Source organism: Argiope bruennichi, chromosome 8, assembly GCF_947563725.1.
Source record: "Argiope bruennichi chromosome 8, qqArgBrue1.1, whole genome shotgun sequence".
Lineage (NCBI taxonomy): Eukaryota > Metazoa > Arthropoda > Arachnida > Araneae > Araneidae > Argiope > Argiope bruennichi.
The window spans coordinates 43,597,633-43,885,990 of record NC_079158.1 but is presented as its reverse complement, the minus strand read 5'-3'; the positions used below and the strand labels follow the sequence as shown (position 1 = coordinate 43,885,990).

Below are 288,358 nucleotides of genomic sequence, written 5' to 3'. Positions count from 1 at the left end.
AAAAAGTTTTTACAAAAAACAGGAGTTGAAATCGAGATGGATGAAGATTGATCGAGAGCATTTTGAAATATTCAGTGAGTGTTTTTGTGAAATTGAAGAAAGGAGTCGCGTATAAAGTTTTTTTTATCAACAAGCGGGGCAGATAATGATGTAAGACGTAATCAATCCAGTTTCTGTCAAACAAATCGTGCGTGTAAATATCTGAATATATATATATATATATATGTATATATATATATATATAATATGCATAATTTAATTAGATGAAACATTTGTTATATCTTTAATCAAATCAACGTATTTTTATGTAGTAAAATACTAGCTTCTTTATAACAAATCAATGTATGTGATTTTAATATATATTTGTTTTACTTATATTTATTAATATTTATCATAAAATTGAGCTTTATATATTATATTAGAATTTTTTTACTGTAAGAATTTGTAAGCACTTTTTTTTATTATAAGATAGATATTATATAAAATGTAAAGTTGGTGTTGGTGTTTTATGCAAGTGCATATTTAACTTAATCATTTATGAAAAAGTGACATTATTTAAAATTAAAAATACAGAGTAAGCCATAAATTCGTTTAAACTTCAAAAAATCGCAATAAAAAGAATATTGCTCGGAACAGAATGCGATTTGCAGGAATATGTTAAGAGAGCTTTTAAATTTTTGCCATTAAAAATAATTCAAAAAATGGCAGATAGATGGTACTGACGTATAAATCTGAGATGGTTTATGCTAATCAGGAAAATAGAGCGCAGTAACTTAACACAACACATTTTATTTTAATGATTAAAGGACAGAGATATTAAGCAGGTGAGGCATATAACTACGCCTATTACAGATGAGTGTAGCATATCAACACCGATGCCACCGACGGCCCGTTGAATGTCACCTTTCAGTTCCACCAAAGTGGTTGGATAGCCTGGTTAGACAGGATAATTTAGGTATTTCTACAGCCAAAAGTTCATTGGAGTTAGGTTTCGCGATCGTGACGTCCACTTAATCTGGTTGGTTTATCACTCCGTCTTCAATGAATACGTCTAGGTGGAACGTCTTGATGGAAAGAGCAACGCTAGAAGCGGCTGCTTCTAGCATGAAATGATGGCAGGTAATGCAAGTCTTTTCTACAAAATAGTTACAACTTGCTCTCGCAAAAAGGCTAGATGCCCTTCAGCAGTGACGGAACAAGTTTTCTAACTGAATGCTAGAAATTTCAAAACAGAAAGGGTGGTGAAACTATTCAGACGCAGAGAATGTAGAGGTTTGGTTATGCACTCAAGAAGGTTTGATGTCCCCCAGATACGATTGTTTTGCATCTTTACGTCACCAAACAATTAAAAGTCGGCCTAATCTGTCCACATAATGTTTAACAACCATTGTCAGTAAAGTTCCATTTGTGAAAGCACCCACTTTGCAAGGGCTTGTCTTTCATCTTAATCTGCTAGTAATAATCGGTGAATTGACTGTATCTTGTGCGGATGCAGTTTCAAGATTCCGTGCAGATTGCATCGGTTCGACATTCCCGGAATCCCTTTACTCCCACCGCTTCACGTATACTGCTATTCTCCAAGGATGTCAGGGTGCAAAATTTCTTATGACACTTTGTACAACAGAGACTGACGGATGGTCTGATCTACTTTATGGACATCCTCCAAACCCTCCGTTTCCTTAAAAAAGCTGTTAAATTCAGTATCTGATTCAATGAAATAGTGATTTTATTCGTCTAAGTAATTGCGGATCTTCCACATTTATTTAGTCATGGATTCACCATTCTTAAAGAAAAAGTTTAACCATCAATGGTTGTTGCGGAAACAAAAGCGTGATACTGGCATCGGAAAGCGATTCTAATTCTAACCTTGCGTTTTATAGTTATCCTTCTTTGCATAAACCGTCTCGGTTTGATGTGTAAGTACCTTCTATCGGTCATTATTAATCAATTTTTATGGGAGGAAAATCCAAAAGCCTTTTGGACATATTCCCAGAAATTGCGCTTTTTTTTTCAAGCATTACTTTTACATTATCTTTTTTTGAAGTTCGCACGAATTTATGACGCAACTTGTATATAAAAATAAAACATTAACAGGAATACTATCAGTGCACTGCAGTATTAAGATGGACGTATTAGAATTATGAAATTAAAATTAAGATTATTTGTGTGTAGGTTTGATCAAATCAATAGTGAAAATGAAAAATGTGCGTCTCTGAAACAAAACTCTCTGGCAACTTCGTGTCATCTGCTTGTCAATATGTTTGAATGAATAGCTTAGGTACTTGCATAATCCTTATTTCTTTTTTGATAATACTTAAAAGAACTCCAGATAACCAGTTCTTGTCTCCATTAAGTTGAATTACGAGGGGTGATCTAAAAAAAAATTTACAAGACAAAGGAAAAATGGTTTATCAACAATAGACACATGATACAAATGGTATTAAGAGACATATGTGGCGGTCACTTCTCTACATAATCACCAAACCAGTTGAGGCATTTATCACTCCTCTGGACCAATTTAAATAACCCTTCTTGGTAATAATCAGGTCCCTGGCTATTGAGTTAGTTCTCGGCATCTTTTTGAACATCACCGTCTGATACGAACCTTGTTTCGGATAAGTGTTTCTTCAATGCCGGGAAAAGGAAATAGTCACTGGAAGCCAAATCGGGGCTGTATGGGAGGTGGCTCCAGACATTTCACCTGAACGTTTCCAGCAATTTATCTGCCTGTTTCAAAAGAATAACACCATTTCACCACCTGCTGTCTACTCAGTGCTTCGTACCCGTACACTTCAGCGATTTGTCTGTAAATGTCAGATGGGGACATATTCTTGACCCATAGAAATCGTATCATGGCTCACACCTCTGTGCGAGACCGCTTATCTAGACGTCTTGCCATTACCGTAGCTGTTTCAGGTCTCAGTACTAACACTATCTGCTCGAACGACCGGTTAAAGACAACTAGCGCCATCTGTCTTCACTCTGGGTAACAATATTCCCATCCACAATTTCTACTCTCCAAATGCTACTACAAGTAAACTTTTTTTTTGGATCACCCCTCATATTTCTGGCTTTGATAAGATCCATCATGCTGCAAGCTAAATAGTTGAATGATTGCTACAATGCTATACTTTCTGTGAAAATAAAGCATTTGAACCAATCTGATGCATACGAAAATTACGTTGTATAAATAATATACATGTATAAATAACCATTAAGAGTCATTACTTTTATAGTTTTTCATATATTTACGGAATGTATCACCGTTAGCTTAACATTTAGTTCTGAAGTTGAGTGAAAAAAATTAAAAATATATAATATAAATAACATGAATAACTAGGAAAATAATAACTTTTTATAATTAATGACTGATTACATTTAAAATTGGATCAAAATCTGTAATTTTGGCGCCTGAACTACAAACTAAATTTCATTCACATAATCTGTTGAGTTTTTTACTTATATTGCACACATATACAGACATTTTAACCATGTTAGTTAAACCAAAGTTTAGAAATACATTTATATTCTTGGTATAAAATAAAGCGCAATTTCCATTTCGCTTTGAAAATAAATTGCCAAAATTCTTCACGATCGGATAAAATTAGAGAAAAGTATAACAGTTACAGTATAAAAAATAGACAAGCATTCATCTCTCCATTTATACATCAATTTACTAAACACCAAAAAACACAGCATTGTTGACACGTCAGAAAAAATTACACTTGGCACTTTGTAACTAATTGTAGCCATTTATAAACAATAAACCTTTTTTCAAAAAAGCGGTATACTTCACCCTAAGATGCTTTATCAATATTTAACGCTCATTTTCCGCAGTATCCAACGAGATATGTGAAACCATCTCCCCTTTACGGAAGGAAGGCTTCATCTAGGTTGTTTAATTATGCAGATTGAAAATCATTTATTATTCAAGTCCAGTTATTCCCTTTAGAATAATCAGTATTATTCATCCGCTTATACATTTGAAGTTTTTGAAGCTGTAAAATTAATTTGTCCAGCCGAAACGTTTGATACGCGAAATCAATCCTAAACTTATTACAATGTTTCTCGTAAATGGAGGTATTTCCTCTTAGGTTATTAATTTCAAGGTAAAAAAAAGTGGTTTCAGTTTAAAAAGATATTTTTTTTCCTCTTTTTCGAAGAGGATATTTTAATTAGTTTTTTGCCTTTAAATGTAAACGTTAGATCATATAATATTTTATTCATACGTTATTTGAAAAATTGGTTTTAAAAGGTAGAAAAAACTTTGGAAGAAAATGATGATACAGTGGATACAAATTCTAAAGTTTTTGAAGCTGTTAAATTAATTTGTCCGACCGAAACGTTTGATACACGTAATCAATTCTAAACTTATTATAATGTTTCTCGTAAATGAATATATTTTCGACTAGGATTTTTATTTCAAGGTCGGAAAAATACCTTATATTATTATATTCTTTTTCTCTGTGTCTAAGGGATTATTTTAATTAGTTTTTTCACTTTTAAATGTAAACGTTAGATCATATATTATTTTATTAATACTTTATCTGAAAAAATATTTTAAACAGTTGAAAAAACTTTAGAAAAAAATGATGATTTAGTGGATAAAAATTCAGTGATTAAATGATTTATATCAGCCATGTTTGAATATATTTTTCGCTTCACAGAATGTTTTACTAAAGAATATTAAATGAAAACATATCAAATGTTTTGTCGTAAATGGAGTTATATACTCTTAAGTTATAAATTTCAAGGAAAGAAAAAATGTCTTCAGTTTAAAAGTATTCTTTTTACCTTTTTCCAAAGAAAATATTTTAATTAATTTTTTTAAACGTAAAAGTTAGATCATATAATATCCGAAAAATGAGTTTTAAGAAGTTGAAAAGATTTTGGAAGAAAAGGATGATACAGTGGATAAAAATTCAGTGATTTAATGCATTTTTTCAACCATGTTTGAAAATATTTTTCGTTTCATAGTATTTTGACCTAAGAATATGATATCAAAACATATAAAATTTTGATATGTTTAAATAAATCCATAACACAAAATAAAAAAATAAGATTTTTAAAGGAAAGTTTAAGTAATATTTTGACAAAACGAAAGAAATACAAAATTTCTTAATACGGATATTTTCTTTTTGACTAAATGGTTGTTACAAGGGAATTAAACACTTTGCTGCTTTAAATAGAAAGAAAATGATAAGTTATTAACAAATAACAAACTTTCTAAATAAAATAAAAATATTTATGTTGTTAATAAAAAACTCCATTTTATTTTTTATTAATGAGAAATGGAAACTAAAATAAGTTTGTGTAAGGGACGTTATTTGTTTCTTATATAAAAATTTGAAATAAATGGTTTTACTTAGAAATTTCAAGAATGGTGGTTTCTTTCCTAATTCACTTATATCCGGGAGTACTAAATTTAAAAAATGTTTTTATGTTTTAAAGTAACACTTTCTTTATTGATTTAAAAATTAATCATCATGTAAGAAATATTTGGATATAAACCTCAATGATTGAAATAATTGAAAGAAAACAAATTTTTTTCTGTAGAACAGTAATGTTAATTTTATCACTACTTTCAGCACACAAATAAAATGAAGAAAATATGTTTCTTTCATTTAATAATTAATGTAAGGCCTTTTTTCTTTTCAGGAAAAAAAATCAATATTTCTTCAGATAAATATTTTAAACACTTAACTCGTATTTTTCTGAAATAAAGAAGAAAATAATAAGCTTAATTATGATTGCATTTTAGTTTAGAAAACTTATATTTTATTCCACCACCATATTTTTCTCTTAACTTTCATGCTTTCTCTCTAGTTCATTATTTATGATCTTTCATACCACACGAAAGTTAAAAACGCAAATTAAAAATATTTTTATTACACAATTTATAAAATATGTTAATCCCTGGAATTTTTAGCTAAAATTAATTTTAATTCCAATCTAGCTATTAAAATTATGATAATTATTTCCAGCAGATTACATAAATTCTGGGCAATCAATACAGATATTTCTTTCGAAATCATTTGCCATGAATAAAATTCTGAATTCTGGAAGGAAATTTGAAACGTTGGAAGGTAAACGGTTACGGTTAAAAGTAAAGGTTAGTTCTTTTCTTGTATATTTTAATCAATGAGAATTATAGAAAATTAATTACATGATATTTTTAATATATAATTTTGTGATGTCACAGTAAAAACTTCAATTTTGCATGTATGTTTACAGATTTGCAAATATTTTGCATATAAAGAAAAAGGAGGAAGTTTCTAAGAAGAAACTTATTATTATTATTATTTAGACTATCCAAATAGATTTTGTCATAAAAACAACTTTTACTGATTTGAAAAATTTAAGATATATTTCGGATGAATCTTTTGTACTTTTTATATATAGTATATATAAAATACTGTTTTTATACTATAATATATATATAAAATACTGTTTTTATACTATAATATGTATATAAAATACTGTTTTTATACTATAATATGTATATAAAATACTGTTTTTATACTATAATATGTATATAAAACACTGTTTTTATACTATAATATATAGATAAAATACTGTTTTTATACTATAGTATACACAAAAAAAACTATTTTTAAACAATAGTACTTTTTGAATATTTGCATAGAAAAGATAGAAAAACGTCTATGAAACCAAAATATTTCGTTAAGTTGGAAAATATTGTTTAAATGGAAAAAATGGCTTTCTTTGGCTAAAAGGAAAAATCTTCTACTTGAAATCCTTTTCAAATTATTTGCTTAAAATTTTGTAAGTAGCTTAAGAAATGTATAATCTATTTCCAGAATTAAAAACGTAAAATGTATTTCTATACATTCTTTGAATATTGTAACTCGGTTGATAAATAACATGAAATTTACATTTTTTTCACATTATGAGGCACTAAAACAATTATAAAATATTTTTAAATGAATATAATTATTATTATATTTTTCAGAAATTGCATACCGTATTGAGAAATTATTATAACAAATTTGAACAAAACATATGCATTAGATTTTAAATTAAGAGATTTTTCGTCAGAAAATTCTATTAAAGATTAGTATTTGAGAAAATAACATTTAAAGATATAAAATAACATTAAAATATATACAGATGCAAATATAAAAATCAGTGCAACTTCCCAGACCAATAGACTTAGAAATATAGAAAATATAGACTTATAAGAATTTAAAATTAGACTTCTAACTTTTTTTATAAAGATTATTCTTCAAATATTAAGAATATTAAATTTAAAATAAAATCATAAGTTTACAAAAAGAATTGACTATACAACTTAATCACCTATTTTCAAATTTTTTTTTCTTGGTCAGTAGAATTTAACCATTTTAAATACATATTAATTAGAGCGATATAGCATTTTTTTAAAAAAAAAATTAACTTAACAAGGGTATTTAATCGAAGAAACTACAACCCCCCTCCCCCCCTTTTTTTTAGTTATTTGAAAATAAGTCTTCTTTCTACTTTGGGCACACGTAATGCTATTATTGTCATATTGTACTTAAGAAATTCCATTAGGTGCACTGTGAGTTCGAGGATATGAAGGATATTTCGAGGATATGAGTTCGAGGATATTTTCACATTTACTGTATACGTAATAATAGCCTGGAAGCAACCGCTTCTCCTGAGTAAACATGTCTCTGAGAATCAGTTAGCCTCATAGGTTCAGGAGAGGTAAAATGAGTGACATGAGTTGGCTACCGGTTCTATCCTCCAAATGTGCTCTTAACCAACCTTATTGAGAAGCGGAAAGATCTACATAAGTTTTAAGTCTCATTTCCATGGCCTTCTTGTTCCTTGCATCTGGCACATTTTCCCTCTTTCACCTCATTTGTCCTCATTTTGTCTGGGGATTTTTGATGCTTGTTCATTTTAGGCAGTTTGCGGGAAATTTCTGACCTATGTCCACAGGCGAGTGGTCCTACATTGGACCAAATGGCAGATTTACGACTACAGGAATGAGGCGTTTGATATAAATTCCTAGATACGGTCGAGGTGGCTGCTCGCTTTTTTCCTTTTCTCCTCTCAGCCAAAACAAAAATACAAACACCGTACTTCTAAAAATTTATTGGGAAGGTATTGAAGCTGTCTTATTTCCTGGGATTATCTTCGCTTTTATTTGAGTTGCAAAAGTAGCCCCATTCAACTTCATCGGAAGATCCTGAGTAATTCTACATAACTAGAATGAATGGGAAGAGGCATCATCATAAATAAATCGTTTTATTCGCTCAATTTGATGTTTCTATGTATTGTTACGAATCTATCATATCATATAACTCAGAGAGAGTCTTGAGGTGAGCCAAGTGAATGATTTTAAATCTTTGCTACATTTCCTCGACCTTTTAATGACTCAGCAATGAATTTGGCGACTTTAGTGACGAAAAAATTTCCTGAAAATGAGAGAATTATAGCTTTATCTGTTTTTAGGAACTAATTTATTCTTCTGGAGTAGTTCCAGGACGTTAAATGAACGTCAAAAAATGAGAAAATTATATCTTTATCTGTTTTTAAGAAACAATATTTTCTTCAGAAGAATTTCATAAGCCATTATGTCCCAAGACTTTAAATGAATGATGAAAAATGATAGAATTATATATTTATATATTTTATTAACTAACGTTGTCTGTTGGAGAATTCCATAAGTCGATATGCCCCAGAAGGTTAAATGAATGTCGAAAAACTTTATAAAACCGAAACACTTGTATTTAGTTTCGTGTATTTTGTTTCTTAGTGACAGGCAGTGAGTTGTAAGCTCCGAACCCGATAGAACTGTTATTCTTATGTAGTGAGAAATTTACTGTATACTGTGGTGTCCAATTCTGCAAGTGTTGTTATTTATATATATCGTGTGTGCGCTAGCTGGAATTCTATTTTCTAAAATTTTCTTGGGATAAACCTTTTTTTCCGTTTTCAGATATAGAACTATATTCACCTTTTATCCTACATCTTACCTACATTCATCTTTTATTATATAATACATAATGATATATATACTGTATGACTCTGGTGTTCAATTCTGCAAGTGTTGTCCTTATGCATATTTCTCATAGGTCTGCTGCCTGGAATTCTATTTCCTAGAATATTCGTGGAACAAACCTTTTTATAGTTTCAAATTTTGATTTAAATTCCCTTTTCTCCTACTGGACTACTTTTGTAACAATGTAAAAGATTTTCTGTAACTACATTTTTCTAATATGATCCTCCATCTTCTTTTATTTAATAGATCTTAGACTCAAATCAATTTACTGGTATCAAATAAATGATAATGGACTAAAAGCATTACGTGGCATATTTCGCCTCGTAATGCATTTATTATCTTTCTCCTTAAATCCATAGCACCTATGTAGAAACATAAGCAATCGACAACTCTGCGAAAGACATATTTTACTTAAAAACATTGATATCTTTTCATCTGAAGACAAGAATCAGTATAAATTTAACAACATAGTTGATGAAATTGCTTAACAATCATCTTGCCTTAATGCATTTGTTACCTTTACTCTTAAATTCATAGCATAAGACAATGGTAATCCATAATGCGGTAAGAGATGTTTAAAAGTAACAATGCTTCCTTTGGAAAGAAAGAAAATCCCCTTAAGGGTTTAAAATGCGCAATAAATTCGTTGTTTTTCTTTTTGCTTTGCATAAAATAACCATTGCGTGAATTTCGCATCATCTTTTTAACTTGAAATCTCGTTTTTGTGAGCTGAATAAATATTTGAATAAAATCATTTTAAATGCTTTGTTTTCTTGCAGTTGAGATGGAAACTGTATGAATGTTTTCAAGTTTTCATTTTCATGCTTTCTTTTTTTCTGCTCCATAATGCTTTTAATAGCTCTTTTTAAACTTTCTTTAGGGAATGAATAAAGGATTGCTTACTTTGTAACGAATTTGGTGCTTATGTTGAATCATTGTTTATTTTATCATTAGTATTATTTTAGTCTCGTGTGGTGAAAGAATGTAAAAAGATATCTTGAAACTTTTACATAATTACTTCTAAAATTCTAAGAGTTACTATATTTTCACTTTCAAAATTGTCATTTTAAGATATTTATATTTAGTAGTAGATTAAAGAGTTGTGTTTAAACTAAAGTTTAAAAAATGTTTTAAACTTTATTTTTTGTTAAAAAAATTCCTATAAGTTAAGAAATATATATATATCGGCAAGCTGAAAGACAAAAGTCGATTCCATTTCATCTAAGTTACGAACTGGTAATATAAATGGTTTGTGCTATAAACAGTCATTTTACTCATTGGGAATTTTTTTTTGTACGGGGTCCGTATAAAAATTTAAATATTGTATTTTTTAAAGTTTAATCCCCTGAAAATTTTAATTGATTTCATAGCAATTTGCACCATTTTTTACACAACTTTGTATTTTACAGCATATGTCTACGATCAATATTTCAGGAATAAAACCCGCGGTCAAGGGTTTTGAGACACCCTGTATATAACTTTAGAATGAAGAGGGTGTTTAGACTCTAGAGACCATAAAAGGTGAAGAACTGACGACATTTTCCAGGGTTTTATTTATTTTTTTTTAAATGAGAACAATCGCAATTTTATTCCAGTAATCTACCTAATACTTCAAAATGTTCCTAAAGTAAATTCATTTTAATATAGTTTTATGACACTGAATTCTTTTAAACTCAGTCTGTATAAGAAATCATATTTCCTATATTCAATTTTATCTTTATAAATTCTGCCATATGGCATACACTAAATTCTATAATATAATTTATTGAAGCAAAGGAATGTATAAAATTTAGACTTCATAATAGTTTTCAGAAGTGCATTTATTGATTGAAAGAAAATAAAGCATTATTTACTGCATATAAATCCTTTTGAAGATAAAACTGCATTTTCTGATGAATCGGGAAAAAAAAAAATAATGAATAATTCTTGGGACTATTGCATAAGTCATAAGAAACATTCTGTGGCACGAATAAGATTACAAAGCTGAAGGATTCGATTTTCTGTAGTCATATTTTAAAAAAATTATGTAGGGTTTAAGCAAAAAAGTTTTCTTATTTATTAAAGTCTTCCAATTCAAATTTAAATCTTACGGCAGCTGACAGAAAATTTGAGAGATATAGTATAATGTACTCACTATCGTATGGTTTCTATAATAGTATGAGTTATATAAATATCAAAATTTGAAGATTAAAAATATTTTTCTGAAGAAGCTACTCAGAGACCAAAGTATATCAAGATTTAATTAAAAAATTTAGAGAGCATAACTCTTGGCGAGCCTGCTGGCCGCCAAAGGCAACTAGTATTAGTAATAGAGAACGGTTGTTTTCAGTGATCTTCCAGTGACCCTATACAGGGTGTTTCATAAATGATGGGAGTAACTTTAAGGGGTGATAGTACACATCTAGACGAGTAATAGTAAATAGGAAACCAAGTGTCCCAAACGTCTTCCGAAGGAGATAGGCGCCATCAAAGTTTAGGGCCCTAAATTTCAAATGATGATAAAAAACGGAAAAATGGATCGATTCATTTGCGGTTTTCGCTAAAATCATTCTTTAAATTAGTATTTTCTTTTAAAATAAATATATATCACAAATTCATGTTCTTCTTTCGGAAACTTGCAGCTATAACGCTTGCATGGATAAAATTTGAAGATATTCTAACACGTTTGCGTTTGAATTCAAATCATGCATTTTCTAATGAAAGTTGATTGTTTTGGTGTTTTACTATCACCTATTAAAGTTTGCTTCATCATTTATTATTTTGCTCATTAGATACAAGCGTTTAAAATTTAACCCCCTGAACGCGGTTAAATTTGCGCCACTTTACCGCTCCCGATGGTTTCAATTTTGCGCTCGAAATTTAAGTTAAAGTCTAAGTTTTAGTAAACATTTAACAAAATAAAAACAATACTAGTAAAAAGTAGTTGTTCGGTACTCCAGAGTCTAGAGCGCCCTCTATCGGCATTTTTCAAACTTTGTCTTTCAAAATTTTTTTTAAGAAAATACTAATTTAAAGAATGATTTTAGCGAAAACCGCAAATGAATCGATCCATTTTTCCGTTTTTTATCATCATTTGAAATTTAGGGCCCTAAACGTTGATGACGCCTATCTCCTTCGGAAGACGTTTGGGACACTTGGTTTCCTATTTACTATTACTCGTCTTGATGTCTACTATCACCCATTAAAGTTACTCCCATCATTTATGAAACACCCTGTATATCTTACACAGATTTAAAAGGAACAAGAAATGATGTATTAAAAAACTTATGCGATACCATTTATATTACGTAGTTTTATCAAAAGACATTAAATTGCAAATTCTATTGAGTTCATATACTTCATTTTAATTTGCATTTCTTTATAAGTGCTTTCGTATTTTTCATTTTACATAGTAAAATGTACTTATCTTTAGTCATGAGAGAGCAGACAATGAAAGAATTTAGTTTTAAACTCAATGAAATGAAATCGACTCCAAGGACGGATCCCCATTAACCATAGCCGCCGAATGGTCCTGTCTCCTGAATTTGCATTCTAAGTAGAATTCTAAAATATCGTGTCGTTCCATGTGATGTTTGAGAAACAGCGAATGGCTCCGACTTTGAATAACTTAATGTTTCTTGTGTGCTGTTTTCTAATGCAGTAATCCGAGCACGTTCTGCGAAGTAGTGTGCTGAATACTATTACAAATTTACTGTGCAGAATAAAAATTGCAATATATTAGACGTCACCGTTCTGTCTGCAAAACTACTTTGCGTTTTTATTGGTGCGTGATATTTTGTATATGGCAGAAAAATGCTAACTTTGTGAGGTGCAATTTATTATGTTTTTTGATACTGATGCACTTCGATGTGAGACTTATTCAGTTATAAAGGAATTTTAATTTATAGATTTTTATTATTAATTCTCAATATTACGTTTAAGAAATTCAATGGAGAAATGTTCCTGAAAAATGTAAATTATAGATTAAAATGTAGAATATTTATCTAGTGATATTTTTCTTATAATTTATCATATTTTTAATATGCATCCTTCACATTCAATCATATTAAAATATGTATTTTCATATTTAATTCTTTATATTACATTTAAAATAAACTGGAAGTGGAATTTTATTTAAAAATTAGAGTTCTATTAAAAAATGCAAAATTACTTAAACACCATCTTTCCACATATGAAAACAATTACTTTATTGATAATATGAGAATGCTTTAAACAAGAGACGCTCACTCGGCTTAAAATCGCTGACTTCGTCAGCGAGCTTGTCCATGGCAAGTGCCATTATAAACAACAACTATACATTGATATCAAATTACACGTTTTGAAAAACAGTTTCTCAATATTTAGTAAATATCAAACCAGAGGATTTCGGAATTGAAGGCAAATTAAAAAAATGTACTTTAATTATATAATATATGTTTATTACACATTACAAAAAAATGCAAAAAAGGGCGCAGGAACTTGCTATTTGCCTCACTCCAAAATCAACTGATATCGGCATGCTGTGACTTGTTCTTCTTTTAACTCTTCCTACTCACTGTTCTTAAAGTGTCGGCATATTGAAGAGATCAGATTAGCGACGTGTTGACTTATGGAGAGATACTATATAGCTGTTTTTGCAAAACGTAACAGAAATAATCTCTCAAATTAGTTATTGTATCATAAGTAAACTATTAAACAAAGAATCGCAGTTTGTTTGATTTTTTTAGATAAAGACATGAATTGTAATATGTCTCATAAATAATCTAGAAATAAATTTTAAAAATTATGCTTAAATTCAACTTTTATCACTGCATGCAATTTATTGAGTAATAACCATAATAACAGTAACACAGGAGAAAAATTAAAATTAAACTCTGTAAATTACATCTAGATCTGGAATGCTAAATTTTATAAAACACTCATAAACATGAATGAAATAGTCTTGAACTAATTATGCATCATTTCATAAATTAATCATGCAAAAGTTTAATAATTAATTATGTATAAGTAATTATACAAAGTTTAATAATCAATTTTTCATAATTAACTATGCAAAGTTTAATAATCAATTTTTCCTAATTATGCAAAGTTTTTTATAATCAATTTTTCATAATTATGCAAAGTTTTTTATAATGAATTTTTCATAATTATGCAAAGTTTTTTATAATCAATTTTTCATAATTATGCAGAAGTTAAAAGTATTTCCTATATTACACTTAAAGAAAATTGGAATTCACTCATCTGTTTATCTCCACCAATAAAGAAAATAATGTGTGTGCATATGTTGACGATCTTGTGGCGGATTGTTATGATGCGAGGATAGAACATGGGATCTTGTGGTTCGCGGTAGAGTAACATGACCACAATACAAAAGCAATTGCTCCTGTAGCGTAGCTGTTAACTGGCTTATAAGCTTTCACCACAATCTACAGAAAGAACATTTACATCTAAAATTTAACGCAGATGTAATCTTTGAAGAGTGGAAATGTGTGAAGTAATTTTTGAAATTTAAATTAGAACTTTAACATTTAGTGATAAGAAAAATGTCTTCCGTAACTGTAAAAAATATAACACAAACATGAATGCCTCCCGTCTAAAAAATATTTTCAGTGATTTCAAGTAAAAGGTGATCGTTTTAGATGAAATAATAGAAAACATGAGAGGTATATCGAACAATAAATGCAAAGCTTTTAAAATAATATGAGTTACATGATTATTAGCACTTGAAATTTTAAAATGAGAAACTTTTGCTGAAGAAACCATTAACACCAGTCAAACTAAATATTAATTTCAAAAGATTAAATTAAAATTTTTGCGTAACCATTATTCCTAGTGACTTAGCTATTTACCAGATGTTAATCGCTAAAAATTTTTATTTTAGTTCACATCTTTGAGATATATAGGAATATCAATCTCATTTACCATATACCAAGAATTTTGATTATGTATGATCATAACATGTTTCAATAATTATTGAAATTATTGTTAATAATGAGATCATTAATCATAGATCAGTTATTATCAATCTTGCCTTAAATAAATCATTCATCCATTACTTTGATCTTTACATTTACTATTTATAATTATACAAATAAATCAATAAGCATTCTTTTTGTTTATCTACAAATAGTATTATCCATTCAAATGTATTTTTCTTCCAAGAAACCAAGCGATAAATAAATCAAATAAGACATTCCGAGCAATTATTTCAAGAACCTTCCAACGAAGATCCTCCAACGAAATCTCTATTTAATACTTGGTGCCACCAGAGAGGATGTTAAATCCCAACCAGACAAACAGATTTAAAACTGAAACCATTCCATACGTCAACCGCAGCCAGAAATGTCATTTGAAAAGCCAAAAATACGTTGTCCACAATCTTTTCCAAAACACCAAGATTTATTAATTCGGCCATGCAAAGCTGATTTAAATGAACCACAATGCTGGAAAAAGCCATTTGTCTTCCTAAATCTTCTCCTTCGGGAAAAGCAGACATTTGTAAAAGAGAAACAAGCAAGGTTGGAAATGAATGATACACTCAGAAAAAAAAAGTTAAAGGGGAAGAATTTTCGTCCGTTCCCGCGTGTTCGATTTGTTCTTGCATCCGGTTTAAATAATTGCTCTGCGTTAAGTTTTCCGTGTTTCTTGTGAAACAGAAGGAATATGATTTAGGAATTTGAAAGTCTTTGTTTCTATTTTAGGAAGATATGATTTTCTACGGAAAAGTAAAATAAGAATTCTTCTAAGAGAATTTTTTTTTAATTTAAAGAAAAGTTGATATCTATTAGAAACTATTATCCATTATTTCTAAATGAAGTCATCGATGAAGTTTTTGTCAACAATTTGAACATTAATTTTATTATCGTTTTCTGTCAAAAGTTCTAATAAGGGTTTTATTCACACTTTTACTTAAGTAATTCGTTTCTTTTACATCGTTGTGTTTGTTTTAGCTAAGTATATATGGAAGACCGAGCTTGACTCGGCAATTTTTGTGAAATCGTGTTTTTTCGTCGAAAATATTTATACGAATCACATACTGTTTACATATGAATATTTTTCAATCTAACCTACATATGAACTGCTCATTTAAATAAAAAAAAACCCCGAGAGCAGATAGAAAAAAACTGGAATAGTTAAAATAATATTTTTTGTGTGTATGTGTAAAATCGCGTTTTTTGAAGAAATACCCTTATATAGATAAACTTAAAAAGCAAAACTTGTATCTAAATATAAAATTTTATCCAAACAGTTAGACCCATTTCCGAGATGCTCGAATTAAATTTGTATATATATATATATATATGTGTGTGTGTGTGTGTGTAATGATATTTTAAATTTTTAATTTCAATTTAATTAATTTCCAAGATTTTATCTTAATTTAGCTCATAGTAACTTCATTCTAAAAATATTCTCCTATTTCGTGATCCATTTCCACTTTCTCTACTTAATTAATTCAAGAGAAGCTTCATAAAATTGCTTAATCAGCTAAGCGCCGATACTTTCACACGCTCGGCGTGAAGGGGTAAAAATGTCCAGTAAGCAAATTCTTTCTTAAAAGATCCCTGTGTTTCCCTTACATGTGATTGACATACGTCAGAAATCCCCATCTGAATCTTACTAATATATTAGCACAATGAAGAAATATTTTCCCTATCAAAATCTAAGGTTATATAAGGCGAGGGATAATTTATTTCGGCCCTTTTTTCCCCACTTCGGCTTTTGTAATGCGCTGTGGCGGACGTCTTGTCCGCGTCTGTGCTTGTAAATAATTATGCTTTCCCGTTGGATTAAAAAGAATTTAAAAAGATAAAAAGTATCTTCATTGTCTTCAAACTGCATTCATGCTTCACAACAAATAATATTACATATTAAAAAGCCGACAGGATTTGAAATTGTTATATATATATATATATATATAAATATATAATATGCATGCATGCAAGAACTCCTCGTTTAAATTTATAATATAAGGATTTTAATATTCACTTTTAAATCCAATTTGAATGTGCTATTTCTAATTAAAATAATCTGAAACATCAATCATTGAAAGCTGCTATTTTTTATATTTTCATTTTTATTTAGTAATGTTTTGATTTAATATTATTTCAACTTATATTTTTATTATTTTTATTTAACCCTAATTGCTCCTTTGCTATCCAAAGGAGATGATAGAATACGATATTTATTATGCTTCGAATTTTATATTCACCGATTAAATTTTATAAAACACGTTGCAATTTCTTTGATTAGCTGCCAAATTAGTAACTGTAATCTTTGTCTATTATTTTAATAAAAAAAAAATGAATTATATGTGTTCTAAGCCTATTGTATGCATTCAACTTAAAGTACTTGTAGTGCAGTTAACGGAGAGCTAAGTGTAAATTACAAGAGCTTACAGAATGACTAGCATTATAATAATCTGAACGAAAAAACACTGAAAGGGAAGAACACGCAGAAATTTGACAGTATAGGTTCATTCTCCTCTTTATATTTGCAGTAATACATATATAAATATGGGTATGAATGTAAAACTCACGACCAATGAGGAACAAAAGATTTGATCTTTTAAATATTTTAATTAGCAGTTAAGGAACATACATTCGATATTTAGCACGTTAATTAAAAAAAATTAAAATAAAGATATAAGATTAAGAAGGCTGACTGCTTTTTACACATATTGAATCATTAAACATCAAAATTACAGCGATCATCATCACATATTCGCGACTAAAGATTTCCAGGTTTGAGACTCGATTTCACCGAAGAACCGTCTTGTAAGCGGGTATAGTGTACGTTAAATTTGTCGAGGCCAAATGTCCTCCTCTGGTTTGCTGCGGAGGTTTATAAAAGGGGCGTGGCATCTTAGTTATTGTCCTCATCCTCTGACCTCAAAATAACGAAGTCCTCCCAAAATAACCGTAGAGATTCTTTTAAACGGGACATTAATTTGACCAAACTAAGGTAATCTAAACGATCATCAACATTCAATCCCATTTCTAGATCTGACGAAAGTGGGTGGGAAAAAGAATTAAAAGTATTGAAATCGCAATTGCACACATTGTGTTCTTTCTACAAAATTTTAAAAACTTATTTGTAATATTAAATTTGTTTAGAATCTTTGCCAGGTAATCGAATGTAAAATTAATATTAAAAGTTGAAAAAAATTTGTAAAAATAATTCTATCAATTTTCAATAACTGTCAAATAATAGCCAATTCTTTGAGTAAATAGTTTGTTTAGCAACTGACTTCTCTGGCAAATTTCTGAATTTCTAAACTGAACAAAGAAAAAACATATTCTAAATAATTATTGCATTACTAAATGATGTTTAGTTTATACATTTTAAAATTTTTAGTAAATAGTTATAATTATAATTAAATTAGTTATTTTTTGCGTTTTTGAAAATAAATAATATTTTAATTTTATAATGAGATGTTTTTATTTTTTTTAAAAAATACACTTAAAATAAATTTCGATTTCGCATTTACAAATTTTTATCCGACGCTCTCCATTAATCAATTACATTTATTTGACAGATACAATAAGCTCGAGTTCTTTGTCAAAATGTCTTTATCTATAAATCCCATTATTCATGTCCGGTATTACTTCCCCACAAATCCAGACAATACACCAAACAAATCTTTAAAGAATCCTTCGGAGTGCGACAAAACAAATCCTCGATTTAATACTTGGCACACCGAGAAAGAACTTTAATCTCTACCAGACAAGCAGATCTAAAACTAAAATCCTCCCATACGTCAACCGAAACAAGAGTTGTCATTTGAAAAGCCAAAAATTCTCCGTTCATAGTCTCTACCAAAGCACCGAGATTTATTAATTTGGTGGAGCGGAGCTGATTTAAATGAACCACAACGACGGAAGAACCATTCGTCTTCCAAGACCTCCCCCAGGGATAAAGAAGCATTTTTAGAGGAGAAAGAAGCAAGAATAAAAGGAGTGACACACGCTCAAAAAAAAATAAAGGAGGGGAACTTTCAACCATTCTCTTGTGTTCGAATTGTTCCTTACATTCCAGTTTAAATAATTGCTCTTCGTTAAGCCTTACATGTGAAATAGATGGAATACGACTTTAGAATATAAATACCCCTGTTTCTTTTGTGAGAGGGGGGGGGGGGGGGTTAATGAGTTTCTCCGGAAGGCTGAAACGAGATTTCTTTTAAACATGATTTTTAGATTGTAAGAACAGATAGGTATCTGTCTCAAGGGATTAGTTCTCTTCGTTTAAAAAAATTCCTGATCAAAAATTGGAATTAAAAAAAAAATTCAGCTTCTTCAATAATTTAATCAACAATTTATGCACTCATTTCATAAATATTTAAGAATGATTATTATTTGTATTCATTTATTAGAATATATTCGGAATTTGTTTCGTTCTTTTAAGTTTTTGCATTTGATTCAATGAATAAAAAGGTGTTTAAAATTTATAAATCTTGCATAAGTCGATATGGGTCATAGAATTATTCTTTTGTTCCAAGAAATAGTTTTTTTTTTAAATTTTTAATTGTTATTAGTTTAGAAGGAGGCTGCTATTTGCATTTTTTTTTCTTTTTGCCTTATACATATGTACGACGTAACATACTTTCGCTAAGAACTAAAAAACGATTAACTTATCCAGTTCATTTTTTTTTTCAAATTTTTATTCACTCATTACAATGTGCTGATTTATAGGATGATAGAGTACGTTTTTTCTCTGATTCATTGATACACCTTAAAAGAATTTAAAATCTTCTTTTCAGGTTACTTAATAATTGATTCAAAACTTTAGGAATTTGACTCAGTATACAATTTTTAGTCAATTGAATATTTTTTATGAGTCCTCGAAGTATATAAAAATAGAAATGACTATTATGTTTTGAGACATAGGACCGAGAAAAAAAAGTTTTTTTTCATTGCTGTTTTTTTTTCAACCATAACCGTTGGTCATATGTTTATAAATACAACTTATTGATCCATATAATTATTTAATTTGATTTAAGATTAATTCTAGGGGCGACAAAATAGTAACATAGACTTGGTTCCAGTCAAATAATTGGAAGGTTCCTAAGATTAACAAAATTATTCTTGTTTAATATTACGGCTGCGGGCTTTACTTGGCGATTTTTAGATCTCTATCTTTATTAAACACAAAATGTCGTTATTCAACCAAGATATAGTTGCACTGTCTTGTTTTACTTAGCGATTTTCAGATTATGGCAAGAAGGCTCCATTCCTGGTTTTCTAGGTTATTTTGCAATTAAGTCGAAATATTAGGTTTCTTTCTTTGGGGAGAAAGGCACATTTTAGATAACATCATGTTGCCTAATGGGTAGTTTCTAGTCGTCAAATTGGCGATAAGATAAGACAATAAGATAAGACAGCTTTATCAATTCACCTCGTTTTTTCATTGCAAACATCAGGTCGTTGGCACATTTGAACATCTGACAGAAGAAACACTCTTCCCACACGGCTTTTTAAAGATTTTTCTATAGGCAATACTTTACACGTAATGTTCAGTGTTTGGTACTTCTACGATCTAACCTTGTGAATTATGCAATGTGTTAACTCACATCCTCTTTGTCAATGGTCCTTTACAATCTTCTTTGCAAACATCTTACGAAGTCGATTTTCGCCGTATGCGTATAGCTCCAACCTCGTTTGTGGATTTTCAATACACTGATAAATGTGGTCAAGGAAAAAAGTGGGTGTTGCCTTTCGAAAATTTCGAAATTCCTTCTTTGAAACCGGAACTGTAAGAACTATGTTATTATAATCATCAAATTCTTGAGCTCATACCATTAAGTAAATCGGATTAGCTGCTAGGGATTCATATACAGGAAAGTGTTTTGGACTACCCTGTATGTATGTATGTATGTATAAATATATATATATATGATTAGGAGGAAGAAAAGAATGTGATTCGTCTTTATAGGCCATATAAGTATTGCCTATTTTTCATTTTGAAAAAGAATTTGATATAAAGAACACCAATCAAGGATATAAAATATAAATGCAATTGAATTATGTAATAAAAACATAGTGGCCCAACCCATCAAGATATATCAGTTATATTTTGTAAGAATAGAAATTTATGTATTTCGAAGAAGCTCTCTATATTTAAGGAAAAGTGGCTAAAACCACTGTCATTTCGAAGAATAATATTCTCAACTCAATATAAAAATGAGCTCGGTTTGAAAAAAAAATTATTTAATTATTAATTTTGGAATCAATTTACTTTGAAAGTACTTCAGTATTCTATTTAAATAATCACAATGATACATACGATGGATGCGAACAAGAATAGCACAGTATGCGCCAAAACACACAGTGCTGAAACTCGCGCATCTCGAATAGGTGGCTGCGTTTGTCGACGAGATATAGCTCCAGCTACACGTATTCGTAATAATGAAAAGGAAGTTGTGTTATGTACTTGTTGCTGGAAATGGATCTCTCGACAGAGGAAAAAGTATTTGTAGTCGAGCACTATTCCCTCTCCTACGGAAGTGGGCGCGAAGGTGGACCGAGTTTGAAAAAAATTGGCAGAACAATTCCAAGGGAAGTTTAATAAGAGGTTTAATAAGTGATCTTCCCATTTCTTCAGGATTTGAGAAGCTTCTGTCGTGCAAGGAACATTCAGATAAATAGACAGTGGACGGGACGACCAACCATACCTCTTGAGAAAATCTAACCATTCTGCTAGAAAACTTTCCAGGACGATTCATTTCACGTGGTATTACTGACTTCCCATATCTGTCACATTCCCCCTATCTTACACCACCTGATGCCTACTAGTGGGGAATATTAAATTAGAGTGTATTCAAATGTGAAAATCAACCAAGAATTTTGCCTGCATTACGTGAGAAAATCGTATATCTTGATGAAGTCTGCAGTAGCTTTTGTTTCAAGATATCAAGAATCTGCGTGAATGATAGGATTGATACAGCGAGGTGATGCACACTTTAAAAACATGCATTATGCATACCATGGTAAATCAAAACGCTATTAGTGTATATATATATATGTATGTTAATTTCTTTTGAGGAAAAATAAACTCACAGATGGCAATAATGAAATTTTGTTCATCTTTTCATTTCTGTACTGTATATTTTGGCGCATACTGTATTTATACCTCGCATGAAAGTCATCAAACTATCGAAAAGACCATGATGTGGTTGACTTTTTAATAAGGAATAAATGTCCTTTAAGGATCTCCGAATATTCCAATAAAGTCTACTCAATTATATTTATACAGTTCTAGATGCTAGTGCATTTCCTCTACCGAAATTTCAGTTCATATTTGTAGCCTGCTAGATCTATTCTGTTAAAACTATGATTAGAAGCTTGACCTATTAGATTACAATGGATTACTAAATATCGACAGAACTAATCAAAGATTGGGTTTTATGAAAAGGAATTATTTGAAAACTTTTATATAACAAATTTAAATTCCCTATTCTACACTACTCTATACCACTTTACACAGTATCCCTACCATTTCACGCCAAACACTGCTATTAATGCGAGTAGCTGATATGAATACTGATAAAAGATGGGAAGAATATTAAAAGGAGCTGAGAAAATTGCAATAATATATACTTATAAATAAAGCTCAATGCGTGTGTGTGTGTGTGTGTTGGCGCTCTACAGGCCAGGTCATTTGACCTACAGCTACCAAATTTGGTACATATATACCTTAGAGGTCGGGAATGTGCACCTGGGGTCCCTATTTTTGAAATTTTAATTAGAATTTAAATTATTAATTAAAAACTAACTTTCCCGCCAAAAAAATCTTCCATTTTCCGCACCGCCAACTTTTCCGCCAAAACAATCTTCCATTTTCCCCACCGCCAAATGAGTAAGGCTTCAGTTTTTTTTTTACTCCCAACAGTAATGAGACTAGGGTTAACATTTTTCGGCCAATTATTTCAAACGATTCTGTTTATTTTCTTAATGTTTTATGCATTTAAAATTAAACATTGTTAATGAATCCATCTTTCAGATTCATTCTGAAGTACTTTTGAATTAAAATAACACAGAATAAAGGAAATTAAAAATGTATAATCTGCATAGCGTTACCGCAACTGGCGTTGAAAATTCACGCATGCGCATTGTGTTCTGATTGTTGACATGACAACCATTACCAACGGATGATTTAAATTATTTTTAGGTTAGTTGCATGCTTTTGTAATTAAATTGTATTTATGTTAGTTATATATTTTTTGTATATGCTTATAGTTTTAAGTACATCGTTTTTTAAGTAGTTTTTTTAAACCTGTTTTCAACCGATTATTTTAAACGATTCATTTTATTTTCTTAGTGTTTGATGTATTTAAAATGAACATTGTTAATGAATCGATCTGCTCATGATGAATCTGAGAAAATATTGTTGACAAATTCTTGAGATATTACATAAATTAAGAAAGATATTCTTTAGTGCCCATAAAGTTTAAACGCTCAGTGACTCTGTTATCAATAATCATATTATTAAAAAAATGCTTTGTTTCAGTAAAAAATATTATTATATTAATTATAGATTCATTCTTTCCACTTTAATTTAAAGTATAAATTCTGCGAGGGGTAACAGAAAATGTCAGATACATATTACGTCATGACTGAAGGCCTTTATAATATTATGAATGAATTATATGACTATCAAAATTTGAAGTTTTAAAATATTTTGATGAAGAATCTATTAAAGTTGGAATTGCGTAAAATATTTAATTATTAAAATTTAAACGAACATTAAGATTGGCGAACCGGCTGGTCGCCAAAGGCGTCTAGTAACTAATAAAAAAAAACATGTGATTCGAATTAAATATCTCTGTTTAGATGCCAAGTGAAGCAATTAAATAAAAGTAATGACGCAATATTTCGTATGATATAATAAAACACGAGACAATATGAATTTCGAAGTGAAAGCAAATTTTGTTATAATTCAATCATTAAACTGCCGACCAGTTTAATAATCGAATAATCGAATAATTCTACCTGCTTTGAAATTCATTTTCTTCTTTTTCTTCGTTGTTTGATTTCTCTGAATTGTTAGAAATTTAAAGAAGGGGCCAATAGATTTAAATAACTTATATTCTTTCTTATTTATAAATTCATATGACACTAAATTTCTTTCATATAGAAATTCACAATTTCATTTTGAAATTTCTTTAAAAATGTGAATTTTTAGGGATCCCGAAGATTTTTGTATTTCAAACAAATTTAAAGAAAAAATCCCTTTATTATTACTTTGATCATATTGGTTTCCTTCATATGTCAAAATAAGGAGAATCTGACAAACACCCCTGTCCATTTCTGCTTTCTGTTATATATATTTAGATTTAATGACTATATGCCTTCAACAAGATACACTTGATAATTAATCACTTCACATTGACTAAGGTCCCATAACCCTCCTTTGCACGTGCTTAAATGACTTACTGCATTACCGATCGTCTAGTTAACGCTTGGTTAAGTTATGACTCGAGCCATCCAACCGTCTAGAGGCACCAGAAATAACTGCTGCTGATCCAGGCTCTTCAATATCGTCTGACGATGGAGTGGGTGGGGTGGTGGTGGAAGCGGTGGCAACGGTCCACTGACCACCCTGAAACGTTCCTCCATCGATACTGACAACGCGATTATCTTTGATGAATTGTAGCTCAGTGCAAGGTATTGACAGGTTGCACTGACGGAGAGCCCCGGGTCCCTGAGGTATCGTTCCACCTGCTGTAAGGTGGTAGGAGGCAACGAATTGATTTATTACATGCTGTGATTTGGGGGAGATCTTCGTATTGTTTGTTCGGATTAGCTTAGTCTTGATTGGTGAGCATTTTCACGATAGTCCATAGATTTCTTCTAAGGAAAGATAGCCGATGTTTGGGGAGTTCTTGTATTTCCCTATTGGTTAATAATAACAAGGATAAATGGTTTTATTCTAGGATTTTGTTACGGGTTGGGGTTTGTATGAAGGAAGAACAAAATAAGATTTATAGTGTTTGAAACATTGTAACATTTTGGATTCTTGATAGGTTTAATATAGGGTGCAAGTAATTTTTGTTATTTAATTGCAAAATTTGGAAGACTATTGTAACATATTTCGGCGAAGTTTATTTCGTTTGTCTTATCATATAAAGCGACAGGAAGAAATATACTCCATAGAATTTAACTTTATAAATTTTTTATCCATATTAAAACTTAATTTGTCTTTATTTGGAATGCCGAAAATCGAAAGAAAAGATAAATTGTGAAAGATAAATAAATTGCGATTAAGCTACAGTTATCATGTCACATCCATTAATTTAAAAAAAAACTGGTTTTGTTTAAAAGAAAAGAATTCATAAGATAGTAAGTTACAAATCTCCATTGCAACCAGCAGTTCACCAGTCATGTTTAATGAAATCAAAAAATAAAGTCTTGTCAACCAACTTTCGCGAACTGCATCTTACTGTAGCAAAAAAAGTGCAATTTTACAATTATTATGAACAAAAAATATAAAGCATTTTGGATACTTATCAATGGCTGGAAGTTTGACTAAATCCAGAAAGTTGATGAATAAAATAGATGCAGAATATTATGAATTGCTAACAATGTCTGTAAATTTTATTAAATTGGAACTAGTTGATGAATAAAACTGACAAAATCAACTAATTTTTAAAGTTTGGAGTTTATCAAAGCTTTATTTTGTGATATCTCTTGAAACTTTAGTACGGCGGGACATAGTAGAACATTCATGATGTTTCTAAGAATCATGAGTTCTCGAATGAAATAAAAATAAAGATTAGGCATACTGGTATTTATTACTAAATACTTGTAGGTACAAAATGGTGGTGTGGCTATTTTGATACCAACTCCGATAATGAGATGTCTCTTTCTAAGGAATACATCTGAAAAGTCTTTCAGATTATACATGTGTCGATGATGGCAGAAATCTTTTCATGTAGTGCTCTTGACTATGACCTACTCAATATATTCCTTGACCTTCCAACTCCTATGATATACTCCAATAATATATATTGTTCTACGATACCTTCACACTATTGTGTGTCATTCATAATATAGAATTACATCGAGGAGATAAGGGCAATATTTCACGCTTTAAAAATAAGTAAGCTAGAAGTGCATTGTCTCGGTTGTTAAATATGGCTGTAGTGGTTTAAAATAAATGCTTGAATATATGTTAATTTTTTTTTAATGTTTAATGTTTCAGGGATTCTGGAATTAAAATATTTTGAATTTTTAGTAAAACAGGAGAAACATTTGAAAATATTCCGCATAATATAATAATGATGTGAATAACATATTTCAACAGGGTAAAAATCAGGATTTTTAATTATTATTTCAGTATTTAGTTTGTCTATTTTATTTAATCTTTAGAGGAATCTTGAGCTTTTCCTATTTGAATGGAATTCAACGAATTATTTCAAAGATCTTCAACAAACACGGGAAAAATTAAAGACACATGAGTGATGCTTTTCAGATCCTCGTTTGGGGAAGCTTTATTTAATGAATAAAATAAAAACAACAGAATAAAACAACAACTCAAGAAAGCAAAAAAAGAAAAGAAAAGAAAAGAAAGTAAGAAAGAAAGAAAAAAGAAAACGTTTTATACGCTCAGTGAGTTCTAGTCCAAATGAAGAGAATGGAAAAGAAACAGTTGCCCTAGTTTATAATCGGATAAAGGATCCAAAACGAATGATGATGAAGAAGAAAAAATCTAAATTGATCAACGCAGAGAATAAGATTAGATAAAGAAACACACAGGAATGTGAATAAAAATCGAATGGATTTCTGTTTTTTTAGAAGATCTTTTTGTGCTCAGAGATATCAATTGTTTAGGAATTATTAATTTTTGATGGCATAATTGTTTGTTGTGTATCATTATATTCCTCTTAATCCAATTAGAATGCGATGAATTCCTTGTATTTGCTTCTGGGATCATTTGTTTTCTCCGTTGTTCCATTGGATCTAATTGCAGTGTGCCATGAAATTGCCTAATTGGCTTAACTCGGTAAAGTTCTTTGTTGTTTTCGTTTCCTAAATATTAATCACTAAGTGCAGGGTTTTATTAAAAGATGCATAAAATGACGACTTAATATTTATCACTATTCTTTGGGCATGGTGTTTTTCTTGTTCATGTTATTGTATATAAGAAATAATAGTTATAACTGGAATTAAAGTCTCACAAGACGTCAAAGAATTTTGGACCACAATAAAAATTTATGCAAAACCCATTCAAAAAAGACATAAAGGCTTTATTACCTTTAGATAGAAATATGATAGTTATTAAATCCCGATGTGAACTCCCTTCTTGTGCGTTAGATGATCAAACGGTACTCAATTTCACGCTATACATTTGTATATGTGTGAGGATTTGAGGAATAAAGAAAATAGAAAAATACAAATATCCTATCCAAATTTTAATATACGATATGAGAACATTATTATTTTTAAGTCACTGTTTGCCTTAATTAATTTCAATCTTTAACCAGTTTGAACCGGTTTTAAACAATCAGGTAACTATCAGATTACGCATGCGCCAATATTTAGAAAAAACGTTTTTCAAAACCTTTGGAACCCCAAAAGTTTTTTTCCCAGCTAGAATATTTGAAAATTAAAAAAAATATATCATTATAATAGATATATGCATCTTTCGATACATCCCGTCGCTTTTTCGTGTTTATTCCCCTTTTCTTCTTTGAGCTTCTTTAGGGATGGCTTCTTACGCCCCTGCCCTTTATTGACTAGATAGGAGAATCGGGTACATGACGGACAATCGTGCCAATTTGTAAATTTTTGTTGATGTTAAGTCTAAAAATGTAACAATCTTCTTTGACACTCTAATAATAACTCTAAATGTGAAAACTTCATGCGTCAAACGTGAAAATTCACCAATTTTGTACCCATGCATTTTGTGGGTTCAAAAACGTCAAACAACATCATGTTTTCACATTATAATAAAAGCTATAAAATGCTGCTTTAAATTCTGCAAATTACTGTATTTAATGCATTTACTTAATCCCATATGAAAAATACTTAAATCTAGAGATAGGTAACTCGCTGAATTATTTTCATGCAGTTCTTAGAAGGCCATATCTAACATCATCTATACAATTCTTGGAAATTATAATGTGACAAAAATTTGTAGAAATATTGTTTTTAGTACGAAACACTGAAAAGATGCCTTGTTATTAGTTATTTTTTTTTCATAATTTTGCCACGTATCCCAGACATATCTGACATTCTGTGTTAGATTATTTCTTAATTGTGTGGTAGAATAAATTAAAAATTCTTATTGTGCCACTTAACGATATGAAATGACATCAGTTTATCAGAACTGAACTTTCAGTTGCATAACATGCTGCCTTACCTGCATTTTTTATATAGCTATTTAATGCCTTAATTTGTAAATCGTGTTAAATCTGTGTTATTGTGAATATTTTATGATTAATGTAATAAACACAGTTTTTGAAAAGTAGCAATGTTGTAGTTAGAATTTAGCTAGTTTCATTAATTTAATCTTTGAATATAATATAATTAACTAACTTTCTAAGTATGGAAGAAAAACATGCATTTTTACCTTTCCTAATAATAAGGATGAATGTGCGTGTATGTGTTGACGCTCTTTAGGACTTAAAGTTACCACATTTGGCACAAATATGCTTTAAAGTGTGAGAATGTGCATCTTGGAGTAAATTTTTGAAATTTTAATTAAGTAAAAGTCAATAATACTTTCCCCCTTTTCACACATTATTAAATTTTTAAATTTATCATTATTCACGACGATCTCAATTTTATCGTCATTCAAGGAGAATTCTAAACTGAAACCTAAAGCGGTATAAATAATATTTTAGAAATCTTTAGAATCCTTAAATAAATGCTATTACGAAAAAGGAATTATTCGTTCATTGGTTTGGACAAAATGTCCAAGAAACCCGATAGCGGATGACGATGCTTTATTCCTTCTACAAATACGTATAAAATAATTAACTGGATGCTTATTTTTGTGTGTGCGCCTTGGCTTTAATAGCTATCAAAAGATCTGGAGAATCGTGTATCCAAATTTCTCTTGTATTCGAGAACCATAATTTTTGGCACCAAATCCGTGCCAAGTCACTATTCGGTCTTCGAGTGTGTCACTAAAACCGGACAATATTACCTCAGATAATATTCAGTATCTGTCATAGCTGTCTGTAACGCTCTCTTCCTTATTATGATAATAATTATGCAGGGAAGCAATATTATAGGTTTGTAGCATTATTAAAAATTTCACAAGTTGCTTTTTACTTGTAAAAAAAGTAAAGGGATGGCATTGCGAAATTTAGAAAATAGGTGAATCGGATATTTATGTCTTTAATAGAGCTATGATGTTACAGGATCGTCTCCATTAGAAAGATGCAGTTTCACAATAAAAAGAAATATAGCAATGTATTAAAATAAAGAGGCTTTAATGTAAGATGTGTATAAAAGTAAATCTAAAGGAATTATCTGAAATCAAATGTAACAAATATTGCCGATGAGATAGTTAGTAAGCTCGAGGTAACTAGTTTATCTACATGCGCAGTATTTACTGTACAAAAAAGCGTATATATATATATATATATATAAAATGAAATTCACAATCCCTTTGATATCGTCGACAGATACATATATGCAATGCCATATTTGATTAAGGCACTTGTGATATGGCATACCTTTTCATTTTGGAGGCCATCGGATTTCTATTCTATTTTTAAAGCAATTCTTCATTTGCGATTGAATTATAATTATCCGTGGAGTCAACGTTCAAAATGTTGATTCACAAAAATGGTGACAAATGCATCCTTAAAAAAAAAGGAAATAGCGAAAAATCAGCAAAGTAATTTACAAGACAATGACTGGTTTTTTTTCATATAACAAAAACAAATCGTATGAATGCATTATTACCTAGACCATAAACAAAGACATAAGAACATGAACAGTGGAACTACATAATTACATGAAAAGAAATCCAGTTTGTCAAATATCCCGCTTATGATGGCATCATTGCAACATCGTCTACACTAGACATTGGGTATTAGCTACTACAACTAATTAGAAACTGATATTACTTTCACGAAACCGCTGACATTCATTAAAAAAACTAACTTTTCCTCCAAGGGATTCTCAAATATCGCTGTTACCTTAATTACTTCACCATCTCATTTGAGAACGCTAATTACAAAGTTAAATAATAAGGTAAAACTGCGCCTGTTAGATTGTTAAAAATTCTGAATACTAATAATTGTGCGATACCGAATCTAACTATCTCTACAAAATTTTCCAACGAGAAATGAAATTTTCATTTCTTTTATATTAGTAGATGATCGTTTTTCATAATAAAAATACATTTTATTGTGATGGGCATTGCTTACCTCATTAATTCTAGAAATTCGTTTTCAGCAAACATTAATTACTACAAATCCTTTACATGAATAATATAACCCCTGTTTTCGGCGAGTAGCTGATAGCTCATTATATTAGTAGTATTAACTTAGTAATGTCAACCAACTTTAATGAGCTGCATCTAATTAGAGAAAATGAAAGCATTATTTTCAATTATATTTCCACAATAAACACGAAGGTTTCTGATTGGTTAGCTATGTTAGGATAAAGGCGAGTTTTGTCCGTTGTGCTAAAACTAGGGTCTCTGTCAAAATTTAGTAAATGATGCTAGAGATTTGAGATATTAGTATATCTCAAAAATTGAAGCCAATGGGGACCGAGGCCATTGCTGATGCTTTCATCAAAAAGATGCTTTGATTTTTATCGGGAATAAAAATTTGCGAAATAGGTACTGTAGAATAGGTAGAATACTGTAGAAATAGGTACTGTTCATAGAACGCACACTAAAATTTCGATTTTGTTTCGTAAATGGAAGGTGGTATGTGTATGGGGGGGGCATCCTTGATTACATATTAAAGGGTCGTAAGCTTTGAAGTAAAATAAAAATGGATAAAGTCAGAACAGGATTTGGGAAAAGTAATTGCTCTTTTAATCTAATTATTAAAATTCTTTAATCTAATTATTAAAGAATATGGATTTAAAACTGAAGTAAAAAATAACTTAAGAATGATAATACAACTCGTTCTTATTATGTATTTCTATTACACTGAAATTGTAAGCTTTCTTATTTTTTTAATATTGATTTGGGGGGGTTGAGAGAAATGCAATCACCTCCGTTAATATCAAGTAGTTCTTTTTTAAAAATTAAATTTATCACATTACAATTAAACATTAACATATCACAAACGTAAAATGTAGAAGAAGTTCATAACTAGGCAATCAAAAATTTAAGCAAAATTTTGATAAAACTTTTGATTTTTGTTACTCAGAGTTTCAGTATGGGTAGAGTGTTTCGTCTCTTAGTTCAAGCAATTTATTACAACGATCTATCTGCTCTTATTGGTTGGTAATTTGCTTGCGTTTTCTATTTATATTAACGTAACGTATTATCACTAACTTTTTTTAAACACTGATCCCCATACTTTATTTTACCTTCAAAGAATTTTAAAACTAAAATTCCTATCATATTTCTAATATTCATGATAATACAGAGTGTTTCAAAATTTAACTGATAAACTGTCTGAAGAAACAGAAAAGAGCAGCAAAAGAGAGGAAGAGATAACAAAAAAATCAATAAAAATAAAGGGCAAAAATCATATATATGGATTATTACTAAATTCCATGTCCCAGGTAAGATGGAAGTAATCCGAAAACACAAAGAGAACATTAAATAATAAAGAATGAAAATTCTTTATCGGAGGCAGAACACACACAATCATTCATTCATATTTATCTAGTCTTCAGAAATGGATCATTGACGAATTCTTTCGGAAAAGTTCCGTGTTTCACGAGCTTTTGTAGCGGCAAGGAATATACTTGGAACAACTTCAATAAATAAAACAGGAAAACTTAATCATGTTTTCCGTGTGCAATCGGAAATTTAAATGACGAATCTATTATCGGGACGGGGAAACAGCTCCCTCATACTCATCTGGAGGGTGTTTCCGCCCATACTTTTTTATGTGATTTTTTTTTCTTTTCATATTTAATAGCTATAATAAAAATTAGTAAATCGAGTTTTGTATCGCCTTTTATGTAATTTGCTATAAAATAAATCCAAATATTCTTGTTTAAGAATTGCGTTTTTAAGTAAAAATTGATATTTGATTATAATTTTATATCTAAAAGTAATTATCGTTTTCGTATTTCATTTGTAATCCTTCTTCTAATATTTATTCTGTATTATTTCCAAAGTTGTCGTTGTATCTTCAAAAAAAGAAACAATACAAAAAAATGCAACAAAAATGTAATTTTTATTTATCTGGATATTATTTCCACGCTTTACGTAACAACTCGAAATCATGATTATCACAACAAAACAAAGAAGAAAAAAAAACTCTCAAATAAATTTGAATGTATATGATATCTGCAAACAACTGCTACAAATTTCCAATTTCTATTCGTTTGCTTAGATAAGAAAAAAAAAAAATCAATGGATATATCGAAAATAAACAATCGCGTAATGTTTGTTGGTTATAGCACTTTACTGTTACGAGCGAAGATGGGAAAAAATGATTTTTGCAGGCGTGAGATGTGATCCATGTAAACAGCCATTAACATCACATCCATTGCACCTGGCCAGTCTATTCTGTTCATGAAAAAGAACCGTTTTTATCATAAACATCGGAAGTGCCAGAACCAGTGTACGAATTTCCCATGTTTAATACTGATTTATTATCCAGGTTTTAGTAATGATCTCCTGCGAGAAATGGATGATGCTGGCATGGAAACCAAAACGTGATTCGCTTTTATATGCTGTATGTTTGGTTTGCAGGAAGTAGATTGCGTAGCTGATTTATTGGAAATTTGTTTTCGAAGGTAATCTCGAAAAACTAATGTTAATTTATATAATAAATGTTACCGTTAAAATATGAAATCCGTTATTTAGTAGAATAATTAGGTATTAGGTCGAATAATAACTAGACAAGTTAGTTTAATTACAGGGTAGTTATAATTAAAGTTCCACTTTGAAATGGTCATAAAAGGAAAACTTTTAGACCAAATGTTATCAAACTTGGTAATAATTTAAAGGAGATCATGGAAATTTCCTTTCAATCAAAAAATTTCTCAAAAACTATAGCGCTGTATGCAATATTATTAAGCAAAATAGGACATTGGTTACATCAGTTTAAAATGACATCAAAGACATCGGTTTAAAATGTGCCTAACCGTTTCTCAAACATGTTACAAAGCATATTCAATGTGGCTTTCACCATTTTCTGAAAACAAGTTAAATCGCATTACTGTATTTTCAACATTAGTTCTTGGCATATCAGGAGGAAAGCTATGGAAATGTCGGTGAATTGTTTCTTTCAGTTCCGCCGAATTGTTTAGATATCACCATAAACAGTGCTTTTGAGATAACACACATTGAACATGCTTTGCAACACTTTTTGGAAACGATTAAACACATTTTAATTGTTTTAGGGGTAGGAGGACAGGGAAAAAATTCTCAAGACGTCTTTAAATTATTACCAAGTTTGATAACATTTGGTCCAGTAGTTTTCCTTTTATGACCATCTCAAAGTGGAACTTTAATTATAACCACCCTGTATATAAAATTATTGAGTTCTACGATTTAACTAGGTATCCTATAGAATAACGATTATTTGTTTGTTAAAGTATGAAATACGGCACTTGGAAGATCTTTGAATCTGTTCTAGGCTGTTTTTAGTCAGTTTTGAACCGCTTATAGCTGCTTTGCAATGTGTGTGTATACTCTTCATTCTGTCGTTTATAGACGTTGAATTTAGATGGTGTATTTATGTTAGCGTTTTACATTTTGGATTATTAAGAAATATTTTTACAACCTTTTTACAAGCAAAGAGTTCTGGAGGAATGGGAGACCAACCTGTAAATAAGAAAGATTTAATGCAAGAGAGGTTTGTGTCGTTATTAAATAAGCCTATTTTTTCCCCTTTCTGTTTAACTGATGTTGGCAATATGAGCAATAATAAATTATATCATCTGTTTTTCCTTATTATTTATCAATTAATCATCCGCAATAGGGATAAAATACATTTTTCGAGAGATTTTAGCTATTTATGATCAATTGAATTATAAATGGTCTATCATTAGTTATTTTATAGAATAACTATGCAAATTATGAGATTTTCCATCTATTATGTACTTTGACTGACTTGTCTAGTTATTTCATGAAATATCTAGTTATTCTATGAAATAACTGAAATATACATTTCAAAGGTAACATATATAACAAAATTGTTTCTACTAAGATTGCTTATTTTTTGGTGTAAGTAATTTTTATGCAAATTATATGGTTATAACGAAAAAGTACAGTTTATACATCTGAGGGAAGAAAAAATGTATAACTGTCTTATAGAGTGATTAAGGCTATCCTTCGCAAAAGAAATATATCACATTCCTTCCTAAAATAAATGAAAAAAATTCAATCAATTTATTTATGATATGAAAAAAAATTATAATTCAATGAAAGAACAAAAATAATCCATACTGAAAAGACATTCTTATTCATCAACAAGAAACAAAATTTTATAATCTTATAAAATCTCGAAAAGAATTCGTGTTTGATGCATATGCATCGACAAAGATCCTTTTCAAAATATTTCGAACTCGAATCCCACATTTTTGAGAAGTAACTGCTAGGAACTATGATTAATTAAATTAAATTGCATTTGCGAATTTACAAAAAATAATATCGAATCTTACAGTCACACTCTTTAATGTTCCAATCAGTTTATTCGTGAATTCAAATACTTACAATAATACTCACAATAATAATTTTAAATAAATATTGAAAGATTCTAATCTTTGAAAACAAAAGTTTATATATAAATCTTGATTTAATCAGAATTTTTTTGCGTGCAATAGTTGCCATTCTCTGGTTGCTGAGTTTTAACTCGGATATTCTTTTCTGCGGTAGCCTGTTACTAAAATTAAATGTAAAATGTATTTTTAGATTTAACTCCGATAATTGTCTTTTGTCCTTAAAATGGGAAGGAATCTGAAATTTAAATAATCTAATCGTTTAATTGACGTTAGAACTTTTTGATATACTTGTTTTTTTAATCATTCTAACTAAAAATTGGAATCTGCAGCTTTAATTATTGAATCTAATTTTGGAATTAATTGCAATAATAATTACAAACTTACTAAAATAATTAAGAAATAAAATTATCCCAAATTAAGAGTAATTATTAATTATTAAAAAGATTTAACACAGTGCTTCATATTTTTTCAATCATGTTGTTATATAAGTATCCTTTTCATTTTGACAAAATGAAATATTTGTGTTTTGACATGCAAGTTATAAAATTGATCTGATATTTATACTAATTAAATGGCATAACCTAATAAAAAATTTAGTTCAGAAATAAATTTACTAATACTGATTATTTTACTAGGTATCATCAATAACGTCTCTTTTATAGAGATCAAAAACAAAGTTTTTGCAATAACAAAAATATTCAATGGCAGACGAGAAAAATTGTCTCCTTTTTTCTTATCATTTTCATCCGTTATATTGTCACGTTTATAGGCTTAAGGAAGAAAACACTGGTAGAACAATATTAGTTTATTCAAAGTAAACCAAAGACCTCGGTTACTATAAAGAAAACTCTTATATACAGATATAGAATATTCTAGAACATTCCTAGAACTAACTGAAGAGGAAATGACGTACAAAGATACTGAGGAAATTATAATAATGGAATATTCCAGACACTTCTGGGAGAGCTGAAAGGAAAAGAAATAAATAACAAATTTATTTGGTGAGGATTGAACCAGCAATCTCTTTGCCCGCAGTCCCCTGTCTTATCAACGAGCCACGGAGACATGTGGCTAGCTTCGTTGCAATAGTATTTTGTGACTTCAATTTTGTGATTATTTATTTTAAATGGAAAGGAAGCCAATTTAGTTAATAGTTTATTTAAATTTGTTTCAGATTTAATAAAATCAATAAATAAAATTCCCAATTTAATACTTATTAATATTCGATTAATTACTTAGTAACAACAAATGGTACCATTCGAAAGATGACAAAAATGAATCAAAGTAGTCTTTTATAAAATAAGAAGATTGAAGGATTTCTGATTAAAAATTTCTTCGAAAACCTTTTTTTTTACCTGATGTAATTCTCGTCCATCACTGCAGGTTGTGGTGGCAGCTTTCTAGATTCACATGGGAATGGCTTAAGGTCCCGGAAGAAAAACGAGCTTTTAAAATCTTTTACATCCATTTTTAAAACATTGTTTTAATCTTGCAACTTTAAGAAAAATACTCTTCCCAACTTTAGGAATTTTTTTTTCTGTTCTTTCCAAATCCAACATAACTTTGGAAAAATTGTTCCAGACTTTTTCTTCGTATATAATTTTTTTTTTTTTTGAAAACTGAAAAATCGTCTGCAAAAGAGAAAACGAAATATAAATCTTCCATTTCAATAAGAAAAGAATTCAGATGTTTTTTATTGTGTTTATCAAAGTAACAATAATGTAAAATGATTATTATTACAAAAAAGAAATAAAATTTTTGTAAAGGATTAAATTTAAATATTTTAATAATTTATTTTTATTCTTGGACAATATTAATCTTTAGAATGTGCGATAATAAATCAACTAATATGCTTTTAAAAGAGAAATTTTTTAAAAGAATATTAAGGAAATACATTGCATGGTTTTTAATTCATTTGAAAATAAGAATATATGTTTACGATAATATTTGAATTCATGTGGTTATCTTATCTGGGGGAAAAAAACTAATGATTTTTGAGAGTGATACTATAATGATACACAAAACGATACGATACGATAATGATACATAAAATAATTGTATCACAATCTGGTACGAGCTCTCATAAATTATAGCGTGATGATAACGAGATCATAAAATGAATCAGTAAATGATACCAAGAACTCAGCGTGTTATAATGTTATACGTAGACCTAAAAATGATTCACAAATTGATACTATAATACCATAGATGGTGCCGGGATTGGGAGATGAATCGTAAGTTGATTTAAAAGTCGATAAAAGTTCATAAGTTGAATACAATTCTGTAAACACATTCCATTTTTTTATCACTAAGTAACCATCCGATAACTCTCCAATATCGGAAGTGTACTTATCTAGGTAAGTGTTCACTATCCTTCTTTCAATGAAAATCGAAAGCACTTTTATTGCGTAAAATTTCTACTAAACTTACTGCGAAACAATTATGTCGTTCTAACCTACGGTTATGTCGTTTCAGAGGCCTATGACCCATTTTATCTATGTCTCACTTTAACCAAAAAAAAAAAGGACCTTTGTTCCATTAAACAAACAAATTTGCAAAACAAACAAAACAAAACCATTTCTTTCTATTTTCGATGTGTTGACAAAATGGTCTCAAATAAATTTTCTCGTGGGATATTTGTGCACAATAAATAATTACTATCGACGTATTTCACGCCTTAAAAAATTTGCTCGAAATTTTTGGCACAAATTTCTTATCCGGCAAAAATTGGATGTGTGTACTGGGCAAAATACTCTATGTATTGATGATACAATAACTGCACAGATCTCTATGGAAAGGCAAAATTTTACAACTAGCTATAATCATTTAAGACTCAACTCATCGAAATGAAAATGGGAGTGTTACTCTAACATTTTAATGGCTGATGCCAAGAAAAGGTACATTGTACTTGGTCATTTCTCCCAAAATCACAATACCCGTGAAGAAAGCCGTTCATGTTTAAAAACAAATTGAAGTGAACGGACTGTTCACGAACCTGCAAGCTCTTGTTCCATCAATATAAAATAAGTTTCGTAACTGATTGCATTTTATAAGCCTTCTACATAGACGTGTTTTGAGTATGAATTGATAAAAATATGTTGCGCCTAAATTAAATAAATATTTTAAAATACAAGTGACTGTATTGCTGCTGGATTTTATCATCTTTTTGAGTAATTCACCGAATTAAAGAAGAAATCGGGTAGATTTATAGGGCTTGATATATCGAAACACTTCTGAAACGAAATTAGATATAACAATACCATTGGAGAAGCTAAATTCTCAGTCTACTACGGATTCTTTGATAAATAATTTTGGGTAAAATAAATGCACGATATGTAGAACATGTATGTGAGCTACAAAATCGTGTATATTTGATTTCGGGAGATTTTAAACAAATTCTTTCTTCTGTAATGTGTTACTTCGTGTATGGCTATGTTCATTATTTAACAATAAATGAAAGTATCCTGAACAAGAATCAGCCTTGAATTTACAAGCCTATGTCTTAAAAATGGTTTGATTTGTATGGTTGGAATACAACTTGATTGAAAAGCTATAAGTACCGAAAAATGAATAACATAAGATATCGTATTAAAGTCTCAGGTATTTTAAATATTTCTTATGATTTCAATGAATATATATAAAATATAGGTGACAATCACAATGATTAATTTTTACCTAATATCTTATTGTATGTAAATTTACAAATAGAATTCCAATGATAATTTGCGTTTGAATATAAATATGGTGATTAATTTTTAAGTTAATTTTAAAAAATAAAAAAAATCTGTTTAAAATTTTAATACGTGGCACATATGATACTTTCACTAATTAGATGAAACCATTTGATGCAAAACTTAATCATAAATAAAGTGCAAATATATTCATACATTAGATGATAAATTTAAATATACGCTTTAAATTTATACCCCCTATAATTTTTCTAGATAAGTCAATGCACAATTAAAGGAAATAATGTCCTGTGTTACAATATTGATTGATTGATTTTAAAGTAATTCATAAAAATATTTTTAAAAAGCGAATTTAACTCATAATTCTTAAAAATAATCTTACAAATTTCACCTTTCATGAATATTATACTTTTCATGTTTCAAACATAAAATCATATAAAATGCTTTTAGCTAACGAAAAAGGAATACAAATAATATATGTTAATATTTTGAATAAACAAAATAAATTTCACTAAAATTTTTTAAAATTGAATATACAGGATTTATGGATAATTATATTTATCAAAACAGCGGATAAATTAACTCGCATTACAATTAAAGTGAATTAAATCTTTTACAACTTTGGAATTTAATTTATAATTGTGTTTAATTTATAATTTGGAATTAAATATATAATTTGTTTTGCTATTCTTACATAAATAATTTCATTCTGTTTTTTTAAAGAAATAAATAATATACATACATAATTTATTTCTAACAAAATATTTAATAAACGTACACTTCATTTCAAACGAAAACATGTTATTATTGTATCTTTTCACAAATAATTACCCATGTAATACCATGAAAGCGTATTCTTTCCGTTAGAATTACATGCGTTATTTAATGCTTAAATGCCGGGTACATAAATTATTGCAGTTAAATTTTCTAAAAGAAGCTTCATGTAAAATACCTCAAACTTAATAATGACGTTATCCTCTTAGCGTAAAGCAGACCATCTTTAAAATTTAAAGCCTAAGCTTCCAAAAAAATTTCCCCATTTCATTTTTTTTCTTTGCCATTACTTTTCTAGAAAAAGTTTACTAATGACCAGAATCGGAAAAACGTTTTCTCCGGTAATTAAAGTCATTAATGAGATTTTTTTTAACCTAAATGTAACAAAAATGAGAGAAATGTCTTGAAAATTGGGAAGAAAAGAATAGTTTTCAAATAAAAATTTCATCAAAAAACGAGATATAAAAAACATCTTATAAAAAAATTACATTAAGTCTTAATTTTCAGTACTTTAAGAAAACGTGCTTTTAATTTGACGAACAAGAAATAAAAAATGGGGGAAATGAAATGCAATTATCGGAAACTGTTGCTACTATTGGGGCTAGACTTAAATCGGATTTTCTAAGGCATTAGCAGTTACTTCATAAGAAACAAGTATTTTTCTTGTATGCAGGCATCTTTAAAGACATGGGGAGCAGTTCTGTCTCCATGATACAAAACAAAAAAAATCTATATAATAATTTTTTTGTTATTTATTTAAGTCTCTGGTAATCGACTGTTAAATTTTAAATATTTCTTAACTGTTCAGTTTTACTCCTTTTTTTAATGAGTTTTGCATCTATCATTATGAAAAATTTTAACAAGTGATTTTTATTATTCTGGAAGGAAAATGAATTCATTTCACAGAATACACATATATTTAGGTGACAGGAAATTTTTTTCGGTAAAAAAAAAGCAATCGTCAAATGCTTTCATATTGATTGGAGAATTTACATATTTGAATGGTTTGTTCTATATTACTATTAATGGCATACATTTTATTCTATTATTCACATTTATCGACCAGCCTAGATTACTGATTTTTTTAGGCAATTAAATGTTAAAAATGAAATGTTATTTGATGTGACCGAAAAACATGAATTCAATTGGATTAGTTTACAATAAATTCAAATATATATATAATGTAATATGAAATAAAAGTAGAAATGAAAATCCTATTATGGAGTCGGTAATCGACAAAAGCGCACGACTGAATTTTTATATGGATAAGTTTGAATTCAGTCTTAACATTTAAAAAAAAAAAGAATATGTGTCAAATTAAATTTTTAAAAAATATTAAAATTAAAGAGGAAAATTATGCGGAACTTATCATATTAAAAACTACCATTAAAAATTATGTTTTGTGTCTTAAAAAAATTATTTTAAAAGATATGATCATCAATTTCCATAGACATGTTACAGCAATTACTTATCCGCCGACGGTTGGGCCTATTTTTTCCGCTCGATTAAACTTTCTATTTCTCGATTTCTTTTATATTTTTTTTCCTCTGGCTAAATTGAATTGGACTGAGGCCTCTTTTTGGCATACAACCCCTAACGAACCCCCTCCAGAAAATTTCCTATAGCATTTTGCAATTCCATTAATTAGTTAAGCGAAAGTTTAAATGAAGAGCAGCTGATGTCAAAACGTTCAATGGAGCAGTCTGAAACGTTTGCATGACGCTTGACAATTGCCATTCGACAATAAGTAATAACAGCGATTTATGCGCCAAGTACGTTAGTGTTTTACATACATAGATTATTTTTAGAACCCTTTAAAATTCTTAAAAAGTTGCGAACTCCGCCTAATAAAAGTGTAGAACAAATTAATTTACATAAAGATGAATATTTTCGTGTTATTATTGAAATCGTAAACTTTATTTGTACAGATTTATTAACCTAGCAAGAAGAAACTTGAAAACATATGTTGATTAACTACGAATTCACGTGGTTTTATGTCCATAACATGGCTTAATGTTTTTTTTTGTTGAACTGTTTTATTATTTTCTAACTTTAAATGTTATTCTTGGAAACGTTCAGTATCTCCTGAAAAAAATGAAATTATTTCGTATTTCACAATGGAACAAAACAGGTGTATAAATATAGTGAGTTTATGTGAGTTCCTATAATCTTTTGATGGCATTTCATGAAACTAAGGGGAAAAAAACTTGAATCTTTTATTTTTGCATAAAAATGAATAAAATATAATTCTCTTTATAACAGTAAGAATAAAGATAAAGCATCATAAAAGTGGATAAAAAATAAAATTAAATCCATTCCAAATTCTAAAAAAGCCATTAAAATGTAGGTTAAAAATATATGAAACAAAGCTAGGATGTTAATAAAATATGACGGTCTGACGAGCTGCTTTACTTCTTGAAAAAAAAAATGCCATTAGATTATAAATTGAAGAAATGTGAATAAAATAAAATAAATTTTCACGTATACATATAAAAGGAAGCGTTTCCTGAACGTTTCCTTTGAATCTGTCCATTTTTACCGCATCTACAAATATGAAATTTAACTAGGAAGTCGTAGCAATGACTCAATGTACTTCGAAAAAGTGTTAAAGTTTAATATAGAAAATGTTTAATTTAATATTTTGCATCGTTTTGGATGATTATCGCATGTATGTATCCGTATTATAATATTTAAGGAAAATATGGAAAAAAATCAGGATACTATCAAAGCAACCAAAAATGAGTCTCTGGAAAGAAAATTTTGTAAATCTTGATTGGTAAAATTTTAGAATTTTTTTTTTTAAATATAGCCATTTTTTGAACAAAAGAATTACGAATTAAAAATTATTTCTGCAATTGATATTCTAATCTCGCTATTCTTTCCAATTTTTTAAACTCATTATTCGGACCTTTTCGACTTTAAAAAATGAGAGCAAAACCTTTTTATTCATTAATTTTTAATTATTTTTCCCTCTGGTGAGTTCAAAGATGTAATCGGTAACAGAAATCGAAGATCGGCAATTATATGTATTAGTTCTTCACCGATTTGGCCATGAACAAAATTAGTAAAGCAAAAAGCATGAAAATTATTTTTTATAATTTAAATTCTAATAATATCGTTTACAGATGGGCTTTTTTTTTCTAATTTCACACTCATACTCTCTTTAGTGTCGATTTATTTTTAATTTATTTTATTTGATATTTATCTCCTGCTATATTATTAACATCTAAAAAAATGAACATGAAATATATATATTTACTTCATTGATAGATTTTATATTATCGTGGTTTTGATTTCGCTGATATACATAATGTTACAGATAATGAAATGCTGATTTTACAAGTAGAAAATTAAATAATGTGCCCAGTTAGAACTTTTTGTATTCACTTTATAATGAAAATTCCTCAATATAGTAAGTATTAACGTTTAAAAAGCTTTATGAATGAAATACGCTTTCAAACGCTAAAACTGTATTTCATTTTTATTTTTGCTTCATATTGTAAAAAGAAAAGAAAAAATATATAGATAGCCGAGTAGGTTTACATCTTAATATGCTCTCTTTCGATAAAGTATTGTTGCGAAATTTCCCGGGGTTCGTTTGGATAGTGGGAATGATATGGTGTAGAGAACACTCAATCAGCAGGCGGCAGTAGAAAATGAAACAACGACGTTTATTTACACGAAGACACACAAGACAGCACAAAGACGACAACTATATACAGCACAGAAGACGATTATCTTCAGCCGAGACGTGCAGCAACAACAACATACACAGTAGCATACAACAGCATGAACAGCAGCATACACAAGTCCCTACTGCAGACAGTAGAGCACAGCTTAGTTCAGCACTAGCTTCACTCCGTCGCTGCCCCGCTTCTCTCTGGAAGGCCAGTTCTTTACCGTCGATCCCGACTACTCTTCGACTCCACTGGTCCACGACTACTCGGCAGCTGCGGCTGCTTCCTTTTATAGGTCTCAGGAGGCGGTGCTAGAAGCCTCTCAACCAATGAGGAACGTTAGAGGCTTAACTCAGTTCCTACTGGGCGGATAGGGAAAATTCTCGATGTTTCGTGTATAATCCATTTTGGCGCCAAAGTCGCCAAATTCGTCGCCAAGTTTCCAATTAATCGCCAAGTTTGTCGCCAAGCTCCGGGACCGACGCGACACCCGGACTCCGTCCAATACGGATGACTGTAAAACATTCTTTCCGATGGTGGAACCAATTATGCCTGGGAAGAAGCATTACAGATTCGTAACAGTATTTTTCATCCTTTTAACATTCTTTAGGGGGGAACCACGAATATATGTATGGTAAGTAATAATACATAGTAGTTAGGTTTTATTTCTCGGAAAATGATAACAATGAAACTTTCGGCTTCATTGGCCACATCTTGATGACGCGTATCTCTTATGTGTGAGTTTAGTGTATTAGTGTTCGTGGTGGTGACACCTTTTTGGTAACCGAACTTAGACCCAATTTGTTATTCATAGAAGATGTCATTTAGATGTACTAGACGATTTGCGAATTTAATAAGATACCCTAATAAATGTACAGAAATTCTGAGTAATCTAATACGTAATAGATTTTTAAAAATTCCTCGACCAATAAATCAATATAAAAAAACATTCTTCAGAAATATCCATAGAATATATTTTTCTTTCATATTCATTTCCATTTAATATCTAAACTGTTTGAGACGATTTAAAGTTTTTTCAACTCACTCTTTAGACAGCATTAAAAGATAAGTAAATTCATTTGTCATGTTATTATATGTAATTCATTTTAATAGCTATGCAGCTAATAATAATTTTTAAAATATAGTTTTATTTTCCTTTTACTTTAATACATTGAATTGAATTTATAAAAGAAGGACAAAGAAAATTGAATATTTTTAGTTGTTTTGCCCTGAAATTAAAGGATCTAATCAAATTCATTTTCCAGAGAATAAGAGACCATTTAATAATTCCATACATTTTCAATTACTTTTTTATTTCAATATATTTTCTTTTTCCACGGGAAAAATAATTCATAACCGTTTAAAATATTTTTATTGGCTTTTAATTTTCAATTAAAACTGAATTTTGTGGAAATGCAATCTTCCAATTATAAATGTTTTTTGCATTGAATAGATAATTTAATCAATCTATTGATTCTTTTGTACAAAATCGTAAAATGTTCTCATGTAGTTTTATAACAATTGTTAGCCCAATTCGTCTGAATAATCAAACGTATATCTCATTTTAATTTATTTTATAATTCAAATCACACATAACCCTTTCCAACTTATTGTTTGGTAATTTCACTTTAATATAGGAAACAAAAACTCGCTTGTCTAGGGTAATATTTTCTTGCAGTTAAATTAAACCAGACTTCGTATCTCATGCAAAACATCCTATGGGATTTTTTTTTGTCTGTCTTTCAATAATTATTAACACAGTTCATCTTATTAATAAAGTAGCAATATCAAAATTAAATTAACAATATCAAAATAAATTAACAATAACAAAAATAAATTAACAAAAGAAATTATTAAATTAATGTTCATGTAAACAAATTGTTGACTGAACAGTTTTGCTGTTTAACAAAACAGGATCGTTGATCTGTTTTGAAAAATATCAAACAAAATTCACTCGGAAATACTATTTTTTAATTTATATGAAAAACATTAATCTACTCGATTGGCACTCTACTATGATTATATTTCCTCATATTTACAATACGCCAACAGACATACAAGACAATACAATAAAGACAAAGTCCCATGAGATTTGCTGGCTTGCCCTACCAATAGTGTTAATCCAATTAATTCATCATCATCATAATAAGCATGTTGTAGCAAACAAAACAGCTGAACGCAAATTTTTATTGTTCCATTAAACAATAGCTTTCATCTTTCTGGCATACAGAATCAAACATAATCCACTTTGAAATATTGCCTAATAAGTCCGCTTTTGTTAGAAAGAAAGAAATTCTCCAAGTTCACATTTCTCTAGGATGTCCTCACAATTAAATTAATGCCAACTTCGCATCTCAACACAAAGCTTCCATAGAATAGTACTTGTCTGTAGATCACTGAATTTAAAATTACAGTCAGTGGCTTCGGTTTCCTCATCCTTTGTAAACTAAAGAAAAACCCAGACAATGAGGATCAAATAAGGCTTCCATCTGCTTCAAAAGGCTGCATCAGACTCACTTGAAATAATGAAGCCACAGCAGACTTCTGATCCAAGAAGAGATCACTGCGGGACTTAGGGCCTTTCATCTCTAAATCCTGCAGAGAAAACAGGCTTGTGGGGAATACTAAATACCATTATCTCCGGAAAATAATATATCTGTTTCGCCATATGTGGCCTTTCTTATTTCCAACAAGTTTCTTTCTCGCTTCTGGGGAAAAGAAGCGAGTTCTTCTTTTGAGCCGTGAAGGAAAAGAGGATGCCGGTAGTAATATAATAATAAAGCTATTAAAATCTTCCAGATGTAAGGTTGAATAAGATAGAAAAATAAAAAGGAAAGTTAAGGCGAGACAATGATTTGTGGTTTAGTACTATTTTTTTTGTTTCATTTCTTGCTAGGAATCTGGGCTTTTATTTATTTCTCAGAAAACAGAATCGGAGCTTTGTGATCTTTGAGTAGTGACTAGCTTGATTATTAAATATGCTTGCTATTTAATAATATATGTATTATATGCTTGTAATATGTATTATGTAATATGTATTATATAAATATTATTTGCTTGATTATTAAATCTTTTGATATCGGATTAAAGAAAAAGTAGGATTTGTTTAATTGTAAGTTAGCTTCTTTTTTAAAAAACAACAACCATGTTTTTACTTGAATATATTGACAGTCCTCTCATATTTGAACAATGCCGAAATTTATTTATTACAAATGCCCAGAAGATTGGCTATGACTCCATTAGATCTCTAGGCTTCCAATATTTCTGAACTTTACAATTTAAAAACACAAGCGCAGAGCACGTGTCAAGATGAGTAGCATTAAAAATCTGATGTTATCCGAACAGAAGACATTAGGGAGAATCAAAAAGCTCAAACCAATACAATTATGCAAGCAAACAGTCATGGCTTACAATAAGGCTGAAAAGCGTCACAGCTGCACTTCTAGGAAAACCTGGGATCCACTGTGTATCCTCAAGCAGTGAGACCCATGTCTTACTGGCAGAGTCACATAGTTCTCTCTGCTTTATCCTAGAGTCATATCTTCTTTTTATCAGGAGTTTGAATAAGTGAAATGAGATGCTTTTCAAAGATCTCTATAGGACAATGCTGAAATAAAAGGAACGTTCCTTGAGTGCGTACCTATCTCTAAACATCTGTAGCATATAAAGTGGAAGCAATTGTTTCGCAAAAGACAATTTTTTTATGCATTAGGTCCCCATATGCGATGACATTTCTAATAGACCTATCCACAGTGTAACCTATTAGTGTCGGTTTCTTACATGGAATCCTTTCTAACCTTTATCCGGTGTTTTCACTCATCCTGTATCATTTTGATAGACCTTCTACACAAAGTTAACCATTCACATCTTTTTAATTTCTTAAAAATGATTGGTTTTTACCATTTAATCTATTTAGTTCAATTTTAAATTTTCCGATCTGCATTTTACCGTATATCATAAGCGTTTCCAGTTCATAAAAAAGGATAAGATTTTATCTGAAAGTTTATAAAATAAAGTTTTAATTCATACCATATGTTTGGCACAGCATAATCAAGAATGGTTTCTGAGCCACTAAACTCCAATAAATAAAATAAAATCTAACCTGTCCTTATAACACAAAATACCTACATTAGTAATATGTAGAAAATTAATCTAAAATTTAAGGTTAGTGAGTGCGTGGTTAACAGAGGCCAATATGTTAAATGAAAAGTGACGAAGCTTTATTCTACAAGAAAACTCGAACATATAGACAACAAAATATAGTAAAACTGAACATAATAATCGAACAAGGAATAAATAGTAGCACACGAGCCCCAAATCTGCAATAAATAACCGTAGCAGAACAAAGTACTGAGAGGAAATTCGAATGATAGAGACTTAGTACAACTCCATTTGCACGCATGTGAATGTGTTAAATTAAAATTAAACAAATTAGATGATTCAATTATTATATAGTATGATAATTAAAAAAACAAAATGTTGAAATGAATCTCATTTTCGACTCAAACCGTCGAGAAGTAAATTGTTTTTTTGTCGTTTATGAAAGGGAATACGAAAGTACAAAAACGGACCGAGTGATGAGAAATCAGAAATGTAATTATTTTATCAATTGGTAAATGTAATAAAGGGATATAATGAAAATGTCAAAAAAGTCAAATTCAAACTCGATTCTATTCGCGATAAAATGAGGCTATATCGTGAATTTTACAATAATTAATATAACAATTAACTAATTAAATACAGTTAAAATTTATTTAATTACAACTAAATATAATTATAATTAATTAATTATTATAAATTATAATTATAACTAAATTATAACTAATTATAATAATTATTTAATTATAATAAAATATAACATTTATTTCAAAAGAAATATAATAATAAATTAATTATAACAATATTTAACAATGAATTAATATTTAAGTATACTAGATAGGATTTAGGAAATACATTTTTAACTGTTCTATAAAATCTTTTTTTTGTTCATCATCAAGTATTAAACGTTTACTTAATTTTTAATTTACCCATTATAAATTTACATGTCAAATCTTGTTAAATCTCTTGATTTTTAAGTCCCAGTTATCTTGCCTATATTATAAATGTATCTATACAAGAATAATATAGCATAAAATAGTTCATATTATGTTTAAAAGCGATAAAAGACATCATTATATTTTTGCATTTAAGGCATGCTATATCTATTGATTCTAATTTACAATAAAGAGTATGGTTTTATATTTACATTTAAGATATATTAGGCCTATTGAGTCTAATTACTAACGAAAAATACATTCTAAAATCTAAAATATCTATTGATTATGTTTACCAATGTATTTATTTCACATATCATCCAAAAATGTTTTGATTTGTAAAACAAATAGATGTGCTCCTTAGTCAAAGAGGAAACTACCGATTACATATAAATCATAGGTAATTTTATCTGATATATCCATTTCAACAACATTTAAATCAAATACTGAATCCTGATGAATTAACCTTTAAAATTACCCAGGAATTAAAATTTTTATCATACCACTCTTCTCATACACTCAGGAAACAACAAGTACTTCCAGAAATTCTCCGAAGTCAAAATTATCGATATTACTCGTTTTCAATCGATTCATTTCCTTTCGCTCTTCATCGTATATTTAGCATCTTCATTAAGTCCATATCAAGTTCATCTGCACCGAGTCCCGTCGGGGGCAATTCTCATTAAAAGTGTGATATCCGAATGGATCGAAATCCAACAAAAGCTTTTAAATGCTTTCATCTTGTAAGAGAAAAAGTAATAAAACTTGCTCTCCGTCTTAAATCAATTCGTAGTTAGTAATTTCATTTAAATGGCGGGAAATTCCCAGACGAAAAGAACGAGAGTTCGATAATCAATGATTTGGAGGCCTTAATTCATGGATAATTGCTTCTGCTTAATCATGTAGTCCCCGTAAGTTATGACCTTTAGAAGGGCATGGTAAATCATTTTCTCCTCAAGGCATATTGTTTAATTTTCTAACTTAGTAAAAATTCATTACTTCAGTACAGTTTGTATTTAAGAAATAATTCCATATGTTTAGTATGTTAATGTATTTTTTTACTTATTTTCAAATCATATGCTTATAATTTCTGAAATAGCAAAAATATTTACTGTATAGAACTCATACAATATAATTATCCATAGAATTGCATAGAATATAATTATTCATAGAATTGCATAGAATATAATTATTCATAGAACTGCATAGAATATAATAATCCATAGAATTGCATAGAATATAATTATTCATAGAACTGCATAGAATATAATTATCCATCATGCCTTTTTGTATTATTCCAAATCATATCGTAATTCGTGGGTCTTTCTACTTAATTATGTCGTCCCTGTACATTATGATCGTTAGAAAGATAGAATAAAGCATTTTCTATTTAGGGCATATTGTTTAATTTTCTAATTGTAAAATTTCATTACTTTAGTATAGTTTGTATTTAAGAAATAATTCCATATTTTTAGTATTTTAATATATTTTCCTACTTATTTTCAAATCATGTGCTTATAATTTCTGAAATAGAAAAAAACAATTCTGCATAGAATTCTTAATTATCCATAATGCCTTTTTGTATCATTCCAAATCATATCATAATTCTTGGATAATTCTATCTACTTAATCATATCGTCCCCGTAAATTATGACCTTTAGAAATACATAGTGAATCATTTTCTCTTCAGGGCATATTGTTTAATTTTCTAATTTTGTAAAATTTCATTATTTTAATATAATTTATATTAAAGAAATAATTCCGAAGGTTTAGTATTTTAATATGCTTCTTTATTATTTACTAATCATGTGTTTATAATTTGAGGAATAGCAAAATCTATTCTGCTTAACATATCTTAATTATCATTCAGGCATTTTTATATTATCTTATTATATATGTTAAAACTTTGTTATCAATTTTTCAAGTTTAAACTTCTTTAAGGGGACAGTGTATTATGAAGTAAGTAAAAATGGACAGAAACACGAAAATTTTATTTTTATTAGTCCCTCACCAAAATATATGTTTGTTTTCAACTAAAATAGATAGATATAAGATATATTGTTCAATAAAATGAATATTTCAAAGGCCTAGAGAACACAAACACAATTTGATTATTTACCTCAAAATTATATTTTAATTAGATTGAAATATCTTTGAAATGTTCCAAGTGTCTTAATTTGAGTAGAAATTAACTGGAGTATTTTTTTTGGGTTAAACATTAAAGGAAAATACAGTATGCATTTTATATTTCGAGTTTTTTTCGCTAAAAGTCAGTTTTAGTTCCGGAAATCTAAAAATTCTCTTTTACAAATGTGTTAAAAATGTCTTTACAAATGTGTTAAATATTATTATTTATCTTTAAAAGGATATGAATCTTGTAAAATGCAAAAAAAAAAAAATATTGTAAAATACGAAAAAAATGACAACTAATAGGAAATTTCAAACATTAATTTAAAATTAAAATTAGATTAAAAATATAATTAGTATTCAAGAAAGAGAGCGAAGATTTGCTTCTTCGTCCAAAAATTTTCCTCCATCTTATAGACTATGCATCCCGAAAACTTAATCTTAAAATCAAAATAGAAAAATTATAACTTCAAATACATCTCGGGGTGGTAAACAACTCTGCACAGTTTCTAATGAATATTAAAAAGGGGGTTGTGCCTAACTAACTTCTATAAACGGATCGTTTAGTTCTATACTTAACCTTCGTTCAATAAATGTAGTCGGAAGCAAGCTATCATTAAAAATTCTTGCTTTATTCTGAATACATTTACAAGGCTGAAAAATTGTTCGCTTCCATGTATTGCGTGCTTTAGGCAATTTACGCAGCTGCTAGTTTTAGATTCGCGTTTTTATTCATTCAGCTGTCCTGTATCTTTCCCGAGAACGATCGCTATTTTTAAAATTGGAAAAAGACACTCCTATCTGTGAACTGGCTGCATGTATGTGTCAAAAAGTGCACTTCGATGTTTTATTCATGAAGTTGTTGTTCGGAAATTTCATATTCTAGCTATGAATGTGTAGTTATGTGTAAGCTTTAATGGGTATTTTACTCTTTTTCCTGTTATGTTCTTCAGCTTTAAAATGGATTAGTTGTTTAAAAATACGAATCGACTTTTAGGAATTTTTTCCTTTTATGTTTTGTAGTGTATCCTTAAATATACTTAATTCTTTTTAACATTAAAAATCGTTAAGATATTTATCTAGTGTTATTATTAGAAAATACTGAAGATATTTAAAGACTGAGTGAATAAATGCTTGGTTGGTAGATTGTTAAAGAATGGGTTCTTTATTTAAAACAACATTCGAAATATCCTGTACGTAGCTATTTTGAATTTTAAAATTCAGTTCATTATATTATTGCCTTTTTTATAAAAGTGAATTTTGCATTTTTTTATATCATTACTTAAAATATGATTCTATTTCTGGATTGAAGTCAGTCTTTTCAATGATGGAAAAATCTATTCATTGTTGCCAAAGTCTAGAAGGAAAATCTGTTATCGGAAGTCTGCTTTCACCATTTGTGCGTCCAATTTTTAACTAATTGAATAATATGGTACTGAATTTTCAGAGATAAAATATTCAATAGCATTAAAGAATGTTTATCTTTTTTTTTAATTGGATTTTACCAAATGTGTTCAAATATAACTTAGCAGTTATAGAATTTATTTAAGGTAGACTTTATTGTCTATAAACTTTATAAGATCATCCAACGAACACAGAATGACAAATAACTTTCTCACAAAAATCTATCAATCAGATTCACAGTAATATATGATGAGAATTGGGACAAAAAAATTCCATTCTTTTATTGGTTAAATATTTAATTTTACAAGGATATATACAAAATGATATATATGAAATATCCTGTATTTATTGTTAATAACTCTAAAAAATATAATTAACTGTTCTATTTAAATAAAAAAAAAACCTTCTAAAAATTAGAAACGGTATACAGCAGTAAAGAATTTTTATTATATTAAAGTTTTTGTAAGTAATTCTTTCTAAATTGATTTCTTAATCTTCATAAAATTCATCTAAAAAAATCAACACATATTTCTTTCCAAAATTCTTCTCTTAATCTTCCAAATGAAGTAATAAACAAGTGTTTCTCGAAAATTCCCTATTAGTTTATAAAATATTTTTATTTATACAAATTTCACAATTTTTTTGTATTAAATAAGAAAAGAATCATACATTATTCTAGAAGTTTCGTTTCATTGCGTAAATATTTTTTTTAAAGTTTAATTTGAAAAGTAAGCTCAATAATAATGAAAAAAAAATATTAATGAACTGAAATAAAATTGTTTGTGAAATTATATTAAACTATAATTAATTAAGAAATATGAAATGGAAAAGAATTTTGTGTGCTATATTTATTGTTTTATTCAAGATAACTGATTGATAATGTGGCGCGAATTATTCTGCATTTCTTGAAAATGAAAACACAATCAGAAATTAATCTTTGTACTACATTTAATTATAGTTATATGTTTATTAATTATGTAAATTTTGAATTACTAAATTTTAAAATGTATAGTTTAATTTTATATTTTCAAGTTATCGAATCTCAATTTTCATTCTTTTAATCTGCTTTCTATACGGTATGTTCACAATATCGCTTGCGTTGCCCCAGAGTTCCGTTTTAAAATACCTAAATAATCAAATTAGGTGCAAAAGATGCCTCTCTGATATTATACCAAATCAAAAAGCATGTTGATGTCAGATTCTCATCAACTGTATTCTGAAAATAATTAATACATGCTTACGTAGTATAAGCCAAATGAGATGAATTAAATAACTTTTGGAATACTTAATTTTTTGATCACCTGCCAAAATAAAGAAAATAAAGTGAACGACTGTAAAATATAAGATGAATAAAATAATTTCATGAATTAAATTTTGAATAAATATATCTTATTAAAATAAAGAAACTATTTTTTAAATTGAATTTTTGGATACTGTTTATTTAGCATATCTTAATAGAATCTCTATTAGGCCTTTGCTTTTTATACTTTTTTTTATCTAGATTTAAAACAGTAATCTAATACCTTTACTGATAGAATAGACAAAAATTAATATTATTATTGCAATCAACGTTATTATTAATCTTTATACTATCAAAATCTTCTGATCTTGAACAACGTATTCAAATGCACACAAAAACAATCATTTGTGATCATTAACTATTTTAATATTATCAAGTTCCAAGTGAAGAACTGGCCGGTCTTCCATTTTCAACTAGCATTAACGATGGCATTTGCGAAGTTTCTTACTTCCCTTATAATTAAACATCTGGGATCGTCCCTCCCCCATGCGATGAGTTTACATATTTTGTTTAAACTAAAACGATCTGGATTGGTTTAAAAGAACTGATAAACTGCCAGGTCTGACTTGAAATCGTTTGAATAGCCGGTATGCACTCTTGTCTGCTATTGAAAGTGAAATAGAGAAACAAAATATCCTAATTAAACCGTAGCAAATGTGAAAATTTAACTAAAATGAATCATCATAATTCTAAGATGAAGATGAAAATTTTGTAAATAACTTGAAGAAATTCCTCCAATTAAACGACGGAATGGTTTAAGCACTTGATACTTTAAATCTCGCTTACAGCATCCTTCATGAACCTAAAAAGAAAGAACAATGCAAATGCAAATATTATATAAGTGAACTGTTTATAAATACTTGTCAGTAAACAACAATTATGAATTTTTAGTAATGATTTTTAAATAAATTATAAATAGTTCTGATTTAACCCTTTCTAGGGCCAAGGAAAGTATGCTTCCCACCAAATTTATCAATCTTTATATGAAATTATGTATTTTGGCATAATTTCTGACAAATTCTTTTAGTAAAACAAAAACTAAGATACTTCAGTTCTTTATCTTACACAAAATGATGTGTCTTGATTTGTTACTTAATTATTAATTAACCAAATTAATTAATGAAATTAAATTTATCTAATAAGCTAAATGAATCCCTTTTCTTTTTGTAATTTCAAGCCTAAAAATATTTAAATATGATATGACTAGACAAAAATGGCCCTTTAAAGGGTTAAGTGATTTTCTTTTCTCTTGATACGATAAAAGTATAGCTGATTTTACCCATTTCGATTATAGCTGTCAATCAGTTAATACTTTAAAATTCACGAAATGGTCATAAAAGTCATATTAAGTGGCAGCAACTAGATCCATAGATGTGTTTCTTTTGAGACAATTAAGCTATCTATGTATGCTTCTGGAATTATTATTTAAAAATGCATAAATACCTTTAGAAAATCCCTTATGACTTATTAATAATACTCATTTTGCATTCATTCGTTAAAATTTAACATCTATAAACATTTAAAAATTGCCAATTATTTTTAATTTATCCATTGATCATCGATATATTAAGGCAGATCAAGTTCAACAATATCTTTATATCTTAATGTAACATTTAGAATGCCTTAATAACAAACAAACAAACAAAAAACGCATTTTAAAAGTAATTTTAAAGTTTTTATTTAAAATGATTTTTTTTTAATTTTTATTGATTCCTTTAATTTTTAAACACTTTCAATACACAATTTCGAACTTGCATGTCATAAGCGTCATTAATAAGATTATAAATTTTCTCAGAAATTTCTGGAACAGTATAAAATACTGACCATTTCACCCATTTGGTCATCTCATCGTTCTTTCTTTGTTATTATTCTTTGCTAAGCCTAACAAAGAGAAATGCCGTAAAAAATTATGTTGTTACATCTCGCCATTTCTATGGGGATAAAAAATGAAGAAAAATTCCGAAGCAAACTAGGTATTCGAGGATAAAATATAGCCCTCGAAAACAAGAAAAAGGAACTGACCAAGAAATGGAACGAAACAACAGGCGACAACTACTGAAGCACCATTACGAGTTATCGCCATTTTTTAACAGCTGCCAGCCAGCAATTTGGAACAAAAACAAACTTTCGCAACGAAAACATTTATCAAATAAGTAGACCGTAATTCAGTTTTTCGTCTTATTTGGACGAAAAAGTTATCAAACTATGACGTCTTTGAGTAAGCAGATGAAAAGCGTGTGATTCAAGTTTACGACAATTTTCGAAAAACTTTGGCATCATTTGTTTTCTGCAGGCGGCCATTATGATGGAGAATATTTTTAAAAAATGGTTTTTGTCCTATAAATTATCAAGACTGTCACTAAATTTTAAGATTTATTTATTTTTCTACATGACGAGGCTGTCTAGATGAATAGAGAAATTAATTTTTCTGCAATTTTGAAATAACGCAAGAAATTTGTCAAAAGAACAACAGTTGTTGAAAATCGTCAATTTAAGTATTCTTTACAAATGTGTTATGGATAATAAATCATAAGCGATTACTCATCTTGTTCAGACATAACAATCCAATCTTGCTCTTTTATAGTGAGGTTATTTCGTGTTCATATAATCAATGCTCGATGCGCTCGAATACATTGAGCATTTTTCAAAAAGAAAAAGACAATGACTTCATAAAGCGGTATAAGATACCATGCAATTAAATAAATTGCATGCATAATTATGCATGTGTTATATTCCCTAGTACAAATTACCTTATAATATTGCAACGGTATCTTTAAGATATTGTTCGACATCCAAAATTTTGAAAACCATTGTGGAAATGTGTAATTTCTATACTTACAAAGCTATATGCATATGTCGTGTAGCTATGACATCATATGAATAAACATCTTTTTTTCTGAATAAATCCTTCTGAATTTCTGGTCTTCTGCCATTACTATATCATTAAATTATTGACTGCAAAAACTCACCAACTTTATTGAATACAATTTTCAACCGTGACTGATTAAGTATACTAGTATATATATTTAACGCGACTCAATGGGTACCTCGGATATGGGCATAAGGATTTTTCGGCATGATGTTTGGTACTCGTCTGCCGGGTGGGCATATTAAAGATCTGGGGTCGAATTACCTTCATTTTCATGATAATACGTGCCTCCTGCTGGAGCAGTTGTATCGATGACATGTTTTTATAAATAAATTTTACTGACATATAGCTAAATAATTTAATGTTATTTTCAACAAACGTCCTTAATTTACGCTTCTAGCCCTATCCGATATATTGTTTAAAATGCTTATAGCAATAGAATTTTTATTAGATTTTGATTTCAGTTCACTTTTAACCTCTATGAAAGGTACGATAATAATTATTTTTTTTTTTTTCTAAATGATATATTATGTTCCATCAAAAGTTTTTAAGATTAGTTTTGAAATAGTCACTATTTCCTAATTTCACTGTATTACTCTTAATAGAGCTAATTAGTGGTAAAAACTATAAGCATGCAAGAAAAATTCATATTATTATGGAGCAATACAAAAAAAATTAATTTGAAAGATTTTTAAATTTTAAACATAATCTTTTTATTTAAAAAACAAATAATGTTAATTAAAACATAAATTCTACAGCATTTTTATATCAATTGATCCTTTATGCTATTAAATTTAAAATTCCAGAATCATTTAACGATTCATATTTTTTTTTTTTAATATTTTAACAAGAAACACAATATAGAAAGAATGTTTGGATTTATCTTACCATAAAAATTAAAGCAAATTTTAAGATATGCTTTAAATACTTTCTGCTGTTGAAAACAGGCTAAATAATTGATTCAAATCTGAACATTTTTCCAGTTGGCAGCAACTACTGAAAAATATTTTTTTCTGCTGTTTTTATGATATTTTTAAAACTAATTTGTTATAATGACCTTTACAGTTAAAGGTAGTTTTTTAGAAAAAAATTAGAATCAAGTTGTGAAAAGTTAATTAAGTCTGTAAATTCTATTAATATCTAAATGGAAAGATCAATAAAACTTATTAATAATTTGAAACGCAGGCATTTCGAGATTCTTTTTTCTTGTTCGTTTGGCAAGAGATTACTAAACTTCGCCAAGTAAGAGATTTAATGTATGCGCCAATTTAACGTCGTTTTGGAATTAAGCCACGGCTGATTATTATTTCTCTTTTAATAAGCTTCTGCATCATTCATCTTAGATGATAATACTAACAGCAACGAAAATAAAATGTATTTAAATGATATTTGCAATAGTGGCAAAATGATTGTTATTAAAAACAAAATGAATTAAATGATGGAATTGGGTACGATTTAAAATGAAACGACACATACATTCATAATTACTCACCAAAATACTAATTATTTTATCATTGCACAATTTCCCTCATAAATTTTCATCTTTTGTTCCTTATTCGCCATAATAAATCTAAGCATTTACCAGATTTTAAAATTTAACTTTGAATAAAAATGTAAAATAACCTGAAAAATGTGTCAATGTTTTGAAATTATTATAAACATAGTGAAAATGTTAAGTATAGTTATATTAACAGACATATTAAGAAATTCTAAATATTTATTAATTCTTAAATTTTAGCTTTGAATAATAATGTAAAAATTACCTGGAAAATATATAAATGTGTTGAAACTATTATAAACATAGTGAACATGTTGAATATGAAGCTATACAGTGGCAGATTTAGATATTTTGGGATAGTAACAATGAAGTTTTTGAGGTATTTTTTAACCCTTTCGCCATCCTCTCTTGTCAGCGAAAATTTCTGTTTCTTCACTGTTTTTCACCGCATTAGAACAAACAAAAATAAAAACTCAAAGAAGTAAACATTAACAAAGTGTCTTAAATGTTTAAAAGATTTAAAATACAAAAGAACGCCTGAAACGCGTTAGGGCCACCATGCAGAAGTTTCACTGGAGCACACTAGACGCGTTACGGACGACGAAGAGGTTAATAAAATGGCCATTTTTAGTTGCCCATTTCAACACATTTTTAATGTGTTAATTATTTATTTTAGATTAACTACTTTCATAAAAAAATTATTGTGTAAGTATTATGTAAAAGTAAATACATATGCATAATACAAATAAAAATACAAATTAATGAGAAATAAATACTTGTGTATTTGTTTTTACATATCAGTCTCCAAACTACTCGTCATCCGCATTTTTATATAATTTTATTGAAGCAGATATTTGGTACTTAAAAACATTCTTATAGTTTAATGAGTAAAATACATTTTATACATACATATATTTACTTATATACAATTATACATATATATAATTATTTATACATACATATATAATATAAATACATACATTTATTTATATATATATATAAATATATGTATATTTGGGAACTTAGACAATTATGTTGATAAATCAATAATATTAATTTATAAAGGCATGTAATTTTTACAAATTAATTTATTCGGCAACTAGGAAACTTAAATTTCCTAATCTACTCTCTTGTGCCCCCCCCCCCTTTCAGTCTTTCTGCCCAAGTGAACTAATTGCCTAATCGGTTATGCGGCACTGATGCTATAAATAACTCGCATAGTAGTATATTCGATTTAGGATATCCAGAATACCTAGGGATTAATGTCACGGATCTGACATTGAGGTCGACGTCGAACAATTTGGATTAACTAAAATCTGGGATAGATGGACAGTAGATCCAGCATATTAGAACAGGCATCTAATGTGAAGAGGAAGTGAAAGGAATAAAGCTTGAACTTGGCCATTAGCAGTTGCGTAGCCGAACAGAAGAAATCTCTGAAATTTCAAAACTTCGATTTATTTCACCACGGGAGGTATAATTTATGTACATAGAATAAGGGGTAAGATTTAATTCAGTCTACATCGTGCCACAAGAGCAGAGCTGGCCAAAAGCTTTCTCTTTAGTGATTTTATTATGAAATACTGATAGGGATTTCATGGACACGTGTTGATTTTTGAAAGGGAATCATGGGTATCTGTAAGGATTTTTATTCCTTCTCTTGGAACGCGAGAAAATGCTGAGACCAGCAGTTTTATAGAGCGCGTGTAGAATTAATTCAATAAAAAGTGGGAATTGGCTAAGGAAATAGGAGAACCTTTTAGAATAAAGTTAATATAGGCTAAATTAATATAAAATTTTAGAAATTAATTTTGATTTAGATTAAGAGATATTACATGCATATAATGACATCTTTGAAATCTTAGTTTTGTGCAGCTTTGTCCTGCGCTTATTTAGCTTTTCCACCTGGCTAAAAGTTCCAATTTTGTTCTAGCTAAAATGTCAGATCAAGTTTATAATAATCTAACTTTGAATGTGAAAATTGGAATATAAACGACATGATATCATTTTATTATTAAGATAAAATAAGATATATTTATTATTAATATTTTTAACTTTTCTGTTTTACAATAAGATTTACAGATCTACGATATTTATTATAAATTATTGTATGTCTTTTGGGCACTTTTAATATTGTATCTTTCTTTTATCTGTAAATAAGAAATGAAGCACATATAAAAGGATGCCCAGGCAAATCTATCATTTTTATAGCCATGAATTTCGAAACACAAGCAGTCATAATAATAATTCAATGCAACTCAAAGCCGCGAAATGATTTTGAAATTTAATGAAGAAAACTATTAGTTCAGGTTATTGTTGGTAATTTTTCTCATTGGTTTGTCCATAGAATAGATTCAAATGTATTTGAAAAACTGTGGATTGTCAGAGAGTCTTGTATCACTTCCAACATATTTGATTTTTGAGAATTAAAGATTTTGCATCAGTCATCCTAATTCCATTCTCCTTGCAAAATTTCTGAAATTATTCATAAAGCATTTCTGATTAATTTTAAAAAGAACACTGGATTTTATTTTCCTGATAAATTCGTAAATTGCCGTATAAAATTGAGAAAATTTTCTCTCTTTGTTACCAATAAAGTACTTCCGATAGACAAAGATTATTCTAATCTTTCGTTTTTACTAAAAATTGTACCATCTGCGGTACATTCACAATTTGAATAGATAAGGGTTACTTTATAATATAATCACGAATAGACCCCCAAAATAAACTTAAGCAATAAATTACCATAGGATTCTGACTAACTTATATTATTAAATGAAGACTACAATCTGGTACTGTCTTTCTCTTTCTTATCCCCGTTCTATTTCCCCTTTCAACAACAAGAAAATAATTCTTATTCTAATGGAATGTACATTGGCATGGAAAAGTAGATAATAGCAATTTTATTGTTTAAGTTATTAAACTGCCAACCAAAACATATTACTAAGTTTGCACCTGAGTCTATTATCGGAGCAGTATGTAAAGTTCGCATTTATTCTTAAGAATTAAGCCTCAACCATTGGTTTTGAGTGTAATGGCCATTTTTTCATTAAACATTAGGATAGCGAACACAAATATTTCATGTTTTCAAAAACTAACCACTAAAACTATACATTTTTTTTTTTTTTGAAATTGGTCTTTATGATACCATTTGAAATCTTAGAATAATACTTTTAGAATCAATATATTTTCGATTTGTAAATTCTGATTGATAAAAAAAAAATACTTACAGGCATTTTTTGACAATCCTGTTTTCTTCAATGAAGTCGAGATTTCCAAAACATTTATTACAGATATAAATATTAATCCCTTTTATATAATGCAAAATTCTCAAATCCCAAAAATCTTACTCAAACTTAAAAAAAAAAAAATGAAAAAGGTTTTTTTTTTTTTTTTTTTCAAATTTACATGCTTTATTTTACATGTACTCCCAACTAACTAAGCATTACAGCATTCGGCATATCAATTTATTGGCCTTTTAACGCTTACAACATGTTAGTTTAAGCTTTTCTTCCTTGATATGTTTTATTTAAAAAAGAACATCTGTCTCAACTTCCTCTTCCCCCTTCTTTTACCTGTAACATACCTGGGTGCACATTTAAAGGCCTGTATTTGGCAGCTAACTCATCAACTTAAGCTAGAAACTAAATAAAATTATTGTGATGCTTTTTTCACAATTTTGGTACATTTCATAACTATTCTATTGCACTAACCCCTTTTGACGTCTATGCATTCAATGACAACGGTATGTTGGTTGCTGTATGTTAATTTCACTTTAAAGCAAATAATTTCATGATTTTTGTGCATAATTTTAAACGTCAAAATGTTTTATTGACATCAGTTTCAGAATCTTAAGAAATAGTTTCATATGCAATCGCTTATTTTGGACAACACTTTAATTCTTTTACCCATTAAAAGGCCATTTTTTTTCTAGTCATATTACGTTAAAATATTTTTAGGCTTGAAATTAGAATAAGAAAAGGGATTCATTTAGCTTATTAGATAAATTTAAGACATATTAAATCAAGACACATCATTTTGTCTGAGATAAAGAACTGAAGCATCTAAATTTCTGACTTACTAAAAAAAATTGTCAGAACTGATGCCAACCTACATAATTTCATACAAAGATTGATAAATTTGGTGGAAAGCATACTTCCCACGGCCCTAGAAAGGGTTAACTCACAAATTTCCATTAATTTCGTGCTTTCTAAAAATTTTCGACATCAAACATATACATCTCAACAATGTTCCTACACAGAATGGAACAACCATTTAAAATTCTACATTTTTACACATATCTTCCGATAACTTGTAACAGAAGCATCCATTTTTTTTAACAAATGGAAACATTTTTATCTTATCACTCCACCAACAACCCCATCATGAAATTAAATTTTAAAATAAAGCAAGTCGATGTAATTTATAACATTTCACCATCAAATTAGATAGAGTTAAACTACTGATAAGCCTCCCCCCCCAAAACCCTTTCCCTTTCACAAGCGGTAACACAATATTGATTCATATTTTTCCATCCTCACACCTTCTGATAAGATTGGATCTTATCTCTGTTCCCGAACCTATTTTTTGTGGATTAATCAATGAGCGGAAAGTCATCATCATTAGTTGCTCTTATCTTTATCCAGGCCTGTAGCCACACGTTAGCTTGCTTATCTGTCTAACGGCGTAAGGCTATTGGATAATGGGAGAGAAATATAAGAAAATTGTGTAGTTAGCTCTACTAGTTCAATTTCCTTGATATTTTTGGGAGAGATGTGCTTTACTTTAATAGTTAAAGTGGTCAAGTTTTTCCGATAAAAAAAAGATAGATAATGATTTTAATAGATATATAATGATGTGAGTTTTGATACATGTTTGAATGGATATTATGCATAATATCCATAAAATAATAACTAAAATTTTATATAGTTGTAATATATTTCAGATTGTATCAAAATTATAAATTTATATAGTTGTGAAGATATTTAAAAAAAACAAGAATAATTTTAAAGGATTCCTTATATACAAGGTGTTCATTAATTATTGTCGGGGTTTCCGTACCTCATAACTTTCGAATAAAAAATATTATGCAAAAACCGATTACGTATGCACAAATTACAACTCAAAGAATTCTATTAATGATATTAAAGTGTAAAGCTTACACAATTTGCCCTTTGTAGGCATTCAGCTGAAGGCGATTATGTATTCGTAAATTACAACTCAAAGAATTTTACGTGGCAACAATGCGAAGAGGTGGACCAATCCCATAGCCTCCGAGATCACCAGATATAACACCGCTGGACTTCTTTCTATGGGGGTTTGTCAAGAACATTGTGTACAAGACCCCTGTGCCCTCCCTTGATGAATTGAAGCGCAGAATTGTTACTGTGATCCAAAATGTTACCCCACAAATGCTGGAGAACACTTGGAGGGAAATCGAATTTCGAATTTCTTCGTGGCTCGTAACTCGATGTGTTACGAGCCACGAAGGACAGCCATGTGCAAATTCATTAATCTTTTTAAAATCATTAATAAAATTCTTTGAGTTGTAATTTACGAATACATAATTGCCTTCAGCTGAATGCCTACAAAGGGCAAATTGTGCAAGCTTTACATTTTAAATCATTAATAGTATTCTTTGAGTTGTAATTTGCGAATGCGTTTTTTGCGTAATATTTTTTATCCGAAAGTTATGAGGTACGGAAACCCCGACAATAATTAATGAACACCCTATAGTTTTAATAATTTTCAATTCATGTCATATATAAGTTTATGAAGTTATGTAATGATTCTTAACCAATAAAAATAATTCATTTTATGCAACATCTATATAAATTTATTTTAACGATATGAGTTTTGATATATACAAGCCCACAATTTTGAATAAATTTTGTACTTAAATGAAAATAATTAAAATAAATTGTATATGGTAACAATAAGTCTCAGAATGTATCACAAGTATATAACGTTATGGACTTATATAGATGTGAAGATGTTTACAAAAATAAGAATAACTTTAAAGGAATTTCTCATATATATCTGAAAAGTTTCAGTTCATAAAATATCTACAGAAATTTATATAATGATTTTAAGCCAATAAAAAATGAATCATATTATGTAAAATCTAAATAAATTGAATTTAATGATAATTAATAAATAATAATAATAAGTTTTGATTCATATAAGCCCACAAATTTGAATAGATATAATAGAAAGATGAAAATATTTTTAAATTTTTTATATGATAGTAATAAGTTTCAGATTGCATCAAAATTATTTAACTGCACGAACTTTAAAGATGTGATGTTTAAAAAAAATAAGAATAACAATGAAGAAATTATTATATAGTTTCAATAAATTTCAATTCATATCAGATCCATATAAATTACAAAGTTTTATAAGCTAAGCTAATAAAGCTTAAGCTAATAAAAATTGAATTTTGATTTCTGATCCATTTATAAATTACTGCTTTTATTCATTACTCCAATATAAAAATAACTTTGAAAAATCCGTATATTAGTTTCAATGGCTTATATATCTCAATTAGTTTCAATATATATCGCATTCATATAAAGTTATAATGTTATATAATGATTTTAAGAAAATAAAAAAAATGAATTTTGATTCATGATCCATTTACAAATTACTGCTTTCATTTATTATTCATATATAAGAATAAGAATAACTTTGAAAATCCTTATATTAGTTGCAATAAATTTCATTTCATATCACGCCAAATTTATGAAATTATATAATAATTTTAAGAAAATAAAAAAAAGGAATCTTTTTCAGTAACATCTATATAAATTTATAAAATCATATAATGGTTTTAAGCCAATAAAGAAATTGAATCATGTTATGAAACATTTATATAAATTTATGAAATTATATGATGGATTTAAGGGAATAAAAAAATTGAATCATTTTATGTAACATTTATACAAATTTATGAAGTTAAATGATGGTTTTACGATAATAAAAAACGGACTTCTTTTCTGTAACATCGATATAAATTTAAGAAGTTATATAATGGTTTTAAGCGAGTGAAAAAAATTGAATTTTGTTTCATGATTCCTTTATAAATTACTGCCTTTATCCCTTACTATCATATAAGAATACAAATAGCTTCGAAAAATTCTTATATTAATTTAAATAAATTTCAATTGATGTCTATAAATGTTATCTATATAAAGTTATGAAGTTATATAAAGATTTTAATCCAATAAAAAAAACTCAGTTTTGATTTATGATTCCTTCATAAAGAATGATTTATGATTTTATGCCTTACTCGCACAAATTTAATCAATACTTTGAATAGTATAAATAGCATTAATAAATCACTTGTGATATATTCGCCTTTCAATTTCTATTCAATTTTGCACAGTGGTATCAAATAAATATAATAAAATATAATTTATTTCTCTCTGCTGGGATTGGTTGTAAGCTGTAAATAGTCTTTAGTGTATCAAAAATGCAAATATAATGTAAATAGAATTCAGTTTTATGAATTATTTAAAAAATTATCATCAGATTTTAAATTCCAATTAAAAAACAATACAACTATTGCAAACTCTCAATATAAATAAAGATAATTGTTAGGATATATGGCCCATTCTTCTTCTAATGTAACTGAGCCAAACTGATACAAATTTTGCACGCTTATTATTTAAGACAAAAGAATAAATACTGTATGATTTCCAAAGTGCAAAAATTAATTTAATATTCTATTATATATTATGACATAAAAATTAATCGAACAATTTTACCTCTTTTTCCTCATTTAAATTTGAAACAAATAACTCCATAGGAATTATTTTTAAACCATGTTTTCAATGTTGCCAATTTCATTTTTGTACATATTTTCTTTCATTTTTATTAATTTTTCAATGAATATATATTTTTTTCATTAAATAAATGTACACGATTTTTAAGTAAGGAAATATGCAAATATTTTCTTCCATGTCAGCGGTGAGACTTTCAACTACTCAACATTTATTTTTAAAAATGCATCTCGAAATATGTTTGATTATTTTTTATCTTAATTTCGAAATATTTTTGATAATTCCTTTTATTGGTTTTAAATAAATTCAACTTTCTCCATTAAACATAAAATTGAAACTGATAGAAAAATTTTGTGAGAAGCCATATTTTATTTAAAATTTTGCATTAAAAATCTCTTATTTAAAAAGTATTTGTTTACGGAAAGGTTGAGATATTGTAGAATCCTAATATTAAACAGATTTTTACTTTTCGCATCGAATAAATAAAATTTCTTCATATACATTGAAGGGTAAGCTATATTATGATGAATTTTTATGTGTCAATAAATGAAATTATGAACTTTTTTCGATTGCATAAAGACATGAAGATTAAGATTTCGTTCCTAACAATAGAATGTATTTCATCAAATACTTTATATGTAACCCCAAGAGAAGAAATTTTGAACATTAAGATTTGAATATTTATTGTTCTATCAAACAAGGGTCGTTATCAAAAACCTGATCATCCAATCCAGCATCTCTAACTCGAGAACTCATTTGAGATTTTGATGACTGACTTTGAAAAATACAAACACAGATATAAAAATTTCACATCCGCTACTTTTTATTTTGTTAGGCGTTGAAGAGTGTATTACTTTTGTCACTTCAAAAACCAGAACGTTATTTTGTATTTATTTTTTATAATGTATTACTGAAATTAAATTTAAATATTATTTTCTCCATGTAAAAAGAGTGAAAAGATAAATAATGATTTAAAACATCTGTTCAGGATGAATGAATTTATATTGCTTGTTTTTAACATTTGGATTCCCCGAATAGATGCATGATATTAATATAAAATTCTCATATTTTTTGACTCACAAATAAAAAAAATCATTAATGAAAAAACCAATAGATTTTTTTAGAAACAAAAAAAAATAAAGTTGTTTGTGTGCTTGGCGGGTTAGTTATTTATTTTAATACAATTATTCCAAATTTGTAAATTACAATCAAGGTCCAATATAAGTGGAAAGCAATAAATAAATCTTTAGGAAATAAAAAAAAGTTATCAGAAATAACAAAAGTCAAGACCCGATTTGTGAGTTCAAAAAATTCCAATTTACTTCAAGTTATCATCAACAACAAAAGCAACATCATAAATATCTTTCTAAAAGGAGCTAAAACGATCCTAAAGCTTCCACCCATAAATTTTGTAGAAACCAACAGAAAAGATCTCAAATGAAATGCAGGGTAGGAGAAAATATTACGGCATCAATTCAATGGAGACATGGAAACCCATTAGCACCTACCCCCTCACCCTTTCCCCCTCATTTCAGAGAAGATATTTCTCCCCTAAAACATGAAGAGGAAACGCATAATGCTTTATTAAAAAGCAGAGAAAATGAAAACGATAGCAGTTTTTCAACTTCACTTTCTACAAATGCATCTGGCAACGAGATTTATAATTGAATCACACCGCTTGCATTGTTCCAAAAACCTCAACGTGGTGAATTCTCACTCGGTCTCCTGTGGAATGATGCCAAAAGTTTTGGATTTAAATGAACTTTTATTTAATTACAGCACTTTTACCGATTTTTATTTGCAATTTAGTCGCTTAAATGGGAAGTAATCATCGCTGTTTTGAGGTTTTTGCATAGGTATCATTATTCATTTAGGGTGGAGGGTAGATTTGTAATTATAAGTTTCTTTTGTCTTGTAACTAAGAAATAATGTTCAGCTTTCTCTTATATTTATAATTAGATTTGCCCAATAAACTGTATGAGATAAATTATTATTTGTTTGCTGAAAGTTTAGGTTCTTTTAATTCGTAAATAATAGCATAATATCAAGTGTTAGAAAATGGTTTTTAAGGAAACAAGTAGAAAATATGTTTTCGATAATTCATAGTGTGTGGTTACTTTGTTTTTTGGTAGAAGGCAAAGTTTTATATCAAGTGAATGATTTAATTCAGAGATGTAAACATTAACAGCAACAAATATTCGAAACCATGAGAAAATTATGTAATTATAATTTATTAATGGTATTAAATAATTACAGAACAAAATTTACTACCATTTATGAGTTCTGAATAAGTGTTTTTCTTGTTAACTGAGAAAACAGATTTAATTCAGAGATGTAAACTTTAGCAGCTACAAATATTCGAAGACCTGGGAAATAATTCTCTAATTATAATTTATTAATGATATTAAATAATTACAGAACAAATTTTACTTCCATTTACGAGTTCTAAGGAATTGTTTTTCTCGTTAACAGAGGAAACATATAATTACATGTCATGATTAAGCCAATAAATCTTTTTTGAATTATTATAGAAAATCTAAAAACTCATAATAATAATATAAAATATAATTTTAAGATTATTAATTTTTAATGCTCTTTCTTAACAATTTTGGAGAGAAGGTTTGGAGCTATTAATTCACGAAATCCAAGTTGATCTCAGTTTTATTGTTTAGCTTCTCAATTATATCAACAACAAAAAACTGTTGATTTAAACAAATGTTGAACAATAAGCAATGCATAAATTAAATGTGGTTAAAAAATAACTAAGAAATTAATAATATTTGTAAAACACAACATTTGGTTCTAATTCAAATATGTGATAGGAGATGTTTACAACATTTTATAACTTTTTGTTCCAAAATTGCTTTACTTTAATTATATTATAATAGAACCGAAATGCATAAAATTTTATTTACATTATTGAAATGGTTAGAAAAATAAACATGTATATTCTCTCTTATGATGAATCATTTTATTTTAAAACCAAAGAAAATCACTCAAATTGTAAATTTATGAAAAGTTTAATCTTGAAAAAAATAAATTGAACCTCTCATCAATTAAAGAAAATTGATATTATTATAAAATATCTAAACGCTACTGTATTTTGAATCAAGTTGTTAGAAACTGAAAATATCTTACTTGGCTATATGTCATTTCCAAAAATAAAGAGAAAGATAATTATCAGCCAACAGCTAATGCAACCACAAGATGTCTCTCCCACAATTTGTTCTATAAGTAACAACATATATATTCTATACAAAACGATCGATAAAGTCCCTTTAAGCCTTTTAAATTAAAAAGGCATCTTGTAAAGTCACAGATGTTACGTGTACCTATAGAAAAATGACAGTGCTGAATTTATTGACATAGGTTACAGCGATTCCAGCGATGAAATAAGGAAGTCATAAAAATAACTCAGAATATGACGGAAATGGACCGAAAAGTCCAAATAGAAAAATATACCATAATAAAAAATTAGGATAATTCTTATGGAGTTATCTGTAAAATCTCCGGACATATTATGACTTACATTTAAAAATGTATTCTCCGGTATCATCATACAGTTTTTATGGGTTAAGAATTGGTAAAGTGAAATTTAAGCAACGAAAAACATAATTAAAAATAATAAAGAAAAATTTGAAAAGGCACTCGTTGGGCAAGGGATACCAGATAATTCATTTTCAAATTTAGGAATAAGACCTTTCTTAAGTTACTGGAAATTCATAATTTTAATCAGAAATATCTCTTCCTTTTTTATGTGGAACTCATTAAAACATTTTTTGTGTTGTTTTTTTTTATTATGGTATAACGTATAGGTCTTTTGTTTGGATTTGTTAGCCATTATCCTTTTTTTAAATTATATTTAAAACTCTCTTATTTCATCATTAGAGATTTAGTAACTTGTTTCAATTAATGCAGCATACGCACCTTACCTCACTATACGTACACGTTGATTTTCTGGCTATACGAGACCCCATATTATTATAAAATTGGAAATTTTGTACATAAAAAGCAATTAAAAATAAATTGAGGAAATTTATATTATTAAGAACAATTTTTTAAGGATTTTAATTTATTTTCAGATTTGACAGATTTCTGTCAAATCTGAAAAATGGGATCTCATGATACTGTATCTGTAGATGAGTTGTAACAAGCACTTTCTTACATCTTAATTATTGGTAAGTTTTCTTCTGGATAATTTTTGCTGAAATATCTTTCTCAAAATTAGTTTATGAAATATATGTGTAGTAAATAGTAAATTAATTTTTACTGTGAAACAACAAAATTGATGAATAGCTCAATATCTTATCCTTAATTTCATGTTGAATTACAAAGTATAACCATTGTGTAGCTATTCCGTAGACTGCTACAATAATAATGGTCTTTCTCTATCTCTATCTATCTATCGATATATAGAATTATATAGAAATGTAATGATATCTCTTAACTAAATAAATTTTCATTAATTGTATAATTATTTTCTAAATTAATTTACTAAATTTTTATCATAAGTCAACCTTTTATTTTATTCTAACATTTTCTCATTTCCAAATTCATGTCCCACTTCTTTATTTAAATATTTCTAACACGAGCTGTAAGAATTTGCTGAGTTAAACTTTCCACATTCCTAGCGAAGAGATAAAAATCCCTAATGCTAACGGCATTTTTTTATAGTTAATGAAAATTCCCTTTCCTAAATCGTCATGTGTCAAAGAAATCCTTAAAAAAATCCCTGAATAAAATCACTAACGGGGAGAAAACGTATATATCCTTTTGTGTGGTAATATTAACAGATGCGTAACATGGATGCTTCCAGGGTACAAATTATGACACTGCGAAAAATTAATATTAATCTAAAATTTTGTCTTCTTTTCTGCCACGAATCGGCAAAATTATGTTACATATATGTATATACATATCTTCTTTTTTTTTATCTTGGCAAATAAACGCAGATTTTATTAAACATTTTACTAACAAATTTGTCAAGATATACTAAGGATTATAATGGAAATAAATAAAAAATAAATCATTTTGAAATTAATAAAATATAATTTTAAGTGTGATTTTATAATACAATCATGAAAATAATAATTAATTGTCGTAATTTTCAAAATCGTTTCATAAAGGCTTTTCAAAAATATTACCGAAGAATTTGTTGGTAAAATATTGGCCAAAAATTTAAAAAAAATATAGCTTGATAAGTACTGTAGAATGTATTTCATAAAATCTTTAAAAAAAAAGGTTTAAGTTGAAATAAATAATTTAATATTTTCAGATTTTTTTTCTTTTTGAAAAATGAATATATGAGATTTTCTATATAAAAGATTACTATGGTTTATTGTGTTTAGAACACGGCGCCTTCAAAAATTTATTATTAAAAACAGGTACATAATTATGAATATTAAAGTATCCCAAAATAATTTTTAAAATATAAATAAGTTAACACCAATTTTCTACATTGTGTGTAAAAAAAACATTAATATTTTTTTTTAATTTCCTAAGCTTTCAATGTGTTTCAATTATTTTGAACTTTGTAGTGAGTTTATAAAATTCTCTGACTGCATTTTTATTATGCAATCATATCTCTGTAATGGGAAAGCCTACTTATCCCAAGATTCGCAAAAAACTTTTATTCTTCACGTAAAACAATATATTGCATATTTGCAAGATTTAAATTATTTCAATATTTTTTTATATTCTTCCTTAATTTTGAATATCTCAGCATAAAATTTCTTCAATAATATTTTTGCTATGCAAACTTTTTACCTCAATGATTTCACTAACATTACTGAAATTTGAACTCCAAAATGCTGAGTCATTAGACGCAGGTGTTAAATCTCCCAACATACATGAAACGAGGGAGAAAGACTAATTCTCAGAATGAAAACACACCTGCTAATTATCGTTGTTTCAGCTGCATTAGAGAGGAGAAATCTTAATGGTTGAATGCAAAGGGGAAAAAAATAATTCTCTGTGATCATTCAGTTTTCATGAAAGCGATTTCTCACTGGCAACGTAGATTGAAGGAAGAAAATTTTTCATATCTACAAACAATCATTCGAAATCTTCAGGGCTCTTTTGTTTTTTGATAATTTGGATATCGTGATTTTGCTTAATTTATTATTTCATCATTATTAATTCAAAAAGTATACCTTTCTGATAAAATTCAGATTTTTTTTTATATTTAATTATTTCTAAGATATTGAATATGCTTTTTATCGAAAAAATTTGGAATATTCTTTTAATAAATATTTTGCATTGTTGTTAACGAATTCTTTGACATCATAATATAATTCAGTAGCTTGAAATTAAGCAGTCACATTCAAGAAAAAATTACCTCAAATTTAACAGGATTCAATGAATCTAGCCCTTAAATTTGCAGATACAATTTCGCTGTATATTCAATTATAAATCAGCTTCGAGTTAATTTTATTTTTAAATTCTCCATGGAATATCTACATTTGTAAACCATTTTTAAAGGAAAATTGAAATGGAAGCTCATTACTAATAATAAAATTCTAAATTAATCAACTGATTCATACTTAATAAATCAATCAATTAACAGTGAACAGAATTTTCGATTTTAATGCCACGCTGTACAAAATCTTACATTTTTCATATATTAGAATGAAATTCTTACAAAGAAAATCTTTTATCATATTACAAAGAAAATCTTACATTTTTTATATATTAGAAAATATCTAAATTATTTGAGCTCTACTATCCACATCTAAACCTGTACGAGCATTTTAAAATTAAAGCCATAAGTTACAAAACTGTATTCTTAAATGTAAAAATATGTAATGTAAAAATGTAATAATATGTAAATTGTGCATTGTTTTGAAATATAGATTTAAACTGGATATTAGAGGAGATCTTAAGATATGAATTTTTACTATTTATCGCAGAATGATTTTAGAAAAATAATAATTCTTTGAATTAACTTTAAAATTAATAATAAGAAATCATAGTTGCTTTTTAATATAATCCCTGTTTTTGAAGAATTTTAAAGTTTACCAAAAACTACCCACACATCGTTAATATATAAAAGACAACATGCATTAAGTCATAAATTGAAGTTATAAAGTTAATGGATTGTCTTGAGTAATGTGGTGGAATGTTCTATAACCTATTTTCAGATTGGAAATTTTTGACATAGAACATATGCAGAATGTTTCGTTGATATTACAGCAAAACTTATCAGCAGTTTACAGTCTAAAAGTTTTTTTGTTATAAATCTCGAACGCATGATCTGAAGTATATGTTGTCAAAGTTTTATAGACATCATGACCTATATTAAGCTTATTGGAGCATTAAAGTTGAAGGAATTTAATTCCGAAAACTGTGTTTAAGATCCTCAAAATGACCAATAAGATTTGATGAACACTTCAATATGTTGTTTACGTAAAAGATATGATGAACTTCTATTTGATGAAAATTTATCATAATCTTTACTCACAGAATCTTACTTTCCTGAAATATTAGGAGTGTTATCAAATTAAGCATTATTTTGAAAAAATATAATAATCGAATGCATGTAAATATACCGAATAAGATTAATTTTTAAATATATATCTTTCTTTTAGTTCTTTTCCTCGTACTTGTGCTCATTCAATTGGTTAGATAACTTAGTATTATAAGCACAGCATGGCGTTATACCGTGTACTTTGTAACTGTCAGCAAACTTGTTTACAGTAAAACATATTTGTTGATGGACTTAAGTACGTGCGTCAAAGAGAAAAAGGTATTGTCGTTAAATTTCATCTAATTTTATCTAAAAAATATTTAAATAATGAATAAAATATTAATGCCAGATAATTTAACAGCAAATAATTGGATTAAAAAAACGTTTTAATAATGCTGTCAACACAAATGCACAAATAAAAATTGGGATTTTATAGAACTAAAATAATTATTTTCTGTAAGTAAATACTGTAAAATTTCTAAAATATCAAATGAAAATAGTTTAGCCAGATATTGATAAGTTTAAAGTGCTCTTAGAATAAATTTAGAAGAATACGGTTTGTGAATGTAATATATTCAAAATTGCTGCATATATTGCAGCCAATGTTAAGCATCTTCTTTTAACCATTATTTAAAATTTCATGTCAAAAATATCACAATTTTCACACCAATACGAAGAAAATTTTCTAAATCAAATTCTCAGACGAACAGTGTTATCTCATTTATTTCTAAATCTGAATAATGGCCCCAACAGCAATTTCAAAATTTGAAATTTAGAAGCCATATTCTTCAATAGCAATTGAGAAAAGTTAAAAGTCTTGCCAAAAATGGATAGAAATTTCCATCAGCGTAAAAAAGACACCAATGAAGCCTCCAAAAAAATCTGAGAAGAAACGATATTATACCCCTTTCTTTCCGATGAAGCTAATGCATATTTATTTATTTATTATTATTTTTTCTTGCATCCCTGCGTTTGCCACTCGATAGCCTGTTATTTTCCGCAGGATTCTGAGTTTAAAATGACAGGCCTTCCAAACGTGTCTTTTATGCTTTTTGTACGCGAATTCCGTGAGAGGTAATTTTTATGCGGCCGTAATAGTTGTTGATGGCTTGTCCACGGAACCCCATGAATTTTGTATAAGGTGTGTGTTATCAATTTTTTCTGGGCGTTGAAAAGAGTTAAAGGCTTCGTCTCATTTTTATTTATGCCATGTTCCCATTAAGTTTCACAAATTTTTCTTGTGTAGAATAAAGGGAGGGGAGGAAGAGGTAATCATGTCAACTTGTATGCAATTTTGGTGTGAAGTTAATGGAAAAGTTTATATGGAATTTTCACTAAGTTTAATTTAAGCCTGTAATATAAAATCTAGAAACATAATCCCCAGCTAATGTATACAGGGACAAAATGAATACAATTAAAAATGAAGGAAATGAATATTGTAGCAATAATATAATAATATATTTGATACTTATGAGGGCAACTAAAATACTTGAAATTCTGATGTATTTTGTCACTGCTCATTTTTAGAAATAAAATTATTATCATATGAGAACATGATGTTGCTTTGTTAGGAGGTTTTGAAGCTTGAAATTTTTTAGGCAATAAATATTGAAGCTCTAAATCGGGTAGGCAATGAATATCGAAGCTCGAAATTGCGTAGGCAATGAATAAAGCATAAATGGCAATTTTCATCCTCATCTTTTAATCTCATATATTTTTTACCTGCTTTTACCAGTATTGCATTATTATTGCTTATGCTTCTTTGAAAGCAGATGCGTTTTTAAAAAGTTGACTTGCTTTTAACAGTATTGCATTATTATTATGTATGCTTCTTTGATAGCAGATGCGTTTTTAAAAGATTGATGTAGAACTATGACATCATAGCTGTTATTTCATCTCAAAATCGGTCGAGCTCCTAAACTTTGCTTGCCAGCTAGAAAAATAGAAAATGAAAGTTTAAAAAATTACCATTATAGAGAGAGAGAGAGAGAGGGATAGAGACCGATAGAGAAGTCTCGCGATTGTTTCAAACCAGTTTAAACTGGTTAATGACTTAAATTAAATAAGACAAATAATGACTTAAAAAATGATGCTCTCATATGATAACTTGAAATTTGAGATCATAGATTTCCTTTTATTCTTTATATCTTAAATTTTTTTTTCTTGCTTTAAAATTTATTATTATTATTTTCATTTTGATACTTCCTTTTAAAAATTAAATTTTTATTTAATTCATCATTTGACTGGATTTAATTTCATGTATTTGAGAATTTTAAAAAAGTTAAGATTTCATTTCTCTTTGTATGGAGTTAAGGCAATGACATTTAATACTTCATTATTTAATAATATAATTAATTTCTGTTTTCAGACTTTTGTAAGATACGTTTCCAAAAGTTTTTGATAAAAATAAGTTTTAATTTTATGAGTGATAAAAACTGTACTTATCATAAAAACTAGATAGGCGATTTGAAATATTATTTTTACATGTAAGTGAATTAATAAGGAAAAAATATAATAACTAATTAAATAATTTTGAAATTCAAAACTATTTGATAAAATTCTCATGGCAATCTCACAAGTGGTTGGTAATAAATAACTCATATAACAAGCATTTTGATTCTTTGAAGAGAATGTGCAGTTTAGTATCCATAATCCATTCATTTGTTATATAAATCTGACAAGAGATATGGATAATTATGTCCATACATAAATACACGTAATAAGAAATGATATTATTCAATTCATATACTATTGAGTCAGAAAAACGATTTAATAAAATTTTTATAGCCATTTATGACAGGTATTTGGTCAGTTAATAAACAATTAGTGTGACGAAAATTATTTTTGAAGAGAATATACGTTCATTTACCAGTGATATTCCAACCTCTGAATCTAATGTTAATTAATAATGTATCTCTGGTATCTAGTAGACCGAAGACTCTCCTTCACAACTTCTAGTATGTTATTCTCCTGGGCATTGACGCGTCTGATAACAGAAAATACAATTGGAGTTTATCACCAAATACAATCTCCTTCTCTGGTTCCAACAACAAAGAGATATCAAACCACCGGCAAACACAAATGGATCCTAATTTTGATTCCCTGTGCTCGATAATCATCCACTTTAAACAAACACGCACACATCATTGCAATAATTGGAATAAATGTCAGCAAATGACGCGGAGTTTAATGCAGTACAACTTTGAAACTGCGGCTCTCGTCATGCCGTGAAGGGGGTAGGAACATTTGCAGCAGCAGATTGTCGGTCCATTGTCTTCCCTCGTTCATCCCTTTCGGGGCATCTCATAATTGATGCTTATGGAATCGGTGGGGTGCGTTTGGGAATTGCTGAGCGCGTGTTGGGGAGGTGGTTTGAATAATTTAAAGCTGATTTTAGGAGTGTTGCAGTTTGCGCACAGAGTGCTATGCTGAGATTCATCTAAGCTTGTGTAATCACCTGAGTTGAAAGCATTTCGGGGAATGTGTGGGCTACTGTACATTGCTGCTAAACATTGCACGTAGTTTTAAGTAATTGTTTGTTTCCGGTCTTGAGTGCGTTTGGTGGGTGTTTTAATTTTCCGTTTGTTTAAGGTTTGTGGTGATAGGGAAGGATTAAACGTTCTGATGTGGTGCTTTTATTTTAGTGCATTCGGTGAATTTTCGATACCAGAAATTCATGTGAATATATATAACATTGCAGCGCTCCAATTAAGGTCATGTGAATAATTAATTTTAGAAATTTCGAATTTTGTTATTGGAATTATAAGAAATAATATTGGATTTGTTGTTATTTAATTTGACTTCTTTCATGCTTGTAAAGTTGATATTTTGCCGCCGATTTTGTTTTGTTTTTTAACAGATGTGTAAGAGTTTTGATATCTTCGCATTTTCCAGGAAGATGTATTATTTTAATATTTTCTAAATTTGATTATCGATGAATTGATGAATTAAATTGTGTCTTTTCGCATTCTTCCTCCCATATACTACCGATTTCGACAAAAAATGTTAATTTAAAAATTCCATAATATTTATAAAATAATTATTATTATTAGAAATACAAATTAATCAGTAGAAATAATATTATTTATAATAGGAATCATAAAATTTAAGACTGAAAATCAGAAAACAGTATTAAAATTTTTCCACGCTTTTACATATTTATAGAATTTTATAATTTATTATAAAATTCTATAAAATTTATAATTATAAGAATTTTTATAATTATTTTAAGGGCACAGTGGACTTCAGATTTTGCTAGCTTTTTTATTAATTTCGATTTTTTTTTTCTAATGTTTCATCTTAAAAATATATGTTTATATGCACTTTAACTAGCATAATGAAACGCATTGTTAAATAAAATAAAGATTTAAATAGGAATTTTCAAAGGAATCAGTAAATTTTAGTGTCTTTTTTCTCAAAATGAGATTCCTTCCAAATTTAAATCTTCTACCTTTAGAATAATTTCCTACTTAAGGTGTATGTACACACTTGAAACTTCGGATATCAAAATATCGAATATTTTTTTAATTACTTAATAATGTTCTCTGATCCTTTAGCTTTCAAACGATACCAAGATGTTGCCAATATTAGAAATATTTCTTGATATATAATTATTTTTCTTGAGGTGCTTTCATTAAAAACTCTAGTTACGGTTTTTTTTAAACTCATTTTATGAAGAATATTTTTCCACTATGATGCTTCATTCAAACAATCATAACTCAACAAGAAATCAACCAAATACCGTTATTTATATATCAAAATAATCTGCATGAAATAGTGGATGTTTTGTGCCTCAATCAAAGTTACATTTATAGAAATAAATTTTTAATAGGTATTTAAAAGTTAAAATTAGAGAAAAAATCTCGCTTTTTCTATTCATGGTTGATGAAAAAAGGGTTAAAAAAACTATATATTTTTATAACTTGATTGAGACAGACAACATGAAGTCTAATATCAGGCATAATTTCCAACTAGAATTGTGTGTCTGTACAAATTAGAATCTAAGATATCGTGTTTCAAAAAATAGGCTAATTAGCTCATTAAATATTATTTAATTAATTAATAATTAGTGTAATATGTTTTTTTTTCCACTGAAATGAGTTTAAACATATATTAATGACCTATTGTGAAAAAACTGGATTTTTAACTTTAAAATTAAAAAGAAAATCTTCTAGTGTGTACGTACACATTAAAATTTAAAAATAAAATTAAATAAAAAGAAATCTTACAATTTTAATTAGTGCAAATAATTTCAACTCTTTTACTGATGTGAATTCTATAAGATTTACTTCAATTTAGACACAAAAAGACATTGATGCTATAAGTTCAAATTTATAAGGCGCATCAACATGTACTCAATTCTACATAGCTTCATTTCTTAAAATAATAATTACTTTACTAATGCAACTGCTAATTAATTTACTGAATATTGTATTTCGTCTTTTCTTCCTATTTCTTAAACGTGTCAAAAGTGTGCAATACGAACACGTGACGAATCATTAGGGTATGGAATTCAAGATAACAAAAAGAGACAATAATTAAACAGCTTCAATATCAACCATTTTGCATATCATTTGAACGATTCTTAAACTTTTTTTATGATTCACGTAGTACCTGGATAAACAGGAGCAAATAACACACTCCATATCTTGCCATCTAAAGCAAAGATATTATATGCAGAAAACACTCACGAAATCGTATGGATTATATGTAAAATTGTTTATGTACTTTCTAGAAGTGCTTGTATAAATAATAAGTGCCGTATCTGAACTAAATACCTTTTAACTGCCATAAAGAGCACACCTTGTCGTCATGCTGCCACGTGTTAGAGCGCAAAACATTTGGTTAAAATCAGTTATCTCTATTTGATCATCACCCGGACTCAAGATTTTAGTACTTGAAAACAAGAAATATGTTGATTTAATATACAAGAAATATGTTTATCTTACCGTTGTAAAGCTGAGATTTAAGTTCTTATATAATTAGTAATTTTCTTAGAAATTAAATTTTCAATGAGAAAAAATACATAATGCAAGCGTATTATATAATGATTTTTACAATTATTGTGCTGCAATCAATGATGTGTGTTTTTTCACTAAATATAGGCATGTGAATCAACATGTATTTTTAAAGTTACTGAAACATAATTGAGTTTATATATATAGTCTTTCCTTTAAATGGGAAACCGAAATTAAAAAGAATTACATCAGTAGCTGTGTGAGAGAAGCCAGTAACATTAACTCTGGCTACCTGACATCCCAGAGAAACAAATTGCATCAGTAACTGCGTGACAGAAGCTAGTAACACTAACTATGGCTACCTGAATCCGAAAGAAACGAATTATATCAGTAACTGCGTGAGAGAAGTTAGTAACATTAACTGTGGCTGCCTGACATCCTAGAGAAGCGAATTATAACAGTAACTGCATGTGAGAAGTCAGTAACATTAACTGTGGCTGCCTGACATCCTAGAGAAATCGGGATTATTCCGAATTTCCGCAAATTATCCTGCATTAGAAAAATATCTCAAACATAAATGAAATGTCAAGGAAAAGGAATTTGAATTCTTTATTTTCGGCGTCGTTAAAAAGTTCTTCTCTAGAGTAATAGTGTAAACTTGCAACAACCCCGTAATCTACATCCACCGTAATCGTTTAGAATATCATTCACAAGACATTCAGAACAACATCATAGAGATACCATATAATATTTTGTGCTAATATGCATCATATATAGTTACAAGCATCAGGAGTTTTAGACCACTTACTAAGTAATGCCATTGCCATGTCATTACTCTATTCAACTATTATGTTCGCAGCTTAAGAACCTTGAGTTCAAGCACTCCTTGACAATCCAATCAAATCGGGGAAGTCAAGTTTTTAGATAGACTTCGTATTTCATCACTGGAGCTGTAAGCTGTAAGAGGAATCGGGTTACTTTTGAAGTGGTATATTAGCTACTCCGGTGCCTGGTATGTGATATATTTAGTGGACACAGTTTTAAGCTCCTAATGCAAAAATTGCGAAAAAGAGTTACTTTTTAATAGTATTGTAAGTAAATATATTTGCGTATAATTTATGTTTCCTTTTCTGTTTGTATCTCCTCCAATGTTGTTTTCACCCACATAATTTTGTACAAAAATATTGAATGATATGAAAATTTTAAATATAAAAATATTTTAATAAGAAATAAAGATAGATTGAAAAGGATTAGGTTACTTACTTTTACATCATAAAAAATATTCAACAAACCTTATAATCAATTGATTATAAAATATTAATTTGAAATTTTACCATTTTGATAAAAATATTTTAAAATTCAAAATATAAAATCTCAAATATTCCAAAGTTTAAAAGTAGCATATATTTGATTTCCCATATAATAAATGAAAATTAAAATAACAAGAAGTAATTGCGGAAATTTATTATATTTACTTTAATATAATCCTGCTTGCAAGAATCGAAACTTCTTAAGCTAAACAATTCCAAATAATTAAAAAAAAATCATATGATATGTAGTCTTCTCTCGAAATAAGTATTTTAATTAAATAGAAAAGTAATCGATAGAACCAAAAAAATTTCCCCATTGTAAAATTTAGAAGGAAACCCCCTTAAGGAAAATAATTAATTTTGAATTTCATAAGTTAGATCATTTTCATGAAAGGATCAATAGTTCTTTGAACTACTTGTGTTTTATTTATATAAAACTATTAATTTTGTATGCATTTCAGAAAAATGGTAATATAAAAAAAAATAAAAATGTGTTAGAAGATTATTTTCTTAGTTGCTTGTATAACTATGAAATAAAATTGAAATAAGTTTCTTTTCAAAAAATAAAAAAAACAGATTAAAATACTGAAATAAACTTACAGATCTTAGAATAGGCCATAGTCTATATATATATATATATATATATATATATATATATATATATATATAATATATATATAATAAGGTTGTGTAAAAATTTATTTTAAAGAATGGTTTGAGAAATAGCACAATGGTGAAAATTTCAAGGTGTTTATAATGATCTAATTATGTGAATACAATAAATATTCTAAAAGTATTTTTGAATGTAAAATTTCTGAACTGTCTTTATTCAATAATAAAATTGGCAATTAAATAATAAAATTGAAGCAAATATTTTATTTCTCAAATGTATTTAATTCACGATTTATAGCAAAAAATGAACGAAAACGATATATTTTATTAAATGTAGAAAAATTATATTTCTATTCATTTATTCAAACACTTCTTTCTTTGCAAAAAACGTGATAAAGGGCATATATATTTTTCTGGCGCCAAATTAATCGTCTATGAATTGGAATTATTTTTAAAAGACATGAAATAAATTTCTTTCACTAAAATATTAACATATGAAATCGAGATGTATTTCGTCTGCAGAGATCCTTCACTTTTCTTTGTGAACAAATAATTTTTCATCGATTTCTATATGATACTTTTTAGATGAATTGACGGCCTTTTATCATTTTTTAAAAATGTAAATTAACTTATGCATAAATTTGTGACACTGCAGGGGCGGGGAGAGAATTTTAAAATTCTGAGGAATTCTTATAGTTTTGTTTGGATTCACAGATAAATTTATATTTTATAAACTCGAATGAAAATAAAACTTTTCTCAAAGAAATATTTTACATGTTTTAGATATGAACCAAACAGGCCGTTAGTCTTTTAAAATTTACATATTGTTAAAGAATTTGTAAATTTCAGCAAAAATATATTTTTTTTTCATAAAGGTTTTCATATGTTATCTATTTCAAATGGAATTTTTAAAAATGAATTTTAAATTGTATTGATATGAGTGTAAACGACAAATAATTTCTATAAAATCTTTTTAAATGTTTTATTTAACGATTTGTTTCATGTTTGGGACGATGGAATCTTGTATTTGATTTTTTTGTTTCCTTCCTAATGAACAAAAAAACCAAATATAGAATTTATAAATTCTGTAGCCTTGGTTCTGATTGATAAAATAACAGTGACCTATTATCAAAGCTTAGTTTTTCAATCGTTATTTTGTTGAGTCCTTCGTGCCTCAAAATATCGCTTCTTGAATTTAAAAAATAAAATTAAATCAGATAGAAAATCTGATAAAATTAATCGAGGATTTTATAGCTCCATGAAAAAATGACACATAATACATAAACTGCTTGCTGCGGATTATTAGATAAATTAAGCACATCGAGTATTATAAGTATTCAAGGATGCTATCTAACAGAAAGTAGAAAAAAGACAGATAAGAGATTGATTATCAATTAATAATTTAATTTTGTTAATTTTAAATCAATACATGTCGCAATATCAACATCTAGCAGTTGTTTTGAGAAAGCTCTGATTTATAAAACTACATTATAAATAAATCAGCAAAAACTAAAAAACGTCAAAAAAAATTCTTCTAGAACACATTTTTGCCTGTGCATTAAAAACAAAAAAAAAATCGTTTTTAAATCAAAACTCTAAAGTATAATATAAAAAAAATTCATAAGGCCGTATGAAATATTGAAAATAATATGCTACATATATGTTGGTGTGATGGGTTTTAATGCATCAGTCCACTTGGATTAGCTTAATCGTTTTATTTCTTGATTAAAAAGGAATGATCATGATGATTTTTACAAGTGAGAATTCAATGATGAAGAACAAATTTATAATTACATGAAGATGAACAGTTGATGTTGTTCAAACGGTCTTTATCACCTACGCGTGGCATATTGGGCATTTGTAGATGAATTCTTCTACTCAAGAATTCCAGTTTCGACTTTTTTCAGAGGGCTATGTCTTTTCGACTTCCGGTCACACCCTTTTCGGCTGATGTCCCTCTCCCCTCTGTTGAACTCTGGCTATCGAAGGAAGTCATATATTATATGAATCTGTCTCCAGTTAATAAGCTATTGCATTCCTTTCTAAACTTGTCTTATATTCCATTTATTATAGAAAAATATCTGGTTGTCCAGTCATCTGTCCTTTTATCTTATATCAACTCGTTATAACATTGTAAGCCAGAAAATCAACAACTGAATCCAAATCTAGTTTAAAATACCATATTCTAAAACCAAAGGGTAATCCTAAACTGATTACTCCGACCCACCCTGAGGCACAGGGAAAAAAACTGAATGACCGGACTACCACGACAACAATACTCGTGGGAACTGTGGTTGAGTCCTAAGGACCAGCACCGATCACGGTAATTACCTCCCTTCGATGAGAGAAGTACAGCCTCTCATCGAAGGGAGGTAGCCCCCCCCCACCCTTTTAGGGTGGCTAGAACCAACCATCATACCGGAAGCTTCTCATCCTCATTGTTGAGGTTCCCCAGAGTGTCCTTCTGGGTGGTGCAGCGGATCCTCAGCAAACAAAGTATACTTCCTTCGATATATTAATTTAATATATATATATATATATATATATATATATATATATATATATATATATATATCTATATTTCCTTCGTCGTATAATTAGTTTAAAAAATAATATTAATTTGTCTTTATGTAATGTAGCTCTAATTAAATAATTCCTTAAACTGTTCAATGAACCCACATGATCCTTTCATCTGCCAAAATCTAATTTATTTCCTTTATTTATTATTTAATAAATAATTCATGAAATAATAAACACATCATGAGATTTGCAGTTAGTACATCATTCCAAAAACATATGTTAAAACTAATGTTGCTTTTGTTCTTATCATCATTTTATAATTTATCAGTTAGTGTATTTTCACTTGCTTTGAATGATTTCAAAATTAGTTAAAGCTTATTCTGAGTAATTCATTTATCAATGAATATTAGATACATTGTTCAGTTAGAATAATAATCGCCATTACTTCAGTTGAACAAGCAACTCGACCATTCTCTCTACAAAGGATAATTCAATATACTTGTGGACTAATATTTTATTCATTGACTATAAGACTTGAATATAACGCGGAATTATTAAGTATTCTCTTAAATCACTTTACTAAGTATTACTTTAAAGTTTGAAAGACACTGAAATTAACGCGATTGTTAAAGTGGCCTCGTTTGTTAAACTGCACATAGTTTATTTCAAAGAACTGTTACTGAATTTAATTTTCGCTTGTACTTTTATGCAGCTGGCGGTCATAAACTTCGTAAATCTATCGATGGACTTAGGCTTTCGATTCATTTGCGCTTCCATATACTAAAGGATAAACAGTGTTCATGAAATTTCAGAATTCTGAAAATAAATGAAATAGTTTTGAATAATCATTTTCAAAGTAGTTGCAGTTAACTCTTTAACAGAATTTTGTAAAGATGTAACCATCACTCCATCTAAAATGTTATTTACTTGCTTCCTCTAAAATAAAATTTGTTTTTTTTTTTTTTTTTTGAATTTTTGCGCAAAATAGATTTTGTATTAAATGCATGCTATTTTTTGAAGAAACGTTATCTATTTCTTAAGATATACAGGGTGTTCATTAATTATTGTCGGGGTTTCCATACCTCATAACTTTCGAATAAAACATATTACGCAAAAACCGATTACGTATTCGTAAATTACAACTCAAAGAATTTTATTAAGAATATTAAAGAGTAAAGCTTGCACAATTTACACTTTGTAGGCATTCAGCTGAAGGAGATTATGTATTCGTAAATTACAACTCGAAAAAATATGTACTGGTAAATTACAACTCAAAGAATTATGTATTCGTAAAGTACAACTCAAAGAATCGCCTTCAGCTGAATGCCTACAAAGTGCATTTTGTGCAAGCTTTACACTTTAATATCATTAATAAAATTCTTTGAGTTGTACTTTACGAATACGTAATCGGTTTTTGCGTAATATTTTTTATTCGAAAGTTATGAGGTACGGAAACCCCGACAATAATTAATGAACACCTTGTATCATAAATTTGAGAGATATGGAAATGCAAAATATTTTCATAAAATCGGGATTCTCATAAGATAGCAAGAAGGTCAAAACTTTAATCTTGTCTTTAATCTCTGAGCAAAAAGCAAGCATACATAGCTGACAGTTTCTTTTTGATCAGACATAACCTATTCTTGGTTGCTTTCATGTAACAAATACCTTGCTGTCATGCATATACAATTACTATAGGGCACGTACATGAAGCAATGCACAAGATTTCTATAGAAAAATAAAAACCCAATGGTTTTAGAAACAAGGATAAGATTTCATTTAAGAAATTATTAAAAGAGTAGAATCATAATTCCTTTGCATAGTAGTGCTTTTATTAATTTTACTTCAATTTAAAAATTTGGTCAGATAATATATTGATTAAATTACTGTGGAAGTTGAGGTTTGAACTTGCAACGTTAGGATTCATAGCCGAGTAACAAAGCCACTAGACAAAAGTGTACACTCTTCTCCAGAAGTTATTATCTGGCTTATGATGTTACCACCACAATAGTCCCCCACCAGTGAATCGGTAGAGTTTATCGCGCCAGTTATGGCAAGTGACGAACGTGATTATCGCGCCAAGTGTTATGGCGAGCGACGAACGTTGTTATCGCGCCAAGTGTTATGGTTGGCGACGGCGAGCGTGTGTGAGTGGTTGCTGCCGGTAGATGGAGCCACGACAGCTCACCAATGGGCAGGTTGGGGTTCGAACTCGCAACGTTAGGGTTCATAGTCGAGTAACAAAGCCACTAGACAAAAGTGTACACTCTTCTCCGGAAGTTGTTAGCTGGCTTATAATGTTACCATCACACTACTTTCGAATATTGTTCAAAATGAATGCTTTCGACACCTGTATAAAGCTGCGTTCTTCTAACAATATTTGTATGCAGGCTATTTAGTTCATCACTTCGGGCATCAAGACCATCTTTTCGCATTCGTAAGAAAATATCTGCTGCGTCTACAGGAGAGCGTAAGCATTGTTATAAGAGTTAATTTCTACCTATTAAATGCCCTCTTTTTTTCAACTGGAAAGAAGATATTTAACAGGCCCTAGTAAACCAATCTTCATATCAAAATATTCAGAATCCCATCATTGTTTTATAGCTGACGTGTAGTAAATAATAATACCATTTAATTGCAATTATTTAAATGAAAGTACTGCCAAATTTCAAAGAATTTAGATATAATCACATACATAGACTCTTGCGACTCCCCTTGAGGCATGCAGGTAAGATTCGAATAACCGGATCGCCACTACAGTTGAGATTAATCGACCCTACACCATTTGTGTATCCACTAGGATGGCGAGATCCAACCACAATACCGATAGTTTCTAGTCCTCATATCTGAGGTGCCCCCTGGTGGGACAGTTCAGATATATTTTCAATGAAAACTAGCTAATTAATCGGACTACTTTCAACATAATGCTAAACAGACTGTGATCAACCAAATAGTTTTTAAAAATGCTAAACCTTATACTTACAAGCATTGCTACTAATAATGATAATCCGTCCCCTTTTGTACTGTGAATGAATTTTTATTGTTTTAAAAGTGATTGTTTCGACGAGTTATACTTCCGTCTCTATTAAGGCGATATTCGTCTATCGAAAATAACAGTTTTCAAGGGAGAAGGATTCAATTCTATCTGAAGTGAGATCTTAATATAAAATTCTAGAAGCTGATCCTAATCTGATCTTAACTCTTCATTAGATCTACAAATGTTGTATGGATCCTAATTATTATATTGAAGTATTTTTTTTTTTTTTTTTTTTTTTGTCCTGGAATGTTGAATTTGATCTTGGTTATTATGACAAAGTTCTTTCTGGTTTTGGAAGGCTGAGTTTTGAATTGAATAACTGTGTTCTAACTTGAGGACGAAAATAAATATGTCAAAATGTTAGTTTCTATATCATTTGTATAATGTATCACCCTCATCTGAAAGAAAAAAAATGTTGTAATTTGCAATCGATAAACCGTTTAATAAATACATTTTCTAGAAATATTCCAGGAATTGGGAAACGATGTTTGTGTTTTTTTGCAACTAAGCCAACATTACGATTACATACATCATAAAACATCAATATTTCAAAATGTTTGTTGTTATTGAAATATATTATTCCTTTGGAAAGCTTAATATCATACCCATAAATGAGAGCAAATAATTTTATTTCCTTTTTCGGTATTCTACTACAACTCTAAGATGTCTTAATTTTCGATTTCTCAAACTTCGCTTTATAAAGTCTAGGTTGAAAATGTTAATCAGTCAAACTCTTGAAAATCAGTCAAACTGAACAAAAATATGACTATAGAAGCTTCTTTCAAGTCATTATGATTGGATGTTGTATTGTTAAAAAAATATTTGCATATGGCAGTTTTTATACAATGAATAAATTTATATTACAGAGATATTATTTTTTTCAATTTAAATGTGCAATAAGTCATGCTAAGTTTAAAATAAGCACAACTTTACAAATGCTCTAGACATAAGCAGAAAACTTTATATATGCATAAATAAATACAAAAGAAATAATTTACTATTTGAAAATTTTACGGTATGAAGTCTGTATATTAAAATAGTTCAATTTTGTTTGATAGATGCAACTCTTCCTACTAATGATAAACGTGTATTACAAATTTCATATTTTTTTTTTGCATTTTAACCAATTATATTTTCATATACAAGGTTACAGACGCAGAAAAAAATAAATTTAAAAATGATTTTTAAAAAGTGGATATTTTTTAGTCATAAAAATACATCAATTATGTGAAAAATACAATATAATCTGTATACTTTATTTACCATAAAATAAAAATACCTATAAAATTGATATATATTAATTATTATGCTGAAGCTAACCGATATAACATTTTATCTGCTATTATATTATCTGTTATAAATATTGCAAATGAAGATTGTTTTTTGAAAAATCCCTTATACCTTCAATGTTACCTTAATCTATTTCATATATATTCACTTTATTTAATCTTGGAAATAATTGATCTTTCTAATCTATCATTGGCAGCTTGAATGTAGCTTTAGACTTGCCTAGCTCGTATTGACTCAGATAATTTATTTCCATTTCGGTCAATACGTTCGAGCTCAGGATGGAATAAATCTACGTTCTGAAGAACTCAAAAATAGAATTATATTACCATTTACAGATATATCAAAAGATAAATTAGGGTAATTTTCAACGGAAGCGAAATCTATTTCCGATAACTTTTGGAAGAAAAAAAATTGTCAAATATAGATTGGAAAGGGGACCCATTTTTATCTTTGGCGAATATCAATCATGTGGAAACTTCTGGAGGAAAAAAAAAAACGAAGATCAATCAACTGATTTCGATTTCATAGTTCACCCTCTTTTCCTTATCATTTTCTGCATATTTCTTTTCTTTTTAGAATTGATTTGAAATAAAATAACATCTCCTTTTCTTTTCTAAAAATCATTAAGACAAAATCATCCTTAAACTTCTACATGGGATTTGATATTAAAAACGGGTGTAAAGAGAATTCTCATGTTTAAAAATGAATTATTTTAAAGAACAGTCTTTTATTCCAAAAAAAAAAAAAAAATTAATGATCATTATTTAACTCTGAGCAAAAGATCTGAAAAAATAAAATCGTTTGCTAGCGATTCCGTGGAATTAGAAAATCGTATGATATATGATACTAACTGCTAAATTTAGACACGAAAAAACATCTTTAACAACGATTTATTTCAGAAAGCAGTGGTATGGGAGAAAAAGACAAATCGTGTGTTACTCGGAATAAAGTTTCTTTCAATGTTCTTTTCTAATTTGTGAAAGAACGAATGTTTTCTTTTCTCGTCATTTGTCTTCACTTCTTTCTTTTGACACAGTTGTTAAAATGATTGTTGAAAATGATAGTTTTTGTTTCATTGTTTGTAACGCTTGTAGTGTAAAAAGAAATTTGTAAATAATATTGCATTCTTTTGTGTGTGTGTTTTTGTGCTTAAGAAAATATATATAAAAAAATCCTACATTTTGATTGACATAATAAATTTGACTGCCCGTAAATACAATATAAATCAAAATTCAATTATAAAATAATACACATCCTCAATTAATTTTAATCTCAGAGAATTTTTGCTCAACCAAAAACTTGACATTTTTGAAAACGTTTATATATGTATGCGAGCAAAAGTAAAAAATGTAATAATTTAGATAGATGTCCTTAGGTGCATTGCTTTTATATTGCAGATATCAATAAATTACATTAATGAATATTAAGTTTCTCAATATATCCTTATACTCTTGAATGCTGAAATTATAAATCTTAAAATACATTTTGGCGTTCATACCTATGTGAATTGAAATTTTGGAATTAAGTTTCCCTGTTTGTGTGCGTGTGAATATAATAACTCAGTTTAAAGAGATCGATTAAGGAAATTTTGTACTTATTTTTAACATAAATATTGCAGCTCTATACAATTTTATTTAAATAAAATTCTGTCTCTACAAGGTTATATTTTGCTCTATCTGTTAGAATGTATTTGTATAAAACAATTCAAAAATACAAGGATCTAGATGAATGAAATTTAACATGTAACTTTACATCAAGATTATATACCAAATTTTAATTTAAATTCATGAAAGCGTAGAGAATAAGCCCATGCGTAGGGGGAAATTGTAGTTCCACAGCGGTAAAAACTAAGCAAATAAAATTAGGTATGGCTGTTCTGAATTGACAATTTATATCAGTATATCAACTCACATTCGATGGGTCAACAAAATTAGATATTATAACGGGTATTTACACATTTTTAGAACAATTTCAATAAAGAAATTTTTAAAAAGTAATGCGTTTTGGAATAAAAATTTCTGGCAATAGCTTATTACTTAAAAAGAGAAATATCGTCTGTTACTTTCAAATTGGTCCTTCTTTCAAAATGTCGCATATAAACAAGCTGTAGATTGAAAAATCTTTTTTTAGGCTTCACGAGGAGATGTATTCCTATACCATCATTGAAACACGTTATGAAATGTATGGTATTAAAATTTCTGTACAAAAAAAAAAAAAAAAGAATCATTATTAATAGGAAAGGTCTGTTGAAAAGATATATCTAATCGCAGACTAGCTACGATTGATATATTCTGGAAAATATTAGAAGAGGAATGAGAATCAATATCTTTAAAATTTTACGAAAAACCCTTTTATAATGAAAACCATGATGCAAATATTTAGCCATGAAGAAAGACTCTCAGATTAATCAATTAAAATAGTTTTTACATTTTAACATTGCTTAAATGAACTTGAATTCCTTCTAAAAATAGCAAACGTTCTAACATCTGTATAATGGAGCTGGATTCGTTTTTTTTTTGTATGAAAAATCGTAACTTATAATTTATCATATTGCTAAAAAGTCTAAACGTAAAAACTACCGAATTTTTTTAAAAACAAAATGAAAAAACAACATGAAAAATGTTTTTCCTGCAAATTTAACCCCACATGAAAATCAATTTATGTTTTTTGAAGCAAAATAAAATCATTAAATAGAAACGTAATAAAACAAACAATATAAAAAAAGTCTAAAAAATCGTTTTCATAATTCTGGTATTAACTATGGGCGTGAAAAAACATCGTCAAAATATTTCCCTTCACAAGACAGATGTTATTGTAAAACTTAAAATATTTCTCTTTTGTTATGTAATTGTGAGTAATATTAACAAAAATGTATTATTTATTATCTCTTTATTTCTTCTATTATATTTTGTTTCCAAATAAATGTTTTGGTTTATACACTAATACTTAGTTTCGAAAACTACTTTATTTCCGCTAGTTTTTTGAAAAAAAAAAACCTGAATAAGCTTAATTAAAGTAAATTATCCTTTCAAAATTCTTACGTCATCATACTATCTGAATTAATGTCTTATTTTATACCACTGATGTTGAACAACATTATCCATTATCCCCCTTGAAAAGATATCTTATCTTATCAATTGAAATTGTATTGTGAAAAAATACACATTCAAATAAAAAGACTTTACTTTTTATATATTACGGCTAAGATGTTAAAAGGACAGGAATAGTAAAGAATACATTTTTGAAGACGAACTAAATGGAAAATATAATGGAATTATCAAACAAAATTATGTAAAAATGTGTCTCGAATAAACTCTAAGAAGCTATTAGAAAGAGACGCAAAAAAATTGCTGTTAGGAAAAGCAAGAAGCTAAAAGAAAATAAGTAAACAGGAAACAAGTTTCATTTGAATCTATATAGTTACTTGCAAGAATTTCCAGGAATAATCAAGTAAGGTAATCATCTCAAACCAGTGGAAATGGTTTCCCCAAAACTTTCTCGCATACACTCTAATAAAGGTGTTATCCTAGAGAACTTGCATAGAATTGGCGTACAATTGTTGCGAATTATTAACCTTTGAAGGGAATTTAGCCTTTTAACTAAATCTATCGTGTGATTATTGACGAGTTATGTGGCGATAAATCACTGGCATGTGTTTATTAGAATCCGAAAATCGAGTTTGTATTTTAGGAGCGTTTTTTTCAAAATGACTCAAACAAAAATTTGGAACAGAATTATAACTGAAGTCACACAATCCCATACCAGTTTTGATACATTTAAATCATTGAAAATTTGAGTTATCACGTTTGTATGTTTCTAAAAATACAGACGATTAATCCCTCGTTTGATTTGGATCAGACTATAGATTTCATGTCTAGACTATAATGTCTAAATTATAGAATTCAATTCTGTGTATCGAATTTTATCAATCTGTAGCACTCTTCGTTTTGTAGTTATATTAAATTATATTCGAACAGCCAGACAGACAGACTTTCTCTGAAAGGATTGGGCTGAAAATTTGATAAAAAAATCTACGAATTTGGTAGAAAGGCCGTGTACCGAATTTAATCCCTAGATCAAAGCGGATTTGAGTTATCTTTGTCAAAGAAAGAGAAGCATTTTCCAAAAATGTGTTTTTCGAACAGAGGTACGAAACGTGGAGATTCGTCAAAATCTGAAGTTGATGATTACTATAGTTTCTCTATACTACATATAGAAGAAAGTAAAAATATACTTGATAAGACTTAATTTATTTTATTTGTAAAAAAAAATCCAGCCAATTTTGATATGAAAAAAAAGATGTAATTGCATCATTCCAGTAATTATAGAAATTTAAAACATAAAATAAATTTAAAATTAAATTCATTTTCGGTTGTCTAAATAAATATTTTGAAAGTATGCTTTCATTGAAAATTTTGGCACGTGAAGTGAGAAAAATAAATGTCTTCATTTTAATTAAAAAACTTACTTAATATGAATGAAATTAGTTTTCATTAATGGCGAAACTAATATCTAATAATATTAATTAAGCGCCAATTAAGTTATAAAAGATGATATATTTATTATAAGCATCGATTTTCAGAGCCAGAAAATTCGTCTAATATTAATTAGAAAACCTCACTAAAACAAAGAGTCTGGATGAATAGAACTTAATTTGGTTCTTGTTTAATGATGTAAGAAAAAAAATGAAGCATAATATTCTATAAAAAAAATGAAACTTAAAAATTGCCTTCATTAACCAACATTTGATATTTTTTCTTAATACTCCTCTGCATGGAACGCAAGAATATCTCATTGTTTATTTACTATTATAAAGGAAGAATTTCAGAAAAAAAAATACTTTTTTATTTCATTACAAGACTAATTTTTTTTTCTTTTATTCAACGCATAAAAAAGTAATTAAACAAAGAACTTATTTTTTTTTTATTGTTGAAAAATGATATCAAATTGCAGTCTTCTTTATTTCCTTGATATTTTTAGCCTTAAATATATTTTGCTAATTAGAATAAGCTGTACGTTATGAATAAAATAACGATATATGACATTTATTATATTGCTAATAAGTAATTTCAAAAATGATATTGATAGAAACATTTCTCTCGTACATTTATCTCTTAAGATTAATCAAATTTTATCAAATTGTGTAAATTATAGCATAACTGAGATCAAAAACGCACACACGCACACGCACACGCACGCACACACACACACACACACACACACACACACACACACACACACACACACACACACACACACACACACACACACACACACACACACACACACACACATTTGCTTGAATCTAACAAAACAAAATATGTCGAATTTTCGTTTTTCTGAAACACAATCGTCTTTACTGAGTGGAAAAAAAGTACGAATTGGAAGAAAAAAAAAATCTGGAATAATCAATTGGTTTGTGATAGATACGATTGCAATGAATACAACTCATTATTTTCCTTACCCTCCCCCCTCCCCATTATTGATATATATTCAATAAAATGATATAATGATATAACCAGATCTGGCAAAACTCTACTGTTGATCTACAAAAAATCGATCTAACTATTTAATAGAAATTGCATCTTTAATGTATTTTTGAGTGGTATTAAACTGTTAATTATTAATTCATTCAATTCCTACTATAAGTTCACACTCTCCCTATGTATATTTATATATCTTGTTCAAACTTTCAATCGTTAATAAAATACTTTTTATTCCTCCACTCAAGTTCAAATGCATTTTTTTAAACTTGTAGTGGATGACACTTGATGTTAATAAAGTTTTATTTTAAAATTGATTAATTAATCAAATTTTTACATAAATTTCTATTTTGTCGCCAAAATTGCCAAATCCGTCGGCATGTCGCCAAGTTTGTCGCCAAGCTATATTTTACCACTTAATATCTTTGTAATTCTGTCATATGAATATACATATTTATATTCATTGTAATTATTTAATTAAAAGTAACTAAAAAAATGTTGACCTAAGTAGGAATTGACTTTAATTTTTTTTAATTACTTGTTTATATCTTTATTTGCTTGCATGGGAATATTTTTATTTAAACGCATAAGAAAGCGGATGACCTTCATGAAATAAAGTCACGATTTTTATAATGTAATCAACTGTTCGTTCACGGTTTCGAGAAACTTCCACACTTTTGCGCATGCGACAGGTTGTGTTTATTTAGTCAAAATGGGAGGGCCGCGGTTGCCTGGTGATAAGGACTTGGCTCGTGAGCCGTTAGGTTTTAGGTTCGAGACCCGATTCCACCGAAGAACCGTCGTGTAAGGGGGTCCGATGCACACTAAAACCGTCAGGCCAAACGTCCTCCCGCTGGTGTGGTGTGGTGTGGGGAGGGCGGTGCCAGCTGAGGTGTCGTCCTCGTCATCTGACCGTGGTTCAAAATTATGAGGCCCGTCGCTAAATAGCCCTAGTGTTGCTTTACAACGGGACGTTAATACAACTAAACAAAACAATTAGTCAAAATAGGGGTGAGATTAAAGAGGAAAGAATGTGATGTTTACATTTAATAATAAAATGAACTCGGATTATCCGCGGACTTAGGAAGTGAACAATTTGTGTATAACATGTAATATTTTGGGAAAAAGATTCTAATTCACTGTAAAATAATTTGGAACAATTTTTATTTACTGTAAGAGTCCTAAATATTAACGTATTATGGATAAACGAAGGATTTCTGTTTTTTAGATTTGATAATTAGCTTTTTTACAAAATAATAAAAATTTGCATACCACATTTCTTTCTTATTTGTTATTGAATTTTTTTGTGACATTTTGAAATTAACAACGGTAGATAATCTCAGTCACATTTAATGATATTATATACAATATATTTTGCGCCACTCCTGAAATCTTTTTTGCCACTTGAACTAGCCACAAAAACAATCAATAAGCAATTTTGAGTTAAAATAAAATATCAAGGTCAGAAACTACACGACAGGACACTAACATACACTTGGGGGGGGGGGGGGGGGAATGAAGGAAAAAGTATCTAAAATCAAGGCTAAAGAATAATGAAGATTTCCCAAAATACGCCCAGCCCTTAGCGAAGTAGAATTGTCGAAAATTGGTTGTCTAGGGTTACTGAAACGAACAGTAAATCTGGTTTCAAATCAAATATGTCAATTAATAGACAGTATATCTGAGCAGTGGTAGGTTTATTGCGATGCCCTTGTTGTAAACTGGCCAGATAATTTCTCTTTTTTAGCTTAAGCAGCAAGCTAATGATTTATTTTAGGTTGCTTTTTACTTCAATAATTTTGTAACAATATGTTCTATTTATTTTTTATGAATCATGACTATACAACATTCAAATTTGTAAATGATTATATTATAAGACATCAGGGTATATAAATATTGGAATAACTAAATAAATTCAATGAAACAAATAGAAATTTCACTACTTTTATTTCCTTACATGTTATTCATTTCAAAGTATTTTAAGACTATTATGTGCCTTTTTGCTGTTTCATTAATTTTCCAGATATGAAAAAACATTTTTGATCGATTTGCCAGCGCTCGTCTCTCAAGTAAATCCAATAGGTCTGAGCCGTTGGTCTATCAGTCAAATCAGAAGCTTAGCACTGTGTATGAACATAATAATTCAAAAATTAAATAATAAAGATTATTTATTATTAAAGAAAATTAAATAATAAATTTGTTCCGAAGTCTTTCACAATGAAAAAACAGGCGAATATTCTTTATTTAAGATATCATCAGATGTAACATCAATATCTGTCAGGTATTTTTCTGCAGGAAAGTGCATATTAACTGGAAAAAGGTCATGCCTATGTCTGGAGAATCAATTCTAACCTTTAAGAACTACATTACAAAATATAAACTTTAATTTCGAAAATAGAATGTTGTGGTAATTTTTAATTCTGAAGTTCCAAATTATGGGACATCAAAAAAGTATATAATCCGATAAATATAGACGGAATGTCCCTTACATTATAGCTTGCATATTAAAAGAAATATTTCCTTCTTTATGATGGCTTATTAAACTGATTATTTTATTCAATAACATGCAAACATAACATTTTCTTTCCGAATCTTTCATTGTCATTCGTAAAATATATTCATTCTTCCATCTCATTCCCTTTGTAAAAGTTGCTCGCACTGATTATATGAATAATCATATTAAGAATGTCGCAGAAATTTTGTTGTTCCTTTTATATTTTAAAATTCCATTGCAAATACATTCAGAATTTTTTTCTTTTGTCACTAATCACTTAAAAATAAGGAACATAAAGTGAATAAATACTCCTTTCTTCAATTAAAAAATATTTATTGCCATTATTAGAAGCCATTTTAAACAATCCCGGCTTTAAATGCAGGAATAAATAACATCATAAATATATTCTATTCGATATTTTTAAAGTATGCATCTTAAATATTATCCCAGTAAATGAATGGGGCATTTTTTACATCATTCGCTTACGCTTGATTACATGTTGTGCTAAATTGTTTAATGATCCTCGACAGTAATTCTAAAGAATTTAATAAACTCCCGAGTTCATTAACCTTACTCCAAAAATCTGTCAGATTCCTTGCATTGTCTGAAAACCCACTGCTGCTAAAAACATTTCCCACCAACACAATAATCAAAACGTTAATTGGATGAAAGCTAAGAAAATTGTTTTGTGTTGCGTGTTGGAAGTGGCACCAAAGCCTGCACCACCCACCGCACCATTCATTCTTTTCATACCGCTCCTCAAACGACACGAACACCCCCCCTTCTTCAAAAAGACCCTTTCTTTTTAAAAGAAGAGATAAAAAATCATATTTTTCCATGACAGATGAGAATGAAACTTCCCACCCTCCCCATCAAGCAGTACAAGATTGCTTTCTTTCATTTCAGGGGGGTGGAAAAGAAGGGAGATCCACCCCCTCGAACGGAATGAAAGGAATAATTTTAGAGAGATTATAAATTGCGGGGGTGGTTTGGGTCGAAGTAGGGGGAAAGAGTCAGGGACTGCACCAGCATGCGAGGGTTAGATCCATTTGATTGGACACGCAGCTCTAGCAGCGTTAAGCCTAGCAGAGGGGTGAGCTGGGATTTGGTCGACCCTCCACCCTTCAAGATAGTGTGCGCATATGAAGCTATAGATGGATAGCTCTGCAAGCAGAGGGTGTTATTAAAAGAAGGGAAAGAGAGATGTCTATTTTTATAGAGTTGTTTGAGGAAACCACGGGAATCCATATTTAATAGCAGCTTTCAAATTTTATGCATTACTGTTGGGGAAAAAGAAGCTGTATTTATTATGTTTGCTTCGATTTTCAGTTGGGGAAACAAAGTAAGCTGATATAATGGAGATCGTATGGATCCGTAAATATATCACAAAGATTAAGGACAAAAAAGGAAAGTAATCTTAAGTCAAATACTTTAAGCACAATTATTGAAGAGAAATATTATTTAAATGCAGTCATTGACTTTGCATTATTGCCTGTTGGAAAATAAGCAATTAGGCCACAGATTAATCAGAAAATTATGCTTTAACCGAAGTTTTTTCTTATACATACAGATAAAACCTTGCATTAATGTGCATTTCCTGTAACCTTTTATGTCGTTATTTACAATTATAACTATTTTGTTGTATAAAATTTTAACTTAAATGAAAAGAAAACTATCAATCAAGATCTATACAGACATTAAGTTGATATTTTTTCCTTTTTCGGGAAAACTGATGAAAAAAAATTAATGATGGCCTTGGACAATGGATTTCTGAAATACTGAAGGATTAAATGATAGTTTGTAAAGCTACATTAAAGAGTTTCATAATCAATCTACAAAAATATGCTGTTCACACGCATGAATAAATTCCATCCATGACAAATTATATCGATGAAATATATTTTTGCATTAGAAAATCAAGATGCAATTAAAATTCCAGATATTGTTTAGCAAAAGAAAAGAAAAATATCAAATTATATATAATTGTTTGAGGAATTTAAAGAAATGTTTAATGATGGGTTTTAGATTTCATGCATTAGTGGAGAGGAAAACGATTTATATTATTTACTTTAACTTTGAAACAACACAGCAAGCTGATGAATGAATATCGTATGACTTAGCAAATGGATTGTATTAATTGAGCAAAAAAAAAAAAAAAAAAAAAAAGAAAAGGAAAGAAAATGAAATAACTGTAATTCAAACGCATCAAAACAAATTATTGCTAAAGAAACATAATTCTAATGCAATTATTGCTTTGGAATTCGATTGAAAACAACGCAGTTGTGTAACAGATCAATTAAATACTCGCTCACAAATACTGTTGCCTTAAGTTCAATTTTTTTTTTTTTTTACATTTAGAGAAAAATTGCAATCACATTATTACAAGCTGCTTTTTTATCTACTGTAATTGCTTTCAATTTTGGGTCATTTAACTTTGTTTAAAAGTTCAAATTGAAAATAAATTACCAGTATTTAATGTAGGAGTATATATTCATTTTGTGGGAAATTAGAAATTTAATAAAAACGGTTTTTAAAAAAGCATTTTTGGAAGTGTGCTGGAACGTTGAATATTTTTTTATTTCGATTGTTTACTTTTTAATCTTTCATTGATATTTCCTTTGTTATAATTTTTTTTTATTAATTAATATTTTTTCTCAATTTCTCAACCAGATTGCGATTTTATTTCGATTGTTGTTTACTTTTTAATCCATCACTGATATTTCATTTGTTTTAAAGTTTTTGTATATTAATTATTTTTTTCTCAATTTCCCAATTAAATAGTGTGCAATTTCAGCAATGCTTAATGAAGTACAAATATAAATTTTAACTGAAGCAACTCAATGAGCGATAATTAAATTCTGAAAATATTAAAATAGCACATTCTCATCGAGAATATATAAATTTACAAATTTTTAGGAAGGTAGAATGAAATAAATTTAAAAAATCCATTTTTACAAGCATGAAGCAAATCAAGTTAAATAAAGCATACAAACAATTATTACATAACATTGATTGGTTACTTCTTCAGATGGTGGATTAACCAATGAATAATGATGTTATGATTAAAAAATTTGTGTGCACTGAAAATATGTCGTTTAAACATAAAAGAATGTTTCTTTCCTTCCTGATAGCTTATTCAGTCTAAATCATTCCTGATAGTGACAATACGAGATACTGCTACAATTTCTGATTTTATTTTTTATTATTTCAAATTCAAAGATCTAAAAATCAAATTAATTTTTTTATCAAGTATTATTTCCAAACAAATATATAATGTAGATATTGTTTTTATAACTTCCAAACGATTACATAATTTAGATATTGCTTATATACATTGGAAGAATATGAAGCAATGTTAAATTAAAAGTTGTGGTAAATTTGAAACGTTTCTCTTATTATTCTATAATGTTTCATATTATGGATTATATGACACTGTGAAAATTATCAGGAATTTTTAAATATGTTATGCCGTGAAAGAAGAATTCTTTTTAATTAAAAAAAATAACCAACTCAATTTTACTTTAAAATTAAAAAGAAACCTAAAAATTATATTTCATGAATTCATAAGTTCATCAGAAGAACTAGACAATTTTCGAAAATTTCTCCAAATCAGAGCAAGAAGGAAAAATAAAGTTACGATTTGGATCATGTTATTAAATAGTAAATTTGAAATGTATCATTTTTAAATCTAAAAAATATAAGAATTTAAAGAACAGTTTGAAAAAAAAAATACTGATATATACAAATAGTTTCTTTGGCATTCACAATACAGATAAAATTAAATAGTTTGGTTTTTTTTACCTGAAGGATTAGTTAAGAATTCATCAAGTTAATAATTGAATTCAGAATTATTTTGCCATTCAATTATCAATTCAAGGCTCTAAATTTTCCATAAATTAATTTATAGTCGCTTGTTTACTATAAATCTTTTATTCCATTATCGTTTGCTTTTTTCACTTTAAGCTCTTCTATTCCATTAAAATTTTCTTTTTTCGTTATGACTTCTTCAATGTTCTTTAATGTTTTGTGGGATCAGGAAAAATTTAAATACTGCTGGTTTCTCGTATATATTTATTGTTACCTAATCTATTATTTTCAGTCAAAATATTTCCAGTATTAGAAAAAAATACAAATAATCCGAGTTTTTCTATTCAATTGATTTATGTAAGCAAATAATGTTGAAGAAAATATATGAATATATCAAGGATTTTTTTTTTAAAATTAAATTTCACTATGTAGAAATTTTAAAACAAATAAAATATTCCCTTCAGTTTTTTATTTATCTGTTCAGTTTAAATATTTTGTCTTGTGAATATTTTTTAAGGAAAAAAAAGGAAATTTATCATAGAAATTTTGTCTTTTGTCTTCACAAATTGTTCCAATCTCTTTTAATCAAAAAAGCAGTTTTGCGTTAAACGTTCTAAGACCATTTAGAAATATTCAGTCATAAAATTGTTTTTTCAGTCTCTTCCTATACGGTCTTATATCCTCATGCATATTTTCTTGCAGAAAAACACAGGTAAATGTACATAATTGCCAGATTGTTGTTAGTGATGTTTAATGGATCATAACCTGTTAGTTTATCTTAATGAAGGTAATATTTGACAAAAACCAGATGTTACAAAAACAAGCTAAAATCTTATCTAATCTAATCTCATTTTATCACACGCAAAATGTAATCAAAACGGGCTTTAAAACATTGGTATAACTATTAAGTATCCAAAGCTGTGAACATAGAAGAATAACGGGAAAAAAAATTGACGTCACAAAATCTTATTGGAAATGAGGCAAGGACACATGAATCATAGGGAAACACGTGTCACAAATTACGAAAGAGAACTGGGAAGAAAGTAAAAAAAAAATGTTTCTAAAGTATTATTTTCATGAAAAAAAAAGCATCGATTTAAATACTAAATCAAAAGCTTATTTTAAAAATTAATTTTGGATCTATTTTCAAAGAGAAATTTAACAATATTTTAAAGAAAAATTATCGGTAATAATACTTAATTAACGAAATGTAGAAAATAACTTCAATAATTTTAATTCTAAAAGAAATTTTAAGTAAAATGGCAAATATTACCAAATAACCTTTTTTTTAAGAATAAATCTATTTTTTTTTTTTTTTTGTAAAATATTGTCGATACAGTGAAATAGTGTTAATGCTGATGATAGCACTATTTTTATTATCAATAAGCTCCGGATTTCAACGCAATTGCAATTATAGTTGCATTTGTACTATTACAGAAAATTCTGTTTATATGATGTTTCCTTTTGTGTCATTTCTCTGTAAAACTATATTTTTACCATAATTTCTACTTAAGTGTAAATATGGATTATTAATCTAATTTTGCTAGCTTCTTCAATGTCACTGCACTTTTTCAGGACTTTAGACTTGTTGCCACTTAAGAAAACACTTCTTCGCAAAATGTCAGCAAAGGTGAATTCAATTTTATATGTAGAATCAAATAGTGGAATATAATTTTTGATTTGAATTTTTGATACAAATCGAAGGGTCTAAGAATGGTATCGGTCTGGAGTGTGAAAGACTTGATGGGGAATTTTTGAATCCTTCTAATCACGAGATACGTTCACGCGCTCTACATATTTGAACCAAATGAAGCTGGTTCCCACTATCCGGTTCATACTCTTCGCTTTTTTCAGAGAAACGGCATAATTCAATAATATTAGGAAAATATATGAAGCATTTGCGAATTTTTTTAATGCGATAGCATTATTATGGCAAAGAAGTTGAAGCAAAGTAAGCAGTATGTTTATTTGTGAAGATTTTTGTTTGCATTTGAATTACTAAATAAATCAAATTAACGAAGTTCAAATGGTTCATTATTCATCTAAGATTATTAATAGCATTTTTAACATCTAAAAATACCTGCAATTATTTACGATTTCAAAAAAAAGAATTAAATAATTAAAGGTAAAGCTTTTAAAAATACATAATACAAAATAAATATTTAATCAAGGCTTTATTCTTTCTTTAACTATGCCGTAATACACTCTTCAAGAAATTCAAATTTAAAAAGATTTTTTTTTCATTCTTTCAAGACTTATTTTCTAAATTCTATAAATAATTATAAGATAATATAGTTAATTACATTTTTAAGCACTTCAGGATTAAAAGAAGTAAGAAAAAAAGAATATTTATATGAATTAGCATTTTTAATTAACCATTATATTAATAAAATTTTTAATTATGATAAAATAATGACTCTGTAAAAAATTAATTTCATGAGATAATTATGAAATCAGAGGAAAAAGTCAGTATTAACACAATTCTAAGTATTTTAAATTGCCATGACAATGTTTATTGATATATCTTAATTAGGTATAAAATGTAATAAATAGCACTTTGTCATTGTAATATTGTAATTGTCAATAATATTGAACTTTTATAAAAGGTTGCTACCTTTAAGTTAAAATGTTTAGGTGTAAGTTTGTCTTCTCAGTTAAGATGGTCAATCAAATTAATATTGTGTACAATGGTTTTTATAAGTATTTAACAAAGACTAGAAAAACGTTTTTGAAACTGAATGTATCTTAAGGTGACTCTATCAAAAATCTGATTTTTGGCAAAGATATAGAATATTTTTATTCATTTTTTTTCTTTCTAGTATCGTTTTGAAAGTTAAATCGATTTTTTTTCAAATTTTTAAAATGTAATTTAAGTTTTAATGCTATTTTACATTTTTAAAGGCTGCTTATTCATATTCTCAAATCTTGATAAAATCTTTTTAAATCTCAGAAATTAAAAACTTATTCATATTTCTCGTTCAAAGTTTTGTAATATGCAATTCTTAGCTATAAAATAAACAGTTTGTTGAATTTAAGTTATTTCACAATTATTTTAATGCTTCATAATAAAAAAAAATGAAAATTTCACATTATCTATATTTGAATGGGATAAAATTGGGTACGAATAAAAATTTCTTTGCTCAGATACTATGTAATATGTCTCTTGTCTTAATGAATATATTTTTTTCGTAGATATTTTTAATATATTTTTTGTAAAAAAAAATATCTAATATAAATATTTTATAACATTTTTCAACTTCCAGAATGTAGTGACTTTGATTAACTCAAACCATTTATTTCTAAGTCAAGTGCATTCATTAACTACTATTCCCTATGCTATTAGAAATTATTAAATTCAGAAAGTGTATCGCTAATTTTTAACTAATTAGTTCTTATCTTTAAAAAATGAGATTTAATTGCCTTAAGTTCCATAGTTTAATTGCCTTAATTAAGAAGTTCTTTAATTCTGATGTTATATCAAGATCATAAATTTTATTGAGATATTTTCTTGAGTAAGAAGAAAAGAATATTCGATATAATTCACTAGTTGTAAAATTTATATTTCCTTTTACAATTTCGGCATATATTTATTGTGTAATTGCAGAGTAAAGAAGAACTCGGACACTTACATTGAACCCTTGCGAAGAAATCTCTGCACTATTAAAAGTTATTAAATTCAGGAACTTTAACACTAATATTTAATTTCTTTGTTTTCATCGTTAAAAAAATGGGAGTTAATTGCCTTAAACTTATGACGCATTTGAGGAATCATTCTAATTAAGAAGATTTTTAATTCTGATGTCATATCAAGATCATGAATTTTCTTGAAGATATTTTTTTTCTCAGTATATATAATTACGAAAAAAAGAATATTTGTTATAATTCACTATTTGTAATATGTCTTCTATTTCCCTTATAATTTCATCACATATTTATTATGTAATTGTGCACTAAAGAAGAACTTGAATAATTACATTGGTCGTCACGAAAAAAACAACTCTTGGTTAATTCTTTAATCAATTTCATAGTTATTTTCGTAATTATGATGAAAATTTGACTAAATTGTTTGTCTAAAGTAAAGATTGAACCTTTAGTTTCTCTTCCTTATAGAATTTTTTTCATTTAATTTCAAAATCGTTCTTAAATTTTATTTTTCTTTGAAACTAGGTTGTTAAATTTAAGAACTTGAACTCTAAAGTTTAATTAATTAGTTGCATAGTTAAAATCATATTTAATGACATTTATTTCACAATGCAAATGAAAAAATTTTCTCATTCAGAAGATTTTTAATGCAGATGTCAAATCAAGACATTTTCTTAGTAAATAAAATTATGAAAGAAAAAAAATATTTGATATGATTCAGCTCGCTGTAAAACCTTGATCCATATAACTCATAATTTCATCACGTAATTATATTACTTTTATGAGTTAAAAAAGAACATGTGCAATTACATTAGGCCCTCACTAGAAACTCTTTTTTCTAACTTGTTTAATCTGATTCATAGTATGAGACACCGTTATATTCGTAATTGCTTAGAAATTCGAAAAAAAAATGTTTCATACTGATTCTCATTAATTTTAATATAGGTAAAATTTAAGCACTAAATTCTTCAAAATTAAACAAGGAAGAGTTTAGAATTCTTTTCATAACAGAATCTTTTATGTCTATGTCAAAAACTTCCATATTCGAACTTCTATATGTTGCTAGAAGTCATTAATTTCGGAAATTTAATGAGTAAATTTTAAACACATCCACTTTAACGAGAAACTTTAAATAATTAGGCTCAATGTTACAAACATATTTAATGACTTTTAGTTTACACCGAAGTTGAAGAATTATTCTTAATAAGAAAACCTTTAATGCATATGTCAAAACAAGATATTTTCTGAGTAAATAAAACTGTAAAGGGAAAAAAAAATATTTGATATGATTCAGATCATTGTAAAACCTTGATCCATATCACACACAATTATATTACTTTCGTGAGCTGAACAAGAACATGGACAATTAATTGCATTAGAGCCTCGGCAAAAAAACCTTTTGTTAATTTGTTTAATGAGTTCCATAGTATAAGATATAGTTATTTTTGTAATGACTTAAAAATTTCAAGAAAATAGTTTTTGACACCGATTCTCATTAACTTGTTATATAGAGGCAATTTCAGCACTAAATTCTTCAAAGTTAAACTAGGAAGAAAAGTTTAGTATTCTTTTCATAACAGAATCTTTTAGTTCAATGTCAAAAACTTCCATATTTCGATTTCTATATGTTGCTAAAAGTCATTAATTTTGGAAACTTAATGAGTAAATTTTAACGAGGACTTGGAGAAATACAAATTCGAAGAATTTTGCAAATGTAAAAAGAATCGGTCATTATCGAACTTCCTGTCAACTAAGGGGAAACAGGTGTGCTTCGACGAAGCAGTTATTAAGGAAGCGAAAATTAATTATTTTTTTATAACCCAGGTGTTTTCATTAAAAGGAGCACTTAATTAGCGAAGAGTAATTGGATTTTTGATGTGTTTCCATTTCATTTTGGGGCCCGATTAGAAGAATCGAAGGGAAGGACTAATGGGATGTAGGGAGTTTTAAATTTCAAAAACAGAGAATTCAAAAAGAATTTTTTATTTTTTATTTTTTTTTATTTTGAGTTCTGAAATTGAAGGATGTAGTAAAAGATGTTTTCAAAGAAAAACGTTTAGAGTAAAAGTTGGAAAATATCTATCATTACTGTGTTGGAAACCGATTACATTGGATTTCTAAAGAAGTAAATAGAAATATTAAGGTATCAGTTTTTAAATCTTTGAGAATTACTCTCTGAAATTCGATGAAAGATACTAAATTTTTTTCAAATAAAAGCATCTAGAATATGTTTTTAAATTCTTTTTACTTCTGAAATTAGAGATGATCTATTATAGAAAGTGTTTTAAAAGAAATGTTTAAGTATAGAATTTCGAAAGTATCTGTAATGATATTGGGTTATAATTGAAGAAATGAGATTTGACAAGAAATACATGGAAATATTAAATAATCATTTCTTAAACCTTTCAGCTTACAGGATTTCCTGAAGCTAAAGAAATAAAAGTCATTTTATAAAGGCAAAAAATATTATAAAGTTTTTTTTTTTGTTGGACCAAATAATACTTAATTATATCGATTTCTAATTAAATGATATCTGAATTTTCGGATATATATTATACAGAGATCACAATTATCCAGATATATGATAACTTGACAAAAGTAAAAGTGTTGAAAGGAAAAAAAAACTTTTTTTTTCAAAGTTATAGACACAAAAAAAGAAATATGTTGTGTAACTCGAACCAACTTTTAGGCATATTCATCACTTCAGGGATCTTAAAGACCTCCTTTTATCACTCAAAATGTTTGGTGGGAATACGCAGGCGACGAACAACTCAGCCACATAATACAGGGTGTTTATAAAGTCTCGGACCCATTTTGATGTTTAATAACTCATAAAATAATAAAGATATAAACACACTTATGGCATTTATTGATGGAATAACTCATATATTTTCCTTTTCAGGTTTGAATATTTTTACTTTTGTAAATATCGTCTGCGCGTGTGGTTAATTTCAGATAATTTCTTTTTCCAGTCTAAATATCTGTACTTTTCTAAATATTGTCTGCTTATTAATTGCATTTTTCTCTCTTTTGTTTTTGGCAACTATTGCAATGTCATGTTTACTTTTTATGTGTTTGTTCTATGTAGTACTTTTGTATGTGATGTTTTATTCGAGCGGATATTAAGGAGAATGCATACACCACAAGAGAAAGCACAGATTTTATGGTGGTTCATAGAAATGAAATCGATAGTGCAAGCACAGAGAAATGCACAGAGAAATTTCAGAAGAATTTACCAAAAAGATCCTCCATCCAAAAACAGCATCTTGCGGTGGAAAAAGAATTTTCTAGAAATTGGAAGTATCGAAGATAAGAAACGTTCCAGACGTCCTTGCACAAGTGATTTTGATGTTGAGCGTGTCAGAGAGACATTTTTACATAATCCTAGAATATCTGTGAGATCAGCGGCAACAGAATTGGATATGCCAATTTCGACGGTGTACAAGGTTATTAAGAAAAAATTAAGACTGCGTGCATACAAAGTTCAAATTGTTCAAGTTTTGGAACCGAACGATAGGCCTAGGAGGATGGCCTTTGCAACAGATATGCTAAGGAGGATAGAAGATGCTCTTGATTTTCTGAAGAGCATAATGTTCTCCGATGAAGCATCCTTTCATGTTTCTCGCATTGTTAATCGCCATAATGTGCGCAAATGGCTCTGTGGATGCCGACATGCTTGTCGCTACCTGGCGTGAAATTGACTATCGACTTGATATTCTCCGTGCGACGAAGGGGGCACACGTGGAAGTTCATTGACAAGGGTCATGAAACTTTTTGAGTCTATTTAACCATTTTTGTTATTAATTTAAATCTATCTTTATTATTTTATGAGTTATTAAACATCAAAATGGTTCCGGGACTTTATAAACACCCTGTATATTTCAAATTTGTCCTACTGGACACATGGGTATAGCACATGCCGACCCAACAATTTGATTTTTATTTATTTTTGACAACTATTTAAAACGAAATATATTACTTTTAAAGAAAATTAAAAATGTAATTTTTTAAAATTTTAAAATATTTCAGTAATTGTAATTTTTAATTTGTTATGTTATTTTTGCTTTATTTTTCAATATAAATTTATTTGGAAGAAGCTTGTGTATGGGTTTTATAATTCTAATTTAAAGTTCATTTTTTGGAAATATTTTTATGCAATCGCAGTGAATTTTCATAAGAGCTTTGTTTTTCTGAACTGAAATTAACTTTTATTTATCTAAAAGGAATCGAAACATAAAATATATATACAGGTTTCTTTTAATGATTAAATGAATTTGTCCTTTTCATTTAATTTCTACAAAATTTAAAGACACCTGGAAAATTTCAAAGATATTTAAATGTAATTTGAATATCATTTTGAGAAAAGATATCAAAATACACTTATTCTTTCTCTTTCAATAGAACAGTGCATTTTTAAAGCTATTTTAGTTGAATATAAATTATATTTTGGTGATTTTGGTGATGAAACAATAACAAAAAATCATATTTTAGTCCATTTCTATTTATTTCAAAGTCACTGTCCATTTAAAGAAACGAACAAGTAACTAATCTCGAAATGGCCTGTAACTATCTTTTGTTAAAAAAATAATTTATTGAATAATTTCTGCAGTGTTTATCATTTCTTGTTATGACGTTATCATGCTAAAAAAGCTCTATAATTAATACTGGATAAAATACATTTAAAAATTTTGTATATTTAACTTTGCTTCATATTTTTTTCTTTTTTAAAGAAAAACCGAATCATAAATTAACAACATTAAAGAAATTTATTTTTATTCAAGAAATATTATTTTATATAAATAACCTCCGTATTCATGTTTTAATATATTATTCAATACATAAAGTCTATCGTTTAAGATCCTAAAATATTCAATAAATACACCATGCAAAAATCAAGAAATATTTACTAATAACAACAAAATAAGTAGTATATAATAATAACTCCATAAATTTATATAATAAAAGATATATAATAATCAATAAATATTAGATTCCCGCTCTTTCTTTCAGTTTGTAAAATGTTATTTATTATTAGAACAAATTAAAATCATTTGTGAAGGTGGATTTATATACAGAATGATTAAAATATTGTCACTGATTTTTTTAAACTTTTTTTTTTGTATTTAAAACTTCATCTAGAGCCACCAATATAAATTGAATTAATAATTTTTTTTTTCATTTTTAATACACAGACCTTGGAAATAACTTTTAATAAATACAAAAAAAAAAAAGATTCTAAAATAAACATTGAATTGCCAAAAAAGCAAAAGTTTCTAAATGAAATCAAATCACGATGCATTATTTGAAAGATCGTCTGCTATCCATATGTTATATATTTCAGTTTACGCTTGAAAATACTAAATTTTGTTGATAAGTAAATTGTTGATAGATAAATTGTTAATAAATAAATTTTTGATCGATAAATTATTGATAAATAAATTGTTGATAGATAAATTGTTAATAAATAAATTGTTGATTGATAAATTGTTGATAAATAAATTGTTGATCGATAAATTGTTTATATTTGTTGATAAATAAATTTCTAAGATATTATGCCATTCTAAAGTAATATATTAATTTTAAAATACAGATCTATATTATCAACGCAGATAAGAAAACTGTTGAGAAGTGTTATTTCCAAAATAAATTCACTGAATCAATTTTAAATAGATTAACTATAATGAACCTTTCATAACAAAGAGCAGACGAACTTCTTTTCCTCAAATAAAATTTTTACTGAATCACAATAACAAAAACTTTTTTATTCCTTTAACATGTTTTTGGCATCGTGAAGTAGAATAAAAGACATAGAAAAAACACTATTATTATTCTTTTTGCTTACTTTCCGAACATCTCGGGAGATAAAAAAGAACGAGAACAAAGAATATCCGGATAAGAAGCAGAAGAGGTGCAGGAGACTCTTCTAGATTTTTCTCATGAGGGTCATTATCAGCTAAACCCACGAGTACTTTGGAACATACAAACAGTAGGTTGAAAGCTCTCGAAATGACAGGAATTAATTCTTTTTCATATCCATTTTAGGTGGGGAAGAATTTTCCAATAAAAGATTAATAAATAAGCATATTTCGGTCCGGTAAAATCGTGAACTGCAGTCAGGAAAAGAATAAAAATGAAGGTTAAATGCAATGGCTTCCATTAAGGGAAATATGTTTATGATTTTTTAGATTTTCAGATGGAATTCGAAGAAATATCTATAAGGTAGACACAAGAAAATTAAGCAAAAAAAGGAATGAATTCTCATGTCTATCCATTTTATGTGAGAAAATGTTTTCGATGAAATGTTAAGAAATAAGTATAGGGTATTCCAAGATTAATGCAAGATTCGAATTCTCCACAAAATTTTGAATTTCATGCAGTAAAGTGTTGGCAACTCTATTAAAAAAACCATTGGACAGTTGATAATTTAGGGTAGTAAGAATGGAATTTTACATTTTAGAACAACGTGTTTTCATTGTTGAACAATATTTTAAAACAATAATAAAAATCTGGCGTTCAAAACTTTGAGAATTGATCCTCTAGATAGTGTGATTTAACACGATTGAATTCCTTTTTATGGAGTTATTTGAAGTCATAGATATATGCCAACAAGCCTACAAGAATGCTTGCATTGAAGGAGGAAATGCAACGCTGCATCAACGAAATTCATCCACTTTTATGCAAAATGGTCATGGACCATCTCGATAAAATAGTGCGTATGTGCCAGCAAAGCCATAAAGGTCATTTGCTCTATGTGTTATTCCATACATAACCCTATCCTGTATACTTTACGATTCAATAAAAATATAAAAATTTAAAAGAAAAATACTGTTGTTTTTTTTAATTCAAATCTTGCATTAACATGTTATTCCATCGTGTAACGCTTCCTATTTACCAACCCTAAACTATCAGTTGTCAAATGGTTATTTTAATAGGGTTGCCAACGCTTTATTGCAACCCTATTCAATTTAAATCTTGCGTTAATTTTGGGACACTTTTTACTTCCTTATAGTTAAATCATGGCCTTCAATTAGAAACATAAAAATGATGGATAAAAGCAATGATTTGAGTTAAGGGAAAGTTTTATTTCTAGATATTTTTCAGCTAGAATCGATTCGATTCAAGAGGGTTTTTTGAAGATTGGATCCGATTTTCAGTGGAAAATTTAAATTTTTCACTGATATTCGATATGAATATTTCTGAAAATTTTCTGTGGTAGATCACCTCTTGTCTTTGCAAACATCTTCTTGAACATATTCAAGCAATTCAAACGAAATCCAAATAAACAGCTTTTTATGGTGGGGGAAGGGCATAATTTTTTTAAAAATTATTATTATTATTTTCCAGAAGAAAGTTTGGTTGCACTTACATACCATAAAAGACTTTTATCAAACTGCTAACAGTATTTTTTTCAACTCTTTTATATATTTTCATCTTGATAAGAGTAGAAGAAAAATGATGAAATAAATCCCATTTCACTCAGATGTTGACTGGTAACAAGAGAATCATTTGCTCCCATCTGCCACTGGAATAACTCCATTTTTTATTTAATTTTTCTTATATTATCTAGCAATGAAATAGTCCAATGAATTTGTTTCCATATTGAATTATTCTAGCTAACGGTTTCGAGGATATTAAATAAATTTAACATAACTACAAATAATGATGACTCTTGATTATCAAGAGTCGTCATAAATTATGGTGAATCATTTAATGTGAGTATAACAAAGACAAGCCTGTCTGAATCGTTTGTTAGCATTAAAAATATACTGTAAAATAAAATCTTTGATCGAATAGCGAGTTTGGAAATCAGCATTACATTTGTAGCATAAAATTTATTTGCAAAGTTTAAGAGAATCATGACAAGTTTGATTGCTGAAACATACATCTAAATAACACATTTCATTTTGGGATACTTCCTGAAAGTAATGAATTTAATGTTCCCTTTTAAAATGATAATGTTAACAAGGTGGAAAGTAATCTGGGAATTACGTTATGCGAAATACTTGACTTAAAATCGATGAAAGCGTTATGCTAGGCTGATCGCTAGGCCTAGAACTACCAAATTTGGATCTAATTACTTCTAGAGTGGAAAGTTCTCGCCAGAGAAGGTCTCTTCAAAGTTTTAATTAAACTTTTAACTGTGAGTTAATCGAAATTTTAACGTTTGCCCTCTGTAAAATCCATGCGATTTATACATATCCATGTTTAAATCTTATAACTTTAAACGAGCAATTCTTGTGTGTATATATATATATATATATATACAAAAGTATTAGAATCAAGTTAATAGGAAAAACAAAAAATCAAAAAAAAAAAAAATTAAACCAAAAAAATTATAAAAAAAGAATCCGGTCTGAAGACTTTTTCAAGGGTCACCCTCAGGCAGGGATTCAAAGAAAGGGATTTTTTCTGTGAGAAAATACAGACATTGTCTAATAATGATTCCTCGTGACCCGAAAATCCCCTGAAATTATGCTCAAGAGATATACCATTTTAACAGAAAGGAAATATAAAACAACAAATTAGAAGAAATAAACCACAACAAAGTAAAAATACAATAACAAAACTAACAATAAAAACAAAAAATAGCACTAAAATTAAAAATTAAAAATGAAAAGGCCAGTACATACCATCAACAGTCAAGGAAACTTTAAACTATCGATTGTGATTCCCTGTTTTCAAAAACTAACGGTAAATTATGTAAACAGATGTAGGCTCCCAGCGCCATCTATTGAGTGATCCAATATGCAAGGAAAGTTCTATTTTTATTTAAGCCAAAGGATTAATCCCAAACCATACCTTGTTTAATTAAAAAATTGACATTACAGTAATTTCTAGGAAATACATTTTTAATTAAATTTTTAAGGAGGTTGTTTGATGCTTCGATATAAGAATTTTTATGATTGCAAACCCTTTTGATCCTGTTAACTTGTGAGAAAATTAGATTTTTGAAAATTTTAAAGTTTAGATTGGAATGGTAGTTACATATATATATATAAATTATTTTGTATATCTATGAAACAGCTCAAATGATTTAGATCAAATTTTATATTTAGAGAAATTCTTCCTCTTTAAGTTTATCTACATAGATATCCTGAGAAAGTGCATTTTTTATAACTAACTATTAGTGTCGTTTTTTACATGCCTGCAGGATGACAATGTCATATAGCGCCATCTGGTAAATTTTTGTGGTACTTGAATTGTTGTCATAGGTTGATAACCTGCTGGAATTCAAAATTTTGTGATAGATGTAAGATAAGGAATGAATGGAAAATATTTATATATAATCATCGTATCCAAATATTTTCTCAAAAAAAAAAAAAATACTGCGGAGTGAAGTTCGGTTCCCGTTGTAGAGGATCAAATTAATTTAGAGTTTCTTACTTTGAAAAATTAAATATTTGTTTATTTTCACACAAACACACCAATTACAGTCTGTACCAAATGATTAGTAAAAACCGGAGAAGATTGATTTCCCTTTCGTAATTATAAGTAATTCTGTAGAATTATCCAACTTTTAATTAAAATTGTGAGTGATTAATTGAAGATGACTTTCAATCCCTATTGAACATGAAAAGAAAAAAAAAGTCGTATTAAATTGAATCGATTTTTAGCATGTATCATCAAAACAGTTTCAAAATTTATTTAAAAAAAAATCTTTTATTGTCATTGAAGAAGAAAAAAATATTATTTTTATATCGCTTTTTTCCATATGTTGGCTATTTTAAACTCATTTCATTTAGCAAAATAAATTAAAGCAGTGTCGTTTAATAATATAAACTAGTGAAAGTTTCTTCTAAAAATTTTTTTGCAGGTTATCTTATATCTCAACCTTCTGTGTCCACATAAAACTGTGGACGTTGGGGATGGACGGAAATGTCAAGAGTGCTCAGATCTTTTTCATTATTTTTTATTTTCAGATGTAAGCACATAAGAGTTTTATTTTTGCAATAGTATATTAATTATAACCGAATATGCATTTTAGACGCATTTTGTTTTCAAACGATTGAAACGAACGAGGGGAAAATCACACACTTTATTCCAGGTATTAAAGATACTATGTTTTTGAGTTATCATGTTTATATTTATGTGAATGTACAGACAGACAAACGGTGGATTCGTTGGAGGACTCAATTTAAAATCTGATACGAGTCTATACTTTGATTCTAAAATTGGGTGCGACAGTTCACTCATATAATTAATTGCATTTTTGAATTAAAAAGTTTAAAAGCATTCGAAAGTACAGATAGACAAACGGATGGGGATTTGGTTTTGGTTACACTTAAAATGCTAAATATGAGACAAAATTTCATCAGTTAAATTCACTTGTACTCGGACTACAACAAAGACAGGCTGTAAATTGAGGTATTTAATAATTTGAATAGAAATCCATAATTTTTATCCAGAATCCCTGCACCAAATTTTCTCCATTTAACTCAAAACGCGTTTAAATTATTTTATTCACAGATAAAACTCGCGCCAACTTGGCGACATTTAGGAGAATTTATTTAAATATAACGTCGAAAAGTGCCCTAAATACATCTTTTATATTCATGTAAGTACGCTACAGAGAATCAAAGGGACGCTTGAATTAGAAATGTATTTCCTGTCCCATTGGGTAACATTAAAAGCTGGAATGATATTTCATTTTACTCGTAATAATCATTTGATAAAAAATAATTCATTTTAAAAATAAATGATTTTATAAATATCGCATTATTGCGGTATATACAAAGTTAATATTCAGTTGGGGATCGAAAAACTTCTTTTCAGTTTCCATTTTCAAAATGTATAAAAATATTTTCATATACGAATTCGTTGAAAATATTTTCATATACGAATTCGTTGAAAATATTTTAATTCGTATAGGGTTTTTTTTTCCGAATGCAGAAAATTTATGCGTTTGTTTAAAAAAAATTCGAAATGATTAGCAATGTGAAGTCTGTGGAGATCAAATATTTTATAAAGCTAAAACTGTTTTTATTTGGTGTAGTTTTCAGTTATATTATTGATGAATTAATTTTATTAAAGTTAAGTTCACTTTAGCAGAAAAATGGAGTTTAAATAATAACTTTTTTGTTTTTATTCTTTTCTTTTTTCTTGAAATTCATTGAATTATTTTATTTGTTATAAGTTTTAATGTTTTTAAAAACTTTTGGGATTAAAGCTCTGGATAAAAATAATTTAAGTGTTATTTAATCCAGGTCTCATTTCATTTTTTTAATTATATCGTAATTGAAAATTCAAAAAAAAAAATACTAAGATACAGCTCAAAAATGTGATGTATTATTTTAGTTTTCTTGTATTAAAACAGTCACCTTTTAGTGATGTAAAAATAATATTATTTAAATTGAATTTTCTTAATTCACATTAATGCAAAATTATTTATTTCAAAAGAAAAATAATTTAATAATTAATGTAATTGTTGATGTAAGCTCTAATATGTTTTAATAAAACAATTGAAAATGTATTTTCTGAAAGCTAAACTAATTTGAAATAATTTATTACATTTTCTGAGGAAAACTTTATGTATGTTAGCTTGAAAGAATTTCAAAATAAAATGAAACGGAATGAATTTTAAACTTATAATTTCGTTCTGAGGTTGATTTTCACTTGCTCTGTGTACAAATAATGGGCTGCGTAAATTGGAATCTGGAATCCTTTACTTATTCTCGAAAAGAAAATCGACATAAAAAAAGAATGAAATCACTGTATTGGACAAAGTGCAATCGTTATTAATAATAATTTGATTTAATAAGTCAGTGCTCGACAGAGCAAACGTTCAGAGCTATAAATTTTGACATTAATATAATTTAAAGGTACGGAATATGTGGAATTTTAATTAGAATTCTAATTAATAAAAATTAAACCATAATTTTGTTCTAAACTTCAAAAAAATCTGCACAAAAATTATTTTTACATCTTTGCATTTTGAAATTTTAAAATCTATCCTTTTAAAGATGCCGATTCCGTCACTGTGTCTCCTGAATTTGATAGTTTTTGAAAACATAATTTTTTTTGCATAATTTATTGAAACTTTTATTTTACTGAAATTTAAATTGCAGAATAAAAAAGAATTTTAAAAAAAAATCTTTTTTAATATGTGTACTTTACTCTTAACAATTAAGAAATCTGTAATGTATGTTAATAATAATAAATACTAATAGGTTAATAATAAATAAAATAAGACATTAATAATAGTCTGTTAATAAAGAAAATTAATAATGTCTATTAATAATGAAGAAAATTGAGTATACAGGGTAGGGAGGAGCGGTACCTGTATAGCGAAAATATGAATTTTACACTATTTTAGAATCTAAAAAATTTATAATAAAAATTGAGAATTTAATTGCTATGCAATATTTTCCTCATTTTGAATTAATTTTCAATTATATATTGAAGCTTACTGTTCTATACTACATTATTGTAAAAAAACTCAAATCTTTTGCGTTATAGCTATAAATATTTCATTTTCGGTTTCTCTTCCACGATGAATATGTTTTAGCATGAAGTTTATAACTTAAATCAACTTTTTGAAAGTCTTTTATATTTTAAATGAAAGTTTAACTTCAGAATCAAGCAATGGCGAATTTTTATACAGACTCTGTTGTTAAACAGTTTCAACAAGATAGTTTATAAATTAGTTAAACTTTTTCTACTTCCGTTCGAAGTTCAAATTTTGAAAGTTTTGCTAGAAAATTAGAGACATACACAGCACATTGAACAGACTGGTATAATGTTTCTAGAACAGTATGTCTTATAAGTCTATAAAATTTTAAACTTAAATATACTTTTCTAATGAAACCATTAAGAGCAATTAATGTCTTTCGTTTTGGAACGAAGTATCCTTGTAAACTAAATGGAAGAAAGTGGAGTTACAAATACAGGAAAAATTAGGCAATAAAACATTATGTTTTTAATGACACTATGATTTCATAGAACTGGATTCCATTAAAATGATTCGTGTACTTAATAAATAGAATCGATGTAAGGGTACAGGTGCTTTAGCCTGAGGCAAATTATTGTACAATATTGAGTTATATTATACTATACTATTCATCAACATTATTACTTAGAATAATGCTTAATACCATATAATACAATAATGTGTGCTACTGGGGAAAATAACATTGTTTTAATTCTTATTAATATTGATATGTACAATACGGTTATAGAAAATATCCAAAACCCGTTCGTGGTTTGTACGCTGGTAAATATAAATAAAAAAGTGACTATGCTTCTTTCTATACTAAGATACAAATAAATTATAGCAAAATATAGCCAAGGGATACAAAAGAACATTATTCTTAAAATAAAATACGCACGAACAATAGCTATCTTAAACTTTCTCACTCTTCAGGTATGTCCTTCGGCATTTCACAGTTCTATAACGGGGAAGAGATTTCTAGAATAAACTGCGGAACTCAGGCTGTACTGGAGCTATCGCTAAAATTTTAAAATATTGTTACGAATCTGTGATGCTGCTTCCCAGCATAGCTGGTTCCATAGGAGGCCCCAGAGCTTGGCGACAAACTTGGCAACCATTTGGCGACTTGGCGTCGACTTTGGCGTCAAACTAGATTATACCCGAAACATCGAGAATTTTCCCGATCAAGGAACCGAGTTACGCCTCGAACGTTCCTGATTGGTTGAGAGGCTTCTAGCCCCGCCTCCTGAGACCTATAAAAGGAAGCAACCGCAGCTGCCGGGCAGTCGTGAATTGAGTCGTGGACCAGTGGAGTCGAAGAGTAGTCGGAAGCGACAGTGAAGAACCCGTCTTCCAGGGACTAGCGCCGCAGCGACGGAGTAGAACTGCTGTGTATACTGTTGTATGCTGCACGTCTCGGCTGAAGATAATCGTCTTCTGTGCTGTATATAGTTCTCGTCTTTGTGCTGTCATGTGTGTCTTCGTGTAAATAAACGTCGTTGTTTCATTTTCTACTGCTGATTGAGCGTTCTTCACACCATATAACTCCCACTATCCAAACGAACCCCGGAAATTTCGCAACAATATTCTAGAACCTGTATATTCATAGCCAGAGGCACCAAATTCGTCACCAGTTTGACAAACTATTGCCAAGGAAGAGCTCATTAATTTGATGTCCTTTCAGCGGCTGTTGCTATATTTGTATAACTATCCTCATTACTAAGACGAAAGTGATCTTATTACATATAAAATAATATGGAACAATATTTTAATATTTTCCTATAGAAATCTTGTATATAAATTAATCGTGTATATAAATTATATATAATAAATACTCATGATGATACAGGTAGTCACCGAAGGAGACTAGTTAAATGAAATACGTTTGATAAAAGACAGGTAATTCAAGTAAATTGATTACATTAAAATCAATTAAATTTAAATTTGCATTGATCTTTTCCAGTCAAGACTACAAATGTTTGCTGCTACAAGTGCTAAATGATAAGGTCTGGAAATCCAAATAATGTCAAACCAAGTCAAATAAAAAATTATTTTTTATTTATGTGTTTTAACTATTAACTATAAAAATTGGAAATGCACATTTTTTTTTAGTTTTCTATTTTACAAAATAATTCTGATGATATGGAACATTCTTTCACACATTGAAAAACTGTTAGTTTTTTCCGTACAATCTATACACATATTTAAAGCTGCAACCGAAAATGTAGAGAAAAAGATTAAAACTGAGTGCAAATAAAATACATTAGCAATTTGATTAGCAAATATCCTTAATTATCAGCTCATAGCATGAAATTTTAATTAGACATTGATTATACTGAACGATTATCCTTCTAAATTTAAGAAATCTTAAAAAGAACATGGAATGCAAATCTTTCCTTTTTAAAAAATAAAATTTAAACTCTATAACTAAGATGAAAGAAAAAAAAATGATGTTCTGAAAAAAAAACAAATCCTTGAAACAAAAATTGCTCTGTAACTTATTTCTCTTTTAACTCAAACACAAAGACAAGAAAAGAAAAAAAAAATCAAGAATTTCGGTCAATCGAACTTCATTTGAGAAAAAGTAAAATTTTTAGAAAGGAAGTAAAAATGGCGTCTTATACAAGATTACATTTTTTTTTTTCAAAAGAACATTTAGTTCGAAGATGAAAAAAAAATATGCTTTGAACAGTAAAACTTTCGGAATTCTTCTTATCAGTACAATTTTTTTTCACTTCACTTTAAACTCAGACTCGTGTTTCAACGTGTTCATAGCTTTTAGCTTCAAAGTAAATATTTGCTTCTGTGTTTGGTGAGTTGAGTTGAGCGGATTTAATTACATTTCTTTTCTTCGAAAAAGGAAAGTTGTGGTTGGTTATCAGACGACTTTTTTTTTTTTTTTCTTTTTCGATATCAAGTGCTTTTTCGTTTGCAACTTTGCTAGATGAAAGTTCTCTTATTTTATTTTTTATATATAAATGAGACCGTATGTTTGGAAATAACGCTCGCTTAAATAAATATTTTTATGGAAATTAAGTGATGTGAAAAATAAGATAAACATTATTTTAAAGATAAATATTTATGTAGCTAAATACATTTTTTAAATAAGTTGTAAACGAGGTACGATTTCATTTTTAAGTTCTTTTTATATTTTATTATAAATACGAAATTCTCTCTTCATTTACTTTCGAACAGAAGATATTTATAAACTAAAACAAGCTAATTTAAGGGCTTTTAAGTAAAATGTAGACAAAATGTATTACAAAAAAAGTTTTTTTTTCTCTTTTGACTTTGAACTCCTTTCATCACATGTTGTAACCACCGAAATTTTCAGATATCTTATATTACATATATTCATGATATTAAGTAATTAATAACACGCTAAGACTTTGCCATTCTTTTTTTTTGTTGAAGTTATTTTTGTGATGTGACTTTTTTTAAATGTTTATATTTATTTATATTATTGTTGGCATACTACATGAAGCAGATTAGTTTTACTAGTAAAGCTAAAACCTGTATATTTTGGAACAAAAAAAAAAACTTTTCAAAGTCATTTTTTTTAAATTTTAATTATTCCATTATTGAAATACAATGATTTTTTTTGTATTAAATTTGGGAAACAATACAAAAAATACAAATAAGAAAAGGTGTCTGTGCTAGTGTTCAAGTAATTGATCTTTCACTGCTAAAATAAAAGAGAAACTTAGTTTCATTTCTTGAAGGCATACCATGTAGCCACTTTAATTATAAGGGTTATTCTACAACATAAAATTAATATTAAAAAAATATTCGACCTCAATAGTAATGACTATTTCAAACTTTTCAGTTTTTCAGCTGCCATTTTGCTTTTAAAAAACACTTATTTATTAAAAAATAAAATAGAATTATGAAAATTATTGTGAAAATAAAGTATCTTAATCGATGCAGAGCATTATTATAATATCAAAACTTTATTATATCAGATGAATAAATACGATTCCGTCCATTTTGAAGAGATGACTTTGACTATAATCTTCGAAATTAGTGTGTGAGCTCTGGATAATATTTTAAAAATATTTTTTATCTAAAAAATAATATCGAGTTTTGTGACAAAACAGGCATTTGCAAAAAATTATATTACAACGTTTCTTTGCCAAGAAAAGTACAAAAGAAACAGTAACATAAATCATTTATTTGCGCCATCAAATATATTTTGCAAAAAGTAGTTTTTGGCGATTAAATAATGGTGATTTGAATATCCATAAAGAAAATAAAATGTATTATCAAACCCAATTAAACAATCAATAATGAAAGATACAAGCAATGACTGATTGATTTGAATAAAGCATTGAAGAAGAAAAAAGATGACGAAATTGTTTTCCAACATGAAAATGTTCATTTACATTTTACTAAATAAATGAAAGAAACTTTAATGTCATTTGACTGGAATAGTTATTCCAGTCGCAGTATTGACCAAATCTTGCACCTTCAGACTACTTTTTTGTCTCGCTTTACTGCAGAATGTCCCTTCTAAGGAGAAGTTCAGTTCTCACAGAGATATCAAAAATATTAATTGGATTGTATCTAAACATTTTTTTTTCTTTTTGGATTCATGTATTTCCCTTGAAATGGAAAAATACTTTAGATTCTCAAGATAAATATTTTAAACAAATCTATTTTTAACTTTTATGACATAGAAGAGTTTTTTTAATTTACAAAAAATGAAGTCATATTTATATAATCAGTACTATTATATTTCGGTATAAAGTTTATACTTCTAAATTTATGAATTTTTTAAAATACTGCGATATTTCAGAATTTTTAAAAATTATTTTAACTTAAATATTATATGTCAATAATCAAAGTAACAAATTTGAATCTATTTTTTCTTCTTCTTTCACTGAATCAGAATTCCAATTAGAATGAAATAAATATTTAAGATTTAAAATATTTAATTATAACTGAAACATCAAATGAATAAAAATAATTTTTGAACTAAATTTAAAAACATGTGTTCTTATTTGAAATAATATTCTCAAAATCAGTGCGATATTAATGATATAAACTAAGAAAAATTAATTCTTAAAATTTTTATTTTTGGAATCATCTTTTAAGTAAATTTTATATTAATGCATGAATCTTTGGAACACATCTCGGAAAAGGCGTGCATTTTTTTTATTATTATCTAAGTCATGGGTTTTCGCATTCCTTAAGGATCATTAATCATTTTTATCGATTAATCATCCCGGATTCATCTAAGGCAGTCCGTAACCTTTTACTGCTATCGCTCCTGGGAAGAAAAATTATTAAATTATATTTTTATAGAGTTCGTGAAAATAAGAATTTTTAAATTTCTATTGACTATCGAGGAATATAAATTAACTCCAGTGGCGTGTTCCTCCCATGGGAATTAATTTTGAAGAAATCAATAATGAAAGGAATAATTGTTTCATGGAAAATATTAATGAAGTGGAGGCTTTATAAAGTGATAAAATTTGTATTTAATAGCAATAAATACTCTGGAGTTACAATATTTGATACATTTCAAATTTCATTTCTGTTATGTTTAATCTTCCGAAAACAGTTAATTTTGTTAGAGAAAATAACCATTAATCCTAGCATCATTAACACAATTTCAGAGTTTGTATCTATCAACAAATTGTGAGTCACTTTGATATAATACTTACAACTTCATTGCCTGAAAGTTCTTCTAAAGGTGTTTCAAAAGTAATGTAAGATTTGACTTTGCCGCCATTCGTGCAATAAAGTGTTGACAACACTTTTAAAAAATTATAAGCTTATAGCTAAAAAATTAGTAAAAATAGAGCGTTACACGACAGAATAACGTGTTAAAGCAAGATATAAATAAAAAAATAACTTTTTTTTCTTTAAATTGTTATATTTTATTTGAATAATAAAGTACAAAGAATAGGATTATGTATGGAAAAAAACATAGCGCAAATGGCCTCAGCGGTTTCATAAGCACATAAGAACTCTTTTATCGAAACTTTCCCATGGCCATTACATAAATGTTGCCGAATTTCCTTGATACAGCGTTGAATTTCCTCCTTTAATGCTCGCATACTTGTCGGGTTGTTGGCATAGACCTTTGTCTTCAAATAATTCCATCAAAAATTCAGTGATGTTAAATCACACAATCTAGGGGGCCATTTTTCACTTTCGAATTGTGGCCGCCAAATTTTCATAAGTTTTGAAATATTGTTTAATAATGGAAACATTTTGTTCTATCGTGTGACACTCTATTTTTACAAACCATGAACTATCAGCTGTCAAATGGTTTTTTTTTTAATAAGGTTGTCAACAGTTTATTGTAGGAATGTTGGCAAATTCAAATCTTGGGTTAATTTTGTGATACATTTATTTTACAGAGCACGTCAATCAAACTCATTCTTTATAATTTTTGAATAATAAAATATGGATATTTGATGATAATAGAATAATATTCTCGAGACTCAGAACATCAATTGCAATTCAAATTTCGTTTCTGTTCACTTGTTATGTTTAGTCTTTAGAAAGAAGATAATATTTTGTAGAAAATAAAAATTTCGAAAATCGTTTTAATAATTTCAAAATTTGTATTTATCAACAAATTGTGAGTTCATTTAATATCATACATTTAACTTCATTGCCGTAAAGTTCTTTTTTTTTACATTAAAGGTCACTCAACCTCAATCATTATGATTTCTGAAAAATAATATATGGATATTCGATGATAAGTAGAAAAATATCATCTTGACTGAAAATATCAAATATAATTCAAATTTCACTTCTGTTTTTTTTTTTTTTTTAATCTTCAGAAAAAAACATAATTTTTTATTAAAAATAAAAATTATTCTGAATATCGTTTGCCTATTTCAAAGTTAGCATTTATTATAAAAATATTAGTACTTTTTATATGATACTTTTGTTTTCATTGTATTAAAAGTTTTCTTTTTAAAAAATTCCTTTCTTTTAAAAAAATTCCTTTTTTTTAAATTTGAATATCCAATGATAATTAAAACAATATCCTCTTGAGTCAAAATATCAAATAGCATTTCTTTTATCTTGTTCTGCTTCATCTTCAGAAAAAAGTTCATTTCTTTTATAAAAAATAAAATTATTCAGAAAATCGTTTGCATAATTTCAAACTTTGAATTCATCATAAAAATAGAATACTTTTTATATAATACTTTCATTGTTTTAGAAGTTTTCTTTTTTTGAACTCTATCAATCAAGTTTATTTATAATAATTTCTGAGTAATAAATAAAATTTTCATGTAATTACATTAAATTGAATATCATTAAATGCGAAAAGAAGTTCTATTTTTATGAAGGTTAATAGTAATTTTCAGCAGAGGAATTAAAGCATGGAAGATTTGAGGAGCATATATTAGAAAGAAGAGGTCATGGGTTCAATCCCATGTCCTCTTCTCATATGCTATGCTCATATGTTATGTTCATAAACTATTATTCAAAATTTAGTTGTCAGTGTGTATTTTAGCAATGAATGTTTCTCTAGTATATGGCTATTTACTGTGAGGTTTCCTGATTTCTTTCCTTTTCTACTGAAACAGAAATTCAGTTCAGTTTGTCTAAAAGTCTTCAAAGAAGTTGGCCTAAGTAATTAAGTAATAAACTCAATTAATAATATATGATTCCTAAAAATCTTTTAGAAACTTAATTGAGGAATAATTGATCCTCGAAAGGATGAATGTTAGAAAATAGAACATTCATATTATTTCTTACAGTTTACATTTAAAAGTAACAAAGATTATTATAACAAAATTGTAAACTTTTGATGAGGTGATGATTAAAATAACTTCAACATTTCAGAATGATAACGCTATTTAAGAGTAGTTTGTAAAGTGAAAATTTTTCTTAAATTATATTTTTTTTTCAATAAAGTCACGTCTTTCAGTTTAATAACTAATAACAAAAAGTACTTGAAAAAAAGTATCGTAAATTTTTATTTTGCCATATTTTTACATTAATTTTTTTAATATTTCGATAGTTCTTTATAATAAAATGATCCAGTTTTTTTTTATATATATATACAACGACAGTTCTTCATAAGAAGTTGAAAAAATTTTAACTATTCATTTTTTTAACATTTTGATTCTGAAGTATTATTGATTAACAAAAAGAAAAAAAAAATTAAGTCATCTGTAATTCTTGGAATTCGAGTTTTTATTTTTTAATTAAGTTCTTCAAGTTTGCTCTTTTTTCCGATTACAACTCAAAAAGAACATTCCGAAACTTATTTTTCTTTTGAAAGAGGGAAAAAAAAGGAATTTCTTCTTTTTATTTAGGGAAATCGTTAAAATGTTTTGCAATCAATAGAATAAAACCATTCCATAACTAGTGACGTCCAATCGAATTTTCCCCATTGCGACGTTCTTCCGCACATCATTGCATTAACATGAAGTGCTTTCAAAAAAGAATGAAGAGTTCGAAAAAAGGTTCGATTTAAAACACTCTTGTCAATCGATAATTCCAGAACAAAATAAAGAAGAAAAAAAGAACTTCCATCTCGGAGTCGATATTTTCCCTTTCTTTTCTATAGACTTTTATTTGGAAAGAAAAAAAAAGATCGATAGAAAAGCTATAAGACATCGAAATAAAAAAAATACTATTGCCATTCAAGATTTGAAAGTGTTTATTTAAAGATACTTTATTTTAGTGGTCAATGACTCATTCAAAACTAGAGCATTTGGAATCAATGTAGGATTTCCTTTAACGATATTTTTCCCCGAAGTATATCTCACTCTGAATTGAGAGGAAAATTCAAAGTAGATTTAGAAAACGGTCAAAAGTGATCTCTTAAATTCGACTTTATCTAGAATGGAATAGTCATCGATTTCGATATGACTGCATTGTTGAAGATACTTGTTTTAAAGCAACGTTTGGATATAGACGGAGCCGTCTTTTCAAATATTTAATCATACATATTATTTAAAATTGAGATATTCTTTGTGTTTTTAAAAACATCTAGAGATATTGTATTTAAATCGTTTGCGTTTTTATTTATTACGTCTTGATTTAAATTAATACTCTTTGGAAGAAAAAAAATTGACTTTATCAAACTTTTATTTTGAATAAAAATAAACAAGTATGAAATTGATAATGTGTTTACATTTATTTTCCAAAAACAAATGTTTTCCAAACTTTGTTTTTGTAAAAGACCATCTTTATCGAGTAGTGTAGTGATTAAACGATTATGTTTTGGTACTATTCCACTATAGTATGGTACTATTCCAAAAGTAAAATGCATTGAAAAATATATTTTAAACAATACCTCCTTAATAATCGCAATATTATGTAATATCAAACAATTCTATTATTGGAACACAATGAAACTATTGTATTATTCTAACAGTAAAATGCATTGAAAAATATATTTTAAACAATACCTCCTTAATAATCGCAATATTATGTAATATCAAACAATTCTATTATTGGAACACAATGAAACTATTGTATTATTCTAACAGTAAAATGCAATACAATGCAAATAATACTTCGCTTAACAATCGAGATATTATGTAATATCAAATGATTTTGTTATTGAAATACAATGATACTATTGTACTATTCCAACAGTAAAATGCATCTCAAAGTTGTTTAATAAGTATTGTTTAATAATAGCAAATTGTTTAATATTGCGATTATTAAACAATATTTAATAATCGCAATATTATGTATTATCTTAACAGTATTGACAAGTTTATCGGAAAGTTTGTAATTTAAAATATAACGGTTCTAATGAAGGTACCATGTTCTTGAAATTTATTTGCATTCATTATCTTATGTGAAAGTGTCATCTATCATCCTGAAACTTGTGATTTATTTTATAATTCATTTTGATTTCAATCATTGAATAATCATTTCTTTGGTATATATCCTTAGTAGATAACACATAATTTAAACTTTTTGATAAGACATTTTCAATACTCTTGGATTACTTCCACAAATTTCTACATGTAGCAAAGTTTGTTAGATACTTTATTTAGCTTGACTTATTCCATGTTTGTAAAGATGGAATGCTGCAATCGATTTCTAAAACGATTCCTCATGAGTTTGACTTTTGAAATACTGCGCTCTTTTGTGTACTTATTGACATTATCTGATTTCAATATTTCTTGAACATAATTGATGAGATCATGCTTTCCTCTTCATCATTTGAGTGTGGCGCCCTCTTGTAATGAATATAAGATATGAATGATTATATAGACCATAGAATTTTTAAGAATGAATTATAATTATTTTTTTGGAAAACATGTTTTATTGTCGTACATTTATTTCAAAGGAAATAATTTGATAGCCAGTTTTATGTGTGTGTGTTTTTTCATTTCCATCAAATATATTTCACAGAATAAAGCTAAGAAAATCTATTAAAAAGATCGTATCAAAATAAAATATTTAGATATATTTATTATCATTTACTAGTATGTTATTCGTAAATAATTCTTTAGTGACAAAAAAGAAACTAAAATTGCAAAAATCTTTTCAGAACGTAATGTGCATTAGCTGTATCTATTATTATCTATTTAATACCCGAAAATGCAATTACGGTTTGAATTTCGCTTTGTATTAGTGAATTTAAAAAAACTATATCATTTAGATTTTTCTGATTGTTGGCACTATAGGTAACTCAAACGGAGCATTTCCATTAACTTTCAAATGATAGCTTCAAAACTTCTATCAGAACATAATATGCATAGCTGTATCTATTATTATCTATTTAATACCTGAAAATGCAATTACGGTTTGAATTTCGCTTCGAATTAGTTATTTAAAAAAACTATATCATTTAGATTTTTCTGAGTGTTGGTATTATAGTTAACTCATACGGAGCATTTCCATTAACTTTCAAATGATAGCTTCAAAACTTCTATCAGATAAATATCTTCCAAATGCACATTCTTTCTTAAATACCCCTATAATGACAAAAAAAATACGAAATTAAAACTTTAATAACCTTATCTGAACTTCAGATATATATCTTCAGAGATATTTTTTAAATCTCTGATATTTAATTAGTTATTAATTGCCCCGCATTTACATTTTGGACAAGAAAATAGAGGCCGTCTATTTATGAGTCTCTTTCTTTATTTTACCCAATCACTATGCATTCCAGTCACGTGTGAACATTAGCAACTCGGAAAATCGCGAATCCGGAATAAACTCGGAGCATCATCGGAGGCAAACTGCATTTTCTTGACGTTTTAATGACCCTATAAAATGAGTAAAACAGTTTGAATGTTCTTTAAATTACATGGAGGAAACGTGCGGCATAACTTAGCTGACGATATTACGATAAGAGTGGAAATATGTAATTCAATATTAAAAAGAAACGAATTACGATGCCAAAAGAGTGATTTAAAAAGCTTTTTTTAAAAAAGCTATTTTGAATGAGTTCATAGGCACTTATAAAAATTTTAAATGCGAAGTAAATATTTTTACGGCAAGCAAAAATCTGCAGCAGTAATTTAACGATGTAATTAACTTTTTCTATTAATAGCGTTAAATGAATTTTTAAAATAGCGCATAAAAGCGCACGAGTTAAAATCGTCTGAACTTTTATAAAATGGTTGATTTTTAGTGGAAGAAATTTAATTTTGAGGCAGACGATAATGATTAATGTGTTTATGTATTTAAGTTAAAATGATGTAAAAGAGAATCGATTTTAAATAATAATTTTATTTACAAATATCGAATGCTTGTTTTTCGATTTCTTTATAGATAATAAAAGATTCCTATTAAAAGGAAAGCTATTAAAAACCCTATTGAAAATTCCATGATTATTTTTTTTAATTATTGTAAAAAGAAATAAATTTCAGCATAATTTAAGTGAATTGTGAAATAACGTCTATGAAAAATTCGAGAATCGATATCCAAGTGTTTAGTTTCCAAGCTTGAATGTATATTGAGTGATAAATTTTATTCATTTCTATATTTTTCAGTTTATAGACGTTATCTATTTTTTTGTTTATAAAGAAATATGTTTCAGTAAAAAGGTTGAAATGTGTTAGTGTGTTAATTATGTTAAATATATTCTATATCCATTGATGGCTGTACTATTCTCATTTTTCAAAAGTATAGATAAATATACTAGGTAAAAGAAACAGATAAATTAGATAAAGAAAGCAGATAAAACTAAAAAAAAATAATAATGTCGCCATTGTTCTTTGCATGATTTTTGTGTCTTGACGCATTCTTTCCTTAAAGAAAGCCCACAACGAATGCTTTTGATTATGTAAAAAAAAAGGTAAATATCGATATTTTCAAAAACAACATTTTGAAATTTATCCCACTTGATATTTGAAATAAAAACCCTGGAAGTTATAACATTTTATTTTGGAATAAAAATTGCGGTCTCTTAGGAAGTGCATCGTTTATTATGAAGAAATATTAACTCACAGAACTCTAAATTATACACTTCGAATTTACAAACGTCAGAATTCGAAACGAAGAACAACAGCGAGAAACGCTGTAAGGGTGTTCTGTATCTACTGATACAAACCTCTTTCTTTAAAAGTAAAGTTTGGTTACTAAGAACACCGAGATATTATGCAAATGTTTTTCAATTCGCGATGCTTTCACTACGTGGATAGCGATCGTTGTTGATTTTGCCTCCTGCACGAGAGTCCCCACTGCGTGATTTGAATATGGATTTTGAAACTTGGAAGAACGAAGGCACATCCATCTTTCCGAAAATTCTGCGATATCTTGATTTCGATTCTGGGCAACATCACGACAAATGAGATTACAGGCGTATTTCTTCATGGTTGAATACAACAGAGGCATTGTTCCATGAGAAAAAGCTGTGGTTTTGTAGAAGGTTGGTTTCAGAATCATTTATTGTATTATTTGCTATTGTTTTCATCTAAGATGGAATTCTTTCTTATCCAACCCCCACCTCTCCTCCCTCTTGGATTCATTCGCTATTTGTTTGTGGTATTCAAAAGTGTAACGAGTAAATGAAACCTGGGTATTCTTTTTGTGTGTGTACCTCAGGGTCAATTAAACTTACTTTTCCATTTCTCCAGATGAAATGCTGGCTTTCTTTCTTTCTTATTCCTATTCACTGGAGTTTTCTGAGGGATTATGCGCATGTTTATCTTCGAGATAAATTATTTCCTATTTAATTATCTTATAACTTTATACAGGCAATTCTAATATATATCAAAATTTATTTTGTGTATCTCGGAAACTGCTCAAACGATTTGGGTCAAATTTTATATTTATATAAATTTTTTCTTTTTAAGTTTAATTATATAGATGTCTTTTCTGAAGAAAAAAAAAACGTGATTTTACACACACACAAAAAAAACAATTTTATAATTAATTATTAGAGCCTTTTTTCTATCTTTACCCACGCTAACAATGTCTATTGAGCCGTTTCGGACCTTAGTTCACCATGATAGAATTGATGTAAGTTCAAAAATATATGTAATTATTATAGATCAATTGTAAAATGAATAATGTAATATAGCCTATTGTTTCGAATAATATGCTAAACTAAGTGCATTCAGGATTTTTTTTTATTTAAATGACCAGTTCATATGTAGGTAAGATTAAAAATAATAAAATGTAATCAGTATGTGTGATTTAAATATTTTCTCCAAAAAAATCGCGATTTTACAAAAAAAAAATCCGAACAAACTTGGTTTTCCAGGTACTGATATTGAAAAGAGAAAATTTCCAAAATACCCACTTTTCACTGCAATTACTTTTTCAATAAATTATAGATAATTCTAATGCTGTTGGTCTCCAAATGTACATAAAATTCAAAATTTAGAGAAGGTTTTAAAATTATTACGAAATGTTTATAAAGAAGTAACATTTAAGTAATTTTTATTCAACAAGAAAATCAGTCTAATGTACGTGCTTAGTAAAAAAAATTAACATTGAAAATATATTTATGAGCAGTGTGATTATTGTCTTTTCAGTTATCAGTAAAAGAAAATAGAAATAATTTTCTCATTCTTTAACTCTTATTTTTACTTTTGTAACAACCACTTTTAAAATTCAACTGAACACTGAAAAAAAATGGTTTCAGTTTCGCTAAGATTATTTAGTAGGAAATATTAATAAAATTCTAGAAATAATTTGATCTAAGAACATCTATCGTTCCCATTTTTTCAGTTAACTCCAAATTTCTTCCGGATTTCACCAGCAAAAAAATCTGTATATCCTAGAACTTAAGAAACTCAATTTTCGGAACTATTTGCACGAAACAGATGCAATATCACTGCATCTCATATCCTTAAGATATATTCAATTTGCCAACTACCCCAGACAAAAATATAACTTTTACTTTCTTTTTTATGAAAATATTTCGCAGTAGAATTTCACGGAAGCTTAAACAGCGGGAAGTTAGAGAGATTCCGACACCAGGAGCATTAAATTTGCGTATTATATTTTCTCAGATTCAATAAATTTGGAAAATAAGGTTAAGTTGTTAATGGAATAGGATTTTCTCCGATTTTTCGGGATTTCTTATGATTAGTAACGTCTGCAGGGCTGCAATTATTTTTTGAAATTCCGCTTGCACAATCTCTTTGCGTCTACAGTCGTTACGAGGCTTTCTTATGTTATGGTCATGAAATTCAAGAATGTTTTCGGATCACTGTAAGATTGCATAATGCGGATTAATAGCCATAACATTTTCCCTAATAACTTAAAACTTTAGTCATTTATTTAAACAGATTATAGAGTAAAGAATACGATATCCTCAAGTTAATTAAAATTAATGCTCGTTTATTAATAAAAAATTTTGTAGAAAAATCTTTCTCTGAAATTTTTTTAAATAATATAAATATAACAAACATTGTTTGCCCTAAGACTTTAAAAATTGATAGTCATATATTCAAATTGAATATTGAGGAAAGAATATAATATTCTCAAGTTAATTAAATTACAATTAATATTCCTCGTTTATTATTAAACAATTTTGTTAAAAATGTTTCTCTGTATTTGGATGTTTAGAATAAAATAACAATTAATGTTTCCTCTAATGCCTAAAAACTTCGTATTCATATATTCAAGTTGAACATAGAGGAAAAAACATAACGCACTCAAATTAATAAAACTGCAATTAATTTTCCTCGTTTATTAATTAAGAAAATCCGTAAAAAATTCTTTTTTTAAATTTTGATTTTTAGAATATTTTTGTCTATTTATTAAAATGCAATTAATTACAATTATAATTTTTAAACTATCAATGCAATTTCTGAGCAAAAAAAAAAAAAAATAGTTCTCTTTTTTTTTCTGTTATTCTGCAGCAATCATTAGAAAACACACAATTGAAGAAAATGATCGAAAATCTCACTTCTTCACGGTTTGTCTTCATTATAATTCCTTTTATTCTTCTTTTATATACTCTTAATCAAGAAAATTATAATTTGAGTAAGATGAAAGATTATTTTGAAACAGATCTCATTAATTTCTACTGCAGTTCAGATGACGAAATTTTATCACACTCAAAGTTCCTACTCTCCGAACACGTGTTCTAGACCATTGTAAGATACATCATCATCATAATACATCAACTTCCGATTTAATATACATTTTATCATTATAATTTATGTGCTAAAATAGGCACCAAAGCTGCAGACTCGGTTCGTAACCCATGTCTCCCCAGATGGGTTTGGAGAATAGGGACATGTTATGAGAACTCTAAAAGATGTCGGATCCTTCATTTGCTTAATAATTATCAGTTAAGCAGGGTCTTCTTTTGTATATCAACCATTATCAATGCGGTATTTGAGGGGAAGGAATAGTAAATGTTTCTTATTCTTGAAAAATAAATTTCGGCATTCCAGTGCTCTTAGACTCTTGACTTCGAATGATCGCAGGGATGAGAAGATTAACAGAGTAAAATTTGTTTACTTCTTTAGAATCCCCCTGAATTTGTCATTCTGAATCATAACTTAATTTTTTTTATAGAAAAATGTGTTTGTTTATTATTCGAATTCGATTTTTGGAATGAAACAATTTCGTAATTCTAACTGTTCCACACTACGTTTTTTTTAAAATAAACCTTTTGACATGGAAGGTAAAAGTGTACTAATAAGGATTCGATACTCTAACCAAATATCTAAATGCGCACACAGACATAATTATGAAGATATTATTTTTTAAATAAAATAGAGCCATAAAGACGCTTTGTTTTTATTTTTTGAACCAGGCTAATAGCATGATTGTTATCATCAAAAAATATCTTTAAAAGAAAATTATCATCTAATATGTTTTATAATATTAATATTTATTTAGTCGCAAATATATTAATAGCTTTAATCCTCTATTTATAGAATTATTTTGTTACCTATTTTAATTTTTATTGTTGCCTTTTTTAGCTTAAATCTTCAATACAGAATAAATCCTAGAAAGATTAATATGCTTTTTAAAAGTAATTAAAATAAGTTAATTAATTTAATTAACAGTTAAAAATTTTCAACTGCTGCCTACAGCTAATTTACTGCTTGCTGACGAGGCTGTATTAGTCACGCGCTTCTGAATACAATCAGAAGAAATAGTAATATTACCAAGAAATCAGCATGATTTAAATGTTACTTATAAGTACCATCGGTTGGTAAAAGGTTAAAAGCCATAAAACTAAAACCACAGAATTTTTTTTTCTGAATATCAAATATTTAACTCACGAAATATATTTTTTTTAAATCCCAAGCATTTAATTAGTTCTTGCCTAGCACCATCCGCCCATTTAGGGTACGAAACAGAGACTATCTATTTATTAGTCTCTCTCTTTATCTGTCTAAGTCTCTGTTCATTCCAGTCACGTGAAAACATTAGCAACACGGAAAATTGCGGAAATAAAATAGACTCGTAGCATCATCGAGGGAGAAGTTGCATTTTCTTGACGTTTTAATAGCCCTATAAAGTGAACAAAACTAAATGTTATTTAAATCATATGGAAGAGACGTGCTGGGTAGGTAAGCATACGATGATGTAATGGCGCTGGAAACATGTTATTTAATTTTTAAAAAGAAGCAAATTACGTTGTCGAAATAGTAATTTAAGCAGCTTTTATTTTAAACAAAGTCTATGACTAAATTATGGACATTTGGTAATACTAGAAATGCGAGTTAAATACTTCTTTCTTAAGCAAAATTGTGCTTCTGTTATTTAACGATGATAATTATTTTTTAATATTTAATAGCACTCATTAATTTTTTTTTAAAAAAATTATTCGTAAAAGCACATAAGTAATTTTTTTAACTTATGAAAGCACATAATTAGGTATTATTATTATTTTTAAACGAGACACAAACTAAGCCATATTACATTATACGTAAAAATCGAGATAAAGATTACAACCGATTGCGGAATGCCGTGACCTTCTAGGGGTTTGTAGCTTTTTTTTTTTTTTTTGACATTATCTCACCTATATGTTCAGGAAGTTCAGAAGAAGATAGAATAACTGATTACACTGATACACTGATTTTATTTTGTATTTTCAAATTCCTCTAAAAGCCGTAATTTTATTTCGCATTAAGTTCTATTTCGATCTTTGTAATTCGTTCAGTGCTTCATAGAGAAATAACGAATTTATATTTAATTTTAATATACACTTTTTTAATGAATCATTAAATATATATATTGGTCAAGCGATGGAATCTTATAATAAGATAGTTTGAGATACAAATGTGTTTGTAAAACGTAATAAATATCTATTTTATTTTTAAAAACTTAATTATTATATCAAAACTATTTTGTTGTTCAATAAAAAGAAACTGATCCTATTTCTAAAGCGCATTTCAAGAACTATTCTTAATATAATTTACATCACTGAACTTTAAATTCATAAAACAACGGTTAACTTCCTGTTATTTTAAGGCAGACATTTTACATAATTTTTAAACATAATGATTATAATTGTCTATTAATTAATATATACGTTAGGAAAATTTGCTACAATTCATTAATTAATTAAAATTTTTCTTTAATAATTTAAAACAAATATTTGAAGCTTTTCCTCAATAGTAATTAGATTAATAAAATATTTAAAGCTTTTCCTTAAAAATTTAAAAGAATTGTTTGAAACTGTACTTTAATCATTTAAAATAAATAATTTAAGTTTTTTTTCTCATTAATAATTGAATTAATAAGATATCTAAAACTTTTCTCAACAATAATATTGCAAAAAAAAAAATGAACTAGTTGAAAAAATATTGTTTCATTTTTGTGGCCTGAATCTATAAGATTATTTAAACAAGAATTTTTTGCGATTTTTCAACAATATTGATATATGAGATCTTTTTCTACGCATTTTGTTATAAAATACAGAAATATAAACATTCTTCTTTAAACTTTAACAAAGATCTAATTTACCACCACAATGTCTTATTTCATTTACATGAAGAATAATTTAATATAAAAGCATCTATGTAATATACCGATAATTTCATGATATATCTAAAAGATAAATCTGCATTATAAGGCTATATCTTTATAAACTCCTCCTAGCCTATTAAGATATACTATACAATAATGTATGGATCGTATTATATAAGAAATTGTCTATCTATACTATTATTATTATTAACCCTCTGAGAGAAATTAATATGGGCAAGTTTATTGCTAATTATCCCAATGATTGCATCCTTGGGCGTATAGTAAAGGAAAATAACATGTAATTTACACAGAAATATATAACAAATATAATAAGGAAAAAGATAACGGTAGATAATGTCAAACATTGTGGCTCTATATTTATCTCTAATAAACTAATGTTTTGCTTTTCTTTGTGCATATTCATGACACTGATGCTGCTTATATTCGATCGATACTATTAAAATATTTAGGTCCAGGTTGAAAAAAAATCACTCTATTTATAACGATGCATAATAGTTTGCCACGTTGTTCAAGTAGGGAAATAAATGATGCAGTTGATATAATTGTGTGATACAAATGTTATCCCCTTCAGAATATCAGTAATTAAAACAGTCCGATTATATTACTATTTAACTTAAATTTAAACACAAATATTTCGCAATTTAACTCAGAGATATTTCGATTTAAAAATCATTTTCTGTTAACATTGCTAATCATAAATATTTATTTCAGGGTTTAATTTACAATCCCAAGGTCATTTGTTTTGCACATCTATTCTTCAAACGATTAAATCTAGATCTTTTTTAAATTATCATATTATATACTTAGAACTTTTTAAGTATATGATAAAACTATAATCCATATAAGATTTTCAAGCTAACTTGAACTCTTTAAAAATTGGAAAACTGGAGTTTCTTCTAGATTCTTTATATTATAATAATAAAATATAATAATAATAAAAATGAATGTATATATGTCGTTGTGCCTGTGTATGTGTTAACCTTTTGCAACTTAGACCGACTTAGTAACGATCTACACATATTAAATTTGGAACTTAGACCTTTAAAGGTGAGAATATTTGGTGTATTATGGACCAATATTGTTTTTGAAATTTCATTATAAATTAATCTGATTTTGGAGAGAGGGGGTGCGGTATTAAGTTTCAAAATTATTATTTCACAAAGATATTTTTTACACAGCTTAAATATTTTAAATAAATATCTTTTCAACGATGTCAATTTACTAGATTGCGCAAAATTTTCTTGAATTTTGGCAAATATTTTGAATAGTTATTAATTTTCCTAATTTGTAACAATATATTATACAGTTGGTTTAAAATACAAAAAGTTTTCAATTGTTTCATTAAATTTTATCACCTGATTTTCCAATGTGGAAATTGAAGGAAAAAAGTTTCGGTTAGATATATTTAGTTTACATGACAAATAACGAAGTGAGATTAGTTAGACACTGGAAAGAAGATAAATAATAGGGAAAATTACGTTGTTAATAGCTATATGATGCTATGGAGCTCATTTCCATTAAAAAGTCATGTATTTATGTACTCGTTGAATAGAACATATATAACATTATTAAATTATCGGCTTTAATGCGTGACAATTTGTGAGAATCAAGGACATTGTTAGATCTAATCAGTTTAATTAATTTTGTATCGATTAATTACTGGATTATTTTATAGTTTAAGTGAATCTTTTGGAAAATTAAAGCTGAAGAAGTTTAGGAAATAGAAAAATAGAAGAACCAGCAAAATTTGGTTTTCACCTTTCCGGTGATAATATTTTATAAAATTATCTATTTCTATATTTGTAACTGTATTCCATATACGTTTAAATTTAAATACCTAAAAAGACATTAAAGAAAATATTATCTCCCATTTACTATGTTTTAAAAATTACCACTTTTAATATTTTTTTTAAATATGTGCTGCATATTTAATTTCATATGTTTTGTAGACACTGAATAATAATATAGTTTTAAATAAAGACAGTACTAGTAAATTTTTTTAACTCGTAAATCTTTTCTATTTGCATTCGAAGTAAGTAGTATGTTTAAGAGGTAAAAAAGATCTATTAATAAATTTTAAAAATAGAATGTACTGCTCATTCAGTTTAGCATAGACTATCCAAAGACGAAAATAAAACATTTACTAAACATTGGGCAGAAACTCGCACGCATTTATCTTTCCCACTCTCTAAGATACGATCAACATTCAACTCGAGTTCTTCTTCAATATATTTTTTCAGCTAACAAGCAAAGCAAAATAAAACTGATGAAACAGTTCACCAATCTTGAATTAACGCAGCCCAAAACACAGGAAAATCCTCTTTTGGAACAACTTCCAGAAAACAGATGCATCCCACCGCATTTTATCTCCCTCAGATAAACTTAATCCGACGGCTAAAACTCCAAAAAATATCTTATTTTTTAATTTCTTTTCTGCGAAAATATCTTGTAGTGGAATTTTACGGTAGTCTGAGTCGAGAAAGGCGGATAGATAACCAACAGCTGGGAAATTGGATTTGCCAAGTTAGCGTCCTCAAATTCGATAAATTCGAAGAGGTGTGTTAGGTCGCCCGTGGCATAGGATTTCCCCATGTTTTTTGGGGTGTTTTGTGTCTTGTAATCTACAATTGCTTATCTTCGCACTTTATTTTCGAGCACCTTTGGGTTGTGGTATTGGTATTATCTTATTCTACTCTCGTATTATCAGGGATATTATTGGTTTTGAGAATGTTATTTCAATACGCATAAAACCATGCTGAGGTTTATTTTATGCAAATGTACTGATTTTTTTAATCTTTTAAAGAATTCATAAAAATTGTACTAAGCTGAAATACAATATTGCATAGAATTTGGGGTCTCGAAGCTTTTCATTTTCTGAAATTTCAGGCCGTTCCTGCTGGAAGATATTTGAACTTTTTTGTTAATGAATGAATTAATTCATTAATTCATTCTAACAATCTGCTGATGACTATCATTTAACTGCTCAAAAGACTATATATTAACTAAATACATTCTTTTATTCAAAAATATTATATTCCAGTATATTTTCTTATCCGAAGGGTCGCGGTTGCTTGGTGGTAAGGTCTCGGCTTGTGAGCCGTAAGGTTTCAGGTTCGAGACCCGATTCCACCGAAGAACCGTCGTGTAAGGGGGTCTGTTGCACGTTAAATCTGTCATGCTGAACGTTCTCCCACTGGTGCGGTGTGGTGTGGAGGAGGGAGTGCCAGCTCAGGTGTCGTCCTCGTCATCGGACAGCGGTTCAAAATTGCGAGGTCGGTCCCAAAATACCCCTAGTGTTGCTTTACAACGGGATGTTAATATAACTAAACTGAACTAAACTAATTTTCTTATCCAAAGCCATAACTAATATCTGTAATTAAAAGCATTATCTTTACATTTTTATTAGCATATTTAAATGCTATTTTACATTAGCAATTTTTATTTCTGAAAATTATTTCTTGAAAATTACCATTAATTGAGAGATTATCATTAATTTTAGTGGAAAAGAGTATGTAATATTAACTGAAGCCTGCAAATGGAAATATTACCGTAAGCAAAATCTGTTGGCTTGTCAAATTACTTTATTTTTTACACGATTTTTGAAGTGTAAACTAACTAATTTGAACCTCGAAAATAAAATCTTAGGGTTAAAAAAATTGCGAACATTTCATTCTTATTAAAATTTTTACACTGATATATTATTCTACAATAAATATGTTTATCAAGAGATAATCAGTTAAAATAGCTATCTTCTTGCTAAAGTTATGATAAAATTGATTAAGCCTTTAGTAAATCAAAATACTGTTACAAAATTTTTCTTCTACAACAAATACCGCTAATCAATTGTAATAGCGCAGCACATTTAATTGCTATAGTTCAGCAGCTTTCTTGCTGTCTATTCCTCTCGAAAATCTCTACTTGTCGGCGGCTCCGACTCTCACACACGACTTCTCTGACGATCCACACAACTTCTTCTGACGATACACACGACTTCCTCGTAGCTTCTGAGTGCCCGTCTTTTATAGTTCCGGGAGGCGGGGCTAGAATCTTCTGACCAATCAGGGCGTATCTGAGTGTATCTCTGTTATTACTGGATGGATCATGAAACTTCTCGAACTTTCTGGTATTATCCATTTAGTCGCCAAACTCGCCAAATTCAACGCCAAGTCGCCAAATGGTCGCCAAGCTCAGCATGCCGTGCCGGATAGCAAAATTACAGATTTGTAACAATACGAAGAAATATTGTTGAAAGGACTAATATACTAAAATGAAACATATATAGTGATTATAGCCTCAAAAGTGAAATCAAATTACGTTATATAAAAATCACCTAAGAAACGTACTTACGCATGTCATTCGAAATCCACATTGGCTTTGTTTGCAGAACTATAAGAATGTATTAAAGAAATGTTAGAGCGCTGTTTATGAAAATGTGTCTATTAAACGGTATGAATTGCAGCGACTCGTTCATGAAGGCCGAGCCCTTTGCAAGTTTTTTAATTTAAAAAAAGAATTTCAGTAATAGAATTAATGAATATGAACCTATTTTGATTCAATAAAAGAATTTTTTATATCTATACGCTATATTTCTAATATAATATAATTTGGAAATATAAATTTTGGGTAATTTAATCCCTTTGCTTATTATATCCAGAATAAGTATAATGTCTGAGAATTAAATCATGAATTTTTTACTTTCAAATATAAATATATTCTTGATTGTGAAAAATATGTCAGATTATATAATAAAAACACATTTCATAAAGTAAATCCTTGCTTACTTCACTTCATAAAATAAAATTAGTCCATCAAATATTTTTTAAAAAAATTATATACAGGGTGTTCATTAATTATTGTCGGGGTTTCCGTACCTCATAACTTTCGGATAAAAAATATTACGCAAAAAACGTATTCGCAAATTACAACTCAAAGAATACTATTGATGATATTAAAGTGTAAAGCTTGCACAATTTGCACTTTGTAGGCATTCAGCTGAAGGCGATTATGTATTCGTAAATTCGCTGAACAAATTTTGACTCGAATTGAGGATGATGAAAATTACCTTCGGAAATGGTTCTTCAGTGACGAATCCACTTTTCATGTGTCAGAAAAAGTGAATAAACATAACTGTAGAATATGGGGCTCGGAGAACCCACACGATTATCAAAAGTCAAAATTTGTTCAGCGAATTTACGAATACATAATCGCCTTCAGCTGAATACCTACAAAGTGCAAATTGTGCAAGCTTTACACTTTAATATCATTAATAAAATTCTTTGAGTTGTAATTTACGAATACGTAATCGGTTTTTGCGTAATATTTTTTATTCGAAAGTTATGAGGTACGGAAACCCCGACAATAATTAATGAACACCCTATATATTATTCGTTATATTTCCGAATCATTTCTTCTAAAGAAAAATTATTTCAGAAAGTTTTAAATTATTCCCTTAAACTTCTAAGAAGGCAAAAAGAGAAAACATAGAAGTGAGAAATACTATCAATGTGTTCTGTAAATCTAATACACGCATCTTGCTTAAAGCAAAACTTTTGCTGTGAGAATTCCCCAATATTATGTAAATTCTTTCCAATTCTGGATGTTTCCATAGTTGAGAAAGCATTCGTTGTTGATTTTGCTTCTCGTAGAAGACTCCCCACTGCGTGATTTGAATATGGATCCTGAGACCTAAAGAGAAGGAGAAGAAACATCCATCTTTCTTCCACCAAAAATTTTGTGATATCTTGATTTCGATTCAAAGCAGAAGAAAAATAAATGAGATTACAGAAGTATTGCCCCCCTCTTGAAAATTGTAGTTTGTGAAAAGTCTCTGGTTTTGCAGAAGGTTGACTTTAGAATCGTTTATCTTATAACAATCTTTTTCTTACTTTCAAGATGTAATTTCCTTTGCGGTTCTTTCTCTGCTTTTGCTTTCATTTACCGTTTGTTTTTTTAAGTTCAGAGTAATAAGGAGTGAAAAGGTTTTTAGTTATCACTTCAGGCGCAGTGAAATTCGTTTCATTCCTTCAGGGGAAATATTGATAATTTAAGAAACGCTTATGCGTTTCTTGATTTTTTTTCCTTTCTGACTTTAGCTTGATAAATGATCACAGGATGTCACAATCTGTAAATTTTTCCATGTGACACGGATACATACGCAACATATTTGAGAAAAAAATTGTTTCAAACTCTCTACTGATCAGCTTGTAAAAGCTAGAATTTGAATATAAGTGCGCTCAAAGAAAAAAAAACCCTCTAAATTTTAAATACTAATTTCTAATTTAAATTATATACACGAACTTGCAACTTCTCTGAAAAAGAATGCTTGTAAAAATAATTTATCTTCTCTTATCTAAAGTATAAAGTAAATCATTTTAGGCTTTTAAAATACAAAATGGCATTTCATATAGCTAGGGAAGTCACGTGTGTAATAAATAAACTGATTATGCTACATTTAATCTCAAGTTACATTACCCTAGAGGCAAACTAGAGTAACTACAAAAATAAACACAAATAAAGGTGATTGGCCGAAAAGTCCAATTAAAAAAATATATGCTTTATCGAATTAAAAACCTAAAAAAGTTTCATAGAGTTATCTGTAAAATCGGCAAAAATGTTTGCGTTTAAAATCATGAATTCTTCGAGACTTCAAAAGTACTAAAAATGAAAAATATATCCTTCGTTTCCCTCTTCCGAATGCGTTTTTTTAGATTTTTATTATTATTACTATAATAATAATGATGATTTTCTTCGTTGCTTAAATTTCTTTCACAGTTGCTTAATATGAGAAAATTATATAACAATACCAAAGAATTTATACTCATTTTTAGAGCGAATCACGGAAGTCACGAAAAGTTCATAATTTTAATTCATAAAAATAAAAATTCATAACTTTAATAAAATATTTTTTTTCTAATTTTGCAGTTAACTCTTGTGTTTTATTATGGTATAATGTACATTTTTTCCTGATTGGAGTTTTTGGACCATATCCTTTTTTTTTAATTATTTCTATAAATTCCTTATTTACTCGCTAGGGCGCTGTAACCTGTCGTCATAAATTCAGCATAGTCACTTTAATATAGATACATATTATTTTCATGGCTATACTTTGAATTTAAGAGGATTTTTTTATTTATAACGGTAATTGATTAGTAGAACCCCACAGACATTTATGGAATACCTTGTGTGAATCGCATGTACTTATCAAAACAGTAATAACCTGAGGTAAGTGAATAGCCAGTAGTAAGTCATACTTCTGACTCCCCGACCTGCCACGAAGGCACACGGATTTAAACCATAAAACTGAACGACCGGACCGTCGCAACAGTAATACTGGTGGGAACTGAGGTTGAGTCTTAAGGGCCCTCACTGACCCCGGTACAACCCTCCCCGAAGGATGTACGCCCCGTCATCAATGGGAGGAGTCAGATTCCCCACCTATTTGTGTACCCTCCAGGATGGCGAGATCCAACCACCATGCCGGAAGCATCTCATCCTCATTTCGAGGTGCTCCCCAGGGGTTTAATGGTCAGTAGTATATTTTCCTTGTCCTTTTAAGGGGAAAAGTGTCTATATTTTCTTATAAATAATTTTACCATACGGATCTCAATTCATGTAAACAACAACATTTATGATCTTAATATCCTAAAATAAAAATGATAAAAAAAATATTTCTTTAGTTTTCATTTGCTGTACTTTTTCTTTCTTTAAACACATAAATAGAAACAATAGAAACGATACAATAATTGGAATTTTTTATTTAATAAAACGCTTTTATTTTATTTAGAACACCATTATATATCAAGTATCTAGTATTAATTTGAAAGATTGCTTGTTAATTCTCTTGAAATAATAAGATTATTTATCCCATAATATATAGAGCACCATACATTAAGAAAGTTACTATTTTACTATTATTAATCTCCTGGGTGCACTAACCTGGTAGAGTTTACTATTAATGCCACCAAGATCACACCCTCGTGGCAAAATGAGGTGCAGTGAAAAAGAAAAATATATCATGAAGGCATGGCGCATATAAAGATCCCAGAAAAAGAACTTGGGTTGTTTATGGTATTGAATGTTAAGTGTTTATAACTATATTTGAGTTAAACATCTTTTTTATTCTAACCATAAAGATATAAATTTTTCCTGAGAATCCCTAAAGAGTTTCTCTTTTATTCTGTTAGATAGACAATACTTAATATTATTGCTCTTTTTTTTTTTTTTTTTTTGCTTCAGTACTCAAATTCTTTGTGTGATTAGTAATTCTAGAGGGAAGTCGAAAAGTAATATTGCACTAAGTTTTTGTAAATTTCTTATCTTTTAAAGGAAGAAGAATATACAACGTTATCACTGCAATTCTGGAAAATTAAAAGAATTTAAAATTATTAGAGTTGAAATCTTAAAAATTTGTCTAGACCTAAACAAATATAATATTAAGCTTTATCATTAAAAGTTGCTTAAAATTAGACAGCCCCATAGTAAGCATAATTCCTAATTAATTAATATTAATTAACATTCCTAATTAATTTCAATAGATTTTTTTTTTAATTTCAAAATTTTTACACAACGATATTTCCATATTTTCATTCTGTCAAAGAGTGGAAATCCCACACCAAATTTTTTTCTCTTCTCTGCAATTTAAAATTTATATTTCCTTTAGGGGGACCGATAACAGACATGCCTCCTACGCAAGAGGTTGTACCATAACCGGTGATAAATCTTAGGACATAACCATATTTCCCGCCAATCATTCAAAATTTTCGCGTTTGTCGGTTGGGTCGCCTATGATATTTAAGGAATGAAATTTGTTTTCATGTTTAACAATTGGCATTTTTTTTCTTCACAAATGACTTTCCATTAATAAACTACCGGAATTACCTACTACTACTAGATAATATACCACAACTGATAAGCAAATTATCTTCCATCGTTATTATCAAATTATATATACTAAGTAAATATAATTTTGTAAATGTTAAAAATAAAAATTTATAGAAAACACCTACGATAAAGAAGCGCCCAAATGTAGATCTTTAATCAATCAGTAATTCATTTTTAAACGTTTTTTTATGATAAAAATATCTTATAATAATAATTTTTTTAAATAAAAGTTTGATTTTTGTCGAACAATGAGAATTTTTTTAAAAGTAGAACCTGATATTTTTTTCCTCTCATTAATAGTTTCCAGAACGTCCAAAAAATAACATTCATTTTAACAATGACTATTCAACAAGAGAAATAAATTGAATTTACAAGATATTTTCTCCACATTCAAATCCTCTTTCCTATTTTCAAAGATAAATACCAACATTTATCTGCACGTCTTTCTCAATATTCATTATCGATTGATAAGCAAAACGAAACATTTCCCCAACCTCGAATTAAAACCACCCTGAACTTTAAGAAAAATCCTCTTTCGGAACTATTTGTTCAAAACAGATGCATCCCATTGCCTTCTATTTCTCTCAGATAAACTCAATTCAAAGATCTGAATAAAAAAGAGAAAGAAAATTCCGTTTAATTTCTTTTTTATGAAAATATCCCCCAATAGAATTTCCCGGAAGTTTGAACCGCGAGAAGGTGGATAGATATCTAGACCAGAAGAATTGGATTTACGGAATTAGCGTCCTCAAATTCAATAAATTCGGTGGGTTGGATTGCTTGTGGCGTAGGATTTCCTCGTATTTTTCGGCGTGTTTTGTGGCTGGCAGGCAGCAATTGCTTTTCTTGGCAATTTCCCTTCCTGTGCCTTTTGCCATTGTTATTGTTACAATCCTATTTCCGTGGTTTGTTTTGCCTTTGGGAATATTTGTTTTATATAGATCTTAAATCAGAGCTACAATGGTGACTTCTTGAAAATGTTTTTTTATTTATCTTCTTTTAAATTTTCGTTTCTATATATAATTATATGATCATACTAAAATGAGTTAGAATAATTCCAAACAATGGCATACTATTTTAATCAACATCAAAGGCAGTTTTGATACATACTGATTAATTTTCCGGGATTGTGAAATGGTCAATATGGCCAGCAACTCACTTCCAATTTTAAACTACATTTACTTTGGGAAACTGTTTAACCTGAACGAATTTACATGACTGGTTAAAAGCTGGCATAGTGGAGTATCTTTGGAATCATATTCAAATTTGTACCTTCCGATTCGCAAACTATGGTCTTAGACAAACAGACCGATTAGTTTTAGTTTAGTTATATTAGCGTCCCGTTTCAAACCAACACTACGGCTATTTTCGGGAAGGACCTCGTAATTTTGAATCGCTGTCAGATGACGAGGACGACACCTACCATCAGATCGATATCAGGTAGATTAAAGTGAAATTAGGAAATATAAAGTGCTTTTATTACTATACAAAGAAAATGTTTTTCTAGTTTTATATAACTATACTATTCAAATTTTAAATAATATAACGTTTTAATTTATAGTAATGTCATAAGATATCTTCCCTTAAATTTTTCAAATGTAAATAGACCTGGTGGTAAGGTCTCGGCTTGTGAACCGTAGGGTTTCAGGTTCGAGACTCGATTCCACCGAAGAACCGTCTTGTGTGGGGGTCTGTTGCACGCTAAATCCGTCATGCCACACTTCCTCCCGCTGGTGTGGAGATGGGGGGTGCCAGCTAAGGTGTCGTCTTCGTCATCTGACAGCGGTTCAAAATTACGAGGTCCGTCCCAAAATAGCCCTAGCGTTGCTTTACAACGGGACGTTAATATAACTAAACTAACTAACTAACTTCAAATGTAAATAATTTTACATGCATTAATTAGATTTTTCAATTGAATTAACCTGTCATTTTAATAAATTTATTAAAAATCAAAACATTAAAATAGAAATAAGTTGGTACAGAACTTCAAACATTTTACTCTCACCATTTCCTAATTAATACAAAGCCTTAGCCTGGCAAACTATTTCTATATGCAGAGATAATATGCAGAATCTTTAAACAATAATGAGAGAAAATAATTCGATTAGCTATTCGATTAACAATGAAATTGGATTGAATTTCAACAAAATGAATATATATATTAGTGAAATTTACTCTAAAAACTCTTTAAGGAAACAGTCAATATACAGAAAGAAAAATTACAATTAACTCTTTCTAGGGCCTTGGGAAGTATGCTTCCCACCAAATTTATTAATCTTTGTATGAAATTATGTAGGTTGGCATCAGTTCTGACAATTTATTTTTAGTAAGTCAGAAACTTAGATGCTTCAGTTCTTTATCTCAGACAAAATGATGTGTCTTGACTTGTTACTTAATTATTAATGAACCAAATTAATTAATGAATCAAATTAAATTTATCTAATAAGCTAAATGAATCCCTTTTCTTATTCTAATTTCAAGCGTAAAATATTTTAAAATAATACGACTAGAAAAAAATGGCCCTTTAAAGTGTTGAACTAAAGAGTATTTTTCCGTTTCTGAGGACCGTAAAAAAATCGCCAAACTGTGGATGATTCTTTTTACTTTTTTTTGTTGTTGTTGTCAAAAATAAATTTGTTGTCGCCAACAATCCTCGGAAACATAAAAGTGCCAATTAAAGTCATGAAAAATACGTATTCTTTTAAACCTGAAAGTGGTGTAAAAATATTTTCATGTAACGATATTTTTGGTTGCTACTTCTTGAATAGACTAAACCCTCGCTTAATTTTAATTAATTAAAGTTTCCTAAAATCGTCGTAAAATATAGATTCTAACATTCACACACATGCAATCTCTTTTATTATTTGTCGAGATTTTAGTACTTAACACTTTGTATCACACCTCAAGGCATTTTTCATTTCTACTATCCTGGCCAGTAAATATCAGAAATTCAACCCAGAGGAATACAAATGGAGATTAGAGTGCAAAATTACTCTTATCATGCCCTTGAAATAAAATATCTTACACAATTAGAATTAATCACATTAAAATTTAGTAGAATAACTCCCGACATTAAGACTTTTAGCTTCCAGGTCTGTAGGAGCTTGCTGAAATTAACATTTATCCTTAGCTTGAAGCGAAATATTTAACAAGACGTATTAAAGAGTGATCAAATTAGACTTTTCACTTACATGGCTATATCTCTCCGCTCTTAAAATTATCACAGCACGTCTCAAGCAGAAGTTGATATTTAAGTCATAAAATCTTCACATCTGCTTCTTGAAAGATAATGAAATTATAATGAGACGGAACACAGTTGGGTGTTATCCCGAATTTTGTAACATTTTGGGCCCTTTTGATTAAATATGTATGACCCTTCTAAACGGGAAGTAATATCTCTTTTGAATGAAATGTTGCTCATATATAAAGCGTTAATTGTTTAACAGTGCACTGTAACAATATTACATTTTATGGCATAATGGGGCTAAACTTTCTCTGTATATAAAATTTAAAATAATAATAATAAAATTTAAAATTTAAAATAATAATTTTAAATAATAAATCTCTTTATATGCCTGTAATATACAATTCCACAATTCTTGACAAATTCGAACAAATTTTGATACATAAATTCCTTAAAACTTGAAAGAACTTACTGTGCTATTAAAAAGTTACTACCATCATCTAAAGAGAATGCAATTAATTTTGAAGGGGATATATTGGAATCCACTAATTTTCTGAATAATTCATTATATAAATTATTTTACATCATCTTAAAAGTAAAAAAAAAAAAAAAAAAAAAAAAAAAAGCTTTTTAGCGAATTTTAAAGAATAACTTTTTAGCTTTATTAATGCCATTTTTAAATGGCTATTTATCTAATTTAAATAATTTTTAATGAATTTAAACACATTTCATAACAATGTCTCTTTTTCATTGGATTTTTAAGCAGCCTATTTTTTTGTTTAATTACTTTTATCACTTACGCGCTTTTATCAATGTCAAAATTAAATTGTATTTTTTTAGATAATTTTATGATGTAAGAACATGATGTTGTTTTGGCTTGAGGTTTTTGAATCGATTTGAAGGCAACAAATTGCTGAAGCCTCAAAATGCGTAAGCAACAAACCATTTTTTAAAATTTTATTTTGGAGTCGGCCTTCACAGTATAGCTTTTGAAATATTTATCGTCTGCTAATGCAGTTTTATTTTGGAGTCGGCTTTCACGATATAGTTTTTCCATTATCTATCGTCTGTTAATGTAGTCTTATTTTGGAGTCGGCTTTCACTATAAAACTTTTAAATTATCTATCGTTTACTGTTGTAGTATTTCCCTTGGAAATCACAGTGTTATTGCCTAACTATCACAGCGTTTTTTTTAAAAAATAAACCAAACAAGTTAAAACATTATTTGTTTAATCAATAAAGATTGTTGGTTCAGGGATAATTTCAACTAATTAAAACAAGATGGTTTTTTCTTTTCTTTTGATGAGCAGTTTATTCAGTTGAGTTTGAATTGAATATGTTACTTAGTAGTTTCTGATAGTGTTTTAAAAGACTTTTCTTTTAAAGTTTTGTAATTTTTTTTAATATATGGCCTGATGCTGTTTCATATTTTAGTAATTTTGAAATTTAAATTCAGCCAATTCGTATAAGTCTTTTTTTACGATTCTTGGTTTCAGTTTACTGAATGGAATTCAATTAAAAAATTTAAAAAATAAAATATTTTCAAAATAAATGTTTATTTATATGAACATTTTCAACTTTTATTTTTGCATCTTACTCTGTGAAAATTATTTACTTGTAGTTTAACAAAATTTTGCACTTTCTGGTAAATATTTAATTTGGCCGGAGTTTAGTTATATTAACGTCCCGTTGTAAAGCAACACTAGGGCTATTTTGGAACGGACCTCGTAATTTTGAGTCGCGGTCAGATGACGAGGACGACACCTGAGCTGGCACCCCCTCTTCACACCACACCACACCACACCAGCTGGTGGACGTTCGATCCTGATGGATTTAACTTGCAACAGACACCCTTACACGACGGTTCCTCGGTGGAATCGGGTCTCGAACTTGAAACCTCGAGTCTGATTTTTTTCACGATGAGAGTATTTTCTCTATACTTCGTTATTCGTGAAGGTAAAAACATGTTTTTGCATCTAATTGGTAAAGATAATTTTTCATTACTGTAATAAATTTTATCCTTGTATCATTTGAAGAATCTCCACATTTCAGATTTCCTTGAATTTGGAGATCACTTTTTAGATAGTAGGATTTAAATATTCAATCGATTTTTTTTTCTGTTATCGAAAACAAAGTAATGAATATTCTGATTTTTTTTCCATATCGTTTGTCAACGGCGGAAATATATTATTACTTTCTTACTTTATTTTACCAAATTATCTTTCGAATCTGCTAACAAGACCGTATGCAATATTAAGTAATATAGCTTATATACTGAAAAATTGTAATGGTTGTTCTAAAATCAAAGACTATATTAAAATAAGGAAAATAAAAATTAAATTTTTAAAAAATGTAAATTTCCAGATTTGTAAACCAGTTCTAAGAGATTCTGGTACATCGATATTTTTCTACAAGGAATTTGCTCTCCTTATACACGAAGCACATTAAGATCACAATCTAGTTCTGCTAAAGTTAAAACTGAATTATGAAATTCCTTCAGAATAAGAAATTACGTTTTCAACAATCTCATGAAACACGAAATTACTTTTCCAACAAGATTAGATCTACCTGAAAAGTTTGACTTGAATCAAATTGAAGAATGTTACCATCCTTTCACTCCTAGAATATCAGTAGCATACATTTAATGCTGCTCAATAATGCCTAACTTGGGACTTTACAGCCTTTTTGAATAATTTACAATCCCAAGATACTTTATTTCTCTTATCATCATTTAGCTCAAATTAATTCAGAGAATTTAGACAGGAATGCTGAATTTGGAATTCACTGTGTTCTACAGCACAATTAAGTCAAATTTCCGGCATATTATAATTATCTCTGGGTTCTATAATTATATTGCAAATTCTGAAAATATGTCAGAACTTTGAATCTCGTAAAAGCTAGAATTAGTCCATTCTGGTGTGAGTGAATATCATTAAAAATCTTGCACAGCAAAGTTTTGAATCGAAAATTCGTTTAATTAGTTTCCAATGGAAGTCCCAATAGGTAATTAGTGAAATTACATTGTGACTGATATTAAAATTCTCTACTCTTTTAAGAAATATGTAGAATATTGGTTAGAAATTAAATATTGTTTCTTTACTTTTTAAGCAATGTACATTATATTATCAAAAATATCAAGGTGCTTCCATCATTTCTTTTTATTTCTTCAAATTAATTGAATAAACTGCTTTTGAACGTTCATTATGTAAGCCATATCACTGACTCTCTGACCCTCTCGAAGGCACGCGGATAAAGAAAACTGAATGACCGGACCACCGCAACAGCAACATTGGCAGGAACTGTGGTTGGGTCCTAAGGGGCATCACCGGCCACGGTATAACCCTTCCCGAAGGAAGTACGTCCCGTCATCGATGGGAGGAGCCAGTTCCCCCACCTTTTTGTGTACCTCCAAAGTGACGAGTTCCAACCACCATACCTAAAGCCTCTTCCCCTCTTTTCGAGCCCCTCCCCGGGGGGGGGTTACATTGATTATGTAAAAACACTTTTCAGTTTGGTGGTCTGAATATTTAGGAGTTCGATCGGAAGTTCATCGAGATAAAATAGAATTGCGTTCAGCGGATTCCAAAAAAACTAATACTGATTTGGAACACTCAGCAAAGGTTTTGTTTGCTGCTTGAATCGTTTTTTTCCCCCAAAAATCTGTACATATGTTCGAAAAGTTATAAATGTTTTATTAAAAAACTTCTTCAGGTTTACTATCCCATATATGACGTATCCAAAAAAAAATTAATGTAATTGTCGTGGCTGGTTCGTGAGTGCTTTCAATAAATAGGCAAATAGAAAACTTAACAAATTTATTGTAGATTCGTTCGAGTTACTCTGCTCAGTAACTCCTTCTCCTCCAAGAGCAAACACTCGAATGACATCACTCTTTTAATTACACTCGCGCTAGTTGCCTAGCGCCATCTATGAACGTTTATTTTCTAACGCTTCAAAATCCAATCACTACAGTAATCGTCAAAAAAATTCGAATGAGATATTTTGAACGAATTTCCATATTTCAAAAAAAAAAGTATTTGGCACTTTGTCTGGTACTTAGATCTGAATAAAACTAGAAAAATGAAATTTAGCACTCAGATTTAGTAATTAAATTGTAAACACCTATCAAATTTGAATTGAAATCTACCTAGGAATTGACTGTCTGTCTTTCTGAACATTCTCTTGCAAGTAAATGCCATAAATCAAAATTGTAAAGATTCAAATAAATGAAATTTTTTATGTGATCTTATGACTACAATTGTATTCTGGGTAAAGTGTTAATTTTGATGGGTCTGCAAAAGGAAGCGTCCAAAATACATACTGAATTTTCTGGTATTTGTTTGAATAGAATGGTTAAAATAGCATTACATATCTGCGGTTTACGACAATGAATATTTTTTTTCTTATCGTAATTTAGGAACTAGATAAATAAGGCAATTTATTTAATAATTCTTGTTGAATATCGTAAAAATTAAGAAAGATAGAGTGAATAGATAGAGTAGTTAGGCGAATTTCACTTACTCTCCAAGAGAAGCTAAATATTGAGGGGTTTTCCTTAAATTGATATTTTTAAATCTTAGAACTTCTTCAATGATGAAAATTTTATCTTGAAATTTTCTAAAAATTTCATTAAGGCAAGGCATCTAAATTATTGAAGCTTATAAATTTTATTAATGAAACTGTTTATCTACTTATACTACAAAAGAAATAAATAAATAAAACTATAATCGTAAAGAATTTTTGTGTGTATTGTATTTATAGTGCCGATTGGCTCAGAGATTACATTCGTAAAAAAACTTATAATAAATGTATTTTAATCTGTCTCTTCATTCGGCTTATATTTGCTTGAATATAAACTTGAGACTGCTTTAGCCTCTATTGTATATCCTTAATATTAGTACAAATATTAAGTTTTTTTCCTTTCCTTTTATAGGTTTAAAAGTGACTTCATACCTTTTTTTCCAAACATTGACTCATTCACCATGACAGCTTTAAATAATATAGTCCACGATGCATCTTATCATAAGATAAAACCAGAAGTTCTTATAGAACTTCCAGATCCCAAACCTATTAGTGACAATTGCACTATCATTATGAATGGCCATCACAACTATGGAATGTCTGAAGAAAAGGAATCTTGTGTCCGAGAAGAAATTGAGGAAGAGGTACAACCTTTTTTAAATCATTGTTCACCGAATCACAAATTGCATTCCATGAAGAACTCGAATTCTGCCGCTTCGTCCAACTCTTTCCCGCTGAAGGAATCTTTTGCTGCATCAAGTGCTGAAGAAGACAGCGATGCTGGAGTCGAACCCGAAAGCTCAACCCACCTGTTGCAGGACCAGGAGCAGATGGACCAAAGCCCAAAGTGTCTTAGGAATAAAGCCAAATTGCCAACTTTCAAATCCTCACCAAGTAAGAAACAAGCATCACATGATCCTCATTCTCACATACAGCATCGTCCTCTTGGCATCTCACAAGATACTACACCAGACCATTACTTTCACATCAAGAGATACTGGCCGCCTAGTACCCTGGGATGTATGCTTTTAAGTGTCTCATTCTTCATTCTTATTGTAACCGGCCTTGTTGTTGGCTTTTATTTCTTATTTTCTAACAACTGCGATACCAGAAAGCAGTGGTGGCAAAGTGCAGTCATATATGAGATTTTTCCAGCTTCTTTCCAAGACACAGATGGCGATGGGTTTGGCGACATGAAAGGTCTGATTGAACGCCTGGACTACATCCAGAATTTAAGTGTGGACATTGTGAGATTGAATTCCATTTTCAGTGCTTTAGATTATCCGCTGGAATATGAACATGTCATTGACTTTGCCAACATAGACCCGCATTTGGGTAGAATTGAGGATTTTCAGGAGATGGTGCAAGAGCTTCATGAACGTGGCATGCATGTCATCTTAGACATGAATCCTACAGTTACCAGTGATCAGCATACATGGGCAGCTCATTGGCTTTTGCATATACCAGGGCCATTTCAACACTTCTACATAAATGTAACAGAAGAAGAGGTAAGAAATTTAATCCTCTTAATTAGAATTATGAGTAAATTAATTTATTTTTCATGTAATATGATATTTGACAAGTTATTTGTATTTATTTTTCAAGAAATTAAGAAAGAAAATTTAGTAATTCTGGTATGCAGATTTCATCAAAATAGTTATTTTAGATACTATGGCAGTAGATGTCTTTCCCTTTAAATATAGAAGTGCTTTTTGATTGCGGAATTGGTCACAGCGACTTCCGACTTGAAAAGGATGGGGACTTTTTCTGCTTCTTCATGAGAAGCTCCACCCTCAGTGTGAAATCTGAAGAACACAACACGATTTCTAAAAAATAAAGTTTGACAAGATCTACTCTACTTTTGTGAAATTATATTATCTCTAAGTTACATGTAATAAACATATGAATTTAGAATTATTAAGAAATTATATATCAAATATCCTTCATTTTCCACTTGAAAACTTGCATCAATTTAAGTACTTACATTGATTTTTGAAATTACACTTTTTAAGTTTTAATAACTGCATCTATAAAATTCCAAGTTTTCTTAACACTGTTAAGATATCTTGTTATAACTGTCTTCCAATATTTAAATAACTGCATATTCAGAAATTCACATTACGGTTTATTGTAGTTTGAAATATTAACCCTTTGCATTCGGATAGTGCCTCTTACCCACGATTAAAAGCGGTGCCTCATTTTGACGTTTTATTATTTTTTTTTATTTTGATTGTTAAAAACGCCTACATAATTGTAAAAAGAGATAGATTAATTTTTTCAGGAAAATTCAACTTAAAACAATTATATATATTTATTTTTCGGAACAATAAACAAGCCCTTTTATTAGGTGAATAATTATACATTGAATTACTTATCCCAGTGCAAAGGGTTAAATATAAATACTTTTCACTGAATTTTTATTCGAAATCCATATTTAAAATTAATTTGAATTTTAAACAAATCTTACAATTAGAGTTTTAATGAATTATATTTGCAAGAAATACATGTTTATGTAAACATCAATATATAAATATAATTTAACTAGACAAAATCAATCAAAATTTTAATAATTAAATTTTGATATTAGGAAATATAAGTAAATTTATAAAAATTAAATAAATTTCACTGCATTAATATTCTTACGTATAATGATTAGACTTAAGAATGTTCCTGATCAATTATATATTCAATGAAATTGATGAAGTGAAACAGCAAATTTAAATTTGCTAAACATCTACCAAAGAAATGGAGCGAGCTAATTAAGTTAACATCTAAGAAATGAGCCTCTATCTATCTGTCTATAAAGATGATTTTTTTTATGTTCGTTTATAAAAATCTATTGTTTTATTTTTTATTTTTATTTATTTTTTATTTTGATGAATTTGCTTATACGCACTACAAGATAAATGGAAGATCACTGCTGAATTCTTTAAAGTCCGAAAGATGATTATAAATTAATTGCAAATTAGGCAAATGTTTTGTCTTTCTCCAATTATAATTTCCAAAAATATCATCTAAAAACAATTTTTTTCCGTAACTTAAAACTCAAAACATTTATTATTATTTTAATGATACCAGTTTCATTTATGTATCCTTATTTTCTTTAATTTCGAAAATTAAAATTAAATTTTCTAAATTTGATTTGATACGCATTCTATAAAAATGTTTTTATTGTTATGATGCAATTTAAGCAAATTTAATGACTCAATTAAATTATTCAATTCGCATGCTTTTATAAATATTAAAAATTAAGATAAGAAATTCCTCTATTTTTTGGCATTAAGGCCTAATCTATATTTTTAATTTAGCTTTTATTTTGAAATAAATGCATTTATTTTTAATTTGCAAATGCAGTAATTTGTAATATTCTGATTCCATTAAGCAAATACCTAACTTCAATCTTAGCGAATAACAAGATGACATTTTCAGTAAATACATTCCATAAAAGCATCCGGGGAAGCCAGTATTCTAAGTAAATAAGTTCATCACTGAAAAAAAGCTTTTGATGGGTGAAAATTAATAAAAATTGTCATTCTCCCACTTTCATTTGATGAATACTAAACTACTCCGAAACATCCTGTCTTTGTTAATAAAAGTTGACTTTTCATAACGAAATTATTAAGCGAATTCCGAATTATTAAGTAGAAATGCCATAACTACGACTGATAAAGAATTTCTAATTATTCCATGATAAATATGGCCAGAAATTCAATCTCTGGCATAAATCCTATTTAATGAAATTCTCTGACTACATCATCACGGAGAATATTTCCCACCTGTTCGACAGCTTGCGTTATTGGAATTTGTAATAGTGTTCCGCCTTCGTTTATCGAATTCCATTCGCGTTTCCCATACAACCTAAGCCTAACAACAAATGTTAATTTTGCTCTTCTTTTATTTTTCATCTGTTAAGTTTGACACGCGACCATTTCTTTTGCGAAATAGGAATTCGATATTATAATTTTTCATACATGATGTTCTGAGTTAAAGTGTGAAAATTAATCTTTAGAGGTAGTTGATATACTCTCTGCCACCTAAAAGTCGTTCGTGCACTGAAGCCACCAAAACCTTTTTCTATATTTCATTCGTATTCTCATGATGGTTGTTTTGAAAATTTGTTGATTCTAGTAATGAAGTAGAATTACCAATATATAATGATATATTCTAGTGATGTGACAACTGGTTCAGTTAGAAATTTATAGCCCCAGTGAAATATCCGAAAATAAGAATATTTAAAATCTATTAATCCAATTAATATAATACCTCTATATAAACTAAATACGACTATAAAGATTTAATAAAATTTGCCATATTTGTAATGGTTATTTTAACTTACTTATTTTTAAGAAATTACAAGAGAGCACTGTGTCTTTTCTAGAACTAAAAATCATAATAATAAAACTATTGAAATAATTATAGTAAAAATATTAAATTTTGCCATTTCATAGTCTATTCTTAAAATGCTTTTATCGTTTAATAGATAGCAGAACTGGTCCATAAACATAAGTAATGGTACAGAAAATGGAGTTTCAATATTATATCGCAGAAAAGGAAGACTGTTGTGTTTTATTCTTTCATGAAACCTAATAGGCTAAATTTTTCTTGCAACGAATTCAGATATTATGTTTTTGCAAACTTCTATATTTCAAGGCCGTAAAAGATCTCCTTATTCGGTTTTTGTAATCCATCTTCCTTGACAAAAATTTCTTGATAATAGATTGAAAGACAGGAATTTCTCAATGGCTTCCACACTCCCCTATGGATTTCTCTTTTTGGAGTCGCATCGTGAATAAATTCTTTGTCTCACAGTTTTTGGATACGGAGACATTGAAATGTAAGACGTTAGTGTTCCTTAACAAATGTTGAACAAAACGCCATAGAGTCAGAATAACGCTACGATATTCTAAGAGTTGCAAATAATTTGGTGGTGTAATGGTACGATGTCAGTTACGAGACTGAAAAGCCTTAAGTTCGAAACCTGATTCCACAAACGTTCCATCGTATGTGCAGGCATGGTGAGTTTATCTAACATCTTGGGTCAAATATCCTCCTGTTCTTGCGGTATAGTTGTGTTTCAAAAGTGATGCTAGCGCAAGGTTGTGATTTTTATTAATCACGGTTCAAAGTTACGAGGTTGCTTGCTAAAAAGCTCCCATATTGTTTTAAAACAGGATTTTAATATAACTTAATTATGTAACTCTTGGCGTTCCAAAGAGGAAACACAAATTATTTAATATTATTTAATTATTATTAATAACTCCTGTCTAAATATAACAGTTTTTTATCATTAAATATTTTGTACTCACCCTGTATTTGAGAATATTTAGAAAAGAAGAGACCAATTTATTTTCTTAATAGTCTGAAGAGTTCTACAAAGTAGTGAATAGTTTTTATAACGGAAAATTTGCATAAGTTTGTCGACTGAGAGACTACATTTGAAATATAAAATGAACGTTGTCAATATTTCTATATAAGTCTTCTACTATGAGCAATTAAACTTTTGTAGAAATTTAACAATATGCTATTTCTTTTGGAAATTTTGTTTAAATTTTACAATATGCTATTTCTTTTGGAAATGTGTTTATATTTTACAATATGCTATTTCTTTTTGAAATTTTATTGAAATGTTACAATATGCTATTTCTTTTGGAAAAAAAAACAAATAAAATCCTATGCAATATAGGCATTTAGGTTAGATTTAGTGCTATGATGTATTTCAGGTAAAATAGTTTAGAAATGAGCTAACGACTAAAAATTAATTACGTTGCTACCAGTGCAAGTACCGCAAGCAGCTGTAGAATGAATCACAAAAGTTCTTGCGTTGCAGGTGTAATGCGGAGATGTTTGAAAGCGAAGTATATATGTTTAAATTCTCATACTATAACGTAATAAGTTTAAAAATTTAAGAATAATTGAAAATTACAAAAGAGACGACGGATATATGTTTAAGTTGTAAATATTTTTGAAGAATCGTCACAATTAATCATAACATTGTAGCGGATTGTGATTAGCGAGGATAGAACCTGAGACCTTGTGGTTCGCAACCCAGTAACATGACCATGATACAAAAGCAATTGCTCGGGTAGTGTAGCTGTTAACTGGCTTATAATCTTTCATCACAGCATCAATAAGTAAACAGAGATAAAAAAAATGGCTTTGGTTCGAAAAATATTTGTTATGTCAAATATGATGAGAAAAATCTAATTATTCTTTGCATGTGAAAGGTATCATTAAGAAATCAGATCGAGACGCTTGTAGTTGATTTTAAAAACATTTAGAAGATTTGATAGTAACCAAAAATACGATGGAATTATGATAGCCTCATAATTATGTGTAAAACTGTCATCACAAGAAATCATAATATCATGATGGAAATCATTTCAAGCATGGCTTTGTGCTCAAAATGATTTTTATGTCAAGTATAATTGAAAAAAAATCTAATTTTTATTTAAAAAGAAGTTGTGAATACATCCCTAACAAGTTTCTATGCTCTGAGATGATATTTTTCTATTAGATTTGATTTAAGTTATTATTTTCTTAGAATGCATGATATATTCGAGTAATATAAATCAAAATACATACATAATATAAAACAAATACTCTGTGCCTGTTTTGTTTTAAGTTTTATACATGTAGTTTGACTTTTTTTTTTATTCTCTTGATATTTTAAAAAAGTAATTTTCTGAATGGTATTTTCAGTTATGCTGCTTGTTTTAAATTCAGAGCAAAATAATGACATTTATCAATCTGCTGTAACTTAATCTTTATTACAGAAACGAAAAATCATAAAAATTTAATGTAATATGCCTATATTTCTTGCACAATTGAAGCATATCTCCTCTAGATATCGTTAATTCAAAAAACGATCTTCGAAAAAAAATCATATTTCCGTACTTAATGATGTTTCTAAAGTATGATGACAGGTAAAATATGGCTCATTTTAGTTTTACTGCATTTTTTTCTTTGGTAAACAGAAACCTCTTTATCATAAATATGATTAATGGATTTCTGCGCTTAATTTTATTAACTAGGGGTTATCTCTTCCTAGTTCAAGAAATTATTGTGAGAAAGTTGCCTTGCTGTAATCTGAAGAAAATAGAAAAGATGCATTTTCTCTCAGGGGTTTTAAAATGACGTAATAAATATGTATGGAAAGTATTATCTTTATAATAAAAGAGATGTTAGAATTTAAGTGACAAAGTACTTAGAATTTAAAAAAGTATTTGCATTCTTCATTAAGTCGCTTGTCTATCATATTTCCACATATTTATCATATTTCGAGCACATGGTCGCGTATAATGTCTTAAATGTTCCAGTTTATAACCTCCATCTAGTTGAATTTAAAGTCCTAAATTTTTTAATGCTACTTCATTATGATTTTAGGTTTAGTTAAGTTAATATAATCCCGTTTTAAAGCAGCACTAGGACTATTTTGGGACCGACCTCTTAATTTTGAACCCCGGTCAGATGACAAAGATGACACCTTGGCTGGCACTACCCTCCCCACACCACACCACACCAGCAGGAGAGGTTTGGCCCGGACGGATTTAACGAGCACCAGACTGGCTTGCACAACGGTTCTTCGGCAGAATCAGGTCACGAACCCGAAACCCTCCGGTTCTGAAGCCGAGACGTTACTACCAGGCCCTATAAATATGAGTCTAGGAAAATTGCAATTAAATTCATTACAGAGTAATGAACTCCCATGTACAAAAGATCGAATTAATGACAACACAAGTTACATATATTTTTAAACTGGCCTTGCTTACAAAGGATATAGAATATATTAGAAATTAAAAAATCTATTAACAAAAATAAAAAAAAAATTAGATATTCGAACATTTTTTGAGTATAAATAAATCATAAAAGATGAAGAATACTTTGCGAGATCGATTACAATGACGCGTCAAAGAATCTTCTCTCACCAGATGGCACCACTAGTAAATGGAAGATAATTCGCCATTTAATTAAGAAGGTTTTCCTAAGTATAGCAATGGCGTTGTATAGAGATATCTTTACTCAAATGGTGAAACGCACTGGAAGGGCTGAACAATGGGCGGTGATAATAGTCAGAACTCCACCCTCAGTTTCCGCCTATTCTGTCGCGATGGTCCTTTAATCTATAAAATCGCTAAGGATATGTAATTCATAAAATAGTCAAATTATGTGAAAAAGGATGTACATACATGTAGTATTGTGAAATAATTGATTCGTTGTTGCAAAAGAATGTAAATTTTATTTTTGCTCAAAACTCTGAAGTTGAAAAAAAAATACCAGAGATAGTGATGCACAGTTTGAAAGATAAAACAAATATTACGCAAGGTGCATAGAATTTTTTATTAAAAATGCACTTATTTGTCTTCCTCCTAGAATAAAATATGTTCCATCCCTGGAATTATAATAGTCTCAACAATGTCGCAATTTTTAATTAGATTTTTTTTTGCAATACTTATTCAAATACATAATTAAATAAAGTAAATGTCAATATAGAGATGCTTCATGTTGTGATCTCACAGTCACATGATTGCGTAGTTGGGCTTGCCTTCTAACTAAAGATTGCATCATGTATTATTGTGAGTTTACATCCGGTATTCCCCTTCAAAGAAATGAAATTAAATGGTTCCGCACATCTGAGTGACGGGCGAAGCATTCTTATATCAAAGTAGAAGTAATTTGAGCTCTAACACTAAAGTATGCTATTTCTTACAATTGTTAATCATTTATTATATTTATGATTAGTTGAAGCTGACTAATTCTAAACAAATACATTTTTTATTGGAAAAATCTAATTATTAACTATTTAAATTTAGAAAAAACAGATAAAAAATGTCAGTTTCAATGAAAATTTGCATTTTTTATGCTTAAAATGATCTGTAAAAATTTAATTTTTATTTTTAAAAAAATCTTATAAAAATATATTTATAATTAATACAAACATTCATTAATTTATGTAACTGAAGTAAAAATATTTATATTTAAAAAATTATCAACAATAAATTTATTGCACTATAAGTACAGCAATTATGTAATAAAATTCTAAATTTGAGAGTGCGATACAAATTAAACGTGTTTCAAAGCTCTTTTTGCTTTTCCTTATACATGGTATAGAGAAAGTATAGTAGTCGTCAAAAAAATCGAACTCGAGATTTTAAAGAATCTCCACTTTTTAGACCTCCTGAGTTCGAAAAATACATTTAATTCTACCCACAAAATTTCTAATTATTGAAGAATTTTAATAAAGACGAATCTAAGTACTAGCTAAGTTCCACTATACATAACATCCTATAAGAATTTTCAGATCATGAACAGCAAGAAGAAAATTCTAATTACAGAGGAATTTGAATTAAGACGAATCTAAATAGCTAAGTTCTATTATACATTTTATTTGGGAATTTTCAGATCATGAACAGCAAGAGGAAAATTCTAATTATAGAAGAATTTGAATATTAAGACGAATCTAAATAACTAAGTTCTATTAAACATTGTATTTGAGAATTTTCAGATCATGAACAGCAAGAGAAAATTCTAATTACAGAGGAATTTGAATTAAGACGAATCTAAATAGCTAAGTTCTATTATACATTTTATTTGGGAATTTTCAGATCATGAACAGCAAGAGGAAAATTCTAATTATAGAAGAATTTGAATATTAAGACGAATCTAAATAGCAAAATTCTATTAAACATTGTATTTGGGAATTTTCAGATCATGAATAGCAAGAGGAAAATTCTAATTACAGAGGAATTAAGACGAATGAATTAAGATGAATCTAAATAGCTAAGTTCTATTATACATTATATTTGGGAACTTTCAGATCATGAACAGCAGGAGGAAAATTCTAATTGTAGAAGAATTTGAATTAAGGCGAATCTAAATAGCTAGGTTCTATTATACATTTTATTTGGGAATTTTCAGATCATGAACAGCAAGAGGAAAATTCTAATTATAGAAGAATTTGAATTAAGACAAATATAAATAGCTAAATTTCCCTATACATAGCATTATTTAAGAATTTTCGCATAGGGAACAATTTTAAAGTATAGAAATTATTTGGACCAGCGTAATTCAAATGTTCGCGGAGATCGTAAAAAAATCGAAACATGTTCTTTTTTCTAAACATCCATTTTCTTTTATTGTTTGCTTATCTCATCAAAATTTGATTTGATTTAAAAAAGTAAAATGTCTTCCAGAACTTCTTATCAGTACTAAAAAAGCAGCAACTCCGGGGAATTCAATAAAATGTTTCTGAAGAAATCAAAGGGAGAGAGAATGAAAGCTAGAGAGAACATATTGGTTCGAATAAAACGACATTTAGTTTGTTCAACTCGTGTTTAAAAGAGACTTAACACATCCTGGATACGAGCTCCAAACCAAAAGAACAAACAATCGAGATTGTCAAACTGCGATTTCTCTGGCCCGCCATTTTGAATCCAATAACACTGTCCGTTAGGATTCATTCTGTCGTGCTATGAATAAACCAATGGGGAGGGGTGAGTCTCGCTGGGAATTCCATCGGATATGGAAGAATCTGAGACTGAAGGAGTTTGGGGACCGGAGAAAAACAAATATTTTTCCGGACAAACACGGGAAAAAATTGCTTTTTTCCTCCCTCCTTTTCTTGGATCTAAGCGAGGAACAAAAGACGTGGGTAAATATTGGTGTCTTGGCTGAGTTGCTTTTTTATAACTTCTATACTGAAAGAATGGAGAAACAGAATAAACCTACTTAGAAATCAATCAATTATACCGATCGTTTAGTTGTTCTTTGTCTTTTTGCTAATTATAGCAAAATCGTAATTGGTTTCGTATTGATGATAAAACAAATGTGTTCGGATACTTTTTACTGGAGTTTAGTTTTATTTCTGTCGTATTTGGAATAAACGCCAAGGTAATTTTGGGTAATTTTAAACAATAGTCAGATGACGAAGACCACCCCTGAACCGGCAAATCCCATTTCCATACTTCTACACTTCACCATTTTTTTATTGTAAATAAGAGAAGTTATACTATCTGATGCAGTGGGTTAATGTATTCATCCATATGGATTTTAAAATATTATAGTAGAGATTATGTGTTTTTACTATTATTGTATAAATAAGCATATGAACCAAAAATTGTCTTGCCTTTGTTAGAAATAGTTATATATTTTGCTCATTTAAAATATTAAATTTCTCAAGGATCTTTTCCAAAATAATATTAATGAACTAAAATATATAAGGGATGCACGTATAAAACAAAACAAAATTTAAGAATTGTCTTCTCTGAAACATATTGACAAAATATCTCACCTAAATACTCTAATTTCTGAATATTCAAGTACATCGAAATGCTAGAAAGAACCTTCTCTCCCGAAGATAAGGAAAAATATCTATATCCCTCAAAAACTGCAATGCCAGCTCGTTTTCTTAAGGGTTTGATATCTAAAAGAATCCCTCCCCATAGCTTAAGGTTATTAAGCAAATATATGCTAGTATATCCTTTGAGTGTTCTCAGAAAATCTCCCTGTTATTTGCTTGAGCGATTCTACAGTTATCTAATCAATCATACTTGAGAAGGAATTTCACAGTGATATCTATGCATTTGAGATACTAGTTGTAGTTTTATTGAATGAGCGTTTGGGGCCTTTCAGTACTGATAGAGTTGAAATTTGAACTTATTCAGTTTATATTCGACTCCGGTAAATGAAGCTACAAATATGTGATAAAGATTCAATTTGAATTTTTATAGCCCCAATTATAGCTCTGATGGTCTTTTGTATACTGTAAACATTTATTCACTTTTTCGTTTTCAGAGTATCGATTCGAATTAATTAGATATATAAATTAAGCTAATATAGAGATTTCGAAGGGCTGATTCAGTTCAACTTTTAAGATGATATATATTTCTGTCAAATTTTATCTTGTGATTGTCAAACTTGTCAGCTATATTCTAAAGAATACGTACAAAACTTAATTAAATGATACTGTAGTGAACTGTGGACTATAAAGTTAGAAGTCCTAATATTTATAAAATTGATTTTTTTTTTTTACTTTCAAAAATGCCATAAAATAAAATTTTAATTTATTTGAAATATGTCTTGCCTGCGACTGGCAATTACGAAAATAAATGTTGGAAAAATAAAATTTGTTGAAATGTGATAAAATTTAATTGTACTGTGATATTGTGCTGTCTAATATCTTTAGAACACAACCGTGTTGAAAAGTCATTAATCAGTGTATTTTAAGATTGAAGCTTATAGATTAAAGATTAATTTATATATTTCTATATTAAATTCGAACCATGATCATTAGAGAGAAAATATGCATACCCTTATCATAAATATTAATTTATATATTTCTATATTAAGTTCGAACCATGATCATTAGAGAGAAAATATGCATACCCTTATCATAAATATTAATTTATATATTTCTATATTAAGTTCGAACCATGATCATTAGAGAGAAAATATGCATACCCTTATCATAAATATTAATTTATATATTTCTATATTAAATTCGAACCATGATCATTAGAGAGAAAATATGCATACCCTTATCATAAATATTAATTTATATATTTCTATATTAAGTTCGAACCATGATCATTAGAGAGAAAATATGCATACCCTTATCATAAATATTAATTTATATATTTCTATATTAAGTTCGAACCATGATCATTAGAGAGAAAATATGCATACCCTTATCATAAATATTAATTTATATATTTTTATATTAAGTTCGAACCATGATCATTAGAGAGAAAATATGCATACCCTTATCATAAATATTAATTTATATATTTCTATATTAAGTTCGAACCATGATCATTAGAGAGAAAATATGCATACCCTTATCATAAATATTAATTTATATATTTTTATATTAAGTTCGAACCATGATCATTAGAGAGAAAATATGCATACCCTTATCATAAATATTAATTTATATATTTCTATATTAAGTTCGAACCATGATCATTAGAGAGAAAATATGCATACCCTTATCATAAATATTAAAATAGAGCTATATATGTTGTCTGTATTTTATCATTATTTCGCTCTCACATTCATGTGATAAGCTATTTTTGTTATAATAAAAAAATTAACAGGTCGTTGTGAAGAAGTCCATGCAGGTGGGTGTCTGCGTGTTAGAAAAACCACGTAGTTTCTTTCTCAAAATTCTGGCCACACTAATTAGTAGCCTCCTATCTTTTTCGCTATTAAACAGCTTTCGTGTAATAAAGTTAGGAGTTGAAGGTTATTTTTGTCGCTATTAAATCAAACTAGACACTTGAAAAAATGGTATTAAATTTTTTTTTGCAAAAGTAGAAGATAATATTCCATCTAATGAGCATCTTTTATCGCAAAATGAGACATTATAACAACATTCTTTTCGACAGTAAGTACAACACAAACAATCTTCGCTTTTATATTGTGGCTTTGTAATTGTTTGTTCAGCTTCAATATCCTTAGAATCGGAATGTTGAGTTTTGCTCAAAGTCGTAATGATAACGCACTTCAGAACATAATGACATGCTTCTAGAACCCACGGAAAAAAACTTTTGATAGTAAATCGACAGAAATATAGTAAAATAATGAGCTCCAAATGTTTATTACAGAACATATGTTAGTTACATCAACAAATAAAAATGAAGGACATTATGAAATAACATTACAAAATGGATTTAAAAAAATCCGAAAAATTCAAGGAAATATACTTATTTCTTCACTTCCTGCCTTGTTTTATAACCACATAAACTAAATTTATTCGAAATTGTAAAAAAAATAATAAGTTTTAAACTGAACAATTAAATTGCAAGAAGTATACTTGTAGAAAAATTATGCAACGAGAAATGCAGATATAATCAGAAGACTTTCCAACTATTCAAGTTGAAAAATGGATTTGATGCAATTGTCTGTAATGTTTTAAATTTTGTTGAATTGTCAGCTTAGGTAATCTTGAAATGATGTAACTTAATTGTCTTTCTTTGAACAGGTAATCTAGATATCTAAAGTTCGTCTCAATATTGTTAGATTTAGAAGAATGTAGTCTCTTTTAACTCATTGTTGACTGCTCACGAGTAATATCCAAATGTTGATCGTAAATCACGATCTCTTCCTCAAATATTGTTGTTCGCTCACGAGATTACTCGTGTTTTCGTATCTTTTACTTTCAGCTATGGTGCTTTGAAGCATTAGATTGATCGTCAACAATGTGTTAATTTTTTTTATAATTATCTAAGAAGTATAAAATTCTATAAAAGTATGCGTTAAAATATTAATGCATGAAAAGTAAAACGCTTTTAAATTAATGCAATATTGAAAACATAATTTCAAATTTCGAAAAAGCTTAAAATGTTAAATCTAAAAATAAAGATTCTTAATTTTTTATTCTTTCATTTTTATTATTATTAATTCTTAAAAACACATTTGAAATAACTATGCATTATTTTGAAATTTTATTTAAAAATCAATTATTAAGTATATATATGATAAAGTATTTCTATAAAATCTGGAAATATATTATAAATTATTTTTTGAATAGTACTGAATTTTTCATTAGAATTTTGTGTTTTCTAAAATAGAATATATTTTCAGATTATTAAAATAAATCAAAACCTAAAATAGATTTGTAATTAGGCTTAAATATATATAGCAGAAATTTTTATTATTGATTTTGTGTTATCTATACTTATAATAAAGCTCAATGTGTGTGTGTGTGTGTGTTGGCGCTCTACAGGCCAGACCGTTTGACATACAGCTACCAAATTTGGTACATGTATACCTTGGAGGTTGGGAATGTGCACCTGGGGTTTCTTTTTTCGAATTTTTAATTAGAATTTTAATTATTAATTAAAAACTAACTTTCCCGCCAAAAAAATCTTCCATTATCCCCAGCGCCAAACGAGAAAGGCTTCAGTTTTTTTTTTCTCCCAACAGTAATGAGGCTAGGGTTAATATTTTTCGGTGGATTATTTCAATCGGTTCTGTTTATTTTCTTAATGTTTGATGCATTTAAAATTAAACATTGTTAATGAATCAATCTTTCAGATTCATTCTGAAGTACTTTTGAATTAAAATAAAACAGAATAAAGGAAATTAAAAATTTCTAATCCGCATAGCGTTACCCCAACTGGCGTAGAAAAAAATCACGTATTTGCGTTACGTAACCGGCGAAGAAAATTCACGCATGCGCATTCTGTTCTGATTGTTGCCATGACAACGTTATCAATGGATGATTTAAATTATTTTTGGGTTAGTTGCATGCTTTTGTAAGTAAATTGTATTTATGTTAGTTATATATATTTTTTTTTGTATATGCTTATAGTTTTAAGTACATCGTTTTTTAAGTAGTTTTTTTAAAACCTGTTTTCAACCGTTTATTTTAAACGATTCGTTTTATTTTCTTAGTGTTTGATGCATTTAAATTTAAACATTGTTAATTAATCGATCTGCTCATAATGAATCTAAGAAAATTTTGTTGACCAACTCTTGAGATATTACATAAATTAAAAAAAAAATATTCTTTAGTGCCCATAAAGTTTAAACGCTGAGTGACTCTATTTTCAGTAATCAGATTATAAAAAAATGCTTTGTTTCAGTAAAAAATATTATTATATTAATTGAAGATAAATTCTTTCCACTTTAATTTAAAGCATAAATTCTACGGGTGCTAGCAGAAAATGAGAGAGATACATATTACGTTATGACTGAAGGCCTTTATAATATTATGAATGAATTATATGATAATCAAAATTTGAAGTTTTAAAATATTTTGATGAAGAAGCTATTAAAGTAGAAATTGCATAAAATATTTAATTATTAAAATTTTAACGAACATTAAAATTGGCGAACCGGCTGGTCGCCAAAGGCGGCTAGTTAATAATAAAAATTAAAAGGTATAGAATATTTCAAATATACTGAAATTTGGAAAGCATATTGTTTTAAGGTAAATTCATTAAAAATCTACTCTGTACTTCTTAACTATTTATTTAATAATTAAACATATTTTACTACTTTCTCATTTTCTGGTAATTATGGGGTTTAGAAATAATTTATGAATTTCATATGATAATGATTTTTCTAATGATTTCCAAACATGAAATTTTCTTAACATTCCAAATTAAGATCATTTAAGTGAATGCGGACTATTGCTTAATTTAAGAATGCAGATAATACAAAAATAAGTTGCAAGAAGTAAAACTGAAATATGGAATAGTCTTTCAAAGTTTTATCAAAATTAGGCCATTTTAAAGGGAAATGCAAACAAATATTGCGCAATGGAAATTCATGAATTATGAACTTTCGATTATTTCATACTATTAAAAACATTCAAATCGCACACATATCCTTAGAAAAATGGAGTTCTATTTCTGAGAAATTTAAAACTGGCAAACTTGAATAAATCAATTTTTTCCCCTTTTACAGCAAAACTTTGTGAAAAAAGAATGATTACTTATTATCACAATTAAATTTTTAAAGTATACTTTTCGAATAAAAGTCTTACTAATATCTAATCACCTTACTAATATCTAATTACCATTGCGCTCTAAATATACGAATTATTTCATAGAAATAAAAATTACTTTTAGAATAATATATTTTAAGTGCATTATTTAAATATTTTGTCATTTAAATTTTATTATGAAAGAAAGATGTTCATATCGTCTGCTGATGTTCACGACACATTAAATTACTTTGCTACTTTGAATTACTTTAATTACTACTTTACATTACTACTTTGAATTAAAATAACATCATATAAAAATATTGAATTACATAATCCAAATCGAAAACATTGAAGCTAAAATATCCATTCTCATTGAACAATTTGATCATTCATAAATTCCATTTTGCTGTATTCATAAGAATAGTATAAAATTGATGATTATTAAAGAATTAATTTACGATAATAAGTAAACTTGAAGTTAATCATCATGGCTTAAAATTTTATATATTTATTTTTCGTCGTTCAAAAATATTAATTTCATCTTACATGTCAAGCATTCTGCTATAACCTTATTTTCTTGGAATCAGTTTATATATTTTATATTCTTTATATATATATAATTAGCTGCTTTTAGCAAGCATTTAATACACCAAGAATATTGCTGATGTTAAATTCCATTTATATCTCTAGTGCATAACTTGATGCTCCTAATTCTGTCAATAAAATATAATAAGCATCAGATCTGATATATCGTCGCATTATTATGACCCCTATCTTGTTTATTGTTCATAACATTTCTAATGGCATTAAGAGTTATAATTTCATAGTGCCATTAAAAGCGTAAATATATAAGAAATTTATTTCTAGCTGCGCATTGTCTTATAACTTCACATTCTGATTACATACTGAAACTACAGAGATAATAAACCGAATCTTCCTTATTCGTTTTCAGTAAAGAAAGAAAATAAATATTTTATAAACCAGTGAAAACGATTCGATGTTAATTGCAACAAAATTATGCTAAAAAAATGCGTTGACTCAACAAAACACTGCCTGGTAATTAAAGTAATGCCAACATAAAATAATTTTTCTCTGAATTATGAAACGGTGTATGTAGCTTTTTTTGTGTTATAGTATTTTAGTTAAGTTGTTCCCGAAAAAACCCAATATATGGTTTAATTTTTAACTAATTAAAATTTTAATTAAAAATTTCAAAAATTGGCCCATGGTGTATATTTTTACATTCCTAATTATATATATGCTAAATTTGCTGCCGTCTGGTCAAACATTCTGGCTAATAGAGTAACAACACATGCGCACATTCTCATTTTTCTTATTAATAATACCAAAACCAGTATACACACTAATACCAATATGTCTGTTTATCAATAAATAATTTCCAATAATATGCATATAACGGATTGCAAATTTTGATTTGCTGTGTCCGATTTAACGCAAGTTCATAAAAATGAATCAAATTTAATGTAAAGGTACCTATAGATAACCTCAATTTCTCATAGAATATTTTAATAAAATTCTGAAATAGCTATAAATGGAATGGAATTCGTAAACAAACACTATTTTTCACATAATTTTTCAGTTGAAATTCTTAAATAACAATAAAGGTTTCTTAAGGGTTCTTCAACTGACGGGAAATTAAGTTTAGAATATCATTTCTATTTCATCATTAGCTGAAATGTTATATGAAATAGAAGCTGATTTTAATAAATGAAAATAAATATATTTAAAGTAATATTTCTTAATTGCAAAAAGATTAGTTCTATATGTATGTACATGCAATCAATCATTTAACCAATATTTTTGTTATCAATAAATCTCCCCACAATATAAAAGGTTTCTTTGCAAGTAAATAATTGATGAATGTGATATTTTTAAAGAATCAAATATATTACTGTTTATTACTGCGTTTATTCCATGAATAAAAATAAAAATGGCGATATTTTAGAAGATTGATAGAACGCTTCTTTAAGAAAAAAGAAATAAACATATTTTTTAAAAAAATAAAAACATAGACAATTCCTTAGTCAAAAGAATCTTTTAGAATAATTCAGAGATAAAATTCAAATTTTAGTGTGAACAAAAGAAAACATCTTAAAAAAATAAGAAACGTCATTTTTCTTCGGTGCAAAATATATGAAAATTTGAATGTACGTGATATTTTTATTTATGAAATGCGACAACTCAGCTAGAAATTACGGAGACTTTCTTTTCTTTTTTTTTTTACATTCCGATTCGAAGAGCACATTCTTTTTCACTACTCTGACTGTTACCTGGAAACATTTTCCTTGTTTTAGTTTGTAATTTTTTTTTTTTTTTACTGCAGATATGTAGCAACATTTTTATACCATTTGCAGCTTTTCATTTGGTAAAAGACTGTATTTGATAGCCAGGGTATGCTTATTCTTCTCAAAAAATCACTCGTAATAAAGCATGAACTATATAATAAAACTACAATTCATAGTGAAATATTCAATAGGATTCATTAATTCTAATAGACGGGCCATTCCTAATACTAAATTCCAAACTTTACTGTCCAAATTTTATTTTCTGCTGACGAGATTCTCGAATTTTCTGGAACTTTCCTTGTATCTGGAGAACGAAATTCACCAATCCTGGATATCTCGCTATTCTGAAACAAGAATTTGGCTCCAAATCTGGCTGCCGAGCAAAAGTCACAACAAATATAATTGGATTTTATTACAACAAAAACTAAGATACATTTTTAAATGCAAGGAAAATATTCACATTAAAAGAGAAACAGTGGAATGATACATTTTAGGAATGATGAATAGAAAGGAATGTAAACGTTTATATGTGATTTACTTTGCCAATGTTCTTAACCAACATTAGTTAAAGATATGTAAGTTATAGCGAAAGCAAAATGCATGAGCAAAGGAATGGAGATTGTAGGTATTTAGTCCAGCATCTCCTGAGAAATGTTCCCTTGGTAATGAAAAGAATTATACGAATTAAACGGATTTGCTTCAGAAAATTTTTCCTACTTCCTTTCTTGTGAACGAAGATATGAAAAAAGCTCCCTTGTATAAATTTCCAAGAATTCAAATGTGTTTTCTACAACTGAACTTCAGGGGTATTACAAGATTAATCAACAAAATATGCCACGAAGCTCTTTCATCATTAAATTCTTCACTCGTAAATTTGGTTTCATAGTTTAATCGGAATATAACCTCATTACGCTAATAAATATTCAGTTTCGTATTCATTTAATTATTTAATTAAGTCGATGATTCAAGTATCTGTAGCGAAAACATTTAGTTTATATTTTTTCAGCTATTGAAATACCAAGAATAATTTTTCTGTGTGTATAAATATTGTGGTGCATAAAACATGTACCAACTCATGTACATAAACATTTCGTGTACATTCGTAAAGCTTTGGAGAAAAATAAACTTATTGAAAGAACACCAAATACCACCATTTTGAATAATTAACAATATGGCGAAAGAATGAAGGGAAAAAAATATGAAAAAAATTGGAAGAGGAGAAAATAAATATATAATAATAATAATAATAATTGTTTTCATAGTTTCGATTCATTAATTGATTTTGTATTAATGACAATTACCAGCATTGAATCTACTTCTACGCCCATGACAATTCTTAACTAGTATGCATTATGATAATGATTAGATTATTTTATGGCGATAGTCACATTATTATTATGACCTGAATTATTCACCTATCTATGCATAACATTCATTATTTCATCTTTTTCTTTTTTTGTGCTCCTCATATATTAACAACAACAAAAAAAAAACTCCCTCATTTAGAGTTCTTTCCCCTTATCATTTTCTATGTGGTACCCTGTTTAGGAAACTTTTCATCCTAATAGATCGAAGTTTGAATATATTCCACATATTGCTCTCAATAGAGTTTTTCTTATAGCTCAGTATTTGAATAGACTTTATACAATTCTCTGAATAGAGTTTCTTTAATTCTAATAGTTCGACATTTGAAAGCGTTCTATACAATGCTTTGAAAACGGGTTCTTTCATTTTAATCGCTCGTTATTTGAATAAAGTTTATACATTACCTTAAATGGAAATTATTTAATTTTTATAAGATAGGTATTTGCATGCAGTCTATAGAATGCTCTGAACAAGAACGCTTTAATTATAGTAGTTTGGTATTTAAAAACATTTTATTCAGAGCTCTGAATTGGGGGTTCTTTAATAGATCGTATTTTGAGGCAATACTCTGAAAGCTTTCTTTAGTTCTTATAGCCGGTATTTAAACACTTTCATTGCTTTTATGTAGTTGTTGAATAAGGATTTTTCTGTTCTGTTAACGTTGTCGTAATATGGATTGCACGTTGTTAATGTCATGTTCGTGTGCTCATGCTGTTTTTTATTTAAATATATCCTTTAAGAAAATTAAATACTGTAATTAAATCTTATCAACTTAATAATATGAAGTAATAACCGTACATGCAGAAGATATCCCTAGATTTTATTGAAATTCGGTTTTTTAACTTCTTTTATGATTACTAGCAAAATGAAATACGTCGAATATAAATGGAAAATGGTATTTATTGATGAAAAAAATCAATCGATTTTATATTGATAAATCAAATGTGTTCAAGAGTAGGATTCACATAATACATTTATGTATTAATTCACATTATACATTTTATGTATAGTCAACCATCTAACTCTCCAACCGGCCACGAAGGCACACCGATTTAAACCAAAAAACTGAATGACCGGACCGCCGCAACAGCAACTTTGGCGGGAACTGTGGTTGAGTCATAAGGGCCGTCACCGGCCATGCTACAACCCTCCCCGAAGGAAGTACGTCCCGTCATCGATGGGAGTAGTCAGATCCCCCACCTATTAGTGTACCCTCCAGGGTGGCGAGATCCAACCACCATGCCGGAAGCAGCTCTTCCTCATTTCGAGGAAACATTTTATGTATAAATAAAAGAAAACTGTTTTGTTTCATACTTCGTTAACTGAATAACAATAACTAAATTAAACACTTCTCTATTAAGATTTCTGAAAGCAAAGTAAATATCACTCAAGTTTTTCCTTTTTTTTTTTTTTTTTTTTTTTTTGTGCGCGAGAGGAAAACTTTATAGGCACTCCATATTGTGAGTAAATAAATGGTTTATATCTATTTTTTACCCCATTAAATATATTCTGGCAATTTAATAACAATAAAAATAAATTTAAGGCCTTGCCATTTCGTTCTTGAAAGCAAAGTTAAGATCAATCTTTTCATTATTTGTACAAGAACAAAACTCTCTTTATTGGCAGCACACTTTGTGAATAAATAAATGGAAACTACTTATTCCCTTCACTGTTAAGAGAATAATAATAATTTAATAATAATAAAAATAAATTAAAGACCTTGCCATAAAATTTCTGAAGGCAAAGAACGGATCAATCAAATGTTCCATTTTTAAGACAAGAGAAAATTTAACCTCAATTGTAGCCTCCTTTTAATATTTACCATGCGACTCCTGGATATAAAGCATCTGTCAGCTCTTATTGAAACTGCAATAAATCCAAAACCATTCTTCTAATATTTTAATGGCCGCCATGTTCTCCAGAGCTGAATCTAAAAGGGTTCTTCCGAAAAGATCATCGAATTTAACGGATGGCATCATATCCTTCCCAGTTTAAGCTTGGCTCCCCACCGCTTTTGCATTTTCTGGAAAATTTCGGTAAAAATTTTTGCTCTCTTTTCTCTCCGTCGTCTCGGCTGATTGCTTTAGCGATAGACTTGATTGTTTTCCCGATATTAAACAAGCTTTAAGCTCAACGTACCAAAAGGAAATTGCTGCTTTTTGAAAAGATACCTTGTTGGTAATAGCTGCCCGATACATGCAAATTTTTATCACAATAGTAGGAATTTAACCATCCGTAAAGAAGCAAAAATAATAAAAAAAAAGAATAAAAGATGATAAAAGGAAATAAGAAACGTTTTGCGACGTCTCAATAGCAATTTCGGGATACTTCACTTCACCCATTTCGTGAATTGCACGTTAGTTGCGTGTCATTGAGCGCAATTGCGTGTTAAAAAGGATCGTAAATACTTCCCTTTTACCAATACAATTGTTCTCTATTCTTCGATATCAGCAACATTTCGAAATGTTGCTGTGTGCGTGAAATCGTTTGCTGCTATTATTGCGTTCTGTCATTTCTTTGGAGAAGTCTGTTTGATTTGCTGTAAGAATAACCTTTCGGTGCCTCTTTTTTTGTTCCTTCTAACCGAATCTAAATCGCATTTTCGTGCATAAATTGAAATGGTTCGGATTGTTTATATTCCTTTTCCAATAATGTGTTCATTGAATCTCAAATTGAGTAAATATTTAGTATGTAACACCTGTATAAAATTGGATTTTGGGATGGAAATTTGGAACACTTTCTTTAATTAGATTAGGAACAAAAGAGAGAAAGAAAAATAAAACACAGTAAGGACCATTTGAATACCAATTTTCCATATTAAAATGTCAATTTCTACATGTAAAATAAAAAAAAAAGTATTTGGAAAAAAATTGAAGTGTTGGGTTTGACTGAAAAAACAACATACAAATTCAATACAAGAAAATACAACACACTTTATTTAATTCGAATTCCTCTAACAACAAAATGAAGTTAACTATTACGAATTTTTTCAAATGCACAGAAACTGTATAAAACATTGTATAAAAATAAATTGTATAAAATAAATAAAGTATTTGGAAAAAAAATGTAGTATTGAGTTTGACGGAAAAAACAACATCCAAAACAATACAAGAAAATACAACACACTTTATTTAATTCGAATTCCTCTAACAACAAAATAAAGATAACTATTAGGAATTTTTTCAAAAGAACAGAAAATGTATGAAAAATTGTAGATTATTTCCATTTAATGGAAATAGTTTACTGGAAAGAAAGTTTGTTTCCTTTCTATTACTTCAGTGCAATGGAAATTCAATTGCTGTACTTTTGCTTTATTGGGAGTTATTTTTATTAATTTACTAGCCGCATTTGACGACTAGTCAGTATCATGGCATATTGGTAGAATTTAACCCTTAACTGGAGACGGGAGTCAAAAAGACTTAACATTGTTCATTAGCTCTGATTATCACGTGGCATTTTTTCCTCCATTGCAATCATCGCATTACCTACAAGTTGTTCTTTCGGCAGTATGGCGGCAAAATTATAAGTATGAACACGTGTGTGTAACCGAGTTATGGTTTTTCAAAGTTTTTATGGAGTCATTGACTCAATGTCTCTGAAACTGGCTTTTAATTTGAATAATGCAAAAACGATAAGTAAATATTCTTAAAATAATATTTTAAAATCTTGTATTCTTTATTTTTGTTTCTTAAATTCTAACAGTTATTAACATTAGTGTAATTCCGTAATTCCTAAACGAAGTAAACACTCATTCAAAGATTGCTCAGGTATTTCTTATAACATCTTTCCAATATTTAATATTATAACATTTAACATCTTTAATATTAATATTTTTGGTAAGTGCATTATTTCCAGAATGTGCTGTGTTTCCAAAATAAATTCCAATGCTGCTTACATAAGAAAAAAAAAAGAAAAAGGATTATGGAATCATTTTAACTCTATAACTCTGGCAGCTTGATGAAATTTGGGTCTGCAGTTACATGGTAATTTAAATTAAATCTCTTATGCATGACTCGATTTTCAGGATTTTTCTCCTCTAAAGAGGAATTTTCTTAATGAATTCGAGTCAAAATCTTGCTTATTTTTTAATAATTTAAAATTATAGTCTCAAGATTAAAATTTTAATCACTGCCAAATGTTAAGCATGTTTATACTGACATTTGTAGCACTAAGTATAATAGTTACTATATAGTAATTACATTCATTTTAAAAGGTAAATTACTGTTCTAACCAGCAGAAGTAACTTATCCGAAATATTCCAAGAAATGCACATGTGTATTATTTACTTCATGCCATTGGAGATGAAAAGTAGAATTAGATACAGAATTACAATTTCTATCATAAAATCACATGCCAAATTTCACTTATTTAAATACAATGCATTTTTGAGTCAACGCGCTTACACAGTTACGAAAATACATACAGAACAGACAGACGATCAGTCTTTTGAGGATTTATTTCATATTTGATAAATATCTATATTTATATGTTAAATTATATATAATAAATTATATTTATCTAACTATCTTCATTTTGTAGTTAACGGGATAACTATTTTTCAGATAATTGGACAGACAAAGTTTCTTTGAATAGGTTACGTTCAAAATCTCTCGGCTTCGAAACCGGAGGATTTCCGGTTCGAGACCCAATTCCGTCGAAGAACCGTCTTGTAAGCAGGTCTGCTGCACGTTAAATCCTTTGAGACCAAACGTCTTCCCTCTAGTGTGATGTGGAAGTCTGGAGAGGGGGTGCAATCTAAGGTGTCGTCCTCGTCATCTGACCACAGTCGTAGTGTAACTTTAAAATAACTCTTTAATAATAAACTATACTTCTTTAAAAATTTGATAGAAATCTTCAAACTTTTAATAAAGACCAGGTATCCATTTATCTTGATGAATTCTGGAAGTACAGTATTCATGGATAGACAGAGACATTATCCAAATATATATTTTGTCAATATCCAAATATATCGAAATCTCGCATTTGAATTTTTTGACTATTACAATACATTTTCTTTGTATACTGGTATACATGAAAGAAAAACAGAGATATAAGTGGGATAAAAATGGCAACGTTAGTTATAAAATCTTTTTGATAGTCTCGTTTTACTAATGACAACTTTTTGTTGAATTCTGGAATGTAATAATTGTGTTGATTTTTTTTTCAATTTATGAAGCATAAAAGGAACGATGATTTTCCTTAGACAGCTTTAACAAATATATCAATAATGCCTAATCGTGGTCATATAAAATATATAATGTTTTATGTTTTTTAAATAAATCTGCAACTGTCTGTAATTATCCAATATTATCTTTCACAGTAATTTTCCATTTCAAATTAAGAGTAATCTTTTTTACAATCTTTCATTTAATATCGGTACTTTTCTCTATCTACTCCCCCCCCCCCTCCAACCTCCAAAACATCGAAATTTCAGTGCTGTAATTGATAACAAGCAGACATGTGAACAAAAGTAACACTATTTATATACTCTCCTTTCTTAGTGTTTCCTGCAATCATTTTTAAACGATTTTCACATCAACCAGTTGCTTTTGTCATAATCAATTTTCTGTAGTGAGCTGACAGCACTTTCTACATTTCTGGAACAGAAACTCAAGAGATAATGTTTCTCATATTAATCATAACATATATTTTACTTTTGTTGCATTAGTTTATGAGTTTGCCCATCAGTGGTATCCTTTATCTTTCAACGTTTCAGATAAATTGTAAGTAGAATGTTGCATTCATTAGGTTTTATTGAATTCGTCATATCTTCCAAAGAATCTTGCAGAAACATAAAAAAAAATGTAGGATTATAATCTGCACATTATACAAATAGTTATTGTTATATAAAAAGCTTAAATGTCAAGTATACCGAAACATTTTATGAATGAAGTTGTATAGGTTATTTAATCTGCACTCAAAATGTTATATACCATATTCTTTGTAGCATGTTGTCATAAAATGTCACAAGAGGCTCTGAATGAATTCTGACAAGCTATATTACAATCTGAAAGAGATAGTCAATCAGAAGGAAGCAAGTTATTGCTAAAGATTGACCTAGTTTAATTATGTTTTTAGATTAATTTATTTTTTGTGTATATTATTAAAAGGATTTTTTAAGTATGTTGAACCTAGGGATTGCAATACCGGTATACCGGGATACCGAATACCGGTATTTTGAGCCATTTGTACAATTTTGTAATACCGGTATTGACAAGTTTAAATACCGGTTTTTCGGTATTTACTAGAAATTTTTAAAATTGTCTCCACTATATGTTCAGGTATCGCGAACATAGCAATATAGTATACGTTTTTGTTTTTATGTCTCCCTGAAAGAAAATATTGTACATAGATTATCTCTGAAAGAAAATATTGTATCCATAACGACTTGATGGAGCAACAATTATGAAAAAAGTTAGAAAGTTGATTGGTGCAAATCAGCAGTTGTGCTATGCACATGGAATTCAATTAGGAGTAACAGATGTATTATACCAAAAATATAAAGAACAGAAGAATCCAAATACTGTGGATATAGAAACTTCGGATTCCAACTATAATAAATTGAAAAATCGCACATAAGAAAGGCATACCGAAATAGAAAATGTCTTATGGTATTTACATAATTCTAATGATTTTATAAATGAAAATGAAAAGAAGAAAAGAAAATAATCAATTCAAATCTGATTAAGTTAGAGTAAAGTTTCTAAGAATTTTTTTCCCACAAACCTATCCACATTCAGAATTCGGTTCAATTATCGAAGATTATGATGTCACTACTGTCGATAGTGAAAAGGAATTGTCTCTTGAACAAAAATTAGAATTAGCAATAAATAAAAAAAATTCTACGAACCAAAATACAATACAGAAATCAGCTATATCCAAACCCATCCGACGAGAAATCGATTTATTTGAAGATGAGGGATTTAGAGATAAATACTTGGAAAAAGTATATTGCGCATTGCTAACAGTATCACCAACTAGCGTAGATGCCGAAAGAGCGTTTTCGACAGCTGGTAATTTTCACACAGAATTACTTTTCAGGCTTAATGACAGTACAATGGATGCATTATGTTGTTTTAGATCACATTTCAAAAATTTGTAATATTACCACAAACTGAATAGTGATATTTACACTTTTTTTGTGATTTAAATAAATAAGATGTTTCTTTACTTTTTTGTGATTATATACTGTTATAATTTATTACACTTTTTTTTTGTTATATTTACACTCTCTAACAAAACTGGCAAATAATAAAAAAAAAGAAACACCTGTGTTTTCTTTCTTTTTCCAAAATTTCTAATACCGGTATTAAAACCGGTATCCCGGTATTAAGATTTAAAAAATACCGAATACCGGTATTGAAATTTTGGTCCGGTATTGCAATCCCTAGTTGAACCTAATTGAATATTTTTTTCTTTTGTAATATAAGTTGAATGGTCATTCATTTGTTGTTCAAAAAATAATGCTCAAGTTCAAATTGCTCTGATAATGAAGCAAAACGACTTTATATAAGAGAAAAAATAAAACTTATTACAAATAATTAATATATTTTTATTCTCAGAAAATATAAAATAATACACTGTTTAGTTAAATATACTTATTGAATAATATGTAGCCAAATTATTTTATATTTAAAATTTTAACCAATAGCAAATTAATATAAATGAAAAGTCAGCATTTGTTTTGTTTTGTTTTTGTTATTTATTATTTGACACAAATTTCCTTTCTCTTGAGAGATAGGCCTCTTAACACTCTGAAAAATGCCTTGTACCTTTCTGTGTAAATTTCAGCTCACACCATAAGTGCCGAACTTCTTAATTATTTAGCAGCAATATAATTTTAAATCAATACAAAAACAAATTTATTGAGATTAAATGTATAGAAGACATAACCTATACATTTATTATTAAAATTAAAAAACATATAACACTCAATAATATAAAAGCACATTCATAACTTTTCCAATTATTGATTTTCTTTGGCTGAATCTAAATCCTTGTCAAAGAAATTATGCTGACCTAAAAGTAATGATTGGAAATGACGAATCGTTATAAATTAGATGAATAAAATTAAAATTACTGGATTCGGCTACTAAAATCTATTTTAAAATTTGATATTAAAACTGCACAGCATTTAAAATTCTTAAACTGGCAATAAGGATCATTCTGAAATAACTCAGTGAAGTTAAAATAATAAGATTGAAATCTAGAATTCTCTTACATAAAATTCAGATACTCTATTTGGTTATAATAATATACAGATGTGAGAGACCCATGTTTCACGAAATGAGCCAAGATTTTCCAATTACAGATCGCTGTCTAGAAAACGTGTGCGTGTAATTGTGTTAAAACCGTACTGCATTTTTAATAGGACGAGATGGCTAATGTTCTAATATGTGTATCAGATTGCATCCTGATATGGGAGGCAATTGAATAGACAAATGTCATACAGGAAACTATTACAATTTGTTCTGCCCATGCTTTCGGTACTATACCCCAGAAAGTTTATTTTAGATTGATTTAAGAATGATTTTGTCTATTGGTTGGAGTTTATATATTCATATTTTATTGCTGATTATTTTCAATTACAGCCAGTCACCCCATTGCCACAGAACTAAGACGTATAAACAGTAAACAGCCGTATAAACCTTATTGTGACTGGCCGTTAAGCTCATTAACTATCCAAATTTTTGAATAAGGAAATAATGGCCAAATAAAGTTCAAAGAATCTTCAAATGGTTGTTAAAAAGCTAATAATCATTTCCATCATTTCTTTTAATATTTTAAAATTCCCTGGATATTGTAATATCGTGTTAAAATTACTATCTATAATGATTCTTCCTCAAACGATAATAAATATTAAAGAACGTATTTTTCGCTTTGGTTTATATAAGTACAATAAATTAATTGCTATCTTAAATACCTGCAAATTTTCAGCGTTCATATTGAAGATTCTATTGATAATTCAACAATTTTGTTTCACGCCTTGATGCTTTAGGATACCATGAAAATATGGTGTTGAATGTGTTAAATAGTGGCTTTATATGTTTACATTAAATATAATTACTGAGTGTTTCCATAATTACTCTATTGCTTTTTTCCTGCATGTAAAAACATGTACGTTAAGAATTATGAATCAAGTGTATTTGAATTCCAAATATGGAATGAAATATTATTTTAATTCATTGGATAAAAATGAATCAAAAGAATTCCCAATTAAAAAAGACAAAGTTAATAATTTCTAAACCAATAGAGTAAATTTAATAATTGTCTGATTCTAGAGATTCATCAATGTGAGAAACTAATAAATAAATAAAATATTAACTCTAACATCAATTAAAAGAATAAAAATATTTTTTTGATACACTTGGTTAAAAAAGTCATTGCAAAGATATTTATTCTATTTTGATAGATTATTTTTCTTTTAAAAACTTTAAAACTTTTAATCTGAATACAGACATTGTTTTATTTTCCTGCTTAGAAAACAAGACAACAAGAATGTAAAATAAAAAAAAAAATGCAAAAAGAAAACAAATATATTTTTTTCTTTCGTATAAGAATCAGAATAAATCAGAAATATTTGCTATATGCAGCAGCAAAACAAATTTTGAAATTTCTTAACATTATGGATTGCGTATTAATGCATATTACTAACTGCAAATAATTAAGAAAAAATGTATTTCACATAACATTAAAAGCTAAATGGGAAAATTTTGAGATGCATTTGTTAAAGTAAATCTCCATAAAATTATTTATTCTATTTTGGCAGATATTTGCCTTTTTTAAAAATCGTCTGCTTCTTTTCGGGAACAAAGAAATCTATTCAACGCATGGTTAAAATTTCCTTTAAGCTTGACAGAGTGACAGCACAGCGAAAACTCATCTTCTGAAGATAATCTGCAGATTTTCTCTGACATAGCTTTTGTGAACAGCATTTCAATCTTTATTGAAGTGAGTTTCACGTTCTGTTATGATGGCATTTGTGTCTTTCTCTCTTAAGCTACATGTTTGTAAAACATGTCCTGAATTGTAAAGTAAAAATTTTGACTTTTTCACGAAGTAACTTTTTTACTCTTTGGAATTTGTTTCTAACAACAGACACGGGATTCTAAAATTGATTTAGTAATATTCAGTTTCCTGTTTGCAAATAAATGCTACGTTTCAAACTAAAAATTCTTCCAAAATTATGTAAGCTTATTTAATTTTCTGAAAGTCTTTCAAAAGTTTTACTCTGGTCATTCTATATTTAAAATACTAAAAATTGTATGGAATTGTATTCCGAATGTAATAAAAATAATCGTTAAGTCTTTTATTTTAAAGATTAAACATTCTAAGTTTCTTAATTAACTAATGACAAAAACGTGGCCATTTCTGAAAGAAAAATGTTAATTTTTATTAAAAAAATGTAGTCATTCAAATTAAATTTTATATAGATATACCAAACTTGCTTAAAATTTGATCGAATGGCAATTAATTCAAATAGTTTATTGAATTGTTATTTAAGTCTTAACATTTTTTTGAAGAAATGTATTTGTGTTGTGGCGTATTTTATTTTGTTTAAAAAAATGCATACTTTAATAATTATTGTTACACTTTTATTTACTTATTTATTTCTTATTTTTATGCAAACTATTAATATTGAATACTTCAGAATATGATTTCTTTCTGTAATTAGCTTTTAGAAAACGATAAAAAAAGCTCTTTAGCTCAAGTTTTTTGAGGACTTAATTGAATATTTTTCAACGCAAAAGGAATGGTATTTTTATAATTTTCTAGTAATTCCATGTAAGTTTGCTACATTAAATTATATTGCAAAGTAATAAAAAAACTTTAATGATATATTTAAATACTCCTCAATATGCTAATTTATGTGCGAAAAAAGTAGAAAGTATTTTTTTTTTTGAAAATAGAAATTTGGTTGGGAATCAAAAACGAAAGATGTGTAGATAATATTATTAACTGAAATTTTTATAACATTCATAATATATTTTAATTTTTATGAATTTTTAAGAATTTTTTTTAATATTTTACATTTGTTAAAGCTCCATTACTTCATTGTATTATTTTCAACTAATCACGTTTTTATCTTTACTAATGTTTCATTATTTTCAGAATATTTTCTGTCTTGTTTTTGATTAAATATAATTTGTCGACTTTGATTAAGGGAGTGTCTTAATGATAAAAACAATTTTATTTCAATGATTAATTGAAATGTTGGTATATTATTGGTATATTAACAAATATTTTCATAAACAAATATTGTAGTCAAATATTTTCTTAATTGAAAACAGCTCTTTGATTTTTATCAATAATGCAGACAAATAAAATGAATATGAAATTTGTTGCGATTAGGTTTACAGCTTACTTAAGGTAATATCGTGAAAATTTAAAAAAAAACATCCGTTGAAAATTATTATGATGAATAAAAGAAATTAGCTTAAAAAATATGTAAACATACAAAATACATTCAAATAAAACTTAACTGTTAATTAATTACATTATGAAAGCGAATATTAATGTTGTTTTAGCTCGTCCTGTAATTTTTAAAAACCAACTAAAATCAGTTGAGAAATTATCATCAAGAAACATATAAATACATAAAATATTTTTTTTAACTCAACATTTAATTAATAACATTAAGAAGCCTTGATGTTCTTTTTTAACTTCCTGTAATTACTTTATACCGCCTTTATTGAATTAAACCTGGGTTGATGTGGCCTGGTGATAAGCTCTCAACTTCGAAGCCGGAGGGTTTCAGGTTCGAGATACGATTCCACTGAAGAATTTTCATGTAAATGGCCCCGGTGCACGTTAAATCCGTCAGGACCAAACTGCTTCCTGCTGTTGTGGTCCGGAAGTTTGGAGAGAAAGGTGACAGCTCAGGCTTTGTCCTCGCCATCTGACTGCGGTTTAATATTACTCTCTGTCCCAATATAGCCGTTGCTTTAAAAATCAAACGTTAATATAACTGAAACGTACTGCACATTCAGTAAAACCATATTACCACGAATAATAATAATGATAAACATGTATAATGCTAGAAACTTGAAGCAAAGATTGTTTTAAATGCCTCCCTGCTGGAGGGAGTTAAAATAAATTTACAGTTACATAATTGACAGTTCTGAAAAGTTCGTTTAATTTGGAGGATGGGGGAGGAGATCTGAATAAAAAATTAGACGTTTGATATTAAAGGACAAGCCTTTATGCTAAATATTATTTATTTCGACAAATGTTGGAATTTCAACTGGCAATATGGAATGAAATAAGATCGGAAACCATTATAATAAATACGAAAAATTCAAAATCATGAAACTCATAAATCTACAAATTACGTTCAAACCATAATTCAGTTATGTTATGCTCTTGCATCAACGGAAAATTGCTCTTGTTGTATCAAACCAATCATTTCCCATATATTTATCGATACTTCTCGATATATTTCTAACATTCCTAAACCTTACTTGACACTGAAGAATGTCCTCATCCATTCTCACTGTAACCGGCAGAGAAATCCAACCCCAGTCACGTTTGTGGTCAATGAGGGAATGAACCATAATGAAACTCTCCCACATACTTTATCTTTCTCATGATTCACCGCTATCAACGAATCTGCCTAATTCATCCTCTGATCTAAATAACAAGTTGACTCAATAGAAATTCAATTTTAACTCGCTATTCTTATACCGAAATTAATCCAATAAAAATGCATGAAATAAAAATTTAGAAGCAATTTAAAAACTTTTCAATATGCTAGAAGTAATTTTCCATGTAAATTTTATAGCGTTTTCTTAAAATTCTTATTTGTTTTTTTTCTTTAAATTAATGTTCTCTTTTACATATTTTGAATAATTAAATAGTCATTTTTTAAAAATTTTGTCTTTATGATATTACTGCGACTTTATTTATTTATTTAGGTGAACAAAGCTCTCTAAACGAAAGAAATACTATTCCTTTTTTTACCTTCTCGTATACCAAGTATAGCTCAAAAAGTAAAATTCGAACTCGAGATTTTGACGAATTTTCACGTTTTATACCTCCGTGAGTTCGAAAAGAACATTTTCAGAAAATATCCATCCGTCCGTCTGTCTGTCTAACTCTAAGAAAGACAGAACCGATTTGTCAAAAACGCCTTGAACTAATGGATGAAATTTGGTATGCAAGCTTAAAACCAAATTTTCAGATTTCTATCAAATTTTGAACAAAATCCGTTCAGAGAAAGTCTGCCTGTCCGACAGTTCAAATATAAGTTACCGCAATAACTACAGAACTAAGCGAGAGAATAAAATTCAGTACACAGATTTAATATCTATAGTGCAGATGTCTGACGAATTTTGAAGGAAATCTAACTAGAGGTAGACCGTCTGTCGGTCTGTAGTTACGAAAACATGAAAATTTGATAACTCAAAAACTAATCGACTTAAATATATAAAATTTGGTAGACGCGTTTGTAACTACAGGTGTAGTTTTATGTCCAATTTTTGTTTAAATCGGTTGGGAGGAATTGGTCTGAAACCCAAATTCGATTTTTCGATACTATTAACCAGATGCAAGGGATTAATCGCCAAAAAACGCGCCAAGGATGGTATAATATATTGAATGAATAGGTTAAATTCAAGCCAAAAGTTAATGTTTTTATTGTACGCCAGTTTCATTCAAGGCATTCTCTAGGATAACACCTTAATTAGCATGCGAGGAAGTTTTGCGCAGAACCATTCCCACTAGTTCATAGTATCGCTCCACTGGAAGAGAAGTATTGCAAATTGATGGTGGGACGAGGTTCGTTGTGTATACGAAGAGGCAGGATTCAAAGATTATGTAAAACATTGCTTTGAAGTATATGATGTACCTTAACATTTAATATTAACACTTTTATTGCTTATAAACGCAACATTAATTTATATGTGTGTTCATGTAAATATAATTAATAGTTAGTAGTTTTATTATTTTATGATTTTTTTTAAAAATACATAATAAATGTATGTTCATAAGTTCAAATAAAGGCGTACTAAATTTGATGTTCCATTACTCCAAATGATCCGATTACACAAACCTAATGAGCTTCAAAACTGACTGTATCAAATAATCTGCCATTACTGAAGCATTAGTTCAAATCGAGACTCTCTGGCTCATGTGTAAATTGTGTTACCTATTCATAGTTCTGATTAACGAATTAGGACTCAAATAAATCTCTTGGGCATTCAGTTTGGGAGATTTATCTAAGTTGAGCCAAATTAAATCACGTGATTTACGAGTAAATTTATTCTTCTTCTAACTTAAACATAGTTTTAATGAAGTAAATATTGTTAAAAGTCTGAAATATTGCATTAATGTAAAGTATCATCACTGGAAAGAACGAATTACAAAAATTCCTTAATGCTTGTCAGGTCATGACCTCTACTTTCCCAATATTCTTGGAGGGCATTTGGTGGCTTGGTTAGGAATTTGGCGATTTTGGCAACAAAAGTGAAGTATATGGACAATGCATGAATTTCGAATCTATCTTTATTATGTGTCCAGAACTTACGATCTTTCTAGAAAATCCCATGCTATGTTGGGAGACTGCAACAGACGAAGCTCTCAGACAAATAATTAATTCTCTTTTCTTAAATGTTAACCGCAAAGCGAACTCTCCTGTTTTACATTGACCGCCATTGTACTTTTATTTAATTAATGATATGCTGCTGTTTCTTAGTCTGTGTTTAATATCTATGAGTTTTGTTCTGTTTGCACATCATAACTCTATTTTTGTCATCCATGGATTTTTATGGGATTTTCATAAAATAAAGCATCATCTTCCCTTATTCCACTTTTTTTTTATTTCTAGAAACATATATACAACGGAAAAATTGTATAACAATACCGAATACTAATTTTAAAACTAAATTTGTCTCAGCTGCATCCATTACTTGAAAGCCCATTAACATTATATCCATGACAATATGATTCGCCGTAATCTTATTCTTCGTATATTTCCCCCTAATGTTATTTTGAGATGACAGTTAAGATATTTTAAATATAATTATTTTAACGCTGAGTTTTATCAAATAAAATACTTGTTTCTCAGAGAGTTTTTTTTTTTTTTCAGAAATTTTATACTTAATGTTTTTCATATGTGTCTACAAAGTCTTATTTAAAAATATTCAGAAGTTAGAGAAATAAAATGTAATTTAACATAAGTTTAATGTAATTTAAAAACTTTATTTTATATCTATGCTGTATTATTTAGCATGTAATATTAAGCATAAGTCCATACAAGCCTTTTAAAGATAGCATTTTAAATATTACTTGAATTATAATTCAAAAACTTTCCTTTTCCAAAAACTTTTATCTTTTCACTTATCGTTATACAAATAATATTTTTTGTTTGTTTTTCTGAGATAAACATTACATAAACGCATCCATATTATAATCCGTATTTCTCTCGAAAATATTCTACGCTATTTCCAGAAATTGCTGATATAGTATTTCTAGAAGGAAAAGATGCATTTATTCAGATTTCTGTTTACACTCGGCTATTAAAACTAGATTTGCATTTGAAATTCTTGAAAGTTTGCACAAAATTTCGGAAGTTTCTGAGTTTGTTCGGATTAACGATAAAAATGTTTGTCTAAACATATCGATGTCCTTTTATTTAAAAAAATTTCATAAGAGTTGAAAGATTAGATTTTATTCAATTAAGTTTTAGGTAAATGGTAATTGGATAAAGAATTTTTAGGATTACTAGCAAATTTTATAAAAGTTAAAACTTTTGGTGTAGCAATATAATTTATTAAAATGGAGAAATGGAGAAACAAATGACATATAAGTTGATTTTTATGCATTTATTTTAAAAACATTTCAGAATATTCGAGATATGAAATATTATTTTTGGTATAAAGTTTGGCAATTTTTATCATTTAGGTATTTGAAAAAGGAATGGTTTGATAATTTATGATTATAAATCCGTAATTCTTAAATTAATTTAAGAATGATATTCCGTTTCCTATTTTAAAGAGTAACAAAGTCAACTTTTAAAAGTAACCTATTTTGAGAAGAATAAACTTTATATTCTTAAAAAATGAGAAAAATTCTTTCAGGTGTCTTCATTACGAATAATTGTTGTTATTTTTATTGGCAATTTTTAACCCCCGGGGGAGACCTCGAAATGAGGATGAGATGCTTCCGGTATGGTGGTTGGATGCCGCCACCCTGGAGTGCACACAAAAAGGTGGGGGATCTGGCTCCTCCTATCGATGATGGGACGTACTTTCTTCGGGAAGGGTTGTACCGTGGCCGGAGGTGATGGCCCTTAGGTACTCAACCACAGTTCCCGCCAGTGTTACTGTTGCGGCTGTCCGGTCATTCAGTATTCATTATCCGTGTGTCTTCGATCGGGTCGGAGAGTCAGTGATATGACTTATTGGCAATTTGTTAAAGTTATTAATTTCCAATAAAACCTTACTTTAGAGGTGAACTACTGCAAGTCTAGTTTTAAGTTTTTTTAGTCGCTCTTACGATTAAATTCCAATGGTTTTGTTTTCGAAGGAGTAAAGTGTCCCATTTATAGGTACATAATAAAAAAATTAAATACCAGCTTATTACCCTTTCCCCTTAAAATTATTGCTTACGATAGGCATAGAAACATGTCATTATTTCAGTACTATTTATTTCAGCTACAGAAGGTTCGAATAAATGAAAAAAAAAAAATGTTTAATGTTATAATTAGCATATTTCAATTTTTATTGTATTTCGGTATTGAATATCTTTATAATATAGAAATTTTCCTTCTAATTTTTTAATGAAAAATTTGCTACATTTAGCACGAAGTTGAAAAAAAAACGGGTGAAAACAAATCTACTAATCGTCTCTTATTAATACAATAGAATGTATGCGCATGCGCGCGTGCGTTAACGCTTTACAGGCTCGGTCTTCATCTTGAGTAAGCAAATTGACACATATATAGATTAGAGGGTAGAATACAAACCTAGAGAAGATTTATATTTTAAATTCCAATTAATTACGAGCTAAAAGAGACTTTGGCGTTCATTCGGTTATATCCGCCTAAAATATTTCTGTACAAAAACAAATATAATACCGTTTAATAATTAACAGGCAGATAAACGTTGAAAAAAAACTTTATGAGACTTTACGTTACACTTATATAGAATATACATACATCCAGTTTCAATTCATGCTCAAAAGTGTGCTTTATGTATTCTGAAAGCCCTTTTATTCATAGTAGCCATCGTTTCACAAAGGAGACACGTAAATCGGAAAAGCTTTTGGAAAGTACCCAGCATTTTGTAGCCATCTGTAGTGGGATGAAGATAATAATCTAGGTTCGTTAATGGTAATATGATAGATTAGCATCTTACCATTTGTAAAATGTCTTCGTACACAGACTGTAAATTAAGTACCAAATGTTCAACTCCAATATTGGCACTGGCGAACAGAGCCCTCTAGCTCGTGTGGGTGGCTTTTACAACCAAATTTTTCCTTACAATTTTGGCTTTTTATATTTTATCTTGTTTCTTATGGCAATTGCCATGGACAAGCCCGCTGTTACGAAGACAGCGATTTTAAACCGCTGTGGGGGAAGGGCGTCTCTTGTTTTATTAGTCGCGCCAACTAGGGCCAAGAGTACGACTTTGCTACTCATGCATCACTCATTCGCTTGCACAACCCCTTTTTACAGGAGGGTACACATCTCACAGATAGAACAACGGAATGACAACCATGCCCAAACCGGGACTCGAACCCAAGACGCCCAGATCACGGGGAAGACGCGCTACCCCTGTGCCAGGACGCCGACTTTATATTTTGTTATCTCCCCTATTAATTTGCATGGTGAATTTTGTATGGCTCGTGTGACATCCATAGTGAAAAAGGTTAAATCAATCTTGCTACCGTATAATATATTCAGTATTTATGCTCATTAATTAATGGTTTAAGACAGATGGTATTCCATTGTCCAATAGAAGAATTGTTTATTACGAATTCTAAAACGTGTTCTAAATTTTACATTAAATTTCATGTTTATATTCATATTCATAAAGAAAACTTTTAGACAAATGTCATTCCAGTGGGCACCGAAATAAAATTTATCATTCGATATGCATAAATTATGTTTCGATTTGTATATGATATTTCGTTTTTTTATTTTTGTATTTACATTCATAAAGAAGGCTTTTATTCAGATGTCATCCATTGCATAGCAGAAAAATCTATCTTCCCTCAAATTTTATAATTATTTTCGAAACTTGCATCGTTTTTCCTATTTTTTTATTTACATTCATAAAGAAGGATTTTAGTAGATGAAATTCCAATACACAATTGTGTGTAAGAAATGAAATTCCAACATATAATCGTAAATATAGCGTTGAAAAAAGATAAAAATGCAATAGAATCTACATACCATCTAAATTTTCAGCACAGAAAAAGAAGTAATTTATTCTGAATTCAACGTTCAATTTTAAACTGATATTGTTTCCTTTAAACTTACAAAAAAATTCTCTTCAAATAAAACAGTAAACTACTTCTTAGAATAAAATATTTTGCATTTCGATTACACTCGGTTCGAATGCCTTAAGGTTAAATTCGAAAATACGAATGTTTTCGAATCATATAAATAGAATTAAATTACATTGTGAAACAACACATTCTTGATTAAAATAAGAACATATCGACGAAACATAAAATAAATACAAATATTTACATCTAAACAATAGCAACGGTTCTCTCTATAAAACAAATAAGGAAAGAAAACAACTCAAAGATGTCACCCAAGTCTGTCTCCAGAAGTGGGGAAAAGTTTAAGAAGGAATAAGAGAAGAGAGCACTTCTCTTTTCCAAAGTAAACTAATTTAAATACGCTGTGCAAACATTCTTCGAAATAAATTTATCCTAAACAAAATTCGTCTCGTTTTTTTCCCGCCCAAGCTCTTACCATTCGAAGAGGGTCGAACATTATAAAATCCTGCCTATCGTTATTTTCTTTCTTTAAAACAACTGTTAAACAAACTTCGTTTTGATCTTGCACACGTGTTTATGGTGCGAAAATGAAATTATTCTATTTTCGCTTCTGCCTTACTAATAAATTTTTGGTGTTATGGTTATATATACAGAAATAAAGTTATTTTTTTAACTTGAGAAAAATTTTAAAAAATGTTTCCAAGTCCTATATAATATAATAAATTACTTGAAGGCAGAATTGGATTTGTGTCAAAATATTTTTCTTTTTTTAAACTTTTTGTTTACGCAAATGACTTGCATGATTGGAAGATGATTTAGAATTGTATTAATACTAAAAGCAACGAATTCACTATGCATAAAGTATTTGAATTATAGAAATTCAATACGATTTTGTTAATAATTTTCCGTTGAAAAATTATTTTTATTATATACAATTAATGAAGCAATTAATTTAAATTATCTGAAATGTTGTATTAGCTAAATATCTAATGACTATATTTTGACTAGAAAATTTAGAATGTACTCAGTCTGATCAAAAAGATATTTTTTTCATGGAAATAGCTCATTTGCATTTTTTTAAACGAGTAATTAACATTATTGTTGAAGGAATTTATTAACTTCTTCTTAAATAAGTTAATATAAAATGTTTAAATTAAGGAAAACAATCATGATTTTATGGATTAAATTTCTATTTTAAGGGGGTCTGGGACACAAAAATCGTCAAATTTCGAATTTTTTTTGCTGAAAAAATTTTGCATGCTTTTCTGCTTGAAATAACATTTAAATCATGTTTCTGTCTTAATTAGAACTAGAGATATCATAATTTGTGTTGACCACTGCTTTGAAATCCCAAATGTCAAAAAGGCGTTGCCATGGCAACTTCATCTCTTTAAATGTAAACAGACAATTCCCGGCACTGTTTTAGCTTAATTTTTGATTTTTTTTTAAATAAATTTTTAAAGAATTTATTTTAAATCCTAGATTTATTTTGTATACAACTCAACTCCTTCAATAATGAAGTGAAACGAAGAGATTCAGTGTTTATTAGAACCTCTGTGTTTACATTTCATGAGGCAACGTGCTTTTTAATTTTCTGCTCTAAAATTTGTTTTCTTAATTGTAAATGTAAAATTAAATTAAAATAAACACTTGTGAGGAAGGGAGGCGTCTCTTATGCATCTGGAAGCTTTTAAATGTATTTAAATAGTTTTAATTCTTATAAATTTTATTTTTAAACTTTAAACGCATTTTTAACCATGTTGCGTTTTTTCATTATTTGTTGTGATCAAATTGATATAAGTCCAGATCATATAAAGATAGAGGTCTGAAATTTGAAACACATACTTTTCAAACTGTTTGCCTTAATTTTGATTCAGCAAATTAAAAAAAAAAAATTACTTTTCAAGATATGAATTTTCAAAAAAAAAGTACCCAAGATTTTTTCAAAATTTTCATTCAAATTTTTAATTTTTTTTAAATTAATATTTTTTAAATTGCCGAATCAAAATGAAAGAATATATATTTGTGTTTGATTTAATGAAAAAATTTTAAAAATTGATCAAAAATATTTTGAGTTATATCGATTTAAAACAACGTCACTTTTTTGAAAAAAAAATTTAAATTTTAAGTTTAAAAAAAAATTTTTGAAAACTTTTGTGTTGTGATTTTGCTTATTAATAAGATGGTTGATCAGTACAAAAAATTTTAAATTAATTAATAAATTTTTTTTCAAAATGTGTCCCGGACCCCCTTAAAATTTTAATTTTGATTATTTATTTATTATATTGTAAAAGAATGTTGATAAATTACTTGATATTGTATATCAGTTGAATGGCTAATGGGTTTACATCTTGAATTAAATAAATGTGCATTTTCTCTTAAGATAAAAAATTTTAAATTTTTATTTAAGCATGGTGAAAAAAAGAATTCTAATCAACACGACTAAATTTTTATCTAAAAAAATACATTAGCTGAATAGTATCTATACATATACTCTTCTCTGAGGGTCGCTTCATTGCCACCGTCACTCGACATAAGAGAATAAGGAATATTCAGAAGTAGATAACCCGAATCCGTTAATAAACTTTACCATGTTCTAGGCTATTGAGAGCATAGAATAGTGACGCACACCCTGGATAATGCGAGAGCTAGTGATGCCTCTGGGCCTATTGAAATTCTTAACTACATGGAAATTATCTCGAAATCTAAAAGCCAAAATGAAACCACTTGGCTTGTCCCACCAGTGCATCACTGGTATAAGAGCAGTCGTTCAACTGGACTCTTTGACTCTTGCAGTAGGCAAGATCAGACTATTCTTACTCGCTTTCTCAGTGAACACCTTAGAACTATGAATTATCCTGAGGGTTCTAAGCGCTTTGAAGTCTGCCCCAAGTGTTTTACGGAAGAGTCTTCACCTGATCACATTCTTATTTGTAGGGCCTTATTGACCATCTATAGTTAGTACTGGACATCTTCAGGGTGCACAGTATCATAAATTTGATATAAGCTATGCTATTTTTGGGGATGTGCACGAACAACAGAGCATGTTCTATTTTTATTCGAAATAAATGAATTCATCACTTTGTTATCACTTTTCATATTTTGTGTTTATATATCTGCAAAAAGCAATTTTTATTTGCTTTTCAATCAGTTTAGAAATTTTAAATTCCTAAAACACCATTTTTTATTACCTTTTATTTATCTTTAGTATGATGGGTTATTTTTACATTAACAACATATGCTTTTACTTTTTTTTTCGGCGCCGGCGTCCTGGCATAGGGATTGCGCGTCTTCCCCGTGATCTGGGCGTCCCGGGTTCGAGTCCCGGTTTGGGCATGGTTGTTCTTTCGTTGTTCTATCTGTGATATGTGTGAATGTGCCCTCCTGTAAAAAGGGGTTGTGCAAGCGAATGAGTGATGCGTGAGTAGCAAAGTCGTACTCTTGGCCCTAGTTGGCGCTACTATAAAAACAAGAGACGCTCCTCCACGGGCTTAAAATCGTTGTCTTCGTAGCAGCGGGCTTGTCCGTGGCAAGTGCCACAAGCAACAACAACAACTTTTCTTTTCGATATGAACATTTGTTTATTTTTATCTTCATATGGATAAATTTGTTATTTCGCGCTCTTTGTAAAACTGATAAATACTTATTTAGATCCTACATAGTTAAAATTTTTGGAAGTTCTTTAATATTAATGAAATTATTTAATTCTGGATACTCATACATACAAACAGTGCTGATTCCAAATACCTTAATTTTATTACATTATCAGTTGGATGCATATAAACTTTAGTGCACATATTAATATTTGCATATAAACTCTTAGTACACATATTAATACTTTATAAACAAATATTAATATGTGCACTAAAGCTTATATGCATCCCACTGATAATGTAATAAAATTAAGGTATTTGGAATCAGCATATCTCTAATATTTATATACAACTCTCAGTACACATATTAATATTTGTATATAAATATTAGTACACATATTAATACTTGCATATAAAAAAATTAGCATTCATATTAATACTTGCATATAAACTACTAGTAATATTGATATCTGTATATAAACTTTTAGTACACATATTAATTCTTACATAAAAACTATTAGTACTTATATTAATACTTCAATGTAAACTCTTAGTACACATATTAATACTTTTTAGGGAGAGGAGCCACCTCTTGAAGCCAACCCAGACTATAACGGCCGAACATGGACACCACCTCACAGAACATTCGGCAACCACCTCTTCCTGAACTGGTCAAATCCACTCCTCCAATTAGAAATGAGAAGCGTTTTGGAACTATGGCTGTCTCAAGGGATCGATGGATTCTACATGAAACACCTGGAAAACATCCACGTCGCCAATTCCGACCACATAATCAAGATTTTGCACCAGTGGAGACAGCTGCTTGACAAGTACAGCGTCAACAGCACACGTAAATTGTTGATGGTATCTCACGACAGTTTCAAGTATTTGCAGTCAGTCATGGATCCGCTGACTTTCTTGGCTGTGCCATCCATGTTCGATGTGGTGGATGCCAGTTTAAATCTGAAATCGAATGGAAGTGACCTCATTGGAAAGGAGGTTGATGACATCAGAAAATTCTGGAGTCAGTTTGCTTTTACTCCTCCAATCGTTTGGCACATGGGAAGTGCAGAAACAATGCGACTCAACAACAGAATTGGAGGAGATACCAACATGGCAGCACTGTTTTTATTGACAATCCTGCCAGGATCATTTTCAACATTCTACGGAGATGAAATTGGATTGCAGGATTCCGTTGATCTTATCACTTCAGAGGTAAGACATACCATTTAGCATTTTTATACGTTTCAGGCTGCAATATATCTCCCCAGATATTTAAGTGTAGTTCACAATATTTCCCAACATTTATTTACTATTAATAATCTGTGTACACAAAAGAAACAATATATGCTTCTTCGGAAATTTATTGATAAGTTTTAATTATTTTTCCCATTGCCGTAGCTTTTAAGACATACCATTTAGCATTTTTATACGTTTCAGGCTGCAATATATCTCCGCAGATATTTAAGTGTAGTTCACAATATTTCCCAACATTTATTTACTATTAATAATCTGTGTACACAAAAGAAACAATATATACTTCTTCGGAAATTTATTGATAAGTTTTAATTATTTTTTCCCATTGCCGTAGCTTTTACAAGATGGAATTTTAGTAAATATTATAAATTATCGTAAAATATTTCTTTTTCCTTCTTTAGAGGTTCCAATCAACATCAAGCTAAACTATTCATCTCTAATAATTGATAAAAATTTATAATTTTCTATTGGTGGGGGGGGGACACCAACTGAAAAATATATAAATTAGAAAATAAAATTGCAATGAAATAGAAATCAATATTTTTAAAGTTATGAACTAGCTTTCATGTGAAAAATATTTCACATTTAAAAAAACTCGCATTTAAAAGAACTATCTTCATTTTCTAAAATAATTGTTACAGATTGTGTATAACATGAAACTTTAAAAAATACTAAAATAAAGAACAAACTCTTAAGGAAATGGGATTGATTCAATTAAAATGTAATTTTTGTATTTTAAAATAATGCAAATCTAGACTATCTTTTTATTGCTGTAAAGAAATATTTAAATTGTAATTTTCAATTTTTAACTAAATCATGATTAATTTTTAAAAATGTCTTTATAGATTTTGCAGAAAATAAATTGTTTAATATTCTTAAATTCGTCAGTAATTTTTCAAGTAACTACTTGATTTCTCATTTTTTAACACAGTTCGTCAGTTTTTAATTTAAATTAAAGATGCAAATGATAGAAAAAAGCATCATAATATTTTATATAATGTAATCTTTACGATTAAAAATAATTATTAATAAAAGTTTTGTTTACGGATACAAAAATTGATTGTGGATTAATATGAAATATACTATTATTTTTTTATATATGACATAAGTAGAATTTAAAAAAAAAATTGAAGTAGACAAGGTTATAATGGAGATTTTGCAATTGTCAATTAAACTGTTAATTTTGCACTTGCAAAAGATATAAAAATTTTGCCGGAAAAAAGTATATCATTTATTTTTTAATATAGGAGAATCATTAATTTAATTGTGGTTGAAATAACTTCAAATAGATTGCAAAATTTATTTTATTTAAAAACTATCTAAAGGAATGTGATTACACTTAGTTCAGTGTTAAGGAGCGTTTAATTCATTGCTGCGAGGCTAATAAGGGCACGCATGCCCAAAAAGAGAAAACGATTGTTTGGGCCTATGATTTAACTAAGATATGTGGTGTCCAAGACACTATGTGATAATTTATCTTTAGTCGTCATTACAAATTAAAAACGGATAAATGATATGCGGGGGATGTTGTCATTTTTTCAATACCCCTTTATGATTGATTTAAAAAAGTTGTACAAGCTTGTTTTTGTCTCTACAGTATACTCTAAGACTGGCTTTTGGAGTATCTGTATCTCTTTTGCTCTTGTTGATATGCGTCTTGTTCAGACAATGACACTTCTCATAATGGGACAACTACATGTCATTGCCCCATATTTTCCCCTTTAACGTATGCGTGAACTTACTGACGGAACAATATTGGCTTAATGTAAGCACACCTTAATATAAAATGATTCAAATGAAATTCTTTTATATTCTTATCGAAAGTTCAGGCCTCTTAGAAAAGGGATAATTAAGAGATTAATCTAGTATTTAAAATTAGTTCTCTTAGAAAAAAATATTTTAAAAATATTTTGAAGTTGATCTCTTAGAAAAGGGATCATTAAGAGATTAATCTGGAATTTTAGTTCTCTTTAAAATATATATTTTAGATCCTTAAAAGAATATTGAAATATTCCTAACACTTGGATTCTTGAATGATTATTAAAATGTTTCTATGCAGATACATATTAAAGAAATAAAATATAAATTTCTCCAATAGTAACCACTAAATTATCACACATGTGTAATTAACGGTTTTCATTATACGAAATTGCAAAATAGAGATGTTGAATTCATAAAAACCATAATATCAATGTATTTTTCTTATCGCTTTCACCAATAAAATTGTCTAATTCTTCTCACTGTCCCTGAACTAATTTTTGTTTTAAAAGAAAGTATCAAACTCAGTATTGGAAATGAATTGTGTTGTGTGACCTCCTTTCACGAAATTCTTTCCATATAATGATTAATTTGAGAAACAATGTTTAAACTTTGATAAATTGCTTTAAGAAGCGTAGTCCAGAAACAATGTTTTCAGTAATTAATCTTACCAATTTATTTGACCCCGAAGGTGAAACTTCTGCTAATGACACTTAGGAACAAAGGTATCATTAATTAGGGCACATTTTTACCAATATCAATTCGTTATCCATCAATTGTTCATTTACGGTGTAGGAAAAAAACGCTTGATGGGTGTCTGCTTTTATGCTTAGTAGTGCGCTTTTAAGGTGAAGGAGAACAAAAAACAAGAAATAATGCTGATTGTATTCCTTGAGGAATCCAGCCTCGATAATTTGCTTCGAATTTTAGTATTGCGCTTTTGTGTTGGAAGAGGGAGCAAACAAGAAATAATTCTAATTGTATTCCTTGGTGAATCCAGCCTCGATGATTTGCTTCGAATTTTAGTATTGCTATTTTATGTTCGAAGTGCGAACAAACAAACAAACAAAAAATCTGATTGTATTCCTTGATGAATCCAGCCTTGAGGATTTGCTTCGAATTTTAGTATTACGCTTTTATGTTGGAACAGAGAACAAACAAGAAATAATTCTGATTGTATTGCTTGATGAATCCAGCCTCGATGATTTGCTTCGAATTTTAGTATTGCGTTTTTATGTTCGAAGAGTGAACAAACAAGAAATAATTCTGATTGTATTGCTTGGTGAATCCAGCCTCGATGATTTGCTTCGAATTTTGGTATTGCGTTTTTATGTTCGAAGAGAGAATAAAATAAATGGTGCTGATTGTATTGCTTGATGAATCCAGCCTCGATGATTTGCTTCGAATTTTAGTATTACGCTTTTATGTTCGAAGAGTGAACAAACAAGAAATAATTCTGATTGTATTGCTTGGTGAATCCAGCTTCGATTATTTGCTTCCAATTTTAGTATTGCGCTTTTATGTTGGAAGAGAGAATAAACAAGAAATAATTCTAATTGTATTGCTTGATGAATTCAAACACGAGGATTTGCTTCGAATATTGGTATTGCGCTTTTATGTTCGAAGAGATAACAAACAAGAAATAATTCTGATTGTATTCCTTGATGAATCCAGCCTTGATGATTTGCTTGGTATTTTAGTATTGCGCTTTTAAGGCGAAGGGGAGCAAAAAATAATAAATAATGCTGATTATATTCCTTGATGAATCCAGCCTTGATGATTTGCTTTGAATTTTAGTATTGCGCTTTCATGTTGGAAGAGAGAACAAACCAGAAGTAATTCTGATTGTATTGCTTGATGAATCCAACCACGATGATTTACTCGGAATATTGGTATTGCGCTTTTATGTTCGATTAGAGAACAAAAGAAATAGTGCTGATTGCATTCATTGATGATTTACATCGAATTGTAATTCCATTCAAGTACAACACCGAGAACGATATTCCTGTAATATAAGTATTTTTCATGTAGCTGCTTCTAATAATAGAAGGGAAACGATTACATACATCTATTTTGCGACGCTTTTGGCAAAAGGTGTAAATTATTGACTTTCTTGTTCATTCTTGGTTAGTTTTACATTTTGACCTTATCCTCCCGAGAATAAAAGAGAAAAAAAATTTCAAATATTGTGAACGTCTTTCTGAAAAATAGAATTTGAAGACAAATAGAATAGAATAATAGAATTTCTGAAAAAATTAAATTGTCAAGCATTACGAAAATCTTATCAATTGTCGAGATTGTATAACTTGTATTCTTTTTCCAGCCATAGGAAAATGAGAAATGTCTGTAAACATTATTTTTAGGAACTTTAAAAAATTGAAACAGAAGTTCCGTTTTCAAGCTTTTCTGAAAATATTTTTACAGAATGCATTAATTTTCAGGCTCTTGCAAAATGGTTTCCCATTCGTGTTAGATCTTTATAAAATATTCAAAGCAATCTCAAGTAGAATATTTAACAAATTTCCTGTTTTATAATATAAGGCTTCCCTTGAATATTTTCTTCTGACTGTATTTAATCAATCATCATAAAATAAAATTATATTTTACATCAAAACTATGTAATTAAATTTTGTCTGCAAAATTCTTTCTGAATTTATTTGCATCCTCTTATAAAAAATAAGGGAATTATAATGTATAGGATCTTACATGGTTCTTATCTGAAAGCTCGGTTTTCACCGCTAGATCATCGCAATCTTTTCGTATAATTGCATAATTAGTTATACGTGTGCGCAGTTATTAAAAGTGCAATATAATAAAATAAATGCATGTATTATGTTACATAATAATGTTATTATTGTTATAGTAACATATATAATATTAATGTTATAATAATGTTAATATTATTTAATATAATACATAACAACACATTACAACAGTGAAGAGAAGCAGAAAATATAAAAGCTCTCTTAAACTTTAGCTTCCATTCACTTAAAACACCTGTAGAATCAAAATTAATTAGTATATTAAAACAAATTTCATTTAAATTCCTGTTGTTTAAAATATCTCATGTCATAATAAAATAATATAATGAAAAAAATCTTAGAAGTTTCTGATGGATAGCCATTAATTTAAAATCTTTTAATCTTCAAATATTACGCACGTGTTGTAGTCTCTTGTCAATAGCTGAGAGCACAAATGCAATCAATCAAGCAAGAGCAATATTTGGCTTATAAGATTACTGATGATTATTGATTTAATGTTCAATCATTGCCGCATCAAGGAAGAAATATTTGTTGACAGTATACAATAAAATCCTTCTTTAGTTTTAAATGAAAGAATATAGCAAAAAAGTGGATATTTACAAAATTTATTTCCTACAGACTATGTGTAATTACTTTTAATAGCATGGAAATAAGATTATAAAACTTGGCATCTTTTGCATTTAAATATCATTTGTGCGTTAATTTCACCATTACATAACAAAAAATAAATCCATGTAAAAATTTCATAGAAATATTTAAAGTCAAAATATAGACCGAATGTGCAAAGTTCTCTTTAAAAATCATATTTCTACAATACTGCCATTCTACCAATATCATAAAAGTTTTAATTATATAACATCGTATTATAAGGAATCGTGAACGAAAAACATTTCTACAATTCTAAACATAGAAAACATATAACTTATGTTATCTGAAAAAAACTGAAATTAATAATTTTCACAAAGAAAATTATTTTAATGCAGTTCCGTTTCAAATAACTAAAGGATTTATATGAAGTTTCGAAGATTTATTTTTAAGACTTTAATGAATACAGCAATAACTTTTATTTATTTGTAAATATTAATTATCTAAAGTCTCTATTCTCATAAACAATGTGATGCTTATGCTAAATATTAAGTAATGCTATTACTTCAAATTAAATAATCACCAGTTAAGAGAGGAATTATAATGGAGATTATAATGCATGCTTTTATGAAATTATTAGCCACTGTACCATGACTCCGACTTCATTTACAAGTTCTATGCATATGTAACAAAAAGCAAAGATTTTGAAAAATTTATTGCAATTACAGAAATAATAATATAGAAACGAAATTTAACTCACCAAAAAGCTAAGTGTTTAAATTAATACATGTCAAAAATTTATTAACACATGTTACATGTTAAAATTTATTTATACATGTTAAAATTTATTAAAGAGTATTAATGACTCTTTAAGTTATGACAAAGAAAACTTAAAACTCTCCCCCTATTTAGGGGAGACTCAGCAACCTTACCTTTCTCCTAAACTTAGGCAATTTAGCTCCTTCTCAGTTTTTCTTCTTTTCTCTTTTTTATCCTCTCTAGTTTCTCCTAAACTTAGACAATCTAACAGCTTCTGTTCCCCTTCTATTTTTCAATGCATCTTCTGAACATAAATGAAAAGTCAAAAACCATCATAGATTTGAAGAGGGAAACAGCAAACCCTCAAAGTTAACAGCAAGCTCTTTCTCTGTCTTTCACTTAATATGTCACGTTTCGTACTTCATAATATAACATAAAAAGCCAAGTGTACACTATGGTATCCTGCATGCTGAAATCCAAAATTTCCCTACAATTTCCAAGTCATTGCATTCATAGACACATGAATATGTAGATCGAAAATTTATCTTTTTTTGATAGGTTTGGCATGCTGTATTATTCGCCCTTTCGATATATCCAAAATTTAGCATAAGTTTTTTGATTATCGTTTTATATGCATACGGACAGACTTTCTTTCACTGGATTTCGTTAAATTTGGATAAAAATCTCTAAATTAAATGTTAAGACTGCATGCGAAATTTCATTGTTCAAATGTTAAGACTACTTGCGAAATTACATTCTTCAAATGTTAAGACTTTATGCGAAATTTCATTGTTCAAATGTTAAGATTGCATGCGAAAATTCATTGTTCAAATGTTAAAACTGTATGCGAAATTTTATTGTTCAAATGTTAAGATTGCATACGAAATTTCATTATTTAAATGTTAAGACTGTATGCGAAATTTCATTGTTCAAATGTTACGATCGCGTGCGAAATTTCATTGTTTAAAAGTTAAGAATGCTTGCAAAAATTCATTGTTCAAATGTTAAGACTGCTTCGAAATTTCATTGTTTAAATGTTAAGATTGCTTCGAAATTTCATTGTTCAAATGTTAAGATTGCATGCGAAATTTCATTGTTCCAGCTTTACCGATTTACAAGTTATCGTAGTCACAATCTGACAGACATAGTTCCAAAAATGTGTTTTCAGGACATAAGATAGATATGAAAAGTAGAGATTCATCAAAATATAAAGTACGGAATTTTTGACAATTAAAGCACTTTGTATAGAAAAATTGTAATCAGATATCTTAATCAATATTCATGATTAAATTATTAATAATTCATAAATTTCGTTTAAGTAATGAGATTCATACACAGCGTGTTTAGTTAAAAAAAAGTCATTGCAACCTAAATAAGCTCGACTCCTTATTATTAACCCCATTCTTTCAGAACCATCTAATAAAGGTTTAACTTTAAAGGTTAAACTTACCACTCTAATCCAAAGCCCATATGTAAATCAAAATTCCTTCTTCACAAGTATGAGAAGACAAAAGAAGGTAGAAAAAAAGGAGAAATACACAACAGATGCAGGTGTCAAATTAAACCTTAATTAAAGGACGTCGGCGGAGTAGAAAAAGAGATGGCATCTTGCTAAAGAACCGTAAAAAAATCGGAAATTTGTTTTTCGAAGATCTGATCCCCAGTGCTCCCTTGGTAATTAGGCAGCAGACTATCGTCTAAGAAGACTCCTAAATGTATTTCGTCGGGAAAAGCTTCTAAATGAGATCTGCTAATTGTCTGGAAGATGGTACGCATCAAGAGATTACGCAGATGTGAAATGCAGAGAGGCGTTAAGAATTTAGACTTATATTCATTCAAATGAATTTATTATCTCATTTAAGACCACTGCGTTTTCATAGTTTCTTTTGGATAATATAATGTGTCGGAAAGTTCAAAGATATTCGTAAATGTTTAGTAGCGTATTTTTTTTATATATAAAAGTAAAATTAAATAAATTGCAGTGCAGTTTTTTGTTTATCTTTCATTTCTGAAATTCTCTGTCTGAATTTGAACTTCAAAATAGAGATTAGAATTGTTTCTGCTGATATGGATATAGTGAACCAATGTCGTTAATATAGAATGCATTTTAATAAGATGTATCACAATAATTCATTTTATTTTTATTAATAACTTGCTGGTATAAAAAGCATTGCTAAAGATCAAAATATTCTGTAATATGCTTAATATAAAAGTTAATTTTGCATAAAATGTTATAATATCTCAAATTCTTATACCGTTAATTAATGAGAATATATATTGAATCTAATCGTCTGACTCAACTGATATTCTTATTTTAATTCAACAGAATATTATTTGAGCAACCGACTCTTAAATCCGCCATTAATTAATTTTCTCCTTACTATTAAAATTAATGAATAAACATTCGTAATACAAATCGTTTATCGACTGCATTTAAACTTTTATTTTATTTTCATCCAGAATTCTACTGATCCATTCTTATTTTTCAACAATAAAAAAAGCTTATTACAAGTACTGTAAAAATTGGCTTTTGAAACCAATAAAAAAAGCCAAACGACTCTTAAATTTGTCGTCAGCTAATTGTTTCCATATCACTAAACAAAATGAATAAACATTCGTAATATAAATCGTTTATCGTCTGCATTTAATCTTTAATTTTCTTTCAGAATTCTACTAATGTATTCTTATTCTTCAACAACAAAAAAAATATTATAATAAGTACTGAAAAAATTGGTTTTTGAAACCAATAACAAACAAATTCCAAAATACTTTTATAAAGCATATCAAAAATTACAAATAAAACACTTCAAATCTCGTCGTTGCCCAGCAATAGAATTTTAATCAAATTCATTATTTCAAATTGCTCTTTCTTTTGGCTTAGTTATTTGGAGAATTTGTGGATGATACTTACACAGCCGTAAGGAGATTTATTTATATAAGGCATTTCATCATTACTTAAGTTAGGATATACCTTAGTTTTATATTGCTATGAATTTTATTTGAGAATTTAAAATGGGGATTTTTAATATTCTATCGCAGCAATCAGAAACACTTTAGTAAAAAAATAACATACCAAATTTCATTTGTCATATTTGCTGCATTTTTTAGTTATAGTATCTCAGTACATATGAATGTACAAAGAGTCAACCCCTAAATGGATGTGGTGCAAATTGTAATACGGATTCACAGTTTGAATTTTAAAAATATGTACCATTTTTTTATCTGGTTCTTTTCAGTTTGTAGTTTTTCGCGTTGATTTGTATTTAAAAAGGTAGACAAAATTCAAATAATTTATCTTATTCTAAATTGAATAGTAATCTATAAATATTATGTAAAGATCACTTACCAAATTTTACCTGTCTTTCTCAAAGCATTTTCGAGATATCGTGCCTTCATTTAGATAGATATAATTCCAAAACTGTTTTTGTACCCAGGGGTGTTTAAAACGTACAGATTCATCGAAATCTCGAGTTCAATTTTTTTTAAGACTACATTAATTATTTTCTTTATAACGAAATTAGAAATAAATATTAATTTTTAAATGCAAAAAATAGAATAGTATGAAATAAGAACGAAGGAAATGATGTTTCCGGCCTGAAGATTTCTTCAAAGATCACCTTCAAACAGGGGATGTTTCCTGTTAGGGTCTCGAGGAGTCAATACTTGGACCAAAGTCGAGCCCCTCTCAGAAAAATCCCTTCTTGAAGTGACCCTTGAGAAAGTCTTCAGACCGGAACTATCATATCCTTCGTTCTTATTTCATTTTGTTCTCGTTTTTGCATTTTAAAATTAATATTTATTTTTAATTTGTTTAATTTGATTTGTGTTATTGAGGTAGCAACATTAGTACACTCAAATATAATGTGCCTCCTTTAGAGGTTTTTGGCTCGGTAAGTATTTATTTTATTAGCTAATTTCATAAATATTGCTTTAATCTTAAGATTTGCAATTTCTAATACTTTTTCTTTGCGTATGTCATATACGAAAAAGAAAGAAAAAAACAAGATTAACAATTTTTTAACTTCAAGATAAATCTCTAAGGTCTTAATAATCTCTAAGGTTTCATTTTATTCATTTGGTTGCATTTTCAAGAAACACACATTTATTTATATTAAAAGCATTTAAAAATTACCTTCTCATAACAAAACAAGCTTTTTACGGTTACCAATTACCTATTCTTACCAAATCTGAATTTTTTCCTAATAAAGGCTTTACCCAAATCTTCCAATCTCATCCTAATACCATTTGCGAAGCAAAACTATTCATCTGCATGTATTAAGCGGGAAAAATTAGTGAGAAAAAAAAGGAGAGACGCAGTAGATGCAGGTGTCAAATTAAACCTTAATTAAGCGAAAAAAAGAGAGAAAAAAAATAAAAAAGAATCCTGCTCAAATTCCGTGAGAAATTCAGAAATTTGTTTTCAAGAGGCCTGATCCCTAGATCTGCGGTGGTAATTAGACTGACGAATGAGAATCTTTTCTGAAAAGCCCTGAATGTATTTGTTCGAGAAAGACTTCTAAATGAGATCTCCTAATTGTGAGGAAGATGGTGGGCATCAACAGATTACACAGATGCGAAATATGTTCAGAATAAAGACTTAGATTTTTTTCTGCTTTCAATTGAATTTATTATGATATTTAAGGCTACAGAGTTTTTATACGATTCTTTTGGACAATATTTTGTCTTAGAATGTTTGTTTCTCTTTGTTGTTTAATAGAATATTTTTTAATAATATTGGTATGCTTTTAAATATTAATTAATTTATGGAGGGTATATTGCTTTTAACGGTTTTATATCTTTTATAGAATAAACTTGTTGGGCGCAGATTAAAATTATGCCCATATTTTGCAATATCTATCTGCAGATTTTTATGCTAATTGCTGTTTTAACTCCTTTATGTTTAAAGATGTAATATTTTAAAAACTTGTTAACCTTTCTAAAATTTAATTCCTTTTATTGAAATAATTAGTAATCATAAATCAAATAAAAGACTGAGGGTTATTTTGGATAAGAACGTAGGAAACTATCATATCCCACCCACATAATTTTTGGAATGCCTTTCATCAAAATTATAAATTGAAGATGGTTTATATAGGTATGCATAGGCTCTTCTTATATTTCTTATACCCTCCCTCCCCCTTAATTTCAGAATGACGACAGCTAAATTCATGAAAGTTGTATTTATAGTAAAATATGTATGCGTTACGCAATGCAATCACAGATATCAATAACTAGTGAAAAACTCTGGTGTTAATGTTCTTATTTCAGAAACCATATAACATCGAAATTAAGTGTTAGCTACAAATTCGTAGAGCATTTTGCATGGAAACCAAAACGCTCGAAATCAAAATTTAGATTCTAATAATTTCCAAACTGTAATATTATGAAACCCTCCAAAAATAATTTAAAAATAATTAGTTATTACAAAGTAACTTTATTTTTGGGGCTCAAATTACTATTGATGATACATTGCTGATTTAGGTCATAGTTTTAGTTCCATCTCTCACACCTTTTATCATAACATTTGGTGCACTAGCACAATTAATACTTTAAAGGAGGTTATGCAATGTAGGCGGAAACTTCTGTTGGAGTTATTCCCACAGAAAACGGTATACTGGGATAACATTATTTGTTCGAAAAATAACATTTTCTCCTTTTGCCCATGTATTGTCGTGGCATCAAAATTTTGGTAACTGAAAAGGAACAAATGCACCTTTTAAAAGCTTTATTTTAGTATTAATGAGTGCAAGTATCTTATTGGGCTAAATTGGTACGTTCAAACAACTTTGCAATTAAAATTTGCTCTTTATCTGATAATTATTATGCATTCTTGTTATAAAAAAAGATAAATCGAAACCTTTAGATTCAAATCCAGATAGAACAGCCTTTTTCACAGTAATGTACAATATTGTATGATATTGTACAATATTGTATGATATTATACAATATTGTATGATATTATATACAATTATTACAATTATATACAATATTATACAATTATTACAATTATATACAATATTATACAATTATTGTATGATGTACAATATTGTATGATGTACAACATTGCATGATGTACAATATTGTTACGGATTTACCACTTCTGTCGCGAGGTTCTTTTAAGATTTGATGGTCGATGTAGAAATAAACATTCCTTTAGTAGAAAACAACAACTCCGTTTATTAACACGCTAGCGAATGCACAGACGAATGCACGACGAATGCACAGACCACAAATATACATTACAGCACACAGCAACACACTACAGCACTAGCCCACAAGTAGTAATCGACCTCAGCACACGAAGCGGCCAGACAGAATCCAGCAGGAGAGGGGATCCTGGGAGCTTCGCTCTACGGTCTCTCCAAACGGCTGAAGTTTTCACTGTCACCTCGCTATAGCTGTTTACAACTGCCGACTCACTATTAAACGACTGGCTACTTCACACACGACACGACGTTGCTTCCACAGTAGACTGACTCGGCACACAGCTCAGCTCAGCCCAGCCCAGCACTAGGTTGGGCTCCACACAACGCTGGCAATCCATTGTTGCTTCGCTATCCTCTCGAAGACTCGTTACTAGTCTACGATTCCGACTACGGACACGATTCCTTTCGGCTTGAGACTGTCTGCCTTTTATAATTCCCGGGAGGCGGGCCGAGAAGGTTCTGGGCGTATCTCAGTTCTTATTGAATGAATCGTTAAAATTCTCAAAGTTCCAGTAATATCTATTTTTCTCCAAGTTTGTCGCCAAGCTCTAAGATCACTGACGCGGCACCCAATCAGCACTTACAAGGCTAATAGTAAAACGGTCTCTCTTACAATAACACTATTCGTGATGGAAAGCAAAATGACAGGTTTGTAACAATATTATACGGTATTTCGAACATTCTTTAATATTATACAATATTTTATGAGATATGTGTGCTTCTAGGGAAGAAATGGGGGAGACCAAACGTGCTATTTAAGTTTCTTCACTATTAAGCGTACAATTATGCAACCATATTGTTCAAATATACGATAAAATCAAATGGTGAGCTCTGCATCTAGTTATATATGTGTACAGAGAGTGTATTTATCTTTGATTTGGTAAAGATTTCCCCCCCCCTTTCTTTACTGGATTGTCATTAAGGCTTAAGCAGATTATAACAGTTGTCCCATGGGAATAAAAAAAACACAGTTATTTTAAAGTAACAATATCCAGAACTAATTATTTTAAAATTTAGATGACCTTATAGCTATTTTTTTTAAATGTACACATTTAAAAGTTTTTATATATTAATTTTGACATTTTTAATTTTTCTTATTTAGTTTAATCTCGTTAGATACCCTACATAAATGCCACCTGAATGAATCATAAATCTTATTCCTCAATGAGATTGAAAATGGACGTAGCAATTTTTTGTACTAAGTTCCCCATCTTAAAATCGGAACTTGAATTCTTTCTAGTTATAAAACATGAAAGGCGATTGCTTTTGTTTCATAAAAATTAATACACTATCCATTCATCTGCCAAAATAATTTTTGGTTCATCTCACAACCAAGCAAATTCTCCACCTGTTTGTTGAAAGGAAAAAACAAACAACATAAGTATTTAATGGAATCATGAACAGAAAATAAAGCTTCCAATAAAAACGGGAAGACAAAGATAAATCAAGTTAGGAAGTTTGGGGAACAGCAAACACGGCATCTCCATTTAATATCCATTTCTGCCGGAACACCATGCTCCCCCTGGACTGGAGCCAAATGAAGATTCTGGAACAGAGGTCATCAGAAAACAGTCTTGGTGGCGACTTTTATACACAATTATGTATATTCTGCCTTCCCTTGGACATCGTATAAAACTACTCTGATCCAAAAGTAATTGAACCCTTCTTGAATGCGAATCTCATGTCTTTGACATTTTTATTAAATATACAAAACTGATGAGTTTTTTTTAATAGATATTGCTGAGATTTTTTTTATATTGTTATACACTAAATAGAACAAAATGCATACTATTATGTGTTTTTGTTTAATATTTTTCGTATTTGTAAAAATGGAATTTTGTACAGTTTCTGAAATGCTAGAGTATGAATAGTTTTACATTGATTTATATTTCTGATGACGATATAAAATTTTAATATTATCAGAATTTAATTACCTGTTAGTCTCTTAATTATAACCAAATTAGAAATAAATATTAAATCGAAATGCAAAAATGAATTAAATGGAATAAAAAAGAAATTAAACACGTGGTTAATTTGTCCTGAAGATTTTTTCAAAGGTCATTCCAGGAAAGGATTCAAACTAGGGACTTTTTCTATGAGGAGTCTGACTTGAAGAAGTCTTCAGGCGAGATTTATCAGTTCTTTAATTTCTTTTCAATTCCATTTAATTCCTTTTTGCATTTATACTTAATATTTATTTCTAATTTGGTTAAGTCCATTTGTGTTAAAGAGTTAGGAGCATTAGGCACTCTAAATACAATGTATCTTTTTTTAATTAGTTTTAAGTCAGGAAATATTTATCTTTAAGTTATTTTCATAAAGATTGCTTTAATTTTTGGTTGATAGTTTCTCTTAATTATAAATAATTTTAATTTCACATCAGAGTTCTCAGTTTCATATCGAATATGAAAAAAAAAAGGAATACAAGATTCATCAATGTATATAATAAAAATTTATGAAAAATGTTTAGGAGAGCAAACCTTTAAAAAGTATAAAACGATCGGAAATGTTAAAATGATATTTCAAAAACATGTTTTAATTAATTTACTAAAAAGCTAAAAAAATCGAAGCAATATTGTATGTTATAGTATTGAAACTTTAGCACGGATTTTTGTTTCTGATGATGATATAAAATTTAAGTTTTTTTCAGAATTTAATTATCTTTTAGTCTTTAATTTTAAGTAATTTTAATTTCATATCAGAGTTTTCTTTCTCATATTGAATATAGGAAACAAAAGGATACAATGAAGTATATATTAAAAAATAATAAAAAAATATTTAAAAGTAAAAAATAGAAAGCAATCAAAATTTGTAAAAAGATTTTTTTAATCAAGTTTTCATTAATTTATTAAAAAGTTTTTTAAAAAAGAATAATAAAATTCAACGCAATAAGGCAGTCATAAAAAGCACGATTATAGCAATGCAATATCGCTTCTTTTTTCTTATTTGAACTCTTTTTTTGACTTAACTGTTTCTAGTTCGTCTGTCCACCTCATGCTTTATCTTCACCAATAATTTTTTTTTTTTAATTTGAGTCATTGTGAGGCAAACTTTATTTTCAAGTATCTTAAGCAGATGACACTTTCCCTAATGTCAGTGAGCCATTCAGAGATTCCGTGAGATCTAAATCGAATTCAACAAGTCAGACGATTTTAATGCATTGCATTTCCTAAAAAAAAAAAAAAAAAAAAAAAAGCGGGATTTGAGCACATATGGTTAAGACACATGTCTGCTCGGTGCCAAAATTCACTTACATTTCTGCTTCCAATTTTATATCTTCTTTATATTCTCTCCTTAAATCTCTTTTTTAAATATAAATTTCATTTTTCCGCACGCCTTCAGAGAAAAACCCGGATTGTGAAAAGTGTCACAATGTCATTCAAGTTTTATGAAAGGAAGCAAAGTAGTGACAAGAAAATGCATTCTTGCATTCTTTGAGCGGAAAATGTAACACTGTGCATCATGGGAAATGAGTTACATTCACTGAATGATCATATGTTTTAAGTATATAAATGATCTATAACAATTTTTATCTCTTAGAAAGATAACTAGCCTTCTTCAGCGACCTACCGTTCACCAATATATTAAAAGCATTAATTTAGTAAAGTCAATGAACTTTGATGAACTACACCAAATGAAATAATGAATAACAACCAATGAAAATACTTTTTAAAACTATGCATGCACAGTAAATAAGGAATATTTGGATTAGTTAACTTTAATAAGCGAATCAAATACGCGAAATCACTGTATATATTGATACTGGAGGATCTGCCAACATTTTATTCTATAATATTTTAAAGCCGGAGGGTGGAGTGGAACAAAAGAACATTCATAGCACATCTAAATGTCATGAAGTAAAAATTGGTGAAATCAGTCCATTATTTTGCGATGGGGTATTGTTTTTCTAAATACAGAATAAACAGTGTATTTTTAAAAATGTCTTTTAATAAGAAGTGGTAAAAGTCAGATGGGCACTGATGCCATCTCTAGAGATCAGGAACTTTCATATGAAACAAAAATTGGCAAAATCAAAACAGTAATTGGGTCTGAGTTACAGATTTTCCAATTTTTTTATAAATACACATATATGGAGCGAAATAAATGATGAACAGTTAAATAAATATAAGTAGATGTTACTATAAAAAGCATATATATATTTAAAAATTATTTTTTTATTTTAAAATATTGAAAAATTAATTTTATGTAATATTTTGGGGAAATACTGTAATCTTACTTGTTGCTAATTAAATTCTATTCAAAATTACAAACGAATCGCTTTGAAGTGAGTCTTTCTATAATGGAAAGTATGTATGGCCATATTTAGTAAATTGTTGTCAGTCTTTCTTGTAAAGCACCAACATACACACGCACACACCTTATTATTAGTAGAAATATTTGAAATTAATCTAAGCCTCTCACATGAAAAAAAAACCACTTGGACTAGATGGTTCAAATATCTGCTGTATAAAACTATTTCTGCAAACTCTTTTCAAAACCAAACTTCTCGGAGAGCGAAGTCCTCTTAGCTTATTAATGCATTATCTATATATGTACACTGATATTGGACAAATTATTATTAGAAAAAAATTTAAATTCTTTCCAAGCTTCTTTTCGAAAATAATACAGAAAATGAAAAAACCTCTCTCAAAAAACCAGCGGATTCAATATCTTACCAAAACATGGCAATTCCTTTCATTTTCACAAATGTAGCTCACTGTTTACTTCTCTTGGCATCTGAAAATAACTTAACTGGGAAATTTCAAATTCCTCTGGCTTCCCTCCAGAAACTGAAAGGCAAATTTCAATTCATATATGCTACAGAATATTCCATACTGAATAAGGGAAGACCTTTGCAAAATCTTTATTCAAAGGACAGAAGCCATGGAAATTCGTCAAGAATGGGTTCATGACTTATTGGAAAGCTGAAAAGGAGTAATATGGGATGTTCCTTCTGCCACATGTTGAATAATCGTTTCATACACATTATAATGAATTATTCCTACTTCTGAAGTTATCTTTCACATTGATATTAATGTTTTTTATACTTTAGTTTCCTGAATTTGTATGAATACATGTTGTCCAACGTATTTTTTCATAAACCAACAATCTCTCCTAAAGAATGCAAAAGATTTACAGGAATTAAATGGTGAAATTTGAATATTCTATTATGTAAAATCGATTCTATTTGAAGATATACTAGATATTGTTCGTTCTCGGATTTGAAAACATACCGCACTTTTATACATGCGTGGATGGAATGCAAAGCATTTACAAGAATTCAATGTTGAAATTTGAATACCCCCTCATGAAAACAGAATTCTATTCGAAGGTATATCGTATACTGTTCGTCCTCGAATTCAAAAACTCTCCACGTTTTTGAGCATGCGTCAAGATGCGTTTATTTAGTCAAAATAGGGATGAGAGGAAAGATGGAAAGATATATTTATATTTAACAATGAAATGATTCGGATTAATTACACATGTAAAAATTGCGGATTACTCTTAATATTATCGGGAAATGACGCTAATTTGCTATAAAATACTTTAGAGCAATTTCATTCACCATAAGATAATAATATTTATTCACTACCCTTAAATTATGATAACAGATGATTTATGTTCTTAAAATTTGCTAATTCATTCACATTTTAACAAAATAAATAATCTTTTTTTTTATATATATTTGAAGACTTTTTTTTATTTCTAATAGAATTTTTAATAACATTTTGAGATTAAAAAAAAGTAGATAATCTCGGTCACATTTAATGATATAACGGAACATATTCTTCGTGTCTCTCATGAATTTTTTTTACCGCTATAATTAACCTATGAACAATCAATATGCACGTTTGAGTTAAAATAAAATAGTACGATACAAAACTATACTATAGTCACATACACACGATAAAAAAATTGCATGAAATAGTATCTAATAGGAAAAAAATCAAGGTCAAAAAATGACGAATTCCGGAAATACGCTCATCTTTCCGACCCTCACCCCTCAACGAGGTAGAATCGTCAAAAAGTGGTAAACTCGGGATACTGAAACTATCAATACTAACATTTCTTCTCAATCTCAAGTCATTGGAAGATAAGGTCGTGGTTCTTTTCGAATTAATATTGTTACGAATCTGTGATGCGGCTTCCCAGCATAGTTGGTTCCATAGGAGGTCCCGGAGCTTGGCGACCATTTGGCGACTTGGCGACGAATTTGGCGACTTTGGCGCCAAAATAGATTATACCCGAAACATCGAGAATTTTCCCGATCCGTCCATTAGGAACCGAGATACGCCTCGAACGTTCCTGATTGGTTGAGAGGTTCCTAGCCCCGCCTCCTGAGACCTATAAAAGGAGCTGCAGCTGCCGGGGAGTGGTCGTGAATTGAGTCGTCGTGATCGGAAGCGACAGAGAAGAGTAGCGCGAGAGTAGTCGGAAGCGACGACGAAGAACTGGTCTTCCAGGGATAGGCGGAGCAACGACGGAGTCACGTTAGTGCTGACCTAAGCTGTGCGCTACTGTCTGCAGTAGAGTCTTGTTGTATGCTGCACGTCTCGGCTGAAGATAATCGTCTTCTGTGCTGTATATAGTTGTCGTCTTTGTGCTCTCCTGTGTGTCTTCGTGTAAATAAACGTCGTTGTTTTATTTTTTACTGCCGCCTGCTGATTGAGCAGGCGGCACACCATATAACTTCCACTATCCAAACGAACCCCGGAAAATTTCGTAACAATATGATGGCTTCTTTGACTTTTTTCATCAGCCATTAATCTATTTATTCTTTGCATCTACAATAGAATGCATTCTTTCTTAATAATAAAGAAGAAATTATGATTATATGTTTATTTCTGGGTGTGTTTTGTCGAACTGCAGGACAGACCATTTGATTTAAAGCTTCATATTTCTCTCGAGTATACTTTGGAAGGTGGAAATATGTGTATAAAAGCAAAAATTTTGGAATTTTAATTCATTAAAAATTAGGCATCATTTTGTTATTTTTCCTTGTAACTCCTGAAAATATCATCATATTTTGTTCAGCAATAAATTTGTTTTCTTCAGTAAACTCGAACAATTCCCATTGCATCGTCAATTTTAAATTGCATGATTTTTCTCACATAACTGCAAGTTGAAGATGAAATATTCTGCTTATTATCTATGAGATTATATTTGTATCTAATTATTTATCTTTTATTATCTTAATATTTTCTTATTATTTTTTCATAAGAAATCAGAAAGTGTATTTGCATACCGCAAAAGACCATAAGCAGTTTGAAATTTTTATTCAAATATTTCAGTTCTTAAGGGCATTATAATGTCATGGAATTTGACTTTATTAGAAAGGTGCATGTACACATTAAATGAAATTTATATAAGCTTTATTATTAAAATTCGATTCTTAAAAATACTTTATGGGTGGAATCAATCTTCATTTTATGCGTAATTTATTTAAGTGAAAGTAAACGCATCTCATATGCCGGATAATTCAGTTAATCATCAGAGGCAGCTAAAATTAAATAAATTTCAAGCACTGCTTGCTGATGATTATAGATGGGGAACAAAAGAACATTTAAATTTTATTCCAATATTATATCCTTATATAAAAAAATAAATTTTTGCAATTTGTGTATCAATTAAATACTTATATTTTTAAATGTAGAAATAAATATTTAAACAAAGAAAACTACCAAATGTTTCACAAGAGCAAATGTTTCCAGTACTATTTTAAACTGTCACAATTTATTGTATATATTTTGTCTAGAAAAGTATAAGCGCTTTCATTGAATTCGTTTTTTTTTTAGACTAAGTGATTTCATGTTTTTAGCCTCCTCTGAAACTGCAGCAATTGTCAATATCAAGCAAGGATTTTCATCCTGAATGATTCAAGAACAGAATATTTCTGTTTACTTCTAAAGCGTTTTAATTTTCTAATTATGCTTTAATAAGATACTCCAAATTATTTTAAGAAAATAGCGCAAAAAATGAAAAAAATTGCCCAAAGAATGCTTTCATAATTTTGTTAATATTTGTTAATAATTTGTTTGTTAATAATTGTTTGTTTTGTTAATAATTTGTTCTATAATTTTGTTTGTTTCTCAACATATGCATATTTGTCAAAGATCATAGATTTATTCTATAAATTTTATGGTCCCCAATTAATTGAAAACTCCTTATTAAGATATATCTAGAGATAATGACTTTCTAATACAAATATGTGTCCGCAGAATTATTACTCAGGTTATTTAAATTCATATTACCCTAACATTTGAAATCCTCTATTTAAATTTTTACATATTTTAACTGAATATAAATAGAATGCAATACACTTTAGATTAAACTGAGAATAACAATAAAATGCTAAAAGCGTTAAATATTGTTTCTCTGTTGACTGCATTTAATATGATAGATTGTTTTACATAATAATGGGGAAATTTGAATCTCAATTGTATAAAAATATTATCTTTTTATAGTTGCATCATTTCTTTGGTCTATATGGCCAATCTTCACTGAATTAACCGATGTTTCATGGCATATTTGTTAATTTATAATTAAGTTTTCTAAAGACAAGTTCCTACTGTTTTTCCATACAAATCTAAATGACATCTCCTTTCAAATTCTAATGAAAATTCAGATCTTCAGCAAACGATAATTAGTTTATCAAATTTCCAGTTAGATAGAAAAACAATTTTCTATACAAAAAAATAATTTTTGATGAAATAATTTTCTACGACTTCTAGCTTTCTGAATATATTTATATATTTAATATTACCTTCCTTGTTGAATTCTAGATATGAGAGAACTACATTTTCCATTCATTCAGTGACTCAACAAAAGAGACAAAATTTCTAATTATACTCTAAATGATGGCATTACTTTTTAACAAAACAACTAACGAATAAGAATTGTAACATTCAAAGGAATTGCCTCGCAGTGCGAAAGTTATTTTTTTTTCTCTTTCCTTTCTTTTATTCTATTTTTACTTCGTTTATATTTTCTTGTTCTTTTTTCCCGCCAAATTTTTACCCCATTGTTGTTGCTGCCATTCTACAACTTCCGAGCTTTTAACAAAATTCCGTCGTCTTTAATAAAAAGATAGAAGCGTTATCAATTTGCATGCAAATGTAATTTATACTGACGCCTTGGTATGTTGGTTGACTTTAAAAAAAAGGTTTGAATCTCGTTTGTAATTCCGATGGCTTTGATTTTTTTTTTTTTTGTTATAGTGGATTCTGTTGTGAATTTTTAATTTTAACACTGTCAGTTCTTTGTATTTTTCATGTCCAGAATTTCTAAAACGCGGACGCTGGATGAATATTCAACAGTTTTATCCTGTCTCTTTTTAATTAGCTTAGTTCGTAAAACTTTTTCAGATTTTAAATGGAAAGTTGGTGAAGCCAAGAAAAAAAACTGAATATTAAGATGAATTTAAATGTAAAAGAGGTGGAGTGTTATTATGAACTCCGTGATTTAATTTTCCTGCTAAGCTTCAATTTGTGAATCTTTGAATATTTTCGAGAATCATTTTCAGAAACATGGTTATAGTTTAAGATATTTTAAATCTTTTACACTTAACAGTCTAACTACTACTTTTGCCAAAACTCTTCTTTAAAACATCTAATATATTCAAATCAAAATCTTATTCACTTATTTAAGATTTTTTTTTCATATTTCTGATAATTTGAAGATTGCTGTATTTAGTATTGCATACAACTTAAATCTTCCTGCAAAAATAGTAATAGTTGAAAAACTAAATGGCATACAATATTTTAAATTCTAATTATGTTTCATAAAAAGTATTCAAAAAATCTTTCTCTTTGTTATCACAGTTTAAAATTTTGTTGTTGGAATTTATATTTTTTCGTTCAAAATTTTTTTCAATATATTAATAACAGCATATAATTCAAAAATGCTTTGAAACCAAAATGATAAAATTTGATTTGTGGTTTAAATACCTAATTTGTATATGTAGCAAATTTTGAATGAGATCCCTTCATAAGAAGCCTGTGTGTCTGGATATTTGAGTACGAAACGTATTACCAATCCACGTCTGTGCAACTATAACCATACGGTTATTTAAACAGCGTTGTGAATATGAAGTGCCCTGAAGGTAATGACTTTTTATGGTTCACACCAGGCTACCAGTAATCGAAATTTAATTATTTAATATAACAAAATTTGAGTGAGATTGATGGGTAGCTGATTCTTGAAGCTGGATTGCTCTTGTGCTACAAAATTTGACAAAAATATGCTGAAGACAAAAAATTATACAAATCCACAAAAGACTACCACATTATATAAACAGAAAACAGCCAAACTGTAAAATGAAAATAAATGCTATTTACCATATGAAAAAAACATGAAAAGAAGAAGTGAAAAGAATTAGAAATAAAAAGATAAGAAAGTATTAACAAAGAATAAGAAACACAATTAGATCTTCAATTTTAAAAGGTACAGAACTTTTAATTTTCTCTAAAATATCATAGTAAACTACGATTGGGTTCAGGAATTAGCTTATCTGTTTATTGGTATATAGATATAATGTGGTACATAGATTTTGCATTTAAAATGTAAATCCTTATTAAATTTTAAATCAAATCCATCAAAGTATTTACCGTCTATCTGTCTGTAGGTAAATAAATTAAAAAGTGTTTTTTATATCATATTACTTTTAACAAAGTGATGTGGCAAAAACTTTATCCATTGTATTTTCCGAAACTATGTGTACTACTACAAGATTTATAAACAACTTCATGCAGCCATAATCTTAAAGACATGGCAAACATTTTCCTAAATCACCTTTTCACTGAAACTTATTAATGACACAGAAGCTAAGCGTATAAAAATATAGCCGATTCCCCAAACGACACCTTCAGCAGCTCATGGCTAAAAACAAAAGAAAATGTGGAATCTAGGAAATAAAGGAACAAAGCAAAAAGAAAAGGGACAAAAAAATGACCCTCCTAGAAACGTAGTGAAACAATGTGACAGGAGCTTCAGAAAATGGCCCCTCATTTGGCAGCCGGTCTGTCAGGTCTTGAGATCGCGGTAAGAGATACGGTTGACCAACTATCAATAGCGAGACCTGAATCTCCTCTCCCAGGCACCAAATAGAGTAAGAAAGAAAGAAATAACAAATGAAAGATGTCGACGTTGTAAAAGCATTTCGGGATCGAGATGAGGTCTTGTCGCTTCTGGATTTGATGGCATTTCTTCCCCGTGCTTTCTGCTGGAAAAAAAAAGAACTTTTAGCTTTTACTTTCTGCTTTTTGGAGACTTGGGTTGTGATAACATTCTGTTATTGACTCCAAAGCTCTTTTTTTAAGGAAGTAAATTTCTGTCTTTGTTAGCTTAACTTTGATGTCATTTTTTTGTTTATAAATGATGGGCTTTTGTGTTTCCTTTAAAGGTGGAATTGAGGAGTAGATGGCTGGAATTTTAAAAGAATGGACAGTCATTTTAAAGATATGGTTCTCTTTTTCTGTCAATTTTTTTTTAAACTACAGAGTTGAAAAATACAAATTTGTGGGGATGAATTTGATTTTCTTTTAATGTTTGCACAGACAGTTTTAATGCTTTTGGGAGATCAATTAATTTTGTTTTATCATCATGTTCTTTTTTTTATGGTATATTCTTTTTTTGTGTGTGTGGAAATGACCTTGGCGCTTCTTATAAGCTGAATTAGTTGTCTGATTACCTCCAATGAAAGGAGAATTGGATGGTTTTCTTTTCACTGTGCCTCAAATTATCATTTTTGGATACTGAAAAGTTATTTATAAAATCCATAATAATCCTGTATTACTCGAAGTAAGCTTACAGTAAGTTTTAAATTTATTTTTGCATCAGTAAGTAATTTTTTATTCAAAATAGTCTAGACAGATAAAAATACATACACTTTCAATTAATAAAAATATTTTTTTAGCTTTTGAGTTCTAGTTAAAATAATTTAATGTTTAATCGCAACTACCATTTATTGTAAATTCGTACTATTTATACTTAAGGGCATTGTTAGGAAAATTCGTTATATTACGAGGATATAAGCTTGAATCAGTATTTTTAGATATTCCGAATATAAATGGATAATAGAATAATAAGAGTTTGGTATCAAAACTTCAAACACAGGTTGTTTTACTATTTCTCCAGCTTTAATCTATTTTAATGAAAATAACAAGAAAGTAGAATACGACGCAACTAACATATGGAGAAATGAGATTCACTGTACTTTCGTAGAACGAAAAGAGAATATTTTTCCTGAGAATACCCATATGTATGAATAAATATCAATAGCATGAAATTACAATAATTCCCCCCTGCGAATGGCGTAAAGGAGTGGTATTTCAAAAAGAACATTCCGAGAGATGAATTTCGATGATGCTAACTTTCTTCTTGTAAACAAGCCGTCAAAGAGATATAAATACTTTTAATATTCAACAAAACATATACGAAGGGGATATAGAAAAGGGTCATGTTCAAAAGATATGAAACTTTGTAAATAGTGAACATAATTTTTGAAGTAATTTCAACTGCTGATGGATCTTCATCTACCAGATTTTAAGAAATAAAAATGTCGTGAAAAAAATATTTATTAATCAATTTAGTAATACATAGCATCAAACAGATGCCATTATTCCGAAATTATTCTTTTAGATAATTTTGTAATGTTTTTAAGAATTCTCGAACATCTTGTGGTTCACATCGTTTATGTCAAAAAAAAGGAATAACGCTTTCTCTCTTTCAACACAAAACATTTTCTCTACCCTTAATGCAAACACACATAATCCAGACTCCAAGAAAACACATCTATACAATGCTGTGATTTCTTTTGTTATACAAATTAACAGAATAATACTGTGCCCAGTCTCTACAGACAGTTCATTCCCTTCACTTCGTTTTCCTACAGAAATGACTTATCTAAATTAATGCTGTATTAAAACAATTAATTTACTTGCTAATAAATCATTTATTTATTCAGCATGTTTCTCAATTTTTTTTTAATTATTCAGAAGATTTTGTTAATTATTTTAGGAATGAGAATATTTTATGAATTTCATTCGGCGAAAACTTTATGCAATCTATCGTTAGGATGTAAATTCTATTGTACAAAGATAAAAGTACATTTGTTTATTATTTCAGTGCAAATTCCAGAAAACAATAATTATCACATGTAAATAGATTTAGAAGTCAAAAGATTTTCTTTCTTTGTCTATGTTTTTCAACTCTCGGAAAATTTTATATCTATTATCATTCAACTAAAATTTTAATTCATTTACGACCTCCAAATATATTATAATTAAAATATCTTGAGCTTTTGTTACTTTATAAATTTAAATTAAGAATTATCGTTATTCAATAAATTGTATTGTATTGTTTTAAAAGCAACGTTGTATGAAAAATTTCTTTCCATTTTAATTTCAAACTCTTTACTTCGTTTCGAGCGCCAAATAAAAAGATTTCAAACTAAGCAAATTCGTTGCAGTGAATGTATGAAATATATTTTTCATTTACAAAAATGTATTGTCTATATTCGGCTAAGGAGATTTATTTGAAAAATAATTAGTCTGAAGAATTTATGTCTACACGTGGAATCGTGATTACTTAGTTAGACTTTACACTATGTAACACTATGTCTTTTATATGGAGGAAAATTATAGTATGATCATCACAGTTATCTCATAGTATTACAAATAGTATTAGAATTATGAAAAATGCCTATGACAAACGTTAGAAAAATGAAAGAAGCTCAAAGCAAAACAAAGGCATTTTCTTTTCGAATCTATATTTCTGCAAGAGATAACCGTCAAAGATAAGGAACACATCAATACGGTAGGCCAATCCTCTTCAGAGCTAAAGTTTGTCAGAATCATTTAACTTTATTTATTGCATTACATATGTATTGTAAGTTCGACGTTTTCAGATATGATCATAGTTGTAAAAATCGTCTGAAAAGAAGTGGAATTTTTAGTTTACAGCTAGTGTAAATGTTCATTTCTATGTGTCATAGCTGGAAATTCTCTAAATTTATCTGTTAAAGATCATAAATCATTTTGTCTTCGATCACAATTTTCTTTTACGCAAATGGCCAGCCTTTGTTTTTAAAATGGCAACACAGGATGGTTTGATATTGTTACGAATCTGTAATGCTGCTTCCCAGCATAGTTGGTTCCACCATCGGAAAGAATGTTTTACAGTTTTCTGTACTGACGGAGTCCGGTGTCGGGCCGGAAATTCCAGAGCTTGGCGACCATTTGGAGACTTGGCGACGAATTTGGCGCCAAAATGGATTATACCCGAAACATCGAGAATTTTCCCGTGCCGTCCAGTAGGAACGGAGATACACCTTGAACGTTCCTGATTGGTTGAGATGTTTCCAGCCCCGTCTCCTGAGACCTATAAAAGGAGTGACCCGCAGCTGCCGAGTAGTCGTGGACCAGTGGAATCGAAGAGTAGTCGGAAACGACGGTGAAGAACTCGTCTTCCAGGGACTAGCGGAGCAGCGACGGAGTAGAGCTGCTGTGTATGCTGTTGTATGCTGCACGTCTCGGATGAAGATAATCGTCTTCTGTGCTGTATATAGTTGTCGTCTTTGTGCTGTCCTGTGTGTCTTCGTGTAAATAAACGTTGTTGTTTCTTTTTCTACTGCCGCCTGCGGATTGAGTGTTCTCCACACCATATAACTCCCACTATCCAAACAAACGGAAATTTCGTAACAATATCCTGACCTCTGATTCTTCCTATTATCTTTGGAATAACCTATAATAACGAAATAAACTATAAAAGCTTTGCATATTCTAAGATACAAAAATGTTAGACGGGCGCCTTTTTTGTGATATATGAAGCTGAAAATTACTTCTTCCCTTCATCTTAAATACTCTTTATGCCATCTAGTGACTGATGAAATAATGAAAATAAAAGTTAAGTTCAAAAAGTAATTAAATGTAAATGTAAGTCTTATTTTCTCTTCTTATTCTTATTTATTATTTTTTAATAGTTTAATTTTATGTATTGTAATTTGTAAAGTTATAATACCTCGAAACCAGAAATGAGTTGGAAATTGCCTCAGATCTATCCAGGCATGACAATAATTATGCTATCGGAAACTAATTTGTAATTTAATCCTATTAGTCTGAGTTAATAGGATTTCAATTTATATTCAAAAGCAGTAAAATAATCTTATAGGATAATGTTACCGAGCATCTTTTTAAAAATTCATACAAGAACAAATTCATAGAAGTTTGTCTCAAGCTAGTATTTTAAACGAACGCTAGTATTTTCCATCTATTTTCCTTCCAAAGCTTTTAAGAAGCCTGAAAAATAATTATTTTATGGCGGAAAATGTAAATAGAGGCACCATTTTATTATTCCTAACCGAGTTCCCATTGAATAAACTAGTACCTCAATCTAGTTAATCCTTTCTCATTAATAAATCAGGCCTATCAGTTGCGACCCTGATGGATGAGTGCTTGCGGTTTTCGCACCCAATTCATCATCTCTATCAAAGAGACGCTTGCAAACCCCCAAAATACGGGGAAAATGAATAAAAGAAAGTTTCGTCTCAAGATAAAATTTTAAACACTATTTACTCTGTCTATTTAAGCATAATCTATTTAATACTCTCAAAATTTTTTGAATGAATAGTTAGTTTAAGATAAATCTTGATTATAAAATGAAATAGATGGAATGTTATTTCCTCGGATTTATTGTACACTTATTTGTGCAATACGAAGTGTTTTATGTTTCTGATAGTTGGAGATATGATTATAATTAAGTTTGTATTATGGATCTCTATAATCCCAAAAACGTGGGGTAAGATTATATTCAGTTCTTCAATTTTGACATTAAGACTTCATATCAAATCCATATATCTATTATACTGTGTTTTTGAATAATCATGTTTGTGAACACACCGAGGAAAAGGCAGATAGAACAATGTGCCTTCGACGGATTATGTCAAATTTCTGACTTAGATAGTCATTCTACAACTGGGGTCATAAAAATGAAAATGAGAAGTGTCCTGTATAGCGTTTGTTTATCGCCCCTCTAGTGGGTGTAGAAAGAGGTGGGGGTCGGCTACTCCCATCCATGACGGGACGTACTTCCTTCGGGAACGATTGAGCCGTGGCCGGTGATAGCCCTTAGGACACAACCACAGTTCCCGCCAGTGTTGTTATCGCGGTCGTCGGGCCATTCAGTTTTATCAGTGTGTCTACGGGGTGGGGGATTGGAGTTGTTAATTAGTAATCTAGAGTCATTATTTTGGAATATCTATAGTTCACATAATAAAATTCAATAATTTAACTTATTGTGTTTTGAGAATAGATAGACTGGGAAATAGACAATACATTAATAGATGTTGTATAAATTTTATATAGATCTGTGATTCTGTTTATAAAACTATTTAGCAAATTTCATCAATTTAATTTGTAACATATTTAATTATAGCGTTCATAAATACTGAAAGACATACAAATTTGAATTGACTCTTCATCCAAAATACAGTTGAAACCTAGAATTCCCGTCCAATAATTATTTAGTAAGTTTCATTAGATTAACGTTTTACAATTTCAAGCCATCGTTTAGGGATCATATATCCTCATCGTTTAGGGATGGTGGCAAGATCTGGAACATTAAAAATAATTCTGGTGCAGATATGTCTAATAGAAAAAAAGTTTGACCTTCAGAATCATCCAAATCTTGATGGCAAAAAAATTTATTCGTTGCTACGAATGATTCTTGGTCAAAACCATTGATTACTTGATGCGCTCAAGAGTCCTTTTTTAGACATTTCTTACCTCAAGGAGCTGAGGCTGGGATTAATATAGGAACCATGTAGAGGGCTTAGTTAAGTACTCTGGAAATAGTCTGGATATTGTAAGTCAACATAGGAGGGCAAAATGGGTGAAAGGAAAATATTTAGTCAATATTTCATAACAAAATATTCAGACAATAGCATAATATATCTGCCCTTATACTAAAATGAATAGAACTAAAAAAATAAGTTTTGTTTTCTATCATTATCATTAGGAAACTAAAATAACATTACCTATATGGAAACACTCTTCATGGAATATGGAAAATTCTTTATTTTGAGTCACATTTAACTTGAAGTAATAGATGAATTTTTGAAGATATATTTGTGAGTGAAAATAGTATCTTAACAGGCAAAACTAATTAAAAAAAACATTATTAAAAAGAAATCTTTCAGAGACTTAGAATTTTTAAATATTTTTTACAGTTTTTATAAAATTTGAAAAGTAGATCCTTTAATTGCTTTTTTTACAGTTTTGTAGTTTTTATATTTGTCTCGATTCTACATAATCGCATTTTAGCAAAAGTTCTATCATTCTTATTTTCGTTCTTGACACTTCAACTGCTCCATGCTTTATTGTAAAAGAATTGTTTACTCTTCACTAATTACCTCGAAAATTAAGTATTTTACACCTGCTTCTACCATTTATCATCCTACAACAATTTATCATTCTAGAAATTCAAATATATGTTAATATATGCTTAATAAATGCGCTTGTCTTGTAGTTACAAACAAAATTAAAAAATATTGACAACAGTGTTATAAATATGCACGTTCTTATTCAACCACAAATAATTCTTCAATATAACAATCCGGCCAATTTCAGCGTTCAACTGTTCCATGCTTCATTGTTAAAGAATTGTTTACTCTACACTAATTACCTCACAAATTGAGTATTTTACACCTGCTTCTACCATTTATCATCCTACAACAATTTATCATTCTAGAAATTCAGATATATGTTGAAAGAGGCGCTTAATAAATGCGCTTGTCTTGTAGTTACAAACAAAATTAAAAAATATTGACAACAGTGTTATAAATATGCACGTTCTTATTCAACCACAAATAATTCTTCAATATAACAATCCGGCCAATTTCAGCGTTCAACTGTTCCATGCTTCATTGTTAAAGAATTGTTTACTCTACACTAATTACCTCACAAATTGAGTATTTTACACCTGCTTCTACCATTTATCATCCTACAACAATTTATCATTCTAGAAATTCAGATATATGTTGAAAGAGGCGCTTAATAAATGCGCTTGTCTTGTAGTTACAAACAAAATTAAAAAATATTGACAACAGTGTTATAAATATGCACTTTCTTATTCAACCACAAATAATTCTTCAATATAACAATCCGGCCAATTTCAGCGTTCAACTGTTCCATGCTTCATTGTTAAAGAATTGTTTACTCTGCACTAATTACCTCACAAATTGAGTATTTTACACCTGCTTCTACCATATATCGTCCTACAACAATTTATCATTCTAGAAATTCAAATATATGTTGAAGTAGGCGCTTAATAAATGCGCTTGTCTTGTAGTTACAAACAAAATTAAAAAATATTGACACCAGCGTTATAAGTATGTGCGCTCTCACTCAACCACAAATATTTTTTCAATATAACAATCCGGCCGATTTCAGATTGGATGATTGTTAGATTAAAGAAAGCGCCGGATTACCGGAACTAAATAAAATTGCATTTCAATAGAAAAACCTTTATGTATTGATCAATATATCGCAAAATATATAATATTATGTAAAAAATAGCTTTATCTTTCTCTATAAAAATGTAAGTTATTTTTTAGCTACGAAATGCGCATTTCTACTCTCCAAGGCTCATTGTTTTAAATCTGATATTTCTAAGTCAAACAGTTATCTACAGTTGAAAAACACACACATTCTCATCTATTATTGTTAGAGATAGTATATTGTTACAAACCTGTCATTTTGCTTCCCAGTACGACTAGTGTCATCGTAAGAAAGACAGGATGTACGATCTGTCCTGTGCGAGCTGAGCGTCAATGAACTCAGAACTTGGTGACTAACTTGGCGTTCATTTGGCGACAAAATGGATAATGCTGGAAAGTTCGAGAACTTTCACGATCCATCCACTAAGAACCTAGATACACCCAGGCACGCCCTGATTGGTCTGAAGATTCTAGCCCCGCCTCCCGGAACTATAAAAGGGCAGTCTGAAACTGCAGGGAAGTCGTGTGTGTCATCGTTGAGAGTAGAAAGTCGTGTGGGAGAGTAGTCGGAGTCGCTGACAAGTAGAGATTTTAGAAGATTAGACAGCAAGAAAGATGCTAACTATAGAGATTAAATGTGCTGCGTTATTACGACTGAATGGCGGTAGTTGTAGAAAGAATTTTATAACAATATTTTCCTAAAATTTCTGTGTGTTTTCAGCAATAAACTTTAGTTTTGTTATCAAAATTTGTTTGTTAAATTTACTTCCATTGTTCATCTGGTATTCCTATAATATGATAGTAGTTGATAGCTCAGAGATCATTAAATTTCTTGTCAAATATTTTAAGCAATAAACTTTAGTTTTGTTATCAAAATTTGTTTGTTAAATTTACTTCCATTGTTCATCTAGTATTCCTATGATTTGATAATAGTTGATATCTCAGAGATCATTAAATTTCTTGTCAAATATTTTAAGCTTAACAGTATGTTGCAACAAAAATTTTTAGCAATATTTTTGATATTGCTGTATTCATGAAAAATTCAGCTACTCAAATCAAAAAAATTCAGCTCAAAATTATTTTTTGAAAAATACAATTTTTTATTAAACTCGAATGCAATTTCAAAATATTTCTCTATCAAAAAAAAATTTACTCATAATTTATTTGAAATGACATTCATTCAAATACCAGCAGTTTACAAATTGAAAATTCAAAGCATTACACCACAATTGCACAAAACACAATGGATTCTTCCGGCAATTTCCATTCCATTGAATAATAAAGGCAAAATAGTGCTTATTTCTAAAAACGTAATTAATTAACAGAATGCATCTTTCCGGAAATAACACCTTAAGCACCGAAACAATAAATTGTCCGAGACACAATTATTTATTTAATTAGCTAAAAAGAGTTAAGTCTCCACGGTGACTTCAAAATGCGAGGCATTTTTGTAAAAATATGCCTTTAAAATGAACTCGAGAATTCCAAATACACATTTAAAATTTGCTTCTGCACTTTAAAGAACAATTTTGTGACACTAATGTGACAAACGGACTCATTAAATAGAAGGTTTCATTGTCACTTGTGATTTAGAAATACCTCCAGAGTAACAACTAATTAAAGCATCAGTTACGGTAACCTAATTTCGAAACCACATTTTCTAAATGAAAGAGTGTTGCGTGTAATTAGTTTTCTCTTTACGCATTTAGAGTATTTGAACGTTAGGGTTCTACAGAAATGGGATTAAGGCTTTTGCTTTGAATGTTAATTTATTTGGAAATGAAATTAATTATTGACTCCTAAATTATTAACAAATATTTACGAAAAGAGAATTGTATTAATTATTTCTTTCGACTCGTTCATTTGAGGTTAAATGGTAATAAACTTGTAATTCAAAATGAGCCTTTCAGAATGAATTAATTAGTTAAATTTACCTCATATATAGGAAAGAAATACTAGGGTTAATTAAAAACATAATTTTGTGCAAGGATCTGATGACGAGGACGAAAACTGAACCGGCATGATTCTCTCCAAAATGGGAACAAATACACAAAAGGACATACAAAAGAGAAAATAATTTTTTTTTCAACGAATGTAGTGTACATTAGGTCCAATAATTTGCCATTTCTCCTGCGGAATCAGGGTTTTTTTTTTAATCAAGAAGTTTCCAGTCTATGAATTCAAGGAATCTTATCACCATGACATAATTGATTGTGTTAACAATAAGAATGAAAACGACAAATAAAGAAATGCGACTATTTCGTGTCATTTGCACACAGGATATTTATAATTGCATTCATAAGCTAAAATCTAGTCTGATCGGTCATTTTTTACTTTGTCATAATTAGTGTTTTTTTCCCTTTTATTTTAATAAGGCTTACATTACATTTATAACTATATAGACCAAGAAATTCAGGTATCCTTTATTCAGCTATTCTGACAACTTTTGAGAGCTCTTAGAAATCCTCCATGTTCCTGACATCCATCTAAAGTAATTGTCCTTATCTCCGAAACTTTACTAGGCTCTCTCAAAAGAACAAAGCACGCACTTCGGGTATTAATCAATCATACATACTGAAAGTAGGACGAAATTTAGCAGTGGTTAAAGGCAAGAATAGCCTGGTTGGTAGAGCGTTGGATTCGCGTCCTTTAGGTTGCCAGTTCGAACTCCGCCGGCCGAAGATTCCCCCACGTTCTTGGTGACTAACGCGCGTATAAATCTGTCGTGGTCACAAAGTCTTCCATGTCGAGAATAATACCACTGGGGGTACTGGATCAGGGGTGATCGTTCTCTGATTCAGATCTAAATTACGATTTGTGAATGAAGCCCTCCCCGTAAAAAGGGTTGTGATGTGTGTGTAGCTAAATCGTTCTCTTGGCCCTAGATGGCGCTACTATAAAAAAAAGAGACGCTCCCCCACCGGCTTAAGATCGCTGTCTTCGTAACAGCGGGCTTGTCCATGGCAAGTGCCATAAGAAACAACAACAACAGCAGTGATAAACAGGTTCAAAAAATCTCGAGCACTTGCCGTAGATTTTTTGAACCGGCGTTCAGTATTAATAGAGTTAATTGCTGAATTAATTCTCAGTTTTGAAGCTACATGGAAACTATTTTCGAACTGGTTACTTAAATTTGAATTGTATCAAAATGAAAGGGAAAATACTTGAGACAACATCCTAATCTCCAAACATCTGTGCATGGCTAGTTCGGTGAAGTTTGATTTCCTAAGGAAGTGATTTATAGATGATGGATTTAGTATGCACAGAGATTCCAAATGGTGATCTTCCAACGTGGATGTTAAGATTCTGTTATAACCACATCTTTATGAAAGAATCATAAATACACTGTTCAGACAAGAATAATTTTTACATAATAAAACATTAAAGCTGAAAATTTTGAGAACTTCAGAAAACGTATTATCTTCCATCTTGTAAACACTTTCACCAATGTTCTAATTTAAAATCATCCACATTTGTGTGCATACTCATTTCTTGCATTATATCTCTTTTCTTTATTTCTGTATATATCTTTATAAATTTAATTGTTGTCTCAACGTTTTTCATAGCATTAAATAATGCCTAATTTTTCTGTTCATCAGTATTTAACATTAGAAAATATATTGCAATTCATCCTTGCTCGCAGAAATATACTTTTGGGAAAACATCGTCTAAACAATAAGAAAATACATCAATTAGTTAAAAATAACATAGCAAATTTATTACAATGGAATATAAAAGCGATTTTTGTTCTAGAACATAGATAAAAATAATGGACGAAAGCGAATTGCTATATGTGATGGATTTGGTTACTAGCAACTCTTTTGTATACCGTTCGCTAAATAGAGTCATGGAATGACGCAAGCATTCGGCCATTCTTCGGAATAGCTATCAATTGATGTCATTCCTTTTAAGTTTCATTACCAATAGTCATAACAAAATAATGATGAAGACCCAGGTCCCTTCCAATTATATGCCATCGATTCACAATGCATCATTGATTTCACGAGCGTGGTGGCCATTCTAAAACAATGGATCTTTAAGGATAAGTGGATTCATAGGCGCGGTATTGGTTTCTCAAGGTGGAATAAGTCTCCAGTTATCAGTCTAGCTCCAATCTGTGGCGAATTTTTGTGAGTGAGGATAGAACCTGGGACCTTGTGGTTCGCAGCCAGTAACATGACCACAATACAAAAGCAATTGCTCGTGTAGCATAGCTGTTAACTGGCTTATAAGCTATTCACTACAGACTCTCGCTCCAGTGAGTCGGAGGTGAGACGACCGATGTGGCTGTTGAGTGGTGATGTATTAGCTATTGATTCTAATGCGCCTTTACGCATTTGAGCTTTTGAGTAGCGCCAAACGTTATGGCGAGCGTGTGTGCGTGAGTGGTTGCTGTTGCTGCGTCAAGTGAGTCTGAGGATTTGGGGTTGCTGCGGCCTTTTTGTGTTGCTGCGTCAAGTGAGTCTGACAACTTTGGTTTGCTGTGGGTACATGACGCCACAATAGCTGTACGAAGGTTGAAGGATCCCGTCCGGGTCATCACTTGTGGGGATAGGGAATGATTCCTCCACTAAAAATATTCAGAGCTTCAAGAAACGATGCAACGGCCTTTTTAACAAAGAACAAGAGTATATTTATTCATATAACAAAAATAAGAAATAAAAAGATTAACAGAAGAAGTTGAAGTTATCTCACTCTCGAGTTAAGAAAGAAATATTAAGTTCTTGCCGGCCAGATTGCATAGTGGGTAGTGATACCTTGATATCCACACATCAACATTCTGGTGTACAGCCTTCTATTCAAGATCATTGAGATAACAACAAAGGATGGTCTTTATTTTTTCGAAACCCCTCTTTTAACCACTCTATTGAGAGCTGGTATCTTCCTTTCTTTGAAATGTACTCGCAACAGCCTTACCTAGGGCTCTCTTTACAAGCCAAAAAAAGAGTAATGGAATCTCATCCATAAATACATTCCGTTCTATTTGGACTTCCTAGAAACTCTTTTACAAAACAATAGAAGGGAATTTAGACTATTCTTAGAAATAATTGCTACGCATGCCACTGAAAGTCATGAATAGTAGTAATGGAGACAACTGCTATGATCTGCTTTGCCTATTCCAATCAGCTATGGGCATCTTCTGAATTCTACAAACTCACTTTCATTTGTCTCTCGTGCTGACCATGCCCAATGGTCATTGCCTACAGAATTCCATCCTTACAGACAATTGCATACAGTTATTAACTTAATCCATTCTTTCAACAGCCTCAAAAAAGAAAAATGTTATATTTCTATAGCTACTTAGATCAAACTTAATCAACTACTCTATTTCCTTCTAAGAATTTAATTAACACTCGTTCTACCTTTTAAAACTTTATAACCTGTCACGTCCAAATTAAGGCTCAAAACTCACTTTAATCCATTGCGTACTCAATTCGGAGCAAAGCGTCTAATGAAATTTTTTGCATTAACGCGAATAATTTAGTAATGTTTCCTTCTTCAGTTTAATTAAAATAAAAAATAATATAAACTTTTGATCCTTTAATTTTTGTTCGTTTGTTTATGTGGCATTTAATGATGCAAGAACCAAGCTGATTCCTTAAGGACTGTATTAAGATCTCACTTTTCGGCAAAGCGAATTCAAAATTTATCTAATTCATTCAGAGACTGTAAAAGAGAGCTATTGACAATTAAGTGAATACCTTGAAATCAAATCTAAATTCGTTGGTCATCAACGATGCTTATGTCATAATAAAAATGGAGAAAACGGTGGAGAGAAAATTACAGTTATATTTATGAATTCAAATAAAGAAATTCTAATGCATACGAATTGACAAAAATATAATTGTTAATTTCACTTAAAAAATTTCATTCCCCTCATTCAAGCCTTTACCGTTTCGTCAATAATTAAACTGCAAGAAAATATTTCTATAATGTCGGCAATTTCTCTATTTCATTCTATCTAATTAAAGCATATATTAGAGCCATATAGAGTGTTGATAATCGCTTCGGTAACGTCAGTTGTAAATATTCAGAGAGTTGAAGGCAATGCCATCAGGATATGAAAATCTTCAGTAAAGACCAAGTAAGCAAAGAATATGCTGCTACTAAATATTCATTCTTTCTGTGTTTTATATATACATATTAATTAATTTACCTTAATAAATAATTCTTTAATTTTAACAGTTATTGAAACCATATCGATTCCCTCCACATTTTCAACGAAATATAGCATAATTTAAAGTTAAGATTTACTGCGGCATTTTGTATAGCTTAATCTAGAGGCCGCGGTGGCCTGGTGGTGAGGTCTCGGCTTGTGACCCGTAGGGTTTCAGGTTCGAGACCCGCTTCCACTGAAGAACCGTCGTGTAAGGGGGTCTGTTGCACGTTAAATCCGTCATGCCAAACGTCCTCCCACTGTTGTGGTGTGGCGTGGAGAGGGAGGTGCCAGCTCAGGTGTCATCCTCGTCATCTGACCGAGGTTCAAAATTACGAGTTCTGTCCCCAAATAGCCCTAGTGTTGCTTTACAACGGGACGTTAATATAACTAAACTAAACTAAACTATAGCTTAATCTATTAGAAGGATATTTATTATTTATGATTTCAGTTTCAACAAAGATATAATTTTTTTAAGTAATTTTATGCTTTCCTATGTATTGAATTCCGCTAATACTTAAATGTGCCTCAAAGATTTAAATAACTATAAATTTGGAATTGTTAAGCAACTTTTGATAATCCCTTGGTAAAAATTTTTCTTTTCATAGAAATTAGAATATTTAATAATTTGTACATTTTATATTTATCGCAATCACTAGTCAATACCACAATGTCTCATTTGAAACTTCTAACTGTAACCATATTCCTAATAGTGGAACGGCAAGATGTAATTTGGTGAAAAATTTTGAAGTTTCGTTTTTGCAGTAATTGTTCAGATCAATGCTATCTCTATCGTTACATTAACTGAGGTAGCTGGACTTATGTGCCGTCGTCAAAGTTGATTTACTTTACTAAGATTAATCGCCAAATGCAATCGCTACAATTCTTATTACAACCTTAAAAGCACTTCTTATCGTTTCTGGTACCATCCAAAATGGCAAACTTTTCGGCTAGATTTTGGACAATTGGCAAGTACCATACAAAATGGCAAACATTTTGGCAAGTTTTTGAACGATTGGCAAGATCTATCTAAAATGGCAAACTTTTTGGCGAGATTCTGGACAATTAGCACGTTTGGAGAGAACCGTACATTAATCAAGTTTTACCACAGAGACGGCAAGATGTTCAGATTGTACGTATGGATAATTAGACATTATTTTAAAAAAACTTGCTTTCATTGAAGAATATTTAAGCCACAAATGAACGTTTAGTATATGAATTATTCTAAAGTATGAAAAAATATTTCCATAATGGTACGATATTCTTAAATGTTCGAATAATTTAATAAGTTTAATATTTGACAAAAAATATTTTTATCTTTAGATTAAAAATCTAAATATTTTTCCCCGTCCTATCACAGTTTATAAAAAAATTATTTATGCTGATTATTTAAAAAAAATATCGAAATAAACTAACAATTTTAGTAATTTCCAGTGATGATCGTATCTATATATTGATTACCGCATAACTTTGAAAGGGGACGTTAATCTACAAACACAAATCAAAGAAAAAAATATCAAATATTTTAAAAATAATATAATTTAAAAATACTTTATCATTAATAAGCCTCTTACTTCTTTCTAATGCACTCATATCCACTTTTATTTCGCCATTTTCATCACTCAATAAGTAACATTTTTCCTATACTATTTGAAAGAATTAGTTTAATAACGTAAGAGAAAATTCCAATCTCTTACACGTGTAAAAACTCCGAAAAAAACTGAGAAAATAATACCATGAAACACGAAATTAGCTTCCTCCAAACAAATTAAGCAGCAAAAAAAGCTCCAGAAAGATATATCAAAGATATTTCTTTCGTTCTTTCTCTTTGCTAATAGGTGCCTGTCATTTTGACTGAGGTTATTTATAAATAGCAAAAGATTAGTCAATGTCTCATAAGCTGCAATCTAAAAAAAATACTGGAGAAAAAAATTGGTCGGTCGTTAACTCACGAGGTGTTAGCCAAGCATCATTAAACTCACTTTTAACACATTCAGCTTTTGGCACAATCGTTCCAAAAATAATTAGATTAAAATGACGTCCGCTCGGAACTTGTTGGACAGCCAATATTAAAATTCTTTCTCTCCTCTGCTTCGAAATGAAATTTCACCCCTTTTCCTCCTCATTTATCTCTCCGAAACCCATTATTTAAGAAAGATTAAATAGGTTTCCTCTTTCGCTCTTTCTGCTTGCTAAATTCCTGTTGGTTCGATATCGATTTGCGTTCGGAAACATAATCGATTTGGATGCTTTGTTCGCCATTCTTCTGAGTTTTGTGGATTTTGTAATGAGGCGATTCAATGAAGCAAACTATAATTTTGATTCCGAGTTTCGTTATAAGCTAACATTTTGTTTTTAATTAATAGCGATTTCCATAATAAAATCCATTGTTTAGTAAACGATCTTCAATATGCGTTTTACTGTTAATTGGATAACAAATGCACCTGTTATTCTTTCAGAGTATAACAGGTGCATTTGTTGATATTTGAATGGGAACTAGGGTAATAATGACCATCATTTGTTATTCTTTCAAAAGTTGTTAGTGTTTGATTGCAATTGTGGTTTAATAAATAAGTTTCTAATAAAAGCTGAGCAAGAAATATAATTATTCCATTTGGACAATTATATCAAAATCACTATCATTTCAAAAAAATCTGCTTTTATCAGTATTATGAATGAAATAAATATTGTTTTCCAACGAATTCTAAAACTTTCTTCGATTTTGCACTTGTAATATGATAATTTTAATCCGTGTATATAGGGGTGAGAGGAAATATGAAAGGAGGAGATGTTTACATTTAACAATAAAGTAAACTCGGATTACTCGCAAACTAAATTAAAATAAAATAATAAGATCAGAAACGACACTAGACTCACATTCATGTGAAAAGAAAACGAGAAAGTATCAAATAGAGCGAGAATCAAGGTCAAAGAATGACGAAGAATTCTAGAATTGCGCTAATCCTTCCGCGCCTCACTCCTTATGAGATAGAATCGTCGAAAATGGGTCGTCTCAGGATATTGAAATAAAAAAGATTGGTTTTATCATTTTTGAAAATAATAATAACCATTTAGAAATACTGTTGATTCGAATGTATTATACAGATTATCGTTCCCGATAGGGGGGGGGAGCACCAGAGGGGCTCAAAAAGAATAAAGGAGGATGACAAGTTTCCAGTATGATGGTTACTTCTCGCCTCTCTGGTATGTATACAGAAATGAGGGGGGTCGGTTATCTATAATCGATTATTGGACGTGCTTCCCACTGGAAGTGTTGTACCTTGACCGGTAATGTCCCTTAGGATTCAACATTAGTTCCCTCCAGTGTTGCTATTGCAGCGATTCGATCATTCACATTTTTCTGTGTGCCTTCCGGTGTGTCGAAGTAGCCAGTTTGTAGTTGTGGTTCTACTAATTTTCACTTCCACTCCAGGGAGAACCTCAGAAATGAGGATGAGATGCTTCCATTACGGTGGATGGTTCTCTCCACCCTGGTGGGTACAGAAATGATGGGGGTCAGCTATCTACTATCTTTGACTGGACGTGCTTCCCACTGGAAGTGTTGTACCTTGGCCGGTGATGACCCTTAGGAGCTCGACCTTAGTTCCCGCCAGAGTTGCTGTCGTGGTGGTCCGGTCTATCAGATTTAATACGAAAGCCTTAATTAGGTAAGGCAGAGTAGCTAGTCGGTGCGGTTATATTAACTATCGCAATAGTATGAGTTTTGTAATGAATTTACTTAAAGAAGCCAATGATATATTTAAGGCTGAATTTTGATGTGTCCTTTTATGTTTATTTAAGGTTGAACTCTTGAATTAAAATGTGTCCTTTTATGTTATTACCACTGGTTTTTATAATGTAATAAATCGTTTTTAGACCTTATTCAGCCATAGAATTTTTGTTAAAAAGTTACATGCATTATTCTTCTAAGCTAAATAGTCTGTTTGCAGATTTTTCAAGTCCATCTTAATTCACTTAAGAATAATGATCTATTGCCAAGAATATATCCGGTTAATGATTATAGTCTCCGGTGCTCATTAAGAATAATGTCTAGTTGGTAGATTTTTGCCAAGTGTGGCAATCCTGATAGGTTCTATTGAAAACCTAAATTACCTTTATTAACATTTCTTATAGTCATTCAGGATTATTGATTGTTGACAGGATTTTGTCTTACTTGGCAAGAAATCGGGGTCTATTTTAAATATTATTGAATCGTGGAGATGGGTGCATATTATTAGTCCAAATAGAATAACTTCTTGATTAGAAAAGTGAAATTGAAATCATTGGCATAGTACGATTGTACTATTTCACCAGTAATGGGGGGAAAAGAGGAATGGCGGCATGCATGGAAATACTGCCGGACTGGTAATCAGGTCACGTTAGTTGTTGCACTCTGGTGAGTATTTGGGGAAATTGAGTCAATGCCATCAAAACTCTGACTTGAGAAGTATTTTCATTATTGCGGAAAATATTATTTCTTATAGTTTCCTCAGAATTTCTGGTTGATGGACAGATAAATAATTGTTTTTTTATTTGTATCCGTAACTAGTATGTGCATGTGTAATGCATGTGCAAATTTAATAATTCTACTCATATTCATTCATATTTTTTAGGTCACAGTTTTATGAATAATCATCTTTAATATTTGTGAATTAGGATAATTCGGTATATTGTTTAACCAAGATAATGGCACCGTTAAAATTGTAAAACTATATTGCTGTACTGGAGGTACAACTGAATAAATCTAATCGTGTCGGATATCTTTTAAATGATTTTCCACGAATCTCGCAAAAGAAAAAGAACTTTTGGATAGGAAAAATGGACAATTCGCAAACTTAAAACAGCTGTAAAGCCTACATTAAATGGCGTTTGGTCCTATGATGCAATCCGATCCAATTTTACACTTGGCTCGGTGAAACGAGATTTTCATTATAAGAATAATAGAAATGTAATAATTTGGATCTTTTGTTTCTCTATAAATCATGAGATTAAACCAAACCTGTGTAAATTACAAAAGAATCATATTTAGAGATGAACTGGTTGAATTTTAAGTTAAAAAAAACTAAAATAATCAGTTAAAGTGAACATGAGATATGAATACATAACTTTGGTCTTTCCGCCTTCTGAAACTTCCATGTATCTTTTCGAATTTCAAGGGTTACTGGGATTTTTCTTAAGGAATGATTCAGAGAGATTCTTTTTGACGTTCACAGTACTATAATGCATGGTCTATTCTGGATCTTGATTTTAACAGAATTATCATAGAATGACTGAATCTTGATGTTCATAGTCATATCATAGCCTAGCTGACTTATCAGCAATTTCGAGCTCTAGTACCTTCCATTATCTAACCCAGGAAATGATCCAAAAGATGATCTGAAATTCAAAAATCATAGTGGCCCCAGAATTTAGAGATTATCGAATGATTGAAAATTAAGTCCATTACTATTTAGTAATTCCGCAATAACCAGGTGATGAAGTTTTTTCTTTGAGTCTAAAAGTTTCCAAATTCCAAACCATCATATATAAATTCTTGGTTCACGCTTAATCTGATATCCAGGGTCAAATATTTTTCTGCTGATTTTGAGCGAAAACATGAATATGGAATTCCATATGATCTGACTCTAAGTTCAAAATAGTAAAGTTCATCAAAAACTAGCTTTTATATTACTTCGAATTATCAGCAGAAAATTCGAATTATCAGCAGCAATTTCGGGAACGCTAAAATAAATCATTTTAACTAATTTAAACCATTTAACATGTAAATTACCACATAAACATTTCTAATAAAAAGTAATTAAAAGATTTGATAATTTTAAACAATCTTAAAATGTCCTACCAACCTGTCATTATAAATAAATCATAAGCTCTGTCATGATTTCCACCGATTTACTTTTTCCCAACAGCATCAAAGAACATATTTCATCTTAGAAACGTAAAATTTGTTTTCTAGAATTCTAAGCAACCACAAAAAAATCTACACAAAAACATTGCTTACATTATCTTGATCATTACGGAATATATTTTCTATCTTGTTCCGATCAGCATGTATTTTTAGAATACTTCTGAACCACTCCAACATCGTTAGAAAGCGTGGGAAAAACAAATTGCCAATATTTCCCGGAATCGTTTTTCCTCTTATCAGCAAGAGATCAAATCGTTTCCCGTTTATATACCTCCTTGTTCCGGTATTTCACATTTATTCTCATTCAGTTTTTCCTGGAGAAAACGCAGAATCTAACGACATTTCGAAATTTTCTCCAGTACGCCAAGCTGTAGTCTTAGCGCGTTCGGCAGATGCAATTTGTTATCATTTCTTAAGCCATTTTCAAGGAGATGTTGGCATACGGCCAATTTTATTTCGTTTGGAGTTTACCAGACGACTTGGATTTCTTTAGCATTTAAAATTTGGCAACGGTTTGGAATTGCAGAAAATAAAAATCTCCGCGGTGAAATCCTTGTTAGAACAACAGAAAATGGTTTTTCCGGTAAACATCTTGAATTGAAAAAAGAAAAAGAAATGCTTAAGGGATTTTTTTCCCGCAAAACAGCAAAACGAGTGCATATTGTCATTTTTATTTTTCTTATTTTAAATAGCGTAGGGTTTGAAACATGGTTTTTTTATTTGCCTTATGATATCATTTGTTTTCTTTTACTTTACAATAAATCTGTTTAAAATGATATTAGAGTCCTTGATAATATTTTGCAAATCTGAAATCCAGTTTTTTCCATTTAAAAAAAAAGATAAAAATCTTTTGACTCACGTATTATAATTTATACTTTTCTTTGTTTTCCAGTTTTTCTATACCATAATCTTGCTTTCAACTTCCCATTTTATTATTTTTTAAAGTTTATATATATTTTATAAGCCCCGTTGAAATGACGTTATTTGCATTGTGTGCGTTTTTTCTTTTTTCTTTTTATAGCATCTTCTCTTGCATTTTGTATTTGCTTTGAACATATTTACGACTTAGTTTATATGCTTTCATTCGAGGAAAAAAAAAGGAAACTGCAAAACATTATTTTTATCTTTGTATTTTAAACGGACAGAAAATACCACAAATATTTTCTGGAAATTGAACAGAATATTGAGTTTGTTATTCACAAAATATTTAATAATAATAAATGAAACAGAAACATATTATCCTACTTTTTAAATTATTTGAAAATTGTATAAATTATTTTCTGCATTAATACCAGAATATCCATTTTAATATCATTAATATTAAAATAACTGCCGATTAAACTTTAATCTTCAACGTTTTTAAATTTTCTAAAAATTCAGAAACGTTAAAGATTATTACATTGAAGTTTTCAACGTACTTGTTTTTGTTTTATATCACGGATCGATTAATTTATTAAATATGTTATACAGAAGCTTTCCGATTATTACAAAGACAGTAAATCTTAACAATGGTTTACATAATGGTAATAAATGGGGAAATTATATTATTTATCAATTTATGTGTATCTATAAAAACATTTTTGGTAACGGTGGCAATAGAGTATGTAGTTTTGATTCATTATTTTATTGATATTTCATTAAATGTTGAACTATAAATAGAAGACAGAAGAAATTGTTTGTTTGTTACAGATCGTCACATTTTGTTAAATTTTAGCACATATCCTCGTCAATAAAATAGGAAAAATACTACCCAATTTGCATCCGTAGTAATTCCATGTATTCTGATTTACTTAAATTGGACTTTTTAAAACTTTATGACGGAACAAATGAAAGTTTACATAAAGAAAGGATGTCCCAAAATTAACGCAAATTTTCAATCTAAACCTCTATTCAATAAAATTTTGACAACACTGTTAAAAAATCATTTGACAGCTGACAATTTAGGGTTAGTAAAAATGGAACGTTACAGGATAAAACAACCTGCTGACGTTAGATTTGAATTAAACCAAAAGCACAGTTTTTTTCTTTAAATTGTTATATTTTTATTGAATCGTAAAATAACGCAGATTGGGGTTATGTATGGAATGGGGCAAATGGCCTCCACGGCATTGCTGGCACATGCGCACCCTTTTGTCGAAATTTCCTTGATCATTTTGCATAAATGTTGCTGAATTTCGTTGAATCAGCTTTGAATTTCTTCCTTCAATGCACACGTACTTGTGGGTTTGTTGCCATTAACCTTTAACTTCAAATAATTCCATAAAAAGAAATCTAATTTTTTTCCATGGGACCATTTCTCAAAATTTCGAACTGCTGCCACCAGACTTGCATTATTTTTTTAATATTTTTGAACAATGAAAACACGTTGTTCAATTGCATAACGCTTCATCATTAACTCTAAAGTAGTAGATGTTATTTAGTTATTAATAGGGTTGCCAACACTTTAATTTATGAATGGTGGTAAATCCAAATCGTATGTTAATTTTGGGACACTCTTTACATTCCATATTAATAGTTCAACAATCTGGAATGCCAGTATAAAGAGCGAACAAGTTAGTCACCAAAGCCCGCTTACTTTTGCATAAAAATGTGATTTAGTCGCTAGTTAAACAAAATCTTTGATTAAGTTCTGAAAATTTTTTATAAAAATTTTACTTCTTTCTTGGACTTTAAACAAATATGTTGGATATGGTTCTGAAAAGAACACAACAAACTCAAAGATACTCAAGTAGCAGTCTATTAGTAGCCAACTCGAGTAAGAGAGAAGTTTCCTTTAATATTTTATACTTTCGCATTAGATCTCAGTGGTTTGGGAGAAACTGGAAGAGATGACAAAGAAGTAAAAAAAAATCTACAAAGAGAAGAAACATTTTTTTGCGTAGGGGGAAAACGAAGAACTCCGATCACGTGGTTAAATTCACCGCCACTGTTGCCAACGCAGCAAAATAAATGATAAATGCTAGCTTTTCTTCACTTTACTTTCGGCTACGGAAGAAGAATCCTTGATATACTTCTCTTCACTGTTGGAAACTGCACAGGTTTAAACAGGGACTAGGGAAAAAAATTTCTTTTCAACTGGAAGACGAATAGTTTAAATTTTTTTTCAGACTCTATCCATCACGTACATGTTTTTAAGTCTACCATTTTTTTTTTTTACCTCATTTTTTCTTTTTAAAAATTTTACACTTGGTTTACTTTTATTTTGTTGAGTACCATCTTCCGAACGGTTTTCACAATGTGGGATAGTTTAAGGAAACTATCGATTGCTAAATACTATTTTTTCTGACACATAAAAGTAGTATTTGAAGTACTTTAAAGATGTCTTATTTATAAAAAAAATGAATGAATCGATTCATTTTTCCATATTTTATCTTGTGGCCAGTCTTTTCTGAAAGCTTTTCTTTGAACTATCGTGATTCTTTCAAAGCTGGCAAATATGTTACTTCAAAAACTTTTCCAATTTTTTTTAATAGTAATATATAAAAACAAAATTAGTTTCTGAATATTTCTTTTTAAATTTTTGATACTTTTTATAATGCTGATTGTAACTAACAAAGTAATATAAAAAATAAATAGAATACTCAATAGAAATTAATAGAAAACTCAGTAGAAAGAAGAACGAGATATAATAATTAGAAAGAAAATGTTTAATTGGAAAATAACAATTATTTCTGTAACAAAAAAAATCTTTTGGATTTATCATAGGAAATATTTCAAAAACAGATAATCATGATTCCGAATAGATTATTAGATATTTTATAAATATATTTTTGAATTAAATCACTACTCCTTTATAAAATTAATTAATTAATTAGTTAATTTTCATTTCGGATAAAAAATTCTTAAAATTAAGCCAACCATTACTGATATTTAATGGTCATCTTCTTCAAAATTTCATGGGTAAAAAAAGCTAATTTTTGGTGCACATACAATTCAAGAGAGAGAATTCACAAGAATCAAATGATTTTTATGAGTTTCATTTAAATATTCATCAAATTAAATATTCGAGTATAATTAGGCAGCCATTTTAATAATATTATGTGTTTAGAATTTTTTTTTTTTTTTTTTACCTCTTTCTCTGATTACTTTTTATTTTGTTCTCTAAATAAGTAGAAATTATTGCAGCATATAGACCACTTTATGATAAAAAAAATCTCTTTTTACCTCTTTCTCTGAATACTGTCTATCTTGTTTTCTAAATAGTAGAAGTCATTGCTAAATATATACCACTTTATGATGAAAAATCTCTGTTTATCTCTTTTCCTGAATGTTTTCTATTTCGTTCTCTAAACCGTACAAATTATTGCTGAATATGAAACACTTTAAGAAGAAAAATTTCTTTTTATCTCTTTCCCTGAATACTATCTATCTTGTTCTCAAAACAGTAGAAGTCATTGCTAAATATATACCATTTTATGATGAAAAATCTCTGTTTATCTCTTTTCCTGAATGCTTTCTATTTCGTTCTCTAAACCGTACAAATTATTGCTGAATATGAAACACTTTAAGAAGAAAAATTTCTTTTTATCTCTTTCCCTGAATATTGTCTATCTTGTTCTCTAAATAATAGAAATCATTGCTAAATATAAACAACTTTAAGATGAAAATTTTGTTTTTATCTCTTTCCCTGAGGAATTTTATTTTGTTCTCTAAACCGTACAAATTATTGCTGAATATAGTCCAGGTTGTGATGAAAAATCTTCCCATGAAGATGGAAAGTGACTTCTTTCTTTCAATGATTTTGTGATTGCTTTTCTCTAGTGCTTCTCGATGATAAATCACCTTAACAAAGTCACTAAAGTAGGTCACGATACCTTGTCTCAAGAATGCATGGTCTCGTACTTTTTGGCAGTTACATGCGAAAATGGTGGAAAATCCAGTCAGTCAATTGGGGACATTTCTATGCTTTTATTTGCTTTGAGTGTGGTACTTTTGCTGTATGTCGCTTTATTTGTTTCTCTGTTTGAAAAAGAAGATATAGTAAACATTACTACATCTGGCCAAAGACACAGAAGGAATCTCAAATTTTAGAGTATTTAAAAGAATTTAAATATTTGCTACACTCGGTCCAAATAGACATTATCTCTTGATACATTATTGTTCTAATATTAATTACACTCGGTCCAAATGGACATTATCTCTTAATACATTATTGTTCTAATACTAATTACACTCGATCCAAATAGACATTATCTCTTGATACATTATTGCTTTAATACTAATTATAACTAATAATTAATCTAATACTGATTGTTAATATTCAGAAAAGATTAAAATACATCATATCGGCTTGAAGAATATTTTGAGAATAAAACTTCTTATCAGTTCCATTCCAGTAAATTATCATGCTGAATTTATTACTTAATTATTTTCATACGTATTCAGATTGGATATATAGGCGAATTCATTGCCAACTTTTCAGTTTTTAAATTAAGTGTGTATATAGATATATAATTCGTATCGTTAACAGAGTCGCCAAGAATATTAAATTTATTTCTAAATATAGAAAAATAATGTCACTAGTCTTTTAGTACGAGATTAGAGGTAAACTTATTTCTGGAAAATAAATCTATTTGAGAATTTAAATATATTTTAAAAACGAAATTAAAAAATATCTCAACGGAAATTAGGAATTAAAGCATTCATAAATAAACAAATTTTGTTTTTGGATATATGGCTAAATAATTGTATATATATATATTTTAACATTTTTATCATAATGTAGTTCTTCGTTGGTGTATTAACATAAAAAAATCCAATTCATTTCGTTCAGTATAACCCATATATATATATATATATAATTTAATCTAAATTAATTTCCTAATTCGGCCCATGTCGGGGTCATTCTAAAGTGTTCTCTTGTTTCCTGATACCATTCCACGTTTGAAGCTATGTAAAAATTACTGGGCAATCATTTCTACGTATCAAGTGAAAATTATCTCTCCGTTGCCCTTGTCAAAGGTCAACACGTATATTCAATCCCCACGTGGCCGGAAATCCCATGTTATATAAGACTAGTGATCATTTGTTTCGACCCTTCCTCTTCCCCTTCCTTACTTCGGCTTTTGCGTCTCTGCTTGTAAATAATTATGCTTTCCCAAGATGGATATTAAAATTAATTTAAAAATGTAAAATGTCTCTTCACTGCTTAGAACCTACTTTCTGCTTTAACCAAAATAAACTTATATATATATAGAGAGAGGGGGGGAGAGAAAGAGAGAGAGAGGGAGCTACAAGAGTTGTACTTGAGAGTAAAGCTTAAAAAATAAGCAAATTAAATAACGATGTTCAATAAAGGTTTATTTTTTTCATAAAAATGTAGAAAACTATCATTACGCATTCAAGTATTCTGAGCAATAAAAATTAAGAAATTATGAATTTTTAATAAATGTTTTGAAATAAATAGATTTTCTTATTTAAATTTCGTTATAACAATAAAGTCTTACAAAATATTATTTATTGTACCTAAATATTTACAACAATGAAACACACATCCCTATTTCTTGGTCATCAACTTATAAATGCTGTAAAACTCAACTTTGTATCGTTATGCTTTTTCTTTTTGTTAAGAGGTAGAAGAGAATTAAATTTTGAAAGAAACTCATACAAACGTTATTCATCATTTTTAAACATACAAAGGAAGTGACTGCAATGAAAACTTCTAAAAATAAGTTCGCTGCCATTTCGACAACTTTGAAAAAAATTCAGAAAGTTTATTTTGTAACATCAACTATTTTTAATGCACTCTTTTGGTTTAAATTCTGCTTTCTTATTATTAAAAATTTTTCCTTATTATCCTCACAGATTCCGAATCATTTATGTAGTTCGAACAGTAAATCAATAGAATTTAATTTTTCAAGAGCAGCTAATCTGCTATGTCTCTAACCAGCATGTAGATAATTTTAGATTTTGTCCTATTGCAGCTCATTATGCAAGTTTGACAAGTTTTTTACTGATATGTGATGATAATAATAGAAACATAAACTCTATTTTCCAATAACTGAAAAGGGAAGATCTCTTTGCACATTCTACTCTTAAGATCTAATTTGCATACAGGTAATAGCGATCGAATCAGAAGCGATTTGTTTCCAAGAAAATCTCATAACCAGCAAGTAATTACATCATTAATCGACTATCTCAATCAAGTACATGGGAGTACACAGATCGTTAAAGAAAAGGCTCCTTTGTATATCGACATTCACTTGCCGTTTTTGCTCCATTTTTCCTTTCAAAATGTTTGTACATTCTTGAAATCAGATTGTCGTCTTGTGGCTAGTGGCTTTACGTATTACAAAGTCTTCTATTGTGACTAGTGATTGTCTCAATGGGGAAAAGACATAAGGAAGATTTTCACCTATCCGTACTCAAAATAGTAATGGTTAGAGTACGAATGAAAGGTTCACTTTTTTTCTATCTCATCTGAACTTATCTGATATAATCAAATAAGAAACTCATTCGCCATATTTTATGGGTAATTTTGCTTTAAAGCATTGCTCTGTCGTCTATCTCAAAATGGCCCTTTCATCATCATTAGATCATTATTCTGTCTAGTTCTGTCAAGACAATGATTTTGTCATAACTTTCCTTGATGGATCTGACTATTACTATCATTGCGAACTCCGATTTCAATACTATACTTATTCATGAATATATTCTAACAGATTCAGCGGAAAAGAATAAGTCTTTAAGGTTTATACAATAGTATTTTTTGTCAATCATTAAATTACTTATAAATCATAAAAAGTTAGCACATTCTCTCTGATAAAGAAAATAATATATTTTTGTGCGCAATTTTCTAAGAATATTTATAAAACGTTTGATATATTGTACACAAACAGCGTTTCTTATTTTGTTAACATTATCTCAAATTTCTTGTGTTTTTTTCATATTAATCCTAATAAAATCCATGATGTAGCCATATTCTTATGAAGAAAAAAATTATGCAACCCAGGACGAAAGGAATTGAAACATATTAATGTTATATCATTGTACTAGTAATGGATGAATAAAATGTTAAGGGATTTGTTCCTTATTTTAGATTTATAAGTAGATTTTATGCCAAAAACCGGCGTTTACAATATAGAGAGTGATGGTATTTGATATAAAAATTATTTGCACTTTCTTTTTATATTATATGTCACAATATCAATAATATTGATCAAACTGATGCAATAAACTTCATATCCAGTAGTCTGAGCAAATGGTTTAATTTTTCTGGGTCACTCGGTATATCAACTGGTGCAAGAAAATAGATTTTCAGCGATCTTGAAATATGCTCCCAATGTAATAACAGCGAATAAATAATGCAGAGACCTGGAACAGATATAAAAAAAACGAATGAATATACAAATAGGCTGATAAACAGTTATCTTTAGGTACAAACTGGTGTGCCAGGAGTATTGACTATATTTAATTTCAATCAAATCTCTTATGCATAAATTGAAAATCATGAATCTCTTAACATATGATTCTCTCATGGTAAATAAACAAACGGATAAGCGCATCTAAAATTGTTATTATGGAGCAAATATTCTTGTTGCGACTTTTACGCTAGAAAATAGTTTATATATCATAACTGTAATAGCAGTGCAGATAATAAACATAGGATTTTTTATAAATGCCTATGTTTTCTCACAATTACATTACTCAGAAAATCATGCAATATTATTATTAAATAGCAAATACAAATTCTATAAATAAAATTCATGGCCAACAGTCATGTAAAATTATTCAATTAAGTTATTTCGTTCTTGGGATAAGGATTTATGTTAATTATTATAAAGCAGGGATTACACTAAGGTGATTTTACATTGGAAAAAAATTTATTCACCTTAAATATAATATCAATCCAGAAAATGAAGATGGAAATAGAAGTTAGAAAAAATCTGTTTGAAATTTCCCATAATAGCATTATTAAATGAATAATAATGATAAATCAAATACAAATAGCATAAATAAAAATTGTATCCATCAGTCAAGTCAAAATATATATATAATATGTTTTCCCATTGATGGATTGCACCAGTTGCTACAAGGCTATTTGTTCCCAACATTCTTGACAAATGCCTCTGATCTTCTATTTATAAATAAATGTTTTAATGTAATCGACAGAAATTCAAATTATAGAAAGGAAATGCGAATCTATTCTCGCTAATATAAAGCAAGTATTGTTGTTAACTTTACGCCAGAAAAAAAAATTATGTTCCGTAAGTATAATACCTATCTAGAGAAACAAAATAAAATGTCTATGATTTTTCACAATAATGTTATTAGATGAATGATAACAGAAGATCAAATAGCTTAAATAAAGCTTGTATTCAGCAGTCAAGTTAAATGGAACAATTGTGTTGTTTCATTCTGTTAATTTTACGTCAGAAAAAAAGTTTATGCTCCATACCCATAATACTAATTCAGGGAAATAAAAAAAATGCCTGCGTTTTCTCACAGTAATGTTATTTGATGAATGACAACGGAGCATCAAATAATAATAAAACTCGTACATTAGAAAAAAGTTTATGTTCCATATGCATAATACCAATCCAGATAAAATAAAATGACTGCTTGTTCTAAAAATAATGTTATTAGATGAATGATAACGGAAGATCAAATAATAATTACCTAAACAAAACTCGTATCTAACGGGAACGTTAAAAAATGGAGTTTTAAGTTTAGTTATATTCATTTCCCATTTCAAAGCAACACTAGGACTATCGTTAAAGGTAGAAATTATTTTCTTCCATTTAATATGACCGTTTCATTCTTGGAATAAACATCTGTGTAATATATCATAAAGCAAATATTGCTTTTAATTTTATGTTAGAAAAATGTTTATGACCCATAAATGTAATACTAATCCAAAAAATGGATATAGGATGAAAAATCCTCTCATTTTCTAATAAAAATGTTATTAATTGAATAATATTGTTCCATTTCATTTGACCGTTCCATTTTTGAGGTAACCGTCTATGTTAAATTTTATAAAGCAAGCATTGTTGTTATTAATTTTATGTTAGAAAAAAGTAAGTGTATGGTCCATAAATCAAATACCAATCCAACGAATGAATATAGAAAAAAAATGCTAGCATTTTCTCAAAAAAAAAAGAACAAAACCATTATTAGATGAATAGTAATGATAGATAGAATATAACTTGCCTTAATAAAATTCGTATCCAACAATCAAGTCAAATGGCGCAACAATGCTGTTAAATTTGATTTGACCATTCCATTCTTGTAGTAAACATCAATGTTAGATATTATAAAATAAACATTTTTGTTATTAATTTTATGTTAGGATAATGTCTATGATCCTAAATGTAATATCAATCCAAACAATGATTACAGGAGGAAATAACAATTATAGATCAAATACAAATTGACTAAATAAAATTCGTATCCAACAGTGAAGCCAAATGGTGCTAATATGCTATTCCATTTTTGGGATACGCCAGTTGCAGCTGCAAGTTAATCTGTTTTCAGCATTCTTGGCAAATGTCGTCAACGCATTGTCCTTTTCAGCGATCTGATTGCTCTCATTTCTTATCCCCCGCTGCGAGATTAGCCCCATTCATTGCTAAACGCGGAGTAATAAAAAAGGGGAGTGATCGAGACTGCAACGAACCTAATTTCCTGGAATAGAGATAGCGAACGCTGAAGGAAATTCGACAGACAAACAAAATAAATACTTTCACACCTGTCCCTTTTCCTTCCAATTATTCCGCTATCGTTTCTGCTATTCATCACGACCTTCTGCTGCTCTCTTTTCTCAATTTAACGCCAGACGATATTTTTCGACAATCCACGTGACAAATGCAAGCTCTGCTCGGGGTAAAGACCGGATGGGAATACTCCATATATAAAGAAAAAAAAACTGGCAACGCTTGGAAGCAAACGATGAATGTTTCAGATTTGGAATCGAAAGATTTTTATCTGTCTTTCTACCACATAAATTTTTACTCTGATCCTCAGTGTCAACTTTTCCCCGCGTCAAAAATATTTCTTTTTTTAGTCTGAAGAATTTTATTGGGATTTCCCAACCGATACGTCGAAAATGTCTAGCGGGTTTAATATATATATATATATATATATATATATATATATATATATATATATATATATATATATATATATATATATATTGTTCTTCTTTTCAAAGGATTCGATTTATGTTCATTTTAAATAAACTTGTTCGAGGAAAAAAGTGTTCCGTGGAACAAAATATTCGAAAAAAAGAACTGAATATTCTTGCAAGAAAAGATATGAAAGTAATATGCACTCTGCTGTTCTTTTTAGAAGATAATTCTTTTCTTATTTAACAACAGAAAATTTTTTCGCGATATTGTTCGTTTTTATTTTTTCTAATCCTTCTTATTCTAGTTGATTGCAGTTTAATTGATTAAAATTGTGTTCTTATAAAATATTTTTAGCCCACGAATAAAATATTGCAATAATTAAGAATCGTTTGTTGGTATCAATTTTTCTTAATATAATTTAAAGTTATCTGCGAAATATCTTTTTGTTCTTCTATTAAAGACTAAAAATCATTGAGAAGATTCTGTTTCTATAGAAAAAACGTTTTCGGAGATCAACATGATAACTAAATAATATATATTCATGTTTTGAAAGGTTTGAAATTTATGTTATTCTGTTCTTTTTAGAAGATAATTCTTTTCTTATTTACTTATTATTAAAGTCCTTTACCAACATTGTTGGGTTTGTTTTCCCTTGATCCTTTTTATTCTTGTCAATTAGAGTTTAATTGTTTAAAATTGCTTTCCTATAAAATATTTTTTGTTCGCCAGTAAAATGTTGCAATAATTAAGAATCTTTTATCAGTATCACTTTTTTTTATATAATTTAAATAGTTATCTAATTTTACAATCTTTTATTAAAAACGAGGAATCTTTGAGAAGATTCTGTTTTCTAGAAAATGTTTCAAAGATCAGAACGAAAAATAAGAGATATTCTTGAATACGAAGGTTCAAAATATATGTTATGCTATTCTTTTTAGATGATAATTCGCTTCAACAACTATTTTTATTTATTTAATGGAACAAATTCTCTCCATAATTTTCGTCTTTTTGCTTTTTTTTTTTTTTTTAACTTTGTATTATATGTTACATAAAGAAAGTATAGCAAAAAATATCTGTCTGTCTGTGACAATGATAACTCATGGACCCTCTGAACTTGAAGGATGAAATGTATGGTATGGTATGAAGGTATGTTATCTTTATTTCAAATTTGTAGATTTCCAGCCAATTTTGAGCAAAATCCTTTTGGAGGAAGTCTATTAGTCCCCCTGTTCGAATGTAATTTATGAAGATAACTACAAAACGAAGAGAGCTAGGTAGATAAGATTCGGTACAAGAATTTAATATCTATAATGTAGACACCCATGGAATTTTGGATCGAATCCAATGTGATGTTGACCGTCTGTCGGTCTGTATTTCCAGAAATATATTAACGAGATCACTCAAGAATTCAATGAGTTCAATATATATTCAATTTGATATGGAATTTTGTAATTACATATATAGCATTTTGTCAAATTCTGGTTTGAATCGGTTGGTAAAGACGCATCTAAATTATTCTATTTTCGGATGTTATTAATCGCATTTCGTATTAATCGCCAAAGTTGGCACAAAAGATTTAATAAAAATGCTTAATTTAAGTCAAAAGTTAATATTTCGTAACTATTGTTCGCCAGTGCCATGCAAGGCATTTTCTTGTGTAACACCTTTATTAGAAAGTATGCGAGAAAATTTTTGGGAGACCACTTCCAGGTTCTACTCATGTTGGAGAATTATAAGTAATATTTGCCAGTATGATTAATATTAAAACTATATAATATTAGCATTACAAACGTTAATGTATGTTAGATAGGTATGATTTTTATATAATTCTCAATTAAATAAAAATTTAAAGAAAGGAAAGCCATTATTTCAATAATACTAATAGGAACACGAATAAAATAGATGAAATCATATCGTGATTATTTTTCGATTAGTTTTTAGTTACTGAAAATAATTATCCTTTACTTACGAAGTAAACACGAAAATGGACAATAGAATAAGATGGGAACTATTTAAATATTTATAAGTAAATATTTTATCTAGGGACACTTAAATTAACTTAGAGCTTGCTTCCAGACCAAAAGGAAAATGAATAAGAGTTTATGTAATTTAATAAGCTTTGTTGCAAATCACTCTTCATTATTTATTTGCATTCCTTTCAAAAAACCTGAGATTATCATCGAGATAACAACTGCTGGATAATTTAAATACGTTTTGTAAGCTTATAATTTAAGTGTCATAGAATTCCAGAAATAAATCCTCCTTTGCACTTAATCAAGTCATTTTTTAATCTCATAATCTTCCACATGTTTTATATTAGTTTCTTAAATATTTTCTGATAAGAAATTTATAGACACAATTGCAATTTTAATTATAGAATATCCAAATATAAAATTTTCGTTGCACTGTTCAATACAAAAGAAATTATAAGCGAATTTAATTGGAGGAAATACATAAAATACTTATTAGCAAGCAATTGATTTAGTTTCAAAACTAAGAGTACAAGCTTTAGGAAAAATCACTTATAATATCAAAATTCCCTTGTACCGCACACTTTATTTTTAAATAACTTTATAATAAATATTAAAAATTATTTTTAGATAACATTGTAATCATGGCCTAATAGCTAATTTTTAATAAAAGATATATATATATATATATATATATATATATATATATATAATATAATATAAGGTGTTGCCGAATTCGATACACAAATTCAGAGAGGTGATAGTAAGCATCAAGAATATTAAGTATCAATATACAGGATAGGTTCCTAAACGACGTTTAGTAGGTGAAAATCAAAAAAAAAAAATATGGGGAGCCCCAAAATTGTTGTAAACTTTAAAAAAATTAATAAAACAATAATAAATGATGTTTGAACTTATCACAAAATAATAAATTATGTAAGCACTTAGGTTATTTTTCCTGCGCCTAACATGCCATTTTGATGATCCAGGGGGGTTGTAAATTACTGAAAACAAAAAATATAGTTTTTATAATCTTTATCTGCAAAAATATTAAAACTTGGTTGGACTACATAAAAAAGTAAGCAATTTTTTTAATGGAAACAAATACTCACAAAAATATAAAAGGTAATTTTTTACATCCTTTAAAGTATTTTTTTGTAATAGAAGAATAGGCTATTTCTAAAGTTTAGAAATGAACTAAGGCTTAGAAATTGAACAGAGTGGGCACTTGATATGATATAAAGCTGATATTAGCAGAAACTTATGTTTATTTTCTAATACGATAATTTGTCTGTTTTATTATTCAAATAAAAACGGGCCATTAAAAAAAGACGGACAAAATGAATTTATTATCAAAAATTATGTACAAACCAACATGTCGACATAGTTTCATGCAAGGTAGATATTTATGAAATTGATGGGTGGACTAGATTTTCTATCCTTTCATCGAAAAGTGTTGCCATCAATGGTGGACTTTAACGTTGCTTTGAAGGTACTCATTAGACTGGAAGCTTTGGCCTCCTAGCCGGTTCTTCAGGGGTCCGCGGTGACCTGGTGGTAAGGTTTCGGCTTCGGAACCGGAGGGTTTCAGGTTCGTGAACCGATTCCACCAAAGAACCGTCGTGTAAGGAGGTTCGTTGCACGTTAAATCCGTCATGGCCAAACGTCCTCCCGCTGATGTGGTGTGGTGTGGAGAGGGGGGTGCCAGCTCAATTGTCGTTCTCGTCATCTGACCGCGGTTCAAAATGACGAGGTCCGTCCCAAAATAGCCCTAGTGTTGGTTTAAAACAGGACGTTAATATAACTAAACCAAACCGGTTCTTCAGTTCAGAAAAGAGATGGAAATCATTCGTCTCTAAGCCGCGTTCTCAATGATGAAGGTTAAGAAGGAAGGGCTGAGGTAATAGATCTTGTTCAACGAATTGATCAAACACTTTGAAATTATTGTATGTAGATAATATATCGCCTTTTGTTTTTCAATTGTGCTATTCCCTTGAATTTGTTATGAGAGACAGGAGTTGGGAAAAAGATAGCAAACCTTCCAAGGTCACGGCAAATCCGCCAGACTTCTTTGTCTTCTCTCTTTATCCAATGTCCGAATAATATGACCCAATACATGACGTTTTGAGTTTCATAAAATAATGAAGAAAGAAGAAAAAAAATATTTTAGATGTCTAATTTTTAATTGATCTGATCCAAGTTTTATCACAAATCTACGGTCATAAAACAACATTCCAAATTTCATTTATCTTAGTCATCGCGTTTTCGAATAATCGCTTTCATATGCATACAAATAAGCAACAGCCAGTCAACTAAATTGAAGATTTTAATCCAGAATTTCATACACATCTATATTTCTGATGATAAGACTATGTATCGTGTTTCACTCTTTGAAAATTTGAGATATTTCACTCTCTTGCACATGGACAGACAAACGGATTTCCTTTTAACGAATATCGGCCAAAGTTTGATAAAATATTCTACTCAAATTTCAACAATCTGGCCTAGCCCAGTTTTGTGTTAACGGTCCAAAAAAAATAAAAAAAATCTGAATTCAAGGAGGTTTGAAAGTTGCATCTTCATTAATATCTAGTTCTTCATTTTTTTTTATGTATGCAATATATTCTTTTTTAATATCCGAGAAAATATAAAAAGAAAGAGAAGATGGACAGAAAATTATCTAATACTTTAGATAAACATAATTGTTTCGGCTTAGATAAGCTAAGCATTTCCTTTCTCGTCAATTAGATAAAAGGAAACTACATTTAGTACTTTTTAACAGAAAGCTATTTTTATACAGATTTTTTTTTCTGTTCTATTGCCTACTCCGTCATTATTTGATAATTTTTTATTCTGACATGTGGTGTCGATATGTATAATCATCAATCATGCTTCCTGCCATTAAGAGGACCCTCAAATGCTCATAATACTCCTCAGCTCTGCTTCCACTTCATCATTTTAGAGCGATATCTTTCCTGATGGGTTTAAGTATTCTCCAGAAGAGCTGGTAGTGTTTAAGTGATCATGTAGAGTGATGAAGTGCTTTTTAGAAGTCTCTACTATTCTTTTATCTTGCATTAAGAAACGGGGAATTAATAAAAAGAAACCAAACTCTATATTTTGTAAACACTTGCTTTAAATATAATTTATCTTTTTTTTTTTTTTGCGAAACAATTGTTTGATCTGTTTGTTGTTAGTTGTTTTTGGCATTTAATTGATTCGAGGCAAAAGTGGCAATATTTAATTTCACTTTAATCTCTTAAGTAACCCTCCACCCCCGGGAGACCACCTTGAAATGAGGATGAGATGCTTCCGTGATGGTGGTTGGATCTCGCTACCCTGGAGGGTACACTAATAGGTGGGGGATCTGACTCCTCCCATCGATGACGGGACGTACTTCCTTCGGGGAGGGTTGTACCGTGGCCGGTGACGGCCCTTAGGACTCAATCACAGTTCCCGCCACTGTTGCGGTTGCTGCGGTCCGGTCATTCAGTTTTATGGTTTAAATCCGTGTGCCTTCGTGGCGGGTCGGAGAGTTAGATGGCTGACTTAATCTCTTAAGTAGAACCTTTTCATGATTCCCTCAACAGAATATTTTTATGAATCATACTGTGGTAGATATACACCTGCATTATTGTTTTAGCCTTACATTGCACTCTGAACATTTCCTAATGGAATCACGTCCCATGACATCACAGGGCCATTAAAGCCGTAAATGTACTCATAATCTACCTTCAGATTTCTCGTTGCCCTTCACAGTATTCGAACCTTACTTTTTGATTCCTGCTGCTCATATAATCAACATAATCTTTCTTCCTTAGTTTCAAACAATAGAAGAAAATCCTATTAAATATTTGATAAAAAATGGAAAGGATTTCCATTTCATTGAATCAATAAAAATCTTTTCCGCTAGTTATATGAAGAATTGCTGTCAATAAAAATGTCTTCCTTTATATATCATTTCATATCTGAGGGTAATTATATATGTAATCTTTATTACATTCCGAAACGAGTAATAAATAAATGACATTGAAAATTTAATAACTATATTCAGGCATACTTTTTTAATACGCTTCTCATTGTTTCTTTTATTATTCAATAGGTTTACCGTGGAGGTCAGCTGGCGCCAATGCAGTGGACACCTGATTCTCAAGCAAATTTTACCTCTGAAGGCTCTACGCCATGGCTGCCCATCCACCCAAACTACATGACCAGGAATGTTGATTGCAAAGAAGACCAACTGCAACTCTTCAGGAAACTTGCAGAATTGAAGAAAAGTGAAGAAGCCATGTTGACAAATTACGGTGCGAGAGAAACGTCTCTAATGCATACCCTTGCTGTACGCTTCAGCACACCTTTTGAAAATGAAGGCTTTGTTTATGAGTGGTACCAGAATCCCTGTGGGTTAGTCGGTGCTCGAACTGTCCTGGGAGACGTTTTCTTGTTGGCCAATTTCGGAACTGAATTCTTGGGGTTCAACGATGATACCTCATGTCAGATTGGAAGCAGTATAACCTCATTCATAACCACCGAGTATATGACCAAACAAATAGAGGTTATCCTCGCTACAAATAATTTGCAGAAAGATAGCGAAGTATTGAGGGATCTTCTTCTGGAACCTGGGGAAGCCATAATTGGGCGTTTCATAACATGAAGTGCATGCTGATTTGCATTGTTTTTTTGTGAAAAAACACATTTGATAAAAGAACAATAGACTGAACAATGTCATTTTAAGCATTTAACGATTTGAGAATGTTTTAGTGCTTCACGGTTTTTAAAAATGAGTGAACTTATTCTGATTTTTAAACTGATAAGTAAACTGATATTTGTCTTTAATGAAAGATATAAACTGTTCACGGAAGTTTGAAAAGTAATGACTGATGACAATGTCCATCATTAATTATGGAGTTTGGTAAGGAAACAGAAGTCCCAGCTGGAATTTTACCAAAACTTTTCAAGGACAAAAATGATGTACATATTTCAGTGTGGTGATAGTGGAATGTGAACATATAAACATTTAATCCTTTCATTTCGTAATATATTATGTTAATATTTTCTCTGCTTATGTAACAAAAATAGAAAAAACTTTAATTACTAGTACCTATTTTTTTCATTTATGAAATAAAAATGAAAGGTGTCCCAAAATTAACGCAAGATTTTAATTTGACACAATTCGTGCAGTAAAGTTTGGTAACCCGATTAAAAAAAAAAAAAAAACACTTGACAGCTGATAGTTTAAATAGAGCGTTACGCGATAGAAAACAACATGTTAATGCAAAATTTGAATTAAATAAAAAAAAACGGAATTTTTTTCTTTAAATTGTTATATTTTTATTGAATCATAATGTACTCAAGATAGTTTCAGATATAGAATAACAGGACAAATGGCCTCCACCACTTTGTTGGCAGATACGTACTTTTTTGTCGAAATTTTCTTGACCATTTTGCATAAATGTGGCTAACTTTCGTTGATGTGGCGTGGAATTTCCTCTTTCAATGCACGCGTGCTTGTGGGATTGATACCATAGACATTTGACTTCAAATAACCCTATAAAAATAAATCCAATGGTGTTAAATCACACGATCTAAGAGGCCAATTTTCAAATTTTCGAACTGTGGGTACAGACTTTCATTATTATTGAAATATTAGCCATCATTGAAAACACGCTTTTCTATCGTGTAACGCTCTGTTTTTAATTTGTTAAACTCTAAATTATTCTTTGTCAAACGGTTTTTTAATAGGCTCGCCAACATTTTACTGCACGAATGGTCAAACTCAACTCAAAAATTGCGTTAACTCATTGAGGTACGAACTCAAAAATTGCGTTAATTATGAGAAAACTTTCCTTGTCCCAATAAATGAGAAAATTCAAAAGATCTTTTGAATAAATAAGTTTCAATCAAAATTAGGCGGAGTTTTGCATGGACACAAATTAAGATTGAAACACCAATTCTTAATTTTTCAGTCCCGAATATATATTTAATATATATCCCTATTTTTATTTTATTAAATACTTATGAACTGTTTGAAAACTACAAGAAGAGTCTTAAAACTTTTGAGATTTTTTTGTTTCCTGTTTATGAATATATATATGAAATATGATGATAAAGAAGAAGAATATAATTATGAAGTTAAACATAATATTTATACAACTTAAACCAATTAGATTTCAATCGACGTAGTTAAACTAAAAATTTTTCAAGCGCTAATTATTCAAAATTGAAAAGCAATTTGGTTTTTTATTAAAACATCTGTATCGGAAAATTGAGTCAGATCAGAAGGGAATATTTATAAACATTAAAAATTAGAAAAGAATTAAAAAAAATACAGCTTCTTGAATTATAAATTTAAAAAAATATTAAATATAGTTCAGACATTTTTAAAAAGAAATTTTTGATCAAAAATATTTACTTAATTGTTTTTGCTATTTTTTTTCAAATTTCGACGAATTAAAAAAAATAACTTCTTAATCTTTCCGATTTTTACGTGACAAGGAGTCGTGTAATAAATTTTAAAAAGCCCTGACAAAAATGCCTTTAATTTAAAATTTAAATTTGCGAGAAAAAATTTGAAGTTTCCTTTGGATATAATTTGCTTGCTTTGATTTCTTCTGGCCAAATCATTTGAATATTTTGTTATGAAAAATTAAACTTGATGAATATTTGCAGGGATTAATTTTTAATTAATCATATTTGTGTGCTTCATATTTCATTAAGGAATAATGCATTATTTTTAGCTACTGATTGAATTAGTAATTTCTAAATAGTTCTAAAAAATACAGTAATTAAATAAAAGAAATATAAATGGGAGTATTTGAAAACTTTTTTATTAATCTTTGTTCCACTAACAAACTTCAATATTTTATGTAATATTACATTCCTAATAATAACTTAAAATGTTTGCAGTGTCAAATAATGAAGTGTGTATGATTTTGTATATAACTAAAAAATTTTTAATATTTTTTTGCTGCTAACTAAAAAATATTTCCTTTGAATATCATAATAATTAAGTAAAAGATGTTTTTTTTTTCAGTTGAAGTAATGAAGTGAAAAAAAAATTGTTTTTTCACCAATGGGAAATATAAATTTTTTAGAGCAAGAAATTATAGAATATAAAACACGAAGAAAAGAATTGAAAATATATAAGACCTAAATATCGTTTAGATATTTGTATTTAATTTGTTGTAGTATCCATTACTAAATGATTTTGTGTACAAGTGTAAAACTGACAGCACAGAATATATTTACATAATTTCTAATCACTTCTAAAAAATTATTCTTACTTTATAACCATTAATATGATCTTATAGTCTAAGTATACTTGAAGTATTTCGATAATTGACAACGTCATTTGCTAAATTATTGTTTGTCATTTTTATTAATTTAATTAATTTTTAATTGTCAATCGATTAATTAAATTAATTAATTAATTAATTAATTTTATTAATTTTTTAATTAAAATAAAGTACATGATACTTATAATGTTTCATTATAAATTAGAAAGATGTCATTTTATGTTTATATTTGTAAAAATGTATTGACGCATTTCATTATACAATAAAAATTTGTATCTATATATATATGATTCTTTTTTTCAATCTAGTTTCCTATGTGCTTTAATTGATTGGAAACAATAATTTTAGAAAATTGACATTTAACAGAAATTAACAGAAAATTAATATTTAATTTGGATGTATTTTTCGAATCCCATTTCACTTTGCATAAAATTGAAATATGTAGAGGTAAGGTTTCTTTAGAAATCATTAAAAATGTGAACATATTTTAAATTTTAAACTCTAGTGGAAAAATTAAAACTATATATATATGTGTGTGTGTGTGTAATGATATTTTAAACTCTTAATTTAATCCAAATTAATTTCCAAAACTTTATCTTGTTTTAGTCCATCGTAACTTCATTCTAAAATATTTCTTGATCCAATTCCACTTTCGGTTTAATTAATTCTGTTGTAAAAATAATGCACCATCAGTACTACATATCAAATCAAAAGTGATCCCTTTCGTTGCCCTTGAAAAGGTGTCAAAGGTCACCACGTGTATTGAATTGGCGCTTGACTAGAAATCCTATGTTGTATAAGACTAGTGATCATTTGTTCGGCTCCTTTTTGTTTTCAGCTTTTGTGCCGCGCTGCGCCTTCTTGTAAATAATCATGTTTGCCTCGAGAGGGAATAAAACTGAATTAAAACTACAAATTCTCTTCACTGCTTCGAACCTGTATTCTGCTTCAACCAAAATTATGATACATATTATTTAGCAGGCAGGATTCGAAAATTATATATATATATATATATATATATATATATATATATATATATATATATATATATATATATATATATATATATATATATATTTAAAATGCATAGCAATCCAAACTTGGACACTACTATGACATGGCGGCAAGTTTAATCTGGTTTATTTGTTCTTTTACGTGAACGTCCATTTTTGAAACAGCACAAGGACTTTTTTAGGATGGATCACTTGTGAAATCAGGAAGACACATCACATGGTACTTTCAAAATTTCTAAACTCCACAAACGTTAAAATGTTTGATATATATCACATTTCATACACTTTAGGTACATAATTCCAATGGATCTTTGGTGAAAAAGGATTTCGAACCATGCATCTTATGATCCTGAAGCTAAGGCCTTACCGCTAGGTTGGCGACACAACTTGGCGATAAGAAGAGAGTTCCAGATATGAAATTCGATTACTTTTAAGAATCTTATGCCCTCCAAAACTACGAGCACTCTGGCACAGAAATGTTTAACCTATTGGCAACGGGAGATTTCAAAACACGAATTGCTACTAGGAATCCTGACTTTAACATTTGGCTGCAACAATACAACTTGTTGGCAAATGGAGAAATCCAATTTCAAAACTCGAATTTCTGTTAGGAATCTTGGGTTTAGCATTGGGCTGCAATTTTAATTTCGAAACAAGAATTTCGGTTAGGAATCCTGAGCTTAACCTTAAGCACTCCAGTGCCACTGCTGAAATTGTAGCATTTAATACAAACTGATTATAAACGTAAAGTTCCAATTTGGATACCGATTTCTTTTTGAAATCGGGATTTTCCAATTCATCTTATTCTTTAGGATTCGAATTTTAGAATCCAGATCTAGGATTGTTTGATCTCCCTGTTTCAAATAAATATGCTTTGTGAAGATTTACTTTCGATATAAATCAGAAATTCGATAAAATCACAGCTCGTCGTCAAAGTTTGCTATTGTTTGTCACTCTTTTTTCACTCTTTCTTAACGGAGAATTTGTTATTTATACATACGATATTTTACGATATTTTGGAAAATACGATATTTTTAAGTGAATTCAAACTCTTTTTCATATTTTTCTTTTAGCAAAGAAGATGTACAGTACCCTCATGAAATTGATCAGCATTTAGAATCTTAAATAACGTCAAGATATCGTTCAATATCTTCTGCTTGTAGTTTTACGCGAAATTGTCATAACTGTACAACACATGTTTATCAATTATTGTAAATTAATATTTATCGCATGCTTATTTTTAATCAAGCTGGAAATAAGATTTTGATGAATTGCCATTCTATTATAACTAACTATAAGAAATTTAGTTAATCAAGACTTTTATATTTTTCAAGCCGGCGTCCTGGCATAGGGGTAGCACGTTTTCCCCGTGATCTGGGCGTCCTGGGTTCGAGTCCCTGTTTGGGCATGGTTGTTCTTCCGTTGTTCTATCTGTGAGATGTGTGAATGTGCCCTCCTGTAAAAAGGGGTTGTGCAAGCGAATGAGTGATGCGTGAGTAGCAAAGTCGTACTCTTGGCCCTAGCTGGCGCTATTATAAAACCCAGAGACGCTCCCCTACCGGCTTAAATCGCTGTCTTCGTAACAGCGGGCTTGTTAATGGCAAGTGCCATAAGAAACAATAATATTTTTCAATAAGTGCTTATGATATATCGCATTAATTCCATCAAATATCACTTATTTATTTACGCTTGATTTAATTCAATCGCCAAGTATCACATGTTTTTTTGTTGATGTGTCCTAGCAGTTTAGACATAGGAATAAGGTTACAAATGTTGTTTTTGTTATCTGAGCATGATTAAGACTTACGAAGATATTCCCAAAATATATCTGCATTGCTTCATAAAGGTATGTAAATATTTTTAAACTATACAGGCATAAAAAATATTTTCCTCATAGTTATTAAAATATGCTGTTATAAAGTCGTCGATATAACATTATTCGTGTGGATGAAATAACAAAGATATATTAATAAGCACAAATAGATAAAAAATAATGATATATCGCATCAATTCCACCAAATATTCCTTATTTATTTAAACATAGGTTACCTTGATTCAGACGGTTAATATCAAATGTCCTTTCGTTGGTATAACCTAGAAATTTGGAGGTAAAGACACCATCACCAGTGTCTTTTTTATTATCTGAACATGATTAAGACTTATGAAGATCTTACCAAAATATCCATGTATTGCTTCAGAAACATATGTAAATATGATTCAATTAAGCTGACATAACAACTTTTTCTTTCTTCATATTGAAATTTGTTTTTATAATGTCTTCAATGGTATTCGTGGATTGGGCTGCAAAAATATATTAATTATCATAAATTTATAAAAAATAATTGTCTCTCGTACTTTTATTCATTCTGTTTCCAATCATAATATTTACTTTTCTGTTGCCAATGAAACATTTTATATTTTATTAAAAAAATTAACTTATGCATTTAAAAATCATATAATTACATTGCTGAATTAAATGTTAGTTTTTATTTTTTTTTTAAAAAATGAAATAAGAATAAAATTTGAAAAAAAAATTAGAATTTTTGATTATATTAATTTACAAATAAACCAGTGTTTACTGTAAATTAACAATTTGTTTGATTAAATTAGTTATAATAATGATTTTCTATTACTAATTTATAAAAAAGCATTTATATGATTTGCACTTTTAATTCAAGAAAGAGATTATTGTATGATCAAATACATGCTCTAGAATTAAAAGTATTAATGTTTCTATATATTTAAATAAATTTTTGTATTTAAGAAATTTTTTTTAATGTTGCAGGTAAGTAATTATATTTTCACTTACTTCCTTTCAATTTATCTATTTATATGTAAAAAAACAATATGCCTCAAATTCAGTTTTTCAACAATGATTTTATTTATTTATTTATTTTATTTTAGTGTTATTTTATATCATCTAAACTTTAGCAATATCAAAAATATACTATGCATATTTCATCTAACATATGAGCGTAAATTAATTAATTTTAAAATGAAAATGATTATAATTTTAGGTATAAAACGCATCTCAAGATATCAGTTTACAATTTTGATTATTTTTATGAAACAAATTCATATTAAAATCAAATTAAAAGGATACTGATAAAATCTGTATAAAATCTGTTATTTTTTTATTTTAATATTTATTTTTTTTCATTTTCAAATACCCTATAAGAAAACATGTTTATAGTAAATTAAAGCTTGATAATCGACGTATATGTACATATATATATCAAAAATTCGGCCTGTTAAGAAAACACGCTTTAATAATGGTTTGAATAGTTAAAATAATTTTAAAAATTTATTCATTACCTAAGAGTTGTATAACTAACTTCTAATTTTTTTTTTTTTCAATATGTACTTTCAGCAAAGCATAGCTATGTAAATTTACTGAAGAACCTTTCCGCATTTCTTCATCTTTTCAAGAAAGCTACCAAACGACAATCAGGGAAAGAAAGAATTTAAAGTGTAAACATGACTTTTAAATACATAAAAAAATTCGAAAGTCTAAAAGACTACCTTTTTTTCTTTAACAAAATTCCCGATATTTGTCTCTTTTTTTTTTCACAAATATCCTGAAATGAATTTTGAAAAAAGTCTGCGTTAACCCATTATAATTTATAGCTCACACTGAAAAGATTCTTTTCATCAATATTCGGTATTCAAAATGAAAAAGACATCATAAAGCCAGGACAAAAACGGAAAAGTAAACTTTCAAAGCAGTTTAGAAAACTTTGGATAAAAATGTCTCATCTTTTCGAAAGAGATAAAAAAAAGTAAGGACATAAAAAAAAAATATTCTTAAATTCATTTAGTCTGTTAAGTCAACCTGCAAATCAGGACAAAATATTTTGTCCTTTCCGGTTTCATTTATTCATGCAGTTTTTCTTATCAAAAGAAACTGATAAATTTTTGATTCTTTCACAAAGTCTTAGAATTACACTTTATTAAGGCTTTTCTCAGTGGCGTGTAAGATTAGGTGGTGTAAAAAATGTTTAACTTTGTTTTCGAAAATGTAAACATCTTGGATCAAAATTTATTCTGTACCGCCATTTTATCTAGTTGAGTAATTTAAGAGCAGCTGCATACTACTTTGAGTTTACTGAACAAATTATTATTTTATATGGTGCTTATTTTTAACAAAAAAGAGAAAGAGAGAGAAAGGTAGAAAATAAAAATTCAATATATGTTGGATTTTTTTTTTCCTTTTAACTCTTTTTGTAGGAGAATCACGTTTTATCAGCTTGTTAAGAGTAAAAATGCTTTTGTTTTAAGTTTTCAAGGATTTTTTTTCCTGTCCTTTTAAAATTGAGACAAATAAAAAAAATAAAGACCAAAAGAACATTCTATTCAAAATTCCAAGTAAGCCAATTTAAGATCGTAAAAACAGAATATTGTTATTTATATATTTAACAAACTATAATATGGAATATATAATTGTAATATAGCAAATAGAATTTACAAAATTAAAATAACTTTACATTAGATTATTTATACGAAAATAATCTATATAACTGTATTAAGTCAGTAACACAGGGTGGTTATAATTAAAGTACCACTTTCAAATGGTCAAAAAAGGAAAACTACTGGACCAAATGTTATCAAACTCGGTAATAATTTCAAGGGAGTCATGGGAATTTCTTTTCTGCCAAAACAAAGTTCAAAAACTCACCACCAGGGGCAAAATGGGGCATGTAATATTATTAAGTAAAATAGGACATGAAGACACCGGTTTCTAATCGTTTCTGAAACGTGTTACAAAACATGTTCAATGTGTGTTATCTCAAAAGCACTGTTTATGGTGATAACCTAAACAATTTGGCAGTAATGAAAGATGAGATACACCGACATCTGCGTAACATCCCTCCTGATATGCTAAGAGCTACTATTGAGAATGCAATAATGCGATTTAATTTGCTTTCAGAAAATGGTGGACTACAGACTGAACATTTTATGTAATACATTTCAGAAACGATTAAACACATTTTAAACCAATGTCTTCGATGTCATTTTAAACTGATGTAACCTATTTCAACCGATGTCCTATTTTGCTTAACAATATTGCATACATTTGTTATTTCCTCCAGGTAGTGAAATTTTGAATTTTTTTGGCGGAAAAGAAATTCCCATCACCTTCTTTAAGCCATTACCAAGTTTGATAATATTTGGTCCAGTAGTTTTCCTTTTTTGACCGTTTCAAAGTGGAACTTTAATTATAACCTTCCTGTATAATTTTAGGTCAGAAATATATTTTCTAATATAAAAGATTGTTGAGAGGAATTAAATATGATAACTCATTGCTAAAAAATCAGTGAGAAAGTGTTTAAAATTTAAAAAAAACTGCAAAATGTAAAAAAAAAAAAACTGCGATATAGATTTATTTCAAAATTGCAAGTATTTCAAAAATTGTAATATTGATTTATTTCAAAATAGCGATATATTTTAAAAACTGTAATATTGATTTGTACAAAGCAAAAGGAATTTATTCCAGAAATTGCCATTTCATAAATAGAATGTTTCATAATGTTAGTGGGGCATGTATAGCACAGCCGTTATGTCAGAATTACATTAATTAAGTTTGAACTTCTTATTTTTAAAAATGAAAAATATTAACTATTGCTTCCACTTAAATTCGGATATAAATCCATATTTATGAACAAATTCATAAATATAAATAAATGAAATATTAATTAAATTCAATTTCATGAATCGACAAATTAATAAAATAAAATGCTTGCCAATAATAAAGAAATTTGAATGATTGAATTATGACTCCAGCAGTACTGAAAAATTTAACATAAAATGATTTATTTGAACAACTGGACAGAAAGACTTCTGAATAGATTTCATTCAAAATTAGATAGAAATCTACAATCTAGTCATAAAAAACGATATGCCGAATTTCATCTGTCTAGCTGAAATAATTTTTGCGTTATCCTGCTCACAAGCGAACAGACTGACAGAATTCCAAAAAATCCATTTTGAACATGTCTGGACATTTCGATTCCTCAAAACCTCGACTTCGAATTTTTTGAAAATAATAATTGTTTTCCTTGTATACTTCATATATGATAAAGTGAAAACAAGTACTAAGTCATAAATCCACAAAATCATTTTTCTAAAGTTATAATCATTTAAACAATTCCTCAAAAGCTTGAATTGAAAGTTTTCAAAATTTTATCACTTTTTTTTTTCATACTTCATAAACGGGGTCGAATTTAATCTGTTTAACTGAAATCATTTTCGCGTTAATGTGTTCACAGTAGGACAGAGTGACAGAATTCCAAAAATGCATTTTGAACATGTCTGAACATGCTGATTCCTCAAATTCTCGGCTTCAAATTTTTTGAAAATTATAATATTCTTCCTTATATCCTTCGTAGATGATAAAGTAAAAACAAGCACAAAGACACAACTCTAAAAATTCATTTTTCCAAACCTTTGTTAAATTTGATTTCAAAATTAATACAAATTTTCAAATATTGAATTTGTGTTCTAAATTTTACCTTCTAACTCTCTTAATTTTGTAGTTATGGCATTAACTTACATTTGAGCAACTGGACAGAAACAATTCTGAATAGATTTCATTCAAAATTAGATAAAAATCTAATAGGTAATAGGTAATCTAACAGCTTTGTTATAAAGAGATATATCGAATTTCATCTGTCTAACTGAAATCATTTTTTACCTTATCTTGTTCACAGCAGGACAGACTGACAGAATTCCAAAAATGCATTTTGAACATGTCTGAACATGGTGATTCCTCAAATTCTCGGCTTCAAATTTTTTGAAAATTATAATATTCTTCCTTATATCCTTCGTAGATGATAAAGTAAAAACAAGCACAAAGACACAACTCTAAAAATTCATTTTTCCAAACCTTTGTTAAATTTGATTCCAAAATTAATACAAATTTTCAAATATTGAATTTGTGTTCTAAATTTTACCTTCTAACTCTCTTAATTTTGTAGTTATGGCATTAACTTACATTTGAGCAACTGGACAGAAACAATTCTTCTGAATAGATTTCATTCAAAATTAGATAAAAATCTAATAGGTAATAGGTAATCTAACAGCTTTGTTATAAAGAGATATATCGAATTTCATCTGTTTAACTGAAATCATTTTTTGCCTTATCTTGTTCACAGAAGGACAGACTGACAGAATTCCAAAAATGCATTTTGAACATGTCTGAACATGCTGATTCCTCAAATTCTAGGTTTCAAATTTTTTGAAAATTATAATATTCTTCCTTATATCCTTCGTAGATGATAAAGTAAAAACAAGCACAAAGACACAAATCCAAAAAATCTTTTTTCCAAACCTTTGTTAAATTTAATTCCAAAATTGATACGAATTTTCAAATATTGAATTTGTGTTCTAAATTTTACCTTCTAACTCTCTTAATTTTGTAGTTATGGCATTGACTTACATTTGAGCAACTGGACAGAAACAATTCTTCTGAATAGATTTCATTCAAAATTAGATAAAAATCTAATAGGTAATAGGTAATCTAACAGCTTTGTTATAAAGAGATATATCGAATTTCATCTGTTTAACTGAAATCATTTTTTGCCTTATCTTGTTCACAGAAGGACAGACTGACAGAATTCCAAAAATGCATTTTGAACATGTCTGAACATGCTGATTCCTCAAATTCTAGGTTTCAAATTTTTTGAAAATTATAATATTCTTCCTTATATCCTTCGTAGATGATAAAGTAAAAACAAGCACAAAGACACAAATCCAAAAAATCTTTTTTCCAAACCTTTGTTAAATTTAATTCCAAAATTGATACGAATTTTCAAATATTGAATTTGTGTTCTAAATTTTACCTTCTAACTCTCTTAATTTTGTAGTTATGGCATTAACTTACATTTGAGCAACTGGACAGAAAGAATTCTTCTGAATAGATTCCATTCAAAATTAGATAAAAATCTAATAGGTAATAGGTAATCTAACAGCTTTGTTATAAAGAGATATATCGAATTTCATCTATCTAGCTGAAATCGTTTTTTGCCTTATCTTGTTCACAGCAGCACAGGCTGACAGAATTCCAAAACTGCATTTTGAACACGTCTGAACATGGCGATTCGATTCCTCAAATTCTCGGCTTCCAATTTTTTTGAAAATAATATTTTTTTTTCTTTGTATACTTTGTACAGGATGGTTATAATGAAAGTTCCGCTTTGAAATGGTCATAAAAAGAAAACTACTGGACCGAATACTATCAAACTTTGAAATAGTTTAAAAAAAGTCATATAAATTTCTTTCCCGCCAAAAAAAAATTGTTCAAACACTCAACACCAGGGGGGAATGCAATATGCATATATGGCGCTGTATGCAATATTGTGTTAAGCAAATAGGACATGAAAATGTGTTTTATCGTTTCTGAAAAGTGATACAGAACATGTTCAATGTAGCATCCAACCATTTTCTGAAAGCAAACTAAATCGCATTCCTGCATTCTCAACAGAAGCTCTGTCGCTTTATTGCATCTTTTAGTTCAGCCAATTGCTTAGATTATCACCCTAAACAATGCTTTTGAGATAACACACATTGAACATGATTTGTAACTCGTTTCAGAAACGATTAAATACATTTTAAACCGATGTCTTCATGTCCTGTTTTGTTTAACAATATTACATGCACCATTTTGCCCCTGGTGGTAAGTTTTTGAACTTTGTTTTGGCGGAAAAGAAATTCCCATGACTTCCTTTAAATTTTTACCAAGTTTGATAACATTTGGTCCACTGCTTTTCTTTTTATGACTATTTCAAAATGGAACTGTAATTATAACCACCCTGTAAAAACAAGTATTAAGTTATAAATCCAGTAATACATTTTACCAAACTGAGAGTGATCTAAAAAATTCATCAAAACCTTGAATTCAAAATTCTCAAAATTATATCACTTTTTTTTTTCATACTTCATAAACAGGGAAGTAAAAACAGTATAAATATTTATTCTCCCTCCCCAAGATATTCCCGAAAGATTTATGTACAATGAAAGGACCAGGGGTGGCACATTCGAAACATGTGCAGCGGGCACTTGAAAGAATGAATTGACCGAGTGGAGGAGGTATGGTGTCAGTGAAAACCATCTTCATTGTAAGGTAGCATCTGGATTTGACATGGTGGTTTGATGTTCTGATAGGTGGAGTATTTTTCCTCATAACCCCTTGAGTAACAAGACAAAGGTTTCATACAAGGGTTTTCTGTGAAAGAATGAAAATAAAATCCATATGTTGCCAATCATTATGACCTTGATGGGTTGTATTGAAAGATTCTTGTCCAAAGATAGTAACGCAATTTCAGTTATAAATAAATGTTCAGGAATTGGAAATAAATTCATTTTATATTTAATAATTCATATTATTTTTTTAATTTGGGTTGTATTTAATATATTAAAGTAAAATTATTTCCGAATTTTATATTTTGGAATTGTGATGATATCTGTTTAATTAATCAAATTTATTTTTCAGAATTACTTTATTATTAAAAGTAAGTAGCAACTTAGAAATGGAATAACTTTATTTAATAGATTCCCATGGGGGGCACCTCGTTCCCTGCATGATGGTTGGTTCTCGCCACCCTTGTGGGTATGCGAAAAGATGGAGGTCTGGCTCCCCTCATCGATGATGGTACGTACTTCCTTAGGGAAGGATTAGCCGGTGATGACCTTTAAGACTCAACCGCAGTTCCCACCAATGTTGCTGTTGAGGTAGTCCGGTCATTCAAATTTTTTCGTGTGCCTTCCGGCGCGTTAGAGTAGCTAGTTTGTAGTTATATTTAATAGAAATAAGGCAATTTAGAATCAATTAAATAATTATTTCAATGATTCTAAATTGTTAGCCATCTTTAGCGATCACATTGTCCGCCGGAGATATTGGTGGAATGTAATTTCATTCAAACCTCTAATGTAAAACTTGATGTTCATAATTCGGTTATTATTGCACTTTTAAGTAACAAATTTTTAACGTTGTCTTATTTTCATAGCCTTATACCTACTCTTTTTATATTATGCATTAATATTTCTAAAACAGTCAAGCCACATAACATAAGAATTAATGCCATTAAAAGAACTCCAGTATCTTGGTTATCTACTTCAAATTGACTGATAATGTAATTTTTGATTCCTCGTATGTACTATCGTCAAAAAATATAAGACATTTTATATTCACCTTTTTTCTTAACGTTCGACAATAATTCCCCCTGAAGGGCACCTCATATAAGGATAAGAATCTTCTGGTATGGTGGTTGGTTCTAGCCACCCTGGTGAGTACAGAAATAGTGGGACTGGGCTATTTCCTTCCAATGTCTGGACGTGCATTCATCTGGAAAGGTTGTACCGTGACCGGTGATGGCTCTTAGGACTCAACCTCAGTTCTCGCCAATGCTGTCGTGTTAGTCCGATTATTCAGATTTAATCCGAATACCTTTAATTAGGAGGGGAGGAGTAGTCTTGTGTGGTTAACTTTCAACAATGGAAGACAATCCTGCTATTACCTTCTTGGTGAAATAATCAAATGTTTTAAATTTAGTTGTAACAACGAAATCAATTTTTGAAAATAATTAAAAAATTTCGAAACTAAATTGATATAATTAAAAAAACCAATTTTTAAAATTTTTAAAATGGTGCAAAAAAAATGTTTCTTTTAAAAGTTATTACCCAAAACTATCAAAATCACGAATAATATTAAGTTAGTTAAAATTCTAGTAAAGCTTTAAAAAAATCATTCAAAGGTGCTCTTTACCACTTTCGAAAGTACACCCTACAGAATTTCATAGTTCTAGATCATTGAGTGCACATTCCGCACATGGACATATTCTTCATCCGCAGATTCTTCTTTATTAGTATAACATGTTTAGTAAAACCACGGACAAGAGAAATTTTATCGATTTAGTTCAAACAATTTTATTTTCTGGCCGAAGTTCATTATCTAAAAGAGGAGTAATTAATTTATGTGCATTTTTATTACTAAGCGCATAAATTGTTTTGATTAATTTAATTAAATTCACTGACTTGGGGGAAAATAACTTTCGCTAAAGTAATTTCAAAATCCGATGTGAGCTTTTGTAAATCAGCGATGTAAACACGCAGTAAGTAAACATTAAATGGATGTAACATTAGAAACATATGGTAAGACATCTGTAATTAATCATAGTAATTTTGTTTAACGATTTTCATCTTATAAAATAGTTATGCTTTGCGACTACAAGTTTAACGATGAAATTATATAAATATGTCACAAAATAAATTACTTAGTTAATATCATCAAAGCCAATTAGAATTTCTGCTGCCTTTACAGGCAAGAGACTATTCCAGGAATCTTGTAAGAATAAATAGTGCCAACTTCGTTTCTTTCGTAAGACAGTAAAAACATCAAGAAAAATAAATTATCATATTTCCTAGAGTAATTTCTATAGCATATACCTTTATAAGATACCAAAAAAATCTAAAAATATATAAAACATAAAGCTGAACTCAAAAATATGATCACAAGCAATAGGCAAAACATCATGTGCAAAGAAATAAAAATAGTTCTTTTCATTTTTCTCACGATAATTCACAAATAAAAAAATTATAAAACTGACGTGCGTTTACGTTTAATATAGAAATCGACTTTCTAAATTCAGAAAGGAAGATCGACAGAAAATTTACAAAATACTGACATCTAGCCATGTGACTATTAATTTTAAAATTTATTACATTTTTTTTAAACTTTATAGTCATTGGATTCATCAACTGCTATGCTATCCGACCGTCCGACCGGTAATCAAAAGTATATTATTATTTTATATTATTATATTTTATTTTATTTTTATTTTATATTTTATATTATTTGTTTCATATATTGTTATTTTATTAATTGCACCACCTAGAAGACAGCTATGCTATTAAAAATTTTCAACTATCCAGCTCTTTCAAGGCCTGCAATATGATTTTTTTAAATTATTTCAGCCAAATAATTGAATTAATTATTAGTCTAAAATTAATTATAATGCTTAGCTACAAAATCAGTGATAAAGAAAATTATATTAACCATCTAATTAATGATTCCACTCTCCACTTGAGTATATGGAAGAAGTTTGAAATATTTTTCTAACTTTATTTATTCTTTTTAAATAAATTTATTTTTGCTATTTAAAAAATGTTATCCCTTTCCAGAATTTTTTTACTCATTTTTATCACAAATAGAGCAATATCATTATTTATCAACCTGTTTTAAAATGAATTCCATTCTTTCAAATGAGAGTGCTAAATTATATCTGAATTCGAATCACTACCCAGAAATCCTTATCTTAAATACTGGACCCAGGACCTTTCTTTACTATTTAGGAAAATCTTCGGTGCAATCTAAAAATTAAACGCCTTCTGTCCCTCAAACGCCATCAGAGCCGGCCTTATTTTTAAAAGGGCTGGGGTCAAGAAACCATTTGGAGCCCTATATTTTCTGTAAACTGAAAAAAAAAATACAAACAGAATGTTACTACCATGTGTTTATTTATTAGGAGCTTTTGTTTTTGCTATGAATTACTTCAGAAAAATTAAAATTTTTAGCAATATGTTCTTGTTGTTCACGAGAAAGCGAAATATGGCGTTTTATCTTCCAATTTCCGGTTAATCTGTCCTCTATTTAAATAATTATAAATACATAGTAATTTCTAGATTCAATATTATTCTTTGATAAACATATCAAAGAGGTCTTCTTCGCACCTTATCATGTGGATCCATTTTATTCACTACAAATTTGAAGTAACACAGCCTTTTCGGGTAGTTGTTGTTTTATTGATTTAAAACATTACTTTTCTTTCAATAAAACCCAACAATAAGTTTTCTCTAAAATTACAATAATGAATATCGAATTCAGAAGCTTAGCAATTCCAGGGAACAAGTTACAGTTTAATCACAAGCTTTTGCTTTACTAGTCAATTCTAATCGTATCAAATTCAATAACACTTAACAATCTCAGGAAATTGTAGGAATTGCAAAAGAATTCATCTAAATGAGAAATGTGCCTAGGTTCAAGAGACTAATGTCACATATATAAATCTCAAAATAAAAATTGTTCCGAAATTTATCGCAATTTTTTGACAAAATACCTCAGATTCGCAACGAACTGCAACAGGTAGTGGTCGATCAATATCCTGTTCAAAGAAAAGATCGAGAACCGTAATGGATCAATACTTTTCGTATTTCTAACGAATAAACTAAGAAATAATTATTCTTATAGTCGATATAACTCAAATCAATTGTATATTTGAAAATTATTCATTCTATTTAGCTCTTTAAAAAGTACGATGAGCTAAATCATAAAACTTTATAGTTAAAAACATTCCAAAATTATATGCTTCAATGGAAGGCATTGCTAACTGTGCAAAACTTGCTAATACTTGCAAAAAAATATGTAAACTGTCCTAACTAAAATGATACCATTTCTCTTTTGAGATTAAACAAAATTTATCGGTCTTTTAAGATTAAATAGTAGTTTTTTCGACAAATTAACAATTCGGAATCAAGATTCAAATTCTTATTCGTAAATACAACAAATTCTTTTCATGTGACACTCCATTATCAAACTTTATCTTTTTTATTCGTGAATGGCAACATGTATTGGATTTTGAAATTGCAAATGGAGGCAGTCGTATTTTGGTGAATAATACTTTGGCCTATGAAAGTTGTCTTCTCTGTTTTATGAAATTGAAATATTTTGCTGAAAAAATAGTTAATATAACTTTGGACATCCAGAAAATTTTCAAAATGGCCACGGAATGTGATTGGCTAAACTCGTCTAGATCAAATCCTTCAAAGATCTTGTTAATTGAGACGGTAAGTGTTTGTTCTTATTTTGTAAATGTAATACACCCAATGAATACTCGTATCTAATATTTATATTTAGCAACAGTTCCGATTGCATGCAATTTGTAATAATAATTAGGATTAAAGAAATATTCTTTTCAGGTAGAATGAAAGTGATTCTTTTTGTAAAAAAAATGGAATAAACTTATACACATTTTTTTAAATATCATTATCCAATCCTGATACAGTCTTTACAAGAATTATTGTTATTAAAAAGTTTGCAATGAATTTCTTCTTCATTAAATATGTTTCAAATATTTAGTGAATACTTTTTTGAATATTCTTTACTATTGGGATCATTATCCAGTCATAAAAAATGAAGTAGAGCTCCTGCAAATGTATGAACTAATATTTAAGGGCAATTCATTGTAGTAGCATCCTTGTATTGCGATATAGGGGTGTTTACATGATGACTGCATGTCAGCATGTATTTGTTGTTTAAAATGATCGAAAGCTCCTCCCGACATTGTATATGCCTAAAGTTTTCTTTAAAAGAATCTTACATATTATTTCTGATGCTAAGATTCTAATTCATGCAAGTTCTACTACAATGAATAAGATATCAACGAATAGGCCTTTTGATCACGTGTAAGAATTTTGAAGTTGAAACATCTTGTTTCATTCGAATTTGTGTTAATAATTAAGATATCTTGCCGTTCCATCCTACAACTATCAATTAACCCGGGTGAAATGTGTCGGGTGCTGAAATGAAAATTGCCCTAACCAAATGTATATGCTCAGCATTTAATTTCAATGAGACTAGATAAATTTTTTGTGTGTGATAGAGATATAAGGAATATGCCACCTTTTACTGTTTAACGTTTTTTGAAACGTTCATTGGTTTTTAATTTAAAAACTTCAAGCAATCGCCAAACAATGGCACAGTATTTTTCATAACTGTTTATGTGCATATTATCAAAATATGGCCTTTAATATAGGCACTTTTAGTTCGGAATCCTCATAATTTTGGTGTAAGTTTAGTATCGATAGAAGAAATAGACAGGTCCTGTTTTAGAATTAGCATTAGAAGTTGAAAATGGGCATTTCTATGTAATATATCTGTTTTGACATCTCTTTTTTCACTAAATAGAAATTCTTCAGAGATGAATTATTAGTGAATATGTGAAGAATTTTGATTTCTGATGTGAAATACTCAGTTTACACAGAAATACTTTATTTGTGGTTATGGGAAGTGAAAGAGAATGTTCAATATACTGTATTTCGTAATGTTAACGCTATTTTTAAGTAAATAATAGAGATATGATTCTCAAAATAATATCTTAAGGAAAATATGGAAATCTCTCCCAAATCAGATATTTTACTCATATTAAAACAAACTTAGATTACTACTGTTCGCTAAATATAATTCGGTTTTGAAATTTTACATTTTTTATAGTCTAGTGATTTACTTTACAATATTTTTATTTATATTAATAAAACTAATAAAAGCAATGAATACTAATTTCAGCTCTTCAGAAAATTTAATTCTGGAATGAAGGACTTTTTTTTACAAAAAATATGTTTTGATTAACTGCATATAATTAACAAAAATTATTAATTTTTTTTTCATTTTTTGATGAAATTGTATAAAAAAATTAATATACCTAATTGCTACAATATGAAAAAAAAATATATCTATGACACAAATAATATAACAATTTTGCAGTAAAAGTAGAAGTCAATTTTTACTAATATACATTTTACAACGCAAAAGAAATATTTTGATAGTATTTTTAATCGTAGAATTATAATCAATACAATATATATATAAAATAGCCATCTTGGTATTTTACACCATGTTTCCAGTTTAATTCGAATATTAATATAATTCTGCTATTGTCATATATCAGTCTTTTATGTAAATAATGTTTATCAAAAATGCATTTAAAAAGAATTTCAAAACACTCATTGTTGCCCTTTGGAACACTTATAGGAAACTAATAAATGGAAATTAAAACGCATAGCCACCTGGATATACGATGCACCGTAGGATTGAAGCATTCGGTGAAATCTTTCAAACGCATTGAAACGTTTCTACCAGTAAATTCCATTCATCATATAATAAACTGCTTTCCAGTTAATTAACAAAAGCACCCATAAATATTCATATGAAATTAATATTCATTTTGATTTGTATTTTAAATTTGATTTGGATTCGAACTTAAATAAATTTGTAATAATCTCTCATCTAAAAGAGATTTCGGAAGCCGATTTCATATGTAATCATCGAATTTTTCCTCTAATTTCCTTGAAACTTTTAAGAACGCTCTTTGTCTTTCTAAAAATTCAAATCTTCAGTTATATTTATTATCTTTAATTGACAATAAAATAATTCCAAACTCTTTCTTCCTTTTCAATCGCTTCTATAAATATTGATATAAAGATTGAGTCGAAAACAGTACTATATTAGTATATTTTCATTTTTCCCAGACATATTTTGAATTTTAATGAGTGTATAAAGACAAGTCATCAGTCTTAAGTTCAGAAAGTACATCGAATTAAGAATTTTGGATGATCTCTGTTCTTGTATATTCATCAAAATCTGGGACTTTTGATTTTATGTTGATTGCTATACATAAACTTCGTATAATTTGCATACGAGAAAGTAAAACTGATTATATGCGTTTGTATTTTGTAATAAGGAAAACCCTTAAACATTTTTTAAATTCTGAGTTAAAACTCCATTAAAAAATTTCTTCTCTGATGAGACTTTGAATTTTTATATTCCATTAGGTAAAAAACTAGAACAGATTTTCTCTGTCAATTTCCACACTCTCTTCTATGTGGATGATGCTGTAAAAAACCAAAACTTTATATTATCCCGAAATGAGTTTGAATAATGAGAGCGCGAGTGTACTTATTTATTTCAAATTCTGCAATGGGAAATATCGAAGAATTATAATATATAGAATTAACTACACATATATTAATTATATATATTATATATAGAATAACTTTTCTCTTGTATCATTTTTCTCGTATTTACCCTGAAACAAATCGAAGTGATATAAAAGTAATCAATAAGAATAAATTTAAATGTCCATTTCTTTATTTGAACCTTATGAAATTTCTCACCCCTTGGCAGACTTAAAACAAATTTTACAATATATTTTTTAATACCTAGACAAATTAAATGCGATATTATAAAAGCAGTAATGTCTGAAGTAACGTTCACACGAGGCCAACTACTGCGCTCAATGGAACGTCACACTTATGTTAGAAACATCCCGTGACCCCAACAGGACAGTGGCAAATGGCTGTCTCATCGGGAATAACAACTATTTGCCATTGTCCCCTTGATGTCACATGATCTTTCCTGAAGTAATTATCGTCAACGGATTCTGAGACGACCAGATTTCGACGACTCCATCGCATTAAGGGGTGGGACGCGGAAAGATGAATGCATTTCTGGTATTCCCTTTGACCTTGGATTCTCCTATTAGATACTAGTAAATGTAAACATCTCGTTTCATCTTTCCTTTCACCCCTATTTTACGAATTAAACCCATCCCAACGCATGCGCAAAAGCGCGGAGGGATTTACAATCCGTTGCTGAACAGTAGGCATGACTTTCCATTGAGCGCAAGAGTTCGAATCGTATGACCGCTGCTTAAAGGTTGTAAAACGGGTTTAAAGATTATATACGTTTTCGCCTTAAGTTCATAGTTCCCCACAATAATTGTTTTTACGTCATCTTAGAATACAAAATGTTAGGTCTTTGTGACATTAATTTTGTGTTTCTATTTTTCTGCGTTTTAATCATTTTTCCAAATAATACAATTTTTACTGGTTCAATATTTTTTTATCGAATTATTATACCTATTTCATGTTTTTTCATGTACCATTCGTGCATTTCTAACAATGTCAATATTAAGCTGCTTGCAACAGACTTTTTTTAAAATTTTTAATACGTAAACTAAAAGTAAAGTATTTAATAAGACACTGCAACAATTAAAAACTGCTTTTAAAACTGTTGCAATTTCGTTAACTGTTTGATTTTGTCTCGTCTTTTAAAATATTCGATGCATCTTGTTAGCATATCGTTTGCTGTTTTTACTGTTTTTTTAACTGTAATTTACATAACATGATTTTATATTAATGTTTATACCATTTTTATGTACCAAATGGTGAAACTAAAATTGATGTTTATCACAAAGCTTCAGAATAGTAACTAATTAGATATTGTTAATTGGAGTTAGCAGTCATAGAATTTTTAAAGGATTCAATATAAGAATTCGAAAATTCTTAGACATAAAAGATGTTTTTTTTTACTATTTTCACAAACAAAATAGAACAAATAAACGTAAGTGGATGCCTGAATATTGCAAGTAGTTATATACGAAATTAAATGAAATAATCAGTTGAAATGTAAATGTTTTGAATAGCTGGAGTTTTAGTAATATCATTGATATCATGACAAAACCAAAAAAAATTGAGATCTGCTATTGAAAATTTTAAGATATCATGTGAGAACATTTTTAAGCCATGTGGTATTAATCCAACAGAAACATCATGCCCTCACATGACTCATATTTCACAATCATCAACATTTAAAAAAGCGATGGTTTTTGATCATCTCAAAAATCAAACGAGTTCTAATTTTTTTTTTTCTTGAAAAACCAGCTTAAACCTGTTTTAAACAATCACATGACTATCAGATTACGCATGCGTTGATATTTAAAAAACGGTGTTTTTTTTTTCATCTCAAATCCAAAATTTATCTCGAGGCCAGCGTTTTTTTAAAGCAAAAATCTGGTTTAAACTGCTTTGGAACGATCACGTGGTTGTTGTATTGCGCAGTCGTCAACTTTTAGGAAAGCAAAATTTTTTCCTCCATCTTGCTCTCTTTTTCAAAATTGTTCGAGCCCAAAAACTTTTTTGCTAGCTACAAAAATTGATAATTTAAAAAATTATGTATATTTCGATACCTGTTCTCGCTGTTTCGTGTTGATTCGTTTCCTTCGCGCTATAACATCAAACGATCCTGCCTTTCATTGGCCAGATAGAAGAATCGGGTACATAGTGGATATTCGAGCCAAGGTTTAACCTTTTGTTGTCGGTAAGTCACCAAATGTCACAACCATCTTTATCATTTTCTAATAAGCCTAAAAGCAAAAAAATGATGCCTGAAAAGCCATAAATCGCTAATTCTCTGCCCTTGCATTTTTAGCTTCAAAACTCACAATCCAAAACAACAATATCATGTTCTCATACGTGAAAAAAAAAATCGGGTCTTTTGTGCCAATGCAGTAGAAGTAAAAAACCCAGAATTCTCGTGTCTTCGTTTCTTTTACATGAACAAACATAATTGACGGAATACAAATATTTCACCCCGAAATAAAAAAATTCAAACCAATGTATTTCAAATAAAATTATCAAAAGTCAAATATCACATTTATGAGCTCATATTCCCAAAACTGCGGTCAAATACTTTTTCTAGCTAAATATCTTAAAACGTACAGAGATGGGGTTTAAAAAATATTTTTCAATTGAATCTTTCCTTCTTTCGGATATTAGACTTTAAAATGAGCATTTTCGCATTTTTTTCCCCCTTTTACCAGACTTTGCATACTTAAAAAAAACACTATCTTCTTGCTTCTATCTTCACTTCATTTTATTTGCTTTATTTCCAAACGATTTACTTTTATTGTAGTCCATCCTGGAAGCTACGAAGATAGCTGGTTTCTATTTGGTTAGTATAAGTGGATTCATTTCAGAAGTGTTCGATCCCCCTATCTTTGTGAACTTTTCCCCCTCCCCTCTACAAAAGATAAATTCTTTTAGGATTGCGTTTTCAGCTTTTACAGAAATAATGAAATCCGTTTGCATTTGATTTTCTATGGGAAAAACTTTTATAGGAATGTAAACTTGTCGAATTGAAGGTTAGAAGATATATAAAAAATTGTGAATTCAAAGGAAATTTTATTTAGAAAATTATTGATTTCTTAAATAAATGGCTCATTTACTGAAGAATAAACATTTATATTTAAAATCATGTTCATAATGTCAATGTCTCTACAAATCTGTTGATCACAAGAAAGCGAAAACTGTTGTCTTTTTCAAATTTACTTTGAATATCAAAAAACAATACTTCAAAAAAAATCTAAATTAATCTACTGGAAATTAATATTTTTATTTTTTTGTATACAAATATACAAAGAGGGAGCATTGTAATCGCCAAAAAATTATTCATGTTTTATTATTTTAGAATGTATTTGTACCATACATTTTTGATGCTAGAGCCATTTTCGGCCTTGCTATGCCAAGTTCCAAAATGCTTTAACTTATTGGCGGGCCGCGGTGGCCTGGTGGTAAAGCCTCGGCTTGTGAGCCGTAGGGTTTCAGGTTCGAGACCCCATCCACCAAAGAACCGTCGTGTAAGGGGGGGGGGTTCTGTTGCACGTTAAATCCATCATGCCAAACGTCCTCCCGTTGCTGTGGTGTGGCGTGCGGAGGAGGGTGCCAGCTCAGGTGTCGTCCTCGTCATCTGACCGCGCTCAAAATGACGAGGTCCGTCCCGAAATAGCCCTAGTGTTGCTTTACAACGGGACGTTAATATAACTAAACTAAGCTTCATCTTATTGAAAACGGTAAATAATTTGACAATTTAAAACACACTTTAAGAATAGAAGAATATAACTAAAATGTTTGGTTCAGATGCATGTCTTTATTTTAAATTTGAATTTATGAATAATATGATAAATCAAAATAGTGAATGATGATTGCATTATATTCCTTTCATCTGTTTTTATATCAAACTAGTATTGCTTAATGTATCAACATGTGAAAAAAAATGTAGCGAAATAGAATTATTAATGTACTGTATGTAAGAAGTTTGATCTCCTCCAATCGGCCTTTTTTTCTTAAACCTCTCATCGCATCATTTCTCATTTACATGTCTTTCTTTTCAATTAGAATTTTTTTAATGAATAATATGTTTGCATCAAAGTTGCGTATGATGATTGCATTCTATTCCTTACATCTGCTTTTATATTAAAAAAGGACTGTCCATTAATGAATTTTAAAAATGTATCAAACATATGCTAAAATGTAAAACATATGTACGGTATGTAATACATATACATATGTACGGTATGTAAAAAGTTTGATCCCCTCCAATCCATTTTTTTTCTGAAACCTCTCATCGTATCTTTTTTCATTTACATGTCTTTCTTTTCAATTAAAATTTTTTAATGAATAATATGATAGCATCAAAGTTGTGGATGATGATCTGTTTTCTCATCAGACTTAGAACTGTCCATTCATGATTTTAAAATAATTTATCAAATATATGCAAAAAATATAGCAAAATAAAATTATGAATGTACAATATGTAAAAATATTGAATCCCTGGACTCAAATTATTTCTGGAATTTCTCTTATCGAATCACAAAGAACGCCCCTCCATCCTTTTCTGGAACCTTTCATATCAAATCACAAAGCAGTAAGAATCCCATTCTCTTTGATCGTAACTAACCCAACCATCCAGAGAGACAACTTGATGTTCCCCTGACTCGAGCATTCCCTGAGCGATCATTCAGATGGAATATTTAGTCAGTGACATTTAAAGCGTAAACTATGGAGGATATCTCTGAATCGCGGTGATCTCCACCCCTGCTTCTCTCGATCGATTGAAGGAGGGAAACTGGAAAAGTCATCGCATTCTTCCAAGAACTGTTTGAAAAGTTCTTGCTATTAATCATACCCGTCTGTGTAAGCCTAACTAATTGGTCTGTCCGTCCCCGCTCCCCTCCCAAGTCCCTTTATGCCGTTCTGCCAGAATTTAAATTATTCATAATGAAGCTTAATGCTTATGCGAGATACGATTCGACGATTGCGTTCGAATGTTCTGCAAGCGAATAGAATATTAGTTAGTGGAGAGCAAGAATGTATTGTGAATTGAATAAATGAAGCAATAATTGCTTTCCTGATGTGCACGGTAAATTATTCTTGGCCGTTAATGGATCTCGAATGCACTGTTTTCATGAGAAAGCCCTCTTGGAAGTTCGGTGTGCTTTTAAAGTCTAGTTTCTGAGAATTCAGAGAAAAGATATCTCGTTTATCATCTGCAAAGGCAATTATATGAATGCTTTAACTACTAGCCTCTTTTGGCGACCAGCTGGTTCGCCAGAATTAATGGTAGCTAAAATTTTCAATTAATAATTTTATGTAAATAAGTATTTATGGTATTTTTTACAATAATTTTTTTTTGTTGTTGTTTCAAACCCTGATAGTCGTTTAACTCATACTCTTTTATAAGCATTACACTGTTCTGTTAAATGCACTTCCTCACTGAACATTTCCTTACTTTTTTCATGCAACCATAATAAGCTCGAGCATGTTAAATTTCATAGTTTTGTATCAAATATATTGTTAAGAATTATAAATAAAATGTTTTTTTTAAAATCGAATCAAAATTCAGAAATAAATCATTGTGCAAAATTATAATAATTGAAAAGATACATTTTTTAAATTTTACGTTAATGTAAAAATCTTTTTTTTTTGTATATTGGAAGTTATCACGGAAAAACGCTAAAATATTGTTTAATTTTTTTAAAATTAAAATTCGAAAAAAAAAATCACTCTAAGGCGCACATTCTAATCCTCTAAAGTATGTATTTGCCAAATGTGGCAGCTTTACGTCAAATAGTCTAATCTGTGAGGGCCAACACGCATATGCAAACACAAACACACATACATGTCCTTATTAACTGAAGATATTACGACAAATTTTCAAAAGAACCATACTTTAAATGAACTAAATAAATGCAGTGACTCTTTATAAACCTGAATTTAGGTAGATATGCGTTTTTCACTAATCCTGCATTTACAAACGGGCTGTCAGTCAGAATACGTTAGGGAAACGATAGTGTATGGTATAGATTTAGAACTGTATTTTCTAAATTGTATTATTAATAGTACAATCTTCTGTAAAGTTTTATATAAATAACGTAAATTTTGCTTTAAAATGCTGTTTTTTGACTCTACAAATCAGTTGCTTTTATTAATATAGAAATCCAATGCTCTGATACCAAATGGATTTTTGTGAAATTATTATATTTTGTAATTTAAAGTTATTCGTATAAAATTTGTGCGAAAATATTCAAAATTATGCACTTTAACTTTGAAATTACTTATATTAAAATGTTGAACATTGCCGAAATTCAGTGGATTGACAGATTTCAAGAAATCAGATTCTTAATATCTGGGCTTGAGCCAAGCCAAAAAGCCTGAGCAATTTTATGTATTTTTTTTGTATTAATTTTATGTTAAAAATGTTTTTTGTCTGAAATGTGGGAATTTTTTTTGAGTTCTTAAGAATTGAAACTTTATCAAAATAAGCAAGAGAATCTTTAAGAATGAACCAAAGTGATTTATTTCTGAGTGGTTTCATTTGGGGACACCTTCTATCTGTATCTTCATTCACTTTTCTTCTGTTTTGCTGCCTCTCTTATTCGTGCGAAAACTATAACCTGATATTTTTCAGAGAAGGATGGGATGCAGATTTTGTGTTCACGGTCGGGGGGGGGGGGTATTTATTGTCTTCGGAGAAAGATCATCAATATTTAAAATCAGAAAACATTTGACATTTCAATCTCTGTCTCTCTCTCTCTGTCTGTCTGTCTGTCTGTGCATAAATTAAGAACAATATGCAAAACATGAAATGTGCCATTGTGTGTTAGACATGGTACATTGCATGCCAAATAATGAGTTTTCTTAATTTTTTTGCTTTCAATTTGATTCTTATCGATTTTAATTGTGAATATGTATTTTTAGCATTTTAGTTGTATAGTTCTTATTCTTAATTGCTATTTTGTTTTAAATTGCATTTATTTCTATTTTTTATGATTTATATATATATATATAAGATATAATTTAGAAATTTCGTAATAAATGTGTCATAAATTGTATTTTTAATATTTCAAATGCTTCAAATTACCTCAAAATAAATAAAAATGTTTATTAACATAAAATATTAATAATTATTGCTATTATCATTAGAAATGTGTGCAATTATTTCTTAAAAATTTTCGTACGCAGATTGCTTTAGTCGGGCGGTGTCCCTAAACAAGAACACTACCCTCTGTGGAAATAGAGATATTAAAAAAATTTTGCTTTCAAAATCTATGCCTGCATAATCTATTAATCACATTGGTTGGGGTTTTTTCATCATATTTCAAACATTTTAATGATCCACCCCTGAAAAGTTTAAAACCTTTGCACTCAGATTTCTCCCCTCGAGTAGATTAATTTTTCGGGGAAACGCAACTTAAAGCAATTATATTTATTCATAGGAGAAAATACAGGGTGTTCATTAATTATTGTCGGGTTTCCGTACTTCATAACTTTCGAATAAAAAATAGTACGCAAAAACCGATTACGTATTCGTAAATTACAACTCAAAGAATTTCATTAATGATATTAAAGTGTAAAGCTTGCACAATTTGCACTTTGTAGGCATTCAGCTGAAGGCGATTATGTATTCGTAAATTACAACTCAAAGAATTTTACGTGACAACAATGTGAAGAGGTGGACCAATCCCAGGGCTTCCGAGATCACCAGATATAACACCGCTGGACTTCTTTCTATGGGGGTTTGTCAAGAACATTGAATACAAGACCCCTGTGCCCTCTCTTGATGAACAGAAGCGCAGAATTGTTACTGCGATCCAAAATGTTATCCCACAAATGCTGGAGAACACTTGGAGGGAAATCGAATTTCGTCTCAATGTGTTACGAGCCACGAAGGGCAGCCATGCGCAAATTCATTAATCTTTTTAATATCATTAATAAAATTCTTTGAGTTGTAATTTACGAATACATAATCGCCTTCAGCTGAATGCTTACAAAGTGCAAATTGTGCAAGCTTTACACTTTAATATTATTAATGAAATTCTTTGAGTTGTAATTTACGAATAAGTAATCGGTTTTTGCCTAATATTTTTTATTCGAAAGTTATGAAGTACGGAAACCCCGACAATAATTAATGAACACCCTATACTTTTAGAATAACTAGAATACTTTAGAATATACTTTTAGAATACTTTTATGCATCGAATTACTTTTCTGAGTATAAAGAATTAAAGAAGGCGTTCTAATATTTTTAACTCAAGACACCTACACAGTTAAAGTTTTTATGGTGTGTATCTAAATTTGATAAAATGGAGTTGACAGGTACTTTATACAAAAAGTTCAATTTTCATCGGAAAAAGTTTTATAAAAGAAAATTTGTCTGGCAAGATAGAAGTAAGCTTATAAGTATTGTGTGTAAAATCCTGTGTTTCCTAAAAAAAAGTTTCATAAAAGAAAATGTTGCAAACTTTCCTTAATCTTCGCTTAGACTTTGAGAGAATATTTCCCAGCGGTCAGAGATTTGAAAAAAACTGAAGAATTAAAATAAAAATAATCGAAAGAATCTTGGAAAAATAAATATCCTTTCTTTAATCGTTACGAGCCCTACGCTGTTAGTTATGGTATTTAGGAACTTTTGAAGAACAACAAGTTTTCTTTAATAGAGGAATCTAAGAAAGAAGTGACATTTTAAGATTAAATTCTTTACTGTCAAGTAAAAGTGCAGACCAGTTTTAATTTACTCTTAATGAAAATAAGAAAAAAAATTGAAATTTGCTGCCGCAAATCATGTGAGAATATTATTTTATTAAGTCACGTGATTTCAATCCGAAAGATAAACATGTTCTCACATGATTCATATTTCGCAATCACCAACATTTATAAAAGCGATTGTTTTTGGCCATTTCAAAATCAATCGAATTCAAAAAACTTGTTCTCAAGGATAGAATTTTTTTCAAGGGCAGAGGTTGTTGTTTTTTCGTAAAAAACCAGTTTAAACCGGTTTGAAACAATCACGTAGCTATCAGATTACGCATGCGTCGAAATTAAGAAAAAAAGTTCTTTTGTCTCAAAATCATGTATGTGAAAATCCGATTTAAACTTGTTTGGAATGTTGTATTGCAACTTTTGAAAAGGCGATTTTCTCCCCCATTTTAAAATCGTTTGAGCTCCGAGACTTTTTTTGCCAGCTAGAAAAAATAATTTACATATAATTTAAAACTTTACATAACTATACTCGCTATTTCGCTTTCATTACCATTGTCTTTTCTGTGCTTCTTCGGGTTATAACTTCTTACGATCCTGCCCTTTATTGGCCAAACAGGAGAATCGGGTGCATAGCGGACATTCGCGCCAAGTTGTAACATTTTGTTGACGATAAGTCGCAACAAAGTGATAAGTCGTAAGTTAATCAACAATAAGATAAGTTGATGATAAGTCGCAAGTCACGATAGCAAAAAGTGACATTTACCATCTTCTAATAACCCTAAAAGGGAAAAACTGATGCGTCAAAAGCGATAAATAGCTAATTTTCTACTCTTGCATTTAATGGCTTCAAACCCTCAAACCTAAACATCATGTTCTCACATGATAGATTTTGTGTACTCATTCTATTTTTGAATGCAATTTTAAACAACTAAAAACATCTATGGAGAAAAGTTATATTTCATTCATTGGGAAAATGATAATATCACTCGGAATTTTTGAATTTTAAAATGCATATATCATGTTTCTACGAATCTAAATAAGCAGAGAGTCTTGCAATCATTTCTGATTCAAAGAAAAAAAATCTATTATCTCAAATACAAAAGAAAGTGAAATTAAGGATAGAACTTTCAGGACAGCAGTTTTTTTAGTGTGTCTTTTGAAATGCTTGGCTGCAGTGGCCTGGTGGTAAGGTCTCGGCTTGTGAGCCGGAGGGTTTCAGTTTCGAGACCCGATTCCACCGAAGAACCATCGTGTAATGGGGTCTGTTGCACGTTAAATCCGTCATGCCAGACGTCCTCCGGCTGGTGTGTGTGGAGAGGGGGTGCCAGCTCAGTTGTCGTCCTCGTCATCTGACCGCAGTTCAAAATGACGACGTCCGTCCCAAAAATAGCCCTAGTGTTTCTTTACAACGGGATGTTAATATAACTAAACTAAACTAAAACTTGAAATGTTTTAAAAGAATCTTAAATCAACTAAGTTGATCTTTAAAGCAGACGAAAAACGTTTTCACTCATATAATACCTCATTTAACAACATCTCAATGCTCACGATAAAATGTGGTATTAAAAATACTGTATTAACATTATCATAATCGGAGTCCTCTTGTTATAGTGTTGGATGCTTAAGACTGCTTCGAACTCCAGTCTCAAGGTATGCTTAAAGCAAAGTAAAATTATTTGACATATTAACATAAGGCATAGTATTAAAGGTCTTCATACTGTATCAAGATTGCACATTCTGGTTACGAATAAAAAGGGAGAGAGAATGTCAGAAAAAAATATCAGAAAAAAAAGCAAGTTTTTATAACCTTGATGAGTGACAGCACATTCTAATTAAGCCATTCAGTAACTTGTATTAACCCTTTAAAGGGCCATTTTTTTCTAGTCATGTTATGTCAAAATATTTTAGGCTTGATATTAGAATAAGAACAGGGATTCATTTAGCTTATTAGATAAATTTAATTTGATTAATTAATTTTGTTAATTAATAATTAAGTATCAAATCAAGACACATCATTTTGTGTAAAATAAAGATCTAAAGCATCTAAGTTTCTGTCTTTTTAAAAAAACGTGTCAGAACTTATGCCAACCTACATAAATTCATACAAAGATTGATAAATTTGGTGGGAAGTATACTTCCCACGGCCCTAAAAAGGGTTTAACTAATTATGATGTTTAGTTGAATCATGGCTAACATTCACCACATCAAAAATACTTGAAGAAACAAAGTTGTTGTTGTTGTGTTGTTATATGTTGTAACGATTGTTTTTTTTTTAAATCGGGAAAAAAAGAGCATAAGTATTGTTAAATAGAATTTCCCTAATACTAAAAAGTGAATAATTTTTCTCAGTGGCACAAGGAATTGTTATTATGATTTAAAAATTATTTAATTTTCATTTAAAATTTACTAAAATTATTTAATCAAGCAATTCAGTAAACTAAATTCGAGAGCGCGGTTATTTAGATTTTGATAAATCAGATACGAAAACACATTTCCATTTACAAAAATTGTTACTAAACTTTCAAGCTGTTTACTTTCTTAATTTAAGGTATTCTGTTTCATTTATCTATACTTTAAAAGAGGAAATGTCTCGTAACCTTTCCGTGGAAGAATGCATTTCTCTACTAGAAACATGCATTCTCAAAAATGTTCCAGAATAAAATAAAAAATTGCTTCTCCGAAAGATGAATAATCAAATCTGGCTCAGATCCCAAAATATATTTTTACCTTCAGAGACTTTAGGCAAGTCATTTTTAATGTATCTAAAATTAGAATCTTAACCTGAGTTCGATTCCATTTCACGATTTAATGGTCATAATACAACATCTAACCTAATTCCATTCTAAACATCATCCTCTTATTCACAGAATTCTATAATTCAGCAACAACTGAATAGACATCCATTAGAGAGTCCATTAGTGTTTCTAAAACCCTTTCTATCCATTTTGTTCAGATTCAATATTCTTTTCTAATAAAATATTAGCATCTAAAAATAATCCGAAATTACCACCTGAAAATTACCTGCAGTTTCTGAGGAGACAAAGCGACAGAAAGGAATTTAAAATCCCTACAATGAATTAAATGAAAAAAGGGCAACTAACGGACAATCTTTAAAATTAGAAAGGGGAGGGTCGAACTGCGAATTTGTAGAGAAGGAAGAGTTGGAGACATAAATTTGCTGAGGGTACTGTCGCTGTACTTAAGACAACCCCTTGACGGAGGTAATAATTCTTGCTTGGCATCATTAAAAAGGGGATTGAATTTTTATGGATGGTAATTTCGAGCATTTGTGGAAGTAGTTGTTCATTTCGAAAATTAAAATGAGTTGAAGACGATATTTCTTAAATATGGAATGTTTCTGAGGGGGAGGTGCTTACTTGTATAGCCGTCTCAAATCATTAATTTATGCCAAAGAACACAGTTTCGTATTGTTCGGTTGTGTCATAATGGTATGTGGAGTAAATTTAAATGTTTGTTTAAAGAAGATCTATTTCAAATTATTAATACTTTTTGATTCAATGGAAGTATTAAAGAACATTTCCTTATTATTGAGTAGATTATGTATTCAATACTACATTTGTTTTGCGAATCTGGTAGTAAATTTGGAAGCATTTAATTAAAAATTCCATAAAATTTATAATAATAAGTTGCAAATTACATATTAAAATAAAAAAAATAATTAAAATAAGAAATATTTCCACTTTTTAGAACGTACTAAATGTGTCATTTAAAAATACAGCTTTTAATTTAACTTTATTATTGAAGAACGATGCTAAAGAAATTTAAGTATTATAATGAGGGCAGCTCATAAAGTTTCAGTTTATTCTAAAATTCAAAACAATTAACATTATTTTTTTTTTAAATCTTTATCAATGGGACATCGAACTTTTAGATCTATTTATGTGTAAATAACAAGAGGAAATGGTAAATCGGTATTCTATTTTCTCTATTTACTTTTTTTAGACACATTACTTTGTAAAAAAATGGTACATTTTTGGAATTAGTTATTATAATAAATTTGGCAATGTTTTGGATTTAATATTCCTTATCGTTTTAAATATTCCTCTATATCACCTATTCCATATTCTAAAAATACGGCAGAAACTTATCAGAAAACTTGATCCCTTTCGCTTATTTTCTGTTTTCGAGATTACATTGTGACGAACCTCAGATAGACATTGTCACGAAACTTACTCCGGGTGGATCCTAGCAATGCCCACCTCTTGGCGTCTTTTTGAATTCTCGCCAAACGAGTGGCGATAACGTCGCCAATGTGACAACCAATGTGTGTAGACAGATTATGGAGAACTGTCTGGAATCTTAATTTTTTTTAAAATTATTATTAGTAATTATTTATTATTATTATATTAATATATATTATTATAATATATTATTATTATTATTATATTAATATATATATATATATATTATTATTATTATTATTATATTAATATGTATTATTATATATATATACATATATTATTATTATTATTATTATTATATTAATATGTATTATTATATATATATATACATATATTATTATAAATTTTGTTAATTTTTTTAATTTATTATTATTGATTATAATTATTATTAAATTAATTATAATTATTAATTATTTAAAAAAATTATTAATCATTTAAAAAAATTTAAATTTTTAAAAAAGATATCATATCTGGCCTTTAAGTATTGTTTCTCAGTTGAAAATTAATGATAATTACAAATATTCAATTAGTAGTCAACTTGGCGAGATTTCAAATAAGTCGCCAAGAGGTGGGCCCATCTAGGATTTTACCCTTCCTCCACTAAGTCCATAAACTCAGCAGATTCGCCTGTAGTTGGTGTGTGTTGAAGCAGTCAACAGGCCTCAGTAACAAATAATGACGCTTATAGACAAACATAGACAACAACAAAAAAAAACACACAACCAAGATGTACACAAACAATAAACAGCATACAACTCAAGCAGCACAACAAATGATAAGCAGCTCGAAGCGCTCAGTGAGAGAACTCGTGCAACTATTAATTAAAGCTGAACTCAAATGATTGCTTCCAGCTCGCTCGCACTACCTTTTTTAGTTCCCGAGACACGGCAGAGAAGAATCTCGAAAGATCGCCTTAAATCGTGTCCTAATGGACCTATCGCCAAAATTCTTGGATTCTGATACCATCCCTTGTGTTTCCAAAGTCGCCAAGTTTGTCGTCATTGATCTGGCATCCAATAAAGATGTCCGTAAAACTTTCCTACTATGGAACCAAATGTGCTGAGAAGCAACATTACAGATTCGTAATATTATCTGTATCATCTCTTCCATATTCTAAGAATATAGAAGAGGTGATTAGATCATTGTTTTCATTTTCGCTTAGTTTCTATTTTCGAGATTACATTGTGACGAACCTCATATAAAAAACGGAACTTCCTCCACGAAGTCCATAAAGTAAACAGGTTCGCCTGTAGTGGGTGTATGGTGACGCAGTCAACAGGCCTCAGTAGCAAATAACGATGCTTATTGGTGCGAATGCATATACGATAAAACAAAGCCAAGACGTACACAAACAATAAACACTAGAACATAAGCAGCGCAACAATGATAAACAGTTCGATGCA

The 288,358-nt window shown here is 29.1% G+C and overlaps 1 protein-coding gene across 1 annotated transcript; it reads left to right on the top strand.

Annotated features, from left to right (window-relative positions):
* The first annotated feature begins 127,773 nt into the window (after positions 1–127,773).
* On the top strand, positions 127,774–255,049 carry LOC129981317 (maltase A2-like). Its single transcript, XM_056092106.1, has 4 exons — positions 127,774–127,828; positions 150,366–151,461; positions 192,676–193,314; positions 253,123–255,049. Exons 2-4 carry the CDS (start codon positions 150,415–150,417, stop codon positions 253,672–253,674), a joined length of 2,238 nt encoding a protein of 745 aa, XP_055948081.1. The 5' UTR covers positions 127,774–127,828; positions 150,366–150,414; the 3' UTR covers positions 253,675–255,049.
* Positions 255,050–288,358: the final 33,309 nt, after the last annotated feature.

Coding starts and splice junctions, on each gene's coding strand:
- LOC129981317 (XM_056092106.1), top strand. CDS start 150,415: ATGACAGCTTTAAATAATATAGTCCACGATGCATCTTATCATAAGATA. Junction 151,462..192,675: donor TAAATGTAACAGAAGAAGAG/GTAAGAAATTTA, acceptor AATACTTTTTAG/GGAGAGGAGCCACCTCTTGA. Junction 193,315..253,122: donor TTGATCTTATCACTTCAGAG/GTAAGACATACC, acceptor ATTATTCAATAG/GTTTACCGTGGAGGTCAGCT.